The sequence below is a fragment of the Mirounga angustirostris genome, unplaced genomic scaffold (assembly GCF_029215605.1).
Source record: "Mirounga angustirostris isolate CCGP_5_RB_7025 unplaced genomic scaffold, mMirAng1.0.hap1 SCAF_4, whole genome shotgun sequence".
NCBI lineage: Eukaryota > Metazoa > Chordata > Mammalia > Carnivora > Phocidae > Mirounga > Mirounga angustirostris.
The window spans coordinates 93,609,388-93,897,745 of record NW_026991712.1 but is presented as its reverse complement, the minus strand read 5'-3'; the positions used below and the strand labels follow the sequence as shown (position 1 = coordinate 93,897,745).

At 45.5% G+C, this 288,358-nt stretch overlaps 2 protein-coding genes across 4 annotated transcripts; one reads left to right on the top strand and one right to left on the bottom strand.

Annotated features, from left to right (window-relative positions):
• Positions 1-121,511: 121,511 nt before the first annotated feature.
• Positions 121,512-172,997, top strand: VANGL1 (VANGL planar cell polarity protein 1). Of its 3 annotated transcripts, none has more exons than XM_045896878.2 (8): positions 121,512-121,674; positions 130,572-130,780; positions 138,042-138,174; positions 142,046-142,653; positions 161,857-161,990; positions 163,725-163,857; positions 164,612-164,846; positions 168,683-172,997. In XM_045896878.2, exons 2-8 carry the CDS (start codon positions 130,710-130,712, stop codon positions 168,941-168,943), a joined length of 1,575 nt encoding a protein of 524 aa, XP_045752834.1. In that variant the 5' UTR covers positions 121,512-121,674; positions 130,572-130,709; the 3' UTR covers positions 168,944-172,997. The 3 variants fall into 3 exon arrangements, with proteins under 3 accessions (XP_045752834.1, XP_064444657.1, XP_045752835.1); XM_064588587.1 differs by lacking the exon at positions 121,512-121,674 and adding an exon at positions 121,682-121,872; XM_045896879.3 differs by lacking the exon at positions 121,512-121,674 and adding an exon at positions 121,936-122,564.
• A 9,195-nt stretch (positions 172,998-182,192) lies between these two features.
• CASQ2 (calsequestrin 2) lies at positions 182,193-245,506 on the bottom strand. Its single transcript, XM_045896877.2, has 11 exons — positions 245,066-245,506; positions 220,391-220,475; positions 217,621-217,721; positions 216,508-216,619; positions 210,514-210,587; positions 204,459-204,589; positions 202,795-202,840; positions 196,221-196,275; positions 187,317-187,417; positions 185,191-185,265; positions 182,193-183,617 (listed from the first exon to the last, which is right to left on the bottom strand). Exons 1-11 carry the CDS (start codon positions 245,297-245,299, stop codon positions 183,399-183,401), a joined length of 1,233 nt encoding a protein of 410 aa, XP_045752833.1. The 5' UTR covers positions 245,300-245,506; the 3' UTR covers positions 182,193-183,398.
• Positions 245,507-288,358: the final 42,852 nt, after the last annotated feature.

The window sequence follows — 288,358 nt, the reverse complement described above, 5'->3', positions numbered from 1 at the left end:
CTTTTTAGTTATAATTTTAGACCCACATGATGATCGAGCACGAATTATGCTATTTTAAAATTAGAAAATTGCGGTGTCTCTCTCTCTTTCTCTCTCTCTCTCTCTCTCTCTCTCTCACACACACACACACACACACACACACAGGATTTCAAAGGGCTTGTTTATTTCCCAAGTCTCACAAAAATGTCAGTTTGTAAAATAACCTGAAAAAAATCACCTATGGCAAATTCTCGCCAGACTTGGATCTTAGAAGTGCCGTCTCCCTCAAAAGTCAGTTGGAAAGTCTGTGGTCCGTAATTAAATCAAAGTTGTTTGTTGTTATTGCCCTGCAGACTTTCTTCAAAGCTTTGAACCTCAGTGCATTAGCCTCGACAGCCAAACCGTTTCAGCAGCCACTCGGCCTGTGTTTACTCCTGCTGCCCCCAGGAGCTCCCTTTGGGGGCCTCCCAGGCCGCCTTGAGGACCCCTCTCTCACCTCCATTGTTCTAAGTGTGTCCAGATGGCCCCGGCTGACGGGCTGCTGCATTTCAGAGCCCCATGGAGAAAGCCTGAGGCAGTTACAGGGAGGCTTGTGCATTGCTCCCTTGAAACACAATTTGGGATCTTTAGAATTTTCCTGTGTCTTTTCACTGAAAATCCCAGGCAGTTGGTTAAAATAGAGATGGAGAGAAATCTAAAGCCATTCCGGTAAGGCTCCACGTTCCATCTGCGATGTCAATGCCCAACCACACAGGACTACACCTTCCGCTAGGACAAGAACCACAGTGGTCCTGTCCCTGTTGACCCCCAGCGTCTAGACATGATGCTGAGACATCACAGGTACCCCACGAAATGTCTGGAAAATGACTGAGTAGCTGAAAGGGGAATGTTGTACTAAGTTAGCAATGTCACCACTGCTACAGACAATGTTTACTGACCCGCTGCATTTCTTTTCCCCCGCCGAACTGACCAACCAGAGAGACCGGCTGTCCAGGTGCCTGACACACTTTGACCACTGTCATTCGGGGCTAACACTCGTCCCAGCACACACAAGAGACCCAGTGTCAAATCTCTGAGTAACACACGTAGGCACAGAATCTGTTTTCTCTTCAGCAATGGCGAGTAGAGCTCTCTGTGATGATGCAAGTGTTCTACTAAAATAGCCACATGTAAGCTGGTGAACCCTGGCCAGCACAGCTCTAGAGATTCTAGATTAACGGGTCACATTTCCCAAGAAGGAGCCTGGAAAGGACGGGTCAGTCCCTTGCACACCACAGACCTTCAGATAATCGAGCTGTTTGGGTGATGTCCCGGCTGAGAGGATTTCGGTTCCTCGCTGTGCCCAGCCCGATGAGTTAAGGCAGGGATCTCAGAGCCACATCCTGGCTGCTTGGCATCTGGACTACATGCTATCTGAGATGTATTGGTGCAGTATGAGGTGGGTGTGATAACGAGTGGCCCCGCTCTGTGCACCCACGGGCACTTTTCAGATACACAGCCCTTGGGCGCCTGGGTGGTTCAGTTGGTTGAGCGACTGCCTTCGACTCAGGTCATGATCCTGGAGTCCCTGGATCGAGTCCCGCATCGGGCTCCCTGCTCAGCAGGGAGTCTGCTTCTCCCTCTGACCCTCCTCCCTCTCATGCTCTGTGTCTCTCATTCTCTCTCTCTCAAATAAATAAATAAAATCTTTAAAAAAAAAAAAAAGAGTCAGATACACAGCCCTTGCTGGCTTCCTGGGTAATTCTGGTATAACTGGTCCTCAGACCACACTGAGCAGCACGGCCGACCTCTGTTTGAGGAGCAACCCCCAGTAGGTGACCATTCCCTGGGAAACCGCCTAGACCTCACCAATCCCCCACACGTGCTACGCCTGCCCTGACCTCTGGGGCTCCTCTGTCCTGCTCCGCCCAGCATCCTCCTCCTCAACCTTCAGAATTCTGCCCACATCACCTCCTTGGGAGCCGTGCACGCATCACTTGGTTCCAGGTGAAAGCTGGTGGTGAGACACGCCTGGCAGGGAGCAGCCCTGCTCATGTTCGCAGACGCCGTGCCAAGCCCGATGCCTGGCCTAGCATCTGTGGTCTCCTACCTCCTCCAAGTCCTTGCTCTCTCTCTCTTTTTTAAAGTTCATTCAGATATTGGCTCTGCCTTAGGGTAACTCAGGTAAGCCATTCGCCAACAGTTCAACTCTGTTTCTTCCTTCCTTTCTTTCTTTCTTTCCTTCTTTCTTTCTTTCCTTCTTCTTTCTTTCTTTCTTTCTTTCTTTCTTTCTTTCTTTCTTTCTTTCTTTCTTTCTTTCTTTCTTTCTTTCTTTCTTCTTTCTTTTTAAGATTTTATTTATTTATTTGACAGAGAGAGACACAGCAAGAGAGGGAACACAAGCAGCGGGAGTGGGAGAGGGAGAAGCAGGCTTCCCGCGGAGCAGGGAGCCCGATGCGGGGCTCGATCCCAGGACCCTGGGATCATGACCTGAGCCGAAGGCAGACGCTTAACCATCTGCCCCCCAAGTCCTCTCTTTAAAGAGGAGTGAGCACTGTAACCACTCATCATTCAGACATGAAGGTGAGCCCAGGAACACAAAACAAAGATCAGTAGATCAGATGAGAGACAGCAGAGTGGCATAGAGGCAGCTAAAAGGCTCTAAATTTCTCACACCAGGGGGTGTTTTGGTTGCCATCCAAGGTCGGTTCATAACCAAGGGCCCTAGGTGGGGTGAGGGTGGGAAGGGCCTCGGGCGGCTTCCTGTGAACTCTGGACTGTGCCATGCTCCTCTTCTCCCAAGAGGGCCAGGGCCCTGGGGAGCAGGGCACCCCTGGCACCCCCCGCCACGCTCACTGAGCCACATCTCTGCTAATCTCTCACCACAAGTGGCTGCGGGTGTGGTCTACTCACAGCTACTTGGCAGTGCAACTGGCAAAATTAGGGTTAACTTACTCAGCCTTGCATGTGAGGTGCCTTCCAGGTTGGCCTTGCTCACCCTCCACATGAAGGGAAGAAACTTCCCAGGAGCCGGAGAGGCGGGGGCTTCAGGTGACCCAGATATTCTCGCTCTTTGTCAGGTCTTCACACAGCTTACTAGGGCGTCACAGGTTTTATTCTGAGACCGGACTTGGATCCCAGGTAGGTAGAGGTACAATAGTCTCTGCCCCACTTTCTCGATTTCTGTTTCCACAAGCTATTCATTAGCTTTGATACATTTCACAAGCGTTTACTGAGGCCCTACTACATGCAAGGCCCCACTCCAAGCACCCTGAGGCACGCAGATGGCTGAACATGGCCCTGCTGTCCCCAGGAGCTCACAGTCCAGTGGGGGAGCCTGATAACAGAGCCTCGGCAGACGAGCCAGGCAGAACAGCAAAGCGGAACGTCCAACGAATACTTTACTTTTCTTTATTTCAAAGCTATCCTCTTGGCTCCCCAAAAGGAAGTAATTTTATATAAAACGCACTTGAGACTATTCTGGTAAACATTTTCAGTGAAAGCCTTGCTGAAGGAGGGGGCAACAAATGGGCTAATCTCCTACGCTAAGATGGTCCTGCTGGTTCTGTATGGCTTTTAGCCTTGAGCATGCTACATGTCAAGGAGCAGAAGGGGATCGCAGGATGGGGGGTGGAATAGATGTTCTGTAGCCGTCCCTCTGCATTCGTGGATGCTCACTGCAGCCTCTCCCTGTGGCTCTCTGTCCTGCGCCAGCAGCCGGGACTCCTGGACCCCTGGCCCTCTGGGAGCAGAACCCATGGTATGTGGAAAGGAATCCCACCTGGCCCCTCAGGGGGCCTTGCTGGGCCTGTCCCTCATCCCCCAAAACTCAGTGGGGCCTGAAAGGCCAGGCCTGTGGGCTCCTTCACCCCAACTGCCTGGTCTCCAAACTCAGGCTGATGCTGGTACAGCAAGGGAAGGACCTACATCTGGACTCGGGCCATCCACTCCCATGTCCTACCCTGGACTTTGTCATTATTATGACTATTCCATTTCCAAGAAGACCACATCAAGCATCTCCCTTTCCACCAGCTCCTCACATTCCAGCTTTATGGCTCAACTACTCCCCCCAAACTGCCCTTTCTTCTCACCTGTCCACAGTCCTCTGCTTTCTCCCAGTTCATCCAGCCTGTCTTGTCTGGACTTCTCTCCTATATCCTGCTTATTATATCCCACAGTCTGTCATCCAATAATGTGCTTTTGCCAAGATCCTTTGTCCCTCATCCTTAATCAGAACATTTGGCAAAGCCCCAGCCCTGGATGAAGCCAGCCAAGCGCTTTCTCTGCATTTGTACCCAAAGAGCCAAGAACTCTGGTGGTGGTAGGGGAGTCAGAGGACAGGGCAGCCTGGCTTATAAAGCCATGATCCCCAGCCTTGAAGTGTCTTAATTCCTCCCAGAAATCCTCTTGGTTTCCCCGGTCAACTCCTTTCCTCTTTCCATAATTATTTCATACCTTCTCTATTTTCCTCATGCCTCCAGACCCCTTCCCATCCCCAAGTCTCTGCAGAAGTTCCTGCTTCCTGTTTGTCAGAGAAGAAAACAGCCACCAGATGGGGAGTCCCTCAGCTTCCATACCAAGCAGATAAATTACCAACGTAGCACACATCCTGCCTCCCTTTCTTCTGTTCCGGTGCAGGGGCTGCTACCTGAGCTTATCTCAGGAGTCTTGCTGAATTGATGGTCTCTTCCCCTCAGGTGAGTCCTTTCTGTGCCTTTAAATATCTTCAAGTCCCTCCCATTATGAGGAAGGGAGGAAGGATGGAAGGGAGAGAGGGAGGGAGGGAGAGAGGGAGAGAAAGCCTCTCACTTGGACCTTCTTCCCCTCCAGTTACCACCATCTTTCTTCTTTTTTACAGCCCAACTTCTCCAAGCAGCTGCGTATACTATGCTGTCTTCCTCTCCTGACCTCCTCCCATCACTGCTCCACTATCCCTGGATTCCTGCCCCTCTGCTCCCCGAGGAAATCTCCTGCTGGCAGCACCCACAGCTGCATGTCCACAGTCCACTTTCTAACCAGAGTCTTACCTGACTTTGCTCATCATTGTCCTCCTGTGGCTTCAGGGACACCTAGTGGTTTTCTCTGGCCACTCCTTTGGGTCTCCTGTGTAGACTTCTCCCAATACTTGGAGCTCTGGACCTTGCTCTGTACTTTCCCCAGGGCTAATTTCATTCAGACCTGTGGCATTAATTACCTATGGCAAAAAGTGCATAAGTCTTTCATTAGATCCATATAGCCACCTGCCGTTGGATATCTACCCTGGGATCTCTCACTGGTAGCGCCACACTCAACAGGTCTTCAAATTCATGATCTCCCCAAGCCTCATCCCCTTCTGGAATCTGGGTTCTCTTCCACAGCACCCTCCCTCTTCCTCACTCCCTATATCTAATTTACCACCACATCATGTGAATTTTATTTCCTAAATTTCTCTCGGTTTGATCCAGTCTTCTCCATCCCCACCACGCCCACCCACCCTAGTCCAAGCTTCCATCGTAACTCTCAAGTTCAACTGCCATGCTTCCTAATGCATATATGCTACACTAACCTAGACCCATTCTAGTTCCTTGCTTGTCCCCACTGAAGCCAGAGTGACTGTTGTGAAACACATCGAATGATATGAGGATATAAGGCATAACCCATCAGCAGCTTCCATCTCTTGTAGGGCAGACATAGAACTTCCTAGCATGAAGTTCGAGAACCTTTATGGTTCAACACTCAAATCAGTAACGTAAGGAGTTCTGGATCTTACTGCCTAAAGGTGCAGCCTGACCCACCACTCCCTGTCAGTCTGACCCTGGGCAAGTTACCTTCTGAATCCCCCATATCCCAGTCCCCTCATCTGTAAAATGGGGTCATTATAGTACCTCCCTCACAGGACTGCTATGAGAATTGATGTATTTAAGCACTAGAATGGTGCCTGGAACACAGCATTCAGTGTCTGCTGTCATCATCCCCAGCCTCCTCAGCCTCCATCTCTCATCCCACCTGCTCTCATCAGTCTGCTTTAGCCGTGCAAACTTTCTTCCACCCTCATCCACCCTCTCTCCACAGGCTGTTTACATGCGCTGCTCTCTGCGGGACTCTCTTCCTCCCCTGGCAGAAAGCACCATCCTGGAGGCACAGAATGTAGAATGCTAGAGGGTCTGAGCTGGAAGACACCTTAGGGGACATCCAGTCATCTGCCTTATTGTACTTATTTAGAAACTGAGGCCCAGAGAGGGCAAGGGGCCAGTCCAACATCACACAGTAAGTTCATGGTAGAGCCTAGTCCAGGGTTCTTTGCACTGCCTGTCACAGTTCACTAGTTTGCTCATTTAAGTATTACTCCATACTTTGTGCTTGGCAAGAAGCCAATGCACACACACATAAATCACTGATACAAGGAAAACTGAGGACAGTGGTCTCATAGAAGGTTCATTTCTGTGCTACGTAGCCCATGGGAGAAAGCAGTCAGTTTCAGGCTGAGTCAGGGCCTGCTTCTGGAGGAGGTGCCGGTATTTAAAGTGGGTCCTGAAGAGTGAGCAGGGTGAAGCTGGTTGGGGGCATATTAGGCTGAATAATTAGCACCCATCCTGAGATGCAGGGGTCAGATGTGTATCTGGGAGCTGCCCCACACTGGTTGAAAAGCTACAGGGAAAGGGAAGAAGGCAGAGAGATGGGGCCCACAGGGAATTAGGGCCAAGCAGAAAGATAAGGAAGAGTTGGAAGACCTGTGGCCCCCTAGAGCATCTGCCAAAGCTCTCCAAACCCTGAGGGCTGCCTTCTGTGCCCTGTTACTAGCTCAGCTGAGGATGGACAGTCCCTCTCCATGCCTCTGCTCCCAGAGGGCCATGCTAGGTGCTTTCTCTCCTGCCAGGCTGTGGGGCTCTTGCCCATAAACTGTGACAGACACTTGAAGGGAAGCAGCACTGAGGTCCCTGAGTCTCCTCCATCAGGGAACAAGTCAGGAGGATTCCCCATCTTCCAGATGGGAAAACTGAGACATAGCCTGGGAGAAGCCAGCCAGGGGCACAGTCGAGGTTATTACGGAGAATGTAGCTTCAAGGGCAAGGGTGGAGCGTGGTCTGGGCTAGGAGTTTAGAAACCCAGGTTCTCTGCCTGTCTCAGCCCTGACTTTGTCTCTGTGCAATGCTGTTCCTTATCAGCCTCTGCTGCAGGGGGGACAAGGGCCAGGCTGAGACAGGGGGCAGCTGGTATCACTGGGCACAGCATCCTCTCTCACAGTCCCCCTGTGGTTACCCTGAACCCACCTAGTAGGTTCCATGGGTAAACTTATTACTGACTGCCTTGCCATCGGCCCCAAGATAATAAATCAGTACATAGGAAAATCGCGACTTCCCCATACAAAGCGGACAAAGGAAAAGGTCTCTGGGGCCACAGGCTTCGGGGGATCCCAGAAAGAGAGCCTCATACTGAGGGGGGGCATGGGTCTGGGGGAGCAGGATGCCTCTCTGTGGACTTCTGCTGGTGCTCTGGGACTCCTGCACCAGGGGTTTCCACGTAGACCCCGGTGCCTCAGTGACTCAGGCAGAGGGCACTAAGCTTTCAGATAAATACTGCCATCCAGTCCTTCTACCAGATGGGCAAGGATGGTCCCATTCAGAGAGGTCCTGGTGACTTGCCCCAAGTCACACAGACAACAGACATGTTCTACATAGTAAGACCCAGAAGCCATATCCTTTGATTGCTGCCCAGAGCTCTCACTGGGCGCCCCACATGAGGTACCGTGGGGAACTGTTCAGCCTGCCTCTTCTTGGGCCCCTCGTCCTCAGGCTCACAGCCGAAGCATCCAGAAGGGTATGGGCACAGTGAGCCCCCCCAGGGAAGAGCACAGGCTACCAGAGTCGGATTTTCTTGGTTTACGTGCTACTCCACGAGCAGACCTAACCAGCTCCGGAACCATGGACAAGTTACCTCTTGTCAAGAAACCTCTGAAGTTTGCACGGCTAAAGCAGACTGATGAGAGCAGGTGGGATGAGAGATGGAGGCTGAGGAGGCTGGGGATGATGACAGCAGACACTGAGTGCTGAAGTCTCAGTTTACTCATTTTTAAAACAGGGATAATGCCAGTGCCTACTGTTCTGAAGATTTACGCAGACAATGCACAGAAAGCCCTTTAGTACAGTGCAGGAGACATGGTAAGAACTCAGCTGTTGTTCCTACCACGGGGCGGATCGTCGGGAAGATTTAAGATTTAAAAGGCAGCAAAAAGGCAAAAGAAAGGCATAAGGCAGCTCAAGGGAGGGAGGAGAAAGGCTTAACATCCATTCTGTGCCAAGCCCTGTGGGAATAAGTCATTCATTAGGGAAGACACAGGGTTGGAAGGGTTCTCTGGGAGAAAGGGGGTTTCAGTCTGGGGAGTGCACACGAGACCAGAAGGCCCAAGAAGAGGCAGGCTGAACAGTAACCGTGGCTAAGCCTGTGACATGCCAAGGATTTCACAGGATCTCTTCTCATGTCTCATCCCAAATCACGCCAGAACAACCCAACAGGCCCATTGTACAGATGAGGATATTGAGGGTCCATGAGCAGCAGGTGGGGTCGGACACATGCCTGCCCTATTATTTCCAAAGCCTATTTCCCCTGTTTCAAGGTTCCCAGAGAGAAATTGCCCAGTTGATAGGATAGGGATACGGCGAGGGCAGCCTCACCCCCGGGGACAAGGTAGGGGAGCGTAAAACCATCCTCCCTTGTTCTCTGAGAGAGGAGTCAGGTCTGGGGATTGGGCCATGGTGGAGAGGGGGTCAGGCTTTGGAAACACAGTTGTGCCTATTTACCAACTGCTATGTGCAGAGCATCATACAAGGCACTTTGGGAGCTCCAAGTACGTGACCCCCATTCTCAAGGTGCTTTCACTGCCTTATACACTACATTTATTGAGCAGTGGGCAGCTCACTGAATCGGTACAGAGACCCTCGCAGGTAGGCAATATGATTAAGCCCATCTTTACGGAGGAGCTCAGAAGAGACTCAGAGAAGTTAGGCAGGTTGCCCAGAGTCACACAGGTAGTAAGGGGAGGCGCCTGCAGCCGAGCACATCACACAAGCGCTCTGGCCTCCCACCATCCTGCACTGCTTCCCTAACATCAGGCTGTGCCTTCCTGGCTGTGAGTGCCCAGCGGGGAAAGGAGCAGGAACCCAAGGAGAGGCAAGACCCGTGTGCGCTGCAAGCCTCCGGATAAGCTGCCTAGAGGAGGGGCACATGCTGGGCTTTGAAGGACCAAAGACCTGGGGAAAAAAGAAAGGGAGAAGCAATATATTTTCTTTTTTTTTTTTTTAAGATTTTATTTATTTATTTGAGAGAGAGAATGAGAGAGAGCACATGAGAGGGGGGAGGGTCAAAGGGAGAAGTAGACTCCCCGCCGAGCAGGGAGCCCGATGCGGGACTCGATCCTGGGACTCCAGGATCATGACCTGAGCCGAAGGCAGTTGCTTAACCAACTGAGCCACCCAGGCGCCCCAGCAATATATTTTCTGAAAGGGTATTCCTTAATGAATCCAGAGCAGAAAGCTATTTGGAATAAGGAGTGGGAAATGCACCTTCTTTAAGGTAAAATCTTGGACCCTCCATTTCCCTATCTGTAGAATGGGAACAATAAAATTACCAACCTCATGTGAAAGCTCAGAACCAGATACAATCATAATTGGGAAAACACTTTGTAAGCAGTTAACCACACCACGTGTGACAAGTCATCTCCATTATAATATTGCATAGACAGGCATGGAGTTGGTGTTCATGTTCCCACAATGTGGGATAGTAAGCAGAAGGCCGGGGGTGTGGGAAGGAAGAATAGCAGAAGTAAGGAAGACTAGCAGCTGGGCAGGAAGAGGGAATCCCCAAACGGGCGGGGAAAGCCTGCTGTAAAGTTCAGTTGAGCTGGGGTCCTGCCCCTTCCCGCAGCTGCTAACCACAGGTGTGTCGGCAGAGCCTCATGGGCTTCATGGAAACTGTCAAACACAGCTGCTTTGAATCCCTGCTCCCTCACTTGGGAGTCACCTTCATCCCTGCGGGCCTTGGTTTCTGCACCTGTAAAATGGGGTTAAGAACCGCTGGTTGGCAGAGTTGTTATGAGGGTTAGCTGGGTGCGGGTAGAATGTGTGGCCCTCACCCAGGGGCAGCCAGGTCCCTTTGATGCTGCCTCCCAAACGCGAGGGGAAGGCATCAGGACAAGAAGTGGAGGAACGAGGACTTGGGCCCGAACACGTCTTTCTAAGGATGAGGTGAACAGAGACTCAAGATGCCGGTCTCCCTCCGTGGCCAACCCCCTGGCGCCTGGCTGGGTACCTGTCCCCAGGTATCCAGGAGCCCCTGCCAGCCGTGGTGGGCATCTGCTGCCACCTATAGGCCCCATGTGGCATTGCCTCCTCTGTCCAGGTTTGCGGGGTGCACTCCCAGCTTTCACCTCCCTAGACAGGTCACTGAGTGTTTCCTTGTCGGTCTCCAGACCTGCTGGTGTTCCCTGAAGGCAGCAAAAATCTTCTCTACCTGTGTCTCCAGCATCCAGCTCAGTGCAAGCAGAGAAGAGCTGGTCAACGGGCGATTATGCGATGGAGGAAGGAAGGAAGGAAGGAAGGAAGGAAGGAAGGAAGGAAGGAAGGAAGGAAGGAAGGAAGGAAGGAAGGAAGGAAGGAAGGAAGAAGAAGGGGGGAGGGATCGAGGGATGGGACTAGGAGGGAGGGAGGGAGGGAGGAAGGAAGGAAGGAAAGAAGGAAGGAAGGAAGGAAGGGAAGAAGGGGGGAGGGATCGAGGGATGGGACTAGGAGGGAGGGAGGGAGGAAGGAAGGAAGGAAAGAAGGAAGGAAGGAAGGAAGGGAAGAAGGGGGGAGGGATCGAGGGATGGGACTAGGAGGGAGGGAGGGAGGGAGGAAGGAAGGAAGGAAAGAAGGAAGGAAGGGAAGAAGGGGGGAGGGATCGAGGGATGGGACTAGGAGGGAGGGAGGGAGGAAGGAAGGAAGGAAGGAAGGAAGGAAGGGAAGAAGGGGGGAGGGATCGAGGGATGGGACTAGGAGGGAGGGAGGGAGGAAGGAAGGAAGGAAAGAAAGAAGGAAGGAAGGAAGGAAGGAAGGAAGGAAGGAAGGAAGGAAGGAAGGAAGGAAGGGCTTTGCAGTGATGGGAGGACAGAGACAACAAGAGGAACTTCACTGAGGGTTATTTAATGCCCGTGCAGTCGACCCCAGCAGACTTGTGAATTCTCCTTCAGAGGGCCTCCAGGAACAGAGTGCGTCTTAGGTGCCTGCGCTGAGGGGTGGCTGTAAGAGAAACAGGGGCTTCCTGGACTCTGCCACAGGGGAGAGACCCGGCCTCTTCTGTTTTTTCTTCCTCACCCTGGGGCAGGATCTCCCTCAAGAACACAGGCTCAGTGCGGCAAGGGCTGAGGGAGAGAGGCCTGAATGCGGCCAGGCTCAGTGCAGAGTGGAGCCAGTTTGCCAAGAGACTCTTCTTGGCAATAAGCCTGCTCTGTGCTCCTCACCCACCACCCAACTCAGTCCCTCACTTCCTCCCTGTCCCCTTCCTGTCTCAGACCCGAGGCTGTCTCTTCCTGCAAGGCCCACTCTTCCTCACTGTCTTTGATGAACTGAGGAACACACAAAGACCACAGAAAATTCCCATTTTACGGCTGGAAAGCCTGAGGCACAGAGGGCAGGCAAGAGCACAGGGACCAGAAGCAGGGTTGGGTTGGGAACCCAGGGATCCAGGCTCGTGGCCTCAAGCCCAGGTGTCACTGGTAGGAGGGACAGGTGTGTGGCCTCATGTGGTCATTTCTGTGACCAGCTCAGCACAGCCTGACCTCTGATACACCAATGATTTCTCAAGAATTTGGGCACTTTCCTGTTTCATTTTCAATGTTTCTATTTTTCTCTTTCATCTCACTGAGTCCCCCACTTCCTGGGAAATCATAAGACAGGACCAAGCCTCCTGTTCAGTCCCTGTTGGAAAACAGAAACCCAGAGAGCCTGTATGACCTGCCTAATCTTACTCTAAGGATCAAGGGTGGGGGGTCAAGCAGGACCCCAACACCCAAGGCTCCCCCAAACCCTCAAGCAGCCTCCTTCCTTTCATCTCCACAAACCCAGTACTATGACAGGATCAGCACCAACACCTGTTATAGACTAAATGCTTGCTTCCCCTAAATACACATAGTAAATCCTAATCCCAATGTGATGGAACTAGGAGGTGGGGTCTTCGAGAGGTGACTAGGTCACGAGGCTGGAGGCCTCATAAATGGGACCAGTGCCCTTACAAAAGAGGCCCCAGAGAGCTCCCTTGCCCTCTTTCTGCCACATGAGGTTACAAGGGGGAGTCGGCCATCTGCAACCCGGAAGAGGGCCCTCACCAGAACCGACCAGGCTGGCATCCTGATCTTGCACTTCTGGCCTCTAGAACTGTGAGAAATAGATTTCTGTGGTTGATAAGCCACCTGGCTTATGGTACTTTGCCATAGAAGCCCGGATGGACCAAGACAGCTCCCTAGCCCAGACCTTCAAGTCATCTTTGAAACAGGTTCAGCCAACCTCTGGGTGCCCCAGCAAGTTCAGCTCTGTCTACACTGTGGTGAGACCCAGGACCTCTTGGCCTCTGGCTGACCCCCTGCCCAGTCACTCTTGGGTAGTCCTGCCTCTTGCCCAGCTAAACCCGCCCTGCTATTTGAACGGCTCCCTCTCTGCCTCTGCTCCCCCTGGCCCTGAGAGGAGAAAGGAAGCTATCACCCATTTTCTAGATATGGCCACCAAGATTTTTTTTTTTTAAAAAAAAGCAAGTTCCAGAAGCCCTTGGCCCACCCAGGAGGCCATGTCCCAGTTCTCCTGGGGCTAAGACAGAACTGAATTCTCAGACCCACCCAAGCACTATCACCCCATCCTCCTCCTCAGTCAGAACGTCACACTGAATACTCTGTGCCCAGAATCTTCTCCTCATCCTAGTGCTGGCCATTTAAATGAACCATTTGAGACAAAATTCTCAGAGGGATAGGCACAATAGGGGCTTAAGAAACACAGTCCCTAATTGATGAAAGCCCTTTTCTAAGCGCCTGACCCCAGGACCACCTATTTCCTGCACCCAGGTACTCAACCGCACCAGCCATACCCACAACACAACGTGCCTCTGAGCCCCCTACTTGGGTCTCACACAGACCTGAGCCTCCGTCCCTCTGCGATCCTCCAGCTACATGGAAAATGGGACAGAATGCACCATCCACTAGAGTTCAGAGAAGGCAAAGGCTTCCTGAGCCAGGACATGGGGACTGTCAGTGGGTCACCCCAGGTCATCTGACCCCCTGCCCCTGCAGGGATCATCCTGGGGGAGGTGGGCTGGAGTCCACTCTGAAGCCTGGGGAGTGGAGGAACACAGTGCGGTGCTCATACTAGCTCAAGCAGCAAGGAAGCCGAGCCCATGGTAGAGAAGAGCGAGCACCTACCTCCAGCCTGGTGATTATGAAGGCTCTTGCAGCTTGCTTGTATGTAGGGCAAGGAACCTTGGGACCCTCCCTGTGAGGCCATGGCTCCTCTCACACAGAGACAGCCAACTTCATTCATTCATTCATTTGCTCACTCACTGATTGAATGATATTGGGTGCTTATGTGCCAAGCACTGTGCTAGGCTCTGGGGGCAAGACAGAGTCCCTGCCCTCACCAAGCTTACAGTCCAACAGGAAAGGCAAAATCATTATGCCGTGCTGAGTGTCACGGGCACATAGGGAGTGCAAAGCTGAAAACCAGAAGCTTTTCAGGTCTAGGCTGAGCTTCCAGGCAGTTCAGCCAGCCCTGGGGGAACTGCCTTCAGGTCTTGAGCAAGAGCCCCAAACTGGGTTTAGAGAGATGGTATGAGCTGGAGACATGAGGTCATCAGGATACCACCACCAGTCCAGTGGAACTGAGGATGGAGACGAAAATCAGAGTCCAGGGAAATCTCCAAAGTACAGTGAACAGGAGCCTCTGGTCTGATGAGAGAAAGGGAGGTACTGAAAAAAGCAACACCAGTTGGTAGCTCTGCAGTCAGGGGCCATCTTCGGAAGAAGAATCCTTTTAAAGGAGGATGTTAGGGGAGGGCAGGGGGAAAGCAGTCAAGGGGTAGATGCCGGTGTTGGGAAGTGGAGGTTGCAAATGTAGGCTGTCCTGAGAAACTCAACAGGGAGGAGAATGTCGGGGGTGAGCAGTGCGGAGACATCCAGAGAGAAGGAGAGACGCAGGTCCAGGAAGGGTGGGTGTTTTCAAATCCTAGGGGATGCCTGAGAATGCCCGTAGGTGGAGGAAGAAGCCAATGGAAAGAAAGAAATGGAAAACACGGAGAAAAGAGAAGAGGTTGCTAGCCTGGAGGCCCTGGGAGGGATGAGGATTCAGCAAATGGGGAGAAGCTGGGCCTTGTGGAGGGGAGGGTGCCTCTTCCTTTACCCCAGGGAAGAGGAGGGAACATCCGGTGGGTCCTGAGGTTACCAGGGGAGGGGCAGGCAGGAGAGACTTGTGCTAACTCGTGCACAACTGAGGTTGCAAGCATGCAATTATACCTGCACAGAGTAACGTGCACACCTTCGCACTGCACACACGCGTGGGCACGCACACATGGCTCCTATTGTGAATGCTGGTAAGCCACACCACACGTGTGTGCACTCTGGAAATCAGGACTAAGGTGGCCCCTGAACCACAGGAGGCATGGTGCGGTGTGGAGAAGAGGAAGCACGGAGACCAGCTTGGGACTGGGCACCGGCAGCCCTGGCTCCTGTCCTCAGTTGCCCCGTTAGGGCCTGCTGATGTCAGGAAGTGACCTCACCTCTTGGTGACTCCGTTGCCTATAGGGCAAATGAGAGTGAATCATACCTCCCCTGAATCATACCTCACCACCAGGCTGCCGAGGCTCACCGAGAACAAAAGCCTCCTTTCTGCTGGCTTTCCTCTGCAAGGAAGGAGCTGAACCCCAGTGGCCCTGACCACCTGCCCCAAAGCCACCTCAGCAGGCCCAGGTTCAGCCCCTCCTGCCTGCTGGCCTTCTGCCCCTGCCCGCCCCCACACAACAGCTCCCCAGAGTCGCCTGCCATGCGCCTGCCCAACCCGCAGCAACCTAAACCCATGGGAGGGTGGGTGTACCTGCTTTGCCTTATTCTATTCACTGTCCTTGTGCCTGTCCCTTTCCTGTGATGTCGCTGGGGATGCTTTATTGGGCTCAGCCGGACTATCCTGGAGACACCTCTGGTTGGGATTGGGGAGGAGCAAGAAAGGTGGAGAAGCGGTATGTTCTGCGTGCTTCGTGGTAGCAGCTTCCCAGCCTTGCCATCTGTCCCACCTGCCTCTGTCCCCTGCACCCAGGCCCGACTTGTCCTCATTACTGGGGTCACTGGGTCTGGGAGGTTATGGGGGTCCGAGAGCCTCTGAGCTTTCCTTTAGGAGTCTCTGTGTGCTGGGGGAAGACTGTGCCGGGAGGCAGTGACCGACCCCCCCCCCGCCAACTATCACCGAGGGACTTTCCAACACTGAGTGTCTCAAGATTGGCCCCTGGCCGATTAGAGTGAAGAGTCAGGAATCCTCAACCCTCCCTGCTCTCCAAAAACACTGCCGCGGTCCTGCCCTGTCCCCCAAGGCAGCCAATTCTCAAGACACAGCCCACATCTGCTCTCAGCCCGCTCCGCCCAGCCATAGGAAGGTGGAGATGGGAGGAGCGGGGTCTGGGGCCAGGTGGCTAGTGAGAGGTGGTGGAGGCTCACTAGGCTGAGCAAGGGGACAGTGCCTTCCCTCTCCCACTCAGCGCCTTACCTGTCTGTTACTGCCCCCAACTCTCCTCTGCCTGCCCTCGCTCAGAAGACTCTGCAGCCTGGTGGTGCTCCACCAGCCTCTGACTGCCTGACCGCGGCCTCCCCAGGGACGTCTGTGAGGTCTGTCACCTGTTTCTGTGAGGAGGGCGGCGCGGTAGTGGTGTGTGGTTTAACACGTCCCTCATCTTGGGGCCCACCAGCTCCCTGAGGCTGCTCATAGACCCTGGGGGCCAAGGAGCTGATCCCAGATGAAGAGAAGCCACAAAGGTGGGGGGCTGGGGGCTGGGGCACCACTTGGTCCAGGCCCTGCAATCACCCCAGGCAGCATGAGGTCCCAAACAAGGCTTTCTCGGGCCTTCCCTCCCCCACCTCTCACATCCTTGGTCCTCCAGGGAGGGAGGGCACTGTGCCCAGCCCTCTCCAAGAGGGGCCAGACACTGGGCTCTGTGTCTGCCCCAGGGACCTCTGCACTCAAATGTCCAATGGGCTCCCTTTGCCCCTTCCCCCAGGATGTTAAGGACTGTAAGCAGGGGTGACGTCCCTTCCCCCCTCGGAGGTGGAGCCAACATGCTCACCAGTGAAGATGATGTATCACAAGCGAGGCTGGAATCGGTTCCTCGAAGCAGGGAGGGGGGGCGGCAGGGGCCTCAAGGCGCGGACAGGTCATTAAGCCCAGACGATACTCTAGACCAGCGGTTCTCAAACTTGGTGGCATGTTAGACTCACCTAGAGAGCTTTTAAAACCCCAAGACCCAGGTCGCATCTCCTGTCTATTAAATCAGAAGCTCTGGGTGGGGCCGCGGGACATCCGTGCCTTAGACAACTCCCCAGGTGACTCCAATGCGCGGCCAAGTTTGCAAATCACTATATGTCCCTTTACCTCCATTTTCTTATCCAATGCTCCCAGTAATTTTTTACTGGAAATATTTTTATTCTCCTTTTTACTCAGTGGGTTTAGATATGTTCAATACCTTGTCCGGGATCAGAAGCTCTGCTAGAGACTGTAAGGTGCCTGATGCCCTGTCTGCCTGATGTCCAGCCTCGTGCCTGCGTCCAGGACAGGTGCGATCCACACATGGCCAGGATGCTACGGGGGCCTGGCGTGGAGGGGAGAGGAACGAGGATGTTGCTGAAGACAGCTGTTAGGGTCAGGCAAGGTGAGGAGAGAAGGGCCATGTGCCGAGCAGTAGGGAAACACTTCTGCTTCCTGCCAGGACCCCTGTGGTAAGAGTGACCTGGGGACACCAGAGGAGGTGGACACTGACCGGGGTCTGCAGATGCCAGCATGCAGGGGATGGTCCATCTGTCTGCTATACGTGGGGCTCATAAGTGTGGAGGTCTTTCTGCAACTAGAGGTGGGAAGTTTGCGGAGAGCCAGCCCCGTACCCACTCCAGCCCCTTGAGGACCAAGGCTATGGTGCTAGGCTGTGGGTCAGAAAGATGCTCCCAGTTCATGCAAGCCGGCCCCGGGCTCAGGCTCTGCACCCCTGAGCTAGCCAGCCCTGCTTCTGGTGCACTGCCAAATTCCTCAAGCTGGGGTCTCATCTGGTGTATCCCCCTCCTCCCCTGGTCCCCCACCCCACAGAGCCATTCACACACACTAGGGTCTAAGGCACCACTGCCTAAAAACATAGAACATCAGAAATCTGAGTGCTATTTCCACTTTACACATGGGAAACTGAGGACCAGAGAATGGAGGGCATTTGTTCAAGATCGCTTGGTGAGTATTGAGGAATCAAGACTAGAACCCAGCCTGTCTGATTCAGGTCCTGGAAGCTTTCCACATTACCACGTACAGGTGTACCGTCCAGGGACAGAACTTCGCACACCCTGGTGTGGGTCCACGTGCACACAGCAGACACGCACGCCGCCACCTAGCCCAATTCACAGATGGGGAACTCGACAGGAACGCTCTTCTCCCCTCTGACCCCTCGGATTGTCTGCAGGGGATGTGTAGCTTGAGGAGAAGGCAGCGTCCACCTGAGAGACACTGAAGCTGTCCCTCTTCCAGGGTTCTTTCATAAAAAAGGCTGAATCATTGAACCGGGTTGAACTAGACCCAGGCAAACCTTGTGCCTCTAGAATCGCTGCCTTTGGGGATTGGTGGGACCCTCTAGGGCAGCGTTCCTGCAGGCAGGAGGCGTCTACTGCATCCCTGTGCACAGCCAAGAGCATGAGCCTGCGATGGGGACGCTGGCCCTGTTTCCGCATAGATTCTCTGAGTTCCTGTGCCCTGCCTGGCTGTATTTCCTTACTGCAAAAGGAAGGGTCAGAGTCAGAATCCTTTCAGCTCCAACATGCTGGGGCTTCAGGACCTTAAGTGGGCAGCCCCCCTATCATCTCCTATATAGTCCAATACAGTAGCCAGGAGGCACACATGGCTATTTACTTACACGTATGTTTAAATTAAATAAAATGTTGCACTAGCCACATTTCAAGTGCTCAGTGGCCATGAGCAGCTAATGGCCAGTGCATTAGACGGTGCAGATACAGAACATTTCCATCACTTCAGATGTTCTGTTGGATAGAGCTGGCGTCTGAACCATAGAGAGAGGATACATGATTAAGAGGCCTTGAATGGGCCAAAGGGAAAACGAGGAAATAGAAAGGGCCTCCTTCTTTAAAAGCGCTTTTAGGTGGGAAGTAAGAGATCTTGCCTCTTAAAAAAAAGGCCCCCGTCCACAGAGCTGGTGACTAACTTGTGAAGCCCCCGAGGCAGATGGGAGGGTGGGTGACTCCACTTGGCCTCACTAGTGCCCCACTCAGGGGGTGACAGAGGTTGACCAGAGGAGAGTCTGCCTAGCAGGGGGGGCTTTCCCGTAAGGTGGCCTGGCCACTCACCATGTCGGCTCCTACCCCCAGCAACTCTGCTCAAGCCTGTCCCCCTAGGACACACACACGCACACACACACACACCATTGATCCCACCTTGATGTATAGCTGGGCCAGGCCTTCATCTCTCTTCTCCAAGGGGGGAGCACAGGGTCTGTCCCACTGCCATATCCTTAGGGTCCTGTAAAGCACTAGGCTTGGGGACACCTGCTTGCCCACAACCTTCCCCAAAGTCAGATTCGGGATTGGGGGAAAGCTTTAAGAATTACTTAATGACCGGGCGCCTGGGTGGCTCAGTTGGTTAAGCGACTGCCTTCGGCTCAGGTCATGATCCTGGAGTCCCAGGATCGAGTCCCGCATCGGGCTCCCTGCTCGGCAGGGAGTCTGCTTCTCCCTCTGACCCTCCCCCCTCTCATGTTCTCTCTCTCTTATTCTCTCTCTCAAATAAATAAATAAAATCTTTAAAAAAAAAAAGAATTACTTAATGACCAAGATTCAATCTTGCTCCAATTCCTGGCCCAAGGAGTGTCCAAACACTCCCATACCCCAGAATGTTCCGTGGCCCCTACTCCTGCCTCCATTACCCAGTGAGCCCTGTCCATGGTGTTGGGGGTTGGAGGCGAGGTGCTCGGAAGGCTCCCTGCAGGAGTGGGCCTTTGAGATGAAGCAGGGTCCACTTGCAGACCTTTTTCCGAGGACTGCGGGCTGGGGGCACCGTGGGCAAGTCTAAGCTGATCTCTGGGCCTATCTCCACACCCAGGAGGCCCAGGGCTCAGGAAGAGCCGCAGCGCCCCTGCCCCAGCCTGCCGCCAGGGGACCCCCAGCCTGGGGAGAGGGAAGAGGCCATCTCGCTGCTCTGGCAGGTCTCCGGGGATGTAGTAGGGGCGGGGCCTCCGGCGGCCCGCCCCAGTGTCACCCTCGCCCTTAGCTCCAGGTAGTGCCAAACTGCGGGCGACAGTCGCTGTGGGCTCACCCTCGTGGCCCGCGGACGGGGCCGGGCGGGAGGCGTTTCGGCGGCTGTTGTCCCTGCCCTTGGCCCCACTGGAAGCCCAAGCAAGTTCGGAGCAAGAGGGTGCAGGGCCGGGGATGCACGTCTGTCCCTGCATCATTTCGCGTGTCAGTTCCAGGAGTGCGCCGCTCCTGAGCAAGAGAGGTTTGCACGGGTGATTTGTGTGTGCTTTTATTTCTCCATCTCTTTTGTTCACGAAGCAGAGCTAGGCTCACACTTCCCTTGCCCATGCACCTGCTCACTGTCAGCGTGCAGCGCGTGCCCTCTGTTGCCCAGAAGTGCAGAACCCTCCAGCTCTGAAACCTGAGGAGACAGGAACCTTTGAGGGGGCCTCCTTACTCACAGTCATTGCTACCCCTTCTCTACTCCATGGCGGAAGCAAAGCCTCCAGGTTCAGAGCTGCCCCAGTGGAGAAATTCCAGCTAGCACCCAGCCCCTGCACAGGGTAGAAGGTTTCACCTCAGCTGCAGCCCCCACACGAGGGCCCTCCCCCACTCCCAGCTGTAGGCATTCTCCTGCACACAGATGTGGGCAGGCTGACTCTCCAGATGACCTGCCTTCAGAGCAAAGAAACCTTCACCTGCTCACCACCCGCATCCCCTCTGGGGTCGTCTCTGAGGGGGTGTCAATTCACTAGGTTTCAAATAGCCAATGCCTTTGTTGTCTTTCCCAGGAATTATTATTCATGCAACAAGCAGAGGTGAAGGCAGCTTGAGTGTTGACGTCTCGGCAGAGGTTGGGGGACTCCAGAAAGGAGGCTAGGAGGCTGGCAGAGGACTGGGAGAGCCCAGCTGTGACATGGGGCCCTGGATGATAGGGTCCTTATCAAGCCCTCCCTCTCTGAGTGCTCAGTCCTCCAATCACCCAGACACTCCCCCAGCAAACTTCTCCAGAGCTGTTTTGTCCTCTTCCCACAGCCCCTTCCTTCTCTCCTGGGACCTTGGATAATGTCCACAGGAGAACTTGAAAATAAGATACCAGGAAGTCCTTCTGAGGAGACGCTGGTGGCTTGGTGCAGGTTGAGGGGAGATGGCAGGTGGAGTGTCCTCTAGCTTCCTGGGTCAGCGGAAGGGAGTCATTGCCTATCCCTGGTGCTTGCTGGATTGGAGACCTGGCCCTCAGGCAGCAGCTTTTGGAGTGTGTAGACGGGCCTGTTTTATGAAGAAGGAGGAAGGAAATGGGAGAACAGAGAGATGCGCAATGTTGTCATCTCCCTCTGTCCGGAGCCCTGGGGGGATAGCTAGAGGAAGGGCCTGGAACAGAGTTTTCTCCCATTTGTGCCACACTCCACACAGGAGGGACTATGGGACTCTGGACTTGGCCGTATGTCCTGTTTTAGCCTGTGGCACCATGGGAAATATGGCATAAACAGAGGTGCAACAAGTGCTTGTGCTTTGGACCTCCCTTACTTGCTGCTTTTTGGCTCCCTGAGACTGCCAGGTGAAAGAGGCCCAACTAGCCTGCTGGGTGATGGAGCAACGTGAGTCATCTCAGCTGAGACCTCCTAGACCAGCCTAACTTCCAACATGGGAGTGAGGCCATTGAAATCACCTAGCCCTGTCAAGGCTGTCCAGACCAGAAGAACATCCCAGCAACCCACAATCATGAGAAAAAATAAATGTTTGTTGCTTAAAAAAAGAAGAAGAAAAAGAAAAAAGAGAAATAGAAAGGAAGGGAAGAAAGAAAGAAAGAAAGATGCTAGGGCTTTTGGTGTTTGGTCCAGAACATAAGGAACTTGGAAGTCATCACTCCTGTTCATACAACAAGAGGGAAAAAAAAAAGATGAACAAATGGGAAATCAACAACTTTTCTTAGATTCAAAAGAGAACTGAGGCCACAGAGCAAACCACTGCCCCCAAAATTAGAGGGACAAAATGGATAGAGAATCATAACTTACCGGAGCAGAAACCCATAGGCAGAAACCTCCATGGGAACCCGACCACGGTAGGAAAACCTGAACTGTAATTGACAAATTGCTGGAACCTCAGTGTGGTGAACATGTTCGAAAATTAAAAACTACAGAGAGACCCAGCCTTGGTGAGGGAGGGGAGGAGGGGGTGCACACACTTTTACAAGTTTTACGTCCAGGAGCCCTACCAGATTCTCACAGGGAAAATCAGAGAAAAATCTCCTTGTGCTTCCATCAGTGGGAGGGCAAGATAGCCATTTAAAATACTACCAGAAGACTCTGTTCTTTTTTTTTAGAGTTAGGGAGGGGCAAAGGGAGAGAAGAGAGAGAATTTCAAGCTCCATGCCCAGTGCAGAGCCTGATGCAGGGCTTGATCCCACTACCCTGAGATCATGACCAGAGCTGAAATCAAGAGTCAGACGCTTAACTGACTGATCCACCCAGGTGCCCCCAGAGGACTCTGTTCTTAACAAAGCCTGTCCTCAAAATAGATTATTTCACTAGAGCCTAACCACATGGGATTTTACCAGAGCCTAATGGACCTGGGAGAAGGGAAGTATCCAATTGCAGCCCACTCTAGCCTTCCGGTTTCACCTAAGAAATCAGGAGTGAAGAGTTCGGGGGGTGGGGGGTGGGTAGTGAGTAAGACTGAGAAACACCTTTAAAGGTCACAGTCCAGGTACACAGGCTCACTAGAGGTTGAGACCTAATCATAGGACTGCAGGAAACTTCCCTCCCCCTACACCTTACCACAAATGCACTACAGGCTTATTTCCCTCATTCCCCTTCCCCAGTACATCACATCTAGCTTTCAGTAGAAAACACAGTTTGAAGACACAGAGCAAGCATCAGAACCAGATTAAGATATGAAAAGGATGTTGGAGTCAACAGACTGGGAATTTAAAATAATGATAATTAATATGCTAAGACTCTACTGGAAAAAAGTAGACAACATTGAAAAACAAATGGGTGATGTAGGCAAAGATGGAAAGTCTAAGAGAAAGTCAAAAAGAAATGAAGAATACCTTTGGTGGGCTCATTGGTAGACTGGACACAGCCAAGGAAAGAATCAGTGGACATAAAGAAATTATCTAATCTGAGGAACAGAGAGAAAAAAGATTTTGTAAAATGAATAGAGCCCCAATTACCTGAGTGACAGCACAGAAGGTGTAATATATGTGTCATTGGTGGGGCAGAATGAGTGGATAATGACATTAGGGCAAATACATACTACATATCATATTTATGTATACTTTTATTTCTATAATGCATAGAGAGAAATGTTTAAAGAAACATGTAAAAATTATGTTTCTAACTATAGTATTTGCTCAGCATATTGAGAACAATATTATAGACATGAATACAGGTGCTGAACATTCTGTAATAAGTCCAGGTCAGGTACATGGACTCCTAGAAATAGTTATCTAGATGGAATGTCGGGGCGGGGGGCACCTGGCTGCCTCAGTCAGGGGAGAATGCAACTTTTGATCTCAGGGTTGTGAGTTCAAGCCCCACGGTGGGCATAGAATTACTTAAAAATAAAATCTTTTTTTAAAAAATGAGTGCAGGGCGCCTGGGTGGCTCAGTCGTTAAGCGTCTGCCTTGGGCTCAGGTCACGATCCCAGGGTCTTGGGATCGAGTCCCACATTGGGCTCCCTGCTCTGCGGGAAGCCTGCTTCTCCCTCTCCCACTCCCCCTGCTTGTGTTCCTGCTCTTGCTATGTCTCTCTCTGTCAAAAAAATAAATAAAATCTTTATAAAAAAATGAGTCCAATGTCAGGCATAGCTCCATGATTTTATATAATATATATCCTCTTGGGGCGCCTGGGTGGCTCAGTTGGTTAAGCAACTGCCTTCGGCTCAGGTCATGATCCTGGAGTCCCGGGATCGAGTCCCGCATCAGGCTCCCTGCTCGGCAGGGAGTCTGCTTCTCCCTCTGACCCTCCTCCCTCTCATGCTCTCTGTCTCTCATTCTCTCTGTCTCAAATAAATAAATAAAATCTTTAAAAATATATATATATATCCTCTTGATTTTGTTTCTCTGGAATAGAGGAGAACTTCCTCCACTTGTTTTTTTTTTTTTTTTTTTTTAAGATTTTATTTGACAGAGAGAGCACAAGCAGAGGGAGAGAGAGGGAGAAGCAGGCTCCCCATTGAGCAAGGAGCCCGATGTGGGACTCGATCCCAGGACCCTGGGATCATGACCTGGGCCGAAGGCAGCCACTTAACAGACTGAGCCATCCAGGCGTCCCATGAGCCACCCAGGCGTCCCCTTCCTCCACTTGTTAAGAACAAAAACCCTACATACTACTTAATGGTGAAAAATTAGGTGCTTTCTCTTTAAGATCAGAAACAGAGTAAGGACATCCACTTTCATCACTCCTATTCAACACTGAACTGGAAGTCCTAGCTAAGGCAATAAAATAAGACAAGAAAATAAAAGGTATACAGATTGGGAAGGAAGAAATAAAACTGTCTTTATTTGCAGAGGACATGATTATCTAGGTAGAAAATCCCAAAGTGAATGACAAAACTTCTGGAACTAACAAGTGTTAGTTATAGGTTAGTCTTATACAAGGTTGAAAGATACAAAGTTAATATAAAAAAAGTACAAAATGTACAAAAGTCAACTGCCTTCCTATATATCAGCAATATACAACCGGAATTTGAAATTAAAAACACAATACTATTGACATTATTGCCAAAAGAAAGAGGAAGGAAAGAAGGAAGGAAGAAGAAAGAAAAATATTAATAATATATGACTAGATCTATATGAGGAAAACCACAAAATTCTGATGAAAAAAATCAAAGATCTAAATAAATGCAGAGATATTCCATGTTTATGCATAGGAGGACTTGATACTGGTGAGATGACAGTTCTTCCCAACATGATCTGTATATTCAATGCAATACCAATCTAATTCTCAACACAATATTTTGTGAGATTTTGACAAGCTAATTAAAAATTTATATGCAAAGTCAAAAGATTCAGAATAGCCAACACAATATTGAAGAACAAAGTTGGACAACTGACACTATCAACTTCAAGATTTACTATAAAGTGGCAGAAATCAAAGACAGTGTTGTACTTGTGAAAGAATAGACAGATTCGTAGAACAGAATAGAGAACTGAGATACAGACCCATACAACATAGTCAACTGACATTTGGCAGAGAAGCAAAGACAATTCAATGGAGGGAGGATAGTCTTTTCAATAAATGATGCTGAATCAACTGGACATTCACATGTCAAAAAAAAAAAAAATCGAGGGACGCCTGGGTGGCTCAGTCGGTTAAGCGTCTGCCTTCGGCTCGGGTCATGGTCCCAGGGTGCTGGGATCGAGCCCCGCATCGGGCTCCCTGCTCCGTGGGAAGCCTGCTTCTCCCTCTCCCACTCCCCCTGCTTGTGTTCCCTCTCTCGCTGTGTCTCTCTCTCAAATAAAGAAATAAAATCTTTAAAAAAAAAAATCAAAACACAGACCTTACACCTTTCACAAAAATCATTTCAAAATGTATCATAGACCTAACTGTAAAACACAAAACTATATAACTCCTAAAAGATAACATGAGATAAAACCTAGGTGACCTTGGGTTTGGTGATGACTCTTTAGATACAATACCAAAAGCATAATCCATGAAAGAAAAATTTGATAAACTGCACTTCATTAGATTTTCTCTGCAAAGGACACCATTAAGAGAATGAAAAGACAAGCAACAGACTGAGAGAAAAAACTTTACAAACCACATATTTGATAAAGGGCTGTTATACAAGATATACAAAGCAATCAAACAATTAAGAAGTCCTTCATGCAAAAGAATGAAACCAGACAACTTTCTTATACAATACACAAAAATAAATTCAAGGTGGACTAAAGACCTAAATATGAGATATAAAACTGAAAACTCCTAGAAGAAAACATAGGTAGTAATTTCTTTGACATCACTCATGCAACATTTTCCTAGATATGTCTCCTCAGGCAAGGGAAACAAAAGCAAAAATAAACTATTGGGACTACACTAAAATAAAAAGCTTTTGCACAGTGAAGGAAACCAGCAACAAAATGAAAAGGTAACCTACTGAATCGGAGAAGATATTCACAGTGGCATATCCAGTAAGAGGCTAATACATCCAAAATATATAAAGAACTTACACACTCAACACTGAAAGAACAAACAAACTGATTAATAATTGGGCAGAAGACCTAAATAGAGATTTTTCCAAAGACAGAAAGATGGATAACAGATACTTGAAAAAAATGCTCAAAATCACTAATCATCAGGGAAATGCAAATCAAAACCACAGTGAGGGCACTTGGGTGGCTCAGTTGCTTAAGTGTCTGCCTTCGGCTCAGGTCATGATCCCAAGGACCTGGGATGGAGCCCCGCGTTGGGCTCCCTGCTCAGCGGGGAGTCTGCTTCTCCCTTGCACTCTGCCCCTCCTCCCTGCTTATTCTCTTTCTCTCTCAAATAAATAAATAAAATCTTAAAAAAAAAAAACCACAGTGAGATTTCACTTTATACCAGTTAGAATGGCTAAAATCAAAATGACAAGAAATAACAAGTGTTTGCAGGGATGTGCAGAAAAAGGAACTCTTGGGCACCATTGGTAAGAATGTAAAGTGATGCAGCCATTGTGGAAAACAGTATGGAAGTTCCTCAAAATACTAAAAATAGAAATGCCATATGACCCACTAATTCCACTATGAGGGATTTACCCAAAGAAAACAAAAACACTAATTCAAAAAGATGTATGTATCCAAATGTTTATTGCGGCATCTTTTACGATAGCCAAGATGTGGAAACAACTCAAGTGTCCATCAATAGATGAATAGATGAAGGAGTTATATATATATATCTATATATATAGATATATAGATATATATATATCTGTGTGTGTGTGTATATGCAGAAGAATACTACTCAACTATAAAAAAAAGGATGAGATCTTATCATTTGCAGCAACACGGATAGACCTAGAGGGTATTATCCTAAGTGAAATAACTCAGAGAGGGTGCCTGGGTGGCTCAGTTGGTTAAGCGACTGCCTTTGGCTCAGGTCATGATCCTGGAGTCCTGGGATCGAATCCCTCATCGGACTCCCCACTCGACGGGGAGTCTGCTTCTCCCTCTGACCCTCCCCCCCTCATGTTCTCTCTGTCTCAGTCTTTCTCAAATAAATAAATAAGATCTTTAAAAGAAAAAGAAATAATTCAGAGAAAGACACATACCACACGATTTCCCTTTTATATGCAATCTAAAAAAACAAAACAAACAAAAGGCAGAAACAGACTCATAAATACAGAGAACAAACTGGTAGTTGCCAGAAGGGAGAGGGGCAGGGGATGGGCAAAATAGGTGAAGGGGAGTGGGAGGTACAGGCTTCCAGTTATGGAATGAATAAGTCATGGGGATAAAAGATACAGCATAGGGAATATAGCCAATGATATTGTAATAGTGTTGTATGGGGACGAATGGTCGCTACACTTATGATGAGCATGGCATAACATAGAGTTGTTGAATCACTATGTTTTACATCTGAAACTAATGTAACATTGTGTCAACTATACTTCAATTTTTTTTAAATGCAAGAAAAATATAGAAAAAAATGTCCATCAATAAGTGAACAGATAAATAAACTGGTAGATCCATACAGTGAAATTTTATTCAGTACTAAAAAAATTAGCTCTCAAGCCATGAAGAGACATGGAGGGAACTTAAATGCATATTACTAAGGAAAAGAAGTAATCTGAAAAAGTTACATACTGTATGATTCCAAACATACAATTCTGTAAGAGGCAAAACTGTAGAGACAGTAAAAGGAAAAAAATCAGTGGTCACCAGGTATTTGGTGGCAGGGAGATGAATAGGTGGAGCACAGGGGAATTTTAAGGCAGTGAAACTATTCTGTATGATACTATAATTGTGGATACATGACGTTATACATTTGTCAAAACCCAAAAGCTCTGGACTTTGGTTAATAATGATGTATCGGTGTAGGTTTACTTATTGTAACAAATGTACCACTCTGGTGGGGGATGTTGATGGTGGGGGAGGTGAGGGAGGGCAGTAGGTGGGAAGCCTCTGTACTTCCCACTCAGTTCTGCCGTGAACCTAAAACTGTGATAAAATATAAAGTATATTAATTTTTAAAAATTAGAAAAGTCTCCCTGTCCCTCTTTTTTTTATTTTCATAGGAAGGTCTAGAGAAGATTGGACCCAACCCTTGGTTCTTCCTTTCTGCTATAGTGTTGGGACCAGGGGGGTGATGAGTTTATGTAATGAAGCCAGAGATAGTTAATTGCTTATTTCTGAGCTCAGTAGACTTAAAGATTATTACAGTCAATTCTAGTTATTTGCAGTAGTTATGTTCTAGAAAGCTACTGTGAACATTAAATCTGTGAATACTGAATCATTGCTCCTAGAAGAAATATATATGTGAATTATAGTTTATGCAAGATATGAATACACACACATAAATATACATACATACATATATCTCACATAGATTATCATCTTAAATCCTGAAACAATTCATCCTGGTAGATTCTATTCTCTTTATTTTACAAAAGAGAAGGCAAGATTCAGAGGTTATGAAGTGACTTGCCTGGAGCTCTCAATTTGGGTTTTTTTCTGACACCAAATATGTCAGTCCAACACCAACCAATTCTCTAATTCCCCAATACCCATGAGCGTCTAATAGTCGATTTAATTCTGACACTAACTTCCTTGAATTAGCTCTGACCCCACAAATTAAGGATTAACTAATAGTATAAGAATCAACCCCACTTCAGATGGCAGCTACAAATGGGGACCCCAGGAGATCTGCATTTCTGCCTGGCTAACTACAAATTCAGGAGTTCCCATGACTACCACGCTCAAGTTTGATAATTCGCTAGAACAACTCACAGAACTCAGGAAAGCATTAGACTTAAAACGGTAGCTTTATTATAAAGAATACAACTCAGGAATAGCCAAAAGGAAGAGATGCACGGGACAAGGTACTGGGTGGGGAGGGGTGGGGAGGGGTGGGGAGGGGGGAGACTGCAGAGCTTCCATACCCTCTGTAGGAGTGCCACGCTCCCAGCACATTGATGTGTTCATCAACCAAGAAGCTTATTGTTTAAGATTCTTTTTATTGAAGTTGTATTATGTGGGCATGACTAAATCATTGCTGTTGGGTGATTGGACTCCGTCTCCAGGCCTTCTCCTCTCCCCAAGGTCAGGGGTTAGGGCTGAAAGTTCCAGCTGTATTCTCACGTTGGTTCCTCTGGTGACCAGCCTCCATCTTGAAGCTATTTGGGGACTGCCGAGAGTCACCTCAGTAGCATAAACTTAGGTGTGGTCAAAGGGGCCTATTACCAGTAACAAAAGACACGGTAGGACTCAGGAAATACGAAGAGTTTTAGGAGCTCTGTGCCAGGAATCTGTGTACAAAGACCAAATATATATATTTTCATTATACCACATGGCCCCACTAACAGATGTCACCGAAATTGGGATTCAAACCCCCTTCTAACTGGCATCAGAGATAGAGTTTCTTGTTCCACACAGCACAGTAAGAAGGCTGAAACAAGAATGCAGAGCATCACCTTATTCAACTTCAGCTAGGTTTGCTTGTGTTGGATGACACAAATTTTTTGCCACTGTGTGCATATCCACACAAGACTGACCAGAAAAAGTCCCACAGGTATTGATTTGGAAATTACAAACCCATACGAGCAAAGGGAGAGTTCGTAAATATGATATCTGCGAAAAATGATTGACTGTAAATATGTTTGTGTATGTATCTCTGTGTATATTTGTAGTTAGCAAAATTTAAAAACCAAGGGATATCACCTACAAATCTGGATTTCAACTTCTCTTGAGGCTGACCTTTGGAGGCAATTGACTGGAAATGAGCACAACTACCCGCTAGGGATGAGCCAGATTATCTAGTCCTACCACTCCCCAATTACAGTCTATTCCAAAAGGAGACCAAATATTCACTGCACCATATGATATGCTTTTATGTTTTCTTTTTCTTACAGTAGAGTTGAAATAAATGTGAAATGTGTCCTGTAACCATATATCTACTAAAGGTAGAAAAAAACAACAGGCTGAGATAATGAGTGATTTTAAGGAAAATATTTTCTTATATCTAGCTAGAGGCTCTCATTTAGAGTCTGGCCCCTGTGGGCATCTGAATTTGCAATCCCTGGTTTAAGGAGCTGATAACAGAGGTGCCTGGGTGGCTCAGTTGGTTAAGCAACTGCCTTCGGCTCAGGTCATGATCCTGGAGTCCGGGGATCAAGTCCCGCATCGGGCTCCCTGCTCAGCAGGGAGCCTGCTTCTCCCTCTGACCCTCCTCCCTCTCATGCTCTCTGTCTCTCATTCTCTCTCTCACAAATAAATAAAAATAAAATCTTAAAAAAAAAAAAGGAGCTGATAACACCTGGCTGACTCTGCAGAGACTCTATCTCAGTGGCTCCTATTGCTGCCCCCCTCCTGCCCCCCCACTGGCTGGGAAATCCAGAGAAGCTGAGCCATTGCTGGATCTTGGGAAGCAACTCTGGTGCTCATGCCAGCTTTGGGGCTAGAGCAGCAGATGCCCATTGCTCATTTGCCCACCCTCCACAGTCACTGGGCAATCATCCAGGAATGCAATCAGGGAGTCCTTGGATTCCTTTGGGATACATAACAGATTACAAATATGAACAAATCCTGGCTCTGGTACTCAACTAGGTAAGTGACCTGGAGTAAGTTACTCATCCTTCCCATACCTTGATTTCCTACTCTGTAAAATGGGGATGATAAGAGTCCCCGCCCCGATGTGTTGATATTTGCACGGTGTTCTAATTACAGTAAGCATAGTATTGGTGTTTGTTAAAACATGGCCACTGCAAGGGCAGTCCAAGGACCCACCGCCCCAGCATCGCCTGGGAGTATCCAAGAGGCAATGTCATGGGTCCCACCCATGAGTCAGAAACTCTGGGATGGGGCTCAGGAATCTGTTTTAACAAGTGCTCCTAGTGATTCTGATACACGCTAGCTTAAGCAGCATTGTTAAATACAATTAAGAAAAAAAATTGTTTTACATGAGGAATAGATTTTAGGGAGAATGTAAGGCAAAAAATGAGGTATAGTAAAACATCCCTTAAACTAAATTGGAGGTGCACTATTTTGTATCGATCCTGTATAATAAAGTGTTTCTTATAAAATGTATAATGAAAATAAAATAAAATGTATCATGAATAATGCAATGTTACAGTGCAATATATAATTGAGTGCAGTCACGTCCCACTTATGACCTGGAAGGACAACAATGTTCTTAGTTAAATAACTAAAAGAGAATTACAGTTGAATTAAATATATATGTGTGTGCGTGTGCGTGTGTGTGTGTGTGTGTATACACACATATATATTTGACCCTTGAAAATGTGGGGGTCCCCCCATGCGGTGAAAAATCTGCACATAACTTTTGACTCCCTCAAAACTTAACTACTAATAGCCTCCTGTTGACCAAAAGCCTTACAGATAGCATAAACAGCTGAACAACACATATTTTGTATGTTATATGGATGATATACTGTATTCTTACAACAAAGTAAGCTAGAGAAAAGAAAATGTTACGAAGAAAACATAAGGAAGAGAAAATACATTTACAGTGCTCTACTGTATCAAAAAAATCTGCATATAAGTGGACCTGTGCAGTTCAAACCCATGTTGTCCAAAAGTCAACTGTATATATGTTTCATCTGATTTTATCCTAAGGATCAGACCAGACTATACTCTCTTGCCCATTCGCTTCCATAGGGCACAGTTCTCTGGGGGCTGGTGTGGGACCCAGGACAAGGCACTGCAGGGTGAGCAGAGAGGCACATACCCAACTTTAAGAATTTTAAGAACACGTAGGTCAGGAGAGAAGGAGACCCCAGCTTACCCTTGGAATTTGAGCTGTGGCCCCAGGTTCCCTCCTCATCCCCCAGGGGCCTGTGGGGAGGGTGTCCTGGGAAGCCGGAGGCTCCGCCCAATGGGGGGCAGGCAGCATGTGCTAGTGGGGGGCAACAACTGAGTGGGGGATGGTTAGGGAGGAAGTATAGTCCTGAAGCCGAGGGCAGCAACTTCATAACAAACCAAACCTGGGCTGCAGCTGTGAATTAATCAAATCCTGAAAACAAAACCTTCCTTTCTGGAACTTCAAACCAAGAAGAGGAAAACAACCTGGCTAGCTGGAAAACAAAAGTCAGCAGCACTGAAAGAGGAAAACAAACAAACAAACCAACAAACCCAGATAATCGGGCATTGAACAAAAGCAATAAAACCAAAGGAAGTGTGACAAGCAAGCAGTGTGCACCTCTGGACTCCTGATTACCTCCTTCCCACACTCATGTCCCACGGCCACCACGCCTATGGCTGTTGGCACAGGTGGCCACTAAGTTGCCACCTCGTCCCGACTTGGAGCCAATGTGTTTTCTCCATTCTGTGCCAACATCATGGTCTTCCAGCTCCTACCTCAAACCCTCTGTTCCCCAAACAGCCCAGAGATGGCAGCAGGGAACCTGGTCAGACCAGGGGGGACACTGCCTCCCCAGCCAGGCTGGGGAATGTCCATCCCCTGGTGCTGCTGTGGAGGCAAGAAACCTCTGATGAACCCCTGCTGCAAATAGTCTGTCCCGATCACCTCTAGGACTTGCTGTCCGACACCCTAGCCGCTCACAGCACGTGGCTACTGAGCACTTGCCACACGGCCAGTCCAAGGAGCACTGTGCCGGAAGTGAAAACTATACACTGGGTTTTTTTTGTTTTTTTTTTAAAGATTTTATCCACTTATTCATTTTGAGAGAGAGAATGAGAGACAGAGAGCATGAGAGGGAGGAGGGTCAGAGGGAGAAGCAGACTCCCTGCCGAGCAGGGAGCCCGATGCGGGACTCGATTCCGGGACTCCAGGATCATGACCCGAGCTGAAGGCAGTTGCTTAACCAACTGAGCCACCCAGGCGCCCTATACACTGGGTTTTGAAGACTTACTGTGAAACAGAATGTAGACTAGTTGGTTTATAGTTTCTGTTATTGATTACATACTATAATATTTTGGATATATTTATAGGTACGACATTTTATATTTTGGACAAATAGAATGTTTTGGATATATTCGTTTAAATAAAATGTATTCTTAAATTTAATCTCAGCTGTTTCTTTTGATATTTTCTGACACAGTTACTAGAAAATTTAAAATTACACATGTGGTTTGCACTATATTTCTGTTGGACAGCACTGCAGTGGGACATCTCCTCTGTCTCAGCTCTGATGGCTATGTCTACCCACACTGAACCCCGGGAGTACCTCCAGCCCCGTGTGTGCACCGTGGGTTATCTTTATAATGGGGAACTCACCTCTTGGGCTCCCCAGGGCTCAGCCTGGCCTCTAGCACAAGGCTTAGTAATAAGGAAACGGGCTCCTGGTGAGCAGGCGAGCTGGTTTGTGGGTATCAGTCTGTTCCCCGGGAATGATGCTCACCAGACAGCCCTGGCAGACTCTGCTGTCGAGACACAGGCCCCTCCACTCCCACAAGCTCTGACTCACCTGCAGGCATTGGGCACCGGCCCTCCATTCATCCTGTCTGGGCACATTTGTTGCTGGAGAGGCATCAGCCAAGGCCTGACAGGTCCATCTCCATAAAAGGGGAAAGGTCCTGTACACCTCTTTGGCCTCTCTCTTCCCCTGCCAAGCACAGGCCTGTTCGAGAAGAGCAGGGCCTTTCCCTGCCCTCTGATGGGCTTCGAGGGCACCCGGGTCCTGGCCTGCGTGTGGCCCATTGGAAGGCAGTCTGTCTGTGAGCAATGTCAATGTCAGGTTCTGGACCCCAGTATACCAGCACTCCTTTCCCAGAGCAGGAACAGGAGCCGAGTGTGACAAGCTGAATAAGGGGCAAAGAGGAAGAGGTGGAGGATGAGGCTGTTATGCTGAGTGTCCTTGCCCTGGTCACTTCACCTCTGCAGGCTTTGTCTATAAAACAAAGGCTAATTTGGGGGAGTCCATGGAATAGAGCTTAGACAACTCACAGGGTTACAGGTCCAACACACTTGGGTTCGAAGTCCTTCCGTGCCACAGACAGACTTGTGTGATTGAGTCAATTCACCTCTCTGAGTCTGTTTCTTCATCTATATAATGGACACAATAACCCACACCTCACAGGGGTCCGTGAAGAGTAAATAATACAGGGTGAGTATCCAGTAAGCTGCAGCCCTATGAGTCCTGGCAACTAAAGAAGAGCAGAGGGGCGCCTGGGTAGCTCGGTCAGTTGGGGGTCTGCCTTCAGCTCAGGTCATGATCCCAGGGTCCTGAGATCGAGCCCTGCATCGGGCTCCCAGCTCAGCGGGGACCCTGTTTCTCCCTCTCCCTCTGCCACTCCCCCTGCTTGTGCTCTTTCTCTCTCAAATAAATAAATAAAATCTTTTAAAAAATAAATAATAAATAAAGAAGAGCAGATCAGGGCAGCACCCCCCGGGGTAGCCAAGAGGCCCAGGAGCTTGTGTCCTGGGCTTCAACTTGACCTGGGAAGAGCGACACTCAAGGCTCCCAGATCAGAGTGACAACAGCTCACCCCCCCTCCCAGTAGTTTCTCATTGACTGCTCTGCTCCATTTCACAGCCTCCCCCTCCTGGCACACCCCAAAACACGGCCTGAGTTCCCACAGGGATGTGGACTCTTCTCTCCCCTCAGGATCCAGCTTCCTTCTGCTCCCTCAACGAGCCCAGTCCCTAAGTCCCTGGGAGAACAGAAAGCCCTTTGTGTTGTCTTGGATGGGCTCTCAAACCTGCTCATCCTCTGCATCACAGGCCCACAGACTGATGGCCTATATTCTCCCACTTACAAACACAACACACGCCACCAGCGTGCGTACATGCACCTTTCCACACGTGCACACCAGTGTTTGCATGTTTGTCCATAACACAGATATCAGCAAGCACCTCTAGGTGGAATGCGCCCAAGGGGCCCTTCACATGTGTGCAAACACTCAGTAGGCCTGGAACAGAGAAGCTCAAAGGCTGCGCTGTCCTTGGAGGGCTGTCCAGGTGTGCCACTGTTTTATCTGCAACGTGGTGGGGCCTGGGGAAAGGGCTGTGGGCTCCTGGTGGGGCCGCGCAGGTGCAGAGGGACAGGCTGGGGGAAGGAACCAATAGTCTGAGGGAACACTGGGAGGTCAGCGGGAATGCTTACGGGTCTCCGTTCCAGGACAGGGCAAGAAAAGGAGGTTATCAAGGACTGGAAGATCTACAAGTCACACGGAGATGAAATAGATCACTCCTCCTTTCTGCATCCTCCAAAATGGGATGTTTGTAGAGTCAGGTGGTTGAGAGAAAAGTCTCTGTCTGAGATCAGACAGACACGAGTAGCTGTGAATCCCAGTTCTATCCATTAATTAACTGCTGTGTAATCTTGGGCAAATGGACAACTTCTCTGAGCCCCAGTTTCCTCCTCAGTGAAATGGGAACAAGGAAACCTGATAGGGATGAGTGAGGTTTCCTAACATCCCGGAGTATATCAGATGTGTCTATTTCACATTCTTGTGGCATTTGTACATTCTCTTTGCAATGATACATTTACATGTTTAATCTACTTCTGATTCACCCAGTAGCCTGGGAACCTACCCCACCCCTCCTAGAGCACTGTGGAACTATGCCTATTTTTGCTCAACACTGTAGGCCCTGAGTCTAGCACAGTGCCTGGAGAATGGCAGGCGATCCATGGACGTCCATAGACGAAGCGAGTAGCATAGCACAATGAACTGGATGCGTAATAGGTGACAGCTACTCTTACAGCTATTACTAGACAGATGCTGCTCTCTGAGGTCTATTTCCCACACCCCCACTTCCCACAGCCCGTTATCTTCAGCTGCCTCTTCCCTGCATCTAAGCTCTTCCTATGAGTGACCGACCTCCCACCAGCAGCAAAACAGGTCCATTTCTTTTTGTTTTCACTTCAGGACAGATGAGAAGCATTTTCCATGGTTTTGGGGCTTAAAGATCCCACTGGCATTCTCCCTAAATGTCTTCTTTCCCAGAGACTAAAAAAACCCTCGAATTCCTCTGCTCCTTCCTTACAAAGCATGCCCTGTGTTTCTCCAATTCTCCATGTGGGTCCTCAGGAGGTTCTAAGGTCAGTGTCATGGTCCTCACCCTCCAGCTGCTCAGAAGCCAAAGAGAGAGGCTGGCCCCCACCCAGTGTGGTGCCCCCAGGCCTGTTCCAAGACCACAAGCCAACGGGACACCCCGGCCCCGGTCCAGCTTAGTGAAATGCTCCTGTGTCCCAACCTGCTCACTCTTATCCCCACCCTTTAGGCCGAGTGGCCAGAATTATGCAAGACCAAACCAGGTGATCTTAGAATCAAACAGTCCAATCTCACTCCTGTTTTATAAATGGAGAAACTGAGGCCCAGAGGGGTCAAGTTCACACAGCTTGTTTGGGCAGTGCCCCTTGAGCACTGCGGAGTTGCAGGACCTTCGGCCCCCTGGAACACAGTCAGCATCCCTCTCTGTGGGGCCCTCCCTTCCCTACTAGGTCCCCACCTCACAGGCACTGTACCTTTCTTCTTGATCCTTAGCCTGGTCTCACCTGAGCATTCATAAGAGAGGAAGGTCCCAAGGGAGAAAGCTCTGGCCATTGGCACTCTTGATGCCTAGGTGTATCCACAGGGTCCTGAGTCTCTCAGATGATGCCTTTAAGGCCCTGGGTTCCCCCACATCCAGTGTCTAGGACAAGGCCTGGAGAGCTGCCTTCCCTACATGGAGGTCCAGTGGCTCAGAGCACAGCTCTGTGGGACAACGTCTTCAGGTGCCCATGCTCTCTCTTTTCTCCTCCTCTAACCAACCCTCTCCTGGCCCCTTTGACACCCTCCCATGCTCAGAAGCACACACCCTAAGCCCCTTTCTACCCAGAATGAATCACCAGTCACTCCCTCTTCTAATCCATTAGCCATCTGCTGGTTTGGGTTTGAAGGAGTTTTCACTCTTACTCCTCGTCCTCCAAAATATCTAGATGCAGATAAAAGTAGAGATAAATTCCAGTCATTGCAGCCTGACAAATGGACTGAGACCCAGGGGTGTTTGCTACACAGGCCACCCCCAGCCTTTGACCATGGTTTTCTATGCCTGAGATTTGGAGAAGCCAGTGTAAGGTAGGAAGAGGCTGAACTCAATTTTTCAATTAATAAATCTGAGCATCAATACTGGCATTATAATCTCACCAATGAGGCCAGTGTGATACCACACCACAGTATGGTGGATATACCCTGAAAAGAGTCTTACTCAATTATTAGCAATTAGTGCAGTCTGTCATCACATCACATGACCACAATGTCTCCCAGAACAAGGCCACTCTGGTTTTCGAGGTTTCGTTTGACTTTGGCAGGCTCACAAAGCAGGAGTGGTCCCAGCAATATATGGCCTCACCTTTCCAGGCATCTGGGATAATTGAGCTAAGAGACAATACCATCTCTTGCTCTGAGTCCCTTTCAAAGCATTAATGTAATATTGGATCTGCTTCATTGCATACCCATTTATTCATTCATTTACCCACAGCTATTATTCCTCTGTCTCTCTCTATTTATATCCAAACTTTCCTCTTTTTTTAAGGGAACTTAAGTCTGGCCTCAGTGCTGGTCTAGTTTTTCAGGAAAAATACTAGTCTAGCAAATGCCCCTCCTTAAGCCACCAGTGGCAGGCTCCACGTTCCTCAGTCCACCTTCACTTTTGACCAGCTGGCTCTAGTCCCTCCCATACAGGGATCCCTCTCTCCTTCCCCAATCCTCAGTTCAGGCTGTCTGGACATGCCTGGACAGACTAAACCCCAAAATGTACAGTGGGATCCTTCCTTCCTTGTGGGCCCCTTGTCTAGGACTATGTGGTAGAGGTTTTGCCTCATATAAGCACAAATTCCTTATAGGAATTCACTGAGATGCCTGATGAATGCTCCCTTAACCCTTGAGGTTATATTTTCCATAAGATGCCCCAAAATATCCTTCCTCAGTACAAATGGAAAAATGTGAAGCCAACATTATTCTTGGTTATTTTCAGTTGTACTTTGATGGAAAAATAAGTAATTCCTTACATTAGGCCTTAACCTACAGCTATTCTGACTACATTTCTGAGAAACAGGGTTTTTTTGTTTTGTTTTTGTTTTGGTTTGGTTTTTTTCATGGGATCATCTCATGTTTCCTTCTCTTTTTCCTTACACTAGTGACTGCCATATACATTTTAGGTTTCCAAGTTGTTTATAAGAATTAAAACTTTTTCTAGGAAAAAACACAAAGGTCTTTATGATTTGGCCCCTGCATACTTTTACAACCTCATCTCCATTCTCAGCTTACCCCAACCAATACCTCTATTTACATTCTGCAACTTTCCCGCATTCCCTTCCAGTTCCCCAGCGGGCCATCTGGTATCACGTTTGAGAACACAGAACCAGAGTAGGATGGACTCAGGTTTAAATTCTGATTCTGCCATGTACTGGCCAGGTGACCTTGGGCAAGTTTGTAAGCTTTTGTTTCCTCATCTGAAAAAAAGGCAGATAACAGCATTCCCATCTCATCATAGTGTGGTGTCACTTCACACCCATAAGGATGGCTATTAGCAAAAAACTTGGAAAATAGCAAGTGTTGGCAAGGACGTGGAGAAACTAGAACTCTTGTGCATTGCTGGTGGGAATGTAAAATAATACAGCCTCTATGGAGAACAGAGTGGTGGGTCTTCTAAAAAATTAAAAATTGGTGTCCAGATGCTTTCAGGTAATCCCAGAATTGCCATATGATCCAGCAATTCCACATCTGGGTATAAACAAAAAGAACTGAAAGCATAGATTTGAATAGATATTCGTACACGCATGTTCATAGCAACATTATTCACAACTACCAAATCGTAGAAGCAACCCAAGCAACCATCTTTGGATAAATGCACAAACAAAATGTGGTATATGCACACAGTGGAATATTATTCACCTTAAAAAGGATGGAAATCCAGGGGCGCCTGGGAGGCTCAGTCATTGAGCGTCTGCCTTCGGCTCAGGTAATGGTCCCAGCCTGGGATCAAGCCCCGTATCGGACTCCCTGCTCCGCGGGAAGCCTGCTTCTCCCTCTCCCACTCCCCCTGCTTGTGTTCCTTCTCTCGCTGTGTCTCTCTCTGTCAAATAAATAAATAAAATCTTAAAAAAAAAAAAAAGGATGGAAATCCGAATACATGCCAACATAGACAGACCGTGAAGACATTATGCAGAGTGAAATAAGCCGGTTACAAAGGGGCAAATATTGTATGGTTACACCAATATGAGGCACCTAGTGTAGTCAAATTCATAGAGACAGAAAGTAGAATGGTCATTGCCAGGGGCTGGAGATATTCGGTATGGGTAGTTATTGCTTAATGGGCACAGAGTTTTAGTTTGGGAAGATGAATACGTTCTGGAAATAGATGATAGGACCAGTTATACAACAATGTGTAATTAATACCTCAACTGTGCATTTAAAATGGTTAAAATGATACATTTTATGTTATATATATTTTACTACAATAAAAAATATTATAGTACCCATCTCAGAAGGTCACAATAAAGACATAAATATACAGAATATATTCGGCCTGATCCTGGCATATAGCAGGTGCTCACAGAATGTTAACTCTTCTTTCTTCTTTCTGGAAAGCCCTTTTACTACTGTCAGAATAACTCCTACTCAAATTCAAACTTCCATGACCTTTAGAGCCTGTTTCAACTTTTACTGACTTTGCCATTTCCCGCTGAATTTGTGTCCACCACTTTTCTCCAATACACATGCTTCCCACACAGCACTGGCTTCTCCGTAGTTCATCCTTGATTTCTTTATCTGCTTCCCCCTCTAGACTCGGAGCTCCTTGAGGACAGTGTGTGCTGTTCCTTTCTTGTCCTGGTACCTGTTTATCATTCATACAAATAAGAGAATGATTAGGGAAATTGATCATTTTTAAAGGGACTGTTGCTGCCCATTCCTTTAAAATAGTGGCTTAACTTAAGTATGAGGACTTCCTTTTTGAAATCAAACTATTTCATGGATTCATGTATGAACCATTAGTTAGATTTTTTTAGAGATTTATTTACCTATTTTGTAGAGAAAGAGAGAGAGAGAGCACGAGTGGGAGGGGCAGAGGGAGAAGGAGAGAGAATCTCAAGCAGACTCCAAGCTGAGCATGGAGCCCCAGTCGGGGCTTGATGTCATGACGCTGAGATCCCGACCTGAGCCGAAACCAAGAGGCAGACATGTAACCGACTGAGCCACCTAGGTGCCCCTGAACTACTAGATAAATGTTTAATACTCGAGGATAAATATTTTATCATGACCTGATAAAATACAGTCCTATAAATAAGTACCTTTAAAACCGAATGGAGCCGACCCACAAAGTTTGGTGCTCATACAGGTTTCTAAGTCAGTGGCCGTAGCTCCTGACCTATTGCAAAATCAGAGAGCAGGCCAGATTTGGCCCATGAGCCTTACTGGTCAATACCATTGTCCACCCCCCCCCCCCCCAAACCCTCCACTGAAACTTTTGCCTTTATGCTGCTATTCCTTTGTGTCATTCTCCTTGTAATGTCATGCCCCTCCCCCTTCCCCCACCCCCAGCTTAACCCTCTTGGTTTTTCTGCTCCTCCATGCAATTTTCAGGAGGGGTCTTCTGCCTTCACTGCGACCTACCCCCCGCTTTCAGTGCAACCTTCAGCTTCCTTCCATCCCTTCCCCACTATGCAGGCTCATCCTCAGAAAAGCATTTATTCTCCATCCCAATTCTAATGGAAACTCACTCCAGCTCCCCACTGGACCCCATGCCCACAGAAGAAGTAGAACCAGCTTCGTGCAGGGCGATTCAGTACTGAGCTCGGGCCATGGTGTGTCTACATAACCACATGCGTGCAATGTACGTGCAAAATACGTTCAGATCATCCATCTCAATTTATGAACCCCCTTGGCAGCCTTTGTTCTGCTCTCACATGAGGCTCTGCCAAATTTATAAATACTTCCTCTGAATGACAATAAATTAGGTCTCCCCTAATCTTTCACTCCATAGATAAAATCTCATTGAGGTTGCAATGGCACTAACACTTAACTGTTTTCTTGCTCAATCTTAACACTCTAACCAAATGGATCTTGAGTCCTTCCTATTCACGGTTCACAGCTGCTCAACTCAAGAATTTTTGCCTGTATGTGTCTTGAAAGTTGGAAGCCAACCCACTTGGATGCCTGCCTCTCGCACTGCTCTCTTCTGTGAAGTCAAGACCACTGATAAAACCCAGACCGTTTACAGAGGGGCCTAAAGAAGGTCATTTCTCTGGACACTTGGCTGTACCTTCTCTAACAAAAGATGACTTTACCAGATCTAACAGAAGCGGTTCTTCTTTCTTTCATGGAAGGCGAGATTACCCTTTGTTTTGACAAGCCCTGAAGAACTTTTATGTAAGGAAAGTCTTAATACTACATCATCTCATATTTGCTTTTCCTTTTAATTCTCTCCTCTTTGTTCTCTTCTATAACCTGCCAGTTGCTCAGTACAGTCTCAGGTACATAGGGGACCGTTTTTAAAGCTGTCTGCTTGTCATCACTGCTTGTCACCAACATGTCTTTTCTTCTATATCTACACAGCTACACTAAACTCATTCAACGGTTTTGTAAATTTTGAGAAAGTGGTTAGTAGGGGCTAGATTATCTTAATTTTATTTTCCTGTCTAAATTGATAATTGACTGAGCCAATCATTGTTGTTAATGCAGGGAAAATAACCATGTAGTTAACAGGCTGATAGTAGGATGTGCGGTGAGCATGAACACCTTTGAATTCTGGTTTTTTTTCCCTCTTCACCTTCAGATGTGTGTAGAGAGAAAAGATATAAGGATACAAAGGAGAAATAGGCAAGAACGGGCAGGAAAGGATCCTGAGGTAAGACACAGGTGCCCAAATGGGCCCTGTGCAGCCAGCGATCTTCTTGGTCCATTTTCTTTCTCTTTCTCTTTTGTCCCTCCTTTGCTTCTGTTTCCTCTTTATCTCTCTCTCGTTCTTTTCACTCTCCCCTAATTTCAAACAAATTAGAAAGTGGAATGGAATGGTTATGCTTTTTTTTTCAAAGATTATTATGAGCACTGGAATAACATCGACTTGTGATCTTTATCTTGAGTTTTGTACCATTTAATTACTATTAAATAAGTATTTGAGATACTTATTTGAGAATAGGATCTATTTCTTGGATCCTTAGCCTGTTGCTTCCGTGGACCTTAAGAGATCTAATTCTAAGTGGAAAATAAAAGGTCTTCATGGTCAGAACAGAAGAAAGCAATGATGATTTAGGTTATTTTGTTTCTTCCCCTTTTTTCCTCCCTCTCTCCCTTTTTCTGGTTACTCACACTCAGCTGTGTCACTCTGTTGACCAACGAGCAAGGCACTCACCTTGGGTTTCTCCTGGGGGAAGTAAAGACTCACCCTCCTCCCGTGGAAGTCATCTGTGACTTTTCCCGACAGGGCTCAGGGCAGGGCTTCACATACAGCACGATGTTCACCCAATAAAGAGTGTCAATTGACTGAGGAGCCAGATAGCCAACAGCCTGACCCCTAGCAAAATGCGCAGGAAAGATGACCCCAACCATGCCCGCTGTCAGGCTTTGCAGCCCCACAGATCTGGATTCAAACCTTGCCTCCCAGCTGTGGAGCTTAATGATTGAGAGAGCTTGGGCTTCTTGCTTCATATATCTGACTCGCAGTATTTTCATTCATCAGACAGATGATGCAGACTCTCTCACAGGCTTCCTGCGTGCATCCATGAGAAAATACATATATGTAAAGCACCTAGCATCGCACAGGATAAATGAGAAAGAGCAAAGAAAATGGAGGGAGGGGAGAAGAGGACAAAGGGCAGCATCTAGGAGTTAATTTGGGGGCTGTATGGAGGAAATGATCCAAACCAGCGCCACATATGTAAAGGCACCAGAGGGAAAGTTGGGATTCTGTACTTTTGAAGTGAGGGTTGTTTTCTGACTTGCTGACTACACAGCGCCATCTAGGGGCCAAGCATGCTCTGAGCAAATGGTGGTTCTGGCAAGGTCCTCTGACCCAACAGAATTCCCCCGTCCCTTTCTGCCCTTTCCCCTCAGACTGCCTCTCTCTTCCTCTCTCTTCTCTCCCACCCTATGTCCTTTCCCACCCTACCCTTGTTCCTTTTCTTTCTTCTATCTCCTCTTCCTGGTACAGTGTTTTTCACAGTGGGGTCCTCAGGGCTTTGGACAAAATGATTAATCTGTGGGAAGTCAGATAATGACCATTCCCAAATTTCTCTCATCCCTCCTCTTGTGTTCCATGTCGTTGACTCCTTTGGATGGCACCGGAAGCTCCTGATTGCACTGCCATGCTGTTCCTGGGGCTCTGATGAGAACACACCGTGGTGCCATGGGCAGCAGAGTCTTGGCTCCTACCACGGCAGGCATAAGGGTAACGAAGAGAGGGACGCTCACATGTCCCTTGGGCCTGCTTTCTCCAGTGAGAATTCCACTATGACTCTTTTTTGTTCTCTAAACAAAGCAAGGACTCTGCCCAAAGAGCTTGCAAGTTCAAGGCAGCAACAGAGTTTTCACTAACGATGAAAAAAAAAAACAACCTTCAAAGAGTGAAAGACTATTTTGGCCAAGTCTACATATTATAAGACTTGCCAATTTCTATTCCCCATTCTAGAAGTCATGATTTAAAAACAACGCTGAATTATTTTTTTCAAAATACATTTATAAAGAGATTCTGGATTTAGTTCAACATTCTCTCCACATCTCCTTAAATCTCTCATTCTTCTCAAGAGCTAAGATTTGCTTTCAAATCCTAACAAGTTGCACTGGAAATAGCATCAAGTTTGTTCACTGTAAAGTGTTTTTGAAAGCTCAATAGGAACATGATAACATGATCATGAGTTTCCTGAAACATCATTAGAATGCATCAATGCCACAAATGTACCTGTTCCTGTGTTTCTCAGCTAGTTACTGAAAGCCAATTTAAACATGGAGCAGGGAAGAACATAGAATATGAACTAATTGTATTCCTGTTTATTTTCCTAGAACCAAATGCTACTAAGTGCACAGTTCTGGGGCACCTGGGTGGCTCAGTCGGTTAAGCGTCTGCCTTCAGCTCAGGTCTGATCCCAGGGGCCTGGGATTGGGCCCCGCATTGGGCTCTCTGCTCTGCAGGGAGCCTGCTTCTCCCTCTCCCTCTGTCTGCCGCTCCCCCTGCTTATGCGCTCTCTCTCTGTCAAATAAATAAATAAAATCTTTTTATTTTTAAATGTACACTTCCACTCTGATTTTGGCCATTAGTAAAAGTAAACTAGAATTTGTTTGGATTTTACAAATTGTCTAGTTCACATAAGGAAGTTAGGTTTAGCAAATACTTTTAAATTCCAACAGTTCTGATCAAGGCAAAAGTGTATGAGGAAATGATCACCTGTGTAGACTGAAGACTAAATAGAAATATAATGCATACATTTCCTTCATATTTTTCTCTTGCTGGTGATCATCTATTACATATGTAATGTTACGTACCCATGTGATTTCTCTACCCAAAGCACCCTCTCCTTCCAATATCTGACTAGAAAACACCTAATCATTTTTCAAATCTCAGCCAAATACCACAACTAGGTAAAAACCATCTCTTAATTCTGTGGAGCAAACTTGTGCAGCTCCTCCTCAGTGTGCCCAGAGAACTCAGGTATACTTAATTTCATTAAGGCAATGACCTTATTATATTACAGTTTTTGGTATTAACGCCAAGCTTCTCCCCAACGGAAAGTTCCTTTGTTCCCAGTGCAGCAATAGCTAACACTCTGCACCAGTCTCCTGAGACCTTTGCATGTATTATTGATTCATTTAGCCCTTAAGGTAGAGTTTCTCAAGAGGGGATCCATGGAACCCTAGCACGGTTGCTACAGGTTTCATCCTATATCTTGCCCACCTGTTTCTAAGGTAATAGACCGAATTTTATTCCAGCTGTGGATGCTGCAGTGGCCCATGAACCTACCTCAGCCCCTCTTGGCTGTAGTCCAGAAGCCCCTGGAAAACACTGTCTCACACAATAACCCATCGATGAGAGAGCCTATGTGGAGGTTCTGGTTTCTAGAGGAAAAGTTCCAGCACTCTTTTGGAGCAAAAAATATATAGAGAGATTTGGACACATTGGAGTGGATAAGAGGAACAGTTTGACTTTACCTTTATTACTCTTCCCTCATGGTGGCACAACTTAGGACCAAGAGAGACCCTGTCTGCCTGTGATCTATCCTGCAAGGAAAAGGAGAACACATGGGCACCCAGCTTCCCCAGCTGTGCAGTGCACTGCCAAAGGGGTTCATTTCTCTATCACTCCACCGAAGTACTGAATCATGAGCTCCATGAGTAGGAAGCAGGATGAAGCAGAGAAAGCAGTAGATGGGACTCTCTGGGGACATTAAAGAGACAAAAATCCTGCTAGCTGCAAAAGAACTCCATCAACAGGCACACTCCCAGCTCCTGGGAATGTCCTGCCTGAAATCCCTCCAGCCTGCCCACTGGCACCCCAGCTCTTAGCATGCCTCACCCACGTACCCCATCACCCTGTAACAGGCTCCCTGTGTGTGCTCCCACCTGCAGTGCAAGCAGGCTTTGGCAGACATACAGTGAGCACACACAGAAAGCTGGCCCAAATCTGCCAGCCAGGGAGAAACCACAAACTTGAGCTTCACTGCCACCTTTGGGAAGACAAAAGATAGACTGTTAGCCCTCAGCCTGATGTATTGCAGAATCTAGAGAAAGCATACAAGTCTAAGAAACAAAGGGAAGCAAGAAGCATGGAGCACGTATATCCATAGAAGTTCTGAGATAGCCTCAGAATCTCTAGCAGGGCTGAAGAAAGATGTCTCTCTCCCCGAAGCAGTTAGTAAAGACTAGAGGAGGTGATGCTACTTCAGCTGTGGAGACAGCAAGGCAAAACTCCAAGGAACATGAGAAATCAAAGTAAAATGACACCACCAAAGGATCACAACAGTCTTCCATTAACTGAACCTGAAGACAGAAATCTATAATTTACCTGATAAAGAATTCAAAATAGCTGCTTTAAGGAAACTCAATGAGCTACAAGGAAACACAGAAAGACAGTACATTGAAATCAGGAAAAGAATCCACAAACAAAATCAATAGAGAATATCACCAGCAAGAATGGATCAAGCAAATGAAAGAATATGTGAGATAGAAGACAGGAACTTTGGAATTATCCAGTCAGAGTAGAATAAAGAAAACATAATGAAAAAAATGAAATAAAGAAAACATAATGAAAAAAATGTGTGATCTATGGAATATCATCAACAAAACCAATTTTACCATTCCAGAAGAAGAGAAGGAGAAGGGGACAGAAAGCTTATTTAAAGAAATGGTGGTTGAAAATTTCCCAAATCTGAAGAGATTTGGATTTTCAAGTTCATGAAGTTCATAAGTCATCAAACAAATCAACTTAAAGAAATTCCTCAAAAACGTATTATTTTAAAACCTCAAAAATCAAAGACAGATTCTTAAAAGCAGCAAGAGAAAAGAAAGAAAGAGAAAAAAGAAAGAAAGAAAACTTGTAACTTTCAAGGGAACTCCCATAAGTCTATCAGTGGATTTCTCAGCAGAATTCTGGCAGCCCAAGAGAGAGTGGGATGATATATTCAGAGTGCTGAAAGAAAAATCTGGCAACCAAGAATACTGACTCGGTAAAGCTGTCCTTCAGAAATGAAGGGTGAGAAAGGCTTTCCAGACAAACAAAAGCTGAGAGAATCAACCCTAGAACTGCCTTACAAGAAATACTGAAAGGATTTTTTTCTTTTCTTTTTTTTATTTTAAGATCTTATTTATTTATTTGTTAGAGAGAGATAGAGAGAGAGAGTACAAGCAAGGGGAAGGGCAGACAGAGGGAGAAGCAGGCTCCCGGCTGAGCAGGGAGCCCGATGTGGGACTCAATCCCAGTACCCTGGGATCATGACCTGAGCCGAAGGCAGATGCTTAACCTACTGAGCCACCCAGGCATCCCTGAAAGGATTTTTTTCAAATTAAAATGAAAGGACACTAATTAGTAACATGAAAATATACAATACACTAGTAAAGTTAAGTATATAGTCAAATTAAAAAAATTCTAAAACATGATATAGAGGAGGATTAACCACTTAATTCTGGTATAAAAGTTAAAGGACAAGAGTATTAAAAATAACTACTAAGCTACAATAATTGTTAACTAATACACAATATAAAAAGAGGTAAATTGTGATATCACAAACATAAAAGGGGGCCCATAAAAGGCTAGTTTTTTTTATATGTGGTCAAAGTTAAGTTCATATCAGCATAAAACAGAATGTTATATCTGTAAGATGTTTTATGTAAGCTTCATGGTAACGACAAAACAAAAACCTACTGAAGATTCGCAAAAAATAAAGAGAAAGGAATCAAAGCATACTACTACAGGAAATCATCAATTCACACAGGAAGGCAGCAAGAAAGGAAGAAAGGAGCAAGAGAACTATGAAACAGTCAGAAAACATTTGATAAGAGAGCATTAGTAAGGCCTTAATATCAATAACTACACTAAATGTAAATTGAATTCTTACTCAAAAGGCACAGAGTGGCTGGATGATTTAAAAGAACAAGATGCAACTCTATGCTGTCTACACTAGACTTACTTCAGTTTTAAAGGCCCACACAGACTCAAAATGAGGGATGGAATAAGATATTCTATGCAAGTGGATTCCAAAAGAGAGCAGGGGTATATACTTATATCAGCCAAAATAGACGTTAAGACAAAAACAGTAACAAGAGATAAGGATGGTCATTATATAATGATCAAGGGGACAATTTGTCAAGAATATATAACAATTATAAATATATATGCAACCAGTATCAGAGCACCTCGACATATTAAGCAAGTACCATCTGAAGCGAGACATAGACAATGATACAATAACAGCAGGGAAGGAAAAATTTTTCCTCCACCCATCTTGATTCCTCGGCTGGGCTAAAAGGTAGATTAACAAGAGAAAATCAAATTTATTAACATGTGTATTATACATGTAACACACAGTTCAGGCTTCAGGTGTCCCTCCAAAGTTTGGAAGCACACAAAGTTTCTTTTGTTTACCTTACAGAACACTGGACCACATCTTGGGACAGGCCATGTAAGTGTGGGCTGCTTTCATGTAGCTCCTGCATCATCTGTACTGACATACTTCACCTAAGTAATTTTATTGTGTCTGCAGCCCCATATTTGATGATTTGAAGGAGGCCCTGCAAACTGCCATCTTGTCTGAGAAACGTGTTCCCTGGTCAACATATTGACAACCCAAGCTTCCTTGCCTGAGCCTTGCTCCTTGGTCTGTGCCATTCTCAGTCCTTGGGTCTGAGCCTGTCCGTCTCCACTTCCTCTGTCCTGCCTCATTTTCATCTCCTTGCTTCTGCTCTTTTGTTTGAGTAAGCAAGTAAACCCAGAAAGCAATGTTTAAGAAGCAAAATTCTAAAAACAACCAACCAACCAAACAAAACTCCAGCTGCTGCAGTTTAAAGCTCATTAATGCTTGAGGGGAAAATCGCTGAGTGTAAAATATATTTTGGTATCATTTTTGGAGGAGAATTTGGCAATATCTATCAACATTTAAAATTTGAACACCCTTTGATGTCACAATTCCACTTTGGAAATTTATCTGTAGATAAACTTTCACAAATGGGTGTGTGTGTACAAAGACACATCATTGTACCGACTTACAAAAGACGTTGAAAGCAGCACGGGAAGAGCCCCAAGCTAGTAACAACCTAAATGCCCATCAGTAGGGCCCGTTTAAATAAATTAAAACACATGGAATATTAGATTACTTTATAACCATGAAAATAAGGAAATAAATCTATACTTATTTAGAAAGATAATGAAGATATATTGAGAAAGTTACAGAAAAATATAGTATGTTCCTCTTGAGTTTAAAAAGATTGGGGTGTGTGTGTGTGTGTGTGTGTACATATACCAACATTTTTTAAATGAACTCAAGAAGAATCGTTAACAGTTGTTGCCCCTGGGAGTCAGACTGTAGGGTTGGGGATGATGGGATAGAGACTTATTTTTCACCTTTATTCACTCACTTGTACTGTTAGTAAGTCTCCTCCCCCATGGGCATAATTTACATGTATAATTTAAATATAAATGTAAGTAGAAAATGTATAATTAATTCAGCAAAGTTGTGTAAAGCATCTTCCATACCCCCAACTCATTTGTATCAGGCAGGATGCTTAGTTACTCACGGTCAATCCATTCTTGGATTTATTATGAGACCTTGGATATAACTCTCAGAATTGTTGAGAGAGCTGCAGCATTGGGTTCTAGACCAGACTTCCAGGAATGACACTTGGTGCCACAGAATTGTGATGAGGGAGCCACGGCCACCACTGTCCCAGGCCTAGTCTCAGGGAACTCATTCCAAACCAAGTCTTGCTCCAAGTCGGTAACTCTGACCTCTGGGCTCTAAGTCACATGTCCATCCACTAACAGCACAGTAGCTAAGAAATATAAGAATTTAACAAAAATTCCTCCTTGGGGAGACAGAATTCACAATATGGGAAATACCAGAATGTGGAGAGGTGCTATTTAAAAGATAGGGACAGGCGAGCCTGGGTGGCTCAGTCAGTTAAGTGTCTGATTCTTGATCTCAGCTCAGGTCTTGATCTCAGGGTCATGGGTTCAGGCTCCATGATGGGCACTGGGCTCCATGCTGGGCATGGAGCCTAGTTGAAAAAATAAAAAAAATAAATAAATAAAACATAGGGACAGTTGTAGATGACCCATGTCTACAACACCCTTCTATAGGTTACCTCCATTGGGATCCTACTCCATTAAACATATTTTATCAGAGAAAAACTTATTCTAAAACTGGGCTCTGTCAGATCAAAAATGAATGATAGCAATGAACTGGACTATCCTTTAGTTTGTCATCTATTAATTAAGTGTGGGAAGCTTTTCTGACAGAAATAACCAGGATCTCAAAGACTGGCAAAATCCAAGCAAATCCTGGATTTAAGTGGTTTTCTCTGAATTCTAGAATAGTAATGATAACTACCATTTAATTAATGTTCATTATGTTTTAGACATCATGCCAGGGTCTTTATATGGAGTAAGGAAAGAAAAATTGCCTTAAAAAATATTACTGTGGTCACCAACCTTATACCTTACTGTATCATTCAGGATTTAGCCCGAGAAACAGAACCAGCAAGAGACAGACATTAGGAGGTTTATTATAAGAAATTGGCTCACACAACTCTCGGGGCTGGCGAGGCAAGTCTAAAATCCAGAAGGCAGGCCGTTGAGAAGGGCAGCCTGGCACTCTTGCGCACGAGCCAAAGCTGCCATACACGGGCGGGATTTCGTCTTCAGACAAGCTTCAGTTACGCTCTTAAAACCTTTCAAATGATTGAGTCATAGCCACCTAGACTAGCGATCAGATTATCTCCCCTACAATATCAGCTGATGATGGACTTTAATCACATCTACAAAATACCTTCTCAAAGACACCTACATTCATGTGTGAATAACTGAGGATTATAGCCAAGATAAACTCATACCTACTGCCAACCATTTAGCAAAAGATGGGACATTTTATTTTGCAAAGATTGCTCATGGGCTTTTTCAGTTATGTAAAGTAGGCCATTTGGTGCTAAGCTAAAGTGGGAGTCACTGGGAGAAGAAAGCTTTGCATTTATTTAATTCATTCAATTCATTCATCCATCCATCCCGTAGTTGTTGAATGCCTCACTGCACATTTTCTTCTCAGTGCTTGGCATATATCAGAAAATAAAATGGACCAACATTCCTGCCTCCGTGGAATTTATATTCTTCATATAATAGCATGCTGGAAATTTGGGGTTTTCTTTTGACATTGGAGGAGACTGAAATCGGAGGCCTGACATCCAAGAAAAGAGCGGAGGAAGACAGATTTGGGGAGAGGATGAGCTCCAACACAGCAGCAGGTTGGGATCAAGAAAATGCTGTGCAGTATGAAATACTTCCGTGCTGCTACAGATGGCTGTTGAGAACCGTGATCTCCAGTTTCCTGCTCTTGTTGTATTTCCTAGAGAAAGATTATCACCAAAGCTTCTGTTAAAATCAGTAACATACTCTGCCTTTGATTAGTGAAGTTTAGTAATGCTCATGCGTGGAGCAAACTAGTGTAGAATAGGGTGGTGAGCAAGAGACCAGGCAAGAGAACCAGAACCAATATGGTGTGTGTATATATATATATATGTTTATTTATATTTATATATGTATATATGTATATTTATATATTTAATATATTTTTATACATAAATGTATTTATAAATTTACTTGTTTGTTTGTTTGTTTCAAGGAACTGGCTTACGTGATTGTGGGAATGTAACAGCTAAGTGAGTTGACTCCTTGGTGAGTCACAGATACAAACTATGCCAGGTGGAGTTGTCACACAAAGCAAGCTTTATTTGCAGCAAATAAGGAGATCACAGGGGAAAAACTTCCAAAGCCGTGACCCCTCGAACCAGGGTGAATGGGTTCCTTTTATTTAGGGTTAAGATTGAGACAAGGAAACTAAAGGGATCCCATGAAAACCTGCTTTTGCCTGCTTCTATTCTTGCGAGGACCTACTCCTCTGCCTTACATACCCCGTTATAGAACACCTAAGATATGTCTTCCTTGTAAAGTCAAGCACTTAGTGATCTCTTTAGAGTCTTCAAGCACAATAGGTAACATCTAAGGAGTGACTGGACTCATCAAGACCCCTGGGTCCAGGGCAGAAGGGACTTACGGAGGACACCTAAACACTGGTCACTTTGTTCCTGGATTCCTGAGAAGACATCTGCACCAGACTACCATCCTTAATAAAAACCCCAGGTCCCAGGCAAAGATGAGACTCACTCTTCGTTTGTTTCTAGTCTCCCAGACACTGTACCTACACTCTCCATAAATCTTTATCAGCTGTGCTCTTACTTCCTCTCAGCTTGCGTTTGATTTCTATCCTACACAAAGCCAAGGACCCTCTTGGCTAGTCCTGCAGGACCCTCTCTGGGTCCTCGGACCCAGCCAGCCTGTATCATGATGACTATTTAGAAAGGGGTCCTTGTCATCGTAGGTAGAGGCAGGCTTAAGGTCATGTAGATGCCTTAAGGAAACATGCGTAAACTTACATTGTATATTCTGTAAACGAGGCTTGTGGTCCTCTTCGGGTGGAGATTTTAGTATTATAATGAGGTAAAGGTAACTGGCAGTCACTCCACGGGTCACTCTCTGCTCCATCGGCGCAGGCGTGAATCGGGCATCAAACTGAAACCGGTCAGGGTGGTCTGGGTCAGGGGAGCTCTTCGTCCAGGCGCTGGTTATGGCCTGAAAGGGTACTTTTTTTTTTTTCTATAAAATTTTTTTTTATTCTTATGTTAATCACCATACATTACATCATTAGTTCTAGATGAAGTGTTCCATGATTCATTGTTTGTGCATAACACCCAGTGCTCCATGCAGAATGTGCCCTCCTCAATACCCACCACCAGGCTAACCCATCCTCCCACCCCCCTCCCCTCTAGAACCCTCAGTTTGTTTTTCAGAGTCCATTGTCTCTCATGGTTCGTCCACCCCTCCGATTTCCCCCGCTTCATTCTTCCCCTCCCGCTACCTTCTTCTTCTTCTTTTTTTTCTTAACATATATTGCATTATTTGTTTCAGAGGTACAGATCTGAGAGTCAACAGTCTTGCACAATTCACAGCGCTTACCACAGCACATAACCTCCCCAGTGTCTATCACCCAGTCACCCCATCCTTCCCACCCCACCCCCCCACTCCAACAACACTCAGTTTGTTTCCTGCGATTAAGAATTCCTCATATCAGTGAGATCATATGATACATGTCTTTCTCTGTTTGACTTATTTCACTCAACATAATACCCTCCAGTTCCATCCACGTCGTTGCAAATGGCAAGATCTCATTCCTTTTGATGGCTGCATAATATTCCATTGTATATATATACCACATCTTCTTTATCCATTCATCTGTCGGACATCTTGGCTCTTTCCACAGTTTGGCTATTGTGGACATTGCTGCTATAAACATTGGGGTGCACGTACCCCTTTGGATCCCTACTTTTGTATCTTTGGGGTAAATACCCAGTAGTGCAATTGCTGGATCATATGGTAGCTCTATTTTCAACTTTTTGAGGAACCTCCATACAGTTTTCCAGAGTGGCTGCACCAGCTTGCATTCCCACCAACAGTGTAGGAGGGTTCTCCTGAAAGGGTACTTTTGATATCCATCATCACATGCTATGCCCCTCAGGTCTTTTGCCTGCATTAAGAGTCAAGCTGGAACGAGGAGCTTAAGGGAAAATGTGGGACAAAGGTCGGCGGGTATAAGCAGGTGAGCAGTAAAGGTCAGGTCTCGGGGTCCAGCTGGTGACCAGGGGCTGGCAAGTCCCAAACCTGTGGAGCAGGCCGGCAGACTGGGAACTCTCAGGCAGGAGCTAAAGCTGCAGTTTTGAAGCAGAACTTCTTCTCCCTTAGGGAACCTCAGCTTTGTTCTTAAGACCTTTCCACTGATTGGATCAGGTCCAACCATATTATCAAGTTAATTTCCTTCCCATAAAACCAACTGATTGTAGATGTTAACCACATCGATAAACCAACTCTGTAGCAACACCTAGATTCATATTTGATTGAATAACTGAGCACCATAATCTGACCAAGGGGACACGGAAAGCTAACCATCACAGGCAGGGCATCAAAGTGACCAGAAGGCTCTGAGGTGCCAGGAATCCTAGGAAAACTGAGAATGAAACTGGACTTGGGTGGGATGGAGCCTGAGACAGTTTGTTAGTCTATTAAGGCCTTGAGGGGGTGGGAAACCCAACCACTTGGAAGTAAGCACCAGGATGACCACATGTCCTGTGGGTGTCACCCGGGAGCACCACCTCGAAGCCCCACCCCAGCATGATCTCATTCTCTGGAGGTATGGCAATGACTCAGAGTTTACTATCGACTAGGATACTTTACAACTCTGTAACAGTGGGTGTTAACTTGTCGAAAGCGTTTCTTATCCGAATGCAACATAAGTGGTTTTTTGCCCTACATAAGGGGTACCAGAAAACACCACCTCAAAATATGCCTCTTTGATACACAGATTATTTTGAGCTAAAAGCCATTGAGAACCAACAGATGCAGGAAAAGCTGTAGAAACAGGGCTGAAGTTTTCATTCTGTAAAGGAGACTTAATTTATCAAGGCAATTTCAATTTTTTAGAAAGGTATCTCCCTGTCAGATCACGAAGAAGTAGTAAGTGACATTACTAAAAGACCTTTATTTACCATCCTCCCCGCTTCCCATAATCTGCCTCCCCCTTCACCACTCAACTGCCCAGAAACCCTTTTCCTTTGTCTTGCCCTAAGTTAATAAATAAACCCAAGTTCTAACCACCCCTCTGACTTACACAGCTCTGGGTGCTACAGACTTCTGTTTTTCTCTTGTTGCTCTGTCTTTGATCAATCTTATTTACAGACCCTCAGCTACATGACCTAAATTGAGGAGAGGAAAAAAAGATGTCTCCCTCCTCTCCACACAGAAATAAAGTGTAAATGATTTCTATCCAGAGGAAAGATAATCCCTGAAGCTGACGGTTTCGCTGTCCTGTGGATCATTAGCCAGGTTTGTCACTAATTTAGCAATCTCATTCAAGAAGTCTTTCTTGGCAGTGACTATAAATATTTCTGTCTCTACGATACTCTTGAAAGAGATTTATCATTCTGGCGCTCCCCTCATCGATGTGTTAGTTGGTCGTGCACATTCTGTATCTGGAGGAGAGGCTGAATACCCGAGGGTATTTGGGTGATACTTTATCTTATTTAATTTTCACAGAAACACAGCAGTTTAATAGTATTAATGCTATTTTAATAGATGAAAAAATCGAGATTCTCCAAGGTTAAAACCTTGCCCGGTACTACGTAATCATATGTGGTAGAGCTAGGCTCTCTACTTGCTCTTCTTTATGCTGTGTTGTCCACGGCTGAAGGGCATCTAGCTAGAAGGGACTCAAGAACTCTGAATCTTTACACTGTGCCTCAGGCCCCTCTGTAAGATCCTTGATAAGTAGTTACTCCTTTCTACCTGACGGGACCATCGTAATGCACTTTTTTACAGTTTATTTTTGTCTCTGGTTCATTCTCAGTATTCTCACTCATTCCTCAAAATGTCACAGACTTCAGATCCACAGCTTCCTAGACACTGGACCTTCATCAGTTTGTGATTATCACTCTCCAGGTGTGGCGTCCTGAATTGCCCATCATAATATAGACACATCATGGTAATCATGTTGATAAATGAGAAATAGAGAACTATCAATCATCTTCCTTGTTATATAGAAAATAGTCTTATTATTCAGCCTAAGGTTGAGTTCGCTTTCTTGGTAGACTCCATAATTGATAGCGTATTGCATTCTGTCTTGTATGCAAACAAAAAACTCACAATATTTTTAATTATTTGTAATTTTTTTGTATTATTTATTTCACTGCTTCTTAGTTTCTCCTGTGGTTTTTTTGGTTTGTTCTGTTTTGTTTTGGCTGAAATGAAACAGAAATCTGTGGCCCAGATCTAAGAAATCTGTGAGAGGAGGGGAGCAGCTCAAAGCAATTTCTGTATTTATTTTAATTTAAAGAAAAAAGAGTATCTTACTTTGTAAAGTAGCTAAGCTGAGGCAGCCAGCTGCAGAAGTTCCTAGAGGACAATAGATAGGGAAAAACAACATAGATCAACATTTGACTGACATAGTCTAGGAAATATATCAATGCAGATAAGAGTCATTTGAAAGTTTTAAAGAGAATTTCTGAACCATCAAAATAAATATTGCAATGGCACAAGCTGTATTTTTCCAAACAAACAAACCGAATTTTGAAAAGCAGTCATTTGTGTTTGGTTTCACAAGGAATTGAATCGCGTGGAGAGCTACTTGCGCTAGCAGCTGGATGCTAACGATTGCATGAGGACATGTAAATACGACAAAATCATCTTTTTTACCAAGAACAGCACTAACCTCACCTGATACTGCTGAGCCAAGAGCATCGAGCTGAGTGCATTAGATTTCTGGCTGCAGATGACAGATACCTATTCAAATGTGTGTGGCAGACAGAAGTTTCATGAATCCGCAGGAAAGGCCCAAGGACACCCATGATGTTCTCTGGGACTCTGGAGTCTCTCTCCTGCTGAGAACAGCTCCTTCTGCACCGTGGGTGGTGTGGTCAACCCACAGGCTCACATCTCTACCCCCAGAGACCTGAGACCCTTATGCTAACCCAGGGAAGGGCTCTTGTTGGCCCCTCTTAGGCTCAGTTTCTATCTCACTCTGAACCGTGGGTTGTGGCCAAGAAAGGGGTCAAACGATTGACCTGGCTCAGGTAGCATACTGACCTCTGAAACAATCACTCTGGCCAGTGGGGTGGGATAGAAACGAAAATAGTAAATTCTATTCAAACCACATGGTTGTTCCGGGGAGTCAAGTATGTCCAGGACAAGGTAGGAAGCTTGCTCTCTTGCCCATTCTGAACACCTGCATTGTTCACTCTGCAGGGACAATTCGTAGTTTCATTTTTTATGCATTAAAAAACACCAAATTGTTTTTACTTTAGAGTTAAAGCACTATTTATTTCAAATGATTACTCCATATATTCTATGTGCCAAGTGAAGAGGTATTAGCATATTGTCTTCAAGGACCTGTAGGAATAGAAAGGACTCATTGCTGTTTATGAACATATCTACTTTTCACACCTCCAAGAGCTCTTGCTTCGTGGCAACCTCCAGTAAGCCTTTGATTAAATTCAAGGTGATTGGACTATTATATCCATTAATCATACTCTGAGAGACTCATTTCCCCCACCCCTCACTCCATTCCTTTGATCATGGCTTTATTCATTCACCCAACAAATATTTAATGAGTGCCTATTATGTTCCAGCAGTTTAGATATAGAAAGATAGAGAAATAAAGCATGGTCCCTGCCCTCCAGGGCTACATCAAAGAGGGGATACTGGACAAGTAAACAGCCTGTTATAATACAGTAGGATGAGTGCTGTGATCAGCCTATTCTATTTTTTACTAGCCTCTAGGCCACAATGAACAACCTGTCCCTTTGTCCCTCAAAATACTCAATTCATGCTACTTACTGATGTCTACTTTTTTTAAAGCAGGGACTCCCTTTCATTTACAAATACAGAGAAGGATTAAAAATGGGAGGCATGATGGGAAAGGAGTTGACAGTGAAAAGAACAGGTAAGAGAGACTTAAGTAGAAAGTTTATGCCTTTATGAAACACCACAATATTCTGCTCCCCAGAAGTTAAGCAATCAGTGGTCTTTTCTGTCTAGCAAGTAAGAACTTCTAGTTTGTGCCCCCACAGCTTCTGAATAAGGCAGGGACACTGGTCAACAACAGGGATATTCCACCGAGGCCATGATTCTGTAAGCTCCTTCCAGACAGTTCTTTCATGGAGCAGAAGTGAGCTTTTGTTCATGAAGATAAATTATTGGAAGCGAGCTCTTTTGAATGCAGTTTAACTGTGTAACATTACAGGCTTTATTAGCCAACATGAAATACTCCTCACAGACCTTCTAACAGGTACAATATTCTGTTACGTCTGGACAGGAGCTCTGTAGTTGACACTTGGTATTTCAGAAGGAGAATAATTGTTCCAGAAAACCCTCACATCTTTTTTCTGAAATCAGTGTGCTCTAGACTCACGTGCATTTCTCTTTTTTTTTTTCCCCACTCTGCTCGCTGGTTGCATGAAGTGAAATGTGGAGTTCCCTGTGTTATAACCAGGCACCATTTTAATGCATGGTTAAACATCGTCTGTTTTTCTCCAGGTAATAGCAACACTGAGCTCTCTTTTACTGTGGAAATGTGAAGTAACATATTTCATGCACTTGTTTTTATGAGTCCTTTGGCTCTTTGAGGCTTTTCTTTGCTTGAGCTCAGCCCACAAACCAAAGTGAGTATCTGTTAATATTTCCCCAGACTGCTATTCAAGGAAAAGAACCACTTGATATTAATCATGATGGCAGAACTCCCTGACTGACAGCCTTTGGTTCATTCTCGAGGCTACAGTGCCTGAGGCACACTGCTTTGCAAACTTTGTTAACCCAAGAAACTCCTTGAGGAGTTTGTTAGCAATGTGCAGTCCAAAGTCAAATTCTCCCAAAGACTCTGACTGAGTGGGTTTGGGATCGGACTCAGACATTTGCAGGGCTATCAAAACCACTGCAAGACTCTAAAGCAAGTAAGGAAGAGCTGAGGAAAAAAATTCAGAGACCCTGAAATATAGGTGTCTTTTTTTTTTTCTTTATTAGGGAAGTAGTCAATTCCTGGGTTAAGTTCACTCGTTCATTCGTTCATTCATTCTTGTTATCAAGCACTTACTATGTGCCTCCTAACTTGATTTTCCATTTCTGAAGACTTTTAATTTAAATTCCATCGTCAAGTTTCACTTTTCTGGGGAGAGCTGCCAAGGGCGAGGCTCCTAAGAGACAAAGTGAAATTGGCCACGGGAGTGATCCTTCCAGCTGCAGGCCAGGAGGTGGGAGGGATGACATCCAGGGGGTGGAAACCATCTGGTAGGGAAGCAGATCCGATGATGACCCTCACCTAAGGAACTTGGATGTTTGTCTAAGCCAAGGGGAGGGAGTGATCCCTGCCCCATAATGGGCTGAAGCAATTTTAAGCATTACGAGGGAATGGAGGCTTCAACATGTGTGACCAGGAAGCTGAATAAGACCTTTGTTTCGAAAGCTAGTGGACCTCCTTCTGTTTTCTTTACTATTGTTCTGTGACCAACAATTGAATGTTTGATGCTTGTTATAACTCGAAGAGTGTGATGCTTGTGAAATGAGGTCGTGTAAATATTCCACGTGAAGGCAGCCCCCCACCTCCTCAGAGTGCTTCTGGGGAATGACAATCCCTCAGTGCAAGCACGGGCTCCACTTTAGGGCTGGCCCTACATCAAGGAGTTGGATGTAGGCTCCTCTGAGGAGGCCTCAGTCACCCCAAGGGTTGGGACATGTGAGCAAGCAGTCTTGAGCTTTTGGTAGGTTGGTTTCATTTTGTAGGGTGTTTTTTTGTTTGTTTGTTTGTTTGTTTTGTGGGGGTGTGGTGGTGGTAGAATTTCATGAAGATTTGGAGAGGGTGGGTGGGGAGAGAGATGTCCCAGGGAGGAGGGAGACTGGACACCCACATCACCCTCTGACCTGGGTTAGCCCATTTGGGGTTCTGCTATATCAGAAGACCATAGACTGGGCAGCTTACAGACAACGGAAATTCATTTCTCACAGTCTGGAGGCTGGAAGTCCAAGATAAGGGTGTCGGCATGGCCAGGTGAGGGCCCTTTTCTGGGTCACAGAGTTCTTGTTGTGCCCTCACATGGCCGAAAGGGCAAGAAAGCTCTGTTGGACATCTTTTATAAGGCATTAATCTCATTCCTGAGGGCAGAGCCAAAGGCCTCGCATTCAAATGCCATCACGTTGGGCATTAGGATTTCAACGTATGAATTTTAGGGGATACAAACTTTCAGAGCATGGCGTGACCTCAAATTATTTAATGGACTGTGACCTGTCAGACTTGGGCTAAGTCGTGTGTGTGTGTGCGTGCGCACGCGTGTGTGACCTATGTGTTTGCTGGGGAAGGCCATATATGAGAGAGTGGGTACACAGCATTCCCAAACCAGCAATCGGGTCACCACTACGTGGTCCATTACCCATCTATGATAAGACATGTGCCTTTTGGTTGGCTTACCCCATAAGTGTGGAGTTTTCAGGGTCCTGATCCTGGAAGTATATGGAAAAGAGTGATTTCAGCTAGGATAAAGAGAGATGCCAGACAACAAAAATCCAGGGCGGAGAGAGAAATCTCATGGCTGCTCTAGTCCCACTCAGCAGCAGAGCCTGTTTTGGCCTACCCTGCCATGATAAATGGGGATGTCCACAAGGACAGACCACCCACGTGAGAAGGTGACATGCACAGCAGGCCTGGTCCTGGGCACTGCAGGCTGATACCCAGGTTCTGCCTTCCAAGAAGTTCTGGTCATTAGTATCTATCCCAACCTTCCACCTTCACTTCTTCTGTTGCTATCCCAAGCCTAAACATGGACTCAGGAGATTCTCTTGCTCCCTGAGAGGCTCTACTTGCCAGCCTTACTAGCACTATGGACTTGTGGGGTGGGACTCACTTCCTGGGCACGTGACCTGTGCTGTCACATGGGGTCCTGTGCGTCGAAGGGCCCCTGCTTGGTTCAATGCTCTGCCGTCACCATCTTGAAATTCTTAGTGACGTTGACCACTGGCCCGGAGATCATGATGCCAGTCATGTCTCCAAGGCCAGGAGGATGCTTCTGGCTCTGTGGGAGTCAGGGCAGGGTGGCTCCTCACCGGTGGCCCCTGTAGCAGAGTGACCTGTGAATCTCTTGTAGGTCTGTTACTCATCAATTGCCTCCTCCTTACTCCATACAAAAAAAGGACAGAGGAGAGAAAGCTCAGTTGTCATTTACTACCCTTTCTGGTAGATTCTGGAACAAAGCAGGGGATGGTGAATTGTGGGACTGAATGAACCTTGATTCAGGGAGGTGACAAGAATGACCCTCAGTCAGGCCTCGAGCACAGGGACAAGTGCTGCTCAAGGGGCAGAGGTCAGCTCCCAGCTCCCAGGGAGGAGGTCTTGCCATGATTGACTCTATCAGCAGCCTCTGTCCCCTGGCCTGGATCCGGGGGAGGCCTCATGTGGCTCATCCTCACCTGGCTTGGCATCAGTTTGAGGTACTTCTGAGGACAGAGCCTCTCCCTGCAGCACCTGCATGCTGTGTGCTGGCACCCCGCACGTCAGCTGGCCTCATCATCCCAGGAAGAAGCAAACTCATCAAATGGGAGTGTGCCCTGGGTCTTTGTTGGTAACCAGTATTGGCTGCCACTTATTGAGCATTTATTGTCTTTTAGGCAATGGGACTTGCTCACATTTAATCCTCAACACATTGTGATCAGATAAGTTATTACTATTCTCCCATTTCATGGATGAGGAAATTGATGTTCAGGGGACCATGTAACTTTCCAAGGCTGACAAAGCTCATATTTGATTCTGAGTTTTTCTGACAACAGAGATCAGGCTTTTTCTCATTACTTTTATTATCTCTCCAACATCTATTCACCTCACTGGACTTTTGTGTCTAACATAAACCCCACATGAGTCACAAGCACATACACACGTGTGGTGGGCCAGTGGCACATGCAGGTAGATGATAGAAGAGGCCCATGGGTTATTATACTCCTGTAATTCTGAGAATAAAGGATAAGAGAGTCTCCTGTCTCTTCCCAGGATGCATTTACGCCCTGCTCAACCATCTTGCTCATACCTGGTCAGTGATGGCCCTTGGTGGTAAGAGCCATGATGATGGCTCCCACTTGAGCACTCTTCACCAGCGCGTCCCCAGTTAATACTCACAAGAACCCTGAGAAGTAGTCACTGCCATTGTCTTCATTTTCCAATGATGAAATCTTGGCGAGGTTAAGTGCCAAGTTCATGCAACTAGACATGGAGGTCATTTATTGATTCACTTAACAAACATTCTTTAAGCACCTGTCATGTGTCAGACGCTGTGCCAGGCACAATAGTGAGCAGTAAGCAGCACAGAGCCAGTCCTCAAATGAGTCAGGACGGTCAGAGAAGGCTTCTCTCAAGAGATCCCAGGTATGATCAGGAGTTGACTGGGTCGAGCAGATATGGAACATGGAGGAAATTTTCAGCTGAAGGACCACTATGTGCAAAGCTCATGGTGAGATATAGCATGGTCTATTCAAGGAGTTGAAAGAAGGTCAGTGAGGCCAAAGTGGACAGAGGGAGAGGGGCATGGAGCGAAAAGAGCCTGATGCCAAATGGCCTCTTGAGTTCAGCCTTTACCTCTGCTGTCCAGCCAGCAGGAGAGAGGAAGAGGAGAAAGGGCATGCCTCTTCCCCTTGAGGTCATTTCTTGGAAGACACATACCAAACTTTTGATTACATCTCATTTACCAGAACTCAATCAGTGGCCATGCTAGCTGCATAAGAAGCTAAGAATTAGCACCTTTATTTTGGGCAGTGAAGGGCCAGCTTTAATTCACGGGGTCAATTACTAAGAAGGAGGGAGGAATGGATGTCAGGGTACAGCTAGCAGGCTCAACTACAACCACAAGTCCCGAGTCTGTGCGATACCAAACCACATGCTAAATGATGAAAAATCAAACTCAGAGACTCAAATATATGAAGTCAATTTCTCTAGGTCTCAATTTTATGCATATTTTCATGTTCCATTTTTGTTCAGTTGCTAGACTGTTTACTAGGTGAAAAATCCGCATCTTAAATGTAAAATGGTATTGCCACTGTGGAAAAAACAGCTTGGCAGTCCCTCAAAAAGATAAACATAGAATTACTCTATAACCTGTAATTCCACTCCTAGGTATACACCCAAGAGAACTGAAAATACATATGCACGCAAAAATGTATACATGAATGTTCGTAATAGCAGCCAGAAAGTGGAGACAGCCCAAATGCCCTCCAGTTAATGAATGGATAAACAAAATGTGGTATATCCATACAGTGAACTATTATTCAGCAATAAGAAGGAATGAAGTACTGATATATGCCAGAACATGGATGAACCCGGAAAACATTATGCTAAACGAAAGATGCTAGACACAAAAGGCCAAGGAGATCCAAGGACTATACGATTCCATTTATATGAAGTGTCCAGAATAGGCAAAGCCATAGAGAAAGAGAACAGATTAATGGTTGCCAGGGGATGGGGGCAGGGAGGAACAAGTAAGGGTCATATTTTTGGAGTGATGAATATGTTCTAGAATTAGGTGGAGAATTAGATGGTTGCACGGCAGAGTGACTACAATAAAAAGCGCTGATTGTACACTTTAAAAGAGTGAACTTTTTCTTTCTTTCTTTCTTTCTTTCTTTCTTTCTTTCTTTCTTTCTTTCTTTCTTTCTTTCTTTCTTTCTTCCTTCCTTCCTTCCTTCCTTCCTTCCTTCCTTCCTTCTTTCTTTCTTTCTTTCTTTCTTTCTTTTTCTTTCTTCCTTTCTCTCTTTCTCTCTTTCTTTCTTTTAGAAAGAGAGAGAGAATGTGTGGGGAGGGATGGGGCAGAGGGAGAGAGAGAATCTTAAACAGGCTCCACGCCCAGCACAGAGCCTGACGTGGGGCTCGATCTCATGACCGAGATCATAACCTGAACCAAAATCAAAAGTAAGACACTTAACCGACTGAGCCACCCAGGTGCCCCTAAAAGGGTGAATTTTCTGTTATATGACTTATATCTCAATTAAAAAAAAAAAACCCTCCATGTGTAGTTTCTTTAAAAAGGAAAAAAGAATCTCATATATATATATATATATATATATATATATATATATATTTGGTTAAATCTGATATAATAACACTGTTAAATTCTGACTTTTGATTCATGACCTCAAAATCATAGTTAGCAATAGGAATCCAAATACTTGTGGGGTTTTTTTTGCCTGAATTTTAAAGTTTTCCTGAAGGTGCCCATCATCACACATCACCGACTGCTGCTGTGTGTTAGTTATCTAGCACTGGGTAACAAATTACACCAAAACTCAGCGGCTTAAAACAACGAGAACTGATGGCCTCCCAGCTTCTGTGGGTTGGGTATCTAGAAGCAGCTTAGCTGAGTGGTTCTGGCTCAGGGCTTCTAGGAGAGTTTCAGTCAAGCCGTCAGCCAGGGCTGGCGTCCCTGAACACGGGCCTGGAGCTGTGGGATATGCTTCCAAGCGCTCTGGTGTGGCTATTGGCAGTGGACCTCACCATGAGCCTCTTCACAGGGCTGCTCATAATATGGCTTCCCCCCAGAGTGAGTGATGAGAGAGAGAGACAGAGAGGGAGAAGCTGCTGTGTCTTTTTAACTTAATCTCAGAAGTGGCACCCAGCTCTTCTGCCGTACTCTACTGGGCACACAGACCACCCTGGCACAATGAGAGAGGGGGCTACCAGGGTGTGAATACCAGGAGGTGGGGGCATCGGAGCCACTGTGGGGCCTGGCCGCTCCAGGGAGATAGCAGTACTCAGGCTGGACAGACCCAGAAATCGGAAGTGAGCGATGGTGCCGTCACTCAGCCAGAGCGGGGTCCAGCTTGCGTGCTGTAAAATGAAGGGCGCACTGCCCAGTCAGAGTGACAGAACAGAGGTCCAGCTATTACTGTTGCTCTGGGAGCTGCTGCTGAGGACGATGTGTCAGAGGGCAAAGGGCACCAGACCCATAATGAGGCCTGAGTCCGCAGCCACTTACACCCTCCCGGGAGCCTGGACAAGCTACTGTCCCTCTCCAGGCCTCTGCTTCCTCATTTGTGGAATGGACGAGGTGATTGGAACCATGTTTTTCAGTTAGGCTCTCTGTGCCCCCAAGGATCCAAGGATGGGCTGCCAGGGGAAGTTCTGGGTTTATTAGGACCCTGGTAAGGATCCATTTGAGAAAAAAAAATAAGTGTGACGCTGATTGCAAGTAATAAAAAGACCAAAGTGAGTACTGTGCAATGCTCAAACTCCCCTGTGTCTTCACTTTTGAATGTCCGGATCTCAGAACCAGCAAAGCCCGCTCTATGGGATGGCTCTCAGTCCCGCCGACGGTATGCAAAGAATGTGCAGTTATGTTCCATCCTGTGCTTGGCTAACCAGGGGGAAATTGCCCTTGTATCCGATGCCACAATAACCGTCATTCAATCATTTTCTTACTGCCTGGAAGGGGAATCATCATAAAGGAAGGGCGGTGTCAGCCGTGTTGACACGGGGCCAACAGAGCTGAGTGGAAAGAGAAAGATCGGTCATCGGGACTTGCAACCTAAGCAGAGAGGCGCGGGCAGGAGTACGTGCAGAGAGGGCATGGGTTCAAGAAAGGATCTTCTCTTCTCACCTGGGATCACCTCAAGGATGGCTAGGATGATTCAACGAGGTGGCGGCTCACTTGGGAAATGCATGGAAAAGGCAGCGTCCTCATCCCGGATGGCTGAAATACAATAGGGGGTGGTGGCGCTAGAGGGGACAGGGAGGGGAAGTCCCCAGAAAGGAGGCAGCCTCCTCTAGCTCCCTCTACCATGCAGGGATGCAGGCCAGGGTTGCCAGGCCTCCTCAGTTTTTAGGAGAAGCCAGAAATCCAGGTTTTTATGTGAAGAAACTGTAAGATTCCCCAATTTTTAAAATACTGTGCAGGCCAAACAACACTTGTCACTGGGCCAGACCTGAACCATTGGCCACCAGTTTGTGACCTTGAATTCCAAATGAGTGGCTGTATTGTAACCAAAACACCAGGAAAATCTCCATTCTCCTCCTGAGAATGTGGCCCTCTTGGATTCACCTTAGTTGTTCAACTATTTAGTGCTTACTGTATGCCTGGCACAGAGAGGATTCTAGAATGTTCCCATTTTCATATCTCCTCTCTGACCACAGAGCCCCCTTTCTCCCTTGTTCCATCTATTGGGTTTTCTATATACGGGAAAGTGGGAAGAAAGGAAATAGAAGGGAAGAAGAACATGGGCCTTAGAAGAAAAGTTTGCCATGTGTCTTATTCCACAAGTGGAGGGTAACATTATGCCCCTAAGCCACCATCTTTGTACCCTCGGCAACTAGCCCAGAGCTCATTATTACTTTTTGAAAGACTCAATAACAATTACAGCATATATCTATTGATCACCCATATGCGCCTATCCCAGTGGTGGTCTTATTATGTTACTGGGCCATGCATGTTATTCCTTATAACATTTCCATGATGCAGGAACCATGCAGGAAACTGAAGCCTATAGGGGCGAAGTAACTGGCCGGGGGTTTGTAGAGCTCTCAAGAGGTGGGGCTCGAATTTGAATGCAGATGAGCTTGACTCCAGAGCGCACATCTTTAACATTGTACTGAATGAATGAATGAGCGAATGAGTGAGCGAGTGAATGAGTGAGCTGAGGTCCTGCTCCCCCTCTCCCCCTTCTCACGACCCCCAGCCCCACCCTGCCCTCCAATTCAGGCGCTGGTTCTGAGGCGGAAAGATGGGAGTTACAATTGGGCAGATTTGCCAAAGGAGTCTTGGGCCATTACTCTCCTTTGTGGTTCAGGCCTCTCCTCTCTGTCACGGGCCTCCCAGGAGCTGTCAGTGTTTAGACGCATTTAGCTCCCTTCCTGTCGCACTGAGTCCCTCGGCATCATTTGCCTTTCAGACATGTTGGTGAAGGAGAAAGCTGCAGGAAAGCGGTAGGATTTTCACATCAAGGAGGGCTATTTTTTACCAGCGCACTAGTTTGTTATTTTTTTCTGTACCCTAGTGTGTAATCAGAGCTCATAATAATGCTAGTGTGTGGGAGGTCTACGTTTCCTCCCGATTAAGCATCCCCAGATGTTGGAGATCCTGACCCTTCATGCCTCCCTGCCTGCTTCCATTCACCTTCCAGCCTCACTCTTCCTTTGGGCTCCAGCCAGGAGCTCAGCACCACCCACCCTGCGGATGGCTGATCAGTCAACATGCCCCAGCGCTGCAACTCAATGTCTGCCTGAAAGTCTGTTTCCTCCTTGTTGTGCTTGAGCGTCTACTGTCTGCTCTGATTCAGAAATCCCTCTTTCATGCGAACCTGATTCCCAGTTGCAGATGGATTTCCTTGCTGCTTTTGGAAATCGCCAAGAGTACTCCCCTGGTGCAATCAGAGACGTCCCTGTGTGGTGCATGCTGACCCAATGGCCAGACAGGGGATCATCAAACATGACTCCACATTGCAGTTAGTGAACTTGCCATTTCAGTGTCGGGATGAAACCAGGAAGCACTGATTCTCCAGATAGGTCCAATGGTTTATTTTTGCAAAGTAGCATACACAAAGGATACTAGGGATAATCCAAATAGGGGCCTCTCCCCCGCCCCCAATCTACCCAAGACCAGCTCTACAGGGTTTAGTAGCTCAGTGTCCTGAGGGTTTTGGCCTTAATAACCCAGAAAAGGATACTGCAGGGTCTTAGAATAACATATGATTTTGGAACCTGCCGAACTGGGATCACATTCTCACTGTGCCACGTGCTAGTTCTGGGAGCTAAAGAAAAATCACTGAGTTTGTGGGCTTCATTTTCCTCACCTACAAAATGGGAATAATAAGAATAAAAATTGCCTCACAAAACTATTTAAGAAATACATTAGCATGTGTGGATGTTCTTGGGACAGAGTGGGCTTTCATTAACTACCATTTACACCATTTGGGACCTTGCACAAATTTCTTAATGCCCCACAGCTCGGTTTCCTCATCTATACAATAAAATTGATAAGAAAACCTCACAGGTTCAATGTGACCCTTAAGCGAGATAATCTATATAAATCAATTAGCAATTGCACACGGTAAATGCTTAATAAACATTTGCTATTATCATCTTTAAGATAGGAAAACAATTGTTTCTGAGGTGCTTGGAAGTACTTTTTTATATGTAGGTGGAATATTCTCCCTGAAATGGCTTTTATTCATCGTGATGCTTTTTACTAATTATCTTCACTGTTACCTTCATTAATTTGCAGAGTTAAAAGTTAGTGTATAGCTAGAGAAAGTTCAGTCCAGCCCCTGGCCTCATTATCAACACTTCCCAGAAAAGAGAGGAGCTGAATTAATGAGATGATCCTATCCTATTGGAGGTCCCAGAGTCAGATGGCTGTGGGGATGTTATCTTTCATTCCAGGCACTAGGGGAGGAGGTCAGGCTGTTGCCACTTGCTTATGCTTGATGCAGTTTCCTGAGTCAGAAGCTGGATGACCAAGATATACATTTACCAGCGCCCCCAGAAACCCACTAACCGTTTCCACTCCTGCTTCTCGGCACATTTCAGAGAGAGTTCTTTCTTTCGCTGATAGGAAAGGGCATGGGGGTGCAAAGGTATTTAAATATTTGTGAAAGCAACATGGACACTTCAGAACATTTAAGTAAAGCAGAGTTTACTCTAAGACTAACCAGGAATCATTTCTTAGGATGTCCAGGTGAGGAATAGCCACCTTGAGCAAAAAAAGGAAAACTGACTATAGAATTTTGGAAGCCTGGCTTGGTTACTGAGAGCTGATAAAACAGTATCACAAACTTGGTTGACAAATCACTAAGTGGTTCAGGTTCTTCTATGAATATCCTTTTACCTGAATGAATATTTACATTTGGACCCCATCAAGCTGTTACTGCTACCAGATGGTTTATAAATGCATGCTGAGAAAAGTAACATCTGGAAATCTTTGAATCACGTTCTTCTTGCTAAAATATCCCTGGGGGAACAGGGTCTTCAAAAAGAGAAAAATCCAAACTTTTAATGGCTATTGCAGAGGATGTGAGATAGTAAAGTTTTTCAGTCTTGATTAAAACTTTCAGAGAACAAAACAGAAACGGACTTAAAATTCTAATTGGAAAAGCATTAATGCCATATATAAAAGAGTGTCACCTTTTGAATTGTATTAGGGGGATGTCATTTATGAGCGTGCCATCTTTAATACAAGTTTATGGAAATGCCCAACCCCTCGTCAGGTCAGTGCTCAAAACTGAGCTGAACAAACTCCATTTGTTCAGCAGTGGAGACAGGTTTGTACTGACCCTCTACACACATGTTTGCTCCAAGAGGCCTGGAGCAAACAACCTCCCCGGGTCGTTTCAAGCTTTAATGACATAATGCCCATGAAAGTGCCTTGTAAAATGAAGAACACTTTATAAACTGTAAAGAGCTACATTAACACATGATTAGTTCCTGTTAAAGACAAACTGTTTGACCAGAACACACGGTACAGCAGATAGTCATGGAGTAGAGCAAAGAAAAATGATTAGCTCAGGCAGGTACAAAACCACAGCTCAGGCTTTATTTTCAGACCAATGATCAAACTGCCAGAATTAAAGGCTTGGTTTGCGTTACAGACCTGGGGTGGGGGATGGCGAGGCGGTTCTTAGTTTTTTTCTAACTTTGAAAATACCCTATATAGAATATTATCCTAATTTGGGAGTTCCTTCCCTACTTGTGAGTCTCAGACTTTCTGGGGCCAGAGGGTGATTACACAGGGTCCATGCATCCTCATGCAGAACCAGCCTTGAGGGTAGTCTGAACGATGTGTGTGTAGTAGGCCCCGATAAATATTAAATGAGTGAATGAACGATCCATGTGATTCATTTACATACTAGTATATTTCAAATTATGTAAATATCATTGTGTTTTATTTATCTATTGCTGCATAACAAACTACTCCAGAATTTAACGATTTAAAACAATGATTTGTTATTTGTCATGATTCTGCTCACAGGTTGGGTGATTAGGCTGGTTTTGCCTGGGATCACTCATATGGCTGCATTCAGCTGGTAATTGGGCTGAGAACTCTGGGGCAGTTGGGGCAGCTGGGCCTCTCTCTTCCCTTATGGTATTTTTTTTTTTTTTTTAAGATTTTATTTATTTGACAGAGAGAGACACAGCGAGAGAGGGAACACAAGCAGGGGGAGTGGGAGAGGGAGAAGCAGGCCTCCCGCTGAGCAGGGAGCCCGACGCGGGGCTCGATCCCAGGACCCTGGGATCATGACCTGAGCTGAAGGCAGACGCTTAACGACTGAGCCACCCAGGCGCCCCCCCTTATGGTCTTTTATTCTCAAGGAGCTTAGACTGGCGTCCTCACATGATGGCAGCCAGGTTTCAAGAAGGCGAACCAAGAGGGTAAGCACTGACCAAGCTGATGCTACTGTCAAGTTCACTGGGGTCTTCGTGGCCACACCAGCCCACAGCAGCCCACACCATCCAAGTCCAGAGAGTCAATATGGCAGGAAACTAAACCAGGAGGTTTGATTCTTGGCCGACCAGCAGTGTGAAAGTCTACAACACCATCATTCACTAACTGTAAACTCATTTAAAGGGTTACTGAATCCATAAAAGCTGTTGGTTGGTCAGATGTTTTCTCGGTCATCAGAATGCTCATTAAAGCCTCAGATACACTTGTGAGGCTCCGCTACGTTGTTTGACATTTTAAAGGGATCCTCACGATTAAAAGAGATGGGAACCTCTGCTTTAAATAAATGCATCATCTGCCAGAAATTTAAAATATTTGGTCCAACTGATATGTTGGGGATGAGATTTGACATAGTTGGGAACGTTTGCTCTAATATTTACCATGTTTACTAGTTGGGAACGTTTGCTTTAATATTTACCGTGTTTACTATCATACTAGGACCGTGGGTATTAAATGAAGAATGTTTAAAAAGTTAATTCATTATTGTACCTTTTGCTAGAGGAATAAGATGGGGCGTGTGTTCTTTCTCACCCTGAACGCCTCAGGCCCACCCCTGGCTTTTACGACTTTAATGTGGCAAAAATCAAAGATAAATAAGGAAGGATAAATACCAAAGGATAAAACCAAGGATAAATACCAGGTCAAGAGGAAAAAAACAGCAACAAATCTTTCCCCAAAATGCAACATTGTAAAACTGGCAACTGACAAATATAAGTCATCTACAATTTTTTTTTTGAGGTATAATTGACATACAACATTATATTAGCTCTGGGTGTACAACATAATGATTTGATATTTGTATATATTGTGAAATGATCGCTACGATAAGTCTAGTTAATGTCTGTCACCATTTGTAGTTACAGAATTTTTTTCTTGCAATGAAAACTTTGAAGATTTTTCTCTCCTGGAATGCCTGGGTGACTCAGTCAGTTAAACGTCTGCCTTTGGCTCAGGTCATGATCTCAGGGTCCTAGGATCGAGTCCCGCATCGGGTTCCTTCCTCAGCAGGGAGCCTGCTTCTCCCTCTGCCTGCCACTCCCCCTGCTTGTGCTCTCTCTCTCTGATAAATAAATAAAAGTCTTAAAAAAAAGATTTTTCTCTCCTAGCAACTTTTAAATATGCAATACAGTGTTATTAACTATAGTCTCCATGCTGTACATTACATCCTCATAATTTACTTATTTTATAACTGGAAGTGTGTATTTTTTTCTCCCGTCATTCATTTTGCCACCTCACCCCCCTCTGGCAACCACCAATCTGTTCTCTATATCTATGAACTTAGTCTTCTTTTTTTTTTTTTTTGCCTTGGTTTGTTTTGTTTTTAGATTCCACATGTAGGTGATATCATCTGGTATTTGTCTTTCTTCGACTTATTTCACTTTGTTTTCACTTATTTCTCTTATTTCAGCATGATACCCTCAAGTTCCATCCATGTCATTGTAAATGGCAAGATTCCATTCTTTTTCATGGTCATTGTTTATATATACCACACCTTCTCTATCCATTCATCTGTTGACACTTGGGCTGCTTCCCTATCTTGGCTATTGTTAATCATGCTGTAATGAACATGTGGGTGTAGATAGCTTCTTGAGTTAACATTTTCATTTTCTTCAGATAAAGTCCCAGAAGTGGAGTTGCTTTTTCTCCACTTCCTCAGCAACCACTTGTTATTTCCTGTCTTTTTGATATGAACCATTCTGACAGATGTGAGATGATATCTCATTGTGGGTTTGATTTGTATTTCCCTGATGAGTAGTGATACTGAGCATCTTTTCATGTACTCATTGGCCCTCTGTATGTCTTCTTCTTTTTTTTTTTTTAAGATTTTATTTATTTGACAGAGAGAGAAACAGCAAGAGAGGGAACACAAGCAGGGGGAGTGAGAGGGAGAAGCAGGCTTCCCACCCAGCAGGGAGCCCGATGCGGGGCTCGATCCCAGGACTCCAGGATCATGACCTGAGCCGAAGGCAGACGCTTAATAACTGAGCCACCCAGGCGCCCCACCTCTGTATGTCTTCTTTAGAAAAATGGATATTCGGATCCTCTGCCCATTTTTCATCAGATTGTTTGGCTTTCTGCTATTGAGTTGTATGAGTTCTTTATATAATTTGGATATTAACCCCTTATCATATGATTTGCAAATATCTTTTCCCATTCAGTAGGCTGCCTTTTCATTTTGTTGATGGTTTCCTTTGCTGTGCAGAAGCTTTTTAGTTTGCTGTAGTCCTGCTTGTTTATTTTTGCTTTAGTTGCCTTTGCTTTTGGTTTCAAATCCAAAAAAATCATTGCCAAGACTGATGTGAAGGACTTACTGCTTATGTTTGCTTCTAGGAGTTTTTTTTTTTTTTTAATAGACTTTATTTTTAGAGCACTTTTAGGTTTATAGAAAAACTTCACAGAAAGTACAGGGAATTTTTATATATAAAATAAGTCTCCCCTTATTATTAACACCATGTATTAGTGCGGTACATTTGTTACAATTGATGAGCCAATATTGATACATTATTATTAACTAAAGTCCATAGTTTACATTACGGTTCTTTCCTGGCTGTACATTCTATGGGTTTGGACAAATGCATAATGTCATGTGTCTACCATGATAGTGTCACACAGAGTAGTTTCAACTGCCATAAAAATCCCCTAAGCTCCACTGTTCATTCCTCAATCCCTGGCAACCATTGTTGATATTTTTACTGTCTCCATAGTTTTGCTTTTTTCAGAATGTCACAGATTTGGAATCATATAATGCATAGCCTTTTCAGACTGACTTCTTTCACTTAGCCATATGCACTGAAGATTCCTCCATGGCTTTTCATGACTTGATAGCTCGTTTCTTTTTATCACTTATTAATACTCCATTGTGTGGATGTCCCAAAATTTGTTTATCCATTAATGTGTTGAAGAACATCCACTTCCACTTGGCAATCATGAATAAAGCTGCTATAAACATCTGTGTGCAGATTTTTGTGCACATTAGCTTTCAACTCATTTAGGTAAATATCGGAGGAGCATGATTGCTGGATTGTATGGTAAGAGTTTGTAGGAAACCACTAAACTGTCTCCCAAAGTGGCTGCACCACTTTGCAATGAGTGAGAGCTCCTGTTACTCCATATGCTTGCCAATATTTGGTGTTGGTGTCCTGGGTCTTAGGCATTCCAATAGGTGCGCAGTGGTATATCATTATTTTAAGTTGCATTTCCCTGATGACATAGGATGCTAAGCATCTTTTCTTGTGCTTATTTGCCATCTGAATATCTTCTCTGGTGAAGTGTCCAGATCTTTTGATCACTTTTTAAAGCAGGTTGTCTTCTTATTTGGGAGTCTTCCTTTTTCTTTTTTCCCTCTGTGCAATTAATCAAGTTTCCATTTGTTGTTTTTTGTTTTTAAGAAAGAGAGAAGGGGGGAGGGGCAGAGGGAGAGAGAGAAAATCTTAAGTCGGCTCCATGCTCAGTGTGAAGCCCAATACAGGGCTCAATCTACCGACCCTGGGAACATGACTTGAGCCGAAATAAAGAGTTGGATGCTTAACTGACTGAGGCACCCAGGCACTCCTGCCTGTAGGAGTTTTAATGGTCGCAGGTCTTACATTCAAGTCTTTACTCCATTTTGAGTTAATGTTTGTGTATGTTGGAAGAAAGTGGTCCAGTTTCATTCTTTTGCATGAAAAACGGGTCCAGTGTTCCCAGCACCATTTGTTGAAAAGACCGTCCTTTTTTTGTTTGACTCAGGGCATTTTTCATTTCACTTTTGATTTCTTCACTGATGCATTGGTTGTTCAGTAGCCTGTTGTTTAGTCTCCATATATTTGTGAATTGTCCAGCTTTCTTCCTGTAAATGATTTCTAGTTTCATACCATTTTGGCCAGAAAATATGCTTGATATGACTTTCAATCTCTTTAAATTTGTTAAGACTTGTCTTGCAGCCTAACATATGCTCTATCTTGGAGAATGTTCCATGTGCACGAGAGAAGTATTCAATTACTTTTGAATGGAATGTTCTATATACGTCTGTGAAGTCCATCTGGTCTAACTGTAAAACTTCCACTTTTTTTTTTTTTGATGTAGTGTTCCATGATTTATTGTTTGCACATAACACCCAGTGCTCCATTCAGTACGTGCCCTCTTTAATACTCATCACCAGGCTACCAATCCCCCCACCCTCCTCCCCTCTAGAACTTTCAGTTTGTTTCTCAGAATCCATAGTCTCTCATGGATTGTCTCCCCCTCTGATTTCCCCCCTTCATTTTTCCCTTCCTGCTATCTTCTTCTTCTTCTTCTTTTTTTTTTAACATATAATGTATTATTTGTTTCAGAGGTACAGGTCTGTGATTCAACAGTCTTACACAATTCACAGTGCTCACCATAGCACATACCCTCCCCAGTGTCTATCACCCAGCCACCCCATCCCTCCCACCTCCCACCACTCCAGCAACCCTCAGTTTGTTTCCTGAGATTAAGAATTCCTCATATCAGTGAGAACATATGATACATGTCTTTCTCTGATTGACTTATTTCGCTCAGCATAACACCCTCCAGTTCCATCCATGTCGTTGCAAATGGCAAGATTTCATTCCTTTTGATGGCTGCATAATATTCCATTGTATATATATATACCACATCTTCTTTATCCATTCGTCTGTTGATGGACATCTTGGCTCTTTCCACAGTTTGGCTATTGTGGACATTGCTGCTGTAAACATCGGGGTGCACATACCCCTTTGGATCCCTACATTTGTGTCTTTGGGGTAAATACCCAGTAGTGCAATTGCTGGGTCGTATGGTAGCTCTATTTTCAACTTTTTGAGGAACCTCCATACTGTTTTCCAGAGTTGCTGCACCTGCTTGCATTCCCACCAACAGTGTAGAGTTTTCCCCATTCTCTGCATCCCCGCCAACATCTGTCATTTCCTGACTTGTTAATTTTAGCCATTCTGACTGGTGTGAGGTGGTATCTCACTGAGGTTTTGATTTGGATTTCTATGATGCCGAGTGATGCTGAGCACTTTTTCATGTGTCTGTTGGCTATTTGGATGTCTTCTTTGGAAAAATGTCTGTTCATGTCTTCTGCCCATTTCTTGATTGGATCATTTGTTCTTTGGGTGTTGAGTTTGATAAGTTCATTATAGATTTGGGATACCAGCCCTTTATCTGATATGTCATTTGCAAATATCTTCTCCCATTCTGTCAGTTGTCTTTTGGTTTTGTTGACTGTTTCTTTTGCTGTGCAAAAGCTTTTTATCTTGATGAAGTCCCAATAGTTCATTTTTGCCCTTCCTTCCCTTGCCATTGGCAATGTTTCTAGGAAGAAGTTGCTGCAGCCAAGGTTGAAGAGGTTGCTGCCTGTGTTCTCCTTTAGGACTTTGATGGACTCCTGTCTCACATTGAGGTCTTTCAACCATTTGGAGTCTATTTTTGTGTGTGGTGTAAGGAAATGGTCCAGTTTCATTTTTCTACATGTGGCTGTCCAATTTTCCAAACACCATTTGTTGAAGAGACTGTCTTTTTTCTATTGGACATTCTTTCCTGCTTTGTCGAAGATTAATTGACCATAGAGTTGAGGATCCATTTCTGGGCTTTCTATTCTGTTCCATTGATCTATGTGTCTGTTTTTGTGCCAGTACCATACTGTCTTGATGATGACAGCTTTGTAATAGAGCTGGAAGTCCAGAATTGTGATGCCGCCGGCTTTGCTTTTCTTTTTCAACATTCCTCTGGCTATTCGGGCTCTTTTCTGGTTCCATACAAATTTTAGGATGATTTGTTCCATTTCTTTGAAAAAAGTGGATGGTATTTTGATGGGGATTGCATTGAATGTGTAGATTGCTCTAGGTAGCATTGACATCTTCACAATATTTGTTCTTCCAATCCATGAGCATGGAATGTTTTTCCATTTCTTTGTGTCTTCCTCAATTTCTTTCATGAGTATTTTATAGTTTTCTGAGTACAGATCCTTTGTCTCTTTGGTTAGATTTATTCCTAGGTATCTTATGGTTTTGGGTGCAATTGTAAGTGGGACTGACTCCTTAATTCCTCTTTCTTCTGTCTTGTTGTTGGTGTATAGGAATACCACTGATTTCTGGGCATTGATTTTATATCCTGCCACTTTACTGAATTCCTGTATGAGTTCTAGCAGTTTTGGGGTGGAGTCTTTGGGGTTTTCCACATAAAGTATCATATCATCTGCAAAGAGTGAGAGTTTGACTTCTTCTTTGCCGATTTGGATGTCTTTTATTTCTTTTTGTTGTCTGATTGCTGTGGCTAGGACTTTTAATACTATGTTGAATAGCAGTGGTGATAGTGGACATCCCTGCCACGTTCCTGACCTTACAGGGAAAGCTCTCAGTTTTTCCCCATTGAGAATGATATTTGCTGTGGGTTTTTCATAGATGGCTTTTATGATATTGGGGTATGTACCCTTTATGCCTATACTCTGAAGAGTTTTGATCAAGAAAGGATGCTGTACTTTGTCAAATGCTTTTTCTGCTTCTATTGAGAGGATCATATGGTTCTTGTTCTCTCTTTTATTAATGTATTGTATCACATTGATTGATTTGCGGATGTTGAACCAACCTTGCAGCCCAGGGATAAATCCCACTTGGTCATGGTGAATAATCCTTTTAATGTACTGTTGGATCCTATTGGCTAGTATTTTGGTGAGAATTTTTGCATCCATGTTCATCAGGGATGTTGGTCTCTAGTTCTCCTTTTCGATGGGTCTTTCTCTGATTTGGGGATCAAGGTAATGTTGGCCTCATATAATGAGTTTGGAAGTTTTCCTTCCATTTCTATTTTTTGGAATAGTTTCAGAAGAATAGGTATTCATTCTTCTTGAAATGTTTGGTAGAATTCCCCTGGGAAGCCATCTGGCCCTGGGCTCTTGTTTGTTGGGAGATTTTTGATTCCTTAGTGATTATAGGTCTGTTCAGGTTTTCTATTTTTCTATTTCTTCCTGGTTCAGTTTTGGTAGTTGATACATCTCTAGGAATGCATCCATTTCTTCCAGGTTATCTAATTTGCTGGCATAGAGTTGCTCATAATATGTTCTTATAATTGTTTGTATTTCTTTGGTGTTGGTTGTGATCTCTCCTCTTTCATTCATAATTTTGTTGATTTGGGTCATTTCTCTTTTCTTTTTGATAAGTCTGGCCAGGGGTTTATCAATCTTGTTAATTCTTTCAAAGAACCAGCTCCTAGTTTCGTTGATCTGTTCTACTGTTCTTTTGGTTTCTATTTCATTGATTTCTGCTCTGATCTTTATTATTTCTCTTCTCCTGCTGGGTTTAGGCTTTATTTGCTGTTCTTTCTCTAGCTCCTTTAGGTGTAGGGTTAGGTTGTGTACTTGAGACCTTTCTTGTTTCTTGAGAAAGGCTTGTATTGCTATATACTTTCCTCTTAGGACTGCCTTTCCTGCATCTCAAAGATTTAAAACAGTTTGTTTTCATTTTCATTGGTTTCCATGAATTTTTTAAATTCTTCTTTAATTTCCTGGTTGACCCACTCATTCTTTAGTAGGATGCTCTTTAGCCTCCGTGTATTTGAGTTCTTTCCGACTTTCCTCTTGTGATTGAGTTCTAGTTTCAAAGCACTGTGGTCTGAAAATATGCAGGGAATGATCCCAATCTTTTGGTACCAGTTGAGACCTAATTTATGACCTAGGATGTGATCTATTCTGGAGAATGTTCCATGGGCAGTAGAGAAGAATGTGTATTCTGTTGCTTTGGGATGAAATATTCTGAATATATCTGTGAAGTCCATACGCTCCAGTGTGTCATTTAAAGTCTTTACTTCCTTGTTGATCTTTTGCTTAGACGATCTGTCCATTTCCGTGAGGGGGGTGTTAAAGTCCCCCACTATTATTGTATTGGTGTCAATGTGTTTCTTTGCTTTTGCTATTAATTGGTTTATGTAATTGGCTGTTCCCATGTTAGGGGCATAGATATTTACAACTGTTAGATCTTCTTGTTGGATAGACCCTTTAAGTAGGATACAGTGTCCTTCCTCATCTCTTATTATAGTCTTTGGTTTAAAATCTAATTTGTCTGATATAAGGATTGCCACCCAGCTTTCTTTTGGTGTCCATTAGCATGGTAAATGGTTTTTCACCCCCTCACTTTCAATCTGGGCGTGTCTTTGGTTCTAAAATGAGTCTCTTGCAGACAGCATATCGATGGGTCTTGTTTTTTTATCCAATCTGATAGCCTGTGTCTTGATTGGGGCATTTAGCCCATTTACATTCAGGGTAACTATTGAAAGATATGAATTTAGTGCCATTGTATTGCCTGCAAGGTGACTGTTACTGTATATTGTCCGTATTCCTTTCTGGTCTATGTTACTTTTAGGGTCTCTCTTTGCCTAGAAGACCCCTTTCAATATTTCTTGTAGGGCTGGTTTCGTGTTTGCAAATTCCTCTAGTTTTTGTTTGTCCTGGAAGCTTTTTATCTCTCCTTCTATTTTCAATGACAGCCTAGCTGGATATAGTATTCTTGGCTGCATATTTTTCTCGTTTAGTGCTCTGAATATATCCTGCCAGTCCTTTCTGGCCTGCCAGGTCTCTGTGGATAGGTCTGTTGCCAATCTAATGTTTCTACTATTGTAGGTTACAGATCTCTTCTCCCGAGCTGCTTTCAGGATTTTCTCTTTGTCTCTGAGACTCGTAAGTTTTACTATTAGATGTCGGGGTGTTGACCTATTTTTATCGATTTTGAGGGGTGTTCTCTGTGCCTCCTGGATTTTCATGCCTGCTTCCTTTCCCAAATTAGGGAAGTTCTCTGCTATAATTCGCTCCAATATACCTTCTGCCCCTCTCTCTCTTTCTTCTTCTTCTGAGATCCCAATTATTCTAGTATTGTTTCATCTTACGGTATCACTTATCTCTTGAATTCTTCCCTCGTGATCCAGTAGTTGTTTATCTCTCTTTTTCTCAGCTTCTTTATTTTCCATCATTTGGTCTTCTATATCACTAATTCTTTCTTCTGCCTCATTTATCCTAGCAGTTAGAGCCTCCATTTTTTATTGCACCTCATTAATAGTCTTTTTGATTTCAACTTGGTTAGATTTTAGTTCTTTTATTTCTCCAGAAAGGTTTCTCTAATATCTTCCATGCTTTTTTCAAGCCCAGCTAGTATCTTTAAAATCGTCATTCTGAACTCTAGTTCTGACATCTTACTAATGTCCATATTGATTAGGTCCCTGGCAGTCGGTACAGCCTCTTGTTCTTTTTCTTGAGGTGATTTTTTCTGTCTTGTCATTTTGTCCAGAGGAGAATAGATGAATGAGATAACAAAATGCTAACAGGGTAACAATGACCCCCCAAAATATACACTAAACAAATCAGAAAAGACCTTCCAGAATGTGGTCGCTTTTCTGTTCAGAGAGTTGCTGCGATTCTTTTCTTCGATTTCCTGCTGAGTTCATAGGTGTTCAGAACGGGTTGATCCCTATCTAGCTGAATTCCTGGGACCAGATGAAATTTAGGTCTCCTACTCCTCCACCACCTTGCTCCTCCCCTCCTAAAACTTCCACTTTTAACTACTAGTCCTATAGTGCCAGATAATGACTATAAAGTGAGAAAGGCATCAGCCAGTAGCAGGAGAGTCAGCAGGGGAAATAGTGGGTGAGTAAATTATGCACATTGACAAAGAGAATCTAGTGGTCATCCGGCTCACAAAAGTGAAAAGTAAAGTAAGTAAAAGTAAGAACTTATGTGACGCCCGGCTGGCTTGGTCAGAGGAGCATGTTACTCTTGATCCCAGGGTCATGAGTTTGAGCCCCATGTTGGGTGTAGAGATTATTTACATAAATAAATAAATAATAATAAACTTTTTTTAAAAAAGTAGGAACTTGAGTTTCCTGGTGAATGGTTATTTTCATTGAAGATAGAAGTCAGTGCTTTCTTGGGGCAATCAATCAGCAAGCTATGTAGGCAGACCCAATTCCTTTCCAAAGGAGCCTCCCTACAAGGATGCACACTACATATATGGTCAGAATGCAACACTTTGGCTTATGGCCCAGCTGCAGAGGGCATTGCTCCAGTGGACAGTGAGAGGTTGCCTTGGGGCATGCTACCCCCAGAACAGGGTAAGCTGTTATGCGCACCCATCCATCTTGGTGCCTCCCTGGGACACCTCTCTATCCCACCCCCACAGTTTTCTGTGTCGTCCTGATGTTTCTCTTAAGATATTTCTAGCAGACCATTTTCTCAGTTTCCCTCTGTGGCTTAGAACTCCTTTCTAGCCTCTTCATTTCATAGCTCTTTTTATTAATTTACTCAACGTGTATGAATGACAACTGTGTGCAAGGCTCTATGCTGGTCAGGGGGGCTACACAGTAGAAATGCTGTTGGTTAGGGAAGCAATATTCCCAAATAGCCTCCACAAAAGTAGAAAGTGATAATACAGGTCACAAGTGATAGAATAAAGGGTCAGATGAAGGAACTGTTCCATAGCTCCCTACCTCTGCTGCTTTCCAGCTTTCTTCACAGCTCCCTTCCCTCTTTGCCAGAACTCATTTCCAACCCTCTGGTCTTCTCACTCTCTGGGCCACACAGCTACCCCTTTGGCTTTGACGCCTCATTCCCAGTCCTGACCTGTCTCCCAACCATATTTTCAACTAGCTGTTAGATGTTGTTTTTGAAGGGTTCCAGGCTTCTCTCATGCTTCTCTCATTCTTCTGGAACCTACTGCTCCTCCTGCATTCCCAGACTCCAACAATGGTGACAAGTGAGCAATCTTGGATAATCCTGGATGCATCCTATATCTGGATTTCTGAATCTAATACCTGGCCAAGTGTTGGTTGGTTTTACCCTGGAAATGCCTCATCACCTCCTCTTCTTCCTGACTATTGAAAAACCTGTGTCTTTTCCTGGGACCATCACACCAACCTAACTGAACCCTCACCTCCATGTCTTTCTTCTCTATATAATCTTCCATTGACCTTTTTTTAATATACCAAATTGTATCTTTTTAAATATATTAAAATTTATTAATAATTTTTAACATATAATTTTTTAAAAATATATAAAGTGATCACATCACTTCCCTACTTCAGAAACTTGTTATTACACAGAGCAAAGTCCAGATTTTTTGGCATGGCATAGAAGACTGTCACAATTTGGTCTCATTGCTGATACATTAATAATCCCTCACCCAGCCCTCTGCACCTCCCCCACCCCCACACACAGACACTTTAACTCCTCTAAAAACCTCCCTGCTTCTCAGGGGGAAAAATATGTCAGAGACTTGAAAATGAAAAAAAGCAATCATTAGGAGCACTATCTAGGAAATGCCAGCCTTGTTTAATGGAACTGTCAGAGATGGTCCAGCTCTCAGGGCTGTGTACCCCTGACTGCCTTTCATAGACTAGGTTCTTCACAGCTCTGTAGAATTCGGGTTTAAATTGTAGAAAACTGATATCATGCAAATGTTTTCTTCCACAGCAATGCAAATGATCCATGTCCATAACTAAACAAATGAGTTTTGTCCCAGAGAGACTATAAATTACTGTTAATCAAATCTTGATTTAAACTGATTTTAACAGCAATTGCACTACTAGGTATTTACCCAAAGGATACAAATGTAGTGATCTGAAGTGGCACCTGCACCCCAATAGCAATAGCAGCAATGTCCACGATAGCCAAACTATGGAAAGAGCCCAGATGTCCATTGACAGATGAATGGACAAAGAAAATGTGGTATATATATATATATATATATATATATATATACATATTGCAATATTACTCAGCCATCCAAAAAAAATGAAGTCTTACCATTTGCAATGACATGGATGGAACTAGAAGGTATTGTGCTAAGCGAAATAAGTCAATCAGAGAAAGACAATTATCATATGATTTCACTCATGGAATTTAAGAAACAAAACAGGATCATAGGGGGAGGGAGGGAAAAATAAAATAAGACAAAATCAGAGAGGGAGACAAACCATAAGAGACTCTCTTTTTTTAAAGATTTATTTATTTTAGAGAGGGAGAGAGAGAATGCAGGGGGAGGGGTAGAGGGCAAGAGAGACAAGCAGACTCCCAACTGAGCAGGAAGCCCCATGTGGGGCTTGATGCCAGGACCCTGAGATTATGACCTGAGCCGAAATCAAGAGTTGGACTCTTAACTGATTGAGCCACCCAGAGTGCCCCAAGAGGGTCTTAACTATAGGAAATAAACAGGGTTGCTGGAGGGGAGGTGGGTGGGGGGATGGAGTAACCGGGTGATGGGCATTAAGGAGGGCAGGTGATGTAATGAGCACTGGGTGTCATATGCAACTGATGAATCACTGAACTCTACCTCCAAAACTAATAATACACTATATGTTAATTAATTGAATTTAAATAAAATAAAATTTAAAAAATTAAACTGATTTTAACATGTTACCCATTCCCTCTTTAGTTAAAGAGTTCTATTATCTTTGACACATGTCCAGTGTAAATTTCTATGGGAGTCATGAATTTGCCATTTTGAAAGTAACGTTCTTGTGGTTTTGGGAGATCATCACCAAGCTACTACAGTATACTCTCCTGAGGGGGCAGGTAAGCTGCTTACAGCGAGGTGTGCTCCTCACAAGCTCTTAGGCCTGGGGAACTAAAGGACTCTTTGAGGTAACCCAAAGGGCTTGTGGGAAGTGGCAACAATTTGGTTTTTTGCCTTACAAAATGAGAAATGTTAGAAATAATTAGGTTTGTTTGGCATGCTCCATATTTCCTAGTTAGCTCAACATTATCATAAGAGCTGCATAGGAAGAATTATCAAATCATAAAAAACACTTAGACCTTCTGAATTAAGTTAGAATAGGTAAACTGTTATTAACATAAATATTTTTTATTTGTATGCTTTATGTGAAGGCCCTGGAAATTTCTCACTGCGCTCACTCTCCATAATACATTTTTACTCTCAGGGGAAAACATTGATTCAAACTCATATGAAATATACCCCAACAGAGAATTTTATTTTCCTACAGTCTGATATTACTGGTTACTATAATAATTGACCTTAGCCTTTCAGTGTTTGTCATCTACAAATAATTTGTTTTACTTGGAAACTTGCCTGATAGCTCTCTCATAAGCTAGGGTTTATGTCTTCAACTAGGAAGGAGTCAGGAACTTTCAAATATTGATACTTCAAAAAGTAGATTCTTGGGTACAGGCTTCCAAGCTGACACTTCTTAGACAGCTACAGACCATTATCAGTGGACTAAGTGGGATTTTCAAGACTTATTCTAGCCTGGATGCAAATGGTGTCGTGAAGACAAACTGTAGACTAAAAACTCAGCAGCAGCAGAATTATTGATGTCATTACATTAGACAGAGTGAACTTGATGAGGTAAGTTTAATTGGAGCTTTTTGTTTGAAGTATTGTTCATGTTGGTTTTATGTATTTTTTTTGTTGGATTTATCAGGAAACACGTTCTCTTCCTTCTTAAGCTGTTTCTAACCCTCGGTTTAGCTTTCTATCTAAAATGAGACAAATGGTATCCAACTCTCACTAGCACTCCCGTCAGTCGCCAATTCAGAAACTCGTAAGGAGTCTCCTAAATTTTTTTGAACACAATATAGTTATTGCATAGGTTTGATAAAAATCTGACTTTGTGTTCACCAGGGTATAACTGTAAACATTGACTGTAGAACCAAGGCCACATGTGGAGTGCCATATTTGAGAAAGATTCTCATTTAATCAGACACGAGAAAGGGGACATGTGCAGTCAATTCCACAGAGCTCTCTGTCAGGGAAATTGGAAAACACTTTGAAAGGGGCAAAGAAGATGACATGGTGTCCTGTCTAGTATACCCTACTTGGTTATTTCCACCTGTCATTGCCTTTTATAACTCTGATGTCGTAGAAATTAATAATACATTGGATTCTTGTCCATGGAAATGCCAATTGTAGTTAGTGAAGGTGAAATTGATTATTTCCCTGTGAATATTGGGTGATTTCACATAATTAAGCAAATTATGTGAAGGCCCATTCCTGGTGGCCCATGTAAGTATCTTCTCTGACTTTTCTGAAGCAGTTGTAATGTCCTGTTGTTCCTCACATTAATAGATGAGCTAAATAAAATGTTTGCATGTGTTTATTTTATGTTTGTGTGAAGTATGATTTTATTTTTGTTAAAAAATTATTCTTTAGCAGTTTTGGAGATTATCTAAGCCACACACTGGATTCACCTGGTAAATTGTACCTCCTGAGGAGTACACCTCGTGGGGTGCTTAAGCCCAGGTGTATCTTTTCTTGTTGACTGTTGGCCAAAAGCCTTCCTCAGTTTCCAACTACAGGGCCTTTCCTTTGAGCAGATCACAACATGGCAGCCACTTCTCTCAGAGTGAGTAAGCCCGAGAGGGAGAGAGAGCACCCAAGAAGGAACTCACAGTCTTTTTGTAACCTCACATCAGAAGTGACATCCCATCACTTCTGTCATATTTTCTTCATTAGAAGCAAGTCAGGAAGTCCAGCCCACACTCAAGGACAGGAAACTACACAAAGGCATGACCTGCAGGAGGCAGGATCACTAGTGATCATCACAGAAACGGTTCACAACAGAGCCTCAAGGAGCTTTTATATAAGTGGGTTATAACTGTCAATTTTATCCATATTTTCAAAATTGATACTGAGAATCTTTAAGACACTTATTGATCAACTGGATCATTTAAAGATAGCAATGATAAATGCATTGAAAGTTAACAAAAATAACATCTTAGTATTACTATTAAAGTAGTTTCAATCTCATGGACCCTTAAGAGAGAACGACCATCCTAAAGTAGAAATGTCAGTTTGTTCCAGAATACTAAAGAATATAATGAAGGACAAAACTTGGAAAGTTACATTTATTTGCCTTGGTTCACCTGCATCTGAAAAAAACCTATGAAATGTGTTACAATTATAGCAAGGTCCATTCAACGCTGATGGACTTACTTCTTGGTTTACTGATTAATGTGTTTGCCTCTGAAAGGCTAGTCTCTACCTTCTTTTTTTTTTTTTTTAAGATTTTATTTATTTATTTGAGAGAGAATGAGGTAGAGAGAGCACGAGAGGGGGGAGGGTCAGAGGGAGAAGCAGACTCCCTGCTGAGCAGGGAGCCCGATGCGGGACTCGATCCCGGGACTCCAGGATCATGACCTGAGCCGAAGGCAGTCGCTTAACCAACTGAGCCACCCAGGCGCCCTCTACCTTCTTTATAATTGACCTATATAATCTACCTATAATCCTATATAATAAGAAGTCTGGGTCTTATCAGAATAATTTTCTGAATTCTATATTGACTTCATTAGAAACTTTATTATTTAAGAAAAAAAAAAGTGTCTCCACTTAAAAAAGAACAAAGATCCTTTTCAATCCCACATCACTTAAGTTTACTTTTAAATGTTTATTGTCATTTTGACTGAACAGGTAACCAATACTGTTTCTCAGTCAACCCATGATCCTATTTTAGACAACTATCCAAATCTCCTCTTACAACTTTTTTTTTTTTTTAATTTTGCCTGCTCAAATTTGGATCCCACACACAGGAAAAAAATAAAACTTTCAGGATCTCTCTTACACCTAAAATTTCCTGGAAAATCACAACGATTTATTCTTTTACCTTATAAAAAGAGAAGAATTAGGGGTGCCTGGGTGGCTCAGTCATTAAGCGTCTGCCTTCGGCTCAGGTCGTGGTCCCAGGGTCCCGGGACTGAGCCCCGCATCGGGCTCCCTGCTCCGCGGGAAGCCTGCTTCTCTCTCTCCCACTCCCCTCTGCTTGTGTTCCCTCCCTCGCTGTCTCTCTGTCAAATAAATAAATAAAATCTTTAAAAAAAAAAGAGAGAGAAGAATTAGAAATCATGTGATTTATTTGATGTGCTTCTACTACAAGAGTTGCATGGGAAGAGTTGTCACTTCAGAAAAGATACTTGCCCTTCCCTGTGTTAAATTTGTATATGAAAAATGTCATTAATATAACTATTTCAGGAATTATATGCTTTGTCCCTGGGTATTTGGCAGTGTCCTTGCTGCCATAATGTTTTTTCCCTCTGCAATAACACTCATCAAAACTCTGATGAAATAGTTGTATTTTCCTGTGCTTATCAGAGTCCCAGAGGTGCTTTGCCAGAAAGTAATGGTATCATGTTATTAGTAATAATTTTGCATATTATTCAAATGTTTAATTGGCCACTTCCTTAATTTGCATAAAGCATCTTCTAGGCCAGTAACTCTTAGGTTGGGATGCAGACTTATTCATGTAATTCAAAAATACAAATAGTTAGGCCCAGTCCATACTGTATCTCTTTAGTTAATATTCTAAGAAAAAATATGTCTTGGCATTTATTATATGTTAACCTCAAGACTTTTTAATCTTTAAACTTGAAACAACCAAAGTTCGTTGACAACTGCTGTTTTCATTTTATGAACATTCCTCAGATCTTTCACACTTCACAGTAATCAGTCATAAAATAACCACAACCATAAAGTCTGTGTTGTGGAAATCAACAAAAACCACCCAAATAAGAACAAGCAAAGGCTAGTTATTCTGAGTTTGCTATAACCGGGGAGTCACCCACTGTCACTTGCATGTTAGTTGAGACCCAAAGGCAGGCAGAGTGGGAAATTTTTATAGTGGGAGAGAGGCAAGGCTTTAGATGTGCCCTGTTGGCTTGGGGAAGCTGTAGGCAAACTAACCAGAGCTAACTAAGTGGGCATCCTATGATTGGTTATGGGATCATATTTGGCCTTCTCTAGTTGGCCCTTTTTGGAAGTAGGGGCAAAATTTACAGAAGCTTTCAGTTATTAATCAAGTCTTGGCCATTTGGGGCCCATTGCTACAAAAGTTATCCTTTGGATCCTTGAACAGGCTATAGTAGGTTGGCTTCCTGGGCTGGCTGCTGCAGGTTGTGGATCAGTTCCATATACAGTCCACCCCTTGTCTGTTGGTATCTTTAGTCTCTGTCAATTACAGGTAGCTTTTGTCTCACTCAGTTGCTTGCTTGAAGTCTCTTCTATAAGCTACAGGCCAGCATTTATGTCTTCAGCAAAGGAAGTCTCCCAGCCCAGCTTGTGGGAAAAGACAGAACCATGTACTATAAACTAATGACACTTTAAAGACTGGCTCATCGGTCTAGGCTTCTGTCCTGGCATCGATTAGATGACTTTCAGGCCATAGTGGTGGACTGAGTCAGGATTTCCGGGACTCGTTTTAGTCTAGAAACAGATGGCTTCATGGAAGTATACTACTAACCCAGGATCCAGCAGAATAAGAATTAATGACATAAGGGGGCTCAGTGGGTTGAGCATCTGACCCTTGATTTTGGCTCAGGTCATGATCTTAGGGTTGTGAGATCAAGCTCTGAGGGGGCTCCACGCTCAGCAGGGAGTCTGCTTGAAGATTTCTCTCCTCTCTGCCCCTCCCCTCACTCATACACACATGTGCACTTTCTCTCTCTCTCTCTCAGATAAATAAATAAATCTTTAGGGGCGCCTGGGTGGCTCAGTCGTTAAGCGTCTGCCTTTGGCTCAGGTCATGATCCAGGGGTCCTGGGATCGAGCCCCGCATCGGGCTCCCTGCTCCGTGGGAGGCCTGCTTCTCCCTCTCCCACTCCCCCTGCTTGTGTTCCCTCTCTCGCTATGTCTCTGTCAAATAAATAAATAAAATCTTTAAAAATAAATAAATAAATAAATCTTTAAAAAAATTAATGACATAAGACCAAATAAAATGGTGAGGGACATTTTTGTGGTTATTTATTTTCTTTGAATTCTGTCAACATAATTTTAATGGTCTGTCTTCCATATATATAAGAAAGTCCTGGTGTTATATACAACTGATGAATTACTGAACTCTACATCTGAAACTAATGATGTTCTATATGGTGGCTAATTGAATTTCAATTTTAAAAAAGAAAGACCTTTCTCTTTCTTCCTAAGCTTTCCATAATCCAAATCAATTTAATGAACTACTTCGGTAAACTGAAATAAAACATTTAAAAATGTTATCTGATTATCCCTGAACTCCAAATCAGAAATTCTGAATTCTGAGTTTCCTTATTTTCTGTGGTGATATAGTTATTTGCATATCTTACCAGGATATAATTGGACAAAAGATTGTACAACCAAGACCTTAGCTGGAGTGCCACATTCGAATATAATCCTCTTAGAATTAGGTGTGACCAGACACTTTTAAGGAACTAGGGTTGACTTGACTTATATAGCTAATGCCTGCAAAATCCTGCTGGTAATATGAATTGGGCTCCTGGCTTCTAACATCCTATTCTCACAGATGGTAAAGAAGGTTAATTCCTGGAAAGCCAGAATGAAAAATAAAATAGGATGAAAACTGAAAGGGAGGCAAAACATAAGAGACGCTGAATCCTAGTAAACAAACTGAGGGTTGCTGGAGGGGAGGTGGGTAGGGGGAAGGAATAATTTGGTGATGGACATTAAGGAGGGCACTTGATGGAATAGAACACTGGGTGTTACATGCAAATGATGAATCACTAAATTTTACCCCTGAAACTAGTAATACAGTATATGTTTTAACTAAATTGAATTTAAATAAATTTAAAAAAATAGAAAGCTGCGGACCTTAGCAAATTTGGGGGACCTCGAGAAGAGAGAGATTTACTTAAGAGTAAAGGTCCTGCAGGTGGTCTAGTGGACAGAGCTTCTTGGGTTTGGCTTTCTAGCTTGCTGTCTGCCCCTCTAAAATTCCCACCTGCACTTCTCCAGCAGAAAGATTCCTGCACCAAACCTTAATATTCTTCCAGGCCCAGTTCAAACACCTCCTTCTCCAGGAAGCCTGCCCAGCTCCTCCTCCAGGCAGAAGAATCCCTCCTCCAAGGTTCTCAAAGCACTTGCATGTTTTCATGATCTTGGCTGACCCAGGGCAGAGTGCAGCGCTGGCACCACATGGAAGATGGAAATACAGGCAAAGAATAGAAGAGAGAACGTGCCGCTAAGATGAGGCAGTGTCTGAATTGAGAATTCAAGAGAGATTAGATTTTAAAATCAGAGGAGGGAGGTCAGGTTTAAGTGTTTGATGCCTAAATGCTACTTCCGAGCAACGCTGACCCATTCTGGGGGTCTGCTGCCAGACCCTGGCTTCCCTTCTTCCCTTCCAGGAATGGGGACATGAAACCCTCGTGTTAAAAGCTTGGGAGACAGATCTGGTCTGGAATTCTCATCCTTTACTCCTAGGAGAGCCAGCAAGTTCCCAACCTTTGTTAGCCCACAATGCCCTTATCTCTGGAGAAACAAACAAACAAACAAACAAACCCACACCTAGAGTCCAGGGTGGCTGATAAGGTCTGTAAACCAGAGAGAGCACTTCCTGGAAAGAAGGAAAAGGGAGCTATTTTATTCTCATCACTCCCTCCCTCAGGGACTCCCAGTGCCTCTTATATTAGCAAGTTAAGAAGCAGCCTGACCCAACTAATCCTCTCTTATTTGTAATCCTCATAGGCTGCTTTTACCTGCCAAGGCTTTGACTTCTGGAAGCCAGGGTCTGCCATTGTCATTGCTCCCCAGCTGGGTGTGTGTTTCTGGCACTCGGGCTCTGGTGGCCCAGGTGACTGCACCCAGTCTGGGAGGTGGTGCCTGAAGACATGTCTGCAGTGTCTCCTGCATGGTCTGTGTGTGTGTGTGGTGGTGGGGGGTGGGGGGGGGCGGGTTGAGGGATGTAGTAGGCAGCTGCTGGTGAGGCAGGAGAAGCTGACCTGTGAGGTGTGGCCCCTCCTGGGTCAACTGCAGCTGTGTGGCCCCGTGTGTTAGAAAAAGGCTGGCCCACCCACCCAGAGGAAGCCAGGGGAGGCTGGGCAGCCTCAGCCCCGGGCCAGACCCTCACAAACCGCTTCACAGCCAGACCAGACTTTGCTTGGTGGGTTTCTCCTGACTCTAGAGGTTCCCTTCGAGGGAGGACTGGGGAGGGGATGCAAGCTAGAACTCACCTGTACCAAGCACCTGCTCTATTTTAGATACTCTAGGACCCCCTGGAGCAGGGCCCTCCGCCATCTGAGAAAGGCCTGGTCTGCTTCCGTTTCTTGAAGCTTCAGCTCTATTTTAAAGAAATGGATAAAAGTCAAAATGGGGTCCTAAGAAGGGCAATTTATAAAATTTTCATTAATGCTTTTTAACATAAAAACACTAACTGAATGACTACATAAGACTGGGGTCACATTTCAGGCTTCTGGAGCACGGGAGACTCAGGCCTTCCCAGCCTTGCCTCCTCATGCCTTGCTCCCCTGTTTTTCCTCTCCAGGCTGGGCGATGGAGGTGGGGGATGTGCCGTGTGCATCAGAGGGGAGTGCAACGTTGTAGAATCACAGGCAGCTGCTGGGCCTCATGGGGGACAGTTTCCTCCGGATCTGCGGAGTGAGGAGGAGCAGAGGACCCCAGTCCTTCCTTCAGCAGCCTACCCAGCCTTGGAACCAATCCAGTCCAGTCTCCTATTAATTGGTAAATGGTCATTTCTTTGACCGTGGCATCACAGCCTTATCCACTTATTGCAGGAACAGATCCTCATGCTTAGCCCTGAGCCCCAGGAGTACTGCCTGGCCTGCCTGGGCTTGCAGATGCTCACTGTGGCCCCGAGAAGGTGAAGAACAGGACTGAGGAGAGGGAGTGCACCCGGGGCAGGGTCCTGACATCTCCACCTGGCCATGACCAGGCTAATACCAGAGGCACACATTATCTCTTTAAATCCTCATGAAGTCTGGAAGATAACATGCTGTTATTACCATCGTTCCATGTTAGACATTAAGGAACTTGCCCAAAGGGTCTGTGTTTCAGGGCCGGGCCTAGGTCCCTCCAGCTCCAAAAGTCCTGCGCTTGTCCCACTGTGACATAATGAACTTGTGAAGGACTGAAGGTCACCATGTGTCTTCCACGGTCCCAGCTTCTTGTGCTGCATATTCTCTCCTTATTCCTCCAGGATCCTGTTGTGCCCTCTCCTCTCTGCACTCTATCTTAGGTTGAACTTCACACTTGCATCAAAGAGCGCCCCTGCCCTCTGGTTTCTCACTGGGTTTGGCCAAAGGGAAGTTGGAGATGGGAAGAAGCAGGAAGCAGAGATGGGAGGAAGCAGGAAGTGGAGATCTGAGGAAGGAGAGTTTGGGACATTTATTCCCCTGGGTCCCTCCAGAACTCCTACAGCTTCTCCTGGAGCCATAGCTCTGTTGCTAGATTCCAGTAATTGCCCCTCAACTGACCTTGGCCTGGGGATGGTAATGGCTTTCTTCCCCGTGTCGCTAGCATTCTTGAGATCCTCATCTCTCGCTGGTTTTCCGTGACCCTATAATCCCTTGTACATTGTTCCATCACGAAACTCTCCTCCATTACCGTGTTCAGGTGTGTTTTCTCTCTCCCGTAGGGTTCCTCACTGAACCCTCCCCATTTTGTTCCCATTCCTCCGCTTGTGATCCTCCTGCCTTCCCTTTTCAGGTACTCAGCGGCCCCCCAGGTCTCCTGGTCACTTCCCAGGCCCCTCCACTAGTACTTCTCTGAACAGGAGCTCCAGCAGTCTCTTACACCAACAGGCCCAGAAGATGAGAACCCTCAATGCCAGGCGAAGGCTTGAGACCTGAACAGGAGTGCTTTGAGATCTCAACAGCGGGCTTCACACCGACTGGAGGGCAGGTCAGGGAGCCTGGGGGTGGGAGTGCAAGTCACACGCTGTGGAAATGGCTCAAGGGTGAGACGCTGAGGGTCTGCGGTGAAGGCAGAGGGATGCTAGGGTGGTTCCTCATTCTGTCCGAGGCTTGCAAGATTGTGGGAGCGTGACAGACAGGCAGCGGGGGCAGCTGGAGCAGGGCTTTTTGAGCCAGAATGTTAGAGACAACTGTGGTAGTAAGAGCTCTCCGAGGAAAGGCAGAGGACATATTGCTGCTGAGGTTCAAGGATGCACCTGGCCCTGGAGGGCAACCCAGGGCCTGTGTCTGACCCCGAGATGCACAGCTTCACCTCTGCTCGGTGCACACAGACAAGGCGGCTGGGAGGGCTGGTGGGAAGGCAGCAGCCCCCTGGCTCTCCACAGTGCTGGTCCCGACTGGGTCTTAGGAGAGTCACGCCACGACCTCCCAGAACCACCTGTTGGAACAGCTGTGGTTCCAGAAAGTCCATGGGCAGAGAATTCTCCTTACCGGTTCCCTACCGATAATTTTAGCCTCTTCTGGACAGACCTGTCATGGGTGATTGATAGTCCCGGGGCAGATGTTCTCATCAGCCTGCTGGCTTTAACCTTCCTTCACTGTGAGGAAGGGCTGGTGGAAATCCTCTTACAGAATTTCTTGTAAAAAATCCAGAGGAGCCTCTTAACAAGTCCTTTTCCATTCTGGCTGAGGAAGCGGCGAAACTGGAGATTTAGTGTGTGTTTGGTGCCATCTAGTGACGCAGGGGCCGTCTGTCACCCTGTCAGAAACAGCTCTCCCATGCAGTCAGTTTGCTGTCTCCCTGTGCAGATGTTCTCAGATTTCAGTGTGCATGAAAATCACCCAGAGGCTTATTCAGAACGAGGACCCCTGGGCTCCAGGCCCTGAGGTTTTAATTTAGTTTGTGTGGGGGGAACCCAGGTGTTGTGAGGCAAGACTCTGGACCACACTTTAGGAACAACTCTCATGAATGACTGTCTCTTCTAACTATCCTGTTTTGCATGGATAATTATGTACATTTGCATGGTTTTAAGAATTGTGCTGACTCCCCCTAAATCTGTATCTTCAGCAAAATTTCCCAAGTTTCAAGCTGGTATTTTTTTTAACTGGTTGCTTTATAAGCAGATACACAGATTCTACGTGGTCATCTCTGGATCCTTAATGTCTGCACCTCATCCCCAACCTCCTCTTATTTGGGGGAGGGTCACTATTTTTGCTCTTATTCAGAGGAGGGTTGCTGTTTTGCTCTATTCAGGTCTTCAACTGACGGAATGAGGCCCACCTACAGTAGGGAGAGCAATCTGCTTTACTCAGTCTATTGATTTAAATGTTAAACTCATCTATCTTGATCTTAGGGTCATGAGTTCAAGCCCCACATTGGGTGTAAAGCCTACTTATAAATAAATAAAAATAAAAGAGCTAAATTTAAAAACACTCTTTAAAAAATACTCATCCAAAAAACACCTACATAGAAACACCCAGAATGTTTGACCAAATATCTGGGCACCCCATGACCCAAAAAGATTGACACTTAAAATTAACCATCACAAGTCCAACCCTTATCAACTTGGCATCCACCACATCACCTTAAATCATATTTAATCTCTAAATAACGACAATAAGAAAGTCATAATGTGACCTAACATGAGACAAATAGCCTGCATCCTGTGTACAACTGAAAATGCACTAACCCCTTCCTCAGAAGAGGAGATAAACTCCTTGAGTTATGGTTATTCTTCTCCTTGATATCACATAATGTAAATACATGATCTAACATTGACGATACTTAGTTCCCTTCATCTCAAAGATGGTGGAGTAGTAAGGGGGCCCTATGCTTGCCTTGTCCCTGGAAAACAGCTGGATAAATATCAAATTCTGAACACCCAGGAAATCAATCTAAGGACTAAGAGAACAAACTGCACAACTAGAAGGAGAAAAGAGACCACACTGTGGAATGTAGGAGGTGCGGAAAAATGCTTTGGGGGAGAAAAGAATCATGAGTGCTGCGGAGGGGAGGGAGCTTGATCACAGAGAGATGAGGGGCGGGGGGAGAGATTGAGAGCAGCATATAGGTGACTGCACAAGAAAAACACTTCCCCCAAACCACTGACTGGGAAAATGAGAGGGGCTGATTATCGTGAGCTTTTACAACAAGCAGGGCTCAAAGACTGAAGCTTTAGAAGTCCTCCCAGTGGCTTGTGTGGAGTCTGGCGGGCATAGTGGTGCTACTATGGAGAAGGAAGGCAGAGGCCCTAGAAGCAGATGGTGCCGTCTGAGGATTCCCTGGGAGAGATAGTTTCCCTTCTTGGGATGCATTTGGAAGAGGTGACACTGCCTCTCAGGGGACAAAAGAGATGGCAGGCGCCGTTGCACTTCCCCATTCATCAGCATGGAGGCAGAAGACAGCTGAAGACAGCTAACCTGGACGTGGCTTTTTGCCACCCTTTACCATAAACTCCAAGCCCCCGCACATTTGATCACTGACCTTCTGGGACAAACTGACACCCAGCCACAGTGTGGTGAGACCCTCCCCTAGAGGATCAGCGCAGGTCCGTGCTGCACCGGGTCGCTAAAATTTGGAGTTTTGAAACGCAGCCAGCTCACCTGAGATAAAACACAGGAGCACTGCATTCCCAGATGAGCAGATAACTCAGACACAGACGGGGTGAAGGCAGGGATCTGAGGTAAGCCTGGGACACAAGAGGGGAGATTGTTCACTCTTCTGTGAGGGCTTCCTGAACAGCAGCAGGTACAAATGCCCCTTTCCAGGGATGAGAGCAGCTGACGCCATTTCCCCCCACTCATCAGCATGGAGGGACCTCAGTGAGCAGCACAGGGCCCACAGTGGAGGCCGGAGCTGCTTACACGAAGTCCTGCCCCCCGGTGCTCTACAGGTGCTGCTTTACTAGGGGCAAGTGTGCCTGAGAGCCAGAGCAGCAGGGACCACGCCCCCTAGAAGACCAGCACAAACCCCCACATGTACACACCAGGTCTACTGACCATAGAGTGCTGCAAAGCTCCAGCTCTAGGGGAAATATGTTATATAGTCTTTTTTTTTTTTAAGATTTTATTTATTTATTTGACAGAGAGAGACACAGTGAGAGAGGGAACACAAGCAGGGGGAGTGAGAGGGAGAGAAGCAGGCTTCCCGTGGAGCAGGGAGCCCGATGCAGGGCTCGATCCCAGGACCCTGGGATCATGACCTGAACTGAAGGCAGACGCTTAACGACTGAGCCACCCAGGCGCCCCGTTATATAGTCTTTTAACAAGCAGAACAAAACACACCTAGTTAAAACTTGCCATATACTGGACAAGATCCAAACACTCCCCTACTGCAGGCAAGAAGAAGCTCTAAAGAGGACTGACCTGAGGGAAAGAATAGCCGAAACCCAACAGCAGAGTGCACACAGCAGACACCAGAAACACTTCCTGAAGCACCAGGCCCTGGACAGTATATGAGTTCCTCCTCATAAAGCCATTACTCTCAGGAGCAGGAAACATAACAGGCTTTCCTAACACAAAGAAGAAGACAGAGACCTAGACAAAATGCCAAGATGGAGGAATTCATCCCCAAAAAAGAACAAGAAAAGGGCATGGCCAGAGATCTAATCCAAACAGATATAAGTAAAATGCCAGAATTTAAAACAACAATATAAGGAAATTAGGGGGGCTTGAAAAAAGCATAGAAGGCACCAGGGAGTCCCTTACTGTGGAGATAAAAGACCTAAAAACTAGTCAGGCCAAAATAAGAAAATGCTATAACCAAGATGCGAAATCCACTAGATGAATGACCACAAGGATGGAAGAAGCAGAAGTATGAATAAGTGACATAGAAGATAAAATTATGGAAAATAATGAAGCTGAAAAGAAAAGGGAAAGAAAAATACTGGATCATGAATGTAGACTTATTGAATTCAGGGACTCCATAAAGTGTAAAACATTTGTATTATAGGAGTCCCAGAAGAAGAAGAAAGGGGAAAGGGAGCAGAAGGTTTATTTGAGCAAATTATACCTGAAAACTTCTCTAATCTGGGGAAGGAAACAGACATCCAAATCCAGGAGGGACAGAGAAATCTCCTCAAAATCAGCAAAAGAAGACCCACACCAAGACATATTGTAGTAAAATTTCCTTACAGAGATAAGGAAAAAATCCTAAAAGCAACAAGGAAAAGAAATTCTTAACTTACAAGGGAAGACAAATAAATTTAGCAGCAGATCTATCCACAGAAACTTGGCAGGCCAGAAGAACGTGGAATGATATATTCAACATGCTGAATGGGAAAAATATGCAACCAAGAGTATTCTATCTGGCAAGTCTGTGACTCAGAGTAGAAGGACAGATAAAGAGTCCCAGACAAACAAAAACAAAAGGAGTTCATGACCACAAAACCAGCCCTGCAAGAAATATTAAAGGGGACTCTTTGAGTGGGAAAGAAAGACCAAAAGCAACAAAGACTAGAAAGGAACAGAGAAACTCTCCAGAAAAAAACAACTTTACAGGTAATACAGTGTCACTAAATTCATATCCATCAATAATCACTCTGAATGAAAATGGACGAAAATCTCCAGTCAAAACATAGGGTATCAGAATAGATTAAAAAAAAAAGTCCCATTTATATGCTGCCTATAAGAGACTCATTTTAGACCTAAAGACACCTGAAGATTGAAAGTGAGGGGATGGAGAAACATTTATCATGCTAACAGACATCAAAAGAAAGCTGGAGTAGCCATACTTATATCAAACAAACTAGATTTTAAACCAAAAACTGTCATAAGAGATGAAGAAGGGCACTGTATCATAATAAAGGGGTCTATCCAACCAGAAGATCTAACAATTTTATATATTTGGGGGCATAAATATTTACATCAGTTAATAACAAACATAAAGAGACTCACTGATAATAATACAATAGTAGGGGACTTTAACACCCCACTTAGAGCAATGGACAGAGCAGAAAATCAACAAGGAAACAAGGGCTTTGAATGACACACTGGGCCAGATGGACTTAACAGATATATTTAGAACATTTCATCCTAAAGCAGCAGAATACACATTCTTTTTGAGTATACATGGAACATTCTCCAGAATAGATCACAAATCAGCCCTCAATAAGTACAAAAAGATTAAGGTCATACCATGCATATTTTCCAACCACAATGCTATGAAACTTGAAGTCAACCACAAGAAAAAAATTGGAAAGACCACAAATACATGGAGGTTAAAGAACATCCTGCTAAGAAATGAATGGGTTAACCAGGAAATTAAAGTATAAATAAAAAAATACATGGAAGCAAATGAAAATGAAAACACAATAATCCAAAACCTTTGGGATGCAGCAAAGGCAGTCATAAGAGGGAATTATATACCAATACAGGCCTACCTCAAGAAGAAAGAAAAATCTCAATACACAACCTAAACTTACACTTAAAGGAGCTAGGAAAAGAACAGCAAATGAAACCTAAAGCCAGCAGAAGAATGGAAATAATAAAGATTAGAGCAGAAATAAATGATATAGAAACAACAACAACAAAAACAGCAGAACAGATCAATGAAACTAGGAGCTGGTTCTTTGAAAGAATTAATAAAATTGATAAACCCATAGCCAGACTTATCAAAAAGAAAAGAGAAAGGAAATCATGAATGAAAGAGGAAAGATCACAATCAACACAAAAATACAAACAAGTATAAGAGAATATTCTTATAATTGGGCAATCTGGAAGAAATGGACAAATCCCTAGAAACATACAAACTACCAAAACTGAAACAGGAAGAAATAGAAAATTTGAACAGATCCATAATCAGCAAAGAAATTGAATCACTAATCAGAAATCTCCCAAGAAACAGAAGTCTAGGGCCTGTGGCTTCCCAAATGTTTGGATTCTACCAAACATTTAAAGAAGAGTTAATACCTATTCTTCTCAAACTGTTCCAAAAAACAGAAATGGAAGGAAAACTTCCAAACTCATTCCTCGAGTCCAGCATTATCTTAATTCCAAAACCAGAGGAAAACCCCCACTAAAAAAGAGAATTATAGGCCAATACCCCTGATGGACATGGATGTAAAAATTCTCAATAGGATACTAGCAAATCAAATCCAACAGTACATTAAAAGAATTATTCACCACGATCAAATGGGATTTATTCCTGGGCTGCAAGGGTGGTTCAATATTTGTAAATCAATCAACATGATACACCACATTAATGAATAAAGGATAAGTCCTCTCAACAGATGCAGAAAAAGCATTTGACAAAGTACAGCATCCATTCTTGATAAAAACCCTCAACAAAGTAGGTATAGATGAAACATACCTCAACATCATAAAAGCCATATATGAAAGACCCACAGCTAATATCATTCTCAATGGGGAAAAACTGAGAGCTTTTCCTCTATGGTCAGGAACAAAACAGGGATATTCACTCTCACTATTGTTATTTAACATAGTACTGGAAGTTCTAGCCACAGTGATCAGACAACAAAAAGAAATAAAAGGCATCCAAATTGGCAAGGAAGACATCAACCTTCCACTATTTGCAGATGACCTGATACTCTATGTAGAAAATCCAAAAGACTCCACTGAAAAATTGCTAGAACTCGTACACAAATTCAGCAAAGTCACAGGATACAAAATCAACATATGGAAATATGTTGCATTTCTATACACCAATAATGAAGTGGCAGAAAGAGAAATTGAGGAATCAATCCCATTTACAACTGCACCAAAAATCATAAGATATCTAGGAATAAACCTAACCAAAGAGGTAAAAGATCTATACTCTGAAAAATATAGAACACTTGTGAAAGAAATTAAAGAGGACACAAAGAAATGGAAATACATCCCATGCTCATGGATTGGAAGAAAAAATATTGTTCTTGGCACAAAATATGGTACTTGCACAAAAACAGACACATAGATCAGAATAGAACAGAATAGAAAACCCAGAAATGGACCCACAACCAAACGGTCAACTAATCTTCAACAAAGCAGGAAAGAATATCCAATGGAGAAAGACAGTCTCTTCAACAAATGGTGTTGGGAAACCTGGACAGCAACATGCAGAAGAATGAAACTGGACCACTTTCTCACACCATACGCAAAAATAAATTCAAAATGGATGAAAGACCTAAATGTGAGGTGGGAAACCATCAAAATCCTAGAGGAGAACACAGGCAGCAACCTCTTCAACCACGGCTGCGGCAACTTCTTCCTAGACACGTCTCCAAGGGCAAGGAAAACAAAAGCAAAAGTGAACTATTGGGACTTCATCAAGATAAAAAGCTTCTGCACAGCAAAGGAAACAATCAACAAAACTAAAAGGCAACCTACGGAATGGGAGAAGATATTTGCAAATGACATATCTGATAAAGGGTTAGTATCCCAAATCTATAAAGAACCTATCAAACTGGGCGCCTGGGTGGCTCAGTTGGTTAAGCGACTGCCTTCGGCTCAGGTCATGATCCTGGAGTCCTGGGATCGAGTCCCACATCAGGCTCCCTGCTCAGCGGGGGGTCTGCTTCTCCCTCTGACCATCTTCCCTCTCATGCTCTCTGTCTCTCATTCTCTCTCTCTCAAATAAATAAATAAAATCTTAAAAAAAAAAAAAAAGAACCTATCAAACTCAACACCCAAAAAACAAATAATCTAGTTAGGAAATGGACAGAAGACATGAATAGACATTTTTCCAAAGAAGACATACAAACGGCTAAGAGACACAACAAAAGATGCTCAACATCACTCATCATCAGGGAAATACAAATCAAAGCCTCAATGAGATACCACCTCACAGCAGTCAGAATGGCTAAAATTAACAACACAGGAAACAACAGATATTGGCAAGGATGCAGAGGAAGGGGAGCCCTCTTACACTGTTGGTGGCAATGTAAACTGATGCAGCCACTCTGGAAAGCAGTTTGGAGGTTCCTCAACAAGTTAAAAGTAGAGCTACACTACCACCCAGCAATTGCACTACTGGGTATTTACCCAAAGGGTACAAAAATATTGATTCGAAGGGGCACATGCACCCTGATGTTTATAACAGCATTATCAACAAAAGCCAAATTATGGAAAGAGCCCAAATGTCCATTGACTGATGAATGGATGAAGATGCGGTGTATATATATATAATGGAATATTACTCAGCCATCAAAAAGAATGAAATCTTGCCATTTGCAATGATGTGGGTGAAGCTAGAGCATATTATGCTAAGTGAAGTAAGTCAGTCAGAGAAAGACAAATACCATATGATTTCACTCACATGTGGAATTTAAGAAACAAAACAGATGAACATAGGAGAAGGAAAAAAAAAATGAGGGAGGTAAACCATAAGAGACTCTTAACTGTAGGGAACAAATTGAGGGTTGCTGGAGGGGAAGTAGGCGGGGGATGGTCTAAATGGGTGATGGGTATTAAGGAGGACACTTGTTGAGATGAGCAGTAGGTGTTATATATAAGTGATGAATCACTAAATTCTTTTCCTGAAACCAATATTACATGACATATTAACTAAGTAGAATTTATATAAAAACTTGAAACATACAGATAAATAAATAAAATTGACAATACTTAAATACTATAATATTAAGTCAATACAGCTTATGTTACATGATAAGGCAATAAGAAAAACAAAGATATGTTATATATACATATTTTTTTTTCTTCCATTACCAATTCTGTATTCCCTTTGTCTTCAGCAAGCACATGAGCTGGTTGTGGTTCTTTTCCTGTGGTTCTCTACCCAAACCTACATTTCTGAAGGATCTGGACCATTGTAGTCCTGCCCAGATTGGGTTGTTGCAGTTTTCCCATTACCTAATCACAGGAATATTAAAAGATAATATTAAAAGATGTCTTAAGCGATCCTCTGATTTTCACACATGTTCTTTCTAACCTCCATTGTGGAGTTTGTCCAATTTCTCTCAGGTATTTGGGATCAATCACCCCAGCCAGCATTGCTTGGGCTTGCCCATTGATTCAGAGGCACGAGGAGCTCCAAGTGGCCAGGCAGCAGTCTCAATTTCCAGTTCAATGGGATTGTTGTTGTGTCTCTCTTTGAAACTAAGACCTCTAGGCCAGCAGAATATAAAATTGTGGGAACAGGAAGTAAAAATTTTGCTAGTGGTACCACTCCCAATTCCAGTCCTTGATTCCTGCATCTGTGAATCTGGGCTATGGGAGAAACGGCATCATATATTGGATGCTGATTCGGAGCATATTCTGCCCTCGAGAGAACCTTGCCCCAGCCCTGCAAGGTATTGCCACCTAGCTGGTACTGTAGCTGCGTCTTCAGATGGCCATTCCACTATCCTGTTAAGCCAGATGCTTCAGGGTCGGGGGGAACATGGTAAGGCCAGTGAATTCCACCAGCATAAGTCCATTGCCACACTTACTCTTACTTAAGTGCCTTTGAGCTGGGACATCATTTTTTTTCCTGCTTTCAGATTCAAACTGAAATATCAGCTCTTCCTTGAGACTGCTGGCCTTTGGACTAGAGCTACACTATCAGTTCTCTTGGGTCTCTAGCTTTCCAAATACAGATCTTGGGACTTGTCAGGCTTGGCCTGTGTGAACTAATTCCTTTTAACTAATAAACAAACAAATCCTATGGGTTCTGTTTGTCTAAAGAACCCTAACACAGATCTTGGTGCCAGGAGTAATGTTTGGCCAAATATCTGGGCACCCCATGCCCCCAGAGAGGTGAAGATAAAATTAAACATCACAATGCTTTTTCCCTCTTTTAGCTTTTTAGGCACCATCAGTTATTACTGTTGACAAGAAACCTACCTTAAATATAAAGGCACAGTTAGATTAAAGATTAAAGGATAGAAAAAGATATACCATGCAAACACTAATGGAGTGGCTATATTAATATCAGATAGAGTAAACTTTAGAACAAGGAATATTACCAGAAATAAAGAGGGTGATTCCATAATGATGAAGGGGTTAATTCACCCAAAAAGACATAACAATTCTACATGTGTGTGCACCTAACAACCAATCTTCAAGATACAGGAAGCAAAAACTAATAGCACTGAAAGGAGAAATTAATAAATCTACAAATATAGTTTCCAATTTCAACACTCCTCTCTCAATAATTGATAGAACAAATAGAAAGAAAATCAGCAGTGGGATAGAAAACCTGAACAATGCTATTGAAACAATGTGACCTAAGTAACATTTGTAGAACACCCCACACATGACAACAGCGTAGCACACTTTCAAGTGCACATAGAACATCCACCATGGATGTCCATCCACAAGATGGAAACATCCATATGACAGGCCATATTCTGGGCCAGAAAAGATACCTTATGAAGTGAAAAGAAGTGAAATTGTGCAAAGTATGTATTCCAACAACAGTTTAATTAAACTAAAAATCAATAACAAAAAGATATTGGGACAAATCTCCAAATATTCATAAATTAAACACAAACTGTCTAAATGACCCATGCACCAAAGAGGAAGTCATGAGAGAAATGAGAAAATATTTTGAACTCAGTGAAAGTGAAATTACAACATATCAAAGTTAAAGTAGTGCTTAGAGGGAAATCTATTGCATTTAATATTTATATTAGAAAGGAAAATTTCAAGTCAGTAATCTCAATTCTCACTTCAAAAAATAAGAAAAAGAAGAGCAAATTAATATATGTGCTGCCAAAGCGAGCACAAGAAGAGCAAATTAAACCCAAAGCAAGCAAATAATGTAAACAAGGATAAGACCAGAAGATGCCAATTACCAATAACAGGATAAAACAGAGGACATCACTATAGACCCTACACACATTTAACAGGATAATAAAGTTCAAAAGACTTTATGTCAGGGCGCCTGGGTGGCTCAGTTGGTTAAGCAACTGCCTTCGACTCAAGTTATGATCTGTCTGGGATCGGGCTGCCTGCTCAGTGGGAAGTCTGCTTCTCCCTCTGACCCTTCCCCCTCTTGTGCACTCTCTCTCTCTCACACACACTCTCTCTCTCTCTCTCAAATAAATAAATAAAATCTTTAAAAAAAAGACTTTATGCCAATAAATTTCCATAAAACTTAATAAAATGAAACAAATTTTTGAAAGATACAAATTATCAAAGCCCACTCAAGAAGATAACCTGAATATCTTTATATTGATAAAGAAAATTCTAGGTCCAGACTGCCCTGGTTGAAATTATGGCACTACCACTTACTAGCTATGTAAATTTGGGGAAGTTACCTAACCTCTCTGGGCCTCAGTCTCCTCATATGTAAAGATACTTGATAATATCTACCTCATAAGGTTGTTTTGAGGTTTAAATGAGTTTATATTTACAAAGTGCTTAGAAATGCCTGACACCCAGTAAACGGTTAGATGTTTATTAAATAAACTAACTAAATAAAAATAAATCCACTTAAAAACTGCAGAACTCCAAAGGAAAAAAAATCTTTAAAGCAGAGAAAAAAGAAATTAGCTATGAAAAATTGACAACTACATAGATAATTGTCTGCTGAAAGGTAATAATGAAAGAATATAGTGGGATAATATATTTAATTTACGGAGAGGAAAATAGCTAATATTATAAAACAATAAAAGTATTTTTTAAACACAAAGATGAAATAGACTCATTTTTAGACCCACAAAAATGGCAAGAGTTTACCCCAAAAGACCATCCGTAAAAGGAATAAGTATTCTTAAGGAAAAAAAGAATTATTCCGGAAGAAATAGGTGAGGTGTAAGAAAAAATAATAAGAAAATGAAACAGTAATGGTGTGAGTAAATCTAAGTATGCTGACTATATAATACAGTAATGAAAATGATGCCGTATTAACTTTAAAGAGAGAATGAGGTAAGCATGACAAAACAGCCCAGAAGCTGCAAGTAGGCATCAGAATTAGTGTTCTCGGCTTCTCTCATTCTCTGGGAGGAGAGTGGAAAAGCATGGATTAACTCTGATTACTATACACATTAAAAATTTCTTGGTAACCATTGTAATATAAGAAAAAGACTGAATAACTTCTCATCTAGTAGAGTGGAAAGTGGAATAAGAAAATCTATTAAATTAATCCAAAAGAAGGGAAGAAAGAAGGAAAAAATAATGGAAATATGAGATAAACAGAAAGTTTAAAAAAGGGTAGAAATAAATCCGTGTATCAGTAATCATGGTAACCATGAATGGCCTAAAGGCTCTAGTTACAAGACAAAAATTGCCAGACTAGATTTTTAAAAATCCAACTATGTGGTTTTTTTTAAAAAGATTTATTTATTTATTTTGGGAGAGAGAGCACTAGTGGGAGAGGGAGAGGGAGAAAGAATCCCAGACTCTGCACTGAGCATGGAGCCTGCCCACCTATGTGTTGTTTAAGAGACACAGCTGAAAATTAAGGACATGGAAAGATGAAATGTAAAAGAATAGAAAAAAATATATACCAGGAAAATAGCAACCAAAGGAAAGTTCTATAGCTACATATTAAAGTCAGTAAAAAAGACTTTAAGGCAAAAGGCATTACTAGAGATAAAGAGATTGCCACATAAAGATAAAATACTTTACCAGGAAAAAAAAATATAGTGATTCTAAATTTATAAATACCTAATAGCGCCAATCTATAAAAAGCAAGATTGACAGAGCTACAAAGAGAAATGTGTCATTCCATCATGCTAGATTTTATCACATGCTCTCAGTAACTAAACTGAGTCACTTGGGTTGATCTAATGAACATATACAGAATTTTACATTCAGTGAGTAGAGAATACGCATTTTCCTCAAGCACACATAAAATCAGTGTTTTTAAATGATGCCCCCAAAACCAATATATTTAAAAATTTGGAAACATTTCTTAATAATTCATGAGTCAAAAAATTAATTATGGTAGAAATTAGATATTACCTATGGTTGGCGAAAACAAATGTTGTGTGCCTTCTCCTTCTTTCTCTTGCTTGGTCAGTGGCCCACCCACACCAGGTTGCCTCTTCACCTGGGACTGGAATGAACACCTCACTGTGGGTGCAGGATCTGGCTTCCTGAGCACCCAGGGAAGGGCCTGATATTACGCACTGGAAATGGAGGGGAATAGGTATGAATCTTGACCGGTGGGGCGGGGGGGGGGGGGGTAGTGGGAGATGAAAAGCAGCTGGAAAGATAAATTCCTCCTCCGAGATTTCTCTCTCTCCTGCAGACCACTCTCAGGTGAGGTCTCTTCTTGCAACCTTTCTGGAGAAATTTAATGCACAGAGTGGACATAGATGCTGAGCAACCATTACCTTTCCACAGCTCATAACATGTGGCAGAGCTAGGCACTGTGCCACATTTCCTTCCAGGGTCTCTTGCCTCACGTCTGTTCCTCTCCTCCTTACTGCCTTGGACTTGTACCTTCCAAACATGTTAACATCCAAACTATTGCTTCAGGTTCTGCTTTCCAACGGCCCCAGGCTACGATAACTAAAAAATGAGTAATGATGAACATATTACCTATGAAAACGTTTGGAATGCTGCTAAAACTAAGAGGAAATGTTGTGCTTTAACTATTTTATAAAGGAGGAAAGGTTGGAAAGTAATGACTTACCTATGCAATTAAGAAGTGAGGAAAGGAATCATAGAATAAATCCAAAGAAAATAGAAGGAAAGAAATAATGAAATTAAGAGGAGTCAACGAAATGAAAAGATATGGATCAATAACCCATGTTTGGTTCACTGAAAATGTGGACACTGAAAAACCCATGATAAAATGATCAAAAAAATGAAAGGCAACAGATAACCCAATTAGTAATGAAGAGAGGGGAAAAAACTATAGCAAGGATCTTTAAAAATAATAAACAAATATTGTAACCCAATTTTATGCCAAAAAATGTTGACAACAGGTAAACATGACGATTTTCTACTTATAATCGACTCAAGAAGAGATAGGACACTGGAATAGAAGTTGAATTGGGAATTTTGACTCCCAGGGGATAATGGCAGCCACTCAAAGGAGGACCTCTAGAGGGCACATTCTGCGTGGAGCACTGGGTGTTGTGCACAAACAATGAATCATGGAACACTTCATCTAAAACTAATGATGTAATGTATGGGGATTAACATAAGAATTAAAAAAAAAAAAGAAAAAAAAAAAAAGGAGGACCTCTACAGACATGCTCCAAAAACGATAGAACAATAAGGGGAATGAATAGGATTATGCTTAACCCGCACCTAAACTGAAAGGCCCATGACACAGAGGTGGGCAGTGAACCTACACAAGGAGCAGAGCAGAGCCAGCCTTGGAGTCCTCTCTGGAGTAGAGAATGCAGCAGAGATTTCGAGGGAGAGGCGCAACAAGATCCAAGCAGTTGCAGATGATAAACAGCCTCCACGGAAGTGCAGCACCAGGAGAGCCTTCCGTCCTGAAGGGGGAAATACTGACCGTAAGTTTGAGACCAAGTAGATCAGAGCAAGCATGTGAGCATCAAGGATTTTAGTGGGAGAGGCGTGGGAGCCTTGAAAGCAGGAGGCATCCCTTAGAGGCTTGATAGTGAGAGGAAAGGAGAGGAAACATCTGAATTTAAGTGTCCTCGGAAACAGTATCACAAAATCAGAAGCAGGCCACTGATGACCCTATACATGCACCCCATTCATTAAGAACCTGAACTTCATTGTACCAGCTGAAGAGGGCACTGTTGAATTAAGAAACATGGTAAAAAAAAAAAAAAAAAGAAAGAAAGAAAGAAAGAAACATGGTAAACTACTGTCAGCCCAGGTTCCCACAAAAGCAGAATCTGAGACCAGGCCTTGTATGTAGGTAACCTGAGAAGTGGTCTCAAGGAGGGAGGGGACACCTGGGTGGCTCAGTCGGTTAAGCGTCTGCCTTGGGCTCAGATCATGATCTCAGGGTCCTGGGATTGAGCCCCGCATCCGGTTCCTTGCTCAGGGGGAAGCCTGCTTCCCCCTCTCCCTCTGCCGCTCCCCCTGCTTGTGCTCACTCTCTCTCTGACAAATAAATAAATAAAATCTTAAAAAAGAAAAAGAAACAGGAGTGAGGCATAAGGAGCAGGGTCAAAGGAAAGAGGGAAAATCAAGCTACAGTTACATTATTGAGCTGATTATAGCTGTATGCAACTGGGCTCAGTCTTGCTGGTGACCCTCTGGGAAGCCCTGTAGAATGCAGAATCTTCTGTCCTAGAGAAAGAAGAGGGGAGTATTTAATCCACTGGCTGAAGTTTAATTTAATCTCATTGGTTAATGTGGCAGTCATCGAGGTGTGCTATTCAATGTCCTTTCAAGAATTTGCCATGTAGGGTCGCCTGGGTTGAGCCTCTGGCTCTTGATTTGGGCTCAGATCATGATCTCAGGGTCCTGGGATCGAGCCCCATGTCAGGGCTCCCCACTCAGCGGGGGGGGGGGGTCTGCTTGTCTCCCTCTCCCTCTGCCCCTCCCCCTGCTTTCTCTCTCTCTCTCAAATAAATAAAATAAATCTTAAAAAAAAAAAAAAGATGCTGGGGGCCGTAGCATCTTGAGTCGATTATAAGTAGAAAATTGTCATGTTTACCTGTTGTCAAATGTTTTTGGCATAAAATTAGGTTAAAAGTATAGCTGTAAGGGTACACTTACCCAAAATCCTCCAGCTGCAGAGCCTTCAGGATCTGCCTCAGCTATTGAGCCAGTCCTACTGTTCGGGAGCAGCACCCAGTTCATGGGTGAACACAGTGGGGGTCCTAGCATCTTGCCAGACTCCTCTAATGGGCAGCGTTTATTCCAGAGCTCCCTGTTGGCCCAACACTTTGTCGGATCTGCCTCACCATTTGAGGCTCTCCCTGTCCAACCCTGCTTCCTCCGGTTTCTTTTCACGGGCATCTGATCTGTATATGGTCTAGAGGTATTTCCTACCAAGTCCTCTCCCCGCCCCCATTGTATCTTTCATTGGAGTTACACCCCAATAAGCCACATGCACCCTAACTCCATCTCAGGATCTGTTTCTTGGAGGCCTCAACTGGACTGCCCCACAAGGTGTTAACTCCACAGGTCAAGGTGGGCACGTGTCTGAGGATGGCCGAACGTGCTCTTGCACGTATATCACATGACGGCACCAGAAAAACTGCAGAGGAAAATGCTAGAAGGATTCAATGCAGTTGAGGCCAGGTGCTATCGGTTTATACCTGATTAAATACACACACATACAACCCAGCTGGTTGCCTCAGGAATGATCAGCGTGGCAAAGGTGACCCAAGAAGATGGGTCTTTGCACCATTCATATCCATGTTGGACATTAAGTTCAAACTTACAGAGCCTTCAGTGTGGCCAGACTTAATACAGAGGATGTAGCGAAATAAACCAGAATGTGTATTGTTGTCAGTGTGCCAAAACTCTCAATTATTTTCATCATGTCCCGTCTCCACTGCTCCTTCTAGATTTCCTTTCTGCTCAGCCAGCACTTCAGTGAGTCTAGGTCGCTTGCCTGGTGTGGTCTTCCGACCTTCACCTTAGAGAGGTCAGAGCCTTTGTTGGACCATGGAGAGGCAGTCCTCCAGGTTCCAGAAGTATTTCCGTTGTCCAGGAGCAACCCGACTCCTGGTCATCACGGTAGCTAGGGCCAACCGTCCCTCCCAATCTTGCAACTCCTTTCTTCTCCTGCTTCTCCACTGCCAGAAGGATCCCCGAATGGGCAGATGGGCAGGTAGCAACTGTAGCCTCATTTTATTGGAATCCTTCCTGTGCCCCCTGGTGGAATGTACATATATGTGTATGTGTATATATACACATACATATGTATGTACGTATACGATGCACCCTCCCCTGCAATTTCCCCCAAACGAACAGCTGGCCAAGATGGGAAAATCAGTCCCCGTTCGACTCCCCCCATTTTCTAAGAGCAGCATTTTTGGGCTCCTAATATTTGGCTTGAGGGGAAGGGAAGGGATTTCCTTCCACATGGGGGAGAGGAAGAAAAACTATAGTGTTCTCCACTCCATCATCCCTTTTAGAGTCTCCTATCTTCCTCATTGATTTAATGCTTTCTCTTCATAGGCCCAAGGTGAGTGAGAAACCTCTGGACCAGATCAGCCACTCCTTAGCACATCCTGTGGGGATGGGTCCAGGACCTCTTCCCAGAATCCGGAAGTACACACCACCAGTGGCTTTTCTCTTTGAGGCTTCAGCAGAAATTCTGAGATCCCTGTCAATGTCCAATTCAAGATGAAAATATGTTCAACCTCACTGTGGTCATAGAAATGGAAATTAAAGCAACAATGAAATATCACTTTTGACACATTGGGTTGGCAGAAATTAATAAGAATAATCACAACCAATGTCAGACAGGACCTGGAGCTGCCCTGCAGGCAGCTGATGAGAATGTGGTTATAATTTTTTCTTTCTTTTTTGTGGCATGGGGAAAGAAGGCTTTTGTACCTGGATAACACTAATTAGAGTTCAGTGTGTGTGCGTGTGTGTGTGTGCATGTGTATTTAATCTAATATGCAACATATTAAAGTTTTAATTTTTAAAACCTAGTCTACCTTAAACCTTCAAGTTCAACCTACAAATCATCTTGTTCTATTTACAAATCCAGCAATTAAAAAGAATTAAAAACATTGTTTCTACTGGCTCTTTGATCAATGTTCAACTACCAAGTTTAACAGATTAAATCCTTCTTAAACATTTGCTCCACTTATTTTTTAATTAATCATATTTCCTCAGACATTTGAAAATACAATTACAATTTTATATATTGGAATCTTCCAGGCAATTGAGACTTGTTGTGGCAGACTTAACAAGGAAAATTATCCTCAACAACGATGCTACTTTTGTAAATTAATAAATCAGTCTTGTACATGTGGCATTTCAGATTCTCTTATCTATTTCAAATATCGTAAAAACAGAAAAGCAGACAAAGCAGAGACAAAGCAGCAGAATGATTTCAAGAACTGTTACAAATCCCATGCAATATAACCCACCAGAAAGAATTCTGCATCTATTTATTCATTATCTCCATACTTCTTTGTATAGCTGCCCAGGGTTATAAATTTCTCCTTCAACCAAGAGAAACAAAATTACAGTCTCAGCCGAATGATCCTTTTCAAGATGCAGATTGAAAAGTTGACTGATTTTACTACCCGGGTGGAGATGCGTCTGCACCCTCTTCCTTCCATGGCCCTCGCTTACCTGTCTCATCGCCCACTTTGTCTCATGCTGTGTTGACACAGGTGGAGGTGATGAGCCGACAGGGCGTGGTCCTACAAGATAAAGGGGCCTCACTCCCCACCACAGGCTGGTGAGTTTGCACATCCTCACACGTAGAGCCTCACCTCTCCTCCATGCCAGACTGAATGGAAAATGCCATGCAAGCCCACTCCTCTAGAATGCATCTTCCCATTTTTTTTTTAAAGATTTTATTTATTTATCTGAGAGAGAGAGAATGAGAGAGAGCAAGCACACGAGAGGGGGGAGGGTCAGAGGGAGAAGCAGACTCCCTGCCGAGCAGGGAGCCCGATGCGGGACTCGATCCAGGGACTCCAGGATCATGACCTGAGCCGAAGGCAGTCGCTTAACCAACTGAGCTACCCAGGCGCCCTGCATCTTCCCATTTAAAACAAGCTTCCACAACAGGCTTTCCTCTTTGTAAAATTTGACTCTTGGTTCAAAAAGTTCTTTTATATTCAGCCCGGGGAGTACCAACACAGTAGCAACACTCTTACCAATGAATCCCCTGGAAACAAAGCCCTTCCCTTTCAGAATTGGCCATGGTGGAATCATGCATACACACACATACTCTCTTTGTAAATTAAGTTGGCGTGCTGTGTAGTTTGGCAATTGTCCACTTCTTCCTTCCCTGTTTATCCAGGGGGAGTCACAGATTACCTCCTCCTACCTTCACTTCTTCCTAGTTTCTCAGCTTCCCTGCCTGCCTTTCCGGGGATGGACCCAACACTTGGCCACCACGGGTGAGCCTGCACAAGCTCAATTAGCAGCCTCATCCTTCTGCTGCTTTGCTGGTCTGTACACAGCTCCAGGCTTCAGTGTCCAGGGTCAGCAAATCACTCCCCTGAAACCCTGGAACCCTCCCCTACTCCCCAGCCTCCTTGGTCCCTTGGTCCCTCCCCTCCTCTACCAGTGTTTCTTCAGGGTAGCCTGTGATCACTGAGGTGCTTGGTAGAATGTCAAACCCCAGGCCACATCCCAGACATACTGGATCTCTGGGGACAGACACAGCAGTCTGCAAGTTTGAAAGATGACCCTATGCACTGCAGAGTTTAAGAACCATGCCCTCCATCACTCTTGTTGATGCCTTCTTTGGACCAGTGGAGGTGGTTTCCTATTCCCTGCTGTGAATGACCTTGGAGTGAAGGCTCTCTTGACCCTCTGCTTGTGGGCTTCACCTCTTACCAGCATGACCTTTGCAAGGAGTTCCTTATTGGGGGTAATATGCAGCCAGTTGACTTAAATCCCAGCATGCCCTGTTCCATGGCTGACTTCTATTCTTGCTTAATTTGACTTGACTCCTTTTGTTTCTCATTTAATAATTTATTCCGCAAGCGCCCCCTCCCCCACCTCCGTTTTAACAATTTGAAATGCTAATGGCACTGTTAAATTTCTCTCTTGGCTAAGCGAAGATTCCGCCTCATCAGGACATTCTCTGAGAGGCCACTAATCACAGACTGGTGGGTTTCAGGCCAAAGGACTACTTCCGTCAATCATAGACCCGGAGGCCTATACTGAACTATGCAGCTGCAACGGGATGCACTTCCAGGCAGGGAGACGGCCCCCTTTAGGAAAGGCAGTCAGTTCTGTTTGGAAGTTGAGGCTTTCAGATTTGAGCTGCAAAATGAACAAGGTCACTCAGCTGCTGGGCTGGGCTGGCCAGGCTCCCGGAGAGCGAGTGCGGGCAGCTGACTCAGAGCAGCTCCAGGCAGCGCTGGGAAGCCCATCTTTTGCTCCCTGCTACTGAAAAACAGAACCCCATGTCCATCCAGGTGGGCCCCCAGTCCTGCCCTGCCCAGCTGTAACGCCACCTGCCTTTGTGGGTTCCCACCATCCTGTCTTCCCTGACTTCCCCAAGTAGACAACTGTTAAATGGACCCATACAAGGTATTAATAGTTTTTTGTGTTACTTCATCTTCTAAGTGTATCTGCATCTTCGTGGGATACCCAGAGAACCTTAGTATGTCAGACCTTAGATCGTCTGGTCCGGCTTCTCCTCCATGGACAAAGAAATGGGATCAAAGTCGGGGAATCGCCTGTAGAAGCACACATAGTGGAGCCTGGGTAGGAGCTGTCAGAGCCCCACCCTCATTTCCAGAGCCTTCTCTAAACCCTCCTACAGCCATATCTAGATGGGCAGAAAAAGGAACAGTCCGCAAACACTGCCCTACCTCTCCCTGTCCCTTGCTATCTCCAGACTAAACCCCTCCTCTGCATGCGGGACTCCCATGTCTGTCTGTCTACTTGACAACTCCTCTTCGGTATCCAGCCAAACCTGTTCAAAACTAACCCTCTCCAGAGTTCCTAGTTCAGTAACTGGCTCACCTGCCCTTGCAGTTGCTCGAGTCAAGACAACTCAGGGGGTCATCCTTGCTCCCTCTCTCACACTACATTCATCAGCACATTCACTTTCTATCCAGAGCCAGACTTCTCACTGCCTGCACAGTTAGATCAAAGTCCCAGGCATCATTTCCTTGTATTGCAATGGTGTCCTAAACCGTCTTCCTGCATCTACACCTTTCCCCTCCCTGCAGTCTACACTCCATGCAGGACCCAGCAGGGGGAGGGTGGGCCTATGCCTCTCCTCTCCTACAGGCCTCCCATGGCTCCCATCAGGTAAAGCTGTGGTTCTCAGCATTGGCCCAGGAGTCCTGTGTGACATGACGCCCCTCGGCCCCACTTCTCCCATGGCTCCCCGCTTCCTTACTCTGCTGCAGCCACCCGGAGCTCCCAAGTGTGAGGGCACACCTGCCCAGCATGCTGGGGACTCCAGGCCTCTGTTTACTCTTCTCTATTCTGCCAACTTTCCCCCCAGATCTTGGGCACTCACTCCCTCACTTTCTCAGACCCTGTCCAAATCGCACGAGGAAAGAGGCCTTCTGACCACCCTACAGAAAATTATAATAGTGACCCTTCCCCCAGGATCCCTATCCCCTTGCTTTATTGCTCCCTGAGGTACTTACTGACATACTTTATATTTACTTATTTAGTTATTTTTTTATTGCCCTGCTCTAGAACATGAGTTCCATGATGGTGGGGAATTTGTTTGCTGCTGAATCTCCAGCATGTAGAGTGGTACCTACCATTAGTAGCTGCTCAATAAATATTCGGTGAATGGACAAATGGATGACTCTTGTGGCAGATGCTCGTGTGGGGCATTTTATGCACATTATCTCATTTCATCCTCATGACAAACCTGGAAGGTGGGTATCATTATCCTCCTTTTACCCGCGAGGAAATGGACACTCAGGGAGTTAAGAACTAAAAACAAAAGGTTCACAGTGCTCATTGTTGGTAATTGGTAGAGTCAGGATTTGAACTCAGTTCTAATGGATTCAAAGCCTTTGCGATTAACATAAGATTGAACCAAAAGAATTGAACATATTACCCTTAGAAAGATTAGCCTTTTATTTATTTTTTTAAACTTTTAAAGATTTTATTTTTATTTATTTAACTGACAGAGAGAGAGAGAGAGACAGCGAGAGAGGGAACACAAGCAGGGGGAGTGGGAGAGGGAGAAGCAAGCTCCCCGCTGAGCAGGGAGCCCGATGTGGGACTTGATCCGGGTACCCCGGGATCATGACCTGAGCCAAAGGCAGTCGCTTAACCAACTGAGCCACCCAGGCGCCCCGAAAGATTAGCCTTTTAAAGACAAGGGATGGAGAACATGGTACAGTATTGAATCGCTGATGGTGGGACTGAATTCACTCTGGCATTAGACCCTCCCCAACCCCTCAAGCCATTCACGAAGGTGCCTCTACCCTGCCTCCGCTCACTCTGTCTGCAGCCCGGGGACCTCACCCAGACCCCCTCCACACAGCCAGCCTTGAAGAGGATTCCCAATATGAGCTGTCACTGTTACCCTGCTGGGCTAATTCTGTCTCATTTGTAGCTGGACACCTGCATCTGACCAAAACACTAGCACTGACAGATGAAGCACATCTCCAGCACTGTTCTGAAATTATAATAAAATTAGCAATTTCATTTTTGCCGGTCTCTCCTCCCCTTTGAGTACCCTCTGAGTTGTCTCCCACCTTTGCTGGGGCGCTCTCCTCCTGCCCTTCCTACTCACAGCCTTTCTTTCATTTCACATATGCAATGCAAACCCACGTCTTTTCCCCCATCCTCAGCTTTGGACTGGCAGAACCCCAGGTGGAGAGAGGAGCTTTGTGGGAGTAGGAAGGGCACTGCAAGTTAGCGACACCTTGAGAGGTCCATAATGTCAGGGAAAGGAGGGGCATGCTTGAGAAATGGCAAGTGGGAGAGTGTGTCTGCGTGATGGATGGGGGCTGGGGAGAGCGGGCTGGGTGTTGGTGGATGGGGGCGGGGGAGAGCGGGCTGGGTGTGCCAGGAGAACATAGTTGTGAAGGTCAGTGGGGCAGGCAGTAGAGGGCACAGGGCAAGGCATTGGCCTGGCCCCTGAATGCAGTGGAGATGTTCTTGTCACACCATCTCAATGCCCCTTCACCCTGGGTGGGGCAGTTCTTGGCCAGTTAGGTTTCAGAAAGCCACCCGGTTTTTGGTTGATCACTGGATTCTTGCCTCTAACAGAGGTGTGAGTGAGTACCTGTGACCCTCACCCCCTGGACAGTCTCAATGCCCCATGTGCTCTCACCTCCCAGGACCCTCAGCCTTTCTGCCTGCCCCATCCCAATGAAGACCTCATACACTTCTGGTAGCCAGGGAGTCCCAGCACCATCACCTACCAATGGAGGACCATAATCTCTCCAAGAGCCCAGTTTCCCATGGGTAACATGGGAGACTCACCTCTTCAGGCTATTGAGAAAAGGAGTGAATCCGAGGATAAGAGAATGAGGCTTCCACTCAGGGTGAAGAAAGCTGGAAAGAATGTTGTTCCCACCCTAACAATGAAGAAAAGCTGGATAAGCTACAGAATTATAACTTTTATGGAGCCCGTGGGAATTCTGACTTCACAAGGCCACCAAGTAAACCAAATTCCACAGAAGGACAGAAGGCAAAATGGGACCCACAGCGTCTCTCCTTTGGCAGAGTGTGGGAGACAGATGTAGCTGCCAAACAAATGAGTAAGAAGTCAACTAAAATGTTAACAAATTCTTGGAGGCCAAGGGAGGGTCACCATGTCAGTTTAGAACAGCTGTGGGCCCTAGACACCAGGAGAACTGATTCCGTTGCGAGTTCTTCTTCATGACCCTCCACTGGGCGCTCCCAAGAAAGATTGGGGGCAGGGAAGGAGACTGACAGAGTCTCCTCTCTGACACAGGAGGGAAGAAGTTAGCAGATGGCTGAGGGGGATAGGCACAAAGCCCTGCTTGCTTCCCTGGCCACTTTTCTCCTCTGAAGCAAAAGCATTAAACCACTGAGGGAGGGATAGTGAACTCTCTAGATCCATGGCTTCTGGGAGAAGGTAGAAAAGCCTCTCCCAGGACATAGGCCAAGAACCGTTGTTGTGGGAAGAAGAGTAGAAGGAAAAACCCTCTATCCTAAGGGACAGCAAGAAACATCTTGGGTCCAGAATTCTACACTGATACCAAGAAGATGCCAACAAGGCTGGGGAAGGGTAGATCAATGGAATGCAATAGCGAGACCAGAAACAGACTCATGTGACTAGAGTCAACCATATCTGACAAAACATGAGAGCAATACAATGGAGCAAGATGGACTTTTCAACGAATGGTGCTGGAACAACCGGACATTCACATGCCAAAAATGTTATTATTGACCTGAAAATGTAAAAATAATTGTAAGTTCAGAACTTCAAGCCTTTTGCAATTAAAAGAAGGAATTTTATTATATCCTGGAATTTATGATTTATTTGTCTTTCAGATTCTCACCAAGGCGGGAAAGAAACACAAAGAACACGGGAAAGGAATTTTTTTTTTTTTTAAGGGAAAGGTAGAAAAAAAGGTAAGTGGTGGAGGATGGGGAGGGCAGTAATCATTAGAGAAAGGGAGAGGGAATAAAGAAACAAGAAAAAGAAATCAATCTTAGAGATCTATGACCAGTGCAGTGAGAAATTCCTGACTGGGAGCCAGGCCTGGGCTTAGCCCCAGGCTCGTGAGCTTGGGAATGTCCCTTAACCTACCTGAGCTTTTGTAAAATATCCACTTTATAGTATTACCAGGAAAATACCATTAAATGAGATTAAAAATTACTATTACAATGCCTGATACAGAATTTTAAAAAACCAACAAATATTAATTTCTTCTCTCTGCCTGGTCATTTGTATGGTTCACAAATCAGCAAAGTTTCAGGAGAAACTTACAGAAAATAAAAAGGCAAGATGAACACAAACCCCAATCACTAAGGTGGATTAATGGCAGTGTCCTACCGGGCCCAGACTTGGCCCTCCTCCTCTGCAGCACCCATGAAGACTGCTTACGACACAGGGGGAGGTGGCTCTGAGTGTGGGCCAGAAGCTGGGGGCCTTCTGTCCATGGCTGTGGGTGCTCCTCAGCCCAGAGGGGTCTGAGCCCAAGCCTGCAGGGCCGGAGGCTGGTTCACCCTCAGGAAGTCATGCCACCTGGTGTTCGTCCAAGTAATTAGCTTAACACGGTATGCAGGGTGTTACTCAAGTGTTTCTCATAAATAGGTAATGAATTACTGATGATGACTCCCTAGATTAAAAATAACGCCGAAGACGAAACTTCCAGGCCCCAGAAGGTATTATTAGCCAGTTCAGCCCTGCCCATGACGGGCCCTGAGTGTGATCCTCTGCACTGCCCAGGCAAGTGGGATCGCCTTGGGAACACCTAGAAGCGCCAAGGCCATGTGCGCTGACTGGTGTCTTCATCAGGCTCTCTGTCCCTGGCGCCCTCCTTCCACTGATAACAAAGCCGCAGAAGCACAGAGGCTGACTGCAGGCTTGGCAGGATCCTGCTCCTGAGATCTGAGCCCTACCTGACATTTCGTTCCCTCCCAGCCCCCAAGGTAATGATAGCTGTAGGGCCTGGGAGTGGGCCTGCCTGCCTGGACCTGCAGAGCTGCGTGGGCATGGGGGCATGGCCTCGCTGCAGAGCCAGGAGTGCACTTGGTCCGTGGCCACGATGGCTTGGTTAGGCTCCCGTGGGCCCGGTGGCTTCACACGGAGCACGTCTGCTTTCTGGTCCTCTGCAGACTCCACTCCCAAGCCCAACAAAGCTATGGGCTAGAAAATCCCACCATTTTCAATGGCTTTTTCAAGTTACCACTGAACATCCTTCCCTCACCTCAACTCAACGCCTCCAAGATGACAGTTCTTAGACACAGAAGAGACTTGAGAGAGCACTACATCTGGGGTCCCCTGAAGGCCTGCAGGGTATGTGAGCCCATTCAAATTGTTTGAAAAACTGGGGAATGTGTATTTTTCTGTGGTTTCCATCCCAGTGGCAATCAGATTCTCAAAGGCCCCTGGGAAGCCATCATACTTCATCTCCCAGCTTCCCAGGTTCGGTTGGAGCTTCCTGCCTCCTACTTCGTGGAGAATACCTGGATGCCCTTGACCTCTGACACCTACCCTGTGCGCTCACCTCTGTCTCCACCTGTGCAAGACTTGTCCTTCCACCCGTCTCCCAGGTTAGCCTTTCTTTCTGAAATTTCGAAATCTAAGATTTCTCCTCCCGGGTCTGTAAACAGGCTTGAGGGCTTCCTCTGTCGAAACAGCACAAAAGCAGCACCTGCCCACCTCCGCCTGTCCCTGTCTTATCTCTCTTCCTCTCAATCTGCATTTCTCTACCCGCTTCTTGCTCCTTTATCTATTGCATTGCCAACTGATCTCCAGAAACTGTACGCAGCCAGTCTCCTCCCGGTACTAAACCCACGCCACCAGAAAGCAGGATAGCTTACGGATTAAAGATGGGATATCTGGGTTCAGAGCCCGGCCAGTCTGGGTTCAGAGCACGGCCTCACCTCTTAGCTGCTGTGTGACCTCTTGCAACTTATGCCACTTTTCTGTGCCTGAGTCTTCTTCTCTGTAAAATGCAGATGATATAATACCTACACGGTGAGGAATAAATAAGACCTGTAATATACAAAGTTCTATTACTGTTTACACCTACACATGCCCACGGTACTGACATTCAACATGCCTAAAACGGACCTTCCCTTCCCTCCTTGAATTTCTTCCTCCGGATTCCCCACCTGCCCAGGATGGCGGCATCTGTCATTCGGGTTCCCTGTGTCTCACCAGCCCGATTGGGTCTTCCTGCCTTCACTCCTTCCTCCGAAAATCACCCTGCACGCCTCAGACCAGCTCATCTTACTCCTAATTACCTACTAGATAAAGTCCAAACTTCCTGGTTCACCACATAAAGCCTTCAGAACCATGGCCTCTGCCCCCTCTTTCAGGCTGTGTCCACCTCTCTCCCACCCACCCCAGCCCTGCTTCTTCCCTTAGACATGCCCCTTGCCACACTGCCTGCAGGTGCATGCCGCTCCAACATCTGGGCCTTCCTGTCCTTGCCCCATGACACCACCGGCAGCGGAGCACCTCAGGCCTCCAGAGCTGCAGTCCCACACTGCGCCCTCCCTGCCCCGCTCGCCACCAGCTCATCAGCGCTGCGCGCTGCCATGTGATACAGCCTCCCAGACATGCTCTGTCACACTTCTGTGCATTTGCCCAGAATGTTTCCTCCCTCTTTATCGGCCAAGTACTCATCCTCCGACTTCTGCTCCCAGGGTCATGGCCAGGGGAAGCCGTGCTGCTTCTGCAGACTGAGCTGGCTCTTCTTTCTGTACACCCACAGTTCACACCCCGTGTCTGCGCCCGTCACAGGGCTCTCATATTGGCTGCAAGGCTGTAAGTGGCAGCCTCATCCAGCAGCCTGAGCTCCTGCAGGAGAGGGAGGTGCACACCACCACCACCCCCTTATCTCCTGTCCTACTTTGTTTCCTCCTTAGTGCTTGTTGCCGTCTGCCCCCGGTACACGTGCTGCTCATTTGTCCATCTCTCTCTCCCCTCTAGAATATACACTTTAGGAGGGCGGAAACTTTTGTCTGCCTAGAATAGTGACCAGCACATAGTAAGTACTCAGGAAATATTTGTTGCGTTATCTGCATATCCCTGGTAGTTCATACATTGCCTGGCTTGTAGTAGGTACCGAGTGTATGTTTTTGAATGAATGGACGGGTGAATGAGCACGTTATCATGTTGCTAGCCTGTTTAAAAAAGTTCAAACACTAGAGTTGGACTCAAAATTCTCTACCTTCTAATCAGGCCACTCAGTTTTGAATGCTCTGTGTCTTAGTGTGAGTGCTTATCTTGAGCCTAACTGCTCTTCCACTGCCCTTGACCATATCTCAGACACTGGCCTCCCCACACCCTTACCCATACTCCAAACAGAAATACTATTTACCCATTTATTCAACTCATATTTATTAAGCACTTGAGATAAACCAATCCCTGTTCCAGCCATGCCATCTATCTCTGCTCATTCTACTTCTTTCTTTCCTCAAGGTAAGGACAAGTTGACCGTGACTGACTGTCCAGGCCCCTGTGACTCTCTCCTTCGACACTAATGACCCATATTTTAGCACCCCATCACTGGCATTATTAACCTAAATAATATGTGGCTTTTACATATGTGGCCTTCACAGAACATTTCCCTTTAAAGAATCAGCACTTTATAACATTTCAAACATTTTGGATGGAAATCCTTCTAATTTTTTTTTTTTTTCAAATTTTCCTGTCTTTTTAGAGTACTATACACCGAATATCCACGTAACCTTTATGACTCAGGCTCATCGCTATTATTCTGTGATGTGACAGCATGCCAAGAGAGGTAACTGGCATTTAGGAATTGAACAAGCTTCCCTTTGCAGGCCCTGGGGTCTCCTGAGGTCACCTTCTGCTCTCCGTTGTTAAGTGTCTAATCAACAGTGGGTTTAGAAATCAGATGATGAAGCTTATTAGAAAGGTTTGTAAACAAAGTGTAAACAGCATCTAAGTGAGGGTGTGAGAGATTCTCCTACATATAAAGTCTGTCCACTTCAAAGCATGGAATTTGTACAGTCTATTTTGTTGATTAGAGGCCTTGCTCATGTAACTGCTGTTTTTCAGGTATATTCAGAATCCTTAAGGTTGGGTAAGTGACTTCTTAAAAAGTGTGCCTTTAGTGCATTTAACATTTTACATATTTTCTCCTATTGTTAACTATCTTTATGTGCATGTCATAACTTTTCAATTAGATTGTTCCCTGATTAGATTATTAACTTCCCAAAGGCAAGTGGTATTTTATAGTCATTCATTCATTTGCTAGGCTTTTTTTTTTTTTTTTTTTTTAAGCAACTACTATGTGGAAAGATCTTTGATGGAAAAAAGATAAATAAGATGTGGTAGTTACACATTATTGGGCAGTACGATAACCAATACAAGGTAAGAAGGTGAGTATAGAAACCCAGAGTGCTATGTGAATTCAAATAGGGGAGAGGAATGTTTTCTGCTTGTGAGAACCAGGGAAGGCTTTGGGAAGAGATGGCATTTGAGTCGGATGTTGGCAGACAGGGAGAATTTTAGTGAGTAGCATTCTACCCATGAGAATGGGCAGGAAGGGAGAAATACACGCATGAATTTGTGAAACATATATAGTCATGCTGGAGTCTTGAGGGCACCCAACACAGTACTGCACTTCCCTAGTTGAGTTTGGAACAAATGGAGAAGTGAAACAATGGAGTGGCAGATGGAACCCACAATTTTACCTTCATTACTAATTCAGGTTATGCTGGAGAATTCAACTTTAGGCAAGAGCTAAATAAGCCTGACCCACTTGCTGATAGAAAATGGGAGCCAGGGCAGGCCTCCAGGTTATACAGACCATCCTTCAGCTCCTGACAAGTTTTCTAGCTCTTACCTTTTACACTTGGATACTTGAGGTTGTCAAATGAAAACACAGAGTAGATGGACTTTAAATGTGAATTTATTGTCTTAAAATAGAGTTTATTTTGCACTACCCCCTTTCCCACAAAAGCACATGGTAAGGTAGCTAGATTTCATAAACTACACTGAATTATAGTCACTTCCCATCAAGATTTAGTGAGAATCTGTGTATTTCATGGGGGTTATTCAGGAGCATCATAACTAGGAATGGAAATCCCTGGCCTGTTGTAACCTCGAAGGGTCTACATTTTCAAGATGAAAGACACACGTTTTTATAAAGCTCTGTATTTCTGCACCTGAGCACGGTGGATAGACCACTGGCTTTACCCTTAGGAAGCTGGCTACCGAGTCAGCAGCACCTGCCCTCTGGAGACAGGCGACAGGTGGGTGAGGGGTGGGCAGGTGTCCTGGGTTGCCAAGGGTGAGCAGTGAAACCTGGTGGCAGGCTGGGGGTGGGGGGTCAAGGTTGGCACATTGAACATGTGATGTCCTCTGAAGAAGTGCGATATATGGGAGAGACCGTGGGGACTACAGGGATGTGGAAGAGAGGTGGTGAGGGGACAGTGACAGCTTTGGGGGCTAAAGTTCCCCAACTAAGGCTAGCTCAGGGTGGGCGTGTGTTTCCCTGCACCAGCTGCCCACAGTACTTGGTTAGACATGCCTCTACAAGAGAGCTCATCATGTAAGCAGCTTTGGGTTCCAGCCAGATTCCAGACTCTCCACAGAAATCCCTAGCCCTACCCACACAAGACAACTAAGTAAGAAGAATGCAAATATTCAGAGAAACAGTTGACAACTGTTCAGTGCCTATTGGGCACCAGCCACTGTCCATAATCTTCACCACGATCCTGCAAGGTTGCCATTCTCATCCTCTCACCTTTTGGACAGGGAAACAGAGACTCAGAGATGGAAGCCGACCTGGTTAAATCAGGACCGAAACCTGGGGCTACCTGCCCGCCTTCAGAGGTGTGCTCTTCCAGCAGTTTCCAGAAAAACGGGGGGGGGGGGCGGCGGCAGTGATGGCTCTGTTAGAGGAGGACTAGGGAGAGGGTTGGCTGTGGGGGTCTGGGTCTGTGTCGTTATTTGTGGGGTCATTTTCCGGGCTGTTTGTGAGTTTAAAGGTGAGTAATGTACATTGGTTGAGGCGTGGGTGTATATGGATTATTTGCAGTTCAGGTCTTGGAATGTGTGTATATGAGTGTGTGTGTGTGTGTGTGTGTGTGTGTGTGTGTGTGGAGGGAGGTTAGTCCCTGGGCTGTATGAATGTATGTGGGTCTCCAGTGAGAGCAAACAGGCTTGGATTTTGTGTATGATTGTGAATGTGTGAGTGCGCGTGTGTGTGTGCGCGCGCGCGCGCTTGAGGGTGCAAGTATGTTGGGGGTCAGGGCGGGGTCAATCCGGGCTATGTGTTAACTATGGGTGAATGAGTGTGTGTGTGTGTGCGCGCGAGGTCAGTCCCTGAGGTCTGTGTGTGCATGAGTGTGCACGAGCGTGTGTCTTTGAACTGTCCCAAGCAACGCGCCCAGTGGAGAGACGGGGGGCGGGGGGGCGGAGGGGGGCGGGGAGACGCCGGCCGGCCCCGCCCTCCGCTGCAGGTGGGCCGGGCCCGCGGCGGGGCCGGCCGCGCTCGCTGCTCTTGGCTCGCGGCCGCGCCGGGCTCGCAGGGCTGGGCTCGGGCTGCGGGGCGGCGCCGGGACAGGAAGCGGAAAGCGGCAGTGCAGCGGCGGCGGCGGCGGCGGCGGCGGCGGCGGGGCTCTGCCTCTGAGGGAGCCCAGCGCAGGCCGCAGAGCCGGGGCCGCTGTGAGCCGAGAGCGCGGGCCGCGGAGCCCGCACGGCCGGCGCAGAGGTGAGTCCCGCGAGAGGCCGGGCGCCGGGTGCATACCTCCCGCGGAGAGACGCCCCCGCAGCGGAGCGCCCGCGCCCCCACCCGGACTGGGACCCCGGGTCCCCGCCCTCCTCGCCTCCAGCCGGGAGCCTGCTCCCCGCCTACGCACCGCACCCCGATCGTGCCTCCCGGGATCCCACTCCTCTCCCAAGCCGCGAGGTGCGCCCCTCTTGCCCCGGCCCCTGCCCCGCGTTCGCTGCTGCACCCCACTACCCGGGCACTCCCTCCCCACGCCTCGGACGCCGCACTTTGGGGTGCGCCCCGGGGTGCGCGTTCCGGCCGGCCGGCGGGGAGGGGCCAACGTTCCCGGGGCACCCGGGTGGCCCTACCGGGCCTGCGGGCGGGAGCCGGGCGCGCACCGCGGTTCCCACCCCACCGCGGGGCTCGACCCGGTACCCGCCAGCCCCCGGAGCCGCCCGGCCCTGGGCCAGAAACCCACACAGAGCCGGCCTGTGTTCACACCTCGCTCACAAAATTGAGCCGGCCCCGCAGGCCTGGCGGGGGAGAGTCCGGTTGCGCCCGGGAGAGCGCAACAGGCAGGTAGGAGTTTACTTTCAAAAAACGCCGGGGTGGAGCAGAAGGCGTCCGGCAAGTCTCTGCCCGAGGTGTCCCAGTTGGAGGAAATCACCGCGCCGGGGCAGCCTTCGCCACGGGCAGGATCTCATTTCCTCCTGCAGTCTTTGAACTGTCCCAAGCAACGCGCCCAGAGAAGTGTGAAGCTTTATAAAAATTTAAACGCGTCGCCGGTGGAGGCAGGCGTGGGGCGGAGCCGTGGCCTGGCGGCCCGGAGATGAGCTGCTGAGCCTCGGAGCTGAGAAATCTCTTGCTCGGTTTTCACATCTTGAAACCAGGTATAATGGCCCAGCCGAGAAGGTGTTGTGAGCCCGTTTAGCTCCTCGTTAAGAGATGTCAGAGCGCTTTATTGTGATGATTGTGTGGCTGGCGCGTGCATTTTGTTAAACCCTTAGACCGGGCTGTGGTTGGAAATGCGTGTATTATTAGACCTTTATGCCAAAAGCTAGCAAGCTGTAAAGAATCTGGCATTTTCCCTGATATGTTTATAAATTTTACAGAGTTGCTGGAAAATATTATAGCTTGTGTCACCCATCAACAATGCTAATTAGCATTCTTCTTCCTGGGGGTCCAGGGTTGTTTGAGTACACAGCTCCTAGGCTTTTTAAGTGACATGGCAGAAACTGTCTAAAACCAGGGAGAAGTAATTAGTCATTTTATGTAACCACTAATTAGAGTTTTTAGAGTTGAATTAAATTAGTGTGATATAGCTGGGGCTTTGATTTCTGGGAGGAAACTGTTTTTTTCTGAAGTTCAGAGAAATAATGCTCTTCACCTACCCATAGGGCATTTAGCATTCCCAAACATTGGTGTCTCTCAAGGTAATTAGTGAAACATCCAGTGTGAAGTTTTCACTGTTACAGCCTTGGCAATGTGACTTGGTTGCGACTTAATTTATAAGTAAAATGGGAGAAGAATTTTGAGAATGGCATATTTGTAAGGACAGCTTGCCATGCAGGACATTTTTATTGTCTTAGGTGTTTGAGCAACAGGACAGAACCATAAAGGAACGTTTCCATACAAGCCCCAATTCCGTGTCACCCCAGTCCGCTGAAGAATAAACAGGTGTTGAGTGAGAAAGGTGTTCTTTCCTCCATCCCCTAACACACGCAAACACACACCCTGTTACCCCAGACCTCGCATCACATGCATGCTTATCACATTGTATTTTAATAGGCAGTGTCCACCTTTGGGCTGAGAACTCCCTACAACTGTTTCAGATTCTTTTCTCCCAGACTCCCCACAATGCTTGGGCCACTGAACCTGTGAGCAGGAGGTGAAATTGCAAAATTCTTTGTGGGTTACATGTGGTTTGGGACAATTTGTGATTGTTGCCTCCCCTCCGATGTGTAAATAAACAGTTCTGGTAATTGCTATATTGCTCTCCATTTTCCATAGTTCAAGCCCTGGCTCCTTCACTTATGTGACCTTGCTTTCCTTAACTGTAACTTGACATGAATACTTGTTATCCCTTATATGGCTTGTTCTGAGGATGAAGTGAGCTATTACATGCAAACGATTTAAACAGCCCACAACACATAGGAAGCACACGATGAACTGTAGTCTGTTTTATTATAAGTGCCATGCTCTCTCTCTTAAAGTGAATTAGCTGTGGCTAGGGGACTAGCTGTGTACGGGCATGTGATGTGGGCATCGTGCTGTGCCATTTTCCAGAAGGTGGACAAGACAGGTTTAAGTGGACTTGGGGCTGGACCGTGTTTTTGCTAGTGGCTTTGGTCTCGCCTGAAGCCTGATGAAAAGGTGCGTGCTGCTCTCCCCATCAGGGTCTTTCTGAATCCCATTTATTGGACAGCGATCATTGGACTTGGCACCATGGGATTTAGAGAGGAGGTAGTACTCGTAAAATCGATTTTTTGAAGCTTAAAAATCTAGCAGGGGATAAGGGGGTCACTTGAAAACAGATCTACATCACAGAACCCCAGACACGTTAACCATTCACAGCTCTTCAGAAATCTATACCCAGCTGCTGGGGGGTGTTTCAGAGGTCATTAGGGACTGGAGTCAAGAGCAGTTATTCTAGGAAGGCGAGTTGAAATCATTGGCAAAACAGGTAAAATGAGGTTGACATTTTATTTGCTTGTGTACAGCGGCCCAGGATCATTCACTTATAAGAGGTCTGTTGTAATGCAAGTATCACTGGCTTTGTCACAAATGCCACAAGCCCTCTGATCCCCACATAGTGACCAACCTGGATGATGTTTTATGGTTTATAGACCACAAGTTGTGCAAAATGTTTTGCAAAGCTTGCCATCCTTCTTCCCACCCTCCCTTATTACCCCAAGGTCCTCCAAATAAATGCAATAAAACACAGTTTTTTTTTCTGGTCTGATACTCACTTCCAACCTGGGACTAGTAAAAGGAGGCCCAAGGAACAGAATGGAAATCACTAGATTAGCTACAGTTAATGGTATTCATTCAGGGTAGAGTAGCACTGACCAAACAATGTATGTTAAGTGTAATGCAAGGGATACGGAGATGTTGTGCCATACCAAGATAGTCTTCCTAACTGGAGGAATTTTACTTTACTGATGAATAATAATGCCTAACCATTGTGCCTTCTGTGTGCGAGGCGCTGTTCTAAATGACTGTGAATTCTCTCATTTGATACCCACTCTGAGCCGGTAAGGAAAATATAATTCTGTTGTTAAGAGTTAGGGAGACCGCACAGCAAGGTTAAGTAACTTGATCTGGGGTTATACAACTGATACATACCAGAGCCAGGGTTTGAAGGGTGACAGCATTAACTCCAGAGCTTGTGTTCATTGCTTCTCCTCTGTCGAAGAAGAGCTGACCTTGAACAGAATTATTTCAGTTTACATGTTCCCCTTGAGTGCCACGTAACCGAAAAGGGGTACCTTGAGAAGCATGTCCACTGTAACACATAATAAAGATAATAATTAGTGGGGGAAAAATAATTAATGCAGTGAACCCTTTAGCATCATATGTATGATAAACAGTAACATGCGCAGTCTGCATAAGCACGACTGTACCAGAAACTTCTTTCCCTTGGAAATACCTCCACTGCGGAAGGAGCAGAACGAACGGCTCTTTAAATGCAGCGTGCGTCTCTCTACCCCTCGCGAGATAACTTTCTACCTTCCAAACCAGAGTTCCCTTAATTACTTAATAGCTGTCGGCAGAGCCGTTGATGCTTTTATAATTTTCTTTTCGTCAAGGTTAGCTTAATGTTTACCACTGTCATTACCGTAACATGTTATTTCCCTCCTGTGATTTTCCGAACACTGTGTTTTTCTTTTAGGTAGTAGTCAGGTCTGTTTTATGTGGGTGAACTGAACTTTGGGGGAAGATTCTCTTTGAGGCCACTGATCTTCACTTTAAGAAAGCAGGGCGAAGGGGTTCTCTCTGACCTTTTTGCCTGGGGGTCCCAGAATTGAAGATGCTGCCACGCAGGCAAGAGCGCACCTGTCTCAGCGCTGCCCTCCTGGCCTTCAGGAGATGTGAATTGACCAGCTCCGGCCCCATCCTGGCGTTTGTCCCCAGCCTCCCCCCAGGCAGGGCCTGTAGCTGCTAATACACCAGGTGCTGCAGGGGCGAATGGCAGGAAGGCAGGGGGAGGCGGCTGGGCAGGGCGCCCTGGGCAGCAGCTGAACTGAGACTGCTGCCGACTTTTACTTAGTGTGTCTGGAATAGACACTTAACTGCTGAGCGAGACTGTTGTGTGAGCCAAAAGCCGGTGGTTCTCACATCGCTGCTAACCTCATCTCTGCGTTGCTGTCCTCTCCTGGCGAACTGAGAATGGAAGATGGGCAGCCTCTAAGGTTCCCTCCGCAGCGGATCTGTGCCCTCCACAGCCTGAGGTCTGCCACAGAACCCCTTCCTTGGCCCACGTTTATTGGGTGCCTGTTACATTCTAGGAGCCGGACGGACCGCGCTGAACGTGGTCCCTGCCCCCTGGGAGCCAGACGTGAAGTCATCACGCCCCTGTGGAATTGGAAATTGTGCTCTAAAGGAAAAGTATGGGGTGCTGTGAAGGGGCCTCCCATAGACTGGAGGATCCGGAAGGGCCTCTTGAAAGAAGCAGGATTTAGTTGAGAGGGATGGGTAGGAGTTGGACTAAAGAGGGCATGTGGACAGGATAGTCGTTATACTGGGCTCTGCCAAGGCTCTGAGGCTACAAAGAGCCCGGTGCCTCGAAGGGCCTGGCACCTGAGAAGGAGAGTACAGTTGGCCGGGTGGGCAGGGCCCTGTGGGCCAAATGGAGGATTTTGTGTTTTATTCCAACTGTAGTGGGACACCACGGAAGGGTTTTAAGCAGAGAAGTGACATCCACATTGTGATATGGAAGATCACCCTGGAAGCTGCCCAGCTGCCCGGTGTGGGTCATCTCCGGGGTCAGGATGAGAGAGGGCGAGTTCCAGATTCCAGGATCCATATTTACACCTTTATATGACTGTCCTGTTCCGGCCAGTGCACCAACCTATCTGTTTATCACCCAGGGGAACCTGATTCCTTTTCACTAGTTTATTATCTTCCTGATAAGGCGTCCCTCTGACCTTATTTGAGTTCTGCTAATTTCTTGTGCATACGAGCCAACTATCTCGTAAACATATCATTGCAGTGATAAGCTCCACGTTGGGTGCTTCTGTTAACTATATCCACGCTCTTTCATTGGCCCTGAAAATGAGCCCGCTCTGGATTTTGCCAATTTGCTTCCTGTTGCTCATGCTGAATCCTTCCTCAGATCCGGGACAGGAGTTGACAGCATGACTTAGGGGAAGGAGCCTGAGCTCAGCCTAGACCGGAGACCGGATTCCATGGGGAAACCTGCAGGCTTTGTAATAGGTTAGCCCTCTGTCCAGGAAGCCTGGGGGAGGTGGGTGGCTGAGCACCAGGAGAGTGAGGGGAGGCCCCTGAAGACAGATGGCACTTAGTGACAGTGGGATGTGTGGGAATCACGGGGGAGAGAGAGAGAGAATCAGAAATGGCACAGGGCTGGGTGGACAGGTTTGATGGGATGACTATACCCCCCTGGCAGAGGACATTGGAAAGATAGTCCAGGACTCCAGAAAGCACTCGTGGGGATGTTGATAATCCCAGGGGGAACAAGAGGCAGCTGGGTGGGAGATGCGCACTGGGGATTTATTCTTTGAGTGTTTATCGAGTACCTATTACGTGCACAGTATTCTATGGTAGGTAAACGGTAGCTCCCGTCTCCAAGGAGCTTATGCTGGAGTAAATCCATGGATGGGATGGAGAAGAAACAACGGGCGAGTTTGGAGCCTTAAGGGATAACTTGATGGGGGAGAGGGAGGGAGTGTTGGAGACGTGGTAGCATCAGCACTGTCCTGTCTATAGAGGATGGCCGGCAGCAGAAAGCTCTGGGAAGACCGGGCGCCGTGTGCGTTCCCTTGTCATTGCTGTGCCCCAGCATTGCTTAGCATGCTCCCCTTTGGGCTGCTTGCTAAATACAGAGAGAGATGAATGCAGAAATGGGATCAGAAGGTCTAGGGAAAGGAGGACGAGGATGTGACCTTTGGATTTGGCCCACTTAGAGCTGTTTCAGTGGAGTGTTGAGAGAGGAGAATTGGGGTGACCGTTGAGAAGGAGGGGATGGCAGCATATACAGACCACCCCTTTGAGGAGTACAAGGTAGGACTTGTGGGAGAACCCGCACCTGGGTGCTGGTAGAGTTAGGTAAAGCCTTTCCCCAGAGGGCACTTGGGAGCCCGTGATTTCCTTTGAGGGACGTGCCTGGGGTTGTTTTAATGGGTGGCCAGAGATTTTAATGAGGACTTGGAATGATGTCCTCTTGCAGAGGGGGAAGGGGAATGGAGCCTGGGTTACCATGTGCCTTACGTAGGGAGCCTGGTTTATTGCTCTCACTGACCTAGGAAGAGCTCATGTTAAATGGCCTCATTTTATGGGGGGCGGGGCAACAGTGGCTCAGCAATGTCGCAACCAGGAAGCATGAATAGCACCAGCCCAGGTCTGCAGGGCCTGGGTCATCTGCCTCTGAGACACCCCAGCAGCATTTAGCCAGAATTAGCTGGAAGTGGGGACGGGAAGGGGGGATGATAGGAGAGCCGGGCCAAGGGCTTTTAGGGAAAGAGGCTCATGCTGGGCAGGCCTGGGGATCTTGGCTCACCTCCTGATGTAGGTGTCAGCCAGGTACAAAACAGATGAACAAGCAGCAAAGCCCAGAGTGGAAAGGAGATGAGAATCGAGGGCGCTGGCAACTTGCTGAAATTGCTGGTTGAAAACGGTGGGGGGCGGAGTCGGGAGCAAAGAGGATGAGTGGCTCTTGCGGTCTTCTAGGAAAGTGGAAGTGGTCCAGGAGCAAAACTCAGCATTCTGAAAAAATGCCCCCACGTTGGTTTGCACAGTCAGCCCACCGACTAGGGGCCTCATTTGCAATTTTCCAGGTGGGAAACTGCCTTGCTCGGTTGCACGGCTAGTGAGCATCCCAGGGGCTGACATACGCCCCGTGCTGTCTGCAGGAGCAGGGCCAGTGGGGCCCCAGCTCTGCCCTGCTCCTGTCCAAGGTTTCCTCTTGCTGAGAAAGACGAGGAGGGACATCAGCTTTCAGAGCCTGAACGGGGAGTCCTGTAGCCACAACTCTCACTTACCCGCTGCCCCTGCCACCTGGGCTGGGCTCGCCTGCAGCCGGAGCCCCCTTGTTTCTCCCAGCAGCTCTGGGACTCACACTTTACAGCGCAGGTGTTCAGAGCACTAGTAATTTGACCAAGGTTACATAACCAAACACGTGAGGAAAGCCGGGGATTGGAACCCAGCTCCAGATCCTGTCTGTGTTTCCCTTCTCAGATCAACCCTGTGATTTATTCCAGTTTGACAGATGAGGACTCTGAGGCTGCAGAAGGCAAGTGGCTTCTCCTGGGTTGTATCAGACGGAGAAGCGTTCTGGCTAGACCCCACTGCTCGCCTGGGGCTCTTGGTGGCAGAGGAGGAATGGAACCATGAGTCACGACACCCAGGACAAGGGAGGCTAGCCCCCGTGGTCACAGCGCCTGGAAATGACTGCACCTCACTTCCAGGCAGAATGAACGCTAAGGGCAAAGGCCTCTTAAGCGGTATTTGAGGCCGGGAGCTGTGTTGGTGCGTGGAGGTGACCAGGAGATGGGCTCCAGGCCTGCAGGTTGCTGCAGTGGAGGTTCGGGGAGCCTTGGCCCCCTCCCAGGAGGGGTAGGGCTGTGGCATTTGCAGCTCCTTTGTTCTCCTTTCACACTTATGTCACTAGCTCTGTTTGCAGTTTCAGCCCCCAGGGGAGGAGGGGGGACACTGGAAGGAGGAGCCCTGATGGGCGGAGACTAGCACTGGGGTGCAGGATGCCGGGAGAGACAAACTTGTGCTTCTCAGGCCTTTAGAAGTAAAGGGTTTTGTAGCACGTGGGCCTCAGGAAAGTACTTGGAAGTGTTTCCAGTTTATTTTTATTGCAAAGCAACATCTAATGGAAATGGGGGAAAGACCCAGGAGCCTGCAAAGAATAAATCACCTGCTTCCCTTCCTTTTCTGTTGTTCCCTCTTAATCGCTGTGTTTACATAAGCCTTTTATATGATTATAACTATAGGATCAGGGCGTATCTACAGTCCTGTAGTCTGCTTTTTAAATTTACCATTATGTTGTAAAACTTTCCGTTCTTCCTGATTATTTTAAACAGCTCTATGATATCTCTCTGGGCGGAGGAATCGTGTTTTCCTTACCTAGTCCACCGCTTTGGGGGCATTTAGGTTATTTCACGCTTTCTCCTGCTGTAAACAATGCGGTAATAGTTTTTCTTAAAAAAAAAAAAAAACTAGTTCCCTACGAGAAATTCTCAGGACTTTGGATTCCTGGTTTAAAGAGATAGAGAACTTTTTTTTTTTTTTTTAATTGTCTTTCGGAAACTATGAGCAAAATCCCTTACAAACTGCTTGCCTGGGTATTGTTCTTGTAACGGGCAAACTGGCGGTGGGGGCTGGGCACTGTGTGGGCTGTCGGGTGGGAAGCCACTTCCTCCAGCCTGGACCCATGCAGCGGGGCTGTGTCCGGGAAATGGCCAGGGGCCAGGTCTCTCCCACGTCTGGTAGGCCTGGCCTCCGTGGTAGGGGTTTAGCCTGCCCAGCACCTCCCTGTCGCCCTCCCAGACACCTGGGGAAGCATTTAGCATTCAGACGCTCCTTCCCTGCTCACTTGTTCTGTAACAGAGACCCCAGAGGGGAGGTGGCTGCTGTCATTTATCTTCTAGAATCTTTGGGTTGCCTTTGAAAGTTGATGATCTTTTTTTTTTTCTCCCTGCATTTCCTAGAATTTGTTCCCGTCGAAGAGTTGGCTCCTGGATCTCCAGACCCTTTGTGGCTTTAGGAGTCTAGTGGGTGGAAATTCAATTCTCTACCTCTGAGGAGAAACAGTGCTGCTACTTCTCAAGAGCAAGCTCCCCAGTGCTATGGATACCGAATCCACATATTCTGGATATTCTTACTATTCGAGTCATTCGAAAAAATCTCACAGACAAGGGTATGTAAGCTCTTGATTGTTCCACATTTCCTTTTGGGGGAAACTCGCAGGTCGGTCCAGCTTTCTCGACTCACTTTTCAAGTAGTAAAGCCGGGTTGCGGGGCTGTCGATGCTGGAGGATGGGTCCACAGGCGCAGGAGAAGCTGGGCTTTAAGAGCATTTAACAAGCGCTGGGAGTAACTATACCACCAATTTACATTTTATAGCTGCCATCGCAGTCGATTACCTTAATTTCTCACAATTAATTTTAAATTAAAGTTTCTCCCTGCAGTGGAAATATTTGTCATTTCTAAATACTTCTCATGGATGACAGTTCTCCCAAAGCTTTACCAAGAATGTAAATGAAAGTTTAAAAAGAAGTGTTGATTTGTTGCTTTTTGCCTAAAGTTGCTGACTCATTACCCATTAGGTGTTTGCCCTGAGGTTTATACACTAGGTGGTGGGGTTGGCCCAGTGCCATATTTCTCTCTGACGAGTTTTCCCAGTGAACAAGCCTGGGTAATGAAAACCCGCCATCCGGGGCGATGGGGGCCAGAGTCCCCTCCTCTCTGCAACACGCACAGGTCTGCACTGGTAATTCATAGAGCCTGCTGTGCTACAGACCTGTGGAATGTTTGGTGAGTAAAGGAACGAGGGAATGGATGGATGGAGAGGTTAAGGAGCCAGTTGGTGAAGTTGTAGTGCTGCCTCTTACTTAGCCGCCTTCTCTGTGAAATGGGTAGAGCCGTCTCCCAGGGCTGTGGAGAGGATTCAGTAAGATTGTGCATATAAAGCATTTAACACGGCCCACAGGTAAGAGGTCACTAACCAGTGACTGTATTAATGCTATTAACGGCCGTGGCATTTCAGCACCACATTCAAAGGTCCCAACTGGCCACAGCCCAAAGGCCCAGCTGCGGTCACAGCCCTGCGAGGGCTGGGAACGGTGGTTGTAAGTGGCGTTTCCCTGACCAAGCAGTTCCTCACACGGGTAGCTGAATGCAGAGCGGGACTTTGTTTTGTAATGCAGCAATAAGATGTGTCGATCTAATTGACTTATTTTTGTGAGCCCGTCTGGGTGTACACAGGCAGCCAGAGGTCTGGAAGGGTATTCTCCGAGCTGCCCCCAGTGGTCACCCACAGGAAAGGGGCCAGACACGAGATGCTGACTGATGGGAATTTTTGTTTTTGCTTTATCTTTCTGTACCCGTTCAGCCTTCCACAAGGGTGTGTTTTGTAATTAAAAATCTGAACAGAATAAAAGAATGTAAAACAACCATTTACACAGATTGTTTAATGACCTGAGAAATCATGTTTATGAGGCCATGATATAAAAAGCAAGAGTCAAAACTTTGTGCCTTATAATAGCTCTATATTTTTATGAGAAGATGAATGGTAACATTATTGGCCTTGCCTGTTCTGTCTCCGAGTATAGGATTATTAAGATTATGGGTGGGTTTTTTTGTTTTTTGTTTTTGAAACCTCCATTATTTTCTAAATTTTCATGTATTGGTCTTAAAATCATAAAAATGTGGGGAAAGGATGTGAACGAACTCTTCTTGGAGCCTGGGTCAGCCTTTCTGGCAACATGCTGAACAGAAGCCTGCTGAGGGAGGCCTCAGGTGACACGGCAGAGCCCAGGTCTCCGGAAAGTCAGAACCCCTCTGGTGATCAGAGATTCATCACAAATTTCAACCAGTGGGTGAACATAATCAGATTCATTCTAAAACACCAGAAATAGCCATTTGGAATCATCTAGTTGGAGAAAGCCATTCCCTTGTCAGCGTGCCAAGCTTCTCTTTTCCACACGGCAGTGACAGAAGTAGGAATTTGGGGTGCTGCTGGTGCTTGGGGATGAATCAGGGATGACGCATTACAGGATTCTGAGGAGGAACCATCTCTGGTCTCCTCTGCCTCGCATGGGTCCTGACTATTCTACGTCAGGGCCCCGGGCTGTGCTCCATTCTTTTCTCAGGCCTCTTGGGGCCCCCAGAAATTGATCCAGCAGTGTTCTTATGGTGACTTTAGGAGACAATAATTCCCAATTAAAACGGCGTGCGGAACTCTTAGTGCCTTCTTGGACCCATGTGGAAGGTACCTGGCAAATGATAGGACAAGCTGAGCCTTTTAATAAAGTAATCAAAGAGTGTTACTGAATGCCTACTCAGAAAAGCTCTGGGTGGAAGGGATGGCCATCAGAGATTCCGTGGGTTCTTGAGGAAAAAACAACACCCACATGCGGTGAATTCTCTGAGGGCCTTTTCAGGCGAGTTAGCGAACTACGGGGCAAAGCTTACAGTCTGTGGATGGTGCGTGCCAGGGAGTACTGTGTCAGGGCAGAAAGAATATTAAGCGGTAAGAATACACCTCACCGGTGTCTAAGCAGGCCCTAGCCCCAGCCAAGGGTATGGTAACCCCCAGGGGGTCCCCATGAAGGCTGTTCTGCTCAGGGGTTTGTCAGGAATTTGAATGGAAAAGTAGGAAAGTGGAGGGACCTTGCTTTTTGGTAATTGTAGCAGGCCTCTCACCCAGAGAGGAATAATGAAGTGCACCAAATTTGATATGCCCAGTGACACCGTCATCAGCTTTGGGGGGCTGGCTGGGATCCAAACAGATGACAACTGACTTTTTTCCAACAAAGAGGTCAGCGGTCTGGTTTTGTGATGTCTGCTCTCTCCAGAGGGTGTCCAGTTAGTCAACTTGCTGGGAAAACGGTGCGGACTTCAGCTGACCTCACTTTACCTTTTGAGCCTGGAGTAGCAGTTCTTTGTGTCACATACAGCAGTGGCCTGAGATGCTAAGGAACACTTGGCAGGCACCTGCGAGGACCCTCAGTCTCTGGCATCCTCACGGCAGTCCTAGAGCTGTGGGGAGGTGGTATCCCCATTCAGCAGGTGATAAAATGGGAGGTGCAGAGAGGCAGTGTGATTGCCTGACCTTATGAGGCTAGCAGGTACCCTTAGCAGGTTTCGGGCCTGACTTGTTGGCCCTTTGGAAGCCCAAGCTTCCTGCCCCCCCCCCGGCCCCCACCCGCCCCCTGGGCTGTGCTAGATGGAGAACAGCAGGGGTATCCCGTAGGGGGGATGGGGGGCGGGGGGACTCATGTGACTAATGTGCTAAAATGCTCAAAAGAGTGCGGAGAGAATTGGCGCTGGTGTTCCCAGGCGGCCTCAGAGTCGGTTTGCGCTGTGCCCGGCCCTCCCACCCGGTCCGTGCGGAGCCAGCGAAAGCAGCCAGACAGCCCCGCCATCAGCAGGGCAAGGACAGGTAGTGGGTGGTGCTAGAGAAGGAAAGGGAGGAGTGACTGGTGGGGCCGGCTTTCCCCAAATAGAAATAGACCAACAGAAACAGAGCTAAATGGTCTTTCCAGGAAATGCAGACTGTAGCGGGAAGGGAACAGGAATTGATGGAGGTTCTGGCTGGAACCGGGGGGTTTTACAGCAGCCCCCAAGGGCTCAGCTCTGGAATTGCCTAAATAGATGCGTTTACACACACACACACACACACACACGCAAGCAGGTACAGACACGTGCCCGGGCCTCCTGCCTGCTGTTGCTTGCTCTTCCCACCCTCTCGCCTGCACACCCACAAGCACAGTTACACTGATCTGTACCCTTATGGGCAGATGTCGCATGGAGACGGACTCCAGGGTAAAGATACAGCGGTTCCTGTGGCTGACATGCCTGCCTGGCAGGGGCACCAGTGATCCCCACCACTCAGGCAGAGCTGGAAACACTCCCCAGTGTGCCTGGGTTTGTAACAGGCCTTTGGGGTTTGATAACCATACCTCCACCCCCGCCATGTCTCCTGCTTCCACTCTTAGATCCCATGAACAGATTGTCTTCACCACTGGGAAGCCCTCTCCCAGAGTGCACTTGGCACTTGCTTGGAGTCCCAGTGTTGGGAGCTGTCGAGATGAATATGTGGGCAGGATCCTCATGCAGTGAAGCAGCCATCCTGTGGTCCGAGCTCTGCACCCTGGACAACACTGAATGACGGTGGTTTTGTTGGACTTCTCTATTTAGTACTGGCTCAGACGCCTTCCCAGAGCAGTAATTCATGATCAGTGATTTTTGTAAAAGCTGTGTGACAGGTCTTGCTCCTTTGAGAACAGGGACCAGCACAAGGCTGATGCACGCTGATGCTGATGCTGAGTCCTGGTGCACACTGGCCTGAACCTTCTCCCCAGCCTCATCCACTTAAGGCTATTTTATTTTTTTTATTTTTTTATTTTTTTAAAGATTTTATTTATTTATTTGAGAGAGAGAATGAGATAGAGAGAGAGAGAGCATGAGACAGGGGAGGGTCAGAGGGCGAAGCAGACTCCCTGCCAAGCAGGGAGCCCGACGCGGGACTCGATCCAGGGACTCCAGGATCATGACCTGAGCCGAAGGCAGTCGCTTAACCAACTGAGCCACCCAGGCGCCCCCACTTAATGCTATTTTAATGAAGAAGCTACTCTACACCTCAACATTGTATGGCTGAGCATAATGCTCCCGTTATTGAGCCCCTGCTGTATACAGGCATTTCACAGACAGCCAGACCTCCAAGCACTCAATACCACAACCCTCTCCCCGGGAGCATTTGGGTGGAAGAACCTTGGGGAAAGTTTCCTGGACCACCTGCATCCTGATCACCTGGGGTGCTGGTGAAAATGCAGATTCCTGTTGTCTCCCTTCCAGAATTCCCTAGGAGTGGGGCCAGCTAATCTGCACTTAAATCCCCACCCCAGCTGGTGTCTCTGCACACTCAGGTGTGAGAAGCACTGGTTTCGGGTTTCTGGCTCTAGGGGATGAGAAAACCTTCCCTTCCCGGGGTTATCAGATAATAGGCTCCCATCTGGTTTACCAGATGTCACCAAGGGAATGGTTCAGGCTATCATGTCTCCTTTGGATGCCGTTGGGCCCTTTAAGAGCCAGGTGGGGTGGGCCAGGGGTCAGAGTGATGGCTGGCCCCTGCGAGGCAGTTTCCAGCCCTGGGTGTGTCCCCCACCTGCTTTCTGCCTTGGCCGTGTTCGGGCTCCAGCGCTTGGCATTCAGTGAAAGAATTTTGGTTTCCAGTGGAATTTGTGCTGTCACAGGATTTGACCCATGGGACTAGTGAATAGATAGATGGGGTGAGGGGAGCACATGACTTGGCTGGTGACAGAAAGAGTTGATAGCTGGGGAAACAGTTGGGGGTGATGGAGACACAAGATAGAAGAGGAGGCTCCTGGGTCTGGCCGATGGAGGCCCTGGGAATCGGGTTCTAGACTTCGGCCACAAAGATCATCCCGAAGACGGCCCAGGCACCTGGGAAGGCTCTCCCAAATTGTTTATTGTTTCTCACACTGGGACCTTTTGAAGTGATTGTCTTTGGCAGCCCAGAGCTTTGGGCTCATTGCATTGTGCTGTCCCAAGTTCACAGTGCATTTGTGACTGCCAACGGTAGCCCCACAGGCAGATTTCAGAGCTCCAGCGGTTCAGCTAGAGGGTGTCAGGACGAGCATTAGGAATATTCATGCTGCCGGATCTTGCGCAGTTGCTCTTCAGATCAGCGCAGCATTGCGGGTGTGAATCGAGGTGGTGGGAGCAGACCTGGGGTCACATCCTGCTCTGCCACTTACTACGAGTTTGGCAAATCAGTTAACCTCTGGGAGCCTTGGTTTCTTCATCTCTAAAATGGGGACAAGACTCCTGTCCTCATACAGTTACTGTCCGGATCGAATGAAATTAATATCATAGAGCACCTAATAAAGTGCTCTCTAAATTGGAGCGGGGAGTGGAATGATTGGCATTGATAGATACATCTCTAGGTAAACAGATTTTCTGCTGCCCGCCCCCCCCAGTTACGTGGTTAAACTGAAACACCCCAGTTGATCCGAACACATGTATTTCTACACTCTAACAATAGATCAGGATGATAAGTGATGCTCTAGAAATTAGAGATGCTCTCAACTGAAAGTTTCTGGCATCGAGGATGCCTTTGAACAAACTAACCAGTGCTTATCCTGGAGAGGTGCTCATAAGGTTGGAGTTTGCCCACAGGAAGACTGCATGTGATTTTTTTGGCTAAGTAGCAGGTTATTAGGAGACATGCTGTGGAGGGAGGGAGTTGGATGTGTGTTAATAGTTCCTTGTATGTCTCCTCCGAGGCCCCCGTACCAAGCTCTGCATACATTATCTATGTGGTATTATCATTATCCCCATTTCACAGAGAGGAAACTGAGATTTTCAGAAGTTGAATAACTTGTGCAAGGTCACACATCTAATAGGGGCAGAACTGAGATCTGACTGTTGTCCCCAAAGTCTGTGTATGCAGTGCTCTGTCCTGCCGGGGGGGTGGGGGGGACCTTGGGAATGAGAGCAGGTGTTTGAAGGGAGGACTGGTGTCAAGGCAGTCTCTAAGACAGGGGACACCGACAGACAGGCTCCTGGACTGACTTCACAGCTGGGGGACAGGAGTGCCAGTTTCCATGGGTGGTTAATGGCTAGGTTGTGACTTCTGAGCTTCGCACAGCGGTTGAGTCCTTTCATAATTTCAAGATTGACCCTGTGGCAGGGTGCTCTCGCAGTTACCCTGGAAGACCACCCAGGAAGTTCATCTGGAGTAAAATGAGGCAGCAGCCTGCTTTCCTTAGGAAGCCTGAAAATACAGACACACGCACACACGCACCTCTTGGTGTCATTTGTCCTGGCTTTTATTGTTCCTCTGGGTGCCTTTGAATTTATCCAGAACCTGTGGGAATGACTTTCAGTTTGAATTTGTAGGGATGAGAAGTAAATGCTTCTTTGTACTGGTTTAGAATTTCCTTTCTTCTCAACTTGTCCAAAGGTGTAGGGTGACAATGTGTCCCAGATTTTTTTGGACAGACCAAAGTGTAAATATTTTGCAGTGTTGTTCCCACAAGAAAGCCCTAGAAAATAAATTTAGGCATATTATAACCAAATCAAGTCAGTAATTTTACAGTAAAATGTGCCTCAGCCACAGAAATTCTAAAATTCATAATTTTAGGCTTTGAAAAAATCTATTTTTAACTCCACTGTTGAGGGAGGAGTGACAGTCTTTGTTTTGGGTCTTGGAATGGCAGAAAGAAAATACTAAGTAGGGGGTAAAAATTAGCTTACTCCTTGCAGGGGGTGGCTTCCATGGGTGTTGGCACCGTGTGTGTGTGTGTGTCTGTGTGTGTATATATATATGCATGTGTAGAATTTTCCTAACTCAAAATGAAATGTATAATATATTTCAGTGAGAGGTGATTTACACAGTATGAATGTGCTAGCTGATGATCATTTTTTTTCAGGGAGAGAAATAGAGAGAGACACAAATCACCCCGGAATAAAGATGGCAGAGGGTCAGAAAAATCTGTCACCATTCAAGCTCCCACCGGAGAGCCCCTGTTGGCAAATGATTCTACTCGGACGGAGGAAGTTCAGGTAAGGATCAAAGGCAGTCTGTAAGCACACTGCGCCTTGATCAAGACTCTTTTCAGTAAATGTTTTCCTAAGTCTTGTTGCAGTAGGTTCTCTTGGGTTTTTATCTTTATTTTTCTAGCATGGTAATGAGTTTCTCTATGTCTCGTGGTTTCTTGTTGGTCTAAGGACAGCCTGTCCTGCCATTGGCTACCTTGGGGATTCTTCTGAGCTGTGATTGGTGGGCCTGCTTTGAATGGTGTTGAAAAGAAGCCTGCTGGGCTGATGACAGGGCAGAGAAAGGGAAAGTTACAGGCTGTCGTCTCTGGGGACGCATTCCAAAGTGGAACAGTACGCCAGGGAAGGAAACTGTCTCCAGAAGCCCCAAGTGCTGTGGGGAACAAGAGGTTAAGAGAGTCCAGACTGACCACTACGAGCTATTTGAAGTAAATCGGGGATCTGTACACTTAGATGCCTGACAGGAAAACTGGATGAATGAAATAGGCCCTGGCCCACAGAGAAGGGGCCAGAACATATCGGGCAAGCTTGGGGGGTGAGCAGCAACTTGGGTGGCACTTGGTTGTCAGGTCTGTAGCAAACTAGAGAATGCATCTCTTCTGTCAGGAACGGCAGCTCCCCAGCTCCGGACTCTTATTACCGCTCAGGAATGCAGGAATTCAGTGCTCCTGGATCTAGTGGTATTTAAGAAAAGCTGGAAATTAGGATTTTATGTGAAATCAGCCAATTTTTAAATATTGGCAATGTATTAATCTTTAAAAGACGCTGTGTGGGTTCTTCTTGCTGGGTCCTAACTGTCTGGCAGCCCACCTGATCTAAATAAACATCTGAGTTGTCCTCAGAAACGTGTGCATACCCTCCACAGCTCTTGAAATATCTGTGTGGCTAGCCATGGCCCCATATAAACCGATGTATGCTCACACCTGCAGGTACACAGACATCTGCATTTCTAAGCAGAGAGATGGACTAAAATTGGAATTCCTCAGAGCACACAAGGTGCTCTTGGGACCCAAAGCTCAGCTGTGGGATGAAGGTGGAGTTTGTCCAGTGATGAGTACGTGTCGTTAGTCCTTACCCTTGCGCTGCCTGCCATAGCTCTGGGAGGACCAGAGGGATGGTTGGATGCTTGGGGCTACTCCTAAGATTGGACCACCTTGAAGTGCTGCAGGGGGTCAGTCTCCTTCTAGATGCGGATTCAGAGGTGCGGGGGGCCCACTGTGAAGGCATTTCTTTGCAGCTTCTCTACGTCTTGTAGGCCACTGGGAAGCTATATTGGGAAGCTGTTGGTGTTTACACCAAGTTGATGTGAGGAGAAAAGCATGGAAAAACGGGCATTTGGAGGCTGTGTTTCTCAGTAGCTCTGTGACTGGGGGCAGTCCTGACCTTTGTGAGCCTCAGGCTCTTGGGTGTCAGATTAGAAGATCGTAGGTCCTTTCTGTTCTAAGAACCCCAAGCTTAAGAGGACCCTTTGGACATTACATTTTTTAGGCCCAGATGTACATCCATTCTCAAAATGTACAGGGGATTTAGTTAGCAACTCTTTGGTGGGAAAAAGGGTCAATAGCTAAATCATAGCAGTGCAGTGGTCAACAAAATGACCGCGAGATACTAGTAATTATTACTTCCACATTGATTAGCACCTGAATAGTAGGCCCAGTATAAAACATGGCATCTGGTATTTGCCCTATACTCTTCCAGAGTGTTACAAAGTAAAGTATTTTATGAACTCACCTTATATTACAACGAGTACTGTCGATCTTTGAATTTGTGGCTGTTTTTTCCCCTGTTGGTGATTTTTTTTTTAATTGAAGTAAATTTACCCACAGAGACATGAACAGATCTAAGGTGTACAGTTTGAGAAGTTCAAACGGCTGAATAAACCCATGTAACTCCCACTGTCAAAATATATATATTTCTATTACTCTACAGAGTTCTCTTATGTTCTCCCCAGTCAATTCCCGTCCCCATCCCCACCTCTCCAAGATAAAAAGCCTGTTTTGATCTCTATCACTACATTAGTTTTGCCTGTTTTAGAACTTAATATAATTGGGATCATACTCTTTTGTTTCGGACTTTTCTCAGTCAGCATAATGATTTCGAGACTTACCCATGTTTTGGTGAGTTTTTAGCAATTCATCTGTTCTTATTTTTGCTGAGGGTATTCTGTTGTATGAGTTTATTACCTGTTCCCCTGATGGGTAGATATCTGAGGGGTGCCATTTGGGGCTGTCATGAACAAAGCTGTTGAGAACATTCTGACCCGGGTCTTCTTGCAGACATATGTTTACATTTATTTCGGATAAAAACCTGGGAGTGGAATTTGCTGGATCATACAGTTGAGCATATATTTGAATTTATATGACACCGCCAGACCCATTTTCAAGAGCGACTGTACCATTTTATACTTCCCTCAGCCATGTGTGAGAGTCTTCTGTCTCTTGTCCTGCAGAGTCGTTCCTTTCATGGTGTGTAACACTTGTAACTTTCCAAGTTGACGAACTCTTTGTTCCTAGGTCAAGACCTCTGCCACCACCACCACGCCTTGCTGTAGCCTATACATTCATAAATCATATTTTTCTGATCATTACTAGATTTAAGGTTATTGTTCGTGGGTTCCCTGTCTTGCTGATTCAGCTGTCAACTTCAACTAGACTTTTTTTTTTTTTTAAGATTTTATTTATTTATTTGAGACAGAGAGAGTGAGAGAGAGAGAGAGCACATGAGAGGGGAGGGTCAGAGGGAGAAGCAGGCTCCCTGCCGAGCAGGGAGCCCGATGCGGGATTCGATCCAGGGACTCCAGGATCATGACCTGAGCCGAAGGCAGTCGCTTAACCAACTGAGCCACCCAGGCGCCCCAACTAGATTTTTCTAAGTTGTCGTCTTCCACATGAATTTCACCCGGCTTGCCCCTGCATCAGACTGTTTTTTCCAAGTTAAATCATATACACAAATCTCTGAGGCAAAACCTCTGTGGACCCCGTGTGGCTTTTCGTTGCCTTCTTGCTCTCTTGTTGCTTCGTAGTGGGGTCAGGTTGCCAGCAAAACAGCAGGATTGTTTAAAAACCTTAAGAACTGGGTCTTGTTCATTAAAGGGACTGATTGGTCCTACTGGAAACTACCTCAGAGGTTAAAAAGAGAGAGAAAGCAAGAAAGTCAAAGACACATTGCAATAGCCTGGGAGTTCTGTGCCCTCGATGTTAAGTGTGTCATGAGAACGTGTGTTTTCGGGGAGGAATTTTTGAGCTGTCCTGGCCAGCGGTACTTGAATTTGCTTAGCTTGCTCAGTGAGAAACATGGTCAAGGAGTGCTTGACACTGATAATTATAAAGACAAACAAACAAACAAAAAACTAGCTATGGGTCAGCTGTGATTTGTACGTATAGCTTTTCAGAGCTGCTGGAGGGTATTGTAATGCCCCACTTCCAGGAGTGGGACTTTGTCAGCCTTTTTAACCCAGCCATGAACTAAGAAGAGAACGCAGAGTCTTCTTCTGCCATAGGTGAGCCCTGTTATGTTAGGTCTCGCAGCGGGATGGCTTACTGCAGGGCCCAGGGCGTCTCAGGAGATTCCAACATGGGGGATGATCGTCAACATTAGAGTAATGAAGCCCCCCAACACACCCACCAAAAGGTTAGACTGTGTTTTCTCTGTTTGAAAAAGTGAATATAACATGCAGCTTGAAAAACTTCAGCAAAGGTCGTCAAGGTTCACAGTTCCTGTATTTGAAGGGTGCAGCTTCCACGTTCTAGGCTTGCCCGTGGGTGTGGGTTGGTTTGGGGAGGCAGGGCTCCCGTGTGTCCGAGGGCTGGCTTCGTGGCTTTTACCATTGACCTGCCGCCTGTGGCTCTTGGCGCTCACTGTCCTCTCTCCCCATCAGGATGACAACTGGGGAGAGACCACGACGGCCATCACAGGCACGTCAGAGCACAGCATTTCGCAGGAGGACATTGCCAGGATCAGCAAGGACATGGAGGACAGCGTGGGGCTGGATTGCAAGCGCTACCTGGGCCTCACTGTGGCCTCGGTCCTCGGACTTCTAGTGTTCCTCACCCCCATTGCCTTCATCCTGTTACCCCCCATCCTGTGGAGGGACGAGCTGGAGCCTTGTGGCACCATTTGCGAGGGACTCTTCATTTCCGTGGCGTTCAAGCTCCTCATTCTGCTCATCGGGACCTGGGCGCTCTTCTTCCGCAAGCAGAGGGCCGACGTGCCGCGGGTGTTTGTGTTCCGTGCCCTTTTGTTGGTCCTCATCTTTCTTTTTGTGGTTTCCTATTGGCTGTTTTACGGGGTCCGCATCTTGGACTCGCGGGACCGGAACTACCAGGGCATCGTGCAGTACGCCGTGTCCCTGGTGGACGCTCTCCTCTTCATCCATTACCTGGCCATCGTCCTGCTGGAGCTCAGGCAGCTGCAACCCATGTTCACGCTGCAGGTGGTCCGCTCCACCGATGGCGAGTCCCGGTTCTACAGCCTGGGACACCTGAGGTAAGGGGCACGTCCGAGAGGCAGAAAGGACCGCTGACTGACATCGTGCTGGCGGATAGCACGTGAGGGGTGAGGACAGGTGCCAGGTGCCGGGACCGGGGTCTGACTCCCTTCTTCAGGTTTTGGGAGGAGCTCTGTGTGTGTGTGTGTGTGTGTGTGTGTGTGTGTGTGTGTGGAAGGGGGGGTGTGTGTCCGTGTCCACTGACTTTCCTGACTACTGGGTGGGGTGACACCGTTGGTGGCTTCATCCAGGTTGGAGTCTTATTGAGCCAGCTCTCAAGCTTGGCAGCTCCCAAAAGTGGTGGACGGGGGTGCATTGTGATGGCTGCTGGCCTTGCCCCTGAAATTGGCCTGTGAACAGTGGACAGAGTGACCAGCCCCTCCAGTTTGCTCAAAATGCTACATCTGGTTTACATCCTGGTCCTGGTAGGATTGCTCATCCTTCCTTTTTTTTCCCCGCTCTCAGAGGTGTCCTGGTTTAGGCGCTAAATTACGGGGCCACCCTGGTGACCCTCAGTAAAGAATCAAGTGCAGGCTAGAGACCCCAAACTTTTGGAGAGTTGAGCGTTTTGGAAATGTACACATGTGATAAAGTTAGAAATATATCAAGATGTCATACTTTAAATCTGTGCATATCATCTGTTTTGTGGGTAACTAAAAAAGGGATAATCCTATTTTATTTATTTTTATTTATCCTGAGGTAAGCACTTTGTATAGATTGTCACGTTTAGTCTTCACAGAATCATTTGATTTAGGTAGTGTTCATCCCAATATTACAGAGGAGGAAATGGGGGATTAGGGGATTTAAACAATTTGTAGAAAATAACATGGCAGGTCTCGTTTAGGATTTACCTGGTTGTCACGAAGCTGGGCTCCAGTTAATGCCCCCATTATGATGGCATCTCTCTCTTTGTTTCTCTCGAGGGTTGGATTTTTTGGTTTTGGTTTTTTTTTTTTTTTTGGCCATTAATGTTACTTCCATTTTATTTTATTTGTTTGCTATTACAAGCACAACTGTTATAATCAGGATTGTTATTGTTCAGGATTCCTGGTGCACGTGGGCAGGAGTTTCTCTAGATGGTCTTACTTTGTGTTTCCTGGACCCTTTTTCTGTCTGTTTTCTGCCACAAATGGAGGAGGGGGCCGAGGACAGGGGCTGGGTCTCACTTTCATTGGATCCCCAGTGCCTGGCCTGGAGCACGGCATACAGTTGGCACTCACGTGGTTACCGGTGAGTGGATCACCTGGGATGACTGGCTTTGGCATCTCGTTGGGCTCTCCTGCCTCCTCCAGCGATCTGCGCCGATGTGTGTACCCTGCTTGACACACGGTGAGCACTTAGTTAATTGTGGCCATTACGGCCTGTGATCGTGTAGCTGGCAAGACAGACAAGGGCACCCTATTGGGTATCAGAACAATGGGCTTTGTCATATTTTTGGCTGGGACACAGGAAGGTGGCCCGGCCCTGGTTTGGAGTTGGGTCGCACTACCAAACCATCTTGGTGTTGGTACGCACCCTCTTTCATTCCTCTGGCTGAGCCTGTACCCCCTGAGGACTGAGTGGTTTAGCACTGGAAGCGGCTGCCATCCTGCCTGGTCCTTGGAGGGAATCGGTGTCTGAGTCACATGCTCCGCACAGCAGAATCCTATGTCTCCGAGTCCTTTGCAGATGCCTGTGGGGCTCTGAAGGCAAGGACGCCCCTGCTGCTTATTTAGCTCTGCTTTCTTCACCCCTCTCCCCGTTTTTGGTGGAGAATGACCAGCAGATGCGCATTAAAAATCTGCCACAGGGCGCCTGGGTGGCTCAGCTGGTTAAACATCTGCCTTTGGCTCAGGTCATGATCCCGGGGTCCTGGGATCGAGCCCCGCATCGGGCTCCCTGCTCCCTCTTCCTGCCACTCCCCCTGCTTGTGCTCTCTCTCTCTGACAAATAAAATCTTTTAAAAAAAATCTGCCACATGCAGAGCCCGGCATTGGGGGCACCCGAGACACAACGCTGGCTGCCTTCAGAGCTCTGTCTGGAACTCCTGGGACTCCCTGTCCCTTGGCGAGAGACCAGTGCCCTGCTGTGCTTGGACAGTTGCCCACACAGGCCTGGGTACGGGTGACAGGAGCAATGGAGGACGAGGCAGTGGCCGTGATAGAGCCAGCGGGAAGTGGCCTATCCCAGGACAGGACTGGTTTTGCTCAAGCTGAAGGCGGTGGAGAGAAATCTAGCTCTAGTTGCAGTAGAGACGAGTGATATTTGGGACTCTTGATGTCAGCGGCCAAGGCGCTGGCCTCCACCCTCATTGGCGCGAACCCCATCTATGGGGTGGAAAAGCGAAGGGCGTTGTCTGCCCTTGGGTCGTCCAGGTGGTGGGGCGGACTACCCCCCACCCCCACCCCCGCCGCCCCATGGTTCCCACTTGGCCCCTCCCTCCAAGGCTGGATGGGAGCAGGCGTGGGGAGGGGACAAACCAGACAGCCCGGGCGCAGTACCCTGTGCTGTGTTCAGAAAACTGGCAGTAGCCTTGGCACCTCACCACACAGCTATGCTGCTGGGGGCGGGGTGGGCGGAAGGCCTGGGGGGGAGGGCAGGGCCGACTGCGCCATGTGGCCCACAACCTTGCTGCATACCTTTCATGCCTGTCCTTCGCCATGACCAACAACTGCCCAGCTTGACTTGCTAACCCTGAAGCCACTAACTCCAGCTCCTGGGGAGACCCAGGGGTAGCACCTTTCCGGCAGCCCCGGGGAGGGGGTGGGGAGAGCATGTCCAGGTGGTGCCCCGGATCTTCCTCTTGGCTTCTCTCGAGGACCCTTTGTTTTCCTCCTTTCTCTGCTCTCAGAAAGGCCCCCTTGGTTCGTCCCATGGAGGGAGACCCTGCTCATGGGGTGGAGAGATGGCCGGGGCAGGGGAGGCGCCTTTGCTCTCTAATAGAGCCCTTGGGCAGGGCTGGCTGCCCATAGGACAGCCAGGCCGTGTGAGCTGGAGTGGGCTTGGCATCTGTCCCTGCTGGCACTGTGTGGGCTCAGTCCCCTGCCGCTTCTGGGGCTAAATCGGCTCTAAACCCAGGGGTGCCTGCAAGAATCACAGGGCCAGAAATATAACTTCTAAACCCTTTTGTAGAGCGTGGAAACAGACAGGAGGGATGGGGGAATCCGAAGAGACAAAGAGCGAGTCCGGGGATCAGAATAGCAAGTCCTCCTCAGCTGACTGGCAGGCCGTTCCCATTTTCCTTTACGGAACGCCTTCCCTGTGGCACTGACCTGATGCGCTTAGTTGCGGAGTGATGGTGAGTGCTTTTTTTGGGGGTGTTCTCAAAGATGACCTTATGGAATCGACTGAGCTATTTTTGAAGGTTGTCAAAAGAATGCCTCTTCTTTAGTTTCTTAAAGAAAAGATGCTTCTTGTTAGCTCTCATAAAAGGTACAGTGGTCCTGCTTGTTGGCAGGAATGGAGTTAGGGGCTTATTTGAAAACTTTGAGAAAAATAAAAGGTTATTGTGGTACAAAAAGTGAGATACTGTAAGTAGATTAAGATACTTCCTAACCTTTCTGCCCAGTGCCTGGGGGATGACAGAAGGCTTTTCAGATGTCTGATGTCATTTACCCCTCCTGCCCTGTCAGGGCGGGGCAGGTGGTAGAGGGCGGCTGCCCTTTGCAGAGGAGAGCCCTAGCCGCAGGTTGGGGGACTGTGTGCTTCCTGGGGGTCGCACCCCTCCCCTGTGCCTCTGGATAGATGTGTTCATGTTCATATCACTGCTTCCAGAACACTTGAAAGAACTCATCAGCATGTTTGAGTTGCGTACCATGTGCCAGGCTGGGTGCTAGCTATTTTGTTAAATACATGATTCTGTTTAACTCCCAACTTCAGGGCTGGAAAGGAGAGAATGCAGAGGATTGTCAGAGATGGCTGGCTTGCACTGTGTAGCCATTCCTTGGTTTTTTTGCTCAGTCAGTTAGCAAGCAACACCCGGACCTTAAAACCACAGCAGTAGGGGGCGCCTGGGTGGCTCAGTCGGTTAAGCATCTGCTTTTGGCTCAGGTCATGATGCCGGGGTCCTGGGATGGAGCCCCAGGTTAGGCTCCCTGCTCAGCGGGGAGTCTGCTTCTCCCTCTCCCTCTGCCCCTCCAGCTTGTGCTCTCTGTCAAATAAATAAATAAAATCATAAAAAACACAGCAGTAGGTTTGAGCCTTTGGTCAAAACTTTTTAACTTTTCTGTATGTCCCATCATGTCTCCAAAGGACCTCCTTTAATTATTGTCATATAACCCCCCCCCCCCCCCCCCCCCCCGCAAAAGTAGTAGTGTAGGGCAACCTTTTATTTTTTTAGTGTTCTCACGGGCTGGTCTCAGCTGGGAGGCTCTTTTGCTGGTCTGACCAACATTTTCTGTGTGATTGCAGTCACGTGGTGAGGCTGCTGGGGCTGGGCTTCTTTCTCTCCCTCCCCAGAGAGCCCTTCAGGGGAGTAGTTTCTTCATTAGGGTAGGTAGACTTCTTCTCAGGGCTCCCAAGAACACAAAAGCCTTCTAAGGCCTGTGCCTGGAACTGGCCCAGCACGACTTCCACCAGAGCCCCAGCCCAGATGTACAGAAGAGAGCTGCACGAGGCAGGGAGCTGGGAGGGTGGGTTCACTGGGGTCCACGACCTAGCAGACTTCCGTGACCACTCAGCTCTCATACCTGGAGTCTGCTTGTCCACCAGCGGGCTTTCACTGTTTGGGTTTCTAAGCATGCTTCATTCTTTGACACTGAGAGTATCTTATAAATTGGGGCTAACCCTGCACCTTTTTGTCAGAGGTCTGGCTGCTGACCACAGAACCACCTGTGCGTTAGAAGAAATGATTCTTGGATTGCTTTTCAAACAGTGCAAGTTTATGATCATGGATCATAACTGTTGTGGTCTCCCCCCCAACCAATTCGTAGGTGGAAATGAGAAACATGGCATTGGATAATGGTGAAAAGATGATCCTTGTTATAAAATGGCAAGGAACTTGGCTGATCTGTGCTCCTATTCTAGTGTTCTGTGGCAGGTAGAACTTGTGAGTGAGGGATGGAATTGGATACTTGGCTGAGGTATTTATTTTTATTTGTATTTTTTTAGAGAGAGAGAGTGCGTGCATGTGCATGGGGGTGGGGGGTGGAGGCAGAGGGAGAGAGAATCTTAAACAGGCTCCATATCCAGCATGAGCCAGTCACAGGGCTTAGTCCCACAACCCTGAGATCATGACCTGAGCCGAAATCAAGAACTGGACGCTTAACCGACTGAGCCACCCAGGCGCCCCATAGCTGAGGAATTTCTGAGCAAAGCGTTGAAAATGCACCCATTGGGTGCATCCAATACCCAAAAGATGCAGCTTGGGTCCTCCATAACTGCTTCTATAAAATGTGAGAGGAGGGAGATGGGTTGCAGAAGGAATGGTTAAGCAAAAGGGAATCCATACTTGAAGATTTGGAAAATTCTCAGCCTATCCATATTGCAACCAATGACTAAGTGTGTACTGAAGAGAACACCAAGGGTGTGGTCACACATCTGTTTGATTTTTTTAAGTTTATTTATGTATGTATGGATTTATTTTTAAAGATTTTATTTATTTGACAGAGAGAGAGACAGCGAGAGCAGGAACACAAGCAGGGGGAGCGGGAGAGGGAGAAGCAGGCTTCCCGCGGCGCAGGGAGCCCGACGTGGGGCTCGATCCCAGGACCCCGGGATCATGACCTGGGCTGAAGGCAGACACCCAACGACTGAGCCACCCAGGCGCCCCTGTATTTATTTATTTATTTAAGTAATCCCCACACCCATCGTGGGGCTCGAACTCAGAACCCCGAGATCAAAAGTCACACACTCCACCGCCTGAGCCAGCCAGGCGCCAGATGTTTGATTTAATCAGGATTTAATCAGCCATTCTAGCAGAAGCCAAGAATAAAGATGGGAAGATGAGACAGGACCAGTACAGCACCCCTTTCACTTGGGACTAAAGGAAACAGGGAGGGGGGGGATGGAAGGAAGGCTGCGAACACACGTTATCCCTCAAGCAAAGGGAAGAATGACCCCAAAGGTGACCCAGAGATCATTAGGCCACCCCTCCCACCATAGGCCCAGGGGCCAGGTTGCTTCCTCACTGGCTTCAGAGGATGGGCCCCCCAGCTTGGTTTCGGTGGGCCAGGCGGCCACTGCTGAGAGCTGCGTGGACAGGGCCACCCCCAAAGCCCCGAGAACACAGCATTGAACCAAAGAGGATTATCCTGAAGAGCAAGATCTTAAGATCTAATGGGATTGGCCTTGTTAGGTTTTGGACTCGTTTGGGACCCATCACCCCTTTCCTTCTAGTTTCTCCCTTTTGGAATGGGAATGCCTATCATATGCCTGTCTCATGATTATATTGGAAGCACGTTAAGTTGTCTGGTAACACAGGTTCACAGCTGGAGAGGGATCTTACCTCAGTCTTGACCTTACCTTGAGTCTTGGCACTTAGATGAGACTTTGCACTTAGAGCTGGTGCTGGAATGAGTCAAGACCTTCAGGGCTATTGGGATGGAATGGGTCTATTTTGCATGGGAGAAAGACATGAATTTTAGGGGGCAGGGATGGAATGTTACGGACTGAATTGTGGTCACCCAAAATCCATAGGTTGAAGCTCTAAACCCCATGTGGCTGTCTTTGGAGATGGGGTATCCGAGGAAGTAATTAAGGTTCAGTGAGGTCCTAGATCTGATAAAATCCATGTCCTTTTGAGAAGAGACACCAGAGAGCTCGCACACTCTCTCTCCCCCCCGTGCCTATGGACCGAGGAAAGGCCATGTGTGGATATCATGAGAAGGTCGTCATCTGCAAGCCAGCAACAGGGCTCTCACCAGAGAATCAGCCAAACCTTGATCTTGGACTTCTGGGCTTCAGGACTGGAAGAAAATAAGTTTCTGTTGTTTCAGCCACTCAGTCTATGGTATTTTGTTATGGCAGCCCAAGCTAAGACAGGAACAGTACACACTGGTGACTCTTGACCCCAGAGCCCCAGGAAACCATGGGATCAGTGAGCGCAGTTCAACCCTGATGAAACAGAGCTCATATTATGCCCTCTCCAGCTCACGCCTGCGTCCTCCCAGCTTGAGTGGGAGCCTGGCTTCTCTCAAATGCACTTCGGTTTTCTAGGTAGAAGTGAAAAAGGGAGCATCTCCTGGAGAGACTAAGGTTACTCCAGTAATTTCAGGATAGATCCAGCTCCCCTTGAAATCTTATGTCTGTGATTCTGGGTCAAGTGATATCCAAGCCAGTGATGACACCACCGATCAGATTGGACTGTTGCGCTGGGCTGTGGGCCTTCCTTCCCACGTTCAAGACTAGCACGGACGGTTTGGGGAGGACCCAGCGCCATCGGCTGTGAAGTTGGGGAGTGTTTTTAGATGACCACCAGAGGTTTGGGTTCGTGTCACTTATAATCATGGTTTCATACACAATTTCATTTTTAGAAACGCGTGTTTTGTTTAACTGCTTTTCAGTAAAGACATTTGCCGGTCTTCACTCCCAGCCCCTCAAAAAGCAAAGGCTAAAAACGAGAAAGTGCTGAAGGGTAGAGAGGAAAGGTTTCTTCTGCTCGGATTTGCTTTGCTGTGGGAGAACCTCGAGGGCGGGCACAGAGCTGCCGTTTGTGGTTTGGCCGCGTGGTGCTGTTCAAAGTGGCTGTAATGAGAGCAGAAGGTGCAGGACACTGCAGCCCGTGTTTGCACAGCTGTCTCCTGGCAGCCACCGCGGCTGGGAAGGCTTCCCTCACACGGCGTCTGCCCCTAAGCCTTGCTCCAAGGCGGAGAGGAGGCACCCCTCACAGAGCACAGCCACTGACGGCCAGAGAGCTCGTGGATGCGGAGCTGGTTTAGATGGCCTTCCCGTGGGGCCACGGGTGGCTGGGGGCGGGGGTGGATCCTGCACCCTGGATGGTGTGCCGTTCCTTGTCCTGCAGGACTCACACTGAGGACGGGGCCTGGCATTCTGCGTGTCTCCCTGCGGATGGATGGGTGTGATCTGATGTAGTGTGTAAGCTGTGCTGATCCTCAAGCATGCAGACGGATGGGGGTCTGCTGTCCCTGTCCTGCAAAGCCACTGCCCAGCTCCGCTCTGTGCCCCTTCTGGCTCAGTCCCGGCCAACAGAGGTCCCACTGGCCAGGCTGGCTGCCCTCAGACTCCGAACTCTCCATGCTCTGCTCCTGTGGTTCCTCCCAAGACCAGAGGTACTGCTGGTGAGAAGTGTGAGGCCGGATGAGAGAATGCCAGTCAAGCATTCCAGGGGGGTCTGGACGTACCTTGGTTCCTATCTCAATCTCGGTCTCAGCCCTAAGCAGGCGGTTGTCTTTGATGTTTATCTGGTGTGATTCAGCACAGTCATTGGAAGCGTCGAGAAAGCTGCGTTTCCATCCCGGGCAGGGCAGGTGCGGCCTGAGCTGGACGGTGCAGGGAGGTGGCCGCGTGGCGGCGTCTGGGCCCTGGCCCAGAAGAGAGGCTGCGGGCGCTCCAGGCCGGCTGTGGCGACAGCCAAACCTGTCGCTTACAGGGAAGCATATCTCACACGTCTGCCAGCAGCCCTGTGCTGTGGGAAAGGCTGTCAGGTGGACAGCCGCCCATGGCGGGATCACCTGCTCAGAAGGAGGCTGCCTCAGGGTCGTCCCCACACTCAGAACCGCCTGGTGGACAGTGGATAGCGGCGTTTCGGCCAAAAAGGATGACATGTGGGACAGCTCTCTGTTGTTCAGTCCCTGAGACCGGAAGAACCAGGCCGGTGCATGTAGTCATTAGCTTCTTCTCGGCCTAGAGACTCCCCGGGTGAGACAGAGCATGGGGGCTCCTCTGGACATGTTCTCTGTGTGGTCTGACTGACATTAGAGGGCATTTTCCAGCGTTATCCTTCCCTGGGGACAGTAAAGTGCATAGGGGGGTGCTCCAGTGCTCCCCCGGGCTGCACTTTCGAGGCCAATCCACAGTGACCAGCCCTTGTTGATTCTACCTCCTTTGAGCTGTGAGGGTTGATATTCCCAGCTTCTGGTCTCTCTGCTGGTGGGGATACCATGCAGGGCTTGTCTGTAGCCCCATATTTGGTGCCTGGGCCAGGGACACGTTGCAGCCTGTGAATATTGGTTCAGAGAACTAGGTCACGCTGCAGCTTCCATGGAGCTGGGGAGCCCGCAGGCCGGGGCCCCCCTGGGAATCCATGCGGCCTAGAGAAGGGCCTCTGCAGGCCTCCCCAGCAGGACAGGGCCCCAGCTGTGTGTGTCCTCTGTCGGGGTGGACAGTCTGCCTCACGTCCCAAGATCTCGAGCAGCAATGTGTGTCCCTCCTGGCCTGCTGTGACAGAGTCCCCGAAAATCCAGCCTCCCCCCACCCCAGATCTTTCTGCCGTCTAATCCAGATCTGTCAGTAAACATAAGCCATTCCTCAATTTTGCCCCTCCCTGTCCTCAAGTTCCAAGGTGATCATTGCCTGTTATCTGTGTGGGACTCATGGAAGCCACATCCCCAAAGGCAGTTGCAAGAGAAACATTTTAATTAAAAGGCAGGAGGGCCTGGAGATACAAACACTTGTGTGCCGGGCTCCCGGTGGAGGTGACAGCCGGCGTTCGGGGGCGAATTATACTCGCGTCTCCCGGACTCACATGAACATTGCTGCAAATTGTCCTGACTCCTGGTCACCCCGAAGTCACTTGATCTCTCCATCCAGGGGACAGTGAAGCCTACACATCCAGGTTGCAGTCTTGCTGACTCTTCCAGGGAGAGGTCAGTCCGATAAAACCGGGTCCATTAGCCGGCTCGCCCTCACTGGGAGTTTTCACAAAAAGCTGAACCATTTTAGTTTTCTCAAAGACCCTGGCTTCAGGCCTAAAATGCAGTCACTGGAGCAGGCACGCCTTGAAGAGTGCGAGGGAGGGAGGCCTTGGCACCCAGGCAACCATTACCGTTGGCATCCTTTGGGTCTTCATGGCCCGCTCTCCCTCCTCACCCGCTCACCTTGCCACCCTCTCAGCCTCCCTCCCCTTTACCTGCTTCCATCCCTCTTGCCCTAAATACATGTGTGTTCGTTTCCTAAAGCTGCCGTAGCATAGGACCACAGACTGGGTGGCTTGAAACGGTTCTCTCGGGTGCCTGGGTGGCTCAGTCGTTAAGGGTCTGCCTTTGGCTCAGGTCATGTTCCCAGGGTCCTGGGATCGAGCCCCGCATCGGGCTCCTTGCTCAGTGGCAAGTCGGCTTCTCCCTCTGCCCCTCCTCCCACCCGCTCTCTTAATCTCTCTCTCTCAAATAAATAAATAAAATATTAAAAAAACACAAACACAGTGTTCTCTCTCAGTTTTGGAAACTAGGAGTCTAAGATCTAGGTAGTGGCAGGGCCATGCGCGCTCTGGAGGGTCTAGGGAAGAATCCTCCCTTGTCCTCCTGGCTTCTGGTGGTTGCCGGCCATCCTCGGCGCTCCTTGGTTTGTGGCCACATCACCGCGATCTCTGCTCTGTCGCCACATGGCGTTCTCCGCCTGTGTCTCCTTTTCTTAATAGACACCAGCATGACCTTAACTCCGCGTAATCACATCTGTGGAGATGCCATTCTGCAGTTGTGGGTATGCGTGTGGATTTGGGGAGACGCTCTTCACCCCACTACAGCAGGTTCTCACAGCTGTTCTGTGACTCAGCAGTGCCGCCCTGTCGCTCTTTCCGAAGGTGTTGAGGAGGATTGTTTCACACCTTCTGCCCACCCTGCTTCCTCTGCCTGGAAGTGGTTTGTATTACAGCCCGTGTCCACGTGGTGTGGCCATCATTCATCGTTTAAGACTTAACTCGAAAAGTCAGCTTCGCCTCCTCAGCAGATCTTCCCCCGAAGCCCCCACCCCTACCCCGGTCACGTGTTCTGTCCCAGCCCGGGGGTCACCACACCAACGGGACCTTAAGCCTCTCGAGGTTCTGTTCACATCTGTATCCGAGTCCTGGGGATTTAGCGGGTGCTCTTAATTCATACTGGCCTGTAAATGGCGTTGGAGAGACGGGTTGTTAAGATTTTTGGGTGTCGGCATCCTTTGGTGGCTCACGGGATAATGAGTATTTGTCCTGAAAGAAGGTCTTTGCAGATTTTACTGTGACTAGAACTGTCTCTTCAGTGCTTTCCCATCAGCACACACCGAGGTGATCAGAATCATGGTCCCTGGCATTTACATGGGGGCGTTAACATGTATGAGATGCTTCCACGTTTTTCACGCATGAAGAAAGCTGTTTTTTGTTGGCAGAGCTAAAGAGGGCAAGTGCATATTTGAAAAGACGTGGCTACAACCTGAATGAGGCTTCCCCTCCCTGCCCTGTCAGGGAGGGCCTTTCTCACTGCCCTGGGAGACAGTACAGGCTGTAAGGTGTGAGGGTCTCAGACTGCCTGAGCTCTGAAGCCTGAATATTTCTGGCTTTAGTAGCATGCTTGTTTTTTTTTTTTTTTTTTTTTTTAATTTTACTTATTTATTTGAGAGAGAGAGAGTAGGGAGAGGAGCAGAGGGACAGGGACAAACACTCTTGTGCTGAGCTCGGAGCCTGACCCGGGGCTCGACCTCACGACCCTGAGATCATGACCTGAGCCGAAATCAAGAGTTGGATGCTTAACCCACTGAGCCACCCAGGTGCCCCTTAACAGCATGTATTAATTGTGGAGGCCACAGCCAAATCCAGGGAAAAGTGAATGAAATAGGCAACTCTTTATGTGGGGGTGCATGTGTGTGCATGTAGGCATGTATGTGTATGCACACACGTACACATGCTTTCCTAGGCCTCAGTGCCCTTATTTGCACAGTAAGAGAGTTAAAAGGGGGGGAGGTTTATGGCCACAATTGTTTCCTTCAAGTATTTGATGAGCTTTCACAAGAAAGGAGGGGTTTGGGTCCAGAAGGAAGCAGTGGGTGGACCACTGGCAGATCTTAGAGAAAGGTCATTTCAAGGCCAAGCGAGAGTGAATTTTCACGGAGAGGTCGGTTGCTGTCTGGGGTGTTATAAAGAGAACTGGTATGTGATTTGGGAGTTTGGCCTAGCTGAACTCTGGTTTCTTTGCCTCTTGTGTCTCTGCTTGAGTAAGCACTACGGTTCTCTTCGTTCTGTGAAGAGGAAATTTTGTGATTCAGTGTAAGCAGAGTTGAGGTCATGCTTTTCTGCCCAGAGACTGTATGAATAATCTAGCCAGCAGCCAGCCTCTTCCCTTGCTGCCAAACGCTCGTGCTCCTTAGTAATATGACAGTTTGTGGTTGCCCGATGCCTTGTAGTTTATAAACACGTCCCCTACCATAATTTCGTTTGCTCTTCTGGACATCCGCATGCAGCAGTAGGTACTCTGTCCATCACGGGCCAAGAAACAGGCCCAGAGAGGGCAGTGACTTCTATAGGGCTACACAGGAGCAGGAACAGATCTGCGATCTAGGCCTTCTGACTCTGAGCCTGGTCCTTTTTTACCAGGCCTGGTTTTGGGGGGGCTGAGATTGGCAGGAAACACTGCATAAAAACAGAGTGGCATCACTATAGGGTCTAAGTCACTAAGAAAGCAGTGCGGAGGGGATCTGCCCTGGCTCATTTCCTGTGGCAGTGCCCTCAGGGTGGGCACGGGGTGGGGAGGACAGAGCAGGGGCACTTGGGGACAGAAGGGCGTCCCCAGCATACACTGTAAGCTCATGGTGCTGCCGTATGCAAGCCATTTGCTTTGGGCCAGGTACTTGGGAATACAGTATCTCATTTCATCTCTAATACATACTTTAAAACACTCCCTCCTTGGGAGCAAGAAAGTAGAGGGTAGACTCCCGAGTCCCCAGTATTTTTCCCAACCTCAATGCCAACTGACTTTGAAGTCTCGGAAAGTCATAGAATTTGGATTTGCCCCCATCGATGTTTCAGCTCAGGAGTTCATTGCCACAGGTGATACCAGGCTCCAACCAGCACCTTACATATTTGGATCTCGCCGTCTGTCCGTGGAATTTCTGACCAGCTACCCACACCAGCCTCAGTCATTCCGTTGACCTTTCAGTAATATATACTATAGAGTTGAGTATTTTAGAGCCCACTTAGGTTTATAGCAGGGCTTTCTGTATTGTTCTTCCCATCCTACGGACAAAGAATCAGAGGTTTAGAGAACTGAATTAATTTGTTCAAGGTCAAAGAATAAATGATAGAGCCAAGAGTCATGCTGTCTGGGGCCAAAGCGTGGTGCCGTTTGCTTTGCTCTGTGCATACTTTCTCCCACCACAGAAATGCACAGGACAGCAGGAAGCGTGGATGTGGAGAACATCCATTCGGTTTTGGTTTTCAGAATTCATCTTTCAGAAACATGTCTTTCGGGTTTTTATGAACTCAAATGTGAACTCTGTTTGGAGGTGCTTCTCTTGGCTGTAGCACGAGCACAGGCCCCTCACCTCCGTGGCCATGGTGGTTATGTGACAGTTGTCAACAACACTGGAAATGTTTTCGTGGTTGATAAGACACGAGAGGCCACAACCCTTCTCATTCCACTGTCTTTGTCCTGAAAAGAGAATAAGGCCAGTCAGGCAGCGTGGTCGGCCGTGAGTTTCACATTGAAAAGTGGCTGTTCAGACACATGAAAACGTGCTCAACATCGCTCGGCATCAGGGAAATCCAAATCAAAACCTCAGTGAAATACCACCTCACAGCAGTCGGAATGCCTAAAATTAACAAGTCAGGAAATGACAGATGTTGGGGGGGACGCGGAGAAAGGGGGGAACCCTCCTACACTGTTGGTGGGAATGCGAGCTGGTGCAGTCACTCTGGAAAACACAATGGAGGTTCCTCAAGAAGTTGAAAATAGAGCTACCCTAAGACCCAGCAATTGCACTACTGGGTATTTACCCCAAAGACACAGATGTAGGGATCCGAGGGGGTAAGTGCACCCCAATGTTTGTAGCAGCAATGTCCACAATAGCCAAACTATGGAAAGAGCCTAGATGTCCATCGACAGATGAATGGATAAAGAAGATGTGGTATGTATATATACACACACACAATGGAATATTACGCAGCCATCAAAAAAACCCACAAAATCTTGCCATTTGCAACGACGCGGATGAACTCGAGGGTATTATGCTAAGTGAAATAAGTCAATCAGAGAAAGGTAAGTATCATATGATCTCACTGATATGAGGAATTTGAGAAACAAGATAGAGGATCATAGGGGAAGGGAGGGAAAAATGAAACAAGACGAAACCAGAGAGGGAGACAAACCATAAGAGGCTCTTAATCTCAGGAAACAAACTGAGGGTTGCTGGGATGGGAGGGATGGGGTGGCTGGGTGATGGACTTTGGGGAGGGTATGTGCTGTGGTGGGCGTTGTGAATTGTGTAAGACTGATGAATCACAGACCTGTACCCCTGAAACAAATAATACATTATATGTTAATTTTAAAAAAAGACAAATAACAAAACATAAAAAGAAGAAAAGCGGCTGTTGAATTTCCTCACACGTGTGCTGATCCATGCCTGGCCTGTCTTGTCTATGAGTTCAAGTTGGGATCAGCCTTGGCCAGGCGGAGCTGAGGGGCTTGCTTTCGCACGGACAGTAACATCGGCTTCTTCTGACCCTAAATATTGGCTTATCCATGTTGCCTTTCATGTGCGTATCTGGGAGTCCCGTCTGCGTCAAGTTCTGTTACAGCCCCACGTATCACCATGCTGTTTTCCACAACTCTGTGTGATCTGTGAAGGGGTATTTCCCTGTATGCTGAGATGGGGCGGGGGAGGGGTATCCTGAAACGCAGTATTAATTGAGCCTGGCGTTCTCTATCTTGGGAGAGTGCTCCTTGCCGTGGGTTTTTGGTGGGGCCACATCTATAATCTTTACATCAGGGTCCACCTGCCTTAATATGGGGTTTCCGTCTAGGGATTGTTTAGTCAGATTACTATTTCTCAGAATAGGATGGTGATAAGAGAGATGGCAGGTTTCTCACCAGCTTGATTTTTCTTGCCTCCCTCCTTCCTCAGAGGTGATCTGGTCTGGAGACTGGGACTAGTTGAAGGATTTGCTTTTCCCCATCCCTGTGGCCCTTTTTGCCTTGGAAACTCCACGGCTTTAGGAAATGCATACTTAGGACTGATCCTACACCCGTTGGAATTCTAGGGTTTCCTACATGAGCAAGTTGAGCCAATGAGTATTATGTACTCAGGGGAAGTCACAGGAGGTGTCCCTTGTGCACAGGGGACTTTCATGGCCTTGCCTTAGAGGGAGAATAGCATGCTTGAAGACCTCTCAAGTCCCGTGGGGGGGGCTGTTGATGCTGTGCATTTAGGGGCAGATGAGTGGGGGCCAGAGAGTTAGAAAAGGCTTCCTAAAAGAAATTGGGCCTGCTTTGGCCTTGGAAGACAGCACGTTTGGAAGGTGGCAAAGAACAGAGACAGGAAGATACTGAACCCTGACATTGGCCGAGGAGAAGGGTGCTTTTGCATCCTGGCATTGTGGGCCATGGCTGAAGCCGATTCCGGGTGCCCAGCGGGATGTCCCCTAAGTGGGTGCTGAATTGCTCTTTCCCTGGAGAGCCAAATAATGTATTAGTAGCATGTTACTTTGAACCTACAGTCAGGATCCAGAACAGAAATGAAAAGACTTTAGGCTTTGGATTGACATAGACCTCAGACTCCCATGCCACAGTGGGTGTCACCTAGCTGGAGCAGAGCTCCTCACTTGGGTCCCTCGAAGCTCTTTTCCCCGTTTATACCCAGGCTGAGGGTGTCTGAGAACAGAGGCAGGTAGGTCAACGGCCCCTGGGAAGGACTCTGATGGCCATAGTCAGGGGGGATGCGGAAAGGATGTGGAGAAACAGCCGAGTGCTCTGACTGCCCCGCCGCACGGGACAGGTGGCCCTTGTCTCCCGTGGGGACTGACATCTTCACTGGGCCGCCTGCGTGGTACAGCTCAGAATTAATGCGGGAAACATGTGTCCTGAGTCCCTGACAAGGCTTCAGTCACATATAGCTTACTCTCTTTAAAAACGTGAAAAAAGGCATATTGGGTTTTAATCCAAATTTCACAACCTTTTTTTTTTTTTTTCAAGCTGGGTACTTCAGTTATGCGTAGTTTTCTGTTGCGTGGGGAGCTTCTCGTGGCCTGTGGGTGTTGCGCAGACGGTTTTCCGTAGGTGAGGGCGTGCAGCCCTCTTAGAGGCATTTCTAAAAACTTCCCAGGAGAGTCCCTCAGCTCCTGCGTTAGTTTGTCAGCCAGAGGGCGGGTGGGGGTTGCTGGCCGGGCGACCATGGCTGCTTCTGGGAAGTTCCTGTGCCCCTGGGGAGAGGACAGTGCTGGAGGAAGCGAGCACTGCCTGGCTTTTCCCCCTTGTTCAGTTCCCCTGAGCGAAGGCTCTCGAAGGCTGTGAGACGCATACACGTAGCATCGGCAGCCCCTGCCCCATCTTCCCTGCCCCATCCCTGAGCACTCCCTGGGGCCACCGGGGCTTTGGCACGGGCGGGCTTTGAGGGGGACCGCAGACTTGCCCCAGTGTGGAGAGCGTCTGCCGGCGGCCTGTGCTGGAAGGGGGCTGGGTGTGGGGTGTGCACCCGGCAAGGAAAGCCTGCCAGAGCTGGGCATGGGCAGACACCCCGTGTCCGGGCAGCACAGTGCATTGTCTGTGGTTTTGGGGTGGAGAGGTTGGGAAATAGGGCCACCGGGCTCCCATTCAGCTCTCCCTCACCCACCTAGCAGGCCCTGGCTGAGCTAGTGGGATCCCCTGGGCTCCTCCTTGCGGCCTGGCTGAACGGAAGAGCCAGACCCAGCAACCACAAGAGGGTTTGCTTTGAAGACAGGCCTGAGAATAACCTGTGGGGTGCCTTTTAATTTTTAAATTTTGATCCTGGAAATCATTCTCTGCTGGAATCCAGGAGCCGAGAGATGTTTTCATGTCCATATGGGAGCGTGGGAGGAAATATTTGCACCCCAGCATGTCTGTTGTGCATGAACTGGGACATTTCAGTGTGGAGGGGCGTCTTATCTCACCAGGCCCAGAGCCTCCAGAGAGGCACGGGGCGGGAGGTGGGATGGGTGCTTATGAGGGCAAGTTTTTGTGTGTGCGCACACGTATCATCAGGCCCTGGAGAGTCTCTGGATAGAAGGGGGCGGTGGAGAAGAAGTGCTTGCCCCACTTTGGAAAATACCAGAGTCAGAGGTCAAGGAGGAGACTGCTGATTGGAAGCCACTGGGCAGACTTGCCCAGAAGCGAAGGCTCTCGAAGGCTGTGAGACGCACACACTCCCCGGGGCCACCGGGGCTTTGGCACGGGCGGGCTTCGAGGGGGGCCGCGGACTTGCCCCAGTGTGGAGAGCGTCTGCCTGCAGCCAAGGGGACTTCGGCACAAAGACGTATGCCACAAAACGTCAACTCAGGGACCCCTTCCCTTGCTCGGGGGGCTGCTCTTGCACTCACCCGAGTCTGGGCGTTCTGAAGCTCTTCTGTATGCTTCCCCAGCCCGCGTGTATTCCAGTTAGCTGCGGTGGAGCTTTGGGTTTCTGGCTGCCTGGCTCAGGAGCAGCTTCTTGCGGCGTATCCTTGCACTCCCAGGGCTGGGTGGATGGGGGCGCTCCAGTGTGGGAGTGATGACAAGTGAGAACTGAACGACGAGGGCTTTCAAAATGTGGCTTTGCTCTTAGGACTCTTCTACTTCCATCACACAGGATTAGTCTTGCCAGATTCCCCCCCCCTCCTGGGAGTGTATGTACTGAGGTTGATACTCAGCAGCAACTGAGCGCAGATCATGGATCGAGGCGCTGTTGGGATATAAGTGAGAAGGCTGGGCCACGACTCTGCTCTCAAGGAGGTTAGCTGATTGACTTCTAGATCGTTTTTAGACTTCGTGCTAAACAAGGGGAGCTGAGCAGTGGGTTGACAGAATGTCCCACTGATAAGTTAGAGGCTGCGTTGTCTTGCTGTGAAGTGAGCGTCCCTGAGCCACGTGGAGAGTTAACGGTGGTCATCCAGGCACAGAGGGCAGCCCTGTCCTGGCGCCCAGACTGTTGTAAGTAATCCTTGTCACCGCACCCACTTAGCAGGGGCTGGGAAGGAGAATATAAAGGGCAAGATCAAAAGAAATTTGTGGGGCCGGTGTCGGTACCTACACTGTCCCATAGCGGGCCACACATCGCAGGGAAAGAGCACAGGTTGGAGGCTTGTAACTCCAGACTGGAGTTCTCCTGTGTGGTAGATGCGTGCTGTGTGCCAGTCAGAGATTGTCGAACCTCAGTTGTCTTACCTTGAATGATTGTGGAAGTCAGACAAGATGGTACATGAAAAACCCATGCTGTATTAGTACACGTTTCTCTTTGAAGCGGTGAGTGGCCTGCATCCATGACCAAGGGCAAGTTCTTCTGCCGCCAGTCGGGGAGTATGGGTGCCCTCCCGCCCCCGCCCTCCCCCTTGGTGGTGTTACCTCTTCTCTGTTCCTCTGCTGTTGTCCGAGGGGCCAGACAGTTGACAGAGTAGAGGTTGCAGGACATTAGAGCAGAGAGAGTCCCCTCTGTACACCCTGTTGTCCAAGAGACAGAAGGCCTCGCAGACCAATAAAGGCCAAAGTCTCAGCTGAGGGCTCGGGAAGGGGTGTTGCTTCCTCTGAAAGAGGGAGCTCCAGCTGGCTTGGGACCGAGAGGACAGACCCCAGAGGAGGGATCAGGATTCACCAATGTCTACAGCCAGCATCTTTCATGTGCCCTCTGTCCTGTGTGGTTGGTTGTAGCTCGTTTTGATCCATGGAGAACCCAAATCCCAGCCTTCCCTACAGCAGGGGCCGTGAGGCCTACGGGGAGACCCTGCGCTGGGACCTGAGAACCTGAATCTACACTTTGTTCTTTCGCCCATTAGCCCTGCCACCGTCTCGAAGTCTCTCGACCATTCGGGGATCCTCAGTGTCCTCTTCTGTAAACTGGGGAAAATAGGAAAGTTCTGTGCAGCCTGAACAAATCTGAGTTACAACTGATTCCTTTCTCAGCTGTTGGCTAGATGGGGTGCAGTTCATGGCGCAGCCTGGGAGAAGGCCAAGAAGCCACTCGACGACTGAACTGTCTCACCTTTAAATTCTCATCCTGCTCTGACAAATGGTGTGGTAAAATCCAGGGGCCCGCCATGATGGGAGGTTACCCGTGGTGCTCTGCTGTTCTACCTGACTCCAAAAGAGGATTTTTTTGGTCACTTGGGACCTGGTTCTTCAGGGAAAAAGCATTGCATTAATTTTGCCTTCTCTTCTCAGTATCCAGCGAGCAGCATTGGTGGTTCTGGAAAATTACTATAAAGATTTCACCATCTATAACCCCAATCTCCTAACAGCCTCCAAATTCCGAGCAGCCAAGCACATGGCCGGGCTGAAAGTCTACAATGTAGATGGTACGTGACTTGAAGTGGTGTCTCTGGTTGGTGGGTGTGGGGGGCACATGTCAGGGCAACTCTTTAGCTTAAACTTTATGGTCCATTTGGTTCTTCTTCCCCTCAGTGTCCATCTTTATTGTACATTCTCAATTCAGAACAACTCTTCTCTTCTCTCCTCTTCTCTTCTCTCTTCTCTTCCTTTTTCTTTCTTTTCTTTTTTTTTTTTAAGATTTTATTTATTTGACAGAGAGAGAGAGATACAGTGAGAGAGGGAAAACAAGCAGGGGGAGGGGGAGAGGGAGAAGCAGGCCTCCCGCTGAGCAGGGAGCCAGACATGGGGCTTGATCCCAGGACCCTGGGATCATGACCAGAGCCGAAGGCAGACGCTTAACGACTGGGCCACCCAGGCGCCCCTTTCTTTCCTTTTCTTTTCCTTTTCTTTTCTTTTCTTTTTCTTTCTTTCTTCTTTCTTTCTTTCAGCAAACATACTTTCAGAAGAATGTTGATTTACAGTCTACACATGTGGGAGGTTCATTTATTTTGGGATTTTCTGATTGAAAACAATAGTGATGTGTGTTTCCTGCCTCCTGCTGGGAACATCTATGGAAAGCTGCTTTTCAAATTTTGGATAAGTTACTCAAAGACTCAGCTCCCCAGATCCATGAAGTCAGTAACTCTCAGTAGTTCAGGCATCTGGTGAGATACTTAAAGAGATTTCTCAATCCTGGCTAGGACCTGGGGCTGAGTGGGTGGCAGGAGGCCAGAGGCCAGGCTGACGACATCAGAGCTGCATTTCAGGCTATCAGATAGTTAAGTGCAAGGAACAAGACACAGTGTCATTTCTTGCTGGATGCCTTGGGTCAGGGCAAGAGCTTTATAGACCCTCGAAGAGGATCATACTATTAGCAAGTCAAGTGATTTATGGATGGTGTCAATTTTTCATGGCCATATCCTCCCCATTTTGGCGGGGGCAGGTGGGGGTGCACTTTATGAGATGTGTGCTCTGTTGGGATTCCCAGAGGATTGGTAAATTTCACCTGTGATCTGAAAACTTACTGAAAATTCCCACTAGTGAAACCAAGTCATTAACTAAGTAGTTGATACAGAAGAAAGCATGTGATCTGCCTTGTCCTTCTGAAAAGTTAAGGCAATCTGTGGTCAGGGGAACAGTGGGGAGTTCTAAGTCTGCATGTCACAAACGGGCCATATTGCAAGTCCTCAAATACTTTTTTTTTTTTTTTAATTAAGCGTTGTGACTACCGTGACATTCCAGCATGGCTTGTCGTCCTGTGCAGTGTCTCCTTATCCCTTGACTTTCTTTTTTCTCTGTCCTTGTTCTCCCCATCCCTCTCGTTCTCTCTCATTGTCTTGTTGCTGAAGTGTGATGCTCTAGCTACCCTTATGGCCAAACTGAAACTTGATGTAACAGATGGTGAGTAACATCTTCAGCATTCTCTTGTGTGTTATTTTTGGCCAATATTTTCATTGTCCAGCATTCTTCATCTCCTCCTGCGTGCTTTTTCCATTTGCACCCATCAGATTGGGTTTGGGGGAGATTTCCTTCCTCTCATGAGCATAGCGAATGTGAGGCAGGAGTGCTCTTCACCCTTCTGGAAGTTTCTTTTGAGATTGGTGGATATGCTTCTCAGGGGGTGGGTGGACGGTATCGACAGACCGTGGTACTCGTTTCCCACTCTGTTTTGCAGCCCCATGGCATTAAAACTGTTCTTCCTCCACTGTCCTTCCCCGAAGGCCCCAGTAACAATGCCACTGGTCAGTCCCGGGCCATGATCGCTGCAGCTGCTCGGCGCAGAGACTCAAGCCACAACGAGTTGTATTATGAAGAGGCAGAGCACGAGCGGCGGGTGAAGAAGCGAAGAGCGAGGTCTGTTGCCTGACCCCCCCCTTCCCCAGCCCTGACACTTAACACCCTATCATAGCGGACTTTTTACTTTTTTTATTTTTTTTTTTAACCGCTAGAATGAAATCTGAGTGTATAAACGTGAGCCGCTCAAGCCTCAGGAGTGTATCCTGCTCCGTTGTTTCTCATGCACCAGCGTGACCAGGAAGGCTTATTAAAGCGCAGATCTGAGGTTCTGGGCCCCACCTGCAAAAGTGACTTACTCACCTTTCTGTGGGGCTGGAGTTGGGCCTCAGAATTTGCATGTCTTCCAAATTCCCAGTTGATGCTGAAGCTGTTGGCCCCCGGCCCACGCTGGATTGAGGGGGATGCAGCTCTGCTTCTGTAGCACCAGCCCCCTCTCAGTGCGTGCAGAGCCTTTTGTGGCCAGATTTTGAGGAATCTTCGAGCTCTTTTCATCTAAGCCTTCGTTGTAGAGATGGAAGGATTGAAGTGAGTCCGCCAAGCTCCTTAGTGGCAGAATTGAGAACAGAGGTCAATCTCCTAGTCCCAGGGCTCCTTCCCCCTCACCCCTGTAGCCCTCCTGACTTCCTTTCTCCCTCCCCCCCCCCCCCCCCCAGCCATCTGGAGTGACCGCTACGGAGGTGAGCCTTGGGTGAGCTGGCGGCAGGCTGGGACACAGAGGCGGGCAGGAGGCCTCCCAGGCCCTGAATGACCACGCTGTTGTCCAGCCTGGCAGCAGCCATCATCCTGATGACCGTCTCGTTGCCCCCCCCAGGCTGGTGGTCGCGGTGGAGGAGGCCTTCGTCCACATCCAGCGCCTCCAGGCCGAAGAGCAGCAGAAAGCTCCAGGGGAAGTGATGGACCCGCGGGAGGCGGCGCAGGCCATCTTCCCCTCCATGGCCCGGGCTCTGCAGAAGTACCTGCGCACGACACGGCAGCAGCACCACCACAGCATGGAGAGCATCCTGCAGCACCTGGCCTTCTGCATCACCAACAGCATGACCCCCAAGGTGCGACCGGCCACCGAGCCGGCCGGTCCTGTTGGCGGCTGTGCCCGGGAGCGATGGACTCAGAGGCTCTCTAAAGCCCCGACTCATGAGAATTGCCGGTTCCCACTTGCTTTACATGATTTGGGTGCGGTGGTTTTTTGAAATTGCCTTTTGAGAGCCTCTAGCTTCAAGCAGAGGAAAGACTTTCACAGTAGAGGTGGCAGTTAGGGCCGCTCTGTGGGCTCTGGAGCCGAGCTGACGCTTTCCAGCCTGGCTCCTCCCGCAACGAGCTGGTCACCTCGGGCAGATCGCTTACTGGCTCTGTGCCTCACTTTCCTACTCTGTAAATGGGGGCTCGTTGTAATACCTACCTCATTGGGTTGCGGTGGGAACTAAAAGAGTTCATGTGAAGTGCTTAAAACAGTGCCTGCCATATAAATGGCTGTTCTTAGTGGCAGAAAGGATGCCATCACCCCGTTAGGCATTTTGGACATCATGGGGTTAGTTTTTCTTGAGTGGTCTCTTGAATTACAGTATGAGCACACTTTAGGGAGATTGCCGGAAACAGCCATGTAGCTAAGAGAGGGGTGGGGCCGAGGAAGCAGAGTAGAGTAAGGGTTAGTAAATGACCTGCCATCATACAGAGGGGGCTTCAGATCCTGGCTCCACCAATTGATTGGGTTGTGACTTTGTAGAGGTCACTCTATATTTGTTTCCTCTTTTATAAAATGGGGATAATAGTAGCATCTCCCTGATAGGGTTTGCGTGAAAATTATATTCAATATGGCGACATGACATGTCGATCACATGGTAGAGAGTAAACGAGCTTGGCGTGGAGTGCACATGGAGTGGCTTTTGGTATAAGGACCCATGTTCATGTGTGGCCCCATACATGTACAGCATACGGTTGCATTGTCACCAGGAACAACCCTTAAGAAATACTCAGTTGGAATCCATAAAGGTTTCCATATGCTTCGGCTCACTAATCCCTCTCCTAGAATCAGATACATGCACAAGTAATAACGAAGGTGGTTTTTGCAAAGTAATCTGGGATAACTCCAAACTGGACATAACTTAAAAACAGAACAGTGGCTTATAAATTATGGTGTATCACCTATGAAAAATAGAAGAATCTTCGTTAGAATATTAAGTTACAAAAAACAGAATGCAAAAAAGTACGGAGAGCGTGTTGCCAATGAGTACAGTATACATGTGCGAAGTGGTAGCTCATATCACATAGAACAGAAGCCATTGTTTTCCTTTTCTCAAGATCTTTTAGTTTCCTGGTTGCTTTCATTTTCGTTTAAAAAAATGTATATTTTTCTGAATTAAAAGCAATCGATACTTTTTCTTTGTATAGAAATCCAGGCACTAAAGAAAAATATAATGGGGGCCCCTGGGTGGCGCAGTCGGTTAAGCGTCCTTCTCTTGCTTTCGGCTCAGGTCGTGTTCTCAGGGTCATGGGATCCAGCCCCGTGTCAGGCTCCACGCTCAGCACAGAGTCTGCTTGGGATTCTCTCTCTCCCTCTCCCTTCTCCCCCATGCTCACACATGTGCTCGCTCTCCTCAAGTAAATAAGTGAATCTTTAAACAAAAGAAAAGGAAAAGGAAAATATGTGCAAAGGGAAGTTTCCATTCTCCTCCCCTAAACAGTTCTTGGTGATGAGTTGGTGTGTATGCTTTCAGAGGTGTGTGTGTGTGTGTGTGTGTGTGTGTTTAAAGCAGAAGTGGAAGAAAAGCAAACCACAAATGGGAGTTCATACCACACACACAACTTGGAAACTTGCTTTCTTCACTTAAAACTGTCTCTGCACAGTTTTTCCCTGTCAGTACTTCCAGATCTCTGTCATACAGATCTAATCCATTCTCTTCAATAGCTGCATCTCATCCCGCTGAATACCATGATTTGTGTAACCGATGCTTACGACGCACATTTGGATTAACATCTTTCGGTAGTGTAAACCAGGACTTGGCTGTTTTTGTTAATCAAGTTTTATTGGAACACAGCCACACCCTTTTATTGCCGTATCATCTATGGCTGCTTTCTCTCTACACAGGCTGAGTTGAGCAGTCATGACAGAGTGTGGCTTGTGAAGCTGAAAATATTTATGTTAGAGAAAAGTTTGCCAACCCCTGGTCTAAACAGTGTTGCAGCGAGTATGTTTTTCACATACATCTTTGTGCATCTGTGCAAGTATTTCCAAAGGAGAAATTTCTGGTACAGGAACAGCTAGATCAAAGGTATAGAGACTGCCAAATTGTCCTTCCAAGGGATGTTACTCTTTTAAACACTTCTGCCTCTGGGATATGATTCTGTTTATTTCCCCCACACACTTGATGTATTGGGTGTTACCATTCTTTTTACTCATTGCCCACATAAGAGGCAAAAAAAAAAATTTTGTTGTTTGAATTCATGTTTCATGAATTACTAATGTGGTAGAGCATCTTTTTGTTATGTTAATTTTCTATTAATAGCTATTATCCTATAAATTATCTTATTAATTTCAGTTTTCTCATTGCTGAGTTGTTTCTTAAATGATTCACAAGAGCTATTTTTGTATTAGAAGTGTATTTAGGCATGGCTCTGCTTTCTGCCTTAAGATCTTTTCGTTTCCTGGTTGCTTTCATTTTCGTTTAAAAAAATGTATATATGTTTACAGATAGAATATATGCTTACAGATCAGAAATCACGTAGTTGGCGGCAACAGTGAGGTGTGGATGGAAGGGGATACCTCGTAGAAACTGGCCTTGACCTGTGTCTAGGACCAGAGTGACAGATCCCAGTATATCCTGTCTGAATCACTGGCTCCCTCTTTCTTCCCTTTTCTTGTAGCTAAATCAGCGTATTTATTGATTTAATGCACACGCCATTGAGCTCCTATTATGTCCAGGCACATTGGAAATTCAGATTTAAAAAATAGTTCCTGCCCTCCAGGGGGGTAAATTCCAGTGCGGGGGGACAGACACGCATGTCCACAGTGATCGTTAGGAAAGTAGAGGTCACCCGGGAGTCAGGCCAGTGATTATAAGCACTCGGAGGAGGGTGTGTTAATCTGCCCAGAGGCTCAGGGGGTGGTCTGAGGAGAATTGAAGGCCCAGGAGGAATAATGCATGTGGACGCCGTGAGTGGGTGGGGGGTCCGAGACCTCCCACAAGCTAAGCACCGCAGGGGCAGGGGACTTGTGAGAGGGACAGGGATGTGGGCTCTGGCATCCCTCGGACCTGCCCTGTGCCCACTTGATCCCACAGGAAATCACCATTGCCCACACTCGTTGGGCTTACCTCGTGCCATTAGATGGTTAGAGACAGCCGTGTCATCCTCGCCTTGGCCCTGTGAGGAGCTGTTACTGTCCTCATTTACAGACCAGACAAATGACTTGTCCAAAGCCACACAGCCCGTGAGTGGCGGAGCATGCATTTTTGTGTGTGCGTGCAAGTATATCCTTTCACTTGTTCAGCTTCCGGTTCCCAGTGCCTCTCTGTGCCCGGCCCTTGCCCTGAGAAGCTTTCGGTGCGGGAGCAAGCAGACCTAGCACAGGTACAAGCGGTGACATGTGCCGTGGGGCCATGCCGTGGCCGGGCTGGTGCCTCGGCAATGACCTCCGGGCAGACGGAGATGCCAGGCACCCCACCTGCCCGCCTCTGGTTGGAAGTTGGCAGAGGGGAGTGAGAAAGTCCAAGGAGGCTTCCCTCCCCAACAAGGACTCCGTTGGGAGGGCCTGATGGGAATACGGCCTGATTCGCTGGGCTCTGTCTTGGTTTGTTGGGAAACATTTTCATCCGTATAAGATGGGTGTGCCCCTGATATCACTGCACAGGGTATTTCTTCTCTGACGGCCTTTGTCCTCCTTTTTCAGGCCTTTCTAGAACGTTACCTCAGCGCGGGCCCTACCCTGCAGTATGACAAGGAGCGCTGGCTCTCTACGCAGTGGAGACTGGTTAGTGATGAGGCTGTGACTAACGGATTGCGGGATGGAATCGTTTTCGTCCTGAAATGCTTGGACTTCAGCCTCGTGGTCAATGTGAAGAAAATTCCATTCATCATCCTCTCGGAAGAGTTCATAGACCCCAAATCTCACAAATTTGTCCTCCGCCTACAGTCTGAGACATCGGTTTAAAAGTTTTATATTTGTGCTTTATTACAAAAAAAAAAAGAATATATATAGAGAGATATATATATGTATACCAGAGGGGCATCTTTTTTTTATTATTCTTCATTGCTGACTGAAACTGGCAGATGATAGACCAGTGTCCTTCGACCATCCGCACTTTACTCGGAAGGAAGCAGGGGATTGTCCACCCTGGCAAAAAGCGACTGATGACATCTGACTTTTGTGGATGGGACTTCTCACGAAGCCGTTCCCTGGCGTTTCTGTGACAGCTGTAAACCAAAGTAGAGCAGGTGGCTCTCGGGAGCCTCGCCTTAGGGCAGCTAGTCCCCGCCTTTCGTCCAGGGCCACGTCCTCCTGTTGCTTCCGGCCCGCCCCCTCGTCGACCTCCAGGGGGACGCGCCTTCCTCTGTTGCGGGGCACCGGACACGGCATGTCCACGTAGGTGCTCGTGTCCGTGAACGTCCAGTACCACATCACCCACGGGAGCCGTGGGCCCTTCCGGAAATGGCTGCCTTCATCTTTGTTCTTTGTTGCCTTAGGTTCTGCTGAGAAAGGTCACAACAAAAAATGTGCACTGGCAGTCGACAGCTCTAAATGATTTTATTTTGTTTTCTCCCCCAAAGAGGAAACCTCCCTGTCCTGTTTCTGACCATCTGCCTAGGTTTGAGCAGGTGGCCCTTTCCTGACCCCGTGATGGCGCACCCATCTCCCTCCATCAGCCCTCCCCTGCACGCACCGCACCCCCACCTGGCTGGTGGCCCTGGCCAGGAAAGCCCAGCCTGCAGAGCTGCCCTGGACCCGGCTCTCCATGTGTGCTCACGGGCTCTGTGCACTGTCTCCCGTGGGTGCCATGGACTGTTTGCATAGGGAAGCATAGCATGCCAACCAGGTCGAACACAGGGACAGCAAGCCTGCCAGATTGTCCCTTTTCGGCTACAGCGGGAGCCCCTCCCCTCCCAGTTCTCCTCCCCACTGCTCACAGGGACGGGGGGTGGGGAGGGGGTGGGGAGGACTGACGCCGCGACTCAGGGACTGGCAGGTGCAGCTTGGAGCCTCTGATTTCCCAGGGAGAGAAGTCCTCACAAAGCTTCGTGGCCTAGCTGCTCTGCCAAGGGAGACCAAACAGTGCCCACTGCAGGGACAGCTCCTGCTGTCTGGTCCCTGATTTCTGACCACCATCACTGTGCAACTCATGACCTCTGCCACTTACTACCAGGGAAGGGGCTGCTTTGGCGCTGGTGTTGGAAGTCCTTGTAGTTACTGCTAAGTGGGGGAGATGGAATGGGTAAGCAGCAGAGCTTGGGGAAAGGAAAGGTAGGGAGCCGACCTGAGGATCCTGGGGGGCAGGTGGCAAGGCTGTGGGGGAGTTCCTGTCTGTGCCTCCATTTGCCTTCCTGTATCCACGGCCAGCCTTTACAGAGTATTCGCCCTTGCTTTTCCCAGGGATCCCAGGGGTAGCCAATCACCCCCCCTTTAGACAAGGAGGACGCTGTCAGAATGCTCTTTGTGTTTGCGAGGACCCTTTCTGGTTTGTGCATTCCAAAAGTGGTGCAGTGTTTGTGTGTCGTTTTTTTAAATCCAAATGGGCTTTGGATATTTGTAATACACCTGTACCTGCAAAAGTAAACAGCACTCTTGACCCAACAGCCTGCAGCTCAAAAAGATGTGTTGGAACAGAAGAAAGGAGGAGGAACCAGTCGGTATGGCGTGGAGGCAAGATGCGCTGTGTAACTACGTGGTTCTGTTTGTGGAAAACACATACCATGTAACCATGGTGCTTTTGTTCTTCTTAGTTTTTGAACTGGACATTCCTTATGCTGATGATGTCTTTCTCAGGAAATATATTTTGGGAGATAGGGCAAGGGATGGTGAAAGCGTATGGGACTTTGGTTGGGTCACGGTTGTCATGCCCCAGACTAAGTGTGTCAGAGGCTTCTGCATCAGGAGCCCAGCAGCTGGAGATGCCATAAGGACTTCCTGTGGGTCGTATACAGAATATTTTGTTCATGACGATACTATTCGTCTGCATTCTAAAATACCGTGCTTCCAAACCCTGTCTTAAGTTACCAGGCCGGAAGGGGTTAAGATAGAGTCATTGCTTTGGTGCCTGTATTCCCAGCAGGGTGAAGAAAGGTTTAAATTAAGGAATTTATTTTCTCTCTACCCCCTTCTCTGTCCCCCAGTCTTTGCATAGGAGAATGTCAGACTTCCTGAAATTATTGTTTCAGTTTTAAATTGGATATCGATTTTTTTACACTGACTTTGTATTGAGTCCCTTTTGAAGGAATAACAAAATAAAATGCAGGATCTTTGTATAAAGCCTTTGCACTTCCAAAATCTTAATAACTTGAGTTACTGGTGCAGTGGGAACAATGTAAATGGCATTAAAAAGATTTAGGGTTTCAGAAAGCTGCATCACCCAGTCGAACACGATGCGTTTTTATTTCAGTCCTTGGAACCAATGGGCCATTCATTTTAAGAGAGGGTGAGTTGCCCCAGGGCTAGTAAAATATGTGAGACTTCACAGTGGAGGAGGCAAGATTTCATTTGCCTTAAATGTTTATAGATTTTCTGTAACTTTCAACCTAAGTTATTAAAACGTGAATGTTAAATGTTCAGAGTAGAAGACCCTAGTGACAGGCGCATCCCCTGGTGGTGTTTTAGCCGGTGGCTGACTTTGGTTCCTCAGTGTATACTTCTGAAGGTGGTGATAATTCTTAATCATCCACGAACTGAATGTTAAAACATCTGCATGCTTAGAGTTGGAAGGAACTTTAAGGTTTTATAGTTTACCCATCCTTTGCATTATCAGTGAAGTCAAACGCATGATACTTTTGCTAAAGTCCATCCTAAGGTAAGCCCTTGAGAAAATGCTTGAGCAGGTTTTTGCCCGGCTGTCATCATCCCCCTTCTCCCTCTCTGTCCTTCGCTTTCACGTCTACCGACGGATCGAATTCTGTTCAGAAGTGGGTGGATGTATGTGGTCCCCGGGGGGTGTGTGTGCGCGTCGCATTGGGGTGCTTTGCTGGAGTTGGAGCTCCTTTTCCGTGGGGCGGTGGTGGCTGGGCTGGTGTTGGGGGGGCGATGAGATGAGGTGTCCCCCTCCCCTTTCACCATACTTGCGGCTTCTCTTCATTCTGCATGCATGTATTTCGAAAGGGCTGTAGCTCTGCGGCAAGCCCCCTGCCTATCGGGATGGCAGACGTCCTTACCCTGCCCCTCTTTGTCCCACCCCCCCCCCACACACACACCTGGGGAAGTGTTAGTCACACTGTGAAACCAAGAGAATCGGGTCCTTGGTTCACACTCCCTCTGGCTGGGTCCTGCGATGTCAGGCTCCTTCAGTGGGGACACATACTTGGTGGTGGTATGCGTTTCCATGTATGTGTGCATGGCTCTGAGTGTGATTACCCCAGGGACGGCACGCTCGTATGTTAGCCATCTGTCGCTGGTGGGTGTCCTGTCAACAGGTTAACTTACACATGTGTTAAGGATGAGTGTCTGTGTTTCTACCCTGTGCCCTATGGTGGAGAGATTTCCTAATGGCACCCATCTTTTGGAAGGCTGCCAGTTTACTTCTCCCTTGGCTCCTTTATTCCTCTCCCTCCGTGACACTGGCTTCTCCCCAGGAGTAAATGGCTTTAGCATAGAAGAGTCTTCTGGAAAGCTTGACATCCTGCAGGCAATCCATCAGACTCTTTCTTGCCTTAGGACCCTGTGACGTGAAAACAGCAAGAAACGGAAAGGTCAAGCTCTGTGATAATTACAGCTCCAACTTTACTACCCTGGAAGCCTTACTATATATTTCTCAGTATAACTTAAAAATTGAGCTTCATAAAAAAACATAACACTGATGACTAAAAGTAGCACAAAAATGTTAACGTAATATTTAAGTAGTCCCGCAGAGATCCTTCCTGCGATTGTAAAGTGATGTAAGTATTTCTGGTAGCGTTTATGCTTTATGGATCTTGTTAAAAGAAAATAATAAATTACTACTGTGAATTTACTATGTAACCTTGTGGTCATATTCCATCATAAATAAAAGATGAATTGTTCTGAAGCCCATATTACAGTCCTTGAATGGTATTCAGTGCAGTAGTGAACCGAGGTAGTTTAGACACTACCGTGAAGTTGCCATTTTGCACTTTATCCAAGTGGATGCTGAGACAATTAGATTGCGGGGCATGTTCTTGACAAATCGTATTCTGGTCAAGTGAGGAAGAGAAGGGTACCAATACACATTTACCCAGTATTGTGTGTTTAGGTGCTGTTCTAGAACGGGAAGTCCTTTGAGGCAGGGTTCTCTCAATTGAACAGGTGAGGAAGAGGACGATCAGAGAGGAAGGGACTTGTCCCGGGTCTCATGGCTAGTGACCGGGATTTCAAATCTAACGTCTGATTCCAGCCCCTTGCTCACTGCACCCTGAGGTGCCGATCTAAATGATCTGGCATTTTGGAATGTGGAGAAGGAACGTGAGGACACCTAACCTGGACTCAGAACCTGGGGTGAGGGTTCCTCCGAGGTGGTGGTGGGGCCCCTTCTGTCCTTGCATTTTGCACCAGAGCTGTGGCCCCTGGGGAACCTCTCCATCGTGCAGGCGGATTTCTCGGGATTTCTAATGGAAACAACTTGAGAATGCCCCTCCCCCAGAAAACCAGCCCCGCCAGCAGCACCACACCTGTGGTTCGGCAGGCATCCTTTGCTTCTGCCCCTCTGGCCCTCCACCCCGCCCCTGCTGGCTCGGCAGGCAGGCATCTTGGGCCTTGGGCGCAGGGAGCTGGGCGGGGGCGGACCTGACCTCTTCCTGAGCTGAGGAAGCCTCTTGCCCGTGCTCTGCCTCCCCGGTTAGGGTGGGAGAGGGACCACCTGCAGGCCCAGCCCCGGGAGGTCTGGAACGGGGGTCCCCTGACCTCCCTCCTTGACCTGTGTGTTCTCAGCAAGCACTTGCATCCCACTGTTTCTCCCCACATTTGCCCTCATGAGTCTTTTTTTTTTTTTTTTAAGATTTTATTTATTTGCGAGAGAGAGAATGAGAGACAGAGAGCATGAGAGGGTAGAGGGCAGAGGGAGAAGCAGACCCCCTGCCGAGCAGGGAGCCCGATGTGGGACTCGATCCCGGGACTCCAGGATCATGACCTGAGCCGAAGGCAGTCGCCTAACCAACTGAGCCACCCAGGCGCCCCAAATTCTTTTTTTTTTAAAGATTTATTTATTTATTTATTTGAGAGAGCGAGAATGAGAGAGAGTGCATGAGAGGGGGGAGGGTCAGAGGGAGAAGCAGACTCCCCGCCGAGCAGGGAGCCCGATGCGGGACTCGATCCCGGGACTCCAGGATCATGACCTGAGCCGAAGGCAGTCGCTTAACCGACTGAGCCACCCAGGCGCCCCTGCCCTCATGAGTCTTAACAGACATAAAACAGAAGGCTGAAAACACAGTTTTCCTCTCCTCCGAGGTCTTTAAAGTTTCATTCTGTTGTGCACAAACTACCTTTTTCTCTCTGCTGTTCACTTTCTATGGAGCACAGGAGAACGGAGATGATACATCTCTCAGCATGGCTCCTCATTTGGAATCAAGACAGATTTTCAAAGGGTAGAAAAGAAATGATAAAACGAATAAACTAGAATTTGGGGACTCTGAATCTCCCTTGCCAGGCCCTGTCCCATTTCTACTTAGACAACCCAACTTGCTTTGTTTCACCTGTAAAATAAATCTCTTGAATGGGTTGTTTTCGAGTCCCCCCAATATAACAACCCATCTCTAACATCTGAAGCGGTACTCTGAGAGGTCACTTCCAGTATGCCACTAAGAATCTACAATTTATATGTCTCGCAGCTTGAAAACACCAATGTTTTGTCCTAGTGGGATAAAAGTACTTACTCATCTTAAGCCCAGGGAACAAATGTGACAAACCCCAGACTTTTAAGAGTGTCTTTTGGCACTGAAATAATATTTTCATAAAAATATTTGAATGTACAGTTGTCTGGTTTTGTGTTCACTTGTATTTATCGGGCTTTCCCTTGTACTGTGAGCTTTTATTCCGAAGGAGCTGATCATTTAGGAGTTGTTAAGCAGCCCCCCGCAAAGCCCAAAGCCTAGGAAAGCCTAATCTCTGAGGCCCAGCGACTGTTGCTCAGGGAATTAGCGATGGGACCCAGGCAGCTGGTCTGTGGGTGACAAGTCTAGTTCAACTCACGTCATAGGGAATTTAGGCAGTTGCACATTGTCACCATTCCAGGGCCCAGGTAGAAAGAGGTGGCAATGGTTTTTCATTTGCCAGTGCCCCTCAGTCACAGAAATAATGGAATGTTCACTTAATGTTGTTCATCATTTTTTTATATTGTTCATCATTCTTAAGAGAAAAAGGAACGTAAAATTCAAACGGTGGTGCTAATTCCTTATTTTTATAATGGATTCACTGTGGGCTTTAGTTCTATAGCAGACTCCCCTGAGACCCCTGAATTATGACATTAGCCAAATGTGATTTCCAAGCAGTTGTATATGAACACAACTAGTGTGGAGAGTCCAGGACGCTAGCCAGAATGACGGGTGGATACCGGCTCACTGTGGTGGTCAACATAACTCGTCTTGTGAATAACCAGTTCCTCAACCAAGATGCTAGAGAGAAGGCCAAGGACATCTGAATCAGGTCTTCTTCAGAGAAGTTCATTGGACAATTGCTTTTGTGTTGAAAGAACTTTTCACTTCTGGAATTCGAACCCAGAAAGTTCAGTGACAAAACCATCTGTCTCTATCTGAAGGAATCAGCACTGTTTGTGCAAAGATGTGACCAGAGGCCTTTGTGGTCTTTCTTAGTAGTTAATACTGCACTTTGTAACCAGGAGGGGCAGTTCTGCTCATCAGTCTCTACTTGGGTCACCATATATATAGGAGAAAGTCGGAGTATGAACACCGGCATAAATGGGTAGCAAGCTCTGTTGAGGCATTTCAAACATCTAAATGAATGACTCTACCCGCAACCATCTGCGCAAACACGTTTACGAACGTTCATAAGGTGTATGCTCCTAAATGTCTTCTCATAGTAACGTCCGTCAGTGACAATGTTAGCGTTTACAACTGTGTACCTGGCAGCCAAGTTATTTGGTCCCCTTTTGGGTCCCCCATCCCAATTAACTGTAAAACATTTTACATGTTACATTTTTTTATACTGTACAACTTGAAAAATAAACTGAAATCCCAATTTGTATTTTGCTTCTTTTCTCATGGGATTATTTCAATCTAAAAAGTTGTTTGCTTTTTTAGGGAGCGTTTTCACTCTTGCATAATTCTGATACCCTCTTAAAGGCTTCAAGGGGCGCCTGGGGGTGGTGCTCAGTCGGTTAAGCGTTTGACTCTTGGTTTCAGCTCACATCATGATCTCACGGTCTTGGGATTGAGACCTGTGTTGGGCTCCGCGTTCAGCAGGGAGTCCGCTTGAGGTTCTCTCTCCCTCTTCCCCTCCCACTCATTCTCTCTCTCCCTCTCTCAAGGAAATAAATCTTTTTTTAAAAAAAAGACAATCTGTCAAGTTTCTATGAAAACCAAGATAATTATGACAGATTGAATCAGGAAGTGGATTGTCATTGTAACAAAAACTGTTGTAATCATTTTATGCGAGAGAGTGCTCAGAGAATGTTTTAAATGAATAGATTCCTGAAAATTAAAATCTTAGGCTCTACAAATGAAGATGAAATGGGCCTTTTGAATAAATCAGCAAGTGAATAAAGATCTTTGGATCAAGGAAGGAGGAACAAAAGTGTCAGACCCCTGGATTTGTGAGGGGGTGAATATTGGATTGTTTTGGTGAGTGGCTTGATAATTCAGTTTTAATTATTGACTGATTTAAAAATAGATTTATTTAAAAGGAACTTGAAAATATGACAAATGTTGGCGGGGTGGGATGGGGGCATCTGGCTGGCTCAGTCGGTACAGCATGCGACTCGACCTCAGGGTCATGAGTTCAAGCCCTACATTGGGTGTGGAGCCTACTTAAAATTAATTAAAAAAAAAAAGAAATGTTGGAACTTACCTTCTGCTACACTCAGCTATTTTTTTTTTTTTAATCTGTATAGAGTACTGATAGCGCATAAATTCTTACCTATTCCATGGACAGGGGCTAGAGAAAGCAATTGATTTGAAGATTCATTGTATAGATTATCGATAAGCTCTGTTTCTCTGGGCTATCGGCCACGATATGCATTATTTATATCTGCACAAGCAAACCCTGCTAGGGAAAAGATTCGAGTTGTCTGCAGACACAAACCAAGGACTCTTCTCTTTTTCATTCATTGCCCGTCATACAGCTATAGAGTTTTGGAAGAGTTTTGAGACGACTAGATGATAAACGATCAGATTATGGAAGTGGAGTGAGGGATATCAGGATGGCACCAATTGAGTCACTGCCTGCCCACCCAGTGCCGGAGATGGAGGCCCCCAGCAGTGGCACAGCAGAGGCCAGGATCCCAGCTTCCAGAGAGACTTGGCAATTCTCTGTTGGTGTCAACATGTCATGCAAGCATCTTCTAGTCCTACAGGCTAATGTGGACATGGAAAAAAAAACCAAAAACTACTCTTGACCTTTGGGCGTGTTCTCTGTATTTACGTCTGAATGTGTAACTGAGGTTCTGAGAAGTGGTAATAGTTCAGACAAAATGATGGTGACCCAAGGTACTTTAACCATTTTCCTTTTCTAGATGTTTGCTCAGGCCTCTGATCTCACCCACTCATTTTTGCCTTCTGGAATCTGCATGTGCTAAACAAGCCTCAAGGGTCCAATGATTGAATATTTGAGTGAATGAGGGAATGAGAACAGGATGGCACACTCAGCATGGAAGCTACCACCTGTAACCTAAACATATATGATTATTTTAGGGGGAATCACTGAGATTTTGCAGGATCCTAGGGTTAACAGTAAGAATTCTAGCATCACTACTCTGAAGAGTGCACATTGGTAAAATACCAGATTAATTCAAAAGAGGTTCTTAATTTATCTCGCAAGCATTTGGGCCTGCAGATACATTAAAATAAATGAATGGGCACTTGGGTGGCTGTGGGTATTCTGTTCCCAGAGAGTGGGGCCTGGAACTTCTGCTGTCATCCCCGTGCTGCTTTGCTTGCCATCATGATGCCTATATTTCTGGGAGACTTTGCTGACCTGAGTAAAGAACACCGCACATTAGAAACTCCTCACTGAGCCAAAGAGATTCTGTGCTCCGATTTTTTTTTTTTTATAATCCCAATTTGCTATTCTAAGCAGATCTGAACAGATGATACCATTGCCAAAAAGGTCCTGATTGACTTTTGATAATCACTAGCATATTTTTAATGGTACTAATAGTTTTTGATAATCACTAGCACATTCTTAATGGGACTAATCACTGTTAAATTTGCTTTACATAGGGCTTAGAGAGTACTTAGTCAAACAAGTTTACTAAGAACCTATCAGAATTTAGGCACTGAGGATAGATCAGAATCCGCTGAAGTCTTTTCCCTAAGCTTGCTTTCAGACTAATAGGGGGACGAAAATGTACATGTGTGATAAATTGTTAATTTCTGTAAGAGAGCTTTGTACACAGTATAGTGAGGGTTCAGCGGGTAAGGTAGCCAATTCCCCTGGGGAATGACTAGAACAGTCACAGAATGTACCTTACTTCACACTTCAGGTAATATAGTTGGGAGTTTGCCAGGCAGGCACAGGTGGGAAAGGAGAGACACTCTAGTAGATGGAATAGCATGAGCCAAGGCTTGGTGTTGTTAAGCAGCCAGGCAGCTTCTACTGACTTTGGTTCTAAGAGTAGAGGAGGCAGGTGGCTGGGAGGCGTTACGAGAGATGAGGCTGGTAAGGTGGACAAAAAGCTCACACAGACCTTGAGTGCCCTGCGAAGAAAATTGGCTTTTAGCAATTACATTCTACACCTGACCCCCTAGCCTGGTGCCAGGGGTGCTGACCCAACTTCTGTTAAAATAACAACTGGGTGCTATAATCCCAAATGAGGCATGTGGACGCCCTAATTCCAAGACAGATCCTCCACGTACGCAGCGGAAATTGCCCCATTCAGTCCGATGCTTTCCTAATCCAAGAGCCCTGGCGTCACCAGCATCAGCATCAGCCCTACTCAGACTTTGCTTTCGTCACAGGGAGGAGAGACACTTCAAGGACTTTTGGTTTTACAAGACCTATCCCATTGTTTCTCCTCCCCAACCTCCCACCACACGGCCCAGCTCTGCATTTGGCAGTCAACAACCTTTCCATTCATAGCTCACTCTTTGGCCTCTTTGTCTTAAAAAAAAAATTTTTTTAACACCTACTGGGAATAGAGAACCCTTGAAGAATTTTAAGCATGTGTGTGACATGATCAGCTTCTCATTTTAGAAAGATCACTTGATTGCAGCATGCAGGCTGGATGGGAGATGGGAGAGCAGTTGGAACCTTGCGGCAAGCCGGGTGAGAGACCATAAAGCCTCAGTTACACAGGAAAGGTGGGCGCAGAGGGGAGCACAGCACCTGCTCCCTATTCAGTGCCGAAGCAAGACACAGTGGAATGGCTCTAAGGCTTCCGGCTTGAGCATTGTCAGAGGGGGATGTCTCTTCCCTGCTCCTCCGCTTCTATGAAGAAGGATCTTTCCCTGACTGCTGCTGGCCTTTTGCCTAAACCTTACTCCCATCCAGAGATAGAGTGAGTGACCTGGTTAGTGGACAACAGCCCTTTGTCCATGTTTCTTGGGGTGAAGTGATTATTGAAGGTCTGGTTTTTTTCTCCTCCCCTCCATCCTTGCCCACTGAGCAGCAAGGGCCTGGGTCCGCTCTACAAGTCTGATTCCCTTGGGTGGCCTGCAGTTGGAGGTAGGAAGCTGGGAAGCCCATTTTCCTCATCTCTAGTCTCCAGATTGCTGTTTTTCTATGATAATGGAGATTATTAATTATTATTATTAATGTTACACTGCTGACTTCTTGACCTAATTTTGGGGAGATCTTTAAACCCCAAAGCCATGTTAATCTGAGGTCCCTATGGGAACTCCAGATGAGGCTGTCCAGGAAAGACAGTTGGGGTGAGGGCTTTGGAAACAGGAGAGCCTGGCTAGAGACAGATGATGTTGGTAACCATGGGCTGGGTGAGATGGAGGGCAGAGCCCCAGGACCCATCTGCACTTAGGAAGCATGTGTGTGTGTGTCTGCATGTATCAGAGATTGTTGATCAAAAGATACTTAGTAATGATCTATGACAAGTGACATTAATACCAGTGTAGGCCTCTTGCATTATAGGAAGTAGGGCCTAGACAGTACACAGCCTTATTATGGAAAAGATAAGCTTGTTTCTAGTTATGAGATGTTATTTTTTAAAAATACACTGACGGGGGCCCCTCGGTAGCCCAGTCAGTTGGGCATCTGACTCTTGGTTTTGGCTCAGGTTGTGACCTCAGGGTCCTGGGATCGGGCCCCACATCGGGCTCCATGCTCAGCTAGGCATCTGCTTCTCCCTTTCCCTCTCCTCCTCCCTCCTCTCAAACCAACAAATAAATAAATGAAATCTTTTTAAAAATACACCAAAAATGATTGTGCATTTTTTAAAAGATTTTTATGTATTTATTTGACAGAGCGAGAGAGCACAAGCAGGGGGAACAATAGAAGGAAAGGGAGAAGCAGGCTTCCCGGGGGTGCAGGGAGCCCAATGCGGGGCTCGATCCTGGGACCCTGGGATCGTGACCTGAGCTGAAGGCAGATGCTTAACCATCTGAGCCATCCAAGCACCCCATGATTGTAAATTCTTGATAACACAATGTTTTTTGTTTTCTTTTTTTCCCAACAGGATGGCCAGACCTTGCAGTTCTAATTAGCCTCCATTTCCAACGCGGGATAAGGTGATTATGCCCTCCAGAAGGAAAAGAGAAAGAGTATCTTGGCGTAAGCTATGAAAAGGATTATGGGAAATTCACTTGAGTCCATCTCAGGACACTATCTGAGGAAAAGAAACGGAATCCTTTGATTAATTAAGGAATTTAATTTCATCTAGATCCTTGATTTAGTATAAAAATGGGGTTACACTTATACTTCTTTAAAGTGTTTGTGTGACCCTGGGAAAATTACTTGGGCCCTCTGCATCTTAGTCTCCTCATCTGTAAAATGGGGATAATAACTAGACTTACTTCATAAGAGCTTTGTAAGGATTAAATGACATAATACATGTAAAGCACATAGCCTAGTGCTCCAGGCACATGCCAAACATTCAATAAATACCAGCTTAAAAAGGTTTAGACCAATGACTAAACAGCACTACTACTCACAGATAGTCCTAGCTAGCTTACCACTCAGTGCTTCTGACATGGGAGTACCACAACATGATTTAACTTGATGCGTATTATTCAGGCCTCCAGGAACAAGGGAATTTTCCTGGGCTGGAGAATAGACCACTTTCATGACAGACCACATTCCTTGGCTTCAAAGATTGCTTTGAAAATGTACCTCCCAAGAGCTTATTAGAGGTGTGGTTGGATCTGGCTAGAGGGCAGCATAGTCCAGCTTGGGAAGTGTCTGCCTGGCTTTGTGAGGGGGAGAAATAAAAATAAGGACGCCTCGTAAGCATTGTTATCCAACAGTGCTGGGGAATTATAGGTATTCTGGTTAATCAATTATTCACCCATCAATTCAATAAATGAATATCTCCTTTGTGCTGGACAAAGTGCTAGCTGCTGAGGATACAAAGATAAATAAATCCCTTGCCTCCAAGAAGCCTACAGTTTAGCGAAAGGACAGACAGGTAAACATGTACTACAATTTAAAGGACAATTTCCACGATTGGGGGTATGTGCAAAATGCCATGGTTGCAGAGGGGAAGAGGACCCCTTCGGATCACATAGACAATTGGATACGTGGTGATATCACTTTTCCAATCTGGGACACCATGAAGAGAAGGCGAATTTAGGGGAGAAGGTAATGAGTTGGGGTTTTGCTCTGTTGTTTGAATTGCTTGTGCAACCTCCAAACCAAGATGAATGAGTGGATCTAAAACTAAGAGAGTGGTCAAGGTTAGAGACCCAGACTTGGAGGTCATTGGCACACAAGTGGTAGCTGATGGGTATGGATGATAGCACCTTGGAAGAATGTTAAAGTAGAGAGATACTGTGAAACACTATCATTAACAGGCAGAGGAAGAGGGGCCAGAAAGGAAAACAGGGAAGGAACAGAGAGGTAGGACAGGAACCAAGAGAGAATGAGCAGGATCGGAAAAACTGAGAGAGGATTTTTAAGAGAGTCTCCATATTTTCAAAGTATCAGTTTAATGACAGAATTAGTTGGCTACTATTCCATAAAAGGATTACTCTATTTCCGAAGAATTTGCAGTGTCTTACACATGTGTTAAAAGATTGAGAAAATAAATTAGAATATGATAATGCAAACTTAATGCTAAAACTACCGAGCACAATGTAACTTCTAGATAGTTTGGAAGGCACTTTGGGATTTTCTCAGTGCCTCAGGGCACCGTTATGAACTCTAGCTATTGTCCTGCTCAAGCGTGGGAGGGCTGACAAATGGAGCATTGATTGACCTCTGGATAAACCAACTTTCACTCCCAATGGGAGGGCTCACTAGCAGCAACAGAAAAGTGTATCCAGATCCCAGCTCAGGCTAGGAAGCCAACTGACTCAATCAGGGACATGAACCCAGCAGAAAAAATTAAAAACCTTTAATCCTTCCAGTTCCCCCCACTCCCTTGCGTATAATGTGAGACTTGTCAGTAAAGGGAAGTTCAGAAAGCAAATCAACCTCCCATCCCATATCCTAATGTCCTAGAAATGATTGTTACATCTGTACGCATGGGTTTCAAGGCCTCCCGAATAGGTGTCCAAATACTTGGATCTGAGTTCATAATGGTGTGACATACACTTGAAATAATAAGTTTAATAGAGCCAAGAGAACCTGATTTAGAAACTTGTTTCTAAGACTGAGCCTTTCCTAAGAGGGAACCTCTTGCCTTAAGGAGGGATCGTCACTGATGTTCTAGGCACGGGGACTAAATGAATTAATCTTTGGTCTCCCTGGGCTCTGACTGTAAGGTCACTCTATGCTTTGAGTTTGCCAGCTATCAATTCTGTTACGGTCACATCGAAGACAACAAGTAAACTTGAGTCGAGGTTTCAGGGGATTATTGTCCCCAGACCACCAGATTCCGGCACTGCCATGACCCCTGATGGTCTGGCAAAGAATGAGAGCTTTTCTGAGACGATCAAGACAGTCCACATGGGAATAATTCTCCGATTGTCCTTGCTGAGTGGGATTACTGGGTTTAGAGGCATTTGCTGAATGGTACAGCTCCCGATGAGAAGGGGTGGGAAAAGGGATGGGAAAGGGGAAGGAGCTGATGGGAGTGGGCCGGGGCTGCTTGCCCCCCCCTCCCCCCAGTGCTGTCTGCATGGTAGTGGGCCGCTGTGATTGTGCCTTCTTCATCCACCATTCAGAGTCAGGGCTACTCATCATCATCATCGCTGTCATTAGACTCCTCATCAGAATTATCGCCATCGTCATCGTCATCATCATCCTCATCGTCATCCCCGTCATCCCCATCTTCATTGTCATCATCTTCAGTGTTTATCTTTCCAGAAAGCACGTCCTCGATCCAGTCCTCCAGCTCCTCGACTGTGGGCAGGTCATCATCATCAGGGATCTCCATCCAGACACTGTCAGCCTGCAGCGAGGGACCGAGTGAGTGAGTACCGGAAGGACCAGCCAGACCAGAGGGTTCCAAACAGCCGGGCCCAGGCATCAGGAACATGTGCGCACTGTTTCATGGGAATGCCTCAATGCAGAATGCTATCTGTAGCAGCCTGCTTGTGCAATGTCAAGGGAAACGTGTATTCCATTGTGTGTGTGTGTAATTGTCCCACAGAGGTCTCTGGGGAAGGAGAGTGGGTACGGAGGCAAGGCTGTGGAGGGTTGGCAGGGGAATGGGCCAGGCCCAGCACACTAGGCCCAGCAGCCGCTCCAACCCGAGATGCCACCTCCCCTACCACCCACCCCAAACTTCATCCTTGCCTCCCCACCCTGGATTAGTTCCTCCAGATCAAAGCACTGCCTGGAAGAGACCCGCCCCACCCTAACCTGCCTGCCCTCCTGATCCCCACCGTTAGGTTGATACTGTGGAAAGTGCTGGGAGGTGGGAGGTAGCCCAGGATTGGGGCAGTTCCCAGGGGTACTGAAATCAAGCATTACTGTGAATCATAACTATATTTGCACTGTTTTTTTTCCTTCTGGTTTCATGAGCATATCTACAAGATACCTATATAATAACAACAAACATGTGTATGACATTCTGGTAGGACAGCCATGAAACTATCACCAATGATTCCCTCTGGGAACGCGACTAGAAAAGGGATCAGGGCAGTGGGAAATAGTTTTGCTTTTCACCTTAGAGTCTACTGTTTTATTTACAAATGTTTTAACTGGAGTAAATTTTAAAAAGTATTAATTATTATTATTAGTTTAAAATGCAGTGTACAGAATAAATAAATGTAGAATTCCCCAGGGGACTGAAGGCCTACCAACAGGATAACAGGACGTTGCTAACCGGCCCCTTCGCAAGCATTTCCACCACAATTAATTATGGCTCTAATGACTTCTCTGGGACCATCTCTTTCTGTCCGGTATTTGCTCATTAGCTGTCGTATCTGTCTCCTCTTCTGTTTTGTTACGGTGGAGTTGTATCAGCTGTAGAGAGCAAGGTCTAAAATTCCTCATGCTCTGCGGGTACACCACACCGGCTTTTCCCACCCTCACTCAGTTCAAGGGTGTCTGCACGGTGAAGAGGGGCCCCTCCTCCTCCTTCATGATCTTCCTCCTGCCCCCTCCCCGGCAGCATCCCCCCGCCCCCAGTCACCCTCTGTGCAATAGCAACTTCCCGTGTGGGTTCTTTTGTGTAAAAAAGAATTTGTTGTTGGGCTTTAGGAGAAAATACAAAATACTTGGATGGAAAGTTCCAGATAATAAAACGGGACGGGCTGGCCCCATAAGCAAGGAAACATGCCCATGCCTTTCCCAGGAAGTGCCCATGGAAGACAATCCTGAAGCCATGGATTGGGACTGGCTCAGAGACTAGACTGGGGCCACACTGGCAAGTTTCCTGAGCTTGGGCAGGGCCGAGGGTCCTGCTCATTTCAGGGGAGGCTAGACTCCTATACATGGTATCACAGTCTGGGCTGCATGGCAGAAAACAGGACAAGCTGAGGGTGACTGGTGAGCAAGCATTCATGGGGTATACTCACATCTGTCACATTCACCACCCCAATCTGTGGCTTGAATAGATCAATCTTGAAAGTCTTCTCCCAATAGGCAACGAGCTGAAGCAACGAAAAATAAGATCAGACAGCAGGCAGAGGGCATTCCCGGTCAAAGCCACGTTTTGTGGCTGGACCCACCTGCCATCCCATCATCGGTCACCATTGCTTAAAGTTCTTCAAAACAGCTGTGGGCACTTCAGAAACTGAAGGCTTGGCCTCAGCCCTCAAGCACTTGATAAGTATGGAAAAAGGAGTTCATAACACCAACTATGAAAACATGTAATGTAAAAGCTTCTACAGCTGTAAGGAAGAATATTATAGAGATGGTCCAAAGTCGGTTCCCAAATGACTGTTTGGGAATTTTATAGTTAATATGTGGTGAGAGAGCCATCTTCCTCCACTTCTCTTTCAATGTCCCATTTAAAAATCCATTACCCTGCGCCACTGGGATCCACGAGATGCCTGAGAAGGCTGTGAAGTGTCATGCAAATAGAGGGTTTTTTTCCCCCCCCCCAGTTCACCAGGCTTGGGATTCACAGGGACTAATCTCTGACTGGGATGGGACTAAAGGAGTCAGGGGCCATGGGGCTAAGGCAATGCAAATGTTCAGTGGCAGAAGGTCTCCAAGGTAAATATATGGCCTGATGGGGACCGGAGATAGTAGGAACCTGGAAATCCGGACAGTCTGAAGATTTCTCTTTTGTAAAAACCAAGGCAAACAAACAAATAGAACAGATTGGGACAACTGCAGACCATCTGCAAGCTTGCATAACAAAACAGTCCAGATGAAAATACAGCCAGGCAGAGGCTAACTAAAAAGTTATAGTAGGGGCGTCTGGGTGGCTCAGTTGGTTAAGCATCTGCCTTCAGCTCAGGTCATGATCCCAGGGTCCTGGGATGGAGTCCTGCATTGGGCTCCTTGCTCAGCAGGGAGCCTGCTTCTCCCTCTCCTTCTGCCCCTACCCTTGTTCATGCACTCTCTCTCAAATAAATAACATCTTAAAAAAAAAAAGTTATAGTATTTAGGGTCTTATGAGGCCATGACTTTGTTATGATTACCCAGAATTACAACATTGGCTTCAGATGTCATGAAAGTCTCTGCCTCTGACTTATTCTGTATATAGGATTGGATTTCAGGACCCTTGAAATCATTAAACTCCCTCAATTTTGACTATTTAATCATGATATGATCAGTCAGGTCCTATGCAACAAATGCGAATTCCCGGAAGAAGAGAAGTTATCATTTATAACCAAATGATAACTAAACTTGTACTGATTACCAGCAGTTAGCTCAGGCTAAAGTCTATTGACTGACTAGTAGACAAATCTTTGGCATCAGACAGACCTGGATCGGGATATCATATCTCCCACTTAGTAGCTTTAACCTTGACAGCCGTTATTGTTTTATTTGTCAGATAGGGATTCTGACAGTCCCTACTTCACAGGTTTGATGGGAGGGTTCGAGAGATGGTGCCTATGAAGAATTTACTATAGTTCCAGGCACGCAGTCTATTAGCTACATCCATTGTCATCACCACTGGGCTCCTGTATCATACAAATTCTGTTTATTCTCTTTAAAATTAAGTATATAATCAAGGCTTTCTGGCCATTGATCCCTGGCACTAGCAAGAATTTGGACTTTAAGTTTCTTACACACTCAGCATGCTAGGACCTGGGAGAACACAATGAATGAGACAGGATCTCTGCCCTCTGAGAGGTTACTCCTTCCCTCCATGAAGTTCTTCACTCTGTGCAAAATGGTCAAGTGTGATTTTTATTACTTCTCAACTCAGGTTGCCTGAGAATGACAGTCCCCTCCCAGAACATGAAAGAGGCTGTAGCAAGGGAGGTAGTGGGGCAAGGGACAGAAATGGAAGTGCTAGCAGAAGGATATCACCCAGCTGACTTGTGTGGGCGCCTCAGATCCCGGGTCTCCACGGAAGGAGAATGGTGGGTCTAACCGTGGCAGCACCAGCACCACTCTATGTTGCCCCACAATGTTGCCACGGTCTTCCACACTGGATAGGGGTGGTCACTGTGTTTCTGCACATGCTTCTCCTATTTCACACCCTCCTTCATGTTTCCGGGTCTCACACTGAACACACACTCACCAGAGGAAAGTCATCCGGGTCGATCCACACGATGCTCAGGTCAGGGTTGTCGGTGTTATCCCTGGCAACCTGTTTCAGGATTTCCAGGAACTCGTAGCCATCTGAAGCAGGATTCGAGAAGTCTGAGTAACCCCTTACATACATGGCTTCCAGCATGAGGAGCAGGGAGTGGTTTTTCCACAGGGTTTCTTAGGCCATTTGGTGCATACCCTCAATTATAGGATTAATCTATAAAATGAGTCAGATGAGAACCCCAGCCACGAAGCAGCTTACTCAAAGGAAGCAATAAAAATTTTAAATAAAAAAATATTAAAAGTTCACAGGGAAGTGGCTGGTTCTTAACTCAAAGCCGGGCTCAATTTGCTGATCTGCATGTGAAAACTGACTAGCCTTGAGTCAGCCAAGTGCAATCCCAGATCAGAAGAACCCCTGCCTGGTCCTCAGTGCTCTGTGCCCTCTCTTGAAACCAATAATTTGCTATCCCTCAGAGCTCTACAAACCAAGAACCTGTAGCCTGGACCCTTAGTCTTCTGCAACCTGGAATTCCTAAAACCTTCAAACGAAGCTTCTGATTTACAGCTGGTTTCATAGCTTTGAGATAGTAAATGGGGTTTCTCTCCCTCTCTCACCATTTCCTGGTATGCTCTGCCCTCCCCCTCTTCAGGCATCAGCATTTATGACCCCCAGGGGAGGGATGATTCATAAGAAAAGCAGAGACAAGCCTTGTGAGCCTCAAGAACACAATTTTTTCTTAATTAAAAAAAAAATTAAAACTTAAACTTTTAAGGACTGGGAACCTAAAATTTATACCATAAACACAAAGTTTTGGAAGACGGTTTAGTAAAAGAGAAAGTACACCCTAAACCCTCAGCATCCCCACACCACTACCAACTAAAAACAAAGAGTCTGGAAAGTCCCTGAGAAGAAGCTCTGCGCCTGTGTGTTTGCATGTGCATGCGTGCGTGTGTGCGCATGTGTGTCCACATACAGAAACTCCACAGTTCCAGGGGATCCCAGAGCACAGGGCATCCATGCTTTGTTTCAGAATGAAACTCTGGGAAACGGAAAGGCCCCAGAATCTCTTGGAGAACCCCTTGGTGCCGGAGCGTGAGGGCAGAAAAGTCTGCCAGGAGGCCCCACCAGTTCTCTGTTGCTCTGAGGAACATGGGCGAAGCCACAGTTGGGATGGACAGGACCAGTGGTGACCTGCTGGGAGCAAGGGCTAGAGGCCACACAGAACCACAGCCCACTCCGACCAGATGTATCCCCCACCTGTCTGTGCCTGAGAAGTGGCGAGACACCGGACCTTTAGGGATGGTGGGGTGAGAGTAGGGGGGCCATCCATGACCAGACCCAGTTCCCACTGGGTATGATACAGGTTTGATTCTAGAATGTAAAGTTACATTTCTGGCTTGGCTGAACGTGTGGCCTGAAATGTACACCTTTTCTACCAGGAACTTCCCCACCTGCCTCGGAATTCCGTCCGGCAACTGCTCTTTCATTGTAAAGGTTTCTTCTTTTGCCCAAGGTCCCCACCACTATGAGCCCTTCTGTTTAACAAGTCTCTCCTCTCCGCAGGAGCTCTAGCCTTTGTTTGGCTAACTGGGGCCTCTGGGTAAAGGTTTTTCTCTGCACTTCCTCATCTCCTGTACATTCCAGGCCAAATGCATGCCATTCTTGGCAGTTCTGCTTTGAGTGGGTGTAGTCACTTCCAATGTGGCCAATACGGACTGCTAACTGTAAGATTCAGACTGGGCCCCCTCGGGCCTTGCTACCTGGAAAGCAGAGCTACTGCTCAGAAAGAAGAGGCCACAGGCCCTTCCTGCAGAGATGTATTCTGCTTGTGTGATTTTTCCATCTCTTTCTGAATTACAGGTTTCCCCTGATATCCAAAAGTAGAACATTCCTAAGAACCAAAATATTGTACAGTGAAGAAGCAATAACATGTCATAAAATCAAAAATCCTCTTTGGACTTCTTTTCATCAGCAAAAACAGGTACTAATGTAGGTATTCTGTAAAAGCAAAGTGACGTAATGAGAACGTCGTGAGAGCAAGGGAAAGCTGTATCTCATGAGTCACCGTGTATGACAGACACTTGGGGTGAATAGGGGCACAGGCTTTAGAGTTCATTATCATTGTGGGGATTGGGTGGAGTTGAGGTTGGGGGATATTACTCCTGCCGCCTCTGGGTCCCCCTTCTCTGGGCAGAACAGGGAATCTGTGGGTTATGTATCATAAAGCATAGACCACAATAGGGAATTCTCTAAAACACTTTCCGTGACTACTTTCAGTAGCCAGAAGGAAGAACTCTGGAAGGTGAGAACCAAATTTAAAAGTGATCTTGACAAATCAGAAATTCATGAAGAGGATAAAATTCAACGACATAGACCCTGATTCACGTAGAAAGTAAATCTGAGGTGCAAAAGACAGACTTGCGTAAAGGGAGGGGAGAAGTCGTCTAGGCACCATATTGTAAAGGGACAGGGGTGTCCTCAGTACTATAGCTGAACACTCAAGATAGCACGATAGGTTTCTGATGGAAAACCCCACAGAATGTTGGAACTAATGAAAAGGAATGCTACATACAGGAACTTTTTCTACTCTACATGCTAGAGCAGGTTTGGAGATAAAAATGAAAAGATAGAAGGAATAAAAATTGGGTTCTGCTAGAAAAATCAAATGGGTGGCAGTTTTTATGTAAACAAGAGAAGTCAAAATTTTCGCTTAGTGCTTAATTTTAGAAATACGAAAGGTTTTTGTGTCTACAGAGAAGTAAGGAAAACTCAAAAAACATTCACGGAATACATCGATAAATGAGGTTGACATTAAGGCAAGAGAAACCTCATCCAGATCCAAGGACAGCTTTTCGACTTTCAGGATGATGAATTCCATAATGGACATAATCCTTCTGCATTCCTGGATATTTTCAAGAACAGAACAGGAGCGAGCAACCCAGCATGATACTTAAACACACAGACCCGTGGGGCAAACAACCTTGGTCCAAATCCTGGTTCTGCCATTTTGAGTGTGACTTCAGGCAAGTTATTTAAGGCTTGGTTCCTCATCTGTAAAATTGGAATGATGATAATAAAAGTACCTACTTCATAAGGTTGGTTGTAGGTTACATGAGTTAGTACTTCTAAATCCCTGAGACACAGAGTAAGCTTTAGCCATTATTCCTAAATGATCTGGATTTTTCTGCCTGAATACAAGAAACCTGGCCATTCGTCTCTCCATTCAGGGCACAGGTAATAAATACAATGATCTGGGCACAAGCAGTGTGTTCGATACAGTCTTGGCCCCACACAGTAGAGAAGACAGGCTCGTAGGAAGTTACGCCAGGAGATGGTATGTCATGGAGTGGTTCCTTCTGGCCCCTGCTCATGATTCTGTGACTGAAGGCCGCAGGGGCGGCTGTGGCAGCAGGTGTGACTATGAGAACCTTGCCCCATATGTGGGTTAGAGTTAGATTTAGTTCCTTTGTTTTAAAGGCATTAAGCTAACTTGGATATTCCTGATTCAAGGTTCACAAGCCTGGGATACATTCTCTCCCTTTATATTCCCAGCCTTGGATGTAGACCTGCTGGAATGGATTCTCCTGCATCTGGGAAAGCTGAGGTAAGGCAGCTAAACTGGTCTCCCAGGTATTTAGTTGCTAAAAATTGCAAGTTACAAGTTCAATTTCCTCTTAGGGAGAGCTTCTGTTTCTTTGTAAAACAGGTGTCCAGGCAGGTGTCTTGGAAAAGGGAAACAGCCACTGTGGACTCTCCCTTTTGGATCAGGAAGGCAGGTGCAAGAAGCCATATTTCACTTTTGTAATTCAGTGTAAAGCCCAAGATGAGTCCACAATTGCAATTGCATGAAGGAATGGATGGATTTGAAATGGATAAATGTTTCCTTTATCAGTGATGCACTAAGCTTAGAGGCCTTTAAGATTGTGGCCATGTATCTTTCAGAAGGAAAAGTCCATAATTAAAAAAAAAAAAAGCTAGATTAAAAAAAAAGGAGGAAATATTATTCCATGATTTGGGGGCTAGCAATTATTTAGCCACCGAAACTAGAGGACTTGTCAGAGCATTTAATCTTCACATCTAGTCCCGATGGAGTCAGGAAGACGTTCGTTTTTCCATTTACAGAGGATGGAGTTGAGACACAGGGAGAGTACGTGGCTTGCCCAGCATCACGTGGGAGCAAGCGGCAGAGCTAGGATTCTAACTCAGTTCTTCGGTCTGCACGTCTAGAACCATCTCCACAATCACTTTCCCTCCGAGGTCTTGGCCCTCCTACCAACGCTGTTGCCATCTTCCTTCCTCAAGGTTGTGCTTGAGATTTGTGAGCTGAGTGGGAAAGCTTCCATAGGAGGGAAGCAAGGGGCTCAAGAAGGCAGTGAGGGGGCAGCATCCTCTGGAGGACGGAGCCCCCCCACCCCTTCTATCCGTGCCGCTGAGCACCATCCTCCTCCCAGCCACACTGTGTTGGATTGGTTAACTCAGCGAAGTCCCTAAGTGATGGGAGTCTCAGAGATCGACCTAAATAAAGAAGAGGGACCCGGTGTGCTGTGAGAACCGTGACTCGCTCCCTGCCACACAGGCTTGGAACCTGAAGTCCCATGACCCAGGGCTGAGGGCTGGTGTGGAGCCAGGTTTCCCACGGCGAGCAAGAGGCCTCTGGGAATGACATCTCTGTGGGAGGGGAAACCGGTGATTATGCTCTCCTCCTACCCAGGCAGGGAGGATCTGGTGGGAATGAGCTGCACCAAGCCCTGGGGGACCAGTTCCAGGCCAGTCACAGCCCTGTCAGGAGCCAGGGCCGGGTCTGGGAGAGACGTGGGTATCTCAGGGCGCAGCCTACGGGCTGGGAGCCTGAGTTTAAATCCCAGCTCCACCACTTATTAACTATGTGACCTGGTGATGTTATTTAACTTCTCCATACCCCTGTTTCCTTGTCTGTACATCGGGGAAGACCATAGGAGGGTACCTAGTACAGACGGTTGTTGTGAAGATTACATGCACGGTTAGCACTCAGCAAGAACCAAAAATGTTAAGTTTGATAAACCAGATTTACACTGGGAAGCTCAAATAAGCAGTCAGCACTCCTCCTTGAGACAACTGATCTCAAAAACATTTTCCAAGAACCCCAGGCGGTTGCAATCCGGTCGGAACGGGGCAATCCATGCGGGCACACGGCAGCCTGTCCTCGCATTTCCAGCTTGTTAGTGCTAATATTCCCTGGGCCCTTGGAGGATATCCATCCTGCATGCGCTCATGTAGAAACGCCGCTCCGCGAACCTTTCAGCAGGTGTTATAAAGAAGATGTCAGCCTGATGCAGACACATCTGGGGGCGGCGGAGGAGGGGTGTTCATTTTCAAACCTGTCAAACAGCGGCTCCGGGGGCATCCTGAGCGCAGGAGCCGGGGAGGCTCTGCAGGAGGAAGACTGAGCGGCACGCAGGGCCTGGGGCAAGAGCAGAGCTCCGGACTCGTCCTTCCAGGGCCCAGGGAGCCGCCTGCAGCCTGGGGAGCAAAGCTCGCAGCCGGCAGTGTCCGGACGGCTCGGAGGAGCGCCCTCGGGGGGGACCCAGGTCACTCGGCTAGTCGGCTCTAATTCCAAATCTGGGAACATCCGTGGACGGCAGGGAGGACGGCTGCCTTCTCTTCCTTAATTGGCTCTCAAGCTTCCGGGTGGCTGCCCTGTCTTCTCACTTCCCGCGTTCTCCTGCTCTCCCTGGCACCCCCCCCCCCCCCGCCCCCAATCGTGCGCCAGCATTGCTGTGCATGCTCAGAGCTGGCCCCGGCCAGATGGCCCGCAGGTAGCGTGCTCAGCTGCTCACTTGAGAAATGGGAGTAAAGTGAGCAGCCCCGACATGGGGTTCAGTCCCATAAGCATACAAGTGATCCTCACCATCTTCATCATCATCAGGGCGAGATCAGAGGTCAAGAAAGCCTGCTGGAATTTGAATCCCAGCAAGCGATTTGGGCCCTTTAACCCATAAGACCCACTTTTCTCCTCTGAGCTGGGATGGTAATAATCACGCACTGATCACAGAGTGGCTTTAGGGACCAAATGAGATCCTCCTGGTACAGCACAGTTCCCCGAGACTGTTAGCTCTTTCAGGAGAGCTGTAGGGACGTCCCGGATAGATGATCTTTCTTTGGCCAGCGGGCAGGGGCCTGGTTGGAGCAATCGGCCATGTCCAGCTTAGTAGCAAGAGCAAAGGTATATGAAGAACCTCTGTCTGGGTGGGAATGCAATTCCTGGTCCTGCAGCCAGGCCCCTCCGCCCCGGGTCACACATCAGTGACCTCCAGGTAATGACTGACTAGCTGCGGCGGCGTCGGGACTTTCACAGAAAAGCCTTTCCCTTTCCTCGCCCCGAGTGGGCCAGGCCCTCCCTGGATGAAAAAAATATGCTTCGATCCCCCACGCCATACCCCCCTCCCCCCCACTTCAGTGCGTTTCTTCCAGCTTCCCAGGAGCAAGCCGCAGCTTGGGCTCCTCTGGGGAAAAACACAGCTTCAGGCCCAAGGATATTTGTGCAGGGAGGAGGTGGAAGGAGTTTCAGGAGTTTGATTCATTATAGCAGCAATCTCGGTCAAACAGGTTCCTGCAACTTGGTGGAGGCCTCTTTGTTCCATTGTTCCAGGGAGCAAGACAGGCTTCCCCACAATCCTGGAAGGGGGCAGGTGGGGCGGAGGAGGAAGCCCGCTGGGGTCTGGCCAGCAGGCTGCTGCTGATGGCAATTTCATCTCTGTTCACACAACACCAGGGATCCGACTCTGTTTGATTATAGCTTGTAAACTCTGGGCAATTGGCTTCCTTCGCTATTTTCCCCTGCAGGGGCAGAGGGGTGGCCAGAAACTGCTGGAACCATACTGGCATTTTTTTTTCAGACAAAGACTAGATATCCTTGAAGAGTTCTGCCAACTCTGCAAGTCAATGATGGGAAAACTGAGACCTCAGCGAGCATTCAAAAACCTTAATAAAAACAAAGGGGAAGGAAACCCTCAGACAATTTGGAGCATTAGTTTGGTTTTGATACAATGGAACATTGTTTGGCCCTAAAAAGGAGTGAATTACGGATACACGCTACATAGTGGATGAACCTTGAACACAGTATGCTCAGGGAAAGGGGCTAGGCAAAAAAGGCCACAGATACATAATTCCATCCACATGAAATATCCACAATAATCAAATCAATAGAGATAGAAAGTAGATTAGTGGTTGCCAGGGACCGGGGGTGGGGGGAGAAATAGGAGTGACTGCCAACGGGCATGGGGCTTCCTTTTGGGGTGACGAATACGGCCTGCAGTTAGATAGTGCACAACTGTGTGAATACTAAAATTACCACCGAATCGCACACTTTAGAAAGGCGAATACTGTCACGTGTGGATTATCTCTCAAGTTTAAAAACTACGATAACATGGGGCGCCTGGGTGGCTCAGTTGGTTAAGCGACTGCCTTCGGCTCAGGTCATGATCCTGGAGTCGTGCGATCGATTCCCGCATTGGGCTCCCTGCTCAGCGGGGAGTCTGCTTCTCCCTCTGACCCTCCCCCCTCTCATGTGCTCTCTCTCTGTCACTGTCTCTCTGTCAAATAATAAATAAAATCTTTAAAAAAAAAAAAAAACTACGATAACAGCATTTAGGCTTCTGTCTGTAAGAACTATGGAGGCTGATAATGTATTAACAACAAAAAAACGGGCATGGTGGCCAAGTGTTGGGGCTCAGTCTTGGTCAGTCATCCCCTCATCCGATCACCTCCCGACATCTGTTTTTTGAGTACCTACTATGTGTCAAGGCGCTGTGCAAGAACCAGGTACGTATTGATGACCAAGGCAACCTGTGGCTCCTTCATGACCTACCCTTAACTCCTTGTGCCCTCTTGGGAAGTTTGCTCAACTTCCTGAAGCTTCCTCGTCTGTCCCTATGAGTGTACAAGACATCTCAGGCCAGGTTAAGGTGCCTTAACACTTGCCTCCGAGCTCCGTGAAATTAAAGGTTTCTGAAGGGCCTGTTATGCTCAGCTCCAGGCAGCTTTGGTGCTTGTGGTTCTCTGTGCTTTCAGGTTTGGAGACCCCTGCCCAGGCACCTCATGGCCCAAGGCCTGGCTGCTGAGCCATCCTAAGTGCAGTTCCTTGCCTTCTATGTGTGCAGTCTGGATTGTGCCAAGTCTCCCCAATATGCACCTCAGAATGCCCACTTACGCTTTCCCTTTGGGGACCCTTTATGTCACAGAGCATTGCCAAAGGGACCTAGCATTTTATGGCCAGAAATATTTGATTTTTTTCCCCTGCACTTCCCTCTCTACCGATGCTAAAAAGAGTGCAGGCAGGAAAAAGTCGTCCGTGTTCCAAAATAAAACAAAGCTACTCATCCATTTATAGGGTAATTTTGCACTTTAGAAATGAACTGCTAGTTTTGTCCAGGTCTCACTATTTGAGCGAGTATTTTCTATTAAGTTTCCTAAGCACAGACCATATTTTACAGACCAAAGCATACATTGGTTGTAATTGTAATGGAGGATTGTTATTTATATAGGCTAGATCACAATATGGTTAAATAAACTTTTAATGTGGACAGAAGTTCTGTCTCTCTATCTCCCTCTTAAACACACTCACACACCCTGTAAAGCTAGGATGTTTTTATATCCTCCCCAGTGCTCAGTGCTTCCTCCTACTTTGGACAGCTAAGCAGAGTAGAACGAGGTTCTGATCCATCGGCATCTCTTAGCCGTGTGCACAACGGACAACGGATTCGTGCCTAACCGGCGACCACCAGGGGGTGCCCAATGTCTTGCAGTGGCCTTGCAGACAGGAAGTGAGGCAAGAGCAAGGAATGAGGGCTGGCAAAGGCGAGAAATCAGATCCTGCTTAAGGTGTGAAGGGACAGATTGGGAGTTTCCTACCTGGGTCACTCCTCTCCGCAAAGGCCACAATGTGGATCCCGTTCAAATCATCTTCCTGGAGGAGAGAAGAATCCAGAGGTTACGCTCCCAGGTGGAGAGATAGAAAGGAACAAGTCAGGGACAGACACAGAGGCCGGCAAGGAAATGGGCAGAGGGGAGGTGGCAGAGGGGCAGTGCACACGGGGCAGGGGAACGGAGGGGCGCGCAGTAAGGAAGGAAATATTGATGAGCAACTGGGAGAAATGCGTGCTGTTTGACACGTGGGTTTGCGAGACAGGAAAACACCCACTACACACAAGACATCAGCACTGAATGGGCCTCACTCCCATGGGCTGTGGGGTCCAGGAGAACAGCAGTAAAAGGCAAAAGGAGGAAGAACATGAGTCTGGTACATCAGGAGCTCCGAGGGCAACAGTCACTCTGAATATCGCTCAGTAAATGCAATTGGCAGTCTGTGTTTCGAGAATTCACCACCAGCAACCAGCAATCAGAGGAACTTCTGAATGCTGTCGACGGATCCTGAAACTGTCCCCAGACTGGCAGCAGACAGGAATCTTCTAGGAAAATTAGGACGTGGGTCTGTTCTGTTCACACAAGAATCGTATACAAGCATATAGGGCTTCTCCGTGAACACACCTCCTACTGAAGAACCTGTGTAGTCAGGAAGGGGCACCTTGCTGACTCTCACTTCCAGGGTCCTTCCTTGGGGTCCTTTCTGCTCGGGTCCAAGGCTTGCTGAAGGCCTCTAACGCATTTCTGTGAGTGTGAGAGGCTATGGGAAGAGTGGATTTGGGGGCTAGGGAAAGTTGAGGGTGTGACGGTGACAAGTGGGGGTGGCCATGGAGGCCGGGGGCAAGGCCAAGAATCCAGAGAGTATTTCACATCTCAGGGCGAGCAAGCGGCATCGCGTGGTTCTATGTCCTGGACAGAAAGGACCGTGTCTCCTTTGCATCGATTTATCCCGCAGAAGGAAGAGCAGGAGCTTTGGAGGAGGCTCTGTTATGAGCAAATGTGATTCCCCAAAAAACATGGAGAGGAAGATGCGTTAAGAATCAGGTAACGGGGACAAATCTGAATGAGTACTGATTATCGCTGACACAGGGAAGGGGAGTCACTGGGTACCCTGGATGTCATATCAGAATCATCCTATGGAAAAAACTCCAGGCATCTCAACCCTGCCATGATCCCTGTTTCCATTTCAATTGATTTTAATGCTGGTGCAATCCTATCTAAATGCTAATTTTTCCCCTTTGAGTTTGGAATGGACACAACCTCCAAAAATTCTGAGAGATTAAATGGAAAATATTATTATTAAAAACAAGAGAGTGGGCACAGGTTTGGTCAGATGCTCTGGGGAATTGAATTTTACAGATGTATGTGTGTGTGTGTGCAGGTTTATTACACAAATCCGACAGCAACCAGAGGGGAGTCTGAGGTTTCTCTGCTTTACATTTGCTATTATTGCCAAACAGAATATCCTGATCAGTTCTCATTAGGCTGCCCTGTGTCTCTGTCTCCTGCCATCAGCTGGAAGTGAGCAGTGTTAACTCTGTGAAACAGGCTTTGTTTCTGTGTGCCCTTCTAGAACGCCTTTGGAAATTGGTTTTGGAATTAAGAATCCATATTCGTTTGCTAAAAGGCTGCTCATAATGTGGCTGTCACTCCCCAGGCCTGAGATGGTGCCTGGATGGAGGGCTGTAATCAAGGCAAAGGGCCCCTCTCTTTGTAGGGATCAAAGAGTCAGCACACAAACCTGTACTAACACTTGCAAAGAAGCAGGTGCAGGCTCAGTGCCAGGTATTTCCAGTAATAAACTCACAGAGCAAGAATCCATGGGCCAGGGTTACTCACTGAGAATCCAGTGTGCACGGGTGAGGAAGAGCCAAGCTGACCATACGTAGGACTGAGACCACCCGGGGGCTTTCTCTGAACCCCACAACCTTTGCTCCAGATCACCCATTTGGCCTTTGGATCACATTGCCTTAGAAACTATCTTTTTAATAGCACGAATCCTCCCTTCTCAACCAGATGGCAAGCTCTCTGAGTTCGGAAAGGATTATACCTTAAAATAACAACGATGATTGGGTGCCTGGGTGACTCAGTCGTTAAGCGTCTGCCTTCGGCTCAGGTCATGATCCCAGGGTCCTGGGATCGAGCCCCACATCGGGCTCTCCGCTCGGCAGGAGGCCTGCTTCTCCCTCTCCCACTCCCCCTGCTTGTGTTCCTGCTCTCGCTATCTCTCTCTCCGTCAAATAAATAAATAAAATCTTTAAAAAAATAAATAAATAACAACGATGATTCCAAAGGCCACAATAGTATCTGCCCCCTGCCGTTCTTTGTATCAGTACTTTGTAAGTACATTATTGCTAAATCTCAAATGAAAGTCTTATTCCTATTTAGTGCCTAAAGAATTGAAGTGACTTACCTAACGCCAGAGAACTAGTAAGTGACACAACTGGGATTCAAGCCCGTTCTGTCTGGCCCCACGTGCTTTTTCTTTCTCACTGAAGGGGTCCAGAATAAGCCACTGTGGCATAAAAATTATTTTGAGCTGAAAGCATCTGAATTCCTGAATGCCTTACTACCCTATCTACCAAAGAGAGAATCCCAAAAGAACTCAATTGTCATAAACCCATCCCCAAGAGCAGCTCTAATTTCTCTTCTCAGACAGACGTTTTCACAGCACTAGCAAATCTCCCATCTATTCCCCAAGGGCCCATTTCTCTTTCCGAAGAAGTCATTTGTTTTTCCATAAGATCCCTTTCTGCCCAACCTTCTAACAAGTCATTTGTTCTCCCAGAAGTGACTCCTGCCTCTCCCATTTCCAATTAAGATGGTATATAAGCCCCTTCTTGAGTCACATTTCCTTGTAAACTCCCTTGCATAAATAGGTCATTAAATTTGTTCTTTGCCCGTGCTAATCTGTATTTTGTCAGTTTAATTTGCAGCCCTTCAATACTGAACCTAAGAGGGTAGAAAAAACAATTTTCCTCCTTGATATCACCAATAGCAACAGAATGAATCTGTTGTCCCCTGCAGGGTTTGCAGATGTTTCAAACTCAGATTAGTGACTCTTAAGTTAAAGGAGGCCGATGAGGGGTCTTTATGTAAAGTGACTGAGCCCCAGATCCCCCCAAAAACTGGAGACTTAGGAATTACTTTGGCGAATACCCTACTCTGAATTCTCTTTCACTTTGTATGTCCATCTGTCATAGCATGAGCATACTGGAGTGGCGTTATATGTTTTGAGACTGTTTCATTTTTTCAACCCTGAACTCCTCAGGACACAACAGCAATGTTCATTTTTATAACCCCGTGCTTAGCACAAAGTAATAGGTTCTTATTAATGCACACTGACTTTAAAACAAAGAATATGGTGATAAAAATCTTACACACTAGTTGAAGAAAATAGAAAATATTAGAGATGCCAAAAAGAAACCACACATCAGTTACCCACCAACCAGATATATTACCACTGTTCCTGTTTTGCTCTGTTTCTTCCCAGGTTCTGTTGAATGTTTGTTCTCTTGAATGAAGTGATGCAAAGAAAAAAAACATGCACTTAAAACTGCAGACTCCCTGGTGCGATGGAATGTTCCAGGGGCTTATCTGGAGGTTTCTGGCCCCCTTTTGGAAGTACTGTTTGGTTATTGCCACAGAGAGAGGGTTATTTCCGAAGGAACTGCTGACTCCCATCCCCATGGGCTTTTGCCCAGGACTCTGACCACTTGCCAGGATGGAGAGCTGGTTAGAAGGTAGTGTATCGAAGGGGAAGGGCAGGTCAGCACTCAGTTCATATCACCTTGCCCCACCTTGACATTCTTTGAATATTCTAAATGAGCAAGTAGCTATTCAGTTTACACACAGCAAGTATTGCTAACCACCAATTTCTTTAGTAATAATCAAGTATGTGTTTTTTTATGGTTTGCTGCTTTAAAAACCCACACAACTGGGGAAAGAAAAAAGTCAATAATTGCTTTAGCTCGACTTAGTTTTCCTATCTAAATATTTTGCAATGTCTGGGGAAGTGGGTGTTGAAGATAAAGACTTCCCAGTTCATAACTGGTCACGTTCCCCAGCTTCTGTGGTTTAATTTGTTGCGGCCAAGTGGTCCATGGAGATGCTGCTCTTTGGAGCAATGCTTTCCTAGGTGGCAAAGGTAGATGAGGAAGGCACATGGGAAGTGGCTCCCCAGAGATCCCTCTGACAGATTGATTTCTGCTTCTTCTTTTTAAGGCTGGGAAGATGTTCCTGCCTTCCCTCCCTCGTTGGAGACTTGGGACTGGTTAGGTCTGGTTACAGCTTCTGGGGAAGTCACATGGGTATTCCAGGATGGTGTGCAGGAAAGAATTAAACCAGTCTAGTTGCCCTTTTCTCTACCAGGTTAAATTTAATACACAGCCCTTTCCTGATTAGAAAACCACTGAATATATACTAACATGGAAAGTATGAGCCATCATTGTTATATTATAGCAAAAGGCTGTAACTTCTTTTTTTCCTTAAGTGAAAAGAAAGCAGAGAATAAGTTCCAGTGCATCCAGAGAATGAACTTTCTTTCTGAACATCTGCCTGTGATATATGAGAGGGAGCATTTCTACTGGGCAGTGTGGGGGGCTAGGGGTGTTTGTGGTCAGGGGGAGGGGGCAGGACACAGGCTCTCCCACCATGGCATATTGTGTCTCGGATGCGATATTGCTGTGTCAGTAAGAAAAGGCCTGAAGGAAGGGCCTCTCTTAGGGATGAAGAAAATAAAAAGAACTAAGAACAGAGACATAGCAGAACAGAACAGTGACAATCACTCTCAATTTAAAATGGTACCCTGTGTCATGAAAGACAAAGACCAAGAACTTATCCCAGATTAAAGACTAAAGAAGCATAACAACAAACAACAAGTATGAGATCCAAGATCAGATCCTGGGCCAGGAAAAAAAATTTTGTGTGTGTTCTATAAAGGACATTAGTGGGACGCTGGTTAATTTTAGTAAGGTCCGTAGATGAAATCAAGTTATACTAATTTCCTGATTTTGATAAGTATACTGTGGTTATGAGAGACATTCCCTGTTTTTAGAAAACATCTGAAGTATATAGGGGTAAGGGGAGTTACGTCTGCTACTTACTCTCAAATAGTTCAGGGGAAAAACCTGTTTATATCCATCATCTGTCAAGAGGTATGTGATCAAGCAAAGAAGGTAAAATGTTAACATTTGGGGAATCTGGTAAAGAGATCATGGAATTCTTTACATTATTTTTTGTAAGTCTGAAATGATTTTAAGTAAAAGTAAAGATATTTTTTAAAGGAATATTATTTTTAAAGCACTGCTACACTCTTTTTAAATATAGTAACAAGACCTTGTAAAGATTAAATTTTTGACAGGTTTCAATGTTAGGAAAATATGTTGCCATTGTACTGGGTTGTTCTTCAATAGTCCAATCCTCCAGACTGGATGACTTGCTCTTCAGTGTCTTATGAAAGGCTTGTTCTGCCTTCAGACATACAAATAAGTTACCAGCCAGTAAGACATCAAGTGTTAAGTTATTTCATGGTTCTGTTCAGCTGTCATTTTAGACTCTGAATCAAAGAATAAATAAATAAATGCTTCCATGTTAATTCCTTTCTTCCCTCTCCTGGCCCTTGACAAAATGGCGCCTTATGGGGATATGGCTTACTCTGGGGATCTATACTGAAAAGAATATGAGATTTGGCTCCAAATGATCTAAATTTAAGTCCCAAGATCTAATGCTTATTAGTTATGTATCCCTGAGTGACTAACTTAACCTGTATGATCACCAGTTTCCCCATGTAAAATGAGGTTAAATAATACTTGTTCTACATCACTTTTTAGAACTCTTGAAACATCCAGGTTAAAAGGATACATGAAATGCTTTGAAAAATGCTCCACAGACTTTGGTTGTTATTGGTTATGGAATTTTGTATAAACCTGACATGGGATGGGAGGTTGTATCTCCATAGCCCTCCTTCTATGCTATTTGACCTGCCTGACACATTGTCTATGGCATAGACCTAGGGGATAATCTGACTCAGCGCCTTCCACTGCCTTGAGTTGCTATTTATGAAAATAGCTACCATTGATTGACCAAATACCTACCAGGTTCTGGGCTCTTCGCAACCACTCATCCTTACAAAAAGCCCTGATTTGAGAAGCAGAAACTAAAGCTCAGAAAGATGACATGACTTGATAACAGGATGCAGAGCTACCAGGGAGCAGATTCTGGATGTGAACCCAAGTCTCTATGACTCCACAGCCTCAGCTCCTTCCATTATGTTACCCTGGGTCTCTGGTAGTCAGTGAACAGAAGCCAGTAGTCACTGTGGGGAATGAACTCAAAGATGGAATAATTTTGCCTTAGTGGATAGTACCAAAGAGGCTTAAATTAAATCCATGGAGAACTGGGCTTTAGTTGAGCATGACGTTGTCCACGTTTCAAATACTCCACCATCTAGACATCCACTCCAGCAAAATAAAATGTGGTTTAAGTTTGCGGACTCAAAGGGATATTCCTCTTGGGCAATATACTGGTGTCTACAAGGCAGAAAGAATTTGCCATTTCTTACCCATGTTTCAAACATATCTTCGGGACGCAGGCGACGTAGGGTGGGTCTGAAAAAAACAAGGATGAGCTTCCTTGAGTAGGGATTACCAAGGCAGACACCGCAGCCTCAGCATAGTGAAATGTAAAATGAGATGCTGGTTCATTTGCAAGGGCATAAAGAGCTCTCGAAATCTTCCCTAAGGAGATGGAACTGTTCTACTCTGTTGCATCATACAGGGAGCTGGGCTTGAAGCTCCCAACCTTTTCACAGACCCATTTGATCCAAGGATTATATAAAGCCTATTAGAGGGGCTCCTGGGTAACTCAGTCGATTAGGCATCCAACTCTTGATCTCAGCTCAGGTCTTGATCTCACAGTCATGAGTTCAAGCCCTGTGTTGGGCTCCACGTTACGTGTGGAGCCAAATAAATAAATAAATAAATAAATAAATAAATAAATAAATAAAGTCCATTACAAACAATGGGTCAGAGGGTGCAGGGTCAGCTCATTCCTAGGGCAAGAAGCCATTTCCTTCCTCATAGACCAGGGCCACTCCTGAGAGCCCAGAGCAAGGCCCAGACCGAGGACACCTGGGAGAGGAAACAGAAATCATGGTTTTCCCAGCCCACGACTGCATTGTCTATCATCAGGATCATCATTCAAAAGCTCTTTAGGGATGTTTGGAGGAACAGGTAAAATTATATTTTCTCATGGTTTTATTTCTTTCTGAATGTTGGCAAATGGTGTTAGACACATTGAAATTTGCTTCTCCAAATGCTGCCTCCCTATGGGAACCGGGACAACCAGGTGATGGAATCATAGTGCTCCAGGTTCAGTGGACATATGGGAGCATGTGTTGGAGAGGGTGGATGGCGTGGTGAGGTGGTAAACCCACTACCACGTTCCATGTTTCAATATCGTCCCTCTGCCAAGAGCAGGGGTCAGCCAACCATAGCTGGTGGGCCAAATCCAGCCAGTGCCTCTTGTGTTTATAAATAAGTTTTTATTGAGATACAGTCACACCCATTTGTTTACATACTGTCTACAGCTGCTTTCACACTACAACAGCAGAGTTGAGTATTGCAACAGAAACCATCTGGCCCACAGAACCTGAAATATTTGTTCTCTGGCCCTTTATGGAAAAAGTTTGCTAATCCATGCTAGAGCTACTCTAGGTGGTATCAAATATTCCTCTCCCAGAAGTTCTATGTATAAAATGTTCATCCATGGCTAAGTTATTTAACTACTCTGAGCCCAATTCCTTGATCTATAACATTGGGATAATAATAATACTCCGTAATGTTGAATATTAGATAAAATAGCTTCCATAAGCACTTAGCATGGCATTTGGCATATAAGAGGTTGGCAGTAAATCCCTGTTGTTATTATTGTAGAATCTGACCTGTAACTTACTCTGTCTTGGAGGGGATTTGCTGATTGTGGGGAGTTGGTCTACCTTGTTTGCAAGTGTAAACCCATATTCAGAAAAAGTAGCAATATCCCTGCCCAGCTGATCAATGACCAACAAAGCCATACTACTGATTTCAGTTCTGCTAGGGTAGTAACTCTAGGTTGTTGCTCTTGGGAGACCTAAAAATGTTAGGACTGAGAAGTTCTCCTCATCCCCCAGACCCTGGACTGCACCCCCTCACCCACCCACCAACCCCTGCATGCCATCTGGGGCACCTTTGGTGCTCTTTCACAAACTCCACGATCTCCTCTTCTGTGTAAGGTTTGTCAGGGATGGCAATGGACTCATCCATAAATGGCTCATAGAAGTCAACCTCATTCATCTTCAAGGACAATTTCCTTGCAACCTGTAACAATTAGAAATATGAAAATAGTTTCTTTGAATGCTAGTCCAGAGTAGCAATGGGTTGCCCATCTATAAGGAGTGTGTGTGTTTTCTGGCAAAGACATGAGAGTATACGTACAGTTTTAACTTAAATGTTGAAGTGGTAGAAACTCATTGCCTAAGCCCTAGCTCGACCAATCAAAGAAGGACAGATAGGAAGGAAAAGCCCTCTCTGGCAACTGAGGTCCAAGCAGGAGCGGAGAGCAGTAGGAATGAAAAGGGTGAAATCTAATTGTATAATCATCATCACTCCACTATATGTGCCAGGGCTGGAGAAAGAAGCAAATGTCAACAGAGCAAGCTCAGTGTTCTGAGATGCATGAACCAATTTTGATAGCACTGGCAGTTGACAGAAACCATTTACAGCATACCAGTACTCAAAATCAGAGGTCAACCCATTAATCTGTCCTCAATCAGCTCCTAACCCCTACTTGTGATTTAGGTTGAAGCAGGGTTATCTCTCAGTACTGGCTTGTCTGATGGTTTCTCAGACTCTGGGAACTGTCTGCTTTGTTACCAGCCAGAAGGTGACCAACATCCTGCTTTGTCCAGAGCGGAGGGGTTTCCCAGGTTCAGACTCTTAGTGCTAGAATAGGATAGTCCCCAGCAAGCCAGGATGAGTGGCTCACCCTCTACCAGATAAAAAGCTCAGGAAGCCAGCCTGCAGCCTGGAAGACGTCTGCTCTCTTGATTAAAGTGGCCACATAGTTTGCTGTTGGGGCAGAATGGGTGCTGTGTTTGCCTGCAGGGCTGCTGAGCTCAAGTCTCTTTTTGTGAAATGATTTGAGAGGCTTGGAATGTGCAACGCTTTGTAGAAAACCAAATGCCATTCTTTTCGTTTTTGAGCTGTGGTCCAAGAAAGCACAGGGATGAACAGTGGTTCCCTTGAAACTAAAGAATTGCCTAAGAGCTGACGCCCTGCGGTGGTAACCAACGGTGCGGTGCGGAGGCCCAGGGCAACCGTGACTAATTGGGGAGGGGGAGGAACGGGGTATTACATAAGCTGTTACACAAGGAAGGCCATTCTGAGCAAACACTGGTGTCCCTATGGCTTTTGTCATCAGTTGCTATTAATTCCAGGTCACTATATTCCAAAAGACATTTCTTACAGGACTTCAGGGAAAGAAACTCCAGCATTCTATCCAGAGCTAAAGAAAACAGGCCATGTTTAGACCTACAGTCAGTCAGAAGAGATTTATGGTCATGTTGATTTGGTTTTGAGGGACAGGGAACTGTGGGGTCTTTTCTTACTTTCCCCCCTCTTTGACAGGGTGGGGGTGGGGAGCCTGGGAAGGAACCAGCCACCACACAACCAGTGTCTGGATTTTTACGCTGTTCTTCACAAAGCCGGGCCCATCAGAGAATGAGCTTAAAATGACACTGGATTCTGGGTTTCTGACTTCACTGACTACATATTTTAGGAACCAGAAAACTGTGCTTAAAGGAAGTGGGGAGTGACCAGATGAAGGAAACCAGTAATAGTAAGTGCACGGAGTGCTCACTCTGCGACGGGCTCCAGTGCAGTTGATTACTCTATGCATCCTCACTTGGCTTGCTGTAAGAACCATTATTATTACTTATTTTACAGATAATGAACCAAAGGCCCAGTGTGTGTACGCGGTTTGTCAAGATCTCATATGTGGAGGGGATAGAGTCTGAACTGAAACCCAGGCAGTGGAGTGTTCTAAACTATCACCTTGAATAGCGATCTCTTTTCATTCTCAACTTCCGAAGTGTATGTGTGTGTGTGTGTGTGTATGCGTGTGTGTGGTCCTTGAATGCCAGTGTCTGGGCCTACAATGTTAAGACCACAAATGTAAAGTTGGATTGTGATATTCTTAAGTTTAAGTCCTGGGAAACCTGTCCAAAAATTTCCAGAGACCTATTCACTATATCCCCACCACCACCACAGAGTGCCCTTGGCCTATATCCGAGAAAAGCCCTTTCTTTCATTTTTCTTGGTTGTATCTTGGCCAGTAAGCATGCCATCCTTAGCCCTCTGACTCTCTGGCTCCATTTGATTCAGAGATGTTGTGGCTTGGTTTAGGATTAGGATGCATAGATCAGTGCTGGTCCCAAACCTATGGGTCAGGTAAAACTCCCCAGGGACTTCTCTGGAAATGTGTGTTTCTGGGTCTGGTCACAATGTAAAGAAATACAAATTTCATCTTAGATGTGGGGCCCAGGAATCCATGATTTTAAAAGCTCTTTGGGGGAGACCACTATGGACAATGGTTCAGCAGCCCTGACATCTCAGTGTCTTTATGGTTCTCTAACTCATATATCAAATATAACATATTTATTGGTTTCTTTACTTACTTTCTGTCTTCCCATCTTCTCCTTGCCCCCTCCCCCACTGCACTAAACTCTAAATCCCACAGGGGCAGGAATCTGTTTTGCTCCATGTTGCATCTCTGGCATCTAAAAGAGCTTCTGGCACATAAAAGGCACTCAATAAATATTCTCTGAATGAGCAAATGAATAAATAAATGAAAGATACTTCTGTTGTATGTCTTCCCTACTTGTAGAAAGAGAACTCATAAACCCCATCTTTTGTTCCTCAGTAGATTCTTTTCCTAGATTCCCTAATGTTTTCAGGAGCTTCACAATCTTTGCTGTCTTGAAGAGGAGACTTACAATCTTGTTATTTTTGAGTCTTCTCTTGGCTTTCTCTCCTTCACCTCAATAGTGACCAAATCCTCTTGTCATCTCCATGTCTGCCAGTTGAGTTTTCATCTTTGGGACTGTATTAGTGCCTCCTTGGCCCTGGTCTCTCCTGACTCCACACCTCTACAAAGCACCTCCCCTACCCCTTGTCCCTCTGGGCTTCCCTAAGTCTCAACAAAAGATTCTTCCAACTCCCTCTTCTGCACCAGCGCCCCCTGCTGGACACCACTGAGGTTTCCTTGGACTCTGGCTCCCCTCCTCCCCCACAACTGACCAGTCCAACTTTTCAAGTCCCAAATGGCACTGAGTCCTCTAAGTGTGACTGCTCTTCCTTCTGTGTTCCATGTAGAGCTAGAGAGTGTGTCTTTCTCCTTTTAACTGTTATAAAATCCCACAAGGCTACATGAACAGGGACACTTATGACTCAGTGTCTTACAGAGTTTGGAGTGAAGAGGCTTCTGAGTTTTTAATTATAGCCTGACCTCACCTTCTTCATGGGCCACAGACACGAAGACATATGGTCGGGCTGGAAGGCACGTCTGAAAACAGATACCACCCTGAACTGAGCACTGGGCCACCTTCGAAGAACTGAGGCGTTGTTGCTTGGCCAAGCCTGTCTCCCTGGTTGTGTTCTCTCAGATGAGTTCTTAACACCCAGGAGCCACCTCAGTCACTGCTGGTCTGTCATAATGGAACATCAGTGATGTATTCAGCTTGGGCTTCCCTGTACCTCCCCTTCTCTACTAAAGTTCTCACCCAACCTCCATTCTCCTGGGCTTAGATGGCTGCCTTTTATGCGCAACAGGACTCGCTAACATTTACTGAATGCTCACCATGTCCCAGACTCCAGCCAAGAGCTTCACGTGTATTGTTTCTTTCTCTGGTGTACGGTAGCATAGAGCACTGACCTGAGATTATATATTAAGCTTCACTACTCACTCACTATATGACCATGGGTAAATCACTTAATCTCTTGGTGCCTTGTTTTCATTCTCTGTAGATTAAGAATACCAATTCCTCGGGCGCCTGGGTGGCTCAGTCGGTTAAGCGACTGCCTTCGGCTCAGGTCATGATCCTGGAGTTCCGGGATCGAGTCCCGCATCGGGCTCCCTGCTCAGCGGGGAGTCTGCTTCTCCCTCTGACCCTCCTCCCTCTCGTGCTCTCTGTCTCTCTTTCTCTCTCTCGCAAATAAATAAATAAAATCTTAAAAAAAAAAAAAAAGAATACCAATTCCTCCTTTACAGGCACATTGAGATGATTGAAAGAGCTATGTAAAGCTCTCAGCACAAAGCATAGCACATAAAAAGTACTTAATAAGTGAGAGTTATTATTGCTTTTGGTATTCTTGCTCAAGATCTCTCTTGACTCTAATCCAACCAACTAAGGTAAATTTTCTTCAAGTTTAGATTATATTACTCAGATTATAGACTCTCTTCTGGATTATTTTCAATCCAGAGTTTTTAGACCAGGGTCATATCCATAGAGGTGGTTCAATGTACATATATACAAAGATGGAATACGATCTCTTTTTGTTGTACTCCTTCCCTGCTCCAGCACCTACAGGCTTCCTTTTGTTTTTCACAGAATACTTGAACTCCCCATGGTAAAAAGGCCCATGAGCCCTGCTCTCCAACTGCCTTACTCCTCAGTAGGTCACCCCTTGATGAACTTTTACTTGAATGTAATCAGGATTTAGTTTTTCCTAGACTTATTTGTTCTAGTAAATATGGTGATTGAAAGTTTTTAGTTGGTATGTGTGTGTGTGTGAGCTAGAGAGAGAGACTCTTATGTGTGCAGGTGTGGATATAAGTGTGAATGAGTGTGTACTGAGTGTTATATAAGTGTGGGTGTGGGTTTGAGTGTGAGTGTGTGTGAGGAGATGTGTGTTATGTGCGTGTCCTGTTTGTTATGTGCTTATGTTTGTCATTTTCTGTGTTGTGTGTTGTGTGTTGTATGTGTGTTGTGTATGCTTTTTTTGTGTGTTATTTGTGTCTCCTATGTGAATGTGGGTGTATATGGGGATGTATGGCCTGTCATAATGGAACGTCAGTGATATATTCAGCTTGGGCTTCCCTGTACCTCCCCTTCTCTACTAAAGTTCTCACCCAACCTCCATTCTCCTGATCTTAGATGGCTGCAAAGTGAATATCTCAAGGGCAAGTACAGAGTCTTCTACTTAAGTGTGTGGTACCAAGGAAGGGGCATACATGTGGGGCATAGACTGGGATCTCAGCACTACCATTAATTCACTGGAAACCTTGGATATTACTTAATCTTTATAAATCTATTTTGTCATATGGGACATGTGACTTCTTGGCTCCCAAATTTGTTTAAAGGATTAGAGGTCAGGGGCGCCTGGGTGGCTCAGATGGTTAAGCGTCTGCCCCTGGCTCAGGTCACGATCCCAGGGTCCTGGGATTGAGTCCCACATCGGGCTCCCTGCTAGGCGGGGAGCCTGCTTCTCCCTCTGCCGCTGCCTCTCTCTATCTCTCTCTCTGACTCTCATGAATAAATAAATAAAACAAACAAAAAATTAAAAAAAAATAAAGGATTAGAGGTCATATACATACCACGTATCAATTTGTACCAAACACACAGAGAGCACTCAATAAATAGTAGCCATTTTAGTGGTAACTGGAATTAGAGTGGAGTACTCCACCCACAGTGAACCCCAAATAAATTACCCATTGATTCAAGGTCCTTCATATATGATGTTCTTCGGCTTACAAAAGCAGGTGCCACATCCAGAAAGAAAGAAAAATTGAATTGCGGATGAGTACATTAATGACATCTCTTGAAGATAATAGGTAACTTACGGATGCACTCCAGGCATCAGATGACCAATGGTCCTCCCCATTCCACCCCCCATCCTAACCCAACAGAGGGGGAAGTATGCACCCCTGGGAAGGGAGAGAATAGCTCTAAAGACAAGAAAGCACTGACCAGTGTCCTGGCACACTCTTCTCATACACGCCCATTCTTAGTGTTCAAGGTGGTTAAAAGTGGTTCATCACTTTTCATTGGCTGTTTTCAGAAATGTGCTTACTTCCTCTGAATTAATCATCTTTGTATTCATCTCCCATTCAAAAGTGACTTATTGCTGTATTTCTAACACTTCTGGAGAAAATGTTTCTAAAATTTAAAAAAGTATTGGAAAGTTCAAATTTTAACCTTTTGTGCCTACAAAAGTATTCAAATTGGGGTTTCATAGATACCTACCCCTTTGTCGAAGGTAGCAAAAAATTTGATGTAAGGTTGGAAGTGTTCAGCTGCCTCTTCAAAAGCCTTGTAATCTGAGAGGAAAAAATAGATCAAAGAAAGAGAACTTTTTAAGATGTATGCTAAAGACTTTTTTCTCTTTAAATAATGTAGAGAGAGTGGGGAGCCAATTAATCCTGACTGGATAATTATTTAGTAGATATTGTTTAGATAGAAAATTATTTAGTGCTATTTAAACCCACAGTTTCCCCCCAAGGACTTTGAATTGACTGGTATTCAACTGAGCTAAAGAAGAACCCTTTAGGAACCCTCCTACACTGTTGGTGGGAATGCAAGCTGGTGCAGCCACTCTGGAAAACAGTATGGAGGTTCCTCAAAAAGTTGAAAATAGAGCTACCATATGATCCAGCAATTGCACTACTGGGTATTTACCCCAAAGATACAAAAGTAGGGATCCGAAACGGTACGTGCACCCCGATGTTTATAGCAGCAATGTCCACAATAGCCAAACTGTGGAAAGAGCCAAGATGTCCATCGACAGATGAATGGATAAAGAAGATGTGGTATATATATATACAATGGAATATTATGCAGCCATCAAAAGGAATGAGATCTTGCCATTTGCAACGACGTGGATGGAACTGGAGGGTATTATGTTGAGCGAAATAAGTCAAACAGAGAAAGACATGTATCATATGACCTCACTGATATGAGGAATTCTTAATCGCAGGAAACAAACTGAGGGTTGCTGGAGTGGGGGGTGGGGTGGGAGGGATGGGGTGACTGGGTGATAGACACTGGGGAGGGTATGTGCTCTGGTAAGCACTGTGAATTGTGCAAGACTGTTGAATCTCAGAGCTGTACCTCTGAAACAAATAATGCAATATATGTTAAGAAAAAAAAAAAAGAAGAAGAAGGTAGCAGAAGGGGAAGAATGAAGGGGGGGAAATCAGAGGGGTAGACGAACCATGAGAGACGATGGACTCTGAAAAACAAACTGAGGGTTCTAGAGTGGAGGGGGGTGGGAGGATGGGTTAGCCTGGTGATGGGTATTGAGGAGGGCACATTCTGCATGGAGCACTGGGTGTTATGCACAAACAATGAATCATGGAACACTACATCTAAAACTAATGATGCAATGTATGGGGATAATATAAGAATAAAAAAATTAAAAAAAAAAAAGAAGAACCCTTTACCACAGTTTTATGTGTTTTCAGAAATTGGTAGACGGACAGGACAAAGTGAAGGAAACTGAGAGAGGGAGAAATAGAATATTAGACTCTAAACCTAAGGAAAAACTTATTCCACTCAGACTCACCATTAGTTGTAAGTGTGTAAGCACAGCTTCCCATAAATGACCACTAAGTGAGACGGAAATTCACCTTACTATGTAAAGCAACCTCCATCAAAAATGACATCATGAAAGTACTTTAAACTTCTTAACAGAAGTCCCCCTTTTGGTAAACCATCATTTTTCTTTCCCTCTTTTTAAGTTTTCATTTTTATTCTGATTCCTTAAGAAGATGATTTAAAATTAATCAAGCCTATGCTTGACTCTGGTCCCAAACCTGAATCCAAACTGGTCAAGTTAAGCATGAGATACATGAGCGTGGCCATGCTATGCCTTACCACATCTTGTCAGTTACCTGGTGAAAACACTGGTATTTAAGCCTTAGAGGTGAGGTGATGGGAATGGGAATGGTGATGGTGGTGGTGGTTCTGCATAACATCTATAATCCTGAAAGTTGGTGATCATCTGATTCATTCTTAAGAAGATTAACCTTTTCCCATTTTATGGAGTTCCCTAACTCTTAATCATTAGAGGCATAAGCTTTTGTTAGAGTGCCAGGAGCATGCAGAATTTTCTAATATTCGATCAAAAACATTTCAAGACTAATACTGGCTCAGAGAACACCAACATGAGTAAGACAAAGACACTGATCTCAAAGGCACACAACCCAGAGGACGGTATGGACCCTTAAAGAACCACAATGTAATGTGATAGTTGCTAGGATAGAGGTAATTACAATAAACATAGATGAGAAGGGGTTGAAAAATTTACAAGAATGCCTGTACATACTGATACACATTCACACAAACTTATCCCCATAAAAGTAATTGAGTAATCAGAAAACATATCATATAGCCTGAGAGTTGAGGTAGAGAACTGGATAGATGAGGAAGAAGATGAGTGAGAGGTTTAGAATGAATAGAGAGAAGGTGGGAGAGAATGGAAGGGTTAACCATACCTAAGTCATTTATGTCTATCTAAAGCTCCAGTGGGCTCCAGCTGAATCCTCTGTATCCTCCTTCCCTGACCCTCTTGTCCCTGATGAATCTCTCCCCACCTCCTTGAATGCCTCCCCTGCTGGAAAGGATGGCCTACACCTGTGTCCAGAGAATTCCCTTCTTCACCTAAGGAACACATCTGTATCCCTTTTAAGATGAAATAGGGTAGAGTAAGGTGATCCCCCAGGGTGGTGTTTCAAACTGTGGTTGAGCCTTTAGCCTTGCCCAAACAGTGGTTGTCTTCTAGGGTACCTGGTCTAATCTCCTGCTCTGTTTGATCTCATGTGATCCCGGGTTTTTCCTGCCCTCATATTCTGTGCTGATGCTGACCAGCTCCTTCTTGGCTCTTCCAGTCTGACCCCCAGTTTCCCCTTCTGGAATAGGCTCCTGAACATTCAACCTTCAACCTCCAGCTTAGTGCAGACTGCATTTCCTCACCTTTCTTCCCATCTCTCAGGGTTTTCCATACTGGATACTGGCCCCCCACCTCCAGATTTCCCCCAGTTTGGCATTCTTAACTATCAGCTGAGCTCCTGCAGGAAGTTCCTGTCACCCTCTCTCAACACTAGCTCCACAGCTACGTGCTCAAGCTGGATGTGAACCTTCATACCCAACTTCCTTGGAAGATGTAGCCCCGCAGTTCTTCCAAGTCTTTTCTAATTTGATCCCAAATCTCTTAGGAGCCTTTTCTCCCAAACCATTCCAGTCTACCTATGTGTTCAAGCCCTCCAATTCTCCACTGTCCTTCCGTTGTTCTTGCTCTACAGGTTAGCTTGGGATCATTTCGTAAAGCCAGTGCCTCTGTACCTTTAAACTTCCTTGACCAATCACCCTCATACTACAGCAGAAATACAGGATTCTTCACGACTGCTTCCCTGCGTACCTTACCAACTCCCCACCCACAGGCCCTGTGCTCTTTTGGAGGGCAAGAAGAAACAGAGAGACATGGATGCCTGATAGAACATCATGATGTTTTCAGTCAGTGTGTAACAGCCATACATTTTTTGTGGTGATAAAACTTTCTCCATGTTTTCTACAACATTCAAAATTTTACAGTAGTTAATATTATATCTGAAGTATAAACTTTTTGTATTCTATAACAATTGTTTTCTGCCTGAGATGTCAGCAAGCATGACAGCTAGAGAAATCCTTGGAGAGGCGGCTCCCCTGACTTCCTCACCAGGTCTTCTCAGTTGGTGTGATTGCGACTATGGGTCCAAGATAGTTTGTCATCAGTGATGTTTTTTGGTTTGTGATACTGTAAAATATTCAGGTTTTTTTGTTTGTTTGTTCATATTATCTACGAACATCAATGGAATGAATGTATGATTGCTATTTTTTATCATGTTCATCATCATCATCGTAATCAGTATTACTAACATGATCTGGTATTAGATTTTCTTAAAGACAAAGTTTGTCAATTTAAAGATAAAAATTCAACCTTAAGAAGGAAGTTGAAATGGCTCACTAGTGATTTTATTATTTAAATCTCCAGAAAAAAAATGGTAAGACCAGTAGAACGCTATCTGTGTATTCTTAAGGAAATGCCTCCTTATTATTTTTGAAATATATAATATGGAAAACTTGATTGAATTTGAAATCTATTCAAATTATCATAAGAATACTTCATTTGTCGATGAAAACGAAACTAATAGCCATTAGGACTGAAACAATGCTCACGCCCTTGAAGGACAATTTAGAGATCAGATTTCCTAAATTCTGTTCAGTGGTAAGAAAAGACCACTCATCAATCAAAGGAAAAGCAATTACCGTTGCCTTGTCATTTGCCACCATCCACGTGTGCAAGCAAAGTCTCTTGTTGACTGTGACCGTCAAAAGAGATCATTTAAACCCTTCACCAGGAGTTACATGTCGTTGTTTTAAAATCTATAGTTTTAGAAGCAAGTACAACATTCTCATTCAAAAAATCTAAAAATATTTTATTTGGAAGATTTATACAATGCAATATTGATAACTTTTCTATTATCTTGTTTTATTATGATTATTATTATTAGTAGTAGTAGTATATAAGAAAGCAAAAGAATGTTTTGTCTTGTTTTTCCACTAAGTCCAAATCCCCTCCAGTTTACCCCATGGGCTGGACAAGCATCACCACATTTTGTGTGTGCCGTAAACTGTGTGTACCATGAATTGAAAAAGTGTGTAGTCTTGGAAGTACAAAACAGTCATTAAGTGTGTAAGCTATAAAGTCAGATTGCTAGGATTTAAATCTTGGCTCTAGGATTTATTTACTAGCCATGTGATAGTGAGTTAATTTAACTTTTTTGTTTTTGTCATTTCCTCCTCATCAAAATGCTGATAATATGGTAACCGCCTTACAGGCTAGTAGTGAGAAAGAAGGTAAGGCATCAATATGGAGTTCCTGGCATAGACCCTGGTACATGACGTGTGTTGATTAAATAAGAGCTGTTTTTGTCATTGGCTTAGTAGGGAGGAAAGGAACCAGAAGATGTGCTCTTAATCCCAATCTTTGCCTTGCTTGCCTTCTTATCTGCTATCCTGAGCTTAATGGAGGGAAGAGAAACAGAGGATGAAACAAATTGAGAGGTGGGGACAGAAAAGGATAAAGGGAAATAGAAGGAAGTTAAGGAGAAAGAAGAACGGGGCAGGTGGGGCACCCTGAGTAGTCAGCATCTATAAGAAACATAAAAATTGAAGTGAAGTCACCCAAAGGAGGGCTGGGCAAACTTCTCTGGCTAGCCACCTTCCCCCAGCACCATGCTAAGGAGGGTGAGTAGAGGCTTTTATATAGCATAGGAGAAGACACCTAAGTTTGGTCACAGGAGAGAGAAAAAATAGGTAGCTTGCTGGTGAGAAGACCAAGGGTGGCAGTTGGCACATAGGTAAGGAAACAGCTTTGCAAATAATTTTCAAAATATTTTCAAAATATTTTGGAGTTTCCAGAAACATCATAAGCAGCCCTCCTTTGCACATCCCCCATGTACTAATGCTACCAGATCCTCTTTTGTGGTTATGCCACAGCTGAGGCTCCAGAAAAAGACTTACCTCATTGGGCCATGCTGCCAAAGTTGTTTAAAAAGACATCCTCAAGGAGTTAGCCTGCCTAGTCCCTCCTCATCCTGAATCCCGCTCTCCACCCTCTCACCTCAGTGTGGATTGTGGTGATGCTATGATGCTTTCTCATGCCCACCCAAAACCTGGCCACAAAGGGATCACACCCAGGGGTGAGGCTATGCTACTGTGGGCAGCCTTGGTTGTTGGCTGTGGGGCTGGCCGGCGACTTTCCACATTGTGTGGCAGCTGCTGAGCCCTGCCCTCCCACATTTTCTTCTAATCCCGTCCAAGTGACTGAGAAGCTCTCCAGTTGGTGACCACAGGAGCTGCCAACATCAGGGAGAGAGCCTACTCTTTACCCATTCTAGGGGAGAGTCCCACTGGTAGGTGGGCAAGTGGAAAAGGGGAAGGAAGACGTTTCTCTCTTCTGTAAAACACCCCCCAAGACCAGAGAACATGGCCCAAACTTTATGCTCTTCCAGCATCCCTGCCTGCTTTGCATACTTTTGGCAGATGTGTCCCATTACACAGGGTGCAAGGACAATTCTTCCTTTATTCCACCCAGCACCGGATATGCTGATGGCCGCTCATCTTTATGGGCAACATTCTAACATATTTGGTTGGGAATCTAGCCTTTAGACTCACAAGTGGGGCTGACAGACAACTTACACTCCGAGTCCTCACTCTTGAAAAAGCCAATGAGTTTGATCCGGTCCTCAATGCGTTCGAAGGCTTGGACTTCCAGTTTGCTGTTGATGATCTCCACGGGATCTTCAATTAGCTGGAATGCCACACACACGCACATGAAATATGTTCCAGTAAGAGAACTGTTCCCTGCACCGCGGGGACAGCAGGCACACATGTAGGACACTTTGGCAGGAAGCTGTGGACCCTATCCTCCCCCAGAGTGCACAGCCGCAGTGCCTTCTGAGGAGTTAGCTTAACTCAAGGGGTAGACCGAGACTAGGCAATTCTATTTCTCTTGTCCGTTACTGGTTTAGAAATGGCATGTGACCCAATTCTGGCCAGTGACTCTTCAGGGTAGGTTTGCTGAAAGCTTTGGGGAAATTCTCCTTTCCTTTTAAGAGAACAATGGAAGCCAGATCCTCTCCCCCACCCCTCACCCCCGATTGGATATGAATGAGGAGATGTGACATATCAGCTCCAATCACTGGTTATCTTAAAACCAAAGTGAACAGTCAGCTTGAGGAAAAAGCCAACACACTGAAAAGAGCACTATCTGTGATTTATCAGTCTAAAATCTGCCCTCCCTCTGCTCTTCCATTTGTGCTTTTTGTGTCAGGTAGTTGAGCATGGTTTCTGTTATGTGCATCTAAACGCCTCCACTTAGCTGAAAGAGATGGGCTCAGAATTTTCTGTTGCCTCCCTCACTTTTTTTAGGGCTTGCAGGGATGGGTTCATGAGAGAGCCGAGCAGAGTCTACAGGTGCTTTTTTTGCAGGAGGTGGCCTTCAACTCACTTCTGACTCACTCTCTCTGGGTTTTTGAGGCTGTGAGGAAAAGGCACCAGGCCACTCTGTGCTAGCTGGTACTCCCTCTGGTCACTAATAAAATAGTTTCTAAGGTAACTTAAGGACCAGCTTCCCAGTAGAAGACAATAGCACTGCGGAGTAGGCACTCCTTAGTTTTTTGTGAAGCCCGAGAAATCTGTCTTAGACCAGGACAGATTATCCAGCTTCTCCGTTCTTACTTTGGGATTTCACTTCCCCCTATATCTGAACCCAAACAGCTCCATGCAGGGACACTGTGCATAAATGCTTACATCCAGGAGAAATTCCACCAGGACGTCAGCTGCAAACTCGCCATCAAACTCAATCGTGCGATCACCCTTAAGAACATACAGACTTCCTTCTTCATCAAAACCTGGAAGAAACAGAGTCCCCAAGACAAGGTCATCCTGATGCAAGAAGAGCCATCCTGTGGGCTGAGGTCTGGATCAGAATCCCTGGATGACAGTGGGGTCAGGATCAGTGGGGCTAGCATTCAACTTAGGATCAGTTCCCTTGAAACTATCCCTGTAAAGGGTTCCCAAAGTACACACTTAAATTGAAATCGTCAAGAACCAACAGCTCCACCTGGACTTCAGTTTGAAAGGAAAATCTATTCTCTACCCTACCATTGCTTTAATTTTCCGAAAATACTGCCAGCCCTATTCTCCCTGCCAAAAGTTTCAATGCCCCCTGCCCACTTGACTCCTTAGCCAGGCATTCCAATCCTTCCACAACCTAACGCCAGTCCCACCCTTCACGTTCTCCCCTGGGTAGACCTGCTATCTTAATCCTCTGTGCAGCTTCCTTGCTTCTTGCCCCGGTGCCGATGTGAAAGAGTGTGTAAAGGAAAAGTCACAGATGTTCTCCTGGTTCCCCAAATTTGGAGTGACTTCTATCCCCATTCCCCCATCCTGGTCAGTTCCTTCGAGTCTCAGCTTAGAACTCATTTTTCCCAAGAAGGCCACCCTCTTGTCACTACTGCTCTTCTCTTGGCTCCATTTACAGTACTCACTGGAACAGTAAGCTCTCCAAAGGCAGAACCACTCTCCCCTTGGCACCCCAGGATCTTGCACAGAGCCTGGACACACTAGGCACCCCATAAATGTCCGTGGCTAGGATGAACGGCTTACTTTTCTATCATAGCTGAATTCTGCACATCTTCTTTTCCCAGTTAGCCGATAATGCCACAAGGGAAGGTTCTGCATTTTTCTACCCTCCATTGCTCCTGGCGTAATACTGTGTGCTTTAACAAATGTTTGCTGGAAAACTGTGTTTCCCCCTAGGAATGCTAAATAACTGAGGCTGGCATTTAGTCCAACAGCATGGCATCCTTAATTCCTTAGACTAATTGTTTCCAAGCTCTCTAATAGCTAGAGAATGCTTTCTCCAAATGAACTCTCCTGCAAAACCTCTAGAGAAAAGGAGGCCGGCCCACTGCCTGCTGTGAAGGGCGCATGTGAAGAGCCCGGGCACACCCTGGAGCACCATTTGTAAATCCAAAGGACTGATGTACCAGGTATCCTTGAGGCCAGCAGTGACCGATCATGAAGGGTACCTTGGGAACATCAGCCGATGTCCCAGTGTTGGATTTTGCTCTAAGTGAGATCAGTTAGGAGGCTTTTGTAGTAGTTCAGGCATAGCCTGATGGAGATGAAACTCAGGCAAATGGAAGAGAGGATGAAGATGAAGGCATAGGTTCACAAAATACAACTGTCCTGTAAACTCCGAGAACCAAATAGTCCAAAAGAACCTGCCCCAATTCCTCCAGGCTGAGCTTTTGGAGAAAAGTTCATGTAGATTTTTCAAGCTCCATCCACTAGGAGAATAACCACTGGTCCATTCTTATGAAAGCTTGCCCAGCTTGTCCCCCCGCTAAATTTTTAGATCACTGGAATACTGGTGTTTTCTTCTAACTAAATTTACTGGAAATTCTCCCAAATTCAGCTTCCCATGAAAACAATAGGTTCTGGAGGAAGAGAAACAAGGCACTGAATTGCTTTTGACTAGGGAAAGAATTTAACATACTTTGTTCTCCTGCTCAAAGGGAAAACATATTCCTTAATTTGTCTCCAGGGAAAAGATACCACAGACATTCTTAATAATTCATTATCATTTTATAGTCATGACTTCTTTGTATCTAACCTAAATACAGTCTCAAAAAATTTAAATCTTAAAAAAAAAAAGCTGTTCTTCTTGAATATAGAGGACAATTGTTTGTAATGCCTTAAGATAATGAACTTTCATGTACCTGACGCCACTACTAATCTTTTTTTCCCCCTGTGTTTACTACTCCAAATCCAATTAACCTTTCTTCAAAGGTCCTGTTTTATAACCTCCTGCTATTTTTAAACAGCCATTCTTCACTGGTCATGCAGAAAAGGCAAAATGGCTACTACCTGTGTGTGGGTGTTCAGAAAGCAGAGGGGCTCCCCATATTCTCTCTCCTTGGGATTTGGGGTGTGAGAGTCTTAAAGTGCACTTGCACTTAAGCATGACATAATGGACACAAGAGATCACAACATGCACTGTGCGATCACTTCACCATGCCTCATCTAAATCCTCCCCCTCCCCCTCAATGATAATGCCCAGCTGGGGTTTAGCTTTACATTTAGGAACCACTGGGACCTCAGAGTCACTACTATTCATGCTATCTTGTGTTGGCTGCTTCAGCCAAGAGGTAAGGAAATAATCGGTGATGGGAGAAGAGATTTTTCTCTCCCCCAGAGAGATCACCATGGCAGTGAGATAAAGAGGCTAGGCTTTTAACCCGCTCTAGGAGCCAAAAAGAAAAGTTTGACTCTGGCGTCAGTTTCTACAATGACACAAAGCTATGTTAGATCTTTCATGTGAAATCGTTCAATTCAGGCCAATACTGCTTTCATGAAACTCTCCCCCATCCCAAGACTAAGGTGTGCAGAATCATTTCGTATTTATTTAAAAATAGTCCAGTTATCACGTATGAAGAAATGAAACTGTTTTGTTTTTTTTTTGAGAGAGAGACACATTTGTTTTTCCAGGTATACCTCAAAAAGTCCTACTTACCCAGTTTCTTGGCAAGCTTGGCTTCTTTCTTGGCATCCACCATCACAAAGCCTATATCTTTATGTTCCAGGATCTGGGCCACAAGCTGAAGGGAAAGACAAACCAGAGGGTGAGCAGACCAAGGGCAGAAAGATGGTAGAAAAATCGTGGGATAATATTATGGTGTAATAACAAGAGGATTTTCCTCCATAAGTCCTGCTAATCTGACCAATTCAAGCAGCAACAAAGGGATTCCATGCTATCCCCCAGGAGAAGGATGGTTTAGCAGAAGGCTGAGAACCAAAGAGAGAAAATGTGAGGATCAGAACTAAGATACAGGATTTGGAAGAATAAATCCACTGTACTCTGCTCTCAGGGTGGATAAACTTAGAATTGGGGGAGAGAAGAATCAAAAAGGAAGCAAAGAGTACTTGGATGACCGTGGATACATGACAAGGGGCCCAGAGCCCCTCGCTAGCCACCAACTGAACCTGGAGTCAGGTGGGGACACGAGTTCACAACGTGCCCTGTGTGGTCACTTAACCGTGCCCCATCTAAATCCTCCCTCTCACCCTTGAAAAAGCTGAGGAATGCCAGAAAAGCTGAGGAAACTGAAAACAAAGAAGACCGGTGTCCCCAATACCCAAGCACTGTTCTTGAGCTGTCCCAGCCCCTGGCCTTGTGAAGTAGTAATGTGCACTGGGTGTGTCAGTGCAGATAGACCCAAGATGGCTTCTGAAGTGTTCCCACAGCCCACTGAGAGGAAGAACTGGTGGTACATTGGAACGGAACCATTAGCCACAACGGGGAAGAGGGTGCAGCAGTGTCCTAGGTGGACTGATGGCTGGAAGCTACTCTGGGTGGACATCGGCACAGATGATGACACCAAACGCGGGATTGGCATCATGTTAACCTCCCTGAAACTCAGATCTAAGGAAGCAGGGAGGCCTAACTGACTTAGGTCTAGGTCTTGCCATTTGGTGAATGGGTGCTTAAATAAAAACAGTGGAGAAACTACTAGAGAGATCATGAAATATTAATAGCACTTTTCTTTAAACTTTTTTAAAAAGGTAATTTTAGATCACCGTGCAATTCTAAGAAGTAATACAGAGATCCCTTGTACATTTCACCCAGTTTCCCCCAAAGTAACATCTTGCGAAACTGCAATACAATATCACAAACTAGACTTTGGCATTGATATGGTCAAGATACAGAACATATCCATAACCACAAGGACCCCTCATGTTAACCCTTTATAGTCATATCTGCTTGCTCCCGCCCTCATCCCCTTCTTAAAAAGATTTCTATAACCTTTTCACTTCAAGAATGTTACATAAGTTGAATCATGTAGTATGTAACATTTTGGGATTAGCTTCTTTCACCATCATATTTCTTTGGAGATTCATTGAGATTTTTGTGCATATCAAAAGGTCATTTATTTTTTAAATTGCTGAGTAGTATTCCCATGCTATGGAGGTACTATGGTTTGGTCAATTATTCATACATTTAAGGACATCTGGGTTGTTTAAAGTTTTTGGCTATCATGAACAAAACTGCTACAACCATTAGTGTACAGGTTTTTTGTGAAGGTTGGTTTTAATTACTCTAGGAAACATGATCAGGGGAGTGATTGCTGAGTATAGTAATTGCAGGTTTAATATTTAAAGAAACTGCCAAACTGTCTTCCTGAGTAGCTGTGCCACGTTACGTTCCCACCAGCAATGTAGTGATGAGTGATTCAGTTCTTCCACATCCTTGCCAGCATTTGGAGTTATCATTATTTTTAATTTTAGCCATTTTAACAGATGTGCAGTGATATTTCATTTTGGTTTTAATTTGCATTTCCCTAATGTCTAATGAGGCCGAACATTTTTTCATGTACTTATTTGACATCTGTATCTTCTTTTCCATGAAATTCTTATTCAGGTTTTTGCCTCTTTACGAAATGAGTTTTTTGTTGTTGTTGTTGTTGTTGTTTTTAACATATAATGTATTATTTGTTTCAGGGGTACAGGTCTGTGATTCATCAGTCTTACACAATTCACAGTGCTCACCATAGCACATACCCTCCCCAATGTCCATCACCCAGCCACCCCATCTCTCCCACCCTTCTCCCCTCCAGCAACCCTCAGTTTGTTTCCTGAGATTAAGAGTCTCTTATGGTTTGTCTCCCACTCTGTTTTCATCTTGTTTCATTTTTCCCTCCCTTCCCCTATAATCCTCTGTCTTGTTTCTCAAATTTTTCATATCAGTGAGATCATATGATACTTATCTTTCTCTGATTGACTTATTTCACTTAGCATAATACCCTCTAGTTCCATTCACATCGTTGCAAATTCCAAGATTTCATTTTTTGATGGCTGCATAATATTCCATTGTAGACATATACCACATCTTCTTTATCCATTCATCTGTTGATGGACATCTAGGCTCTTTCCATAGTTTGCCTATTGTGGACATTGCTGCTATAAACATTGAGGTACATGTGCCCCTTCAGATCCCTACATTTGTATCTTTGGGGTAAATACCCAGTAGTGCAATTGCTGGGTCATAGGGTAGCTCTATTTCCAACTTCTTGAGGAACCTTCATACTGTTTTCCAGAGTGGCTGCACCAGCTTGCATTCCTACCAACAGTGTAGGAGGGTTCCCTTTTCTCCGCATCCTCTCCAACATTTGTCGTTTCCTGACTTGTTAATTTTAGCCATTCTGACTGGTGTGAGGTGGTATCTCATTGAGGTTTTTTGTTTTTTGTTTTTTGTTTTAAGATTTTATTTATTTGACAGAGAGAGACATAGCGAGAGCAGGAACACAAGTGGGGGGAGTGGGAGAGGAAGAAGCAGGCTTCCCTGCAGTGCAGGGAGCCCGATGTGGGGCTCGATCCCAGGATCCTGGGATCACGACCTGAGCTGAAGGCAGACGCTTAACGACTGAGCCATCCAGGTGCCCCCTCATTGAGGTTTTGATTTGTATTTCCCTGATGCCGAGTGATGTTGAGCACTTTTTCATGTGTAAATGGATTGCTTTTTGGTTGTTGAGTTTTGAGAGCTTTTTAATATTAGTCCTTTGTCAGAGATGTGGTTCATGAATATTTCTCTCACTCTGTAGCTTATCTTTTTATCTTCTTAATAGGGCCTTTCACAGAAGAAAGGTTTTTAATTTTGATCAAGTCCAATTTATCAGCTTCTCCATGGATTGCACCTTTAGTGTTAAGTCTAAGAACTCTTTGTTTAGCACTATATCTTGAAATTTTCTCCTAACTCATTTTCTAAAAATCTTTTGTAAAAGATTTATTTATTTATGTTAGAGAGAGAGAGTGCGTGCAGGCATGCATGAGCAAGCAGGGGCAGGGGCAGAGGGAGAGAGAGAATCCTGAAGCAGACTCTCCACTGAGTGGGGAGCCCGATGCAGGGCTCAATCCCAGGACCCTGAGATCACGACCTGAGCCAAAATCAAGAATCAGATGCTTAACCAACTGAGCCACCCAGGTGCCCTCTTTTTCTAAAATTTGTATAGTTTTAATTTTAATTTTACTTTTAAGCTCATGATCCATTTTGAGCTATATTTTGGTAAGGTGTGAGATTTATTTTGAAGTTCTTTTTTTTTTTTTTTTGTCCAGCACCACTGTTAAAAAGTATATCTCTCCTCCATTGAATTGCTTTTGCACCTTTGTCAAAGATCAGTTGACATAATTATGTGGATCTATTGCTGCTTTCTCTCTTCTGTCTGCCAATATCACATGATCTTGATTACAGTCACTATATAACAGACCTTGAAGGTGAGTAGACTGCCTCTTCCCACACAATTCTTTTTTTTTTTTTTAAGATTTTATTTTTATGTAATTTCTACACCCAACGTGGGTCTTGAACTCACAACCCTGGCATCAAGAGTTGCATGCTTCCCTGACTGAGCCAGCCAGGCACCTCCCACATGATCTTCTTTTTCAAAATAGTTTTAGCAAGTTTAGTTCCTCTGCATTTCCATATAAACTTCAGAATAATCTTGCGTATAATTACAAAAAATATTTCTAGGATTTTCACAGGAATTGCATTGAATCTTTAAATCTGTATGTTAACTTAGGGAGAATTGACATATTTACTATGGTGTCTTCCAACTCATGAACATTTAGTTAGATCTTCTTTGACTTCTCTCATCAGCATTATGTAGTTGTTAGCATACAAGTCTTGTGCATGTTTTGTTGGATTTCTACCTAAGTGTTTAAATGTTTTGAGTGATTTTAATAGTAGTGTATTTTAAATTTTGGTGTCCATGTGTTTATTGCCAGTAAATAGATATATAATTGGTTTGTGCATGTTTATTTTGTATCTTGCAACCCTGCTAAACTATTATTAATTCTAAGAGGTTTCTGTTTTGTTTTTGCAGATTCCCTTGGATTTTCTATGTAGACAATTCTGTCATTTACAAATATGGACAATCTGTATGCCTTTTATTTTTTTGTGTTTCCTTATTGACTAACAAGAACTTCCAGCATTATATTGAATAAAGGTAGTAAAAGTGGACCTCTATGCTTTGTTCTCAATCTTAGGAATTTGTCTACTTTTCCTTTCAGTTCTATCAGTTTTTGTTGCACATATTTTGCCGTTCTGTTCTTTGGTGCACATACCTTTAAGATTTCTTGTTTTCTTGATGGAGTGAGTCTGGATCTATTTGGCTCTACAGTCTGTGTTGTAAATCCCTCTGCTTCCTCTTCTGTGGTTGCTTCTCTCATTTTCTCTTCATTCCTATGTCCCCCTCCACTGTTCCCGGCATCTGTGGCTTCTGCCTTGGATTTCCTTTCTTGTTTTAACTTCTTTGAGGACTTTCTTTGTCGATTCATTCTTCCCTCCTTAACCTTCTCACATGCTCCCCATTCCCTTTCTTGCCCTCTGCTCCTAACCACCTCGGTTCCTTTAAGGAACCGTATTGGTCACAGCACAGAAGCTGCTCTGTGGAGTGCCCCTGGTGACTGGGGGTGGAGGGGCAGGCAACATATGGCACCACCTGCCCCTAGGGCAGTTTTCTCTCCTTTCCTTGGATTTTGGCCGAGACTAGGGAAGGCTTAGGATGAAAGACATCATCATCAGTGTTTATGTGATGACTCATCTGAGCTTTCCTGCAATGCTTAAACAGGCCAATCTTTCTGCAAAGTCACTTGGCTTTTGTCTTTTGCCTTCAATTCATTAGACAAGGTCATTTTTGAAATGTAGACATATAAGCCACTCTGCCCTACTTAGTGCTATCAAAATGTTGATTTAAATGTTCCCTTGTCTATCATTCAAAATTAATGATGGTGAGACCTAATGGCTTTGTGATATTAGTAAGTTTTCCTACTCCTGGAGCATGAGCCCCTAGCAGTGATTCCTAAACTTCAGCATGCATTTAAATCACAGGCTAAAATGGGGCTTCCTCGGGGCACCTGGGTGGCTCAGTCATTAAGCGTCTGCCTTCGGCTCAGGTCATGATCCCAGGGTCCTGGGATCGAGCCCGCATCGGGCTCCCTGCTCAGCAGGAAGCCTGGTTCTCCCTCTCCCACTCCCCCTGCTTGTGTTCCTGCTCTCTCTCTCTCTCTCTCTCTCTGTCAAATAAATAAATAAAATCTTAAAATAAAATAAAATAAAATAAACTGGGGCTTCCTGGGCCTCAGCAGCAGAAAGTAGAGAACAGAGCTGGGGTGGGGTTCCGAGATGTACGTTTTTCAAAGCTGCACTACCACACCCCATGATTCTGACACAGCAGATCTCAGGCCACATACCACGCTCTGGAAAGCACTGCTATAAATGATGGTCAGTTCATCCAAAAGTGATACAGTAGCATGTTTTTCAACTGTGACCCTCAGGCCCATGCTTTGCTCTGTTGACCCCTCTACCTTAGGCATAGGAGAGAAATATTAATAATAGTGAGAATATAAGCGATGAACTCTGAGAATTAAACAGAATTTTACCCCTGACCTCTCCTAGGCCTATAGCACATTTTTTCTTGGGCTTTAGGTAGATGTAAAGGCGTGCCTCCTCTAGGCGTGGAAAGCATAGCCTCTAGTTACCTTATCCATATTTATATCTGACTTTTGAACCCATATGAGAGAGAGGTGCTATCTCAGACAAGCTCAGTCCTGTTTCTTGGGTTTCCTTTTTAACTAAGCATAGCCAGTTACTGTCCTAAAAACAGAGGGATGGACAGAGCTCGCAGTCCCAGATGGGCCAGAAACCCATGCTACTAGCTGAGACCTGCCCACCTCCTCCTTGGCACCCATAGGCACAGTCCCTGCAGTGTCCTGTCACTCTCACCTCCCACCCTGATTAGGCCAAAGCCTGCCCACTTGAGCTCTGTCATCACTCCCGTCAGCCCTAGCAAGCACCCTACATGGCCAGTGCTGGCAGCAACCCAAGAGAGAGCAGTGAGACTAGGTTGGGGGAGAACGTCTGGGGTGAAAGCCCAGGCCCTCCCGGGCTGAGTCCTGACATGACCCAGCCCCCCCCAGGACCAACAATCCCCGCCAAGCTGATGGGGCCAGCCGGACATTGTCTGCCTCTCCAACTTGACTCCATCTTGTCTCCACCTTTGCTCTGGTCGTAAATCTCCAGCTCCTATGTTCCCTTCTCCACTCTCCTGCAGCCCAGTCTTACTGCACGCTCTCAGTTGCTGCTAGCCTTGGCACTCCTGGCTGCAAAGCCAGCTCCGGGCTCATCTTTCACTCCAGCCTCCCTTCTGTGAATTCCAATAGCCCATGGCAGGGACGTGGCACTCTGACACTGACTTTGCAGTCATTAGAGTCATGTATAAACCTCTTCTATACTGTCCGTCTTTCTTCCCTAAGGAGAAGGACCCCATTTTGTGCCTCTGGTCTCTCATATAGCTCCTTAGAGAGACTCAGCATACTTTGGATGAATGGATGGACTGGCCCAAGCACTTCATAAGTTCAAGGGACTTTTGAGCCCAAGTGGGAAGAGGCAATTGTCACTAATTACACTGATTAAGAGTTACAAATACAGGGGCGCCTGGGTGGCTCAGTTGGTTAAGCGACTGCCTTCAGCTCAGGTCATGATCCGAGGGTCCTGGGATCGAGCCCCGCATCGGGGTCCCTGCTCTGCGGGGAGCCTGCTTCTCCCTTTCCCATTCCCCCTGCTTGTGTTTCCTCTCTTGCTGTGTCTCTCTCTGTCAAATAAATAAATAAAATCTTTAAAAAAAAAAAAAGAGTTACAAATATGAGGAAGAGAAAAAAAGAGTCAATATGTCTCCTGAATTCTCAGAAAACTGGAATACTCTTTTCCGACCTGACTGCAATTTTCTCCTGTTGACTTGTAATCTTCCCCCCGCTGGTTTTGTTTGTTTGTTTGGTTGGTTACTTCTCAGATGGTCTTGTCTATTGTGCATGCCAGAGGATGAAGTTGTCACTTATTGGTTGGTACATACAGACCTGGGCACTGGTGCAGTGCTCATTCTTTCCAGAAACATTAGGATCTGCTTTGACTCTAGATGATTCTTTTGAGTACAAACCAACTTTACAAAAAAAAAAAGTTATGCTAAGTAATATGCAAAAGTCAGTGTAAATAAGTAGATATTCATAGTATAGCCTTTCTCTCTCTCTTTTTATTGCATTATATAGGTATTTATTGCACCATTGTTATCTCTACAATGACGTAATCAAAGTAGATCTCATCTTGAAATGAATAACTGAATCCCATCTTTAAATAGTTTGACCCAGTGGTTAATAATACAATGCTGGGCATCAAAGGCCTGGATTCCCAACTGGATCGCAAGTGCTGGGACTCTGCTATAAAACATGGACAATAACAATATCTATTTCAAGAAGCTGTTTTGAAGATTAAATGAGATAATGCACATAAAGTTGTTCACACAGTATTGGCATACAGTAAGTGCTTAATAAATGTTATATATTTTTTCTTAATATTATGACAGCTGGGTAAGTTTCTAGACCTTGTGCCAATTCAAAAGGACCAAAGCCTAATGTATTGGAATGGGAAGAAAACAAAACTATTCATCGAGGACCTGCTTTGATCGAGGTATGTGCCCAATAGAAGTGTGTAAGAGAGTGTCAAGGACCCTGTGATTTCATTAAGGAGGAAGCTAATGAAAAATTAACTGGTAAGTATGGAGGAAAAAAAGGTAGAAAACAAGGGTTATGGAGAATTAGAGAGAGAGAGAGAGAGCTCGTGGGCTGGGAGGTCAAATCACGCACAGCCCAGTGGGCTGTGATTAGCGTGGATTTAACTTTCATGCACTCAGAATGAAATCTAAAATCCCTAACACGGCCAACAGGGCCCCGTACCATTTGGCCTGCCTGCCTCTCTAACCTCATTTGGGGCCACTCTGCCTCTTACTTAATATACCTTCTTCAGTTCCTCAGACCATCAAGTTCTTTCCTGCCTCAGGAGGTCTTTGCATGGGGTGTCCCTGTTGGGCCGTGTCCCTAAGCCCTAGGCTGGGCACTGGCTGCAGGTGCCTGCAGGGAATGCCTGGTTCTACCCACAGAAAGGCACTGAACGCACTCTGCTTCCACATACGCCCTTCCCTCTTTCTAGGAGACCCTTTTCTCCATAAGTCTCCAACTCCGACTATCCTTGAAGGCTACACGTAAACGTCAGTTCCTCAAAAGGCATTCCCTGAACCCCAGTCTGAATCAGGTGCCTTTTGTACTCTTGTCCAAGACACCCTGTGCTCTTTCTTTACACTTTCTCAGGTCGTAAGCACACCTTGACTTATACAATCGTTTAGCTATACTTACTCATTTGATAGCTGTAAGCTCCCTGTCCATGTCTGTTTTTCTCCCCATGCTCTCCCTTTAGAGTACCTGACCAGAATGGATCTCAAAAAATATTAGTTCCTTGCCCTTAGTATGATCTGATTTGAATTGTGGAATCTATAAACAAAACAAAACTGAACTCGTAGATACAGAGAACAGATGAGTGGTTGGCAGAGGTGGTGGTGGGGTGGGTGAAATGAATGAAGGGGGTCAAAAGGTACAAACTTCCAGCTCTAAGAAAAATAAGTCCTGGGGATGTAAATACAGCATAATGGGTATAGTTAGTAATACTGTATTGTATGTCTGACAGTTGCTAAGAGAATAGATCTTAAATGTTCTCATCACACACAAAAAATTAGTAACTATGTACAGTGATGGATGTGTTAGGTAAACTTACTGTGGTGGATCATTTCACAATATACATATGCATCAAATCATTATGTTGTACACCTAAAATTAATACAATATTGTATGTCAGTTATATCTCAATAAAAGTTGTTTCACTGAGGGGCTCCTGGGTAGCTCAGTCAGTTAAGCCTCTGACTCTTGATTTCAGCTCCAGTCATGATCTCAGGGCTGTGAGATGGAGCCCCAAGTTGGGCTCTATACTGGGTGCAGAGCCTGCTTAAGATTCTCTCTCTCCCTCTGCCCCTACCACCGCCTTTCTTCCTCCCTCTCTAAAATAAACAAACAAACAAACAAACAAATAATAAATAAATAAATTTGTTTCATTGAATATTTTCATAAAATTTAAAAAAAAGAAGATTTTGGGCACCTGGGTGGCTCAGTTGGTTAAGCGGCTGCTTTCGGCTCAGGTCATGATCCTGGAGTCCCGGGATCGAGTCCTGCATCGGGCTCCCTGCTCAGTGGGGAGTCTGCTTCTCCCTCTGACCCTCCCCCCTCTCATGCTCTCTCTCTCTCTCTCATTCTCTCTCTCAAATAAATAAATAAAATCTTTTTTTTTAAAGAAGATTTTAAAGTCATCTGGTTACATTAACTGATGGAAATGTTATATCACTAAATTCACCTGTAAAATGAAAAAGTGATGAACACTGCCATATTTTTGTGCTGTCATTTAAATCCCAAATTCGTAGGATGAACATTCAACTCCTGATTTGCAAGAAAATCTACTTTTATAGACCCAAAACCTATCCTGAAAGTAGAATTGTTACTCTCTTTTGTCTCTGTACACTGAATGTATTACTATTTCATATTTATGTTGCACATGAAGTAGTCTGTAAATTGTAATTTTAAGGTACTATGTGCCTCTGGTAGGTACCATCTTTACAGCATGGTGTAAAAATTTTTAAATTAAGCAATTTCACATGGAAATTGAGATTTCTGGCTTTCCTTGAAAAATCAGAAGAGCTGGAGCCACACCACTACCTTGCAGTAACTAAAAACACAATTAGTTTCTCAAGGAAATGAATGAATACAAGAAGAGACTGCTTGGGAGAGGAGAGGCCCCTTAGACCTTGACCAAGGAGCAGCACATGGATAGGCAGAGGCCAGCAGCGAGGGCGTCTCAGGAAGCCAAGATGGCAGAGCGGAGGTTTAGAGATGCAGATGTGCAGGATGGGTATAGAACAGGCTGGCTTACTTGAGCAGAGAGCTTACTTGAGGGTGCTGAATGGAGTAGTGTATTTAAGGCACACGAGAAAAAGAGGGTAAAGGATTTGAGTATGAGGACGAGCGGTTCTGAGCTGGAAGTATTTGGGTAGGAGAACAATACAGCTAATTGGAGTTTGAGGAGGGTCCATCTGAGGGCATAGACCAGACAGACAGGAAGGAGACTGGAAAGGAAAGGTGACCAGTTGAGGCTGATGCCATTGTCTGAATGGAAGACGACTGGTCTCAGACTGAGGCGGCGGCAAGGGGACGGATGCAACGTGGGAGGTGATGTTACAAGTGGAGAGTCAGTCAGACTGACAACTCTTCAGTGGCTATGGAGAGAGAAGGGACGGAGACCTCACAAAAAGAGGAGGCAAGAGGAGGCCAGGAAACAGACTGAAGGACAAAACAGTGACATCAGGGGGGCATGCCAGAACCGGAGGCGAAGTTCTCAGCTTGGATTTAGATGCAATGTGTTCATGGCAATCAAAATCCAGTCAAGCGCTGGAGGTGCCAACCTGGCGCTCAGGGGGAGAGGTCCCAAACGGAGCCGTGGAGGTGAAAGGTGGGGGCATAAGGGCAGGTGGCATCTTCAGGAAGGCCAGTGTGTGAGAAAACCACAGGGCGGAAGCATGCCCTGGAGGCAGGGAGGAGTGGGGGGGCAGAAATCGGAGGAGGGCAGGGAACATAGTGTGGTGACTCCAAAGGCACGGCAGGAGAGAAGCTCGAGAAGGAGCAGGTGGTTGGATCAAGTATTGCAGGGAGTCACGGACAGTGGGACCACCACGAGGTCTCTCCTTTCAGGACTGGTAAGTCACTGGTGACCTTTTAGAGAAAAGCTGGGCCAAAAGCCAAAGCCCTGGGAGTTAAGCAGTTGAGTGGGTGGCAAGGACATGTTAGAGCAGGTGTGGATCACTGGTTCAAGAAGTCTGCCCATGAAAGGCAGGAGAGAGTCATCCAGCAGCACTAGGGGGCACGTCCCAAGGGCCACGTGACCACTCTCTGGGCCTTGGGACAGCAGATGCAGACCATCAGGGGCCCCGTGTTTGTCCCTCCAAGTGCAGTCCCTTCATGGCACTCCTCAACTCCTGGAATGGACTGAAGAAAGCTACATTGGTACCACATCTCATGGTCAGAGGGAAGGTGGGGAAGGCATGGGTGGTTCCGTTAAAGGGAACTGAGTGTTGGGGGAGGGGTACCTTCTGCAGGGTCAAGAATCTGCACAAAATCGAGGACTGAGGAGCCTGGGTAAAAAATGTCACAGATCTTTGCTCAAAGTGAATGTCCCTCAGGCCGGTCATTAAAAATACCCTGGCTACAATCCTGCTTTTTCCATGTAAGCCAAGAAGCACACTGTTTTCACCCACTGTCCCTGATACCATCTGGCGACATGTCAAGTAATTCAACAACTGCGTGTCCTCCCTTGGAACTGGAGAGCTGACGTTTATCCCCAGTAATCTGTCACTTTCTGCCACCCTCGGATGAGGCCCGGGCTATGTATAGCTGGGCGTTGGCACGTGATGGTCTCATGCAAGAGGCAGGCGAGGGAGTGGAACACCTATTTTATGAGATGGGAGTAAATACTGGGGCCTCTGGAGGCTGGAATGGGTGGCCTCCAGGAGAGCTTTGGGGAAGAGGGAGACTGTTGATTGTTTCTACTGGCACTCTTAGGCTCCGTCTTTGGTCAATGCCAGGGAAGAGACCCAAGGACCAAAGCTGTGTGTTCTTTCCACCATGTTGAGAAGCAGCGTAACAATAATAAAAATAGCACCCATTGGGTGTTTACTATACGCCAGATACTGCTCCAGTCCCTTACATGGATTATCTTATTGGATCTTCTCAAAACCCACAAAAGCAGAAGTCTGTAGATGAGGAAATGTAGGCATAGAGAGGTCAACCAACTTGCCTAAGGCCACACAGCACTTGCGTAACGTAGCTGGGTTCCAGCCTGACCCTGTGGCTCCAGAGTCCAGGCTCTCATCCATTACATTCCTCTCTGTGCACCTGGGCTCAGAGAGGCCCCTGGCCAAATCCTGGCTCTGCTACTGAGACTCTGAGCAGGTCCCAACTTCTCTGATCTCAATTTTCTAATCTAAAAATGAGATCTAGGGTGCCTGGGTGGCTCAGTCGTTAAGCATCTGCCTCCAGCTCGGGTCATGATCCCAGGGTCCTGGGATCGAGCCCCACATCAGGCTCCCTGCTCAGCGAGGAGTCTGCTTCTCCCTCTCCCTCTGCCTGCCACTCCCCCTACTCGTGCTCTCTCTCGCGCGTGCTCTATCAAATAATAAATACATACATACATACATATATAAATAATCTTTAAAAATGAGATCTAATTCTTGTAGAAGTAGCATGGAAGCAAGTGCTTAGGGAATGTTTGTTCCTTCCGAATTCACTTGGGGCAACCCCGTAACACTAACCTGGTGGTTTCAGCATTACCTGGAGGGAAGCCTTGTAAAAACACAGATTCCTGGGCCCACCTCAGAGTTTTTGATTCAGCAGGTCTGCGATGGGACCCAAGCATTTGCATTTATGACAAGAAATACGTCCTTGGTGATGCTGGTCCCAGGCCCACACACTGAGACCCACTGCTTTACAACGGTCTCTAACATACAATCCCAATCTTTTATCATGTAGCATCTTGCGATGTCCAAACTGGCTGAATGAGAAAGGTCAGGTTTTTTCCTTTTCATGCTGAAAGCATTATTGCAATGGAATTTTTTTTTTTTAAATGGCTTTGGCTGACATGGGACCAGACCGTGCCCCTTACCATTTTTCTCAGCAGAGTTCTGTGCCCGAGAGGTGGTGAAAATGTCGTCTGGCAGCCCCAAACCTGACTTCTTCTGGTAGCCCCCTCCTCAGCCTGTCTCAAGGGTCCCACAAAGTAAGTCACTACGTTCCTGGAGCCAGGGAGAGATCAGCACTTTTTTAACTAAACCTGCCATAGGTTGGTGCACCTTATCAAAAAAAAAAAAGAAAAAGAAAAGGAAAAAAAGGGGGCGCCTGGGTGGCTCAATCTGTTAAGTGTCTGCCTTTGGCTCAGGTCATGATCTCAGTGTCCTGGGATCTGGCCCCGTGTTGGGCTCCCTGCTTGGGGGGATTCTGCTTCTTCTCCCTCTGCCCCCCTCCCCAACTCATGCTCTCCCTCTCTATCAAATAAATAAATAAAATCTTTAAAAAAAAAAAAAAAAGGAAAAGAAAAAAGGCAGAGGGTGCTTCAGCTAATAGAAAGGCCTCTTCAATGTAAAACAATGACAAGACCAGGAGCTCTTGACTTGCTGCTCCCGCAGTGTGCCATGAAAAGTAGAAGGGACGCCTGTCCCTGCTTGGCTGAACTTTATGAAATGTGTGACCAGTATTTACTTTGATGGCATCCACTAATGACAACGATTTACTTTGATGGCATCCACTAATGACAACGAACCGCGGACATCCAGCGCGTGGGGCTAGCTGGAGCTTGCGACATGCTTTTGCGTACACAGGAATCTCAAGAACAGCCCTTTACTGGGCACCACACATGTGCCACTCACTTTACACATCACCTATTTTCTCTCTGTAAGACTCTGTGCTGAAGGTATTGTTACAAGGAAGCCTGGAGGAGCCAAGGGACCTGCCTGTGATCACACGCAACTGCAAGGACCGCAACCAGGTGGGTCTCACTCCAAAGCGTGTGCTTCTTTGTCAGGCAATACTGAGCATCGCATTCACTTTTTCCTGTAAATCTGGGGGATGCTCTCTGTTTCCTTCATAAATAAATCGGGAGTGTGTGGTCAGATCCGTTTGGTGTCCTGAGCCACATTGGCTGTGCGTGTCGGTGTGAAGTAGAGGCAGGTGAGCGTGTGAGGGAGTACCTGCTGGCTCGCCTGGTCTGCCCCCCTGCCCAGCACACAGCAGATGGTAAGGAGAGGCCTGCCTGGCGTGGGGCGGCAGGCATTCCTGGAACAGGCTCTGCGGGCACTCAGAAGCAGCTTTGGCCCACCCAGCCCAGCACACTGCAAGATGGCGCGCTGGCCATCTTCCTGCATGGCGGGCCAAACAGAAACAGCTTATCCGGATAAAATCACATTCAGTTGATAGAAGAGGGAGCCTCCGAGGCTCTGTGGCACAGACTCGGTACTTTGGAGGGCTGGCTTTCTTGGTGGAAGAAGTCATTTTAGATGCTAAGGCTGAGCTGTTAATGATACAAAAATCCTCTAGACCAACCAGTGAAGCTCAAACTACAAGAGAGTTGGGCTGCTGTTTTTAAAGAAAAACCGTGTGATTCTGAAACATTTTATTTCTGACTTTTTATCTTACTGCTTTACCTTATAATAGCCTTATAGTGGTGACTTTCATGGTATCTCAGGTCTCCACTTAAAAAATGTATAACATTGGTAGAAGGTCTACCTAATGGATATCATGGCCAGACACCCTGTTTGGAATCCAGTATTAGAGTGAGAGAAGAAAGTTCCAGTGGTCTAAAAACTTCTGAATCAATAGTGTGTTTTCCATCTTGTAAAATCTCTATTAATTCTCTAGGTGGAAGGAGAATTAATCTCCTTCCATCAATTCAAGCCATGATCTTCTAATAGCACTTCTATCTTTCCACCATCTGCCCCTGGGAAGTGCACAGTAAACTCTCATCAGATATTTGGGCGGCACTTGGGCTCTAGGGAGATCTGCAGTTTCAGAGTGGGCATGGGTACACATCATCTGAGAGAGCACTGGCTCTAGGGGAGGACTCTTTCCCAAAGCCAAACCAAAATAAGCCTGACCTCATCTGATTTTACAGAGGGCAGCAGGTGCAAGTTTGGAGGTTGCCATTTTTGGGCAGTGAACAGTTGGAAGAAATACCTGAATCCTGTGTGAGTTGCTATTCTCTGCCCACGGCTCCCACATCATTCCATCTGTAGATTTACTTGACTCCAGCAAGTTCATTTTGCCTTTCTCTCTTGGGGTTTAGAAATGCAATCGTAGGGACAATTGCCAGTGCTAAATAGGTCTGAAGGCAGGGTCAGCCTTACAGAGCCCAGAGGTTTCTGCTTGTGCTGGATATATACTTGAGATTGAGTGTCCTGTGGTTTAAAAAAAATCAGTTTTAGGGGCGCCTGGGTGGCTCAGTCGTTAAGCGTCTGCCTTCGGCTCGGGTCCTGATCCCAGGGTCCTGGGATCAAGCCCTACATCGGGCTCCCTGCTCCGCGGGAAGCCTGCTTCTCCCTCTCCCACTCCCCCTGCTTGTGTTCCCTCTCTCGCTGTATCTCTCTTTGTCAAATAAACAAAATCTTTAAAAAAAAAATCAGTTTTACCCATTTTTCAGTGGGACGAATCAAGATGACAAAAACATCCCTGAATCTGACAGTCAACCTAATTTTATGCCTTTCCACTCAATGCTTTTTTAAATTAATTTAACTTTAAAAAGAGATCCAGGAGAAATATATTTTTGATATAGGCAATAGATTTATAATTGCTTGTCTTTCCTTCTCTCTCTTTTCATCCATCCATCCATCCATCCATCCATCCATCCATCCATCCATCCAGGTTTTGCTGGATTTCTATTAAATCCTAAGTAGGTGTGAAGCATTAGCCCATTTGCTCACACTGGTCATTTCGGTACAACATAGTCCAACTGTACACTTAAATGTTGCTCAAGTGTGGGTGAAAATCCAGAATACAAATTAAAGACACTTGTCCCTTTGTAAGTTGGCACTGCTTACAAACACAAAGCAATCCCTTTCAGCTGTTCCTTGGTGTCATGGAAGGAACATGTCATTTGGAACCAAATAGATATGAGTTCAAGTCCTGATTCCTCCTCTGCCATTTTATAGCTTTGTGACTTTGGGCAATTTCTACTTAACTTTTGGGATAATTTCTTTGCATACATTGTGAAAAAATGCTGTAAGAATTAAGTAAAATAATATATATAAAGCGCCCATATTGGGTATGGTTTATGGTAAATTCATAGTAAGTGCTATCTCCCTTCTCCTTCTTCTCTTCTGTTCATTTAACATTCACTCAGCAAACACTGCTGAGTGCCCACCATGAGCCAGACGCTAACGTAGGTGCTGGCATACAGCAATGAAGAGAACACTTTGCTTTTGCCTCTGTGGATTTTACATTCTGTAAGGGTGTCAAACAATGGGCAATGCGTCAGCCGAGCGCTATGGAGAAAAACAGAGTAGGGAAGAGAGGTTAAAAGGAGTCCTTGGAGAGTGGGCTATGGAGGTCAGGGAAATAACTTCTTTCATAAAGTGTCATTTAAGCAAAGAATTAAAGGAAGTGAGTTCTTAGCATTAATAAAAGAACATCTCTTTAGCTATAGGGAGCCATGTCATCTGCATTTTGGTTTTTTTAAAAAGATTTATTTATTTATTTGAGAGAGAAAGAGAACGAGCACATGAGCCAGGGGGAGGAGCAGAGGGAGAGGGAAGAGAGGGAGAGAGAGAATCTTTAAGCAGACTCCCCGCTGAGCTCGGAGCCCGACCCCGGCTTGATCCCAGGACCTGGAGATCATGACCTGAGATGAAACCAAGAATGAGCTGCTTAACGGACTGAACCACCTAGGCACCCCTCATCTGCATCTTGTAAGGAAGCAGGTATGAATATGTGATAGATAAATGAAAGAATGAATATTTCCCTTTGGGTGGTCATAGGGTTGTCTCACGCTATAGAACACTAGTTTGCTCTAAACAGCTTTCCCATAGTTTCCTGTCAAACACGTTAACTTAGTATCCCATATTCTCCACGGTCTCAGATTTGTCATTTCTTTGTGGAAAAGGGCAATGTGACACAGCAACCAAATAGATGGTTTTTTCCCTTCTGAAGGCGTATCCTGTACCCTGACAAAAGAAGTAGGGTAAGTCTTCCCATGGGCCCAAACATCCCTTTTTGAGGAGGTCCAAGATGTTAGTCACTAGCTGTGAGAGGGGACAGTGGGAGAATACTAAGAGGCTTGTTTGGCCCTAGAGCAGACCTGAACCCCCACAGCCCAGAACCAACTTATGCCCACAATTCAAACCAGAGGTATGCTAACAGCTCCAACACCATTTGAGAGAGTCAACAGACCAAAGATCAAGTAGTTGTAACATGATTCTGGTCATCTGGAAAATTTCTCTAGCCCAAGAGATCACAGCTGTGCTTTGCAAACTTTAACATGCCTATGAATCGCTTGGAGGATCCCATTTAAATGTAATGAGCACCCAGGTGATGCCTTTGCCCCTGCTCTGGGGTCTGCATTCTGAGCATCAAGTCTCAAGTGTCTACAAGCTTGACTGCACATGAGAATCACCCACGGAGCTTTTAAAAACTGTAGTACCTGGATTCATCCGTTACCCCATCACCAATTAAATCAGTATCTGGGGGGAGGAGACCCAGGTACCAGTATTTTTTTTTTAAGTTTGAGAGAGAGAGAGAGAGGAAGAGTGCACATGTGAATGGGGGGTGGGGGGTAGGGCAGAGGAAGTGGGAGAAAGAGAATCTCAAGCAGACTCCCCTCTGAGCAGAGTCTGATGCAGGGCTCAATCTCAGGACCCTGAGATCATGACCTGAGACAAAACCAAGAGTTGGAGGCTCAACTGACTGAGCCATGCAGGCGCACCCAGTAGCCAGTATTTTTTAAAAACTCTTGGTGATTCCAGTACAGCTGAACTAGTACAACTGGCCAAGAACATGGTCTGAATTTCAAGCAACAGGTGAAGAGAATGAGCATTTGATAAGCACTGGGCATATTTCAGGCTCTGGTTTAGGCATTCTACATAGATTAATCTCCTAAATAGCAATCAGCATAACAAAATAATATCTGATTCGTGTACAGCTTTTTATAATTTTATAAGAAATTTTTATTCACGTGCTTTCATTTAAGTCTTTTAACTCACTGATAGAAACTACATGACTGGTTTAATAGATGAGTGAAATGAGGTGCCTAGCCATGACTTGCTCTGGATCAAAAAGCAAGTGTAAGAGAATTTCAGGCACTCTGAGCTCCAGTTGTCTGCTTTTCCTGAGCATGGCTCCCTCATCTGAGGTTGGATATAAGAGGACGGCCATGCTCAGAAAATCCACGAGAGTCATGTCAATGACATTGGGCATACTGCAGGGTCTAAAGAGGTTGTGTCACTCACTCCCAGCCAAAGAGATTTCACTGATATGCAAATTGATTAGGAGACTAAGTTCTGAATAGAGAAGGGAGCTCAGTCTGTTAGGGACCTTGGTAGACTGGGAGCAGCAGTATCAAGAGACTTCCTTAAATAGCGACAGAACCCAGAGCCCTACATTGACCAGGATTCTGCTTCGTGATCTGCTAAGGATGGTGGAACCAGCCTCCCCACCCCCCACAGGGCCTAATGAATAATCTGTGCCAGAATCACCATTAAAAATTATTGGAAAATAATCTGCTTACCAGCACTGGAAAATTGGTCATAACAAGCTGTCTTCCTACTGGTAGACAGGCCATTTCCAATCATTTTATGTGATGATGCTGTATTCAGTATCTAAGAAGGCCTAGGAGAAAGCCGCCAGGCAGGTTGTATGTGGATGGCAGCAGCTTTTATGTGGTGAGCGGAAGTGAGACCTCCTTAAGCAGGAAGAACAGAAGGTCTCCACCGGGGGACGCTGAGGAGCAGCCTCTGACCTCGCACCTTAGCTGAGGTCTGTTGAAAAATACCAGGAGCATTGGGTCAACCTGCCATGCAACTACCAGGATGGTGTGGTTATTCCTGCAAGACCCCAGGCTGCCTGCCCATCTAAAGGACCTAGCTCATCCTAAACAACTGAAGCGGTGGTCACCGTTCACAATGAGGAAAGCACAGCTCGTTCATCATCTGTTCACTGACTCATTCATTCATGTATTCATGCTAACATGACTCAGAGTCTGGTAAGAGCACTGGATATTTGACAAATTGATATTTCTGTTCAGGGATTCACATTACTTATTTTCATGTTCTAAAACATTCCGTAACTTGCCTGAGAAGATTTCCCATGGTTTCTCCTAATCCAATAAATGCATATTGGTTACAGGTTGGCCTATTTAGTTGCTCCCACAAAACACACGTACACAGTTAATAGTACCAACTTTGAACATGAGATGTGATATAGAATGTCCAGAGATCCTACAACCAAGGTCCGTGCATGTCTCCTTTCTCCTTTCCTTCTAGAGATGTTGAGGTAGCAAGACATTATTTCTATATGAGCATGAAGCTCACTAGGAAAAAGTTTTGGTCCTTTTTCCTTTCTTCTTATTCAGGCTGGAATGCTGTTTTCCTGGAAGTGGAGTGGTGCAGAGGAAAGGAAGTGGGCCTTGGACTTGGGGATAATATCTCTGTGAAGGCAGGCAGGGCAGGAAGAAGTAAACAGTTCCCATACCTGGGTTGGGTGTTTAGAATGCAATTTCTAGGGAGCTCAGGTATTCCTAATGTGGATGCCATATAGCTTATGCACAGCCCGCTCAGACTCCTTCTGCCATCCAAGTACATTTCTGCCACATTGTCACACCCCCAGATCATTCATCCTGCTGTGTTTTTGACTCACAATCAGATTTTGGTCCTTGCCCATATGAATTTGATTCCATTTGCTTTTTCCACTTCCTCTATTACCAAGTTTCCTTTGAATTCAGGTTGCCCTTGGGAAGCTTCCAATCCAGAGGGAGAACTTTAACATATGTCTCCGTGGAGAGAAAGAGTAAGTTAGAAGGAGCTGGAAGAAAACTGGAAGCACCCCTCAAAGACAGACTGCACTATGACTGAGAATGTGGAAGGGGCCTAGTTCATTAATGGTGTGGGCAAAGTGGCTGAGTGTATCAAGCACAGACTCAGCAAAGCCTTGGAGATCAGAGGGAAAGCTGCACATGGGGGGCAGGCATCAAGAATCTGTGAGCACGGGCAAGTCCCCCCTGCTCTCTGGGGCTTAGCTGGCTGTGAATAAGCAACATGGCACCATGTTACCAGTCCTAAGCTCTCTGCAAGTGGCCTGGTGTCCTCAGTCCGTAAAGTGATGGGGTTAGGCTGGGTGGTGTCTAAAATTGTCATTGCAAAGGGGAGCGCGGGCTGCAAGTTGCCAGTATTTGTCACGTACCTTCCATGTGCCTGAAGCCACGCTCTTGCCATGCTAACTCATCATCATACCACCACTGTCTCCACCTTACAAACAAGGAGCCTGAACGCAGACAGACTTCTTCCTTGGGAACTAGACCCAAGTCTATCTGATTCGGAAGCCCATGTTTTAGAGCATACCACCTCTCAAGCATTCCAACCCAAGAGAGATTGATGACTTTGGAGGACTCTCTCTGCAACACATGATAGCAGCAGTGGATTGCATTACAGTTTCAAGGGGGAAGTAGAAGCAAGAAACAAAAGAGCAAGGAGGAATTGAAATCATTGGGCAGATCCTCCTCTTGGGTCTGAGTTCTGCGATGCTAATAGAATTTGGCCACTGTGGTGTAACTCCGTGTACTGTCTTGACTGAAGCTGAAGGAAACAGCATATAAAATTGCAACTCGCTTTATAATGGTATTGACACCTCAATAGAAAACTGGGGGAAAGGCACAGAAAAATAATTCATGGGAGAAAAAAATGTAAGTGGCAGATAATTTTATGGAAAAAAATTCCATCTAGCTAAAAAAAAGTCAAAGAATTTCCATTAAAACCATACAACGGAAATCTAAACTAAGATTTTTAAAACTCTGAAAATTGTGTCAACATCCCAAAATAGGCCAATTGTCTTAAAAATATGCATGGTCCGGCGCCTGGGTGGCTCAGTCGTTAAGTGTCTGCCCTCAGCTCAGGTCATGATCCCAGGGTCCTGGGATCAAGTCCCACATCGGGCTCCCTGCTCTGCGGGAAGCCTGCTTCTCCCTCTCCCACTCCCCCTGCTTGTGTTCCTGCTCTCGCTATGTCTCTCTCTGTCAAAAAAATAAATAAAATCTTCAAAAAAAAAAATATGCATGGTCATACAACGGAATGCTAGGCCAGCATTAACATTATGTTTGTCAAGAATACAAAACTCTGTAATGACACAGGAATACTCACAATATATTGACATGAAAAAAGCAGGAAACAAAACCGTATAAATGGTACAAACCCATTGAAAAATGTATCAGGACATGAACTGTGTTTCTTTCTGGATCTATTTCTATTACCTTTCTTTTTCTTTTCCATGTACTCTGACATTTCTCAGTGAGTATGTGCTATTTTGTGGATGAAATGCCCAACCAGGAATCGGGATTACCAGCTGCTTGAGTCCTATCACTACAAAGCCACAACTCTGAAGTAAAGAGTTCAGAACAATCTAGATGGTTCTCAAAGACAACATTTCATCTGACATGTCATTCATTCAGCAAGCCTCTACAGAACACCTCCACCAAACTATGTACCCTGCATCACCCCTGGTGCCTTCTAGAGCTAGACCACACCACCTCTGGTGCCTTCCAGAGCTAGAACCCAGCCAAACTGGACAGCAGTTTGAGCTTGATGCCTCCTGGTGTCATTTTATTAGCCCTTTTTCTGCCTAAGCTTTTAGTGACCTTACATTCTTTCCCTACTTCCCATCCGCTTATCAAACCTTGTTCTTACTCAGAACTCAAACTTGGTCAGATGCAGGTACAAGTGTTTGGGAACGTTTTAAAGGACTTGCCCATAGGGCCCTAACCAAGTAGGGACAAAAATCCTACCCTATAGGAATGAGGCCCTCATGGTCAAATTTTAGGAAAATTTGGTAGGGAAATACTTGAGTGCTCTCAGAATCCTTGCTCTTACAGTTCCTTCCCCAGCCGTTGCTTATTGCCTGGTGAATTCTACTCATTGTCACAAATCAGTTCTTCCTTGTCATGCCTTCCACATCTCTGCCAGAGAGCCGGGCTTTTGCTCTTTGTGCTCTCAGAGAACCTTAGTAGTCGCTCTACTATTACAATGACTCCCTTGCACTATAGCTTTTTGTTTGCCCTTCTTCCATAAAGGATCTTCAACAGGGTATCTAGCAGCTAACTAAACATCACCTCATTTGGTTACAGCAGTATTGCAATGCAGGGGCTAAGACCGCCTTCACCTGCACTAGTTGAGTAACCCTGGACAACTTACCTACCCTCTCTGTGCCTCAGGGTCCCCCTCTGTAAAATGGGGATAGGAACTATGCCTATATCATAGAAATACTGTAAGGATTCAACACCCAAAGTGCTTAGAACAGTCTCTGTACACAGTAAACATCCAATAAATATTATTACTATTTAATTATTTCTTACACGTATACGATGATTATTGTTTCCCTATTTATAGATAAGAGACTCAGAGAAATTAAGTAACCTACCCTATATCATGTGCCCAGGAAAGGCAGAGCCAGAATAGAAATCTAGATCTCCTGACTCCAAGTTCTGTGTCTTTCTCCCCCTAATGATGTTCACTTCAGTTTTTTGTTGTTGTTGTTAAAGATTTTATTTATTTGACAGAGAGTGAGAGAGCGAGAGAGGGAACACAAGCAGGGGGAGTGGGAGAGGGAGAAGCAGGCTTCCCGCGGAGCAGGGAGCCCGATGCGGGGCTCGATCCCAGGACCCTGGGATCATGACCTGAGCCAAAGGCAGACGCTTAACGACTGAGCCACCCAGGTGCCCTGTCCACTTCAGTTTTAACAGCCTGTGGGACATCACCTATGTCCCATCGGTCTCTGCTGGGCACTCTTGGATCAAAGGTGTTTGAAGGGATGGTGAGCCCAGGGGAAAGTCCCTTCTCAGGTCTACTTGGCCCGAGGTCTTTGGGGGAGATACGTTCTTGAGGGAGTGTGCATGTATGTGTGTGCAAGTGTATGTTTGTGCATGTATGTGTGTGTGTGTGTGCATGTGTTTTAATATGCTGGGGAATCAGAAATGGAAGGTCATTATTGTATTGGCATTCTTTTTGAGTTCTAGGCTACCAGACAGTGATGAGCATATAGGGTAGAATCCTTATGACTTCAATGAACTCTTTTTCAGAATAATGTCTCTCAGTAACTGAGTAGGGCAGTTTGAAACAGAGATGATGATGTGAGTGAGGATTTCAGGGGCTAAGCAGCAGCTGTGCTATGCGCCTTGGTTTTTTCCAGCCTCTGATGTTCCCACATATAGTACAAAGATCTAAAAACTGTCCCTGCTTTATCTTTGCTTGCAACCCACAGAGGGAACTGAATTTCCACTTCCAGCCCCCAGGATAAGCCTGAGGAAAAATATGATGGTAGTGGTGATATTTTTAAAGTGCTTAGCTCTTCGTCAACCCAAGCTCTCTGTAACAACCACGCCACCATACAGAAGAGCTCTGAAAATAGGTGTTTGTATGATGATCAGGAGACAGGATTCTGAAGTACTTTTTAAATTATCAAAGATATTTTACTGTATTTTAGATGGTTTTCATGGAATTTATTAGAATCTATTTTGGAGGGGGGGATTCAAATCTACATGTGTTTGATATATGGTAACTGTCAATCAAAGTATTTGATCAAGCTGAGCTTTCTGATGTGCTAGTTAATAAGCGGCTGTGATTTTCAAATAGCCCTGTCCCCAGGTTTATGCCTGGGTTGAGCATGGGGCTGAGAAGGCATCTTGGTGACTACTAGAATTCCTGGCATTTACAGGTGCTCCTGAAGTTTAAGCAAACTTACACTGTCCAGGAGGCGCTGCGGCAATCAGCCTTGGGGCATTCACCAAGGATTAGAGAACAGGGCCCCGTGCCAGGCTTACAAACAGAACATGTAATGCAGATAAAATAAGAACTGACTTCAGCATTGCCCTGAACACACACCAAGAACTTTCTGAGGAAAAAAAAAAAAATCCCCATTAATTAACGTGCAGCTACAGATCTTCACACATGTACGCTGTGCAATGTTGACTGACCCCAAATCACAAGAGGCGAAGATCACTCTGTGATATTCCCCATCTGACCCATGGAGAGAAGCAAGGTCAAATGCCTCCTGTCTCTCCAGGATTGTGGGGAAACTTCAGGGAGCAGAGGGGGGCAGTTAGCACAATGGCTAAAACCCACAAATCATCTCTGAATTGCATTTCAGCCAAGCTTTTCGATGACAGCTTTAACATTATCTCAGAAAAATAGTTGCTTGGGACTAGTGCCCTTGAAAAGTCAAGAGGACCATCATGTGACAGAGTTTAAATCAGAACTGTGCCTTGTACAACACGTCTAATTGGCCCCATTTTTGGAGCCAGGACCCACTCTTTGCTCTTCCCACAGCCCAGCTTTGCAACAAGAATATCTTCAGATTCAAACCAGACTAAAATGCAGCCAGACTTCAGGACAGAGTCTCCGCACCCGCGTTCCCACATCCCAGCCCCTGGGCAGCCCGTGCTTGCTGGGACAGTGTAGTCAGCAGGCCCCCTGCTTACCTCGAGCACAATTTCTTTCAGTTGGAACTGTTTCTGTGCGACTTTGTCTGAAGACACGGACTCGTGGTAGTATAGGCAGAGCACGCTGTATTTCTTCAAAACCTGCTTGAAGTTCTTCTCGGTGAGACTTACCACGCGGTCCTTGCCATCATACGTGGGGAAGTTGAGCCCCTCTTCTGCCCGGCAGGAGGACAGCAGGTAGACCCCCACGATGAACAGATGCGTTCTCTTCATCTGGGAAAAGTTTAGTTTTACTTTCCCAGGAAGACTGAGTACGGGAAAGCGGCTGGAAGACTCTCAGGGGACTGGTTGAGAGAAGTAGGAGCAGAGAGGCGGATTTGGTCCCTCCCCTCTGTCCCTCCTGGGCCCGAGGACTGACTCCCCACCGCCTGGGCTCCAACTAGCAGTACTCGTGGGCTCAGGACACATGCGTGCGGAGACTGAGGGCCAGGCTGAGTGGCCAAGCCCCAGATACCTCGCATAGCTTGGCCCAGCCCCTGTCTCATCAGGAACTCCATTTTTAGGATGCAGTTGTTTCAGGCTAAAAATAAATCATGCAATGAATAAAAAAGTTAGATATGACTCTGTTGAGGGATTCGCTGATACAGTCTGTCAGAGTGGTGGAAAGGGAGGAGGCAGGAGGGAAGGAGGGAACGCGTGCACAAGAAATAAGGAGGCCAGCAAGGTCAAGGAAGAGAAAGAAACTCAAGAAGGAGGGAGAGAAAATGAGAGGGGAGAGAGATGGGACAGTAGTGGGACAAGCCAACAAAGATGTCTGCATGTACACAGGGCCACCCAGACTTCAGATTCGTTCAATTACTATAGGGAGAGAATTCAGCCTGTTCCCTCCTGGCAGGCTGCTCGTCCCCTGTGCACACTGCTCACACAGGAGGCAAGTGCAGCCCTGAGGTGAGCTTCACATTCTGCACCTGCCTTTCCCTGCCTCCCATCCTCTCTTCTTAGGACCTGGGCCCTGGCTGGCCGCTGTGCCATGCATGACCATGTGGCTCTGCCAGGCACTAAGCGAGGGATATAGGGGCACCCTTCCTGCCAACCCACCTGGGGCCATAGTTCCTCTTGATTTTGGCTTAGGTTGTGATCCCGAGGGTCATGGGATTGAGCCCCACATCTGGCTCCATGCTCAGCGGGGAGTCTGCTTGAGTTTTTCTCTCCCTCTGCCCCTCCCTCTGCTCACAAACTCTCTAAGTAAATAAATAAATAAAATCTTAAAATAAAATTTTAAATATTTTAAATAAAAGTTCAACAGTCTTCCTCAGGAACCCTCTTAGATTTTTTGCTACCACCTCTGTACCTCTGTCATTTTTTTTTTTTACCTTAACCCCTAATGTATCATTTTTGCCCCTTTCCTCTTCATTAAAGACTGACTGGTACACAAAGCCTAGATTTGGACAGAGAGTTCCAGTCCCCATCTGCCTTTTAATGGCTGAATGCACTCTGGAGGGGGTCACTCACTCTCTCTGGTCCTCAGTTCCCCCTCCCTTGTCAAATGGGGGTAATTATGACTATATTGTAAGGTTTGGAACATAGAGATGGAAAAGCATTATAGGAAGCAGGTGCCCAAACATGGTAGCTATCATACTTACTTCATTCTTGCTGGAGATGGTGGAACATGGGTTATTATAATACTTGTCAATTTCTAATAATAATGGTTTGTGAATCCTTTCTTGTCCATTCTCTCCTTGAATCCAGCAGACAACTGGGACAGAAGTGATAGTGTTCATTTCACAGGTGAGCTAACTGAGATTCAGAGAGATCAGCAACTTGTCTGAGATTGCCTTACTAACTGCCAACATGAGGATTCAGGAATCTGGTGTTCCTGGCCACTTTAACTCCGACTCGGGGCGGTTCCCTGCCAATACCCCTTTTCTTAAGTGGCTCCTCAACCATCTCTTCTGGTCAAACAACAGTCCAGTCATGTCTTTCCACTCTTTAGAGTGGTCTAAGGCTCTTATAATTCAGACCAAATTTTTGTCTTCCTTTGGCTGGAAAACCAGCTTTGGAAAGACTGAGGACTCTTTCATGCATCACATTTACAGAGGATTGAAGGAAAACAGAAGTTTATCATCCTATTCAAGGGAGACCAGGCTCCTCCACTGCATTCAGGGGGCCTTATGCTGAGAGGCAGGGTGACAAGGAGTTGTCTGTCAGGACACTTTCATGTCCAGGAAGCTAGGACCTTGGAGAACCCATCACTGAAACCGTGAAAGCCTTTAGTTCTTTCTAATGGTGAATTCTGTATGCTTTTAAAGATGGAGCCAAAAATAGCCATTCTAAGGCGTGGTTAACTTTCCAGGTCATTGGCAAGCATGAGAGATCTCTGCTTTCTTTAGAAAATTTAAGGGGAACAAGATCTCTAAGTGAAACCATGTATGTGTTTTCTTTTTGAGGTCAGTTTCCCAAAACTGTTCCCATTGTCTCAATCTCATGGGGTTACCTTTATTTAGAATGTGCCCCACTTTTCTTAATATGTAAGTTTTTTAAAATTTTACTGAAAAACTGGGAAATATTTAAAGTCAGAGTCTTTGAATTTCCTGACTTAAAACTGATGAAAAGTACCGGGAGAGAAAGAAATTTTTAAGATTTAGTTAAGTCTTCAAGTCTGGCTTTTGACCAACTGTGTATTAACAGAAAAAAGCTCCAGTGTGGAGAGTTCCTGTCCCCAGATCCTGGACTCTACTGGGGGCCTCACAGCCCAACCCTGAGGACACACGCTGTGGAAATCAGGTTTCTCATCATCCCTGGTCTACATTTTAGGTAACAGCCATTTCTCTGGCTTCTTTTATTTTCCTCTTTTTGTTTTTCCTTTGCTTTCTTGCTCACCAGCTTTAATTAATTCATTTGGTAAGCAGGGCATGCTTCTGACATTTCTGAGTCAACTTTGTATCTACCAGATCAGCTGTTTCATTCTGGCTTTAGCTGCTGCCCCGGTCCGTGTATCATGCACACACTCTTAGTGATTGGGATCCTGCTGAAGTACGTGTATCCTTATGTGCCTGCAGCAGGTATTTTTGTTTTGTCTGAACAGGAAGGGATAAAACAAAATAAACAAATCAATACAAACAGATGCTAATTATTGTCACAACAAAGCCTCTTGATTTTGCTATCAATTTCCAGTTCTCCACTCTGTGCGTAGGCACTAAATATAGTCCTTTAATCTAACCTAACTCCTTTCATTTTTTTTTATTCTTTATAGGTGGCAGAGTGATTTTGCATATATTATTTAATTTTTATTAATTTTAATCTTTACAACAATTCATTTTACAGATCAGCCAGGACTTGAAGCCATGGTCTTTCCTTTATTTGTTAATTGTATTTTTATTGGGCATCTTCTGTGTATCAGTCTTCTGGGTACTGGGGATTAGTTGCCAATCTGAACTCATTTGCGTTTACATCCTCGAGGGGACACAGACAATCATCAAAACAGCAAAACGTCAACGTGGGGTCTGCGTGCGCGTGCCCACGCACATGAGTATGTACGCACGCGCAAGTGGGTATGCCTGCGCATGCGCGCATGCACTGTGCGTAACAACGTCAAGTAGAGGCACGTGCTCTGAAGAACAACTGGGAACAAAGGAGAGCGTGTGAGCGTGGGTAAGTGGCGGACCCTCTGGAGGGGTGGTCGAGGAAAGCCTCTTCAGGAGGTAACGTGGGAGCGGAAGGGAGGAGAGGCCGAGTCAGGGAGCAGGCTGCTGAGGAAAGCGAGTCCCAGGGAGAAGAGGTGTGAGACCGAGGGGACTCCACCAGCGGAGCGCTGGATCCCTTCCTCCTTCCTCCTCGTTGCATCAGTTTTCTCGCTCAGACCGTGTCTCCTAGTAAAACGTGTGCATTGGTTCACACCCGCACTGGAAGGTCTATAGGGCCGGGACCCTGTCTGAAGGACCCGGAGGCGGCTCAGCGAGAGGGCTGTGACAGTCAGTCGAGGGACCTGGGTTCTGAGCTGGTCGCAAGCAGCCCCGGCTGTGCGACCTTGGTCAACAATGCTCACTCACCTCTTGGCCCTCACAGTTCTCATCTGTGGGGACAAGGGTCAGGCTCATTGGCCTCCCTTGGCCCCTTACTGACTCTAAAATGTTTACATTTGTTAACGCCTGTAGAGGATTTTCTTTTTACTAGGATAGGCCTTGGCACAGCCCACAGGTTTGAGAAGTTTGGTGAGGTCCCTGCGGGGGAGGAGAGTTCGATGGGCGTGACTCTGGACAAGTCCAGCAACAAGGCCGTCCCCGCCTCCAGGGGTCCCTTCTTTGGCTAAAATACTCCACCCCGTGGACAAAGCCGAGTATGGCATTTTTCTTTCCTGGATCCCGTTCCTCCCTCCCACTGGGCCACTAGCGGCGAAGTCAGCCTGCTGGCCTGGTAGTGGGTCCCAGAAGTGCTTGTGTCTACAGCCCTACACTCCCCGGCTTCACGCCTTCCTCTAGTAGATCAGAACAGGCCTGTTAGCAACCCCAAGACCGCTCCTTTCCTTTTGCCTCTGAATATCAAGCCCCAGGAACTTGCTTCCCAGCACCAGGAAACTCCAAACAGAACCAAGCAGAAAAAGACCAGTGCTAGTTGAGAAAGAGCCCCAGGGGCGCCTGGGTGGCTCAGTCGTTAAGCGTCTGCCTTTTTGCTCAGGTCATGATCCCAGGGTCCTGGGATCGAGCCCTGCATCGGGCTCCCTGCTCCGCGGGAAGTCTGCTTCTCCCTCTCCCACTCCCCCTGCTTGTGTTCCTGCTCTCGCTGTCTCTCTCTCTGTCAAATAAATAAATAAAATCTTAAAAAAAAAAAAAAGAAAAAAAAGAAAAAGAGCCCCAACGTACTGAATGGAGCACTGGGTGTTATACGCAAACAATGAATCGTGGAACACTGCATCAAAAACTAATGATGTAATGTATGGGGATTAACAGAACATAGAAAAAAAAAAAGAGCCCCAAAGCTCTACCAGTAACAAGTCCAGGTTTTAACTAATGTCACTTCCTCAGGGAAGCTCTCAGTGTAGCGTATGGCCTGACTCCCTCCCCTTACACAGTACTTAGCCTTGGAAACATTTCTACCCTGGGGATTTTTTTTTTTTTCCCCAGCTAGACAGCCTTATAGGAGCAGGACGGCATCTGTTCACAGTAATCCTCAAAATCAGCCTGGCCTATCCTAGTTCTCATTAAATATTTATTAAGTAAATTTGAAGCACTTTATTTGTGCCAGGCCTAATTCTAAAGTACTTTACAAATTTAACTCCTTTATTCTTCTTAACAACCCTATGAAGTTGGTAATTTTAGTATCCCCATTGAACAGATGGGTAAACTAAGGCACTGGGAGGTTAACCAGTTATAGGTGTAATTATCCCCATTTGACAAGGTGGGGGGGGGACGGAGAATCAGAGTGAATGATCCTCCAAAGTTTATTCAGCCATTAAAAGGCAGAGTGGGGATTGAAACTCTCATCTGTCCAGCCTCTGTACCAGTCTCTTATGAGAATGTATGAAATCATATATTATCTACTTTTTTTTTTTTTTTAGTTTGGCTTCTGCCACTCAGCATAATTATTTTTTGAGACTCAGTCATGTTATTACATATATTAATATTTCATTTTTATTGCCAACTAGAATTACATTGTATCAGTATACACAATGTGTTTATCCATTTCCTACTGGTAAACATTTGGGTTGTTTTCACACGTAAAGCTCCTGTGAATATTAAATTTAGGTCTGTGATTTGAGTTAATTTTTTAATATGGTGGGAAGTATGGATCAAATTTGGTGGTGTGTCTGCACATGCGCACGTGTGCGTGTGTAAGGATATCCAAATGGTTTTGCACCACTTCTTGAAAAAACTGTCCTCCACAGAATTGCTTTTGTACCTTTGTCAAAAATTAGTTCTTTATATACCTGTAAGTCTATTTCTGGGCTCTCTACTTTGTTCCTATGATCTATTTATCTTTTCAAATGTCAGTACCACATAGACTTGATTGTTGTAGCTTTGAAAGTCTTGAAATCAGGTAGTGTTTACCTTCCAACTTTCTTCTGCTCTTTAAAGTTGTTTTTCCTTTCCTAAGGCCTTTTCATTTCCATGTGAACTTTAGAATGAGCTCATCGAGTTGTATTATATATTTATACTTTGTGTTGAATGTGTAAGTCATTTTGGAGAGAATTGACATCTTTACAATACTGAGTTTTCTGGAACATGAGCAAGGTATATCTCTCCATAGATTCAGGTCTTTAATTTATTCTTTCAGCAGTGTTTTGTAGTTTTCAATATACATGTCTCCCATCTTTTGTCAGATTTATCTGGAACTATTTCACATTTTTGATGATTAAAATGATAAGCTTTTAAAATTTTGATTTCCATTTTTTTGTTGATAGTATATATACAGTTGATTTTTGTATATCGGTCTTATGTCCTCTAAACTTGCTAAACTGAATTAATGAGTTTCTAGAAGCTTTTTTGGATTTTGGATTCCTCTGCATTTTCTACATAGTCCCGTCATCTGCAAAAAGAGATCATTTCTTTATTTGAAATTTAGAAGCCACCTGTTTCTTTTGCTTGCTTTATTGCACGGACTGGAACCTTCAGTACAGTGTTGATAGACATGGCGAGATGGATACCCTTGCCTTGTCTCTGATCTTCTGAGAAAAGAATCCGGTCTTTCACTACTAGGTATGACAGTAGCTGTAGATTTTTTATAGATGCCCTTTATTAAGTTGAGGTAGTTCGTTTTTTTCCTGGTTGGCTGAGGATTTTCGTCAGAAATGGATGTTGAATTTACTTTTTGGAATGGGTGTTGAATATACTTTTTCTGCATCTATTGAAGTGACCATTTGGTTTTTCTTTTTTACTTTGTTGATTTGGTGAATTACCAAATTGATTTTTCAAAGTTAAATCAACTTTGGATTTCTAAGATAAACCCCGTTTAGTCATGATATACTGTCCTTTTTATAAATATTGGATTAAGTGTTCTAAAATTTTGTTTAAATTTTTTGCACGTTTGTTCATGAGGGATACTGGTCTGCACTGCTTTGTGAACATCCAGATTGCCCATTTGGTATTTTCCTTCTGCCCAAAGGGCTCCTTTATCATTTCTTATGGTACAGCTCTGTTGATGACGGTTGTTTTAGCTTTTGTCTATCTTAAAATGTCTTCATTTTGCTTTTGTTTTTGAAAGATAGTTTCAGTGGATAAAAGCTCTAGGCTAACAGCTGTTTGTTTTTTTTTTTCAGTACCTCAGCGTTGTTCTGCTGTCATCTTGCTTGCATTGTGCCCTGCAAGAAATGCTGTCATCCTTATCTTTGTTCCATTGTACACAATTTTCCTTTTTCCCTTGGGCTGTCCTTAAGATGATTTTTTAGTCCTTAGTTTTATGCAATTTGATTCCTAGGTGCCTTGGTTTAGTGATTTGGTGATAGAGTTTTCTTCATGTTCCTGGCGCTTGGGGTTTGTTGAGCTCCTTGGAACTTTGGGTTTGTAGTTTCCATCTAATTTGTTACATGTTAGACCACAATTTCTTCAGATATTTTTCCTGTCTCCTCACCTCTGAAGAACTCCACTTATACAAACAGTGTCACTTGGGCTCATAGCTTACTGATGCTCCTTCCATTTTCCAAGATTCTTTTCTTTTTTTTTTTCCTCTCCGTGCTTCATTTCAGATAGTTTCTATTGCTACGTCTTCCAGTTCACTAGTCTTTTCTCCTTCAACATATAGGATTTGTTAATCCCAGCCAGTGTATTTTTCTTCTTAGATATTACAGCTTTCATTTCTGAAAGTCTGATTTGGGTCTTTTTATATCTTCCTTAAAGTAATTTTTTGAACACATGGAATAATAATTATCTTAATGTCCCTTTCTGCTAATTCTGACATCTGTGTTAGTTCTGGGTCAGTTTCGATTATCATTGTCATCATATGGGTCTTATTTTTCTGCCTTTTTGAATACCTGATAATATTTAACTTGATGCCAGACTTTGTGAATTTTATCTAATTGGGTAATGTGTTTTGTAAAATTTTTATAAATCTTCTTGAACTTTGTTCTGTGATGAAGTTAATTTTGAGGGGGCAGAGTTTAGTCTCCATTCTGGTCTCAATGTTAAGATATTTTTTTGGCAGGACCAGAGCAGTAATTGACTTAAGACTAATTATTCTCTATTTTCAAGGCAGGACTGTTCTGAGCAGTCCACCCAATGTCTCACAAATTACGTTTTTCAGTTTGGCTAGTGGAAACAGGCCTTTTTAGGCCATGTGAACACTGGGTACCATTTCCCCTCATCTGATCCTTTTGGGTTATTCTTTTGCCTAGTCTCATGGAGTTTCCTGACTCACATGCAGTCACTGGTATTCTGCTCAGCACTGGAAGAGGGCCCTCTGTGATCTTGATCTTCATGGTTGTCTCTCTGTGCAGCTCTCTTCTCTGCTGCTATGGCCTGGAGCTTTAGCCTCTTTGTACTCCCTTGGCCCTCAGCTCCTCTTCAACACAGGGACTCTGCTGTGGCTATCCCTCCCTGTCTACCACCTAGACGCACTCTGCAGACAGTATGTTGGGGAAGTTGTAGAGCTTATATCATTGGTTTCCTGTCTCTCAGAAATCACACCCTTTCATTGCCTAATGTGTAGTGTCTCAAAAACTTTATTTCAAGTGTTTTTCTTGTGTACAATGCAAGTGTTAAGTTGGTGTTTGTAACTCCGTTTTGGCTGGAAGCAAAAGTCTTGGAAAATTGAAATTTAGCTATGGACTATACAAGCAAGATAGACAAAAACGGCTTTTATGGTATAATGTTGATCAATCATTGATCATTTCTCTCCACTCATAGATTACATTTATCTCCACTAATTTAGTTTTTATAATTTTTTAAGAGTATTTCTAAATGGGAAAGTTAAAGGTATAGCAGTGAAATTATGTTAGGATGCAAGTAACAAAAACCCAATGCAAGCTGGCTTAGCTTGTTTTACTGGAACCGGGGAGGGCTGTAGTGCGGTATAATTCATCTGCTTGACAGTGTTATCAGGATTTCTTCTGTTTTTCATCTCTCTGTTCTACTTTCTCTCGTCTTAAACCCTCATCATATTATTGGCTTATGCCTGGTTGTTGATAGATGACTGCAAACAACTCCTGGCTCCAGGCTTTCTCTTCCACTTCCAGGAAGACAGTGTGGGTACCTTTCCCCCCAGAAACCACCATTCACCATCTTCTGCAATCTCCTCAGCTAAAATCAAGTCATGTCCCCAATTCTGAAAACCAGAGTCCAGGGGATGCACTTAACACTGAATCACTGAGACTCTGATGGGGTCAGCTTCCCCCAAAGCCCTGGACTGCCAGGAAGGAGTCATTGTCAAAAGTCAGGGGAATGGGGGGAAGCAATCAGAGTGTCTACCTGGATGGGGATCAGGCTGTTTGTAAGTTCTTTGGGACAGATAACACAACGCAGCAGGAGTGAGGCATCCTTTGTTCCTAATAAATGAAAGGCTAAATTCATTATAATAGTATATTTTGGACTCTGACTTTAGAAATGTTGGATGTATCTGGATATGTGAATTAGGATTTGGGTTGGATAAAGTAAACTCATGGATGTAGGAAGATCATTTCCAGATGCAGTTGTAGAATTAGTTAATTTCATATGTGTCCTCTTGTGTTTCAGCACCAGTGTTCTAGTATTTTTTGTCTTTGTACAATAGTGTGTTACAGGCCCAGGTTAGAAAACATGATGACTGAGAATAAAGATAATTGAAAGCTCTGCAATAGCCAAAAGCACTGTGGCATCTGAGTAATAATCTGTCTGAGTCAGGAGCTGGCCTATCTGACCCCAGTAAGGGCCATGTGTACTCATATTTAATTGGAGGCTCTCAAGCAGTTTTATTTCAAGTGGCAAGATATTTAAGTTAGTATTTTGGGGACTTATAAAAAGAAAATGAAGTCTTAGTTCCATTAATGTCCTGAACACTTGAAAACTTGGAACACTGTCATAATCCCCCAGCTGAGAAGTGCTAGAATAGATCATTTTTAGGGCTCACCATTTGCCAAACACCATTCTGAGCGCGTTACATACAACAACAAATATATATCCTCAGATACCTTGTGAAATAGAGCCTGTGATTATTCACAGTTTACAGATAAACTGAGGCACAAAGAAATGAAATTCCCTTGCCCATTGCCACCCAGTAATAAGTGGTAAAGCTGGAATCCGAGCACCTGGGATTCATGCCCTTGAGTGTGTGTAATTAACCACTCCCCTCTTAACCACTCCCCAGATTTTTATATAAATAATGGCTTTTTGCTTCACAGCTATAAGTAAACCAACATAAATACTGGATTTTGAGCAGAGGTCCCTGTATTTCACGCTGAGCTCTGGTGTCAGGAAATATTATTGCTAGTGCCATCAGTTTTTCTAAGGTGTAAGTCCAGAAGGCCAGATCAGCAGTTCTCATCTGAGGGCGATCTGACAACCCAAGAGACATTTGGCCATGCCTGAAAACATTTTCACTTGTCACAAGTCAAAGGGAGGGGATTGGCGTGTTACTGGCACCTAGTGGATAGAAGCCAGTGATGCATGAAACTTTCTACAGTGCACAAGACAGCTCCCCGCAACAATGAATTGTCTGATCCCAAAATGTCACTAGTGCTGAAGTTTTACCTGGGCTAGACTGAAAGATTGCTGCCGATGTGCTGACTGAGACTCCCTCTCTCTGGACATTACCTAGTGTTTTGGTCTTTGTAACTTAAGTAGCAGTGATCTTAACCCTGCTCACGGAACCTGAAGAATTCGATCCTTGTTTGGTACGTGAGCCCTGGCTTTGCCTGTGCCTCCAGCCTCAGCTGTATAGCTTGTTTCTCTTTATAGCTCTGTCTCCTTGCCTCATGGGCTGCAGGATAAGTTTAGATTGGGAAAGACACTCTGTCCTAAACTGTTCCAAGACAAGTTGTCACAGCCTGCCTTGTTCTTTTACCTTTCCTGGGGTCATGCTTTAATATGGTCCTTTGATTAGTCTTTCTGCTTGTCCTGTTGGCTGGGTCCTGTGGTAGTGACCACTCATTCTCTGAAACTCCTTGATTATCCTTCCTCAGCATAGACCAGCCTGCTAGAGCGAGATGCTGGAGCATGTGTGAGATACTGTCCTGTGGAGAGTTCACAAATGCTAAGGAGGGTGTGGACACATGACCGAAGTGGGGCATGGGGCCGATCCTTCCAGTGTTGGTGCCGTGGCACCCTGAGACTTCTGGGCTCTTGAGAGCAAGAATGACATCCTCTAGATCATCATCTCGGCAATGCTCTGGGAGCAGCCACTGTACCTTGCAATGTATGGTCTGGGCTTGCGGCATCAAGAAACATTCCTCTGCCACTCCTTCTGAGGGCAGAGGGACTGCTAATCCTCCCTCTGACTCATAACTAAAGCCAGCTTCCAAAGCAGTGAGGTTGTAGAACTTGAGGGAGGGGCCTCATGGCCACAAATACCTCTTCCACCTGTTTGCTCCTTCAACAAATTCCTGCCCATTCAGTTAACATTATCACTCAGTTCGGTTTTATAGATGATCATTCTTTTTTTTTTCTAGATGATCGATCATTCTTAAACTCAGAGAAATTAAGTGACTTTCTTGAGGTGACACAACTAATAAGCTAGATGATCCACATCTCTATATTTCAAATTCCCTACTCTTTGGCAGGTTATTCTGAGAAATTCCATGGCCTTATTAAATATGGGGTAGGACCAGTCAAATTATTTAAGTGTCCCACTGAAAAACTCAAATGGAACTTTTAGACATGAAAATAAAGCATCTGAAATAAAAAATACACTAGATGGGGTTAAAAGCAGATCAGACTTTGGAAAAGACAGTAAAAAGATCAGGAGTTGGAATGAGGAGAAGGACAAATAGGCAGAGCAGAGGATTTTTAAGGCAGTGAAAATACTCTATATGCTGTCGTAATGATGGATACATGTTATTGTACGCCTGTCTAAACCCATAGAATGTACCACACCAAGGTTGAACCCCAGCGTAAACCATGGTCTTGAGGTGATTATGATGTGTCAGTGTAAGTTTGTCAATTATAACAAATGCACCACTCTAGCGGGGAATGTTGATAACTGGAGAGGTTATGCATGTGTGGGGGCAGGGGGTATGTGGAAAATCTCTGTACCTTCCTCTCAATTTTGCTGTGAACCTAAAACTATTTTAAAAAGTAAAGGCTTTTTGAAAATACAGTGTTTGGATATCCATATGCAAAAGATGGACCTCAAACTCTACTTCATACCGTGCACAAAAATTAAATAGACTTAAATATAAGAGCTAAAAAAATAACAGTTTTAGTTATGTGGGAGAAAATATTTGTGACTTTAGGTTGGACAAAGATACTATTAAGAAAATAAGAACCCAGGGACACCTGGGTGGCTCAGTCGTTAAGCGTCTGCCTTTGGCTTGGGTCATGATCCCAGGGTCCTGGGATCGAGCCCCGCATCGGGCTCCCTGCTCAGCGGGAAGCCTGCTTCTCCCTCTCCCACTCCCCCTGCTTGTGTTCCCTCTCTAGGTGTTTCTCTCTCTCTGTCAAATAAACGAATAAATCTTTTTTAAAAAATATGAAAATAAGAGCCCAAAGTCAGAGAGGGAGACAAACCATAAGAGATGCTCAACTCTAGGAAACAAACCGAGGGTTGCTGGAGGGGGGCTGGGAAAGGGGGTAACTGAGTGATGGGCATGTGAGGTGATGAGCACTGGGTGTTACATGCAACTGATGAATCACTGAACTCTACCTCAGAAACTAATAATACACTATATGTTAATTGAATTTAAATAAAATAAAATTTAAAAAACAATGGTTAGATAATCTGCAAAAAGAAAAAAGAAGAGCCACAGACTCTTTAGAACATCTTTACAAAACATACATCTGATAAATAACTTGCATCCAGAATGTATAAATAACTCTTACAACTCAATAATAAAATAACTCCGCAATGACAACCCAATTGATAATTGAGCAAAAGATTTGAATTGACACTCCACCAAAGAAGATAGGTGAGTGGCAAGTAAACACATGAAAAGTGCTGGATATCACTAATCATTAGAGAAGTGCATGTCGAGATCAGAGTAAGATATCACAACACTACCTGCTAGAATGTCTAAAATTAGGAAGACTGATCATACTCAGTGTTCGAGAGCGTGGGGAGCAAGTGGAATTCTTCTATATTTCTGGTATGCATGCAAAATAATAAGCTCACTTAGGAAAGAAAAACATTTATGTGGTTCCTTTTAAAGTTAAGTGTACACTTTGCATACAACACAACAATGTCCTAGATATTTGTCCAAGACAGGTGAAAACTCATGTCCATAAAAAGACCTGTATACAGATCTTTACAGCAGCTTTATGCATGATAGCCAAAAACCAGAAACAAACCAAAATCATGAATGACTACAACTTTGTGGTATTATTCATATGATGGACTGTCCTTCATCAATAAAGGGTAACAAACTACTGATGCATGTTATAACATGAATAATTCTAAAAGGCATGCTTAGCGAAAGAAGCCAGGTAACAAAAGACTGCCTACTGTATGATTCTATTTTTTAAATATATTTGAGGTGGGAGAGAGAGAGAGAATGAGCAGAGGGAAAGGGAGAAGCAGACTCCCTGCTTGATCCCAGGACCCTCAGATGATGACCTGAGCCAAAGGCAGACGTTTAACTGACTGAGCCATCCAGGCACCCCCTATATGATTCTATTTAAATGAAATTCTAGAAAAGTCAAAACTGTACTGTTAATTTTTCTAAGAATTTTGTGAGATGATTATTAAGCAGTGCCAATATTAAAAAATTATATGATATGAGTCTACAATTAAATAAATTACATTAAAGACAAAGCTAATAAATACTCAAAACTCATAAACTTTATGATTATTTTACTACAGTTTATTAATGTATATGCTCTCGAGATTCTTTAGATCTGTTGTATCTGTATGGTGGGAATTCTGTGTAATGGTGCTGTATTGCACACTTCTTTCCAACTCTGCATTCAGTGACCATGATGCTGAGAGCAGGAAATCCACCATGGTGGGAGTATTTACACCATGGAAATTGACAAGTGAAAAATCAGAGTTTTGTTTAATTCTTTGTTTTTTAGGAGAGTGGTTTTTAAACATTTGCCAACACACCACTGAATGTACAGATAGGAGATCATTTCTCCCAGAAAGGAAAGAACATACAGGATGGAAGAAGAGGCATTTCTGGGGGTGTTTGGATTTGAACTAACCCTTGAAGAATGGAGAGCCTGGAGACCAGCTGAGACGGGAGAAAAGGGCATGTCAGGCAAGGGAGACAAAGCAAAAGTCAAGAGACAGTCTGGTCAGGCTGGAGTAAAGGCTGTGTGCAGCCTTAATGAGCAGTAATGCTTGAATACACATTGGACCCACACCGAGGAAGGCTAGGAATGGCAGGTACAGTGGACATCTGCTGTTTTTCTTTTCCCTTCCTCTTTCCCCTGCACTGGAACCAGCCACGTGGCTCCAGTGGATTCTGCCCACCACAGAGGATACCCTGCTCTGGTCCATAGCAGTGGGTCCCAGGGCGGGATGCCCAGCCCAGGATGGTTCAGGCTTTGATATTTTTTTTTTAAGATTTTATTTATTTATTTGACAGAGAGACACAGCAAGAGAGGGAACACAAGCAGGGGGAGTGGGAGAGGGAGAAGCAGGCTTCCCGCCGAGCAGGGAGCCCGATGTGGGGCTCGATCCCAGGACCCTGGGATCATGACCTGAGCCAAAGGCAGGCGCTTAATGACTGAGCCACCCAGGTGCCCCCAGGCTTTGATATTTTTTTAACTGGACATGATATATCAGTGGATATTTCACCCTTTTCTAGTTACTAAGCTTGAAGAATAACTGTCCAGAGCTGATGCTGCTCACTTTGGGAGGTGATAATGGAATCAACACATAACAGAAATTTTGAGTCTTTAGTTCTAGTTGACTTTAGATCAGCTCCTCCTGTCTTTCAAGTTGGATGTATGAGCCAATAGATTTTCCTTTTGTTGCCTGAGCTGGATCAAATTTGTTTTTTGTCCCTTGCAACCAGAGATTAGTGAACAGTACCCCATGCTCAGAATTTTATCAGCTGTTCTTTATCACTGAAAACCTAAATTTGTGTGTATAAGAGCAAAATGGGAAGGCCCAAGCCTTTCACAGATAGGTGTCCTACTGCTGGGAGAGGTTTAGTTCCAACCTTTTACATAGTCTTAGAGGGCACTCTTGCAGATGACGTGATCCCCACAGCCTTGGAACAGGAGGGACCTTTGAGGTCATCTAGGGCAGAGATTTGCTTTGGTTTGCAGACTGTGTCTGTACAGCTTTTGGCTTCCACAGAAGTGCCTCATGGAGTATTAAGGGGCCTACAGAGAAGTTCCAGGCTCCCTGCTCCAATAAGAGCAGCTTTGCTTTTTATGTTAGGTTCCTCTTTAGACTTTATTTGACGAAAGGGTCCCATGACTTAGAAGACAGGAAAACAAAGCAAAGAGATGGAGTCTAGTTCTCTCATTCCCTTATAGGAATAGCGAGGGTGATGGCCTATCCAAGGCATACAGCTATCCAGTGGCAGGCCCAGCGGTGGAGCCCACAGTCTCTAGTTCCCAGGTGGGCACTTTCTCCCGTCTGACTTGCTGAGTCTCTCATACTTGTTTCCACATTACTCCATGTGAATTCTTCCAAAACCGGTACCTTGGGGTCAGTTTGCAAACTTTCACATCTGCCCCCTATTTCTAAAAAAACATGTGATTGCCTAGGAATACAAAGTCTGTGAGGGAAGAAGGGGTTAGAATTCATTCCCATTGACTGCATTGCTTTATAGCATCTTTCATTTCTTTTTTTTTTTTTAATATTTTATTTATTTATTTGTCAGAGCACAAGCAGGGGGTGCAGCAGAGGGAGAGGGGAAGGCAGGCTCCCCGCTGAGCAAGGAGCCGGATGTGGGACTCCATCCCAAGACGTTGGGATCATGACGAGCCGAAGGCAGACGCTTAACTGACTGAGCCACCCAGGCGTCCCGCATCTTTCATTTCTGAGCTTTTCACAACAAAAATGATAAATCACAAATTAGAAAAAATCATACCTTATATAGAAACCAGATATGCAATCTAAGTATAGACCAAGAGCTTGAAGGTTTTTGGTCCTCTGATCACATTGTGCACCCAGCTGGAGTCCTCCCCACCCTCTCTCATCAGTAGTCCCTTCACCTCTTTTCCAGCACCTTCAGGAGCAGGAAATGCTGTACTTCAGAAATAGCCATTTCATTGGCAGACAATTCTGTTTATAAGTTCTTTATAACCAGACTCAGGTTAAATCAGTTGATTGATGTTAAATCAATTGGGATTAAACCTAAATCAGCTTCTATAGAAGCTTTTCCCCTGATTTGCCTGGAAACCATATGCAGCCAGTCCTGATCCCCACCAAAGTCTGACAAAGGTTACCCCATACTTTGACATTTTGATATACCTAAAGTGGCAGTTTCATTGCCTTCATTTCCTAGAAGGAACAGACTTGGTTTCCCTATCCCTTGCTACTCAAAAGTGTGATTGATGGAGCAGCCGTGGCAGAACCTGGGAACTTGTTTGAAATGCAGACTCTCAGCCCACCCCAGGCCCAATGAATCAGAATCTGCATTTTAACAAAACCCCCAAGTGATTACTCAGCCCATTAGAGCTTGAGGAGCACTCTTGCAGATTGGAACCACTGGTGATAAGAAAGAATGGGGAGAGGGTCTGGCTACCCTCTGTGGCACAGGGGTTGACCTGCATTTTGAGTTTTAGTGACAGATCCTGATCACCTCCAGCACTCTGTCTCAGGAACAGCATGGAAGTGTTTATAACTTTCCAAAGCTTCACTTTCTAAAATAAGAGTGTTGGTAAACTTCGCTTGCCATGGCTGGAGATGAAGACATGTCTGGAATCTGGTGTGTAGAGTCCTGTCTTGATGGTTAGAGCAACTGGCAGTGCTTATGGAGGCTTGTCTTGCTGATGGCAAGTCAGCTGGAAGCATCTTGGTTTAGGATGGATAGCACGTTGTATCTACTATGCTGTATTCTGACACATGTGCACACTGAAACTGTTTTCTTAGGAAATCAAACCCTAGAATCCTCCAAGGAGTGAGCAGATAAGAAAGCTGGAAGGAGAACCCATGCAAGGGGGGGTGGTGGCTACTGAACAAGAATTCTTGGAAACTGTTCCCCTGAGTTTCACCTCCCACTTGGGATTCTCACCCTGGGGTACATCAGTTTCCATTTAAAACTCAGGCTCGAGGGTAGACAAACGTGTTTCCCCCAGTTATTCATAACACAGCTGAGACAATCTGACATTTTCAGAAAGAATTTAACTAAATACTAAGGGAGAACAAAAAGGAAATAATAGCAGACAATACAAATAGTGAGTTTCCAGAGCACCAGTTTCTGATCCTAAGATAACCACGTGCTGGTCTTAAGGATGGTGTAATAATTTGCATTATTGTTCAGCAAATATTCATATCCTACCCTGTCCCACTGTGGGTGGAATATACACCCTTGTCACATTAATGTTGACTTTGGCCATATGACTTTCTTTGACCACTGGAATGTTCATGGACACAACATGAACAGAGGCCTTAAATGTGCTTGTGTGGCTTGCTTTTGTATCCAGTGATCTGCCGTGACAAGAACGTGCGTTGGGCAGCACTGGCTCTTCAGCCTGGATTCTAGAATGACACATGGAATGGGCCAGAACCCAACATGAAGCCAGGATCCCTGCCTAGCTGACGCACAGTCTGAAACAGAGCCTCCCAGGTAGCCCATTCTAGATCAGCTGAATTGCAGAAAAACTGTAGACCATGAGCATGGGCATAAATCTGGTGTGGTAATGCACTGAGTGCTGGACTGACTTGTTTTTCAGCATCATTATGAAAATAGCTGACTGACACAGATGATGCAATGTCACAGGCCCTGTCTAAAATCCTTTCCCTTGGAGCAGTTCCTGCCCATCTCACTCTCTGCTACCCATGAGCTGTATCAGAACATCTTGACCTTCTTCCTATTAGCTAGATAGCTGAGTGAAACACAAGACCTGCCTCCAGCCCTTGTAGAGGGTGAAGTTTATCATCCTACTCAGGAAGAACCTCTGCCTCATCACCCACCTCCGTAGCAGAAAGCATCCTTGCCTTGCAGCTAGCCTTGCAACTAGACCTATAGTATAAAATGTTTGAATCAGACAATAATGGATGCAGTGAATAATAAGACCTACCTGCAATTGCAGAAGCTTTTTTTGCCCATCTGTCCAAGCCGCTTGAAATGCCCATCCTTCCCTTCCACATGGAGTGAACCCCACTTGTCCCCTCAGCTCTCAGCTCTGGTGCCACTTTCTCAGGGACCTTCACCTGGATCAAGTTCCCCATGGCCACTCCCATAGCTCCTTGCTTCTTCATAGCACTTAGAGATGCCGTTTTACATTTACTCATGGGAAGATTTGTTTAATGGCAATTTGGCCCCCAGACTGTAAGCTTCATGAAGGCAAGGGCAAACTTCTGGTTGTTTTTGCCCACCATTGCATACTCTGTGCATAGCGTGTACCTAGCACACCAAGCCCTTAGTCACTACAAATCGAGTAGAGCAGCCTCATTCTCTCTCCAAGCCTCAAAGCGCCCCTTTCCTAGGTCATTGTTTGATTTCTGGGCTTTCCTTCCTTTCTCTAGCACATTTTATCTCACAGCTCATGAACTTACACGGTTCTGACTGTAATTGCAAGGTCCCTTCCAGCCCCCCAAGGACACACACATGCAGGAACAAAAATGGAATCTTCTCTCCCAAAAAGAGCTTATCCTCTGAATCTCGGATGTGAGGACACATCCCTTTCAATTACAAAAGAGGGAAACCGAGGCACGTTGTTTCATTCAAGTTTACTGGGCCCACCATTGGCAAGCTGTTGACAGGAAATTGGTTCTGCCCCTTTTGTTGTCACTGTGGGCATAAATTGTTTTCCCCCTCTAACAATGACTCTGGCACCAGATACCTTTGGTCTGAAACGCCCGTTCCTCATTAAGCAACCCTGGCTTTCGAGGGTCTGCGGGTGAATAAGGACGGCTTGGGAGCCGTCCACTGGCCAGGTGTTTGGTAGCAGCTGCCACTTTCCTTCCTTTGTTTTTCCACCATCACTGGTTTTAACCCTCCTCGAGAAGGCCACTTTGTCTGGGACAGGGAGGTGATTTAGTCTCGCGTCTGTTTGGCAGCTCCCTGATTACCAGCTGAGCCTGATTACACAGTCTGTGTGCCTGTCCCAGGACAGACGTGCTGCTGCCACGCTGGAGGAGGGAGGTAGCTCCAACCGTGAAACTGCGTTTTGGAGTCTCACTTCCAACACTTCTCTGTGGCTAACCCAGACCCGGTTCCCATGGGGAAAGGGCTCCCAGTCCCAAGGTTAGTTTCAAAGCTACTTGCGCTCACTTTCTCTGTCCAGCAGGGGGTCCCAGTGGACAGACCAGGCTCCCCTCTCTCTCTCTAGACCTGTCTGCCCCTTTCCTAGGTGATCCTTGGATTTCCTGGGGCTTCTTTCCTTTCTCTAGCAAGAACAACTTCCATTCAGTAACTTAACAAGTTTCGTGAAAATACTCGGCAAGTATTTATTGAGGATTTCTGTGCCAGGGACTTGAGGTGTAGGTTGAGTAAGACAGTTCTGACCCAGGGAGCCCTCACAATAGAGGAGACAGATATGCAGCATGTTGGGAGTGATAACAGTGGGAACCCAGAAGAAGAAACTCCTTTCCTCAGAGAAGGGATGGAGCAGAGTAGTTCTGGGAAGGCTTCACAGGAGAGGTATCATCTTGATTGAGCCTTAAAGAGAACACCTGAGATTTTGTTTCCAAGTGAGGAAGTAATGGCGGGATGGAAGGAGCATTGTGAGTGACACACAGAGGCATGGAAACCCCAGCTGTGTGAGGTGGGGGAATAAACGGCATGGGTGACCGGTCTGTGCGGGATTGGACCAAGGCAGGATGTGCCTGGCAGACACACTGTGAGGGCCTGGGGGAGAGGAGGAAAGATGGGCGGCTAGAAGGTTGGGCTGAGATCAGAGAGCGAAGGATGCTATGTGACAAGCTAGTGCACAGTGAGGCAGGCAGAGCTACAAACTTCGGCTCCTGTTTAAGCATGGAGCAGGTCATCAAGATTCTACAGGAAAATACCACTTTTATATGGTAGATTAAATATTTTTCCTAGAAATATCGATTTCTGGAAGATAAAACAACATGCCATAAATAAACCAATGAAGATTGTTTTTCAAAGATCATTTTATAAAGTGGTTAATAGGGATAGATTGTGAATAATTGTCAAACAAAAAGCTGTGGCTAGCATCTCTTGAGCACTTATGGTGTACCAGACATGATATAGGCGCTTTATGTATGTTTACTTCATTTGACCCTTAGAACATTATGAGACAGCTGTTGTTATCCTCCCTGTTTGATAGTTGAAAGTGCCTGGTAGTTAGTATTTAGAACAATGGGCATTTGGTGAGTCATGTAGTTTGAAGCCAATCAGTCTGACTCCAGGGATGGTGCAGAAACCTATATGCTCTTTGGGAGACAGCCAAAATCCCAGGCAAAGGAATGCCAATTTTCTGCAGGCACTGGGGAGCCATGGAGGATTCAGAGCAAAGGGGAGATATCATGAGTTGATGATGACTTCTCTGTTGAGCAAATAAGGAAGGCTTGCAAAACTTTCAGGGGCAGCACTTCAGACAGTGAATGGGGCACTGGCAAAAGGAGGCCAGGTTGGTGGGTAGCTCGTCCTGAAGAAAGGCTTTGTGCTAACTGTGCGTCCTAAGGAGCCAAGCTGCACAGAGTGACAGGCTCCGAGGACAGAGGGCTGCCGGTACACATCAAAGAATGGCAGGGACCTGGTTGCATACCGGTCTTTTCAATCATCCATATGCCTTAAATCACCCTCGGCAGGAGCACCTGCAATTATGAAGGCAGAGATGAGATCCTAACTTAAAATTCCCTTTGTCTACAATCTAAAGACAGTCTCGCAGACCTTTACCTTGCCAGTCCAAACACCTAAAATGTGTGGAGTGAAACTTGACCGCTGCCAGGATGCCCTCAGAATTTCTGCAGCCTGAGATGCCCTTCACCTGCTGCAATGGAGTTACTGCCCCGTGATTCCCCACATCTTGCTGCTTTCCAGCCTTCTTTGTCCTTTTCTGACCACCTTTCCAAATGATCCTCTGAATTTCATTCCTGCTCTTCCTGGGGTCTGCAAATCCTCCGTAATGAGTAGCCATCTGCAGATTTCATTTTTATTCAGTCTCCCCTCCCCCTTCAGATTGGTAATAAAAATATTAAATAGGACTAAAGCCAGTGCTGACCCCCGCAGCGCCCTGCTAGACAGCCCCCCTTGGGATTGGCTCCCTTTTATCACTGGCCTTTTTTCCCTGCAGTTGTGTGGCCAATTTATAGTCCTCTCCCTCTGCCCTCAGCCTAGTCAATCTGAACTGGTTTTAAAAATAAAAATATTATAAGATATTCCAAGATTTTTCTAGTTAGAGTCCAAATCTGTGCTTTCTCTATACAGCAGGAAACAATTATGGTATACAACCGAGTTTGGTTTTTTTTGAACAGGATATTAAATATGAGCATATTTTGATGTGATCTGGTTAGTTGACAAAATGTTTTATTTTCAGCAGGTTCTTTTGAATCTTGTATTCATGAGTTAACAATCACTAATAAAGAATATAAATTCTACCTGATTTCTCTTTTTGATCACAGACTCAGGCTTGGAGCATTTTGTGCTTCAGTTTCTTTGGGTATAAAAAAAGTAAGCTGGCTAATTTGTGTTCATAACAAACTTAAAGGAAATATTTCATAGAACTTTTACAAAGGATTGTTTATCACCGAGAAATGCTTGTGTTTTTTTGTTTTTTTTTAAATTTTTTTTAAAGATTTTATTTATTTATTTGATAGAGAGAGAGCGACAGCAGGAACACAAGCAGGGGGAGTGGGAGAGGGAGAAGCAGGCTTCCCGCCGAGCAGGGAGCCCAATGTGGGACTCGATCCCAGGACCCTAGGATCATGACCTGAGCCGAAGGCAGACGCTTAACGACTGAGCCACCCAGGTGCCCGAAATGCTTGTTTTTGAACACAAATATTCCCCTGTGTTTGGGGAAATCCCTCCAAGAGAGATGCCACAAAATCCGTTTCACCTTTTCAAAAAATAGATTATTTATTTTTTAGAGCAGTTTTAGGTTCACAGCAAAATTGAGAGGAAGGTGCAGAGCTTTCCCACATACCTTTTGCCCTCACACACGCACAGCCTTCCCCACCATCAGCATCCCCCACCTGAGTGGTACATTTGTTACCATGGAGAATCTACATTGACACGTCATTATCACCCAAAGCCTATAGTTTACATTAGGGTTTTCTCTTGGTGGTGTACATTCTGTGGATGTTTGACAAATGTATAATGACATGTATCCATCATTATGGTATCTCGCAGAATATTTTTACTGCCCTAAAAATCCTCTGTGCTCCGCCTCCTCTCCTTCTTCCCAACCCCTAGCAACCCACTGATCTTTTAACTGTCTCCATAGTTTTATCCATTTCGTTTCTGTTCTACATATTCCACACCATTGGAAGTCCTAGAAGAATAAAAGTAGCATCCCCTTCCTCTGAGACTGCACTCTGAATGTATGAATGTGCTATGAAATATAAATACATCTGTTCCTGGGCAGTGTTCCTTTTTTCCTCGCCCTCCTGAGACTTGGGGCTCATGGAGGCAAAAGCTCAGGTGGTAGCATCTGGCCATGAGAAGACATCTTTTCAGGCTCTGTTTATCTTTGCCTCAGTACCCTCATCATAGTAATGAGGATGGACAGAGATTTAAAAGCAAATATGATCTAACAAATAGGCCAGACCACTTTCTAATCCAGCATCCAGAACAAAAGATAGCACTTCCCAGAATTAGCTCACCAGGGGGGAAGCACCCTCATCTAGTTCTGTAAAGCCTTTCACTTACTCTCAAGATATATATTTTTTTAAGTCTTCTACTTTTATGAGAACCCCTGAAGAGAGAGCCTTCAATGTTTGGACTGTATTTTTTAATTTTTTGTGACATTTTTCGTGGTCAAGAGCTTTAACAAACAAGACCATCCAAACTAGAAACCTTAATAATAATTTTTACATTAAAACTGAACAAGAGAGTGGGAAATAATAGGTACCCCACCATTCTCAATATATTTAAGCTCTATTGTATAGAGAGAAGATATGGTAAAAGGGGAAAGGGATTTTATAATTCACAGAATACCATTATCTTTCATCACAAATATATTTGTACCCAAGATATCACCATATGTGATAAAGAAATTTCTGGAAGTAATGTACTATATATAGTACATGTAATAGATTGATTTTTCTATACACTGATGTTTGCTTGTGTTGTATATTATATAGGCACATATTTTTGTGAATGTATTTATAAAAACATATATAAATGTAATTTCACTGGTTAGCGGCCTCATTGAAATGGTGATGTGGGTCCTCGGTGTGGCTTTCTTTGTATCTCAGTACATCAGGTCTCAATGGCAATAGAGTGGGAGCTGTCCCGTTTCAGAGTCCCTGAAGCCCAGGTTTGTGTTTGTGTATGGGGAGAGTTAATGAGAACAGAATGGCTTTCTTTCCCTGCTTCCCCAATCCCATCTGTTCAAACAAAAGGCTGAAAGGGAAAGAGAACGGAGACCCTGCTGGTCAAGGGGGGAGGAATAATAACACATATCCTTGGGCAACATTTCAGCACATGCAACCCTTTTATACTGTGCTAAAGCTTTTATTCAGACAAAAGGAAGTCAGGCCAATGTAGGTTCCATTTAAAAAAAAAAATCATTATTAAAAAAAATACATTAGGCCCAAAGGCTAGTTGTTGTGTTGGTTTTTTTTCCAATGACTGCACTTATAAGTCTAGATTAAAAAATGGAAAACATGTAAGGGGGGAGAAAACAATCTGGTTGTAGTGAAATCTGAGTAACGTACCTGTATAGGGAGTGATAGAAGACCAGTTTTCACTTAACTTTGCATGAAGTTCAAGGTCCTAGTAATTAACATGATCACAAAAGGAGTAAAAGAAGGCACTTTCTGCCCTTCCTAAGGAGAGTCTATGAAAACATTGTAATTTCCAGTGGTTAACAAGAAAACAGGATGCCCTCTGCCCCTCAGGTCAATGGCTTGTCAACAGAAGCCCAGCAAGGAACTTACTGGAAGGTCAGAACTTTCCCTGGAACAGTTCACTGATCTTGACTGGCTCCTAAAGATGCCCCTAGAATACCAATGGGGCACCTCAAGGTATTATTTTACAAGGTTTGTTGATGTTCTGATACATGGTGCTACTTAGCAAGGCAAAAGAAAAGGTTTTTGGGATATTACTCCACTGAATACAGGCCTGAGCTATTGGATGCTCCTACCACAGAGGGGAAAGTGAAGTTGCCATGAAATGATTAATTTTCTTTTATCTGTAAACCTTACAGTAATAAATCAGTCATCACAAGTAGCTGTGTTGCTATCACGTAGTCTTCTCATTCTTTTGGAAGTGTGTAACATTAATGCTATCTTCTTCCCTTGACTCAGATGCTATCACTCCAGTGACAAAGAAGAGAAAAGCTGAAGAGATTCACAAACAGAGATTGCCAAGGAGTTAAGAGGTTTAGCTCACTATGTATTTGGGAATGGAAAGAGACCACATCTTCAAAATACTTTCCAGAGGATGAATAAGAGAAAGGAAGAGAAAATAAAAGCAAATATGAGTGTTAAGAAGTGCCATTTTCAGATCTCCTGGGAATTGTGAATGGCTGAGGAAATTTCATAAGGAAATACTATTAGGAATCCCTAATAGGGACATACCAAGGTATGGAGAGCTAACTCATTCCCTAGAAGGTCAATCAACTATCCATGAAAGGCGAACCAGACCTAAATTCTAAAGGGGCACAGAATCTGAAAACAGAAATTTCTATGAGGGGGCCTGGAAGTTTTAGTAAAGCACACATTTAGCCACTCATGGTCATCTTGATAGCAATATTTTCTCATAAGTGTTACTTTTCATCTAGTAGGCAACATTCAATTATGCATGCAAATGGCAGAGAAAGCAGGGAAAAGACAGTCCAAAGCAGTGATTGATCAAAACCGTATTATCTGGCTTTCACCTGCTTCATATTATTCTTTTTTACAATGCATTTTCTTCCCTCATTATTTATTTTTGCTTGGGCTAATTTTAAAATGAGTTTTTATTCCCCAGGGAGTTTGGTCAGTGTTGGCCCAGAATGAAAAACACACCCCTTATAATCCACAGAGAATGTAATCCACAACATTAATAACTGGTGAGCTGAATGCATTTGCCTACTCCATTTCCCTCCTCCATCCCTTAAGGAAAAGAATATAAATATTCGTACTTTACAGAATAGATGAGTTTTTAAAGGTTTGGCTACAAAAGAAATGTTTGGGTAACAGAATTGTGTTTTGCCACAGATGTTCATCTGAAAAGTAAAGTTGTGTACTAGATAAACAGTTTCATTCTAGGGGATAGTAGGAAGCATACTTAAAAGATAATAAGGCTTGGGCACCTGGGTGGCTCAGTTGGTTGGGCGACTGCCTTCGGCTCAGGTCATGATCCTGGAGTCCCAGGATTGAGTCCCGCCTCGGGCTCCCTGCTCGGCAGGGAGTCTGCTTCTCCCTCTGACCCTCCTCCCTCTCATGCTCTCTGTCTCATTCTCTCTCTCAAATAAATAAATAAAATCTTTAAAAAAAAAAAAGATAATAAGGCTTTAAAGATCATATGTTTGAAGGAAAGGTGGTCAAGGCTAATGGTTGGGTGACTGTCATTATACTAACCACGCTGAGTCAGGAGAGACAAATCACACTATGATTGGTACAGACTCCTTAGTTAGGACAAGGACTCCTCCGTCCCTGCCCCCAGCGCTACAGTTTCAGGCACCTTTAAGGAATGTTTGGTTAGTGTTTGCCATCGTTTTGTATAAGAAGGTCGTCATACAAGTAAGTGGGACCCCTTCTCTGTGCCGTCCTTGACAAAGCATATATGCATATATGCTGTCTTCTGTGCATTTGACTTAAATTCAGACACATCGATTTATCCTGTAATCATTCATTGTGAGAAACTGAACGGAGGCTGTAAGTGATTTGGAAAGGCTGGTGCCCAGGTGCATGTGAGGGAGCAGATGACATAGTCTGCCAGGCTTGAGGCTTGGATATTTATTTATCCTGAGGGTGGTGAGGAGGCACTGGGGGTGGTAAACAGCGAGGGTAGGAGCAGATCACTGCAGCAGTACTGCTTATATTCTTTACCTGGTTTAACTGAATTCTTCCTCACTAAATGAATGCATGGCATTAGGAGATTCCTGTAAAGAAGCAGCAGATGAGCAAACAGGAGAATTGTAGAGCCAACCATCTACTCTTGGCATGAGCTGTCAGCCACATTATGGGGTAAAAGCAAATGGACATACTTAGCTCTGACAAAAAGTCAGACAAAAAATTACAATTTACCAGGACTCTTTGAAATATGGATTAGTAGCATTAACTACAGGAGACGAGCCATAGGTATATATTGTGTTTTCATGAAATGAGGTATCTTTTTGGCCAAGTCTGTCATGAAAATTTAATGGGGAGGGGGGTCAAAAGGTACAAACTTCCAGTTATAAAATAAGTCCTGGGAATGTGATATACAGCAGCATGGTGACTATAGTTAATAATAAAGCATTGTATATTTGAAAGTTGCTGAGAGAGACCTTAAAAGTTCTTATTGCAAAAAAAAAAATTTGTAACTGTGGGGTGATAGATATTAACTAGACTTACTATATTGATCACTCCAAAATATATATAAATATCAAATCATTATGTTGTACACCTGAAACAAATATGTTATATGTCAGTTATACCTCATTTAATGAGGTATAAAGGAGTTATACCTCATTTAAAAAAATTTAGTGAGGAAATAAATTGAGCATAGAACCACAACTTTGAATTATTGCATTGTAAATTTTTACACGAAGTTTGTTTGCTTTTTAATGAAGTCTATCCAACTACGTTGCTCTCACTAAAAATGTCGTTATGAATTATATTAAAAGAGTATATAGAGTTGGGGCACCTGGGTGGCTCAGTCGTTAAGTGTCTGCCTTCAGCTCAGGTCATGGTCCCAGGGTCCTGGGATCGAGCCCCGCATCGGGCTCCCTGCTCAGAGGAAAGCCTGCTTCTCCCTCTCCCACTCCCCCTGCTTGTGCTCCCTCTCTCGCTGTCTCTCTCTCTGTCAAATAAATAAATAAAAATCTTAAAAAAAAAAAAAAGTATAAAGAGTTTTTGTATCCTTAAAAAGTAAAATAATTTTAGAAATATTTTTTACTTCATCTTTTTTTTTTCCAGTTACTATGGCTGTAAAACAGATCATCCCCAAACTTAGTAGTTTAGAACAACAATTGATTTTGCTCACTATTTTACAGTTTGGGCGGTGCTCAGCAGAGATAGCTTGTCTCTGTTCCGCAGTATCACCTGGGTCAGCTCAAAGGCTGGGACCCGAATCATCCCATCAGGGAGTTGATGCCGACTGTTGACTCTCCTCCACCTCGGCCATCTACTCTTCTGTGTCAGCTCAGGGTCCCCAAGGCCCACGTGCCAAGAGAGAGAGCCAAGCAGAGCAGTATCTCCTTTTATGACCTATTCTAGCTAGGTAGTCACAGACTTCTGTCCAGGTTCATAAGGAGGGAACAGACATCAACCCTCTTCAATCAAGGAGTGTCAGTGTCATGTTGCAAAAAGAATAGTTGGGAACAAATTATGTTGACATAGACATCTATGGGAAATACAATTTTCACAGTTTGCTACGTTTTATGTGTTTTACACAGCACATCAGTATATGTTCACATTTTATCCATAGCTAAATATGTATTCATAAAATTGTCAAAATGTTTTATGAATTACGGCATGTGATAAAAATTATTTGAAAATCTCTAATGTAGATAATTGAAAGCAAAAAAAAAACAATGTGGGGGCGCCTGGGTGGCTCAGTTGGTTAAGCGACTGCCTTCGGCTCAGGTCATGATCCTGGAGTCCCTGGATCGAGTCCCGCATCGGGCTCCCTGCTCGGCAGGGAGTCTGCTTCTCCCTCTGACCCTCCCCCCTCTCATGCTCTCTGTCTCTCATTCTCTCTCTCAAATAAATAAATAAAATCTAAAAAAAAAAAAAAACAATGTGTATTTGCATACCATGGCAGGCATGCAACATAATTTTAGCTTTTTGGTTCATCCTCTTTGGCCTTTAGATTAGCAGGGAGGTCAGTACCTTGTAAAAGCAGTGTTACTAGGACACCTCACCTGAATTAATCTCTCTTTCCCCTATATTCTGATGGCATATTATGCCTTCAGTACCATATTTCTTACATTTTTTTCTCATTCGAGTTATGTATATAGATACCATGTAAGATCGTGTCTTACTCAGCTCTGTATACTCAGCAGCTCGTAGGATGCTTTGTACATAGTGGGTGCCCCCTCCCCAAATATTGAGTAGAATGGACTTGCCAGAGTTTTAGGGTCTTTCCTCCGGGGAAGGAAGGTGGTGGCAGGGGAGCTGATTAGCTTAGGAGGAGGGAAGGGAGAAGGGAGCATGCCCTGATGCCAGTTCCTCTGACCAGCAGCTCTCGCAATCATGTCCTATATGTCTTCCAAGGTGACTAAAGAGCTGTAATAGTAAGTAGGCAGAGGAAGATGATTAGGCCCTTAATCCAAAGGACTGTAAATATCTGCCTTTCACCTTTGGTACAGGTACTGATGTCTTTGCTCCATAGTTCATGGTGAATGGATGTAACTCCAGATTATCAGTTATGATATATGTCACTGACTAAAACTTTGGGCCAGTGAATTCTTGGTTTCCTCATCTGTAAAAGGGTGGAATTGTTTTAGTAAGTTCTCAGCTGCCCTGCAGCTCGAAAATGATTCTGGTGGGTGGTCATGAGGGTGAAGTAAGGGTAGTAGTCCTGATTCATGGTCTAGATACAGCATTGTCCTGCAGGCTTATGGCTTAGTGAAAACCATTGAAAGTAGAGATTATTCCCCAATGCCTCATGTAGTACCTGGCCCAACACAAGTGCTAGAATATTTGTTGAGTGTGATATAATAAAAAACACAGCTGGTGTTTGTCCTTAGTTCCTGGCACAGAGTTTCAAAAATCCTTGGAATTTCCTGTGTGGTAATAGAGTCTTTTATCATCATAAGAGCCCCTCGACCATACCTGAGTTTATGCTAATGAGGTGACTCCTGATGGGCCTTATTAAATAGTTTCAAGGGAGGGACTGGCCATGTCAGAAAAACCAAGGCATGATTATGATTAGAGTACTGAAACTTTCAACCCTACCCCCTGACCTCTGGGGAGAGAGGAGGGGCTGGAGATCGAGTTCCATCATGCTACCAGTGATTTAATCAGTCCTGTCAATAATGAAACCCCAGATAAAAACTGAAAGAGTTTTCTGGTTGGTGAAGAAGTGGATGTGCTGAGCGGCTCGCACACCCGGAGAGGGCAAACAAGCTCTATGCCTTTCCCCCAATAACTTACCCTATGTACCTCTAACATTTGGCTGTTTCAGAACTGTAGCCTTTAGTCATTCTAGTGAATTATCAAACCTGAAGGTGGGGGGTGGTCATAGAAACCCCTGAATTTGTAGCCAAGTCACATAGAAGTGCAGGTATCCTGAGGATACCACTTGGAACTGGTATCTGCAGTAAAGGCCTTTTATCTTGTGGGATCTGGTACTAGTTTCAGGTAGTTAGGGTCAGAATAAAAGGGCTTTGCCCTTAACTTTTGGGCTCCGTGCTAAGTCTGAGTAGTTAGTATCAGAATTGAATGGAATTGTAGGACACCCAGTTAGTGTCAGAGAATTGGTGTTGGAACATAGTATTTGCATAGTTGATAATAATGACATTAATGAGCACTTACTTTGTTCCAGGCACTGTTCTGAGTGCTTTACATATATTACCTCATCTAACCCTCACAACGAAATTGTGAGACAGAAGACATTATCATCCCCACTTTACATGTAGGAAACTGAGTCATAGAGGTGGTAAGTAGCAAAATTGGGATTTAAACCCAAGCAATTTGTCTTCAGAGCCCACATCCTAAACCACCCACCCCACACAGTCCCACTGCTCAGGTCTGTTTTCTTCACCCTCAGGCAGCTGACACAAAACTAAGAGTCAGACTTGAAGATGTTGGGCTTATCTGATGGCAAATACTCAGAAACATGGAAAGGATTTCTTTTAAGACACCTCATAAAAGAGTCTGTGATGTAGTTGCCAGTTCCCTGAGAATTGAAATGATGCCACATGCCTCATCTCAATTCAGATATTAAGTGTGAAATTCCTCAGACCCTATTAATCAAAGCAATCACCAGAATCAATATTCATTAAACAGCCATGTGCATGAACAAAAGTTAATCACAAAGAAGGCATAGACACTGCGCCCAAGTTGGCTCTGCCCAAAAGGAAAGATAACACTATGGAGACAAACCTTCCTTCCTATCTTGGGGAAAGAGAAGGTAGAAGAGAGTTCCACTTATCCGAATGGATGTGAAGCACTCCACATCTGCCCCTGTACCCTCCTCATATCTCTTCATATGTAAAATATTTTCTATTTGGAGGACAGAGCAAGACTAGATTAATAGCAGGGCTGGTGACCCCTATCTGTAAAGGGCCTTGGCCTCTCATAAAAATACTTAATAGAGTTTTTTCCCTTTAATTGCATGCCACAATCTTTGGGGGACCATCCATCTCTATGGATGCTCCAGGCTCTAACTTCCCTTTGTAATGTGGTTCTGCCTAAGTGTGGAATCAGCTGATGAGGCCAGGGGTCCCAAGGCAGTGCACCATCTGGTCAAGGTCATGGGTGGCAGATTACCAATTAGGAAGCATGGCAGGGAGGATGTTGTGTGGCTTGGGGCCAGGAATAGATGGTGGATCAGCCATTAGTAAGGGAACCAGTGTAGGTGTTGCAACAGATTAATACACAAATCTTTGCTCCCAGGGGATCCTGCTTGAAACCTTAGATTTGGTCACTAGGAGCTTTCAGCGGTAGATAATGAAACAATTTTATTAAAAGATGAGCATGGACTTAGAGCAGTGAGTCTCAAACTTTAATGTGCAAATGAATCACCTGGGTATCTTGTTAAAATGCTGTTTCTGATTCAGTGAGTCTGAGGTGGGCTTGAGATTTTACATTTATAAAACCCAAGAAATGCTGGTGCTACCGGGTCATAGACCACTCTTTGAGTAGCAAGGTCTTAGAACACATCTTACTGGCGTCTCTCTTTCCTCTTCAGAATACCTCTTCTGCAGTAATCTATATCATTGGAACATGGTTTCTATAGACTTGCCTCCTATCCAACTCCTTAGATTAAATGAGGTCCTTCTTGTATGTTAATGGTGAAGAAGAAAGACCTGATCTCTGCACTTTATTTTTTCTTTTACTTTTCATTTACATTTTAATTATACAAGTAATGTATGAATATATTTGGAATATTTTAGCCAACTCAAATATCATTTAATTTGTGAAGGCTTCCTTATCTATCTCTAACATAAGGACTCTTTTAAGACTACCAACCACAATACCATTATTATTCTCAAAAAGTTGATAATTCTTTAATATCATCTAATACCTAGTTCATGTTTAATTTCAGATAATTTTCCCCCAAAAATCCTTTTTTGTGTTTGGTTGGTTTGAATCAAGATCTAAATCAGATCTACAAAATTACATTTGGTTGGTTTGTATCTTAAATTTCCCTTAATCTCTAACAGCTCTTATTAATAGTTATTATTATTTTGCTGTTTCATCCCATTTATTTGTTGAAGAAACTAGATTATTTGCCCTGTAGAATTTCCTTCATTCTGAATTTGTCTGAGTGCATTGTCTTGGTGTCATTTAACCTGTTCCTTTAACCCCATGTATTTCCTGTTATTGGGCAGTTAAAATTTAGAGACTTAATTAGATTTAGTACTCTTTTTTTTTTTTTCTTTCCCAGTAGTACTCCATGAGTGGTGCTGTGTGCTTTCTACTCCATCACATTGGGAGGAACATATGATGGATTGTTTGACTTTTCAAGATGTTAGGATTAACCACTGGGTTCAGATGATGTTAACTTGAACGGTCTGTTGTAACCTATTGTAACATTTTTGGTGGTCAGGACTGTGGAGTTGCTACTTGCCTCTGAAGACTATATAGGCTGGGGACACCACTAACCAGTCTACCAGGCACAGGACAGCCCCACAGCAAAGTATTATCTGGTCCACATGTCAGTAGTGCTGAGGTTGAGAAATGCGGCCTTAAAACAATCTTTTGTCTATTCACCAATTGTCATGTTCAGTGGTACACAAGCTCTCAGACTCTTAAGTATAATGTCTTCCAACTAAATTCCTAAAATTCCACTCTCAAATTTTTGGACTCTTTCTTCAGAGTTATTCAAGGAATAGTTCTGGCATTTTCAAAATCAGAGGTCCCAAATGTGTCTCTCTTTTACTAGCCAAATCTCTGCCTCCCAGCCCCACCCTGGAGTACCATATTCCCTTTTACGTTGTTTTTTAAACTCTGCTTTTCGTACCTCATATTGTTTTAGGAAATAGAGAACAGAAATATACAGAACAACAAATGAAACAAATGAAAATCTCTCTGGCTGAAATACTCTTTCTGAATAATCCCTATATTCCCTATGTCAGAGTTAAGGATGGTCCCCCTAAGGTCCAGTTAACCGGGGCCCTTTTGGGGGCCACTTGAATCCAAAATTAAGAGATTCATACCTGACAGGAAAGACTAGGACATTTTAACCTTTACTGAATTGGAAAGCAAAAAGCCGCGGCATCTCTACCATCACTGAGTTGCTTTAAATATTTTGATGAAAGTAGTAGAAAACCCAAGTGATAAAGTTGGAGAGTTATGGAAGCTCTCGAGTTCTAGCTTTTGTCCTTTAAATAAAGGGTTGTCTCCAGGATCCCTTCCAGCCTTAGATTTGGAGTTAGTGTCCACTCTTAGGAACAGGGGCTAGACTGAAAGTAGTCAGAAGAGATTCCAGCTAACAGGGCAGGACAAGTTGGAAATAACTGCTTCCTAAACAGAAGGCAGTGGAAACGGTGATGGAAGCAGAAGGCATACTTTCCTCTTTTATGTCCTTCTCTGGAGATGGGTGTCTTTTACCATTCAGGATCCTGCTCATACATGGAATGTTAGATCCTGAAGGGACCTTAATGGCCTGCATGGGTGCAGCATATCTCCTGACTCAGCCCCCACCCTCATCTCCTAGTAGGTTTCCTGTACTGAGAATGCCAGAAAGTTCCCAAGCTTCCCTCACGGCTAGGGTCTTGCATACACTTACAATGCAGAAGCAGGATTTGAATTGCGAGGGTGGGGCTGTCTTCTTCCTCCATTGGTTGTTGTTGCTGAGCAAGGTCAAGGACAGAGGGGAGTCCTGCGGCAGTGTCAGTCTCTAGCTTTCTGGTGCATGGAGGTGGTTGTGGAGGAGGTAGCAGAGGATGTGGATCCTTGGTTAGGAGGCATGGCAGTGCAGACTTGAACTCTACAGGTCTAGTGCTGGTTTTCTGGAACGCAGCCTAGAATCCACATCTCCAGCCCTTCCAGTAACTTGCTACCACCTCATTTCCTGTGTTAAATCCCTTTCTGCGGGGCACCTGGGTGGCTCAATCAGTTAAGCATCTGCGTTCGGATGGAGCCCCACATCAGGCTCCCTGCTCAGTGGGGAGTCTGCTTCTCCCTCTCCCGCTCCCCCTGCTTGTGCCCTCTCTCTCTCTCTGTGTCAAATAAGTAAAATCTTTTTTAAAAATTCCTTTCTGCTTACAATACCCAGATTTCTGTTTTCCACATGGAGCCCTGCCTCATACAAGGTCATAAACAAGTGAAGAATCTCCTGTCTTGCTTGCCACTGATGTAGGTGCTGAACTGAGGGCCCCAGTGTACTGGAGAGTAGGAGATAATAAAGGGAAAGCAAAACCAGGATGTGGCAGAGCATGGAGAGACTCAGAGTGGCTTTACAAATATGTACAAGGATGTGTTCCAAAAAGTCATTAGTTTAACTGAACTTCATAAAAAGTTCCTAGTGCCTAGGCTTCGAGTTGATACCAAGAATGGGCTTGGACTCCAAGTTGAGCAGAAATACCTGTTAATCTATATCCTTCTTTGGATAAATGTGAAGAGGAGGTGGATACCACTCATTAGTGATATATCATGTTCTGTAAACAAACTGACCAAGTGGTAAAGTGAAGGGGAAGATTGCACACCAATAACTTCTATTCACATAAAATTGAACCTTAGATTTCCTGGCTGTAGATCATACCCATTGCTGAGAAGCTTAATTTCCCTGTTGTATCACAGCACGTTATTTGAATAACCTATAAATTTACACCACAGTGATGTATTACATTTCTAGGGCATACTGTAGATTCTCACATCTGTTGTTCAGGGCAAATTCTGTTTTGCAGAATCTGGAAATTGCCTACAGTTATGGGTCCAATTTTGACACAACTATCTGGCAAAAGAAACAAACTGGAACTAGGCTTTTTGCAAAGGCTGAAAACGAAAAGGTGAAGTGTTTTGTTGTATAATAGAGGTCAGAATCAAAGCAAGCTCCTAGAGGCCACAGGGAGAACAGCAGGGTGAACTTGGATTGCAGAGAAGCTGGAAAATACCCTCTCCATGTTTCAGGCATTCTTGCCCACTCTGTGCAGTACACGAAATGTCCCACTTAGCTTGTTTTTGCAGAACCTGACTCTAAAGTTGCCTACTCTGGGGTGAAATACCGGGTTTGGGCTGTGTGCTGTCTCTTCTGCTGTCACCCCAGGGTAGAGTGTGTTGGGGTACCCAAGACCACCGTCAGTCTCTGCGATTTGTTAGAGGAACTCACAGGATTCAGGAAAGCTGTTTTACTCATGGTTAGGATTTATTACAGTAAAAGGATATGGATTAAAATCAGCAAAGGAAAAAGGCATATGGGGCGAAGTCCAGGAGAAACCAGGTGCAAGCTTCCAGGTGTCCCTTCCCAGTAGAGCTGATGGGGATATACTTAATTCTTCTGGTGGCAGTGTGTGAGAACATATGCAAAGGGTTGCCAGCCAAGGAAGTTCACCCAAGCCTTAGAGTCCAGGGTTTTTATTGGGGGGATCTGTCATGCAGGCATGCTATGCTGTGTGGCTGACCTCAGCAACTCAGACCTCAGCCCCCAGAGCAAAACAGGTGCTCACCACAAATGTTATGTTATGTTCTTTATGTTAGCATAAACTATCTGATCAAACTGGTAACACATGGCCCAAGGCTTTAGGCATACAAAAACACTCTTATGAGGCAAAATATTCCAGAGACTCAGAGCTCATCCCCCAGGAGTTTGCCAAGGGCCATTCCTGAAGTCAGGTCTTTCTTGGGAACATGCAGGGTTTGAGAGACCTAGACTTCCTGAACTATCCTTTTCCCACATGGGGAGAGGGGTATGCCCTCCCTTGGCTAGTGGCCCCAGGACTGAAGCCTCACTCCATAGAGACTTAACACCCCACAAAAGCAGTGGCTTAGGACCCACAGGCATCCAAATAGACTGTCTTCACTGAGCATAAGGATTGGCTGGTGCCCACACTACCTACACAAGGCCATTGAGAGTGGACCTGCCGGTAGAGGCAGCTGAGGACATGAGTTATCCTCAGGGGGCCTCAGCCCTTTGCTGCCATCCAGGATCACTTAGTAGGAGCCCCTGTGTTATCTGTGGACATTTTTCAGATCTTCTTCCCTCTGCTCGGCATCTCTGTCATCCCACACCTGCACATTGCAGCAGCCTCCTTTCTTGCCTCCTGGCCTCCTGTCTCTTTCCCACTGCAGCCTGAGGGAGCTTTATTCGGTCTAAGTCTGCCCTTCAGTGGCTGCCCGTGGCTTGCAGGGTGAAATTCAATCCCCCTGACTCTGAATGGTACATTCTCTTGCCCCCACTCCAGCCTCCTGCCTCCTCTGCCTCCCATCTCTGCCTTTGGCAACCCAAGTTGCTTCTCATCTTCAGTACAGAGTTCATCATTTCTCAGGCTGGCCTGTGCATTTGCCGCAGTCCTACTGGCGGGAACGTTGCTCTCTCCTCACTTCCTCACTGTAGCCTCACCATCCTCTGCTCCTTCCCGACTGAGCCCAGATGTCACCTCTGAAAGTCTTCTTCAGTTTCCTCTTCACCCCCACAAGCCAGGTTAGCTGCTCTCCTCTGTTCACTTGTCTGCTCCCCTTCTAGACTGTTCTCATTGAGGGCAGAAATGGCATCTTAGTAGTTCGTTATCCTACATACCCGGCACAGTGCCTGCCACATAATAGATGATCAGTAATTGTAAAGTATATGAATAAATGAATGAATGGACTAGTATCTGAATGAACAGATGTGAAAATGAACCTAACTTGAACCACACATTGGCTTTGTGAGAAGTCATCTTCCCTGTAGACAGTTTCATGCACTGGTCAGAAGCATTGACTCTGTGTGTGTGTGTGTGTGTGTGTGTGTGTGTGTGTGTGTGTGTCAGTGCTGCCCCTTAGTAGCTGTGTGAGCTCAGGTCGGTTACCTAATCTCTCTGAATCTCGGTTTCATTATAGTAAAGCAGTATCATAATATTTTGAATATTAAATGACATGAGGCCTGTGAAATGCCCAGCACAGTGCCTGCCACATAGCTCATAGTTCATATAGGGAGGGTTTTTATTGCTCTCAGTTTATTTGCCTCTGTGTCCCAGCTGGTCTTCCACCTGGACCAACTGGAAGAGCCCTCATTGCTATAATTTTCTCGAACCTTCAAGTCTCATAATTGGCTGATGGGAAAGTGCCTCATTCTCCTGAGACTGGGAGTTTGGTGGGGGGGTAGGGGAGCTAAGTCCCAAGACTGCTGACTTTGTTTAGCATTGTTTTCCTTCTAGATCTCCTAGTCACTGGCACCCTTGACTCCAGGAGCTAATTGGCCACCATTAGCCATTCTGATTCTACTCTCTCAGAATTCTAATGCCAATTCTCATTGCTGCTGCCAGTGGGCTCGAGTTCAGGCCCTTATCCCTGAGCCCTAGCCCATTGAAATCATGTCCTCTCCTACCGCCTCTCCCCTAACCATTCTGCCTCTGACCCATCCCCAAACTGCTATCCCAGTTCAGAATCCTCAAGGGGTCATTACAAAGGCGAAGTAAGTGAATGCCTGTGAAGTGTTTAGCAGGATGCCTGGATCACAGTGAGTACTCTATGGACAGTCACTGTTGTCAGATCTGGTACTGTGTAAAAGCTTTTTCACTGGTTCCCCACTGATTACAGAATGCAGTCCAAATTCCTGAGCACAGCATTCAAGGCCCTCAGTGATCAGAACTCCACCTACCCTAACCTTTTCCAGCTTTGCCCTTGTTTTACACTGCTTTTGCCCTCTGGAATACTTTTTCCTATTTTGCCTGTTGAAACCTGCCCACTGAGGCTCAGTGCAGATACAATTTCCATGAAGCATTTCCTGATTCACTTTGTTGTAATTAATCATCTTTTCTCTTGGTCTCCCATAGGGTTTAATTTATGTTTCCACTCTACTCCTTTTGGCCTGATGTTTGTATTAGTTAATTCTGTTACCAGATTTTTTTTTTTATCTCCATTCAGCTAGAGAATAAACCCACAGTACAAACAAATGTTGGCTGAATTATTGAATATAGGAGATGTTGGCACCCAGCAATAGAAAATATGTGGGTAGGGCAGAGCAAGTGTGTGAAACAGAGCTGCAGGAACGGTTGCTGGGGTTGAATGAGAGAAGGTGCGTGAGGGCAGTATGCCAGGGAAGCTTGTCAGGGCGGCCCTGCTGGGCTTCCGGGCACCACAGACACTTGGCAGTCAGTGGTCCTGGGAAGGTGGTGTCTGTTCTTCGGAGAAGATGTGGACTTCATCTGAGTGGACACGGATTAAAGATTAGCTGCCTCAGAGACACAAGAAAATGGGGGTAGCCTGACAGCACTTCCTTCCTCTCACAAGTGGGTAACAGAGTTGAGCAGAGGCTCCAACTCCACAGTTAGCTGGCAGGTGAAGTAGAAGGTTAGAGGGAAGGAAACACCTAACTATGTACCCAGTGTGGGGGGGAGTGGGGTTCTTCCTGCATGTGGCTTTGAGGGGAATCCTCTGCGCCTATGACGGGCAAGACAGGACAGGGAAAGCCTTGGGACAAAGGAAAATATGCGTCCAACTCCCTCTTTCACAGTTCCGTCTCAGACACAAAACTCCTTTCTTCTTGCTGGCCTTTCTCTCTTCTTCCTCGCCTACCTGAGTCACCTTACATCACCTTGTCTTTAGTAATTGTCCTAGTGCTCAGACCAACAGCTTCCTTGTTACAGGCTAATGTTCACAAACATAACTTATTTTCCCAGAGTAAGTATATGGTAATCCCCAGTGGCAAGTATCAGGAAAGCCACATCTGGTGGTGTTTTCCATCACACAGGATTTGGGAATGGAGGATTTGAGACCTGACTGTCCTTATACTGACTGTGTCTACACTCTCCTGTCGTGGTTGGGGTGGAAATGCAAAATGTATCACTTTATTACTTTGGCCTTAGCCAACCTCCATAGGAAATTACCACTGTTTTATTTAATTAACCTTTGATGGACAACTTCCCTAGAGAGCTAACACCTAAGGTGCTCCATGGGGGGCCAGGGGGTTTGTCATTGCAAAGTTTTTCTCTGTTCATGAAAGAGGTCTGTCCTGCTGCACTCTCCAGCTTTCTTTGCTTTTATTCCGTAGTCACCAAGGATGCCTCAGATTATAATTCTTTATCTTGTAGGCTCACCACAGGAGACGTGGTAGCAGACCTGAGAATCCAGCCTACTTAATAATCATATTTCTCATGGTTGATCTAAAACTTGGAAATTTGCTTGGGAGAGAAAGGAGGGAAATGACAATAAGACTGGAGACAGCACTATGTACTCTGTCTCATGTTCCCCAGTCCCACCCTTTACCCATCCATTCCCACATTCTTATCTAAATGAATAAATGGAGAGCCCTAAAGAGTAAAAATAAAAGGCACAAAAGAGCAACAGTTGGACAGAGGGGAGCAGGTGGGAGTGGGGAGAAGCTTTGCTGAGAAATCATGGAAGGATTTGGGGATGGTTGTTGATGGAGCCTGAGGCTTTTCAAGGCCCTAACTAGGGGATCCTCATCCTTATTCCATCGCCTTCTTCACAAATCACTGCCTGTGACTGTAAACTGAATTCAGCCAACCAACTTCAATAATTTATAGCCTACTTACTGTTTCCTAGTATGCATGAGTAATCAAACCAATTAACCCCTAAATTTTAATAAAAAGAAAAGAAGTCCCTCTTGGGGCATAGGGATCAGATGGAAAACATAGAAAGACAGCACCAATCTAGGTCTTCTTTCTCCAGCCTTGGTGTGGCATGTTCCCGCTAAGCGTTGGGATTATTGCTTATGAGATGGTGAGCAACTTTCTGTCTTTGCTGTGCAGGGGGAAAACCTCCAAAATAGAGTTGGGTCTGTAGGTATCCGCCTAATGAAAGGAGAGCAGCAACCCAAGTTTGAGGACAGAGTGCAAATTGTTTAGGGTGTCCTACTTTCCATAATTATCCATTAAACATATTCCAATGGTCCTCCAAATCATTGGATTACTGTTGTTAGACATTCCCTGTTAAGTCCTATCAAGGTGGACAATGCTTTAGCTCTATACACCTTCTTGACCCTTCTTCCTTCCCACAACAGAGTAACATAACTATGTTTTAATTTCTCTAACTTCAGTAAAAATATGTAAACCCCCCTTTCTTGTTTTGTCAACTCTGGATTTCTTACTTCATTAAGGATAATAAAAGCCCTACACTGCTTCTCCTCACCTTCTGTCCCTCAATTACAATCAGCTATGCTTTTTCTTTTGCATTTCCAAAACTGGTAACATTCTGTTTTATAACTATTACGATGTCTGCCATAATTTATCTGTAGCTTTATTCTATAAGGTAAAAATCAATAAGCCAAATAGACTTGAATCCATGAAAAAATATATGTTCTTGAGCAGGAAGGCTCAACATCATAAATATTTTTTTCTTCCTAAGTTAGTTTATAGATTTAATGTAACACAATAAAAATACCATCAGACTTTTTTTATGGAGCTAGATAAATTGATTATAAAGTCCACTTCAAGGGAAAAAAGTAATAGTAGCTAGAAAAACTGAGAAGAGCAGTGAGGCCAGATTGAGGGCCTAAATCTACCAGATATTAAAAGCACATCGCAAAGCTTCTCTAAGCCTTAATAAAAACAGGATGGTATTTGCCCATGAATAGACAGAACAATGAAAAAAGATTTTATAAAATATAGCAATATTCAGTTGCTTATGGAAATTGAATATATGATTAAGGAAAAATTCTGTTACTAGGTGCATGCATGCACATTTAGGATTATGTCTTTTTGTAAACTAACCTTCTTAACATTATGAAGTATCCTTCTTTATCTCTAGTAATACTTCTTGTCTTAAATTCTACTCTGATACTAATATAGTCACATCAGATTTCTTGTGATCACTGTTTGCATAAGATATCTTTTTCCATCCTTTTGCTTTTAACCTCTTGGGACCTTGAATTTAAAGTGCATCTCTCTTTGAACTTGTCGTTGTTTGAGCTAGGAGGGGGTTGGGGTTGGCTGCAATTTCAGATATTTTTGGCTCACCTTTAGCCTCTACTCTGATAAGTTTCCAGAATGCAGAAAATGCACAGAACTGGATGATTTCTCTGCTTATTAGCCCCTCCTTCACTGGAAAAACTTGGGTAAAAATCCCATTTCTAGGAATATGCCCTAAATATGCATTAGCAGAAATGACAAATGACATATACACAAGATTATATGTTTACTGTATAAAAAACTAAAAACAACTTTAGTGTCCATCAGTAGGGAACTATCCTATAAACTCTGAAACATCTACACAAAAGAGCATTGTACAGCTACAAAATGGTATTACCTAGGAGTGGAATGATTTGAGTTTTATGCTAAGTGTATGTTTAGCTTTTGAAGAAACCAGCAAGATATGTTCACACAAATACTGGTACATGAATGTTCATGGCAGCTTTATGGGTATTAGCCAAAAACTGGACATAACCCAAATACCCGTAAGTAGGTGAATGAGTAAATAAAGTTTATCCATTCAATGGAATACTACTTAGCAATAAAAAGCAACAAACTACTAATAGTTGCAACACCATGGATGAATCTTAAAATTGTTGTGCAGAGTGAAAGATGCCAATAAAAAAAAGAATACATATTATATTCCATTTACATAAAATTCTAGAAAATGAAATCTGATCTGTGGTGACAGGAAGCTGATCAGACATTGGCTAGAGGGGTGCCTGAGTGGCTCAGTTGGTTAAGCGCCCCACTCTTGATTTCGACTCAGGTCATGATTTCAGGGTCATGAGATGGAGTCCTGCGTCCAATTCTGCACTCAGCAGGGAGTCTGCTTGAGATTCTCTCTCCCTCTGCCCCTCCCCCTGCCCATGGGCACTCTTGATGTGCACACTTTCTCTCTCAAATCTTAAAAAAAAAAGAAATTGGCTGGGGACAAGGGTGGTGGAGGGATAAATTACAAAGAGGCACAAGCAAACTTAGGAGAACAGTAGAAGTGTCTGTTGTCTTGACTGTGGTTTATATATGTAAAAATGGATGAAAAAGTTTACATTGTAAACATTTGTAGTTTATTATTATCTTTCAACTATACCTTTAAAAAATAATTTAGGGGTGCCTGGGTTGCTCAGTTGTTAAGTGTCTGCCTTCGGTTCAGGTCAGGATCCCGGGGTCCTAGGATGGAGCCCCACATTGGGCTCCTTGCTCAGTGGGGAGCCTGCTTCTCCCTCTCCCACTCCCCCTGCTTGTGTTCCCTCTCTCACTGTGTCTCTCTCTGTCAAAATAAATAAATAAAATCTTTAAAAAAATTATAAAAAAATATTTTAAAAGGAATGTGAATATTTCTATGTGTTCTTATGGAGCAATTCCCAGAATATATTAAATGAAAACAAAATATGAAAAGAGCTACATATAGTATGCCACCATTTAAGAAATTGAAAGATATGATATCTTCCTATATTTATATGTATATTTGCTTTTAAACATACTTGCTTACCTAAAACAAGTGAAGGACAAACCATAAAAGCAAGTTTTCTTTAGGGAGAGGAAGGGAATATAATAAGAGGTGGTGATGAAAACATAAAGTCAATTCTTTAAATACATCTAATTCCATAAATATGGCTTTTGAAACATGTAAATAGTCCACATAATTCTAAAACAAAATTAAATTTAAAGAAGCAATTCTGGAAAATTGAAAGCAAAATGAAACAAGTTATCCCAAATATAAATCCAGTTGGTGGTATTACCACACAGAGAAAAACTGTTTCAAGTAACTTACAATAAATATGACTGTGTATGTCTAGTGGTATCTACTTTAAGAAAAAAATTTCCAGAAAAAAAATCTTAGAGTGTTCCAGTTATATTTTTCACAGTAGTGTTGTTTCTGTTATTCTAAGATTGTATTGTGTTTTTAGGTAGGATAAAGCAAATAAATAAATAATTATACTTTTGTCATTGAGAACTGGTATATTCAGCCTGGGAGAAAAGAGAGGTAAAGTTAAAAAAGGGCAACTATAAAAGCCCTGTAATCTTGAATACAATTGGAAGTAATGATTTATCCTAAAGCAAAACAAGCGAACAAAAATGTGTTCTAGCTCTTCAAATTGAAAAAGTGTAGTAACAGGACCAGGCCAGTAGTGATGAGAATCCCTATACCCAGACTGTGATCTATAAGCACCTCTGTGCACTAAATAAAACTAGAGCATCTTGGAGGAATGGCTGGCTCAAGAGCTGGGGAAGGAAATATGGAATACTACTTAGCAATAAAAAGCAACAAACTACTAATAGTTTGTTTAGATCATTTTATGATGATGATTAATAATAGATGATGCTGGAACATCCTGCCCTATCAGAAGCAAGAATATTGTGAAATATACTGAGTTCATGTCAAATGGATCTAGAAGCCAACCTGAAAAGGCTCTCATTGGTCAAGGATGGGACAGTTTGAGCATTAATAAGGATAATAACTGCAATGGCTGGAAACAAAACTACTCTAGATCCATGATTTTACAAACCTATTTTAAAAACACATTAAAAATTCTTATTAGTCATCTTGTTAGGATGCTAGAGAATTAACTCATTAATAAAAACAGGTAAGTAAAGTGAAAGAAACAATTTATCCTATCTTTCCTATTTGAGTTATACCTCAGGTTAACCAGAT

Bases quoted from the DNA above. Each gene is read 5' to 3' on its own strand.
- VANGL1 (XM_045896878.2), top strand. From the start codon at position 130,710: ATGGATACCGAATCCACATATTCTGGATATTCTTACTATTCGAGTCAT. The intron at 142,654-161,856 runs GTAAGGGGCACG...TTCTCTTCTCAG, and splicing joins TACAGCCTGGGACACCTGAG to TATCCAGCGAGCAGCATTGG. The intron at 163,858-164,611 runs GTCTGTTGCCTG...TGCCCCCCCCAG, and splicing joins GTGAAGAAGCGAAGAGCGAG to GCTGGTGGTCGCGGTGGAGG.
- CASQ2 (XM_045896877.2), bottom strand. From the start codon at position 245,299: ATGAAGAGAACGCATCTGTTCATCGTGGGGGTCTACCTGCTGTCCTCC. The intron at 202,841-204,458 runs GTGCCCCAGATG...TGTTTTTTTCAG, and splicing joins TTTGTGAAAGAGCACCAAAG to ACCCACCCTACGTCGCCTGC. The intron at 185,266-187,316 runs GTGAGTGTGTGT...TCGTTGCTTCAG, and splicing joins ACCCGGATGACTTTCCTCTG to CTCGTTGCCTATTGGGAGAA.